General features: G+C 36.8%; 3 protein-coding genes and 4 long non-coding RNA genes across 17 annotated transcripts; 3 read left to right on the top strand and 4 right to left on the bottom strand.

Moving 5' to 3' along the window:
* Positions 1-49661: 49661 nt before the first annotated feature.
* LOC107976267 (uncharacterized) lies at positions 49662-51761 on the bottom strand. Its single transcript, XR_001720101.2, has 2 exons — positions 51573-51761; positions 49662-49877 (listed from the first exon to the last, which is right to left on the bottom strand). It is a non-coding gene; the product is annotated as an uncharacterized LOC107976267 (long non-coding RNA).
* LOC107976268 (uncharacterized) lies at positions 51742-53938 on the top strand. The gene is made up of 2 exons (XR_001720102.2): positions 51742-51840; positions 53716-53938. It is a non-coding gene; the product is annotated as an uncharacterized LOC107976268 (long non-coding RNA).
* Positions 53939-61922: 7984 nt separating this feature from the next.
* Positions 61923-86850, top strand: LOC104007554 (uncharacterized). The gene is made up of 3 exons (XR_681799.4): positions 61923-62235; positions 85009-85309; positions 86661-86850. It is a non-coding gene; the product is annotated as an uncharacterized LOC104007554 (long non-coding RNA).
* ADAM7 (ADAM metallopeptidase domain 7) lies at positions 67240-135894 on the bottom strand. Its single transcript, XM_519664.8, has 22 exons — positions 135760-135894; positions 134345-134448; positions 129661-129737; positions 112993-113071; positions 111371-111447; positions 110158-110347; positions 108331-108384; positions 100660-100731; positions 94862-95031; positions 91809-91893; positions 89852-89982; positions 87834-88008; positions 86279-86368; positions 85071-85266; positions 84571-84673; positions 83942-84128; positions 77855-77935; positions 76960-77038; positions 76321-76426; positions 75653-75752; positions 69273-69328; positions 67240-68259 (listed from the first exon to the last, which is right to left on the bottom strand). Coding segments are annotated over exons 1-22 (2265 nt in total). The 5' UTR covers positions 135812-135894; the 3' UTR covers positions 67240-68258.
* A 35008-nt stretch (positions 135895-170902) lies between these two features.
* On the bottom strand, positions 170903-192478 carry ADAMDEC1 (ADAM like decysin 1). The gene is made up of 14 exons (XM_009455040.5): positions 192306-192478; positions 184522-184640; positions 183572-183648; positions 182763-182841; positions 181117-181193; positions 179464-179650; positions 179175-179237; positions 178368-178439; positions 177886-178052; positions 177452-177533; positions 176626-176756; positions 174825-175002; positions 172828-172913; positions 170903-171624 (listed from the first exon to the last, which is right to left on the bottom strand). Exons 1-14 carry the CDS (start codon positions 192391-192393, stop codon positions 171618-171620), a joined length of 1413 nt encoding a protein of 470 aa, XP_009453315.1. The 5' UTR covers positions 192394-192478; the 3' UTR covers positions 170903-171617.
* Positions 189388-267800, top strand: LOC134810844 (uncharacterized). The gene is made up of 4 exons (XR_010159456.1): positions 189388-189740; positions 266608-266847; positions 267195-267390; positions 267623-267800. It is a non-coding gene; the product is annotated as an uncharacterized LOC134810844 (long non-coding RNA).
* ADAM28 (ADAM metallopeptidase domain 28) lies at positions 222063-283365 on the bottom strand. 11 transcript variants are annotated; one of them, XR_010159454.1, is made up of 25 exons: positions 283224-283365; positions 277332-277435; positions 267404-267480; positions 267134-267212; positions 265937-266013; positions 263798-263990; positions 257057-257128; positions 256077-256148; positions 253379-253548; positions 250454-250538; positions 246972-247102; positions 245760-245937; positions 244334-244423; positions 241439-241634; positions 237405-237507; positions 235203-235362; positions 233779-233859; positions 233372-233454; positions 226997-227105; positions 226560-226637; positions 225655-225733; positions 224923-224988; positions 224035-224097; positions 223105-223167; positions 222063-222558 (listed from the first exon to the last, which is right to left on the bottom strand). XR_010159454.1 is itself a non-coding variant. In XM_054656593.2 (25 exons), the coding sequence occupies exons 1-25, from the start codon at positions 283267-283269 to the stop codon at positions 222538-222540; spliced, it is 2472 nt and encodes an 823-aa protein (XP_054512568.2). In that variant the 5' UTR covers positions 283270-283365; the 3' UTR covers positions 222063-222537. The 11 variants fall into 11 exon arrangements, 8 of the variants coding, with proteins under 8 accessions (XP_054512568.2, XP_009453316.2, XP_054512570.2 ...); XM_054656593.2 differs by having other exon boundaries at positions 233376-233454; XR_010159455.1 differs by lacking the exon at positions 226560-226637.
* Between the last annotated feature and the right edge of the window lie 4993 nt (positions 283366-288358).

Below are 288358 nucleotides of genomic sequence, written 5' to 3'. Positions count from 1 at the left end.
GAAGAAAGTAAACACACGAAGACAGAGTCCTGAACTCACAGCCTTGATTGCACGGTTCCTTCTGTGTCCTTGACTTCTGCGGCAGGGTAAAGGGAAGGGTAGTGGTGGTATGTAGGTGCCACTGTAGCATTTCAGTCTTCTGCCTGGCTACCTTAGATGGTCATGAATGTTAAAAGGCCGAACACACACACACACACACACACACACACACACACGTCAACCTTAAATAATGAGATTAAGAATATGTGATTAAATGTACAGTTTATTCATGCAAAAAGCTTGAAGATGACTGCCCAGGAAGCACAGACTCTAAAGACTGGACATCACTGTTCTGAAGTGTAGAAGTTTGGGGTTGTCTTTGTAGGCAGGGTTTAGGGAAACTTAGCAGGATTTCAACATCTTTCTATAGAGGCTTACTGCATAGTTATAATGATCTGATTGGTCAAGGTGTTTTTTTTTTCTCTCTCTCTCTCTCGGGAGAGGTATGTTTAACATTCCACACTGAAGATGTAACAGTCACGAAGTCTTTTGTGTCACCTGGTCTGAGTTAGGTACAGGACAGTAAGGGCAACAGTTAATCTGTAACAAAGGTAAGTAATTAGAAGGGGAGGTTGTCTGGCCTTTGGTCTCTCCTAGTCACTTACAAAACAAGAACACTAAGAAAGAGTAAATCTATAATCTAAGAAGAAGTAGTTACAGCTAAATGCTCTATGACTCAGATCACACAATCACATGTCTCTGAAGACTGAAAGTGTTTTAGGTGTTCCAACAACTTTTAAATTTTACTTTCTAACATAGGAACACACAATTGCAGTGATAAGTAATAGTGAGATGATGATAAGGAAGTGTGATAAATACACAGTCACTTCAGGAGCTCACGAGGCAGGCACATGAGCAGGTTATCATTGAGATGAGAATTGAAGTGCATGACAAGGAGGGGCCCTTATGAATAATGGACCCTAGAGCTATTCCTAGTGCAAGGACATGTGAGAAAACGTGGGGAGAAGAAGGCACGTGGTACGTCTGCCGTTTCTAGGGAACTCTAGGAATTTCGGGCAAAGGGTCCTTTGGAAAGGATAAAGAGCTAGGAGAGGATGGTGAAGACCAGTTCATAAAGGACCTTTTAAGTCTTGCCAAAAGGATACCTGTTTTTATTTCAAAGGAAATAAAATTTAAGGTAGCTAGTTAAAAAAATCAGTTTAAATTTAGATATATCACTCTGACAGGATTGTTGGGTGGTGATTTGAGGAAAAAATGCTAACAGAAGTAAGCAGTAAGGCCTCTATTGTAGTAATGCAGGTGGGTAATGAGCTGCCCTATGATGTAATCAACAAGAATGCACAGTAAAAGCGGATTGAGTTCTATGTTGGGAGGCTGAGTTGCTTGCACTTGGAAATTGATAGATTTAAGAGGTGAGGAAGAGGATGACTAGGTGAACAGGAGTAGGGGGTTGGAATGTAAATTCAGCTTGAATATACAGAAATGCATGTGGAAGTTTTCAAGTATACATATTATGGTGCCCTGCTTTGACTCAGTATTCTCAGATAAAGTTACTCATTCATAATATAAATATTTCCCAAAATTACAACAATTAATTTGAGGAGCAAAGTCTCAGAATATTTATTATTTTTCAAGAAATTTGAAGTGCATGTTGTCCACCTACAGATAAATCCTGTATTGATTAAACATGCATTGTCTGTTTCCCCAATTTTACTCTTTGCTTTAGTGTACAGACTATGACAGACACTGTTGTTGCCTAACCGGTACCCATTTCCAAGCACTGCTAGCCCTTGCTGCCTTCACACTGAGAATGGGAACTGTATAGTTCACTACCTTCCCTGCAGCAGTGGTGGCCATGTGGTATAATTTTAGACAATGACACAAAACAAAATCTTTTGGGGGCTTCTCATTTCTGAGAAAAAGAACAAATAACTTTGGTACTATATTTTCCTCGCTGCTTTTCGCTTTGTAGAAATACCTAAAGTGGGAATTGTCATCTCGCATTCATGAGAACCCTAGGGACCCTGTAACTTGTGTTGTTAAGCTGCTAGGACAGTTTCAATTACTTGAAACTTTTCATTGGGTGAGAATTTTTAAAAAAGCTCTCATTTGTTGATGTCATGTTAGTCAGGTTTCTAGGTATTGGCAGCTCTGTGGTATCCTAATATCCATCCCCGCCCAGAGCTTTAGTTACAACATATAATCATTTTAAAAGTTGCAATAAAGAATTCCATGAAAATAACCAAATTCACTAATAAAATATCCCCACCCTTCAAAAAGAATCTCTGATCCTGAGGAACACGTGCAATAAACTATATCCCAAATTCATGGCTCAGATTCTCCAATTGTACTAACTGTATAGGTGAACTGGATATAGCAGAAGTAGGAAAAATCAGCCCTCATAACTGGACATGTCATGGAATTGAAAGAAACTGAAAAATAATGGATTGGGGGTGGACAGGAGGGATACAGCATAGTGACATCTGTGCCTCTAAGTATTTATTGAGGTCCACTGAAATAACCACATGATCTCATTTAATCTAAGAAAAGAGAAGAAAATGAAGACAAAAAGTCCTGATCAGTTATTTCTGTCCTCCCCCTGGTGTAGTCCTAGCAGAATCTGGGTGCCTCTGTGATAAAGATGATCTTAGAAAACATATGTATTAGTTAAATTTAACACAATGATGTTACATGACAAGCCATTCCCAAACTCACTGGCTTAAACCAAATGTTTTTTATTGCTCAGGAGTCTATGGGTCAGCTTGACAGTTTTTCTAGACTGAATAGGGCCCCCTCATATGTCTATGATCAGTTGCAGGTCAGCTGGGCAGTTGTGGTTGTCTCAGCTGGACTTTTTCACAGGCTTGATGCCTTGGCTGGGATGATTGAACTCAGCTCTGGTTCATGTGGTCTCTGGCTCTCCATCCAGCGATCTTGATCATGTTCTCTTGGAGGCAGAGGTCCAAGAGAAACAGTGGAATTGTGCAAGGTCACTGGAGTCCTGAGCTTGGCTCAGTGTTCCATCCCTTTCTACTAACCAAAGCAAGTCACAAAGCCAGACTAAATGCAAGGGGTGGGGCAATAATTAGTGTTCACTTGATGAGAGAAGCTGCAAGGTTACATTGGAAAGGATGTGGATACAGGGAGGGGTGAAGAAACAGGCCATTTTTGTCATTAATCTACTTCAGTAACCACACGTCAGAATGTAGAGTTGAATTAGATGATCTTTAAAAGATCCTTTTTACCCTAGAGTGGAAACTAATGGAACTTGAAAGGAATTAATGGTTATATTTGTCTCAGAATGGTGTCTCCTGAAAGATTTTTACTCTCCGATGTCTCTGATAGCAATAATTGCTGATTTGTGTTCTTAGGGATACATGTCCAAGTATATCAATTTGGTCCTCCAAGAAGCAGACAGCAAGATAGAATTAGATATACAATAGATTCACAGGAAATGCCTGAGAAAGAAAGGGAAAGCTTTCAAACTGTGGTGCTAGTTAGATATCTGTGCAAAGAAAGAGGAAGAGGAGGATTAGGTAGGGACAACCTCAGATCTCAATCCGGTTGACATGGTCAGAGGCCATGTCAATATGTAGGATTGGCCCAGTGCTAATATCTCTGCTAGGCCCACTTATCAGCTGGAAGTGAAACAGGGGAAGTATGTCCTGGTGTGAATCTGAAGGTATATCTCAAAGTGCAGCAGCTGGAGGTTGCCAGTCACCTATGCTCTCCACAGCAGATTCTCTTGAAGTGAGATCTGAGTGGATCAATCCCACAGCTACCACAAAGGAAGAATATAAAATATAATGAATGTTCAAATATGGGTGGGACAAAATTATATCTATATTGGTCATATTATTGTATTCAAGCCGGTGCACTGGGCTCTTATATGAAAGTGCACTCAAATTGTCAGTGGGGAGGGTACTATTAAGGAAAAAAAATACTCTTCTTATGTGTTGTACATGGTCATAAGGATCTCTCCAACCAGCCTCTTCTACTCTCTACCTCCCAAACATGGTGGTTGTTAAGTCTCATCTATTATTTATGCTGTGTTCTCTGTGATGTCTGTCATTTCTCCTCCACCTATCAGACACCCGAACTTCCAAGTTCTACCTGAGTACCACCTCTATGACCCCTCAAACAGCAAACCCCTCCCTTCGAATGCCTAAGAAATATCGTTACCTTATGACTGTTTTCCACTTAATGTATATACCCATATGTATCCTTATAATATTAGTTAGCTTTCTATGGTCACTTAGAATTTACGTTATTTGAGGATAGGAACTATGAGCTTTTGCAGATTACTATATTTGTAATTTCTCTTCTTTTGTTGGGTAATGTTGGGGGAGAAAAGGAAACAGTAGAAAGCCACCTGAAGCCACCTGGAGATTTTCCATATAATCAGTGTATGTATGAAATGTAGGATAGAAAAGTAAAGATTGCTTGGTGTCTGGGAAGGAATTCCAAATCTTCAGACTATGCTTATCTGCAGATACAATCTTATATTTGTGTACTGCTTATAGTCACAAAGACTATGTAGGGAGTATCTAAGGGATTTGGGGAACTGGTAGGTCTCTGTCTCCTGGGATTTCTCAGTTCCACACCTTTGTTGATTCTAGCTCACACCTCTGGACAGCTCTCCATCCCCACTGTCATCATCCCACTGGGAGTGGATGAGTGTGGCAGCTTCCTAATTTGTCTCGCTGCTTTCATTCCAATCCATTACTTACATATCATCTAGAGTCATTTTATAAATTTATAAATCAGAAATGTCATTTATCTGTGTGAAACCATTATTGATTAGGAATCTGAAAACATTCAGATTCCAGATATTTAGCATATTATCCTTTTCTCTTAGAAGTTTCCAATATTTTCTTTATATACTATATTAAAGTATTATAACTCAGCAGACCTTTTACATGTGGAAACTCATTTCCTCAACTCTAGGAATTTTCCTATATTATTGCTTTTATGACTTTTACCTCTCCTTTTTCTTTGTTTTAAAATTCTACTGGAATAAACTTTTAGTTTTCTTCAATTTTAACCCTAATTTCCATCCTACAATATCCTTACTAAGGAGATGGAAATTGTGTACTAGATAGTTATTCCCCAAACTAGCTTTTGAGGGGTTGGTTTGAATAAGCTTTACCCCAGGGGCTATTTTTAACATACTTTACTTTCCAATTAATTTTTTCTCTGTCTCTTCAATAGTTCCATACACCTTATCTTGAACTGATAGGCTTACTAAAAGCTTGACTTAAAAATTCACCCAGAAATATGTTCATGTCATTTTATTTTTCCTTCAAAGCAGTGAAAAAAACTGGGTGGTTAGAAGTGGGGGGTAAAATGCAATGTAATATAAATTTAGAAAGTAGGTCAGGTCCTACTTCTGTGTCAAGGATAAAAAATGAATCTAAGATTCAGAAAGGGGTTATTCAGTAATTGACACAAAGAGAGAGCTCCCTAAAGTCTAAGTCATTTGTCATTTAGTTATGGAATTCAGGAATTCTAATCAACAGCATAAACTCCAAGGAAGGTAACTCTCACCTATTCATTGTAGAACTAACAAGAAGTAATAAGATTTCTGGAATGTAGTCGGTGAGAGGAAGAAAATAGAGAGAGGGAGGGAGGAGACCCGTGATCAGGCAGCATGGGGTAATGGGAAAATCACTGGATTAGAAACTAAATTCTGGTTCTGCACTGTAACTGAGGGCAAGACAACACTGTCTGCCTGAGCCTCAGGATCTTTCATAAAATATGAGAATAAAATAAACCATAATATTTGCCTCATCATTGAAAAGTATACATTTCAATTAAAAATTAAACATTTCAATTAAAAATTAATCGTTATGATTGAGGAATTATTCTAATTTGAAATAGAATCCATAATACGGAAATACTAATTGTATTGTTTCATATATCTTTTTTTTTCGGATTAGAAAACTGTCAATAAATAAAAGGGAAGGATCTGGAAGTAGATAAAACAAAAACTTCTTAATGTTGGCCCACTAAACATAAACACAGTTTAGTTGAGAATTTATGATGACCATATAGAGAGAAATCGATGTCTTCAAAAATTGCAGCGACCTTTTTCAAGAACAGTTGGGAAAAAATAGGATGAGTTTAACAAATTGAAGCATTTGCACATGATTCTTTGTACTCTCACTTGATCTAGGGAATATTTTACCCAAGACAGAAACAGGTAGTATGTAAGTTCTGAAGAATATTTCTTATAATAATTAAAAAATTAACCAAGTGTTGTTAGCTGATGAAAAACATTATTAGAGAGGCTGTAAAGTTTTATTTAATGAATTGATGACCCACTTGGCTGGTATCATTAGGATACTATGTGGTAGCTAACAAGTCTAGGCAGACTCTGGGGAACCCCTCTAGCTCCAAGAATCTTTAATAGAATATAGGTTAATCATTACCTTCTAAACCATTCCCCAAGTAAATTATATTTAGAATATTAGAACATTTGTGATTTACACCTCTGTATCTTTCTATATGCTGTTGCCTCTGGACAAGCGTTCTCCTTTATTCTTTACCCAATCTTTGTACCTTCAAAACTCAACGTATGTCATTTCTCAGATAAGCTTTTACTGACATCTTCTTTTTATTTAAATGCAAGCCCTCTATGCTCACATACCACCACCTACATGGTATGATAACTGTTACACTCTGGAAATGGTGGGTCATTACTGTGTGTCTTCCCATGGACTATATAGACACAAGGATAGGATCTCATATGATTACATTTTCCCAGTTTCTAGCACAGTAAATCATATGCTAGTAATCCAGATTAAACCAAGGAAGTAAATAAAAAGAGCATGGAATTTATAATAGGAAGACCTGGAGTTGAGCTGAAGTTCAGTTCATTTCTAGCTATCTTACTTTGGGGATATCAATTAATCCATCAGATGATCAGTTTTTCAGTTCTCAAATGGAGATACCAAGAATAACTTTGTTATATACTTATTGAGATGCAAATATGAGATTACATAAAGCCATTTTGTAAACACAAAATGTTATATTAACATTAACGTAATTGTTCTACAGAAGGAAAGAGGTATCAAAACTTCTTGATCTCATGATAACATGCAAATGCTGGTATCAAATACCTGTGTATTTTTAAAGCCTCAGATCCCTCTACAAACATGTTTCAAAACAAATTACATTATGGAAGACAAAACTCTCCAAACGCCTTATTAACAACACTGAAGAAGAAAGGGATGTTTGGGTACAGTGTGGGGCAAGAGTGAACTTAATCTGCAACCACTGTCAGTGAAGGGGAATAGGGACAGAGAAACCAGAAGTGGTATAGATTGATTTTACCAGTCTTTAGACAGATAATTAGAAAACATTTCCATAAAGTGTTTGAGTAAAGAAATTCCTACTGAGAAGTCATAAATATGATCATAAATATCCTATTGTCTAAAAGCTAACATTTATAGAAAAACTAATAAACTAGTTTTGGTGTCTTTTTTTCTTTCGGTTGTAGAATAAAAACACCCAGCAACTTTTGAAAAAGATGACATGACTTATGGTTTGTGGTTACTTTGAAATAAAATTATTTTGTCAGTATTCATCTATGTGTAAAGAGGTTGTGAGTAAGAGCCATTGGATATGAGTTCAGAAGATCTGAAAGCAAACTCCATGTAGAAGTAAAAAAATGAAGAATGACATTTATTTTATTTATCGAAAAAGCCAAGTCAGGACTTCTTAGGGATGGGATGGAGAATTTCGTAGCAGACCAGTGTTCCCACTGAGACAAACTAGACAAGTCAGATAAGATACAATTTTTATAGATATAATAATGAATAATGTCAGAGAATCACAGAACTATGAGGACTACAGAGTAATGTTCTAGGCAGAGAAACACTTTTAGAAGGTGAAATTAAGACTTTCAGTTCTTTGTGGACATTATCTGATTCTGTCCATGGAGCTGAAACTGAGAATCGAAGTGCAGCCCAGACTGTGAACCAGAGGTAATCTTAGCAGTCATGAAGGGTTTCAGGGACAGATTTAGAGGTGTGAAAGTCCTCAAACAGATGGCTAGTTTTCCTTTTAATACATTTGCTTCACTCCAAATCTGCATGGGAGAGGAGGCTAAAGAATTAAGCCCAGATCTCAGAAATGCTGAGTGGAATTTTTCAGTCTCGTTACTCAGCAAACAAATATGTACTAGGGACAGTACACACATACTAAAAATAAGAGAGGAGAGCTAAAATACCCCCCTCCCCCCATGATGGTAAACTGACATGGATACAAAACTCCTGTTTCTTTGTTCATAGAGGTACTTGAATATCTGGATATAGCTACAATCTTAAAATCCAAGCTTGACCTCTAGAAGCCGACCATTGCTATAGACAAAGAAGCCAGAGGGATGTTTGACATTTGCTCAGAACTTGAGTGATAAAATTGGAAAGTTGAAGGCCTTTAAACACAGCTGGTCTCCTCCTCAAGACCATTGTCAAATTCTAATATGTGGGATGGGAGACTAAAGCACTAAACTGAAAACCTTGTGAAAATCAGAGCAGAGATTCCTGCAGCTTCTCATTGCTGAGGAGACAAAAACTCACAATGATTGCAATTGAAATCCCTGAAGGGCTGTATCCTAGGAACAGCTATACAAAAGAAGTTGGCTGCATCTTAACAAACTGCAACACGGTGTTAGCTGGAGTATTCTTTGTGGACATTATCTGATACTGTCCATGGAGTTGAAACTGAGACTCGAAGTGCAGCCCAGGCTGTGAACCAGAGGCAGTCTTAGCAGTCATGAAGGGTTTCAGGGACAGATTTAGAGGTGTGAAGGTCCTCAAACAGATGGCTTTGAAATAATCAGTCTCCTTTTAACCATTTAACAGAATAAAGGGGAATCCTCTCTTGTGGAAGACAAAACCATTTAAAGTGTCTATATTTTTTTAACCCTTTACGTGTCATTCAATAAAAAATTCCTAGATATGTGAGGAGATAGGATCATAGGACCGAACTCTAAGATGAAATTGACCATAGAAACAATCCAACAAGGAATCCATATATCAAAGTTAGCACACAAGTTCTTTAACTGATCAGGATGTTCAAAAAATGAACAGAGAAAAATGGAAAGAGTGCAGAATTTCAACACAGAATTGGAATCTGTATAGAAAATCAAGTGGATGTTCTTAAACTGAACAATAGAATTTGTGAATGGATGAGTTTAACAGCAAATTAAATATACCAGAAGACAGAGTGATGACCTAGAGGAACAGCTGATAGAAAATACCCAAAATGCAGAGAGGAATATGAGTTGAAAAAATAGAGCACAGTATAAGAGACATATGAGTCATGCTCAAAAAGTGTAACGTGTACTTGGTTTTTGGGTGGGAAAGAAGAGAAAATGGAAAGCAAATAGTTTTTAAGGAAACGATTGTTGAAAAAACTTCAAAATTTATGAAAAAACATCAGCCTATGGCTTCAGATAACTTAGGGAAAGCCAGGTTGGCAAATATGCATTAAACAATAGGCACATGATAGTCAAATTGTTAAAAAAACAAAGAGAAAGAGAAAATCTTAAAAGTAGTCATAGGAAAAAACAGCACATTAACTTTAAAGGATCAACTGACAGTTGATTTTTCTGTGAAAGAAGTAAGAAAAAAATACAATGGTATCTTAAGAGTGCTGAACCACGAATAACTGCCAACCTAGAATTTTACACCCAGCAAATATATCCTTCAAAGATGAAGGTGAAAGTAAAGACATATTCAGAATAAAACCCAGTAAATTTGTCACCAGCAGACCTACATTAAACAAAATACAAGAGAGGTCTACAGGAATAATTAATGATTTCAATGGAAATATGGAAAAGCAGGAAAGAATGAGAAGCCTGTTAGAGTATATATGTGAATAAATGTGAGGAAATTGACTGCAGAAAAGAAAACTCCTAATGTCTGTGAGGATCTAGAACTAGAAATACCATTTGATCCAGCGATCCAATTACTAGGTATATACCCAAAGGGTTATAAATCATGCTACTATAAAGACACATGCACACATATGTTTACTGCAGCGTTCACAATAGCAAAGACTTGGAACCAACCCAAATGTTCATCAATGATAGACTGGATAAAGAAAATGTGGCACATATACACCATGGAATACTATGCAGCCATACAAAAGGATGAGTTCATGTCCTTTGCAGGGACATAGATGAAGCTGGAAATCATCATTCTCAGCAAACTAACACAGGAACAGAAAACCAAACACCGCATGTTCTCACTCATAGGTGGGAATTGAACAATGAAAACACTTGGACACAGGGCAGGGAACATCACACCCTGGGGCCTGTCATGGGGTAGGGGGCAGGGTGAGGGATAGCATTAGGAAAAATACCTAATGTAAATGATGAGTTAATGGATGAAGCAAACCAACATGGCACATGTATACCTATGTAACAAAACTGCACGTTGTGTACATGCACCCTAGAACTTATCATTTAAAAAAATATATAATATATGGAATTAAAATGTGTGATAAATATAACATGAAATGCATAAGGGGTAATTTTAGTTAAAGTATTGTAAATTCCAGAATTATTAGGAGGTGATAAAAATAATATTTATACTGCATTATACTCACTCAAAAATGCCTGCTATGATACCATAGCAGTAGTAACCACTGAAAAAGAATGAAACAGAAAATAACTAAGAAGTTAATAAGAGCAAAATGGAATAGTGAAAATAACATTTAAATAATATAAAATATAAAATGAGAAAAAATTAAAATTGGGTCAAATAGAGAACAAGCAGTAAAGTGGTAGATAGAAGCAGAACTAAATAAGTAATTAAATTGAGTATTAATGGATTAAGCATTTATATTTAAACACTTGAAACATAAAGATAATAAATGGATTAAAATAACTATATTCCATGCAAATATGTAATAAAAGAAAACTCTAGTAGCTTTGCTAATATCAAACAAAATAGGCTTTAAGGTAAGAAATCTTACTAAAAATAAAGGGGTATATTTCATAATAATAACTGGGTAAATCTGTCAAAACAATATCAATATTTTAAATTTGTATGCCTTCAATGGTGCATCTTTATGATATGTAAAGCAAAAAATATTAACATAATTTAAAGGAGAAATAGACAAATCAAACTGATAGACAGATCTTAACAAACATCTATAGCTTATAGAACAAGTAGACAAAACTCAGTGAGAATATAGCAGGAATTAACAACACATTCAGTAAACTTGCTCTGATTTATCCATTTATGCCTGAGGTTGCAATTTTTTGAATTTTTGCAATCAGACCTGGGCGATGACCTTGAGCAGTAGGATATAAATAACTTCAACAAGCTTAGCATTCCAATAATGGAACACTAGGTATTTAACGTGAAGAATACCCCATAAAAATCACAATAGAATTCACATTCTTTTCATTTTTGTTTTTCAATTTTTATTTTAGGTTCAGAGGTACATGTGCAGGTTTGTTACATGAGTAAATTACATGTCACAGGGGCTTAGTTTACAAATGATTTTGTTATCCAGATAATGAGCATAGTACCCAATAGTCAATTTTTCAACCCTCACCCTCCTTCCACCCTCTACCCTCAAGTATGCCCTGGTATCTATTGTTCCCCTCTTTGTGTACATGTATACTCAATGTTTAGCTCTCACTTACAAGTGAAAACGTGGCATTTCTTTTTTGTTGTTGTTTCTGCATTAATTCACTTAGGATAATGGCCTCCAGCTGCATCCATGTTGCTGCAAAGGACATGATTTCATTCTTTTTTATGGCTGCATAGTATTCTGTCATGTATATGTACTACATTTTCTTTATCCAGTCGACCATAGATAAACATCTAGATTGATTCCGTGTATTTGCTTCTATGAATAGTGCTGTGATGAACATATGCATGCATGTATCTTTTTAGTAGAATGACATTATTTCTTTGAGTATGTAGCCAGTAATGGGATTGCTGGGTCAAATGGTAGTTCTATTTTAAATTCCTTGAGAAATCTCCAAACTGCTTTCAATAGTGGCTAAAATAATTTACATTCCCAATAGCAGCATGTAAGTGTTTCCTTTTATGTATAACCTTGTCAACATCTTATTTTCTAACATTTTAACGATAGCCATTCTGACTGGTATGAGATGGTATCTCATTGTAGTTTTGACTTGCATTTCTCTAATGGTTAGTGATGTTGAGCATTTTTTCACGTGTTTGTTGGCCACGTGTATGTCTTCTTTTGAAAAGCGTCATTTATGTTTTTTGCCCATTTTTTTAAAGGGGTTGTTTGCTTTTTGCTTGTTTATTTGTTGAAGTTCTTTATAAATTCTGGATATTAGACCTTTGTTGGATGTATACTTTGCAAATATTTTCTCCCACTCTGTATGCTGTTTGTTTACTCTTTTGACAGTTTCTTTAGATGTGCAGAAGCTCTTAGTTTAATTAGATCTCACCTTTCTATTTTTGTTTTTGTGGCAACTTTTGTTTTGTTTTGTTTCATTGCTACATGTTTATTTTTTTTTATTATTATACTTTAAGTTTTAGGGTACATGTGCACAATGTGTAGGTTAGATACATATGTATACATGTGCCATGCTGGTGTGCTGCACCCATTAACTCGTCATTTAGCATTAGGTATATCTCCTAATGCTATCCCTCCCCCCGCCCCCCACCCCACAACAGTCCCCAGAGTGTGATGTTCCCCTTCCTGTGTCCATGTGTTCTCATTGTTCAATTCCCGCCTATGAGTGAGAACATGCGGTGTTTGGTTTTTTGTCCTTGCGATAGTTTACTAAGAATGATGATTTCCAATTTCATCCATGTCCCTACAAAGGACATGAACTCATCATTTTTTATGGCTGCATAGTATTCCATGGTGTATATGTGCCACATTTTCTTCATCCAGTTTATTGTTGTTGGACACTTGGCTTGGTTCCAAGTCTTTGCTATTGTGAATAGAGCCGCAATAAACATATGTGTGCATGTGTCTTTATAGCAGCATGATTTATAATCCTTTGGGTATATACCCAGTAATGGGATGGCTGGGTCAAATGGTATTTCTAGTTCTAGATCCCTGAGGAATCGCCACACTGACTTATACCATGGTCGAACTAGTTTACAGTCCCACCAACAGTGTAAAAGTGTTCCTATTTCTCCACATCCTCTCCAGCACCTGTTGTTTCCTGACTTTTTAATGATTGCCATTCTAACTGGTGTGAGATGGTATCTCATTGTGGTTTTGATTTGCATTTCTCTGATGGCGAGTGATGGTGAGCATTTTTTCATGTGTTTTTTGGCTGCATAAATGTCTTCTTTTGAGAAGTGTCTGTTCATGTCCTTCACCCACTTTTTGATGGGGTTGTTTGTTTTTTTCTTGTAAATTTGTTTGCATTCCTTGTAGATTCCAGATATTAGCCCTTTGTCAGATGAGTAGGCTGCGAAAATTTTCTCCTATTTTGTGGGTTGCCTGTTCACTCTGATGGTGGTTTCCTTTGCTGTGCAGAAGCTCTTTAGTTTAATTAGATCCCATTTGTCAATTTTGGCTTTTGTTGCCATTGCTTTCGGTGTTTTAGACATGAAGTCCTTGCCCATGCCTATGTCCTGAATGGTAATGCCTAGGTTTTCTTCTAGGGTTTTTATGGTTTTAGGTCTAACGTTTAAGTCTTTAATCCATCTTGAATTAATTTTTGTATAAGGTGTAAGGAAGGGATCCAGTTTCAGCTTTCTACATATGGCTAGCCAGTTTTCCCAGCACCATTTATTAAATAGGGAATCCTTTCCCCATTGCTTGTTTTTCTCAGGTTTGTCAAAGATCAGGTAGTTGTAGATATGCGGCGTTATTTCTGAGGGCTCTGTTCTGTTCCATTGATCTATATGTCTGTTTTGGTACCAGTACCATGCTGTTTTGGTTACTGTAGCCTTATAGTATAGTTTGAAGTCAGGTAGCGTGATGCCTCCAGCTTTGTTCTTTTGGCTTAGGATTGACTTGGTGATGCGGGCTCCAGTATCAGGATGATGCTGGCCTCATAAAATGAGTTAGGGAGGATTCCCTCTTTTTCTATTGATTGGAATAGTTTCAGAAGGAATGGTAGCAGTTCCTCCTTGTACCTCTGGTAGAATTCGGCTGTGAATCCATCTGGTCCTGGACTCTTTTTGGTTGGTAAGCTATTGATTATTGCCACAATTTCAGAGCCTATTATTGGTCTATTCAGAGATTCAACTTCTTCCTGGTTTAGTCTTGGGAGGGTGTATGTGTCGAGGAATTTATCCATTTCTTCTAGATTTTCTAGTTTATTTGTATAGAGGTGTTTGTAGTATTCTCTGATGGTAGTTTGTATTTCTGTGGGATCGGTGGTGATATCCCCTTTATCATTTTTTATTGTGTCTATTTGATTCTCCTCTCTTTTCTTCTTTATTAGTCTTGCTAGCAGTCTATCAATTTAGTTGATCCTTTCAAAAAACCAGCTCCTGGATTCATTAATTTTTTGAAGGGTTTTTTGTGTCTCTATTTCCTTCAGTTCTGCTCTTGTTTTAGTTATTTCTTGTCTTCTGCTAGCTTTTGAATGTGTTCGCTCTTGCTTTTCTAGTTCTTTTAATTGTGATGTTAGGGTGTCAATTTTGGATCTTTCTTGCTTTCTCTTGTGGGCATTTAGTGCTATAAATTTCCCTCTACACACTGCTTTGAATGTGTCCCAGAGATTCTGGTATGTTCTGTCTTTGTTCTCATTGGTTTCAAAGAACATCTTTATTTCTGCCTTCATTTCGTTATGTACCCAGTAGTCATTCAGGAGCAGGTTGTTCAGTTTCCATGTAGTTGAGCAGTTTTGAGTGAGTTTCTTAATCCTGAGTTCTAGTTTGATTGCACTGTGGTCTGAGAGACAGTTTGTTATAATTTCTGTTCTTTTACATTTGCTGAGGAGAGCTTTACTTCCAAGTATGTGGTCAGTTTTGGAATAGGTGTGGTGTGGTGCTGAAAAAAAAAGTATATTCTGTTGATTTGGGTTGGAGAGTTCTGTAGATGTCTATTAGGTCTGCTTGATGCAGAGCTGAGTTCAATTCCTGGGTATCCTTATTAACTTTCTGTCTCATTGATCTGTCTAATGTTGACAGTGGGGTGTTAAAGTCTCCCATTATTATTGTGTGGGAGTCTAAGTCTCTTTGTAGGTCACTCAGGGCTTGCTTTATGAATCTGGATGCTCCTGTATTGGGTGCATATATATTTAGGATAGTTTGCTCCTCTTGTTGAATTGATCTCTTTACCATTATGTAATGGCCTTCTTTGTCTCTTTTGATCTTTGTTGGTTTAAAGTCTGTTTTATCAGAGACTAGGATTGCAACCCCTGCCTTTTTTTTTGTTTTCCATTTGCTTGGTAGATCTTCCTCCATCCTTTTATTTTGAGCCTATGTGTGTCTCTGCACGTGAGATGGGTTTCCTGAATACAGCACACTGTTGGGTCCTGATTCTTCATACAATTTGCCAGTCCGTGTCTTTTAATTGGAGCATTTAGTCCATTTACATTTAAAGTTAATATTGTTATGTATGAATTTGATCCTGTCATTATGATGTTAGCTGGTTATTTTGCTCGTTAGTTGATGCAGTTTCTTCCTAGCCTCGATGGTCTTTACAATTTGGCACGATTTTGCAGTGGCTGGTACCACTTGTTCCTTTCCATGTTTAATGTTTCCTTCAGGAGCTCTTTTAGGGCAGGCCTGGTGGTGACAAAATCTCTCAGCATTTGCTCGTCTGTAAAGTATTTTATTTCTCCTTCACTTATGAAGGTTAGTTTGGCTGGATATGAAATTCTGGGTTGAAAATTCTTTTCTTTAAGAATGTTGAATATTGGCCCCCACTCTCTTCTGGCTTGTAGAGTTTCTGCCGAGAGATCCGCTGTTAGTCTGATGGGCTTCCCTTTGAGGGTAACCCGACCTTTCTCTCTGGCTGCCCTTAACATTTTTTCCTTCATTTCAACTTTGGTGAATCTGACAATTATGTGTTTTGGAGTTGCTCTTCTCGAGGAGTATCTTTGTGGCGTTCTCTGTATTTCCTGAATCTGAATGTTGGCCTGCCTTGCTAGATTGGGGAAGTTCTCCTTGATAATATCCTGCAGAATGTTTTCCAACTTGGTTCCATTCTGTCCGTCACTTTCAGGTACACCAATCAGACGTAGATTTGGTCTTTTCACATAGTCCCATATTTCTTGGAGGCTTTGTTCGTTTCTTTTTATTCTTTTTTCTCTAAACTTCCCTTCTCACTTCATTTCATTCATTTCATCTTCCATCACTGATACCCTTTCTTCCAGTTGATCGCATCGGCTCCTGAGGCTTCTGCATTCTTCACGTAGTTCTCAAGCCTTGGCTTTCAGCTCCTTCAGCTCCTTTAAGCCCTTCTCTGTATTGGTTATTCTAGTTACACATTCGTCTAAATTTTTTTCAAAGTTTTTAACTTCTTTGCCTTTGGTTTGAATTTCCTCCTGTAGCTTGGAGTAGTTTGATCGTCTGAAGCCTTCTTCTCTCAACTCGTCAAAGTCATTCTCCATCCAGCTTTGTTCCGTTGCTGTTGAGGAACTGCATTCCTTTGGAGGAGGAGAGGTGCTCTGCTTTTTAGAGTTTCCAGTTTTTCTGCTCTGTTTTTTCCCTATCTTTGTGGTTTTATCTACTTTTGGTCTTTGATGATGGTAACGTACAGGTGGGTTTTTGGTGTGGATGTCCTTTCTGTTTGTTAGTTTTCCTTCTAACAGACAGGACCCTCAGCTGTAGGTCTGTTGGAGTTTGCTAGAGGTCCACTCCAGACCCTGTTTGCCTGGGTATCAGCAGCAGTGACTGCAGAACAGTGGATTTTCATGAACCGTGAATGCTGCTGTCTGATCATTCCTCTGGAAGTTTTGTCTCAGAGGAGTACCCAGCCGTGTGAGATGTCAGTCTGCCCCTACTGGAGGGTGCTTCCCAGTTAGGCTACTCGGGGGTCAGGGTTCAGGGACCCACTTGAGGAGGCAGTCTGCCTGTTCTCAGATCTCCAGCTGCATGCTGGGAGAACCACTGGTCTCTTCAAAGTTGTCAGACAGGGACATTTAAGTCTGCAGAGGTTACTTCTGTCTTTTTGTTTGTCTGTGCCCTGTCCCCAGAGGTGGAGCCTACAGAGGTTTTTTGTTGTTGTTGCTTTTGGAGAGTTAATGAACTAAATACCAAGGCCTATGTTCAGAAAGTATGACCCAGGTTTTCTCCTACTGTTTTTATAGTTTACATTTAAATCCTTAAAACATCTTGAGTTAATTTTTTATATGATGAAAGAAGGGTCCCATTTTCTATCTTCTGCATATGGCTAGCCAGCTATCGCAGCACTATATATTGAATAGGGGGTCTTTTCCTCATTGTCGACTTTGTTGAAGATCAGATGGTTGTAGGTGTGCCACTTAATTTCTTGTATTCTTTGACTGTATCAATTGGTTTATGTGTCTGTTTTTGTGCCAGTATCATGCTGTTTTGGTAACTGTAGCCTTGAAGGATACATTGAAGTCGGGTAGTGTGATGCCTCCAGCTTTGTTGTTTATGCTTAGGATTGCTTTGGCTATTCAGGTTCTTTTTCAGTTCCACATAAATTTTTGAATATTTGATTCTCAAAAAGGATATTTTGATAGGAATAGCATTGAGTCTGTAAGTTGCTTTGAATAGTATAGCTATTATAACAGTATTGATTCTTCCTCTCTAGGAGTGTGAAATGTTTTTCCAATTTGTTGGTGTCACCTCTGATTTCTTTCAGCAATGTTTTGTATTTCTCATTGTGGAGATATTTCACCTTTCTGGTTAGCTGAGTTCCTAGGTATTTTATTCTTTTTGTGGCTATTATGAATGGGGTTGTGTTCTTGGTTTTGCTGTCAGCTTGGGAGATATGGGTGTATAGAAATCCTACTGATTCAAAATTCACATTATTTTCAAGTACACATAAAACATTTACTAAAACCATCATGTGCTGAACCATCAAGAAAGCTTTAACAAATATCAAAGGATTAGTATTCAGAGGATGAGGTCTGATCTTCAGGGAAATCAAGCTAGAAATAAATAATTAAAAGTAACTTAAAATCCTTTGACTTTGTGAGGCTGAGGTGGGAGGATTGCTTGAGCACAGGAGACTGAGGCTGCAGTGAGCCATGATTATACCACTGCACTCCAGCCTGGGTGACAGGCTGTGTCTAAAAAAAAATAAATAAAATAAAAATTGGGCCAGGCACAGTGGCTCATGCGTGTAATCCCAGCACATTGGAAGGCCGAGGTGGGTTGATCACTTGAGGCCAGGGGTTTGAGACCAGCCTGGCCAACATGGCGAAACCCTGTCTCTACCAAAAATACAAAAATTAGCTGTGTATGGCGGTGAATGTCCATAATCCCAGCTACTCAGGAGGCTGAGGCATGAGAATTGCTTGAGCCCAGGAGGCAGAGGCTACAGTGAGTCAAGATTGTGCCATTATACTCCAACCTGGGTGACAGAGGGAAACTGTCGAAAAGAAAGAAAGAAAAAATTGAAAAATAAATAAAATCTCCAAACTTAGAAATGTAACAATGCATTCCTTAGTAATTTGTGGACCAAAGAAGCTACAACCAAAATTATAGAATATTTTGAATTCAATTTCAGCAAAGATATAACCTTTTTAAAAAAGCAAATTGTGGAACTCAACTAAGGCTCAGAGGCAAATTTTTAGTGTTACATATCTATATTAGGAAGGAAAGAAAGCAAAGTACTCACAAAGCTAAACTAAATAAAATAGAAGAAAAATAGTAAAGTTAAAAGCAGAAATAAATAAAATTAGAGTACAATAGTAAGCAACAAAGTTATAAATTGACTCTTTTAAAAATTAATAACATTGATAAATACCTAGAAAGGGTGATTAACAAAAAGGAAGAAAGGGTAAAAAGGAAGAAAGGAAGAAAGTATGGAAGAAAGAAAAGGAAAAAACAAAGAAGAGAGAGGAAATGTAAGTTACCAATAGCAAGAATGAGTATTACCATATTTCCTATACACATTTAAAGTGGTAACAGGATGTTAGAAACAACTTTTTGCCGGTAAATTTGACAATTTGGATGAAACAGGTAAATTGCTTAAGAAAAAACTAACATAAACTGAAAGTAATAGGAAAAAAATCTCTAGCCTAATATTTAGTAAAGAAATTGAATCTGTTGCTAAATACCTTCCATAGACACAAAATAACAGTTAACGAAAACATACTCATATAACTTTGCCAGTATTCTTTCAATACTTAAGGAAAAGAATAATACCAATATTAAAAAATTCTTTCAAAGTATAGAAACATAGAGAATACTCCCCGACTCTTTTTTTGAGGCCAATATAACCGTCATCCCAAACTTGATAAGGACATTATAAACCATTAGTCCTCAGGGATATAGATGCAATAATTCTAATAAAATTTTAGCTCAGTGAATCCAGCAAAATATATTTTAAAAAAGAATACATCTTGAATAAACTAGTCTTATTCCAGGAATATAAGAGTAACCTAATATTTGAAAATCAACCAATGTTTTCTTTCATATTAGCAGAAAAATGTTTGTGGGAAGTGGGGATCAAATGATATTTTTTTTTCATCTGGAGATAAACATTTGAGTAATGTCAATACTATTCACAATAAAACAACAACAATAACAAGCCAAAGAGACAGCAACAACAAACAAGGAAAATAAATTCTCAAGAAACAAGGAAAAAGAAAAAGCATTTCCTTATTCTGGTAAATATGAATGAATTTCTCATTATGTTTATATAAACCAAACCTAATGAATGCACACAGTGTAAGTCGACTTATAGAAATACCATTTGACCCAGCAATCCCATTACTGGGTATATACCCAAAGGATTATAAATCATGCTGCTATAAAGACACATGCACACGTATGTTTATTGTGGCACTTTTCACAATAGCAAAGACTTGGAACCAAGCCAATGTCCAATATCGATAGACTGGATTAAGAAAACGTGGCACATATACACCATGGAATACTATGCAGCCATAAAAAATGATGAGTTTATGTCCTTTGTAGGGACATGGATGAAGCTGGAAACCATCATTCTCAGCAAACTATCGCAAGGACAAAAAACCAAACATCGCATGTTCTCACTCATAGGTGGGAATTGAACAATGAGAACACATGGACACAAGAAGAGGAACATCACACACCGGGGCCTGTGTAGGAGCGGGGAGGGATAGTATTAGGAGATATACCTAATGTTAAATGATGAGTTAATGGGTGCAGCACACCAACATGGCACATGTATACATATGTAACTAACCTGCACGTTGTGCACATGTACCCTAAAACTTAAAGCATAATAAAAAAAGAATTCTAAACCAAGGAAAAGTAATCTGTAATGTTAGAATTCAGAGAAGTAGTTACCATTGGTCTTTATTGGCTTGGGCTGTCCAGAGTGAGTGGTTTCAGCAGCAGAACTTTATTTTTCACAGTTCTGGAGGCTGAGAAGTCCAGGATCGAGGTGCCAGCAAGGCAGATTTCATTCTGAGGCCTCTTGGCTTTCAGGTGGCTGCCCATCTTGCTGTGTACTCTCATAACCTCTTCTTGCTCTGTATGTGGAGGGAAAGACAGCAAGTACTCTTTTGTTTCTTCTTATCAGAGTATCAATTCCATCATAAGGGCCTCATCTACTAAATATTAGTATTTTATCCAAATACCATCACATTGCAGGTTAGGGTTTCAACATATACATTTGAGGACGGGAGAAAAGCATTCATTCCCTAATACCGTTTTCAAGAGAAAAATAATGACTGGAAATGGGTAAATGCAAGCTTCTATACTGTTAGCCAAGTTCTGATTCTTGAAACTGGTCACTGGTTACATGGATGTGAACACTAAATATACATTACTTGTCCACTTACAATCTGTGCACATTTAGGTGTGTGTGCTAAAGAAAACAAAAACAAAAAGAAATAAACAAAAAACACCCTAGCTGAGTGAGGTTGTGCACATCTGTAGTCCCAGGTACTTGAGAGGTTGTGGTGGGAGGATCACTAGAGCCCAGGATTTTGAGGCCAACCTGGACAACATAGTGAGACCCCATCTCTAAAAATCAATAAAATATATAAAATTAAAAACTCTACAGGATGTCGTTTTTATATATATTATAAATTCATAACTTCTTGCTTTTTTTTAGACTTAGGAAATGTGCCAAGGCAATCTGCATCAATTCTGATCACTTTTCCTACCTTGGAATAGGCTTAGTTTGTATTTCTTAAAATGTCATCCAGGCTCCCAAACATGAAGCCTTATTTTCGACATGATTTATGAAAATTTAACACGTGCAATAATTTTTTTACAGGTTATAATTAAAAAGAACAGGACTTAGCAGGAACTTAATTTCCAAGTGGCCTTTGTGCAAAATACTGAATCATTCTATTTCATGGCCTGAACCCCTACAGTGTTGCTCATTTTGTGTGTGTAGGGAAAAGTATCCTAGAGACAGGCAAACTGGGCTATTGTTCTCACAGTCCTCTGGTCCTATTTTCCCCAGAAAATTGTAAGTAGCTACTGCTTTTATTGTCCTTTTAGGAGGAAAACCATGATGCTAGCGAATTGTCCTTGACCAGTTTTCATGGACATATAAGAGAGAAATTGAGGGAAACTTGTTCTAGAGCTGATAACCAAGTGATGTTTATTTGTAATCTTCCCCCTGCCCACCCTCTTAAAGGCATGAGCCAAGAAGTGAAGACAGAAAGTGGATCTTCATCCCTGGAAACTCTGGGTCCTGGTTTGGGACTGTAGGACTCTGTCTGTCCTGTTTGATACCAGCTCAATGTGATGTCATGCAGTGTCAGAATGATACTGCGTTGATGCTGTCCTGTTTTTCAAAAGATATTTATAAGCTGCATAACAAAGGCTGCTAAACGATTCTTCCTAGTTGGAATTAAAGTGGAAAGCAACAAGAGAGGCAATTTTCTCCTTTCTGAATGACCATGACCCATGAGTTTAAAATAACTTGGGCTATTAATCACTAATCAGATTTTCCGGATTGTCAAGTCCATATTTATCATAGTGTAAATTCTGTAAATTGTGCAGATTCCCATCATCCTTTGGGGGAATATATAATAATAAAGCATCTTTAATATCTGTTTTGGTTCAGTACTTTAACTCTTGAATTGCCATTTGATGGTCCACTATAGTTTGCTCTTCTCTCTCAAATCAATTCCCTTCTCACCAGATGCATACGTTCTGATTCATTATTCACCCTCAGATCTCACCTAAAGCTTTCTAAATGACTCTGTTTTGCTTTCCTCTGCCCATGGCTCCACGTTTCTTCCCCAGTCCCCAACTCCAGGTCTAGCTTTATACAATTCAGATAAGATCATGTCACTGTCTTGGTAAAAATCCTTCTGCATCTCCTCATGGCTTTCAGGAGGAAATTCCGTCTGACTTTGAACATACGGCCTTTCATTCCTTGGCCTTTGCCCAGTTACCATGCTCAATGACCTTGGCCAATCCACTGTGCTTTTTGCACCTCAGTTCCCTCCTTTGCAAAACGGAAATAATGAAGTTCCTACCTCATAGGGCTATGGTGAGGTTAAGATGAGATAAGGCATATAATATATTTAGCTTAGTGCTTCATGTGCAGGCTGAAGGTGGAAGGGCAAAACAGGGTGTATGTGTCTTCACATGGCAGAAAAGAAGAAAAGGGGAACCCATGTCCTCAAGGCTTTTTATAAGGGCCTACTCCCCATCCATGAGAGCTTCTTTCTCATTAATTATTTGGCTCCTAAAGGTCCCATCTCTTAATACTGTTGCCTTGGAGATTGTTTCAATATGACTTTTAGAGGGACACAGACGTAGACCATAGCAAGGGCAATTTTAGTTCCTTTTTGTCATGATACATTTTTGTACTATCTGAAAAACATACAATAAAGAAGTATTACTTATATAACCATAAAGTTAATAGGGTTATTTTTATGTGGGAAACAGAAAACACACAAAAACATACAAATAATATAAACAGGAGTTTGTAAGACTTCTGAATGAGATGGCAACATGAGCAGAAAACTTCATGTATTTCTCTAAATGGCTCTCTCCCTATTTTTTCCACCCTCCTCACAGTACCTTAATGAAATGAGCAACACAAAATATAATGAGGAAAAATCATCATCAATGCTTTGATAAGAGATAGGAGTGATCCATAGTCCTTAAAAGTTAAGAAATCTGCAGGATAGAGTCCAAAAATACTTGGGTTTCAAGGAAGACAGGGCTGGCATGCACTATTCACTTGAGAGTATTCTGTTACAGGAAACATACAGAGGAGACCACAGTAGACTTCACCCTCACTATCTTTTCTGGAGCAATGAAAGCCTGTGGCTGAGGCAGATCATAGGTGTGACACTGTACACACTTGTAGGCTCAAAGTCACCATGAGGCCACTGTGCTCATGTAGCACCTACAAGTGGGAAGAGAGGATGGCAGAGAGGGAATGTAGTCATTATATGAAAAAGATATTGCACACACATGTTTATTGCAACACAATTTGTGATTTCAACAATATGGAACCAGCCCAAATGCCCACCATTCAATGAGGGGATAAAGACAATGTGGGGTGTATATATATACACACACACAATAGAATACTACTCAGCCATAAAAAAGAATGAATTAATGGCATTCACAGCAACCTGGATGAAATTGGAGACTATTATGCTAAGTGAAGTAACTCAGGAATGGAAAACCAAACATCATATATTCTCAGTATAAGTGGGAGCTAAACTATGAGGATGCAAAAGTATAAGGATACAATGGACTTTGAGGATTCAGGAGGAAAGTGTGGGAAGGGGATGAGAGATAAAAGACAACAAATTGGGTTCAGTGTGTGCTGCTTGGGTGATGGATGCACCAAAATCTCACAAATCACCACTAAAGAACTTACTCATGTAAGCAAACACCAGCTGTTCCCTCAAAACCTATGGAAATAAAAAAATTAAAAAACAAAACAGCTTACATACAACCTGTATCCCTTACATGCCCCCAAATTGGAGAAGCAAGTGTTAACAGTTAATGGAAGTTTTCACAGAAGACTGAAACCTTATCAGTTGATTCCATTTCATATCTATAAATCCAAAGCACTAAGAGATAGTTACTATCTGTCTTGTTACTGACGTTGTTACTGAAAGTGTGGGTCTTAGGGCTACAGCATCAGTAATATCTGAGAGCTGATTGGAAATGAAGACTCTCAGGCTCCACCCACTGCTCTCAGTCAGAATCTGTTTTTTAAAGAAGATTTCTAGTGTTTTATAAGCATGTTAGTAAGAAAAACACTGCATTAGGAGGCCCTAAATTAAAAATAAAAAGAGTTAAGCAGCAGTCAGGTAAATTAAGAGAAAAACCCAGGAGGTCTCAACCACCGGTTAGAGAGAAAAACATTTCGGTAGACCTTTACTCGCTCTCACTTGGGAGTGGAAAAAAAAAGCCCAGTCAAATCAAAACAAACAAAACACAGAGTTGAATGATTTTACAACAATTCTGTGCCCTTAAGGAAAGAACACATTTTTGAGATTGAATAACCATAGCAAACAGGACATATAATAAAGCAAGATAAAATAAAAACATTTCTCAGTAAAATTGACATAAAATTATTTTTAAAAATTTGTAAATCAACAAGAACAGAAGGAGATAAGAATTAAAATCTGCATCATATTGAGGGGAACATATCATAATGGCAGAAATCCAAATTACTAAATGGAACCATGATAGACAAAAACTCACACCATTAAAAGCAAAAACATTCAAATGGCTAAAGGGTGAAAGTTTTCATATAAAAACTGGAGATAATCTACACATAATTGGCATTCTTAATAAAAAAGGAAAAAAAACCCCACAAATGGAACAGTAGTAATATATATATAGAGATAACAGAAAAGACTCTTGAATGATACTCTAGTTTGCAGATCAATCAGATCCCCTGGGTTAAAAAAAAAAAAAAAGTTGAATGCGAACTCTAAAAAATGTTGAATGTAAACACACCTTTTAAACAAGCTCAAAGGCACACCTCAAGTACATGCTGAAAATATTAATTCCCAGGCCTATTCCTAGAGAGTATGATTAGGTAGGTTTGGATGGAACCAAAAAATTCAGAATTGCAACCAAACCCCAATGTGATTTTGATAATCAGTTAAGTTTAGGAAACTAAAACCTAGTGACAAAAAGAAAGTCAAACAAACAACTAATTAAAAAATATCATAGGTGTATCTGGGAAAATAGCACCCAAAGCATAACAGTATAGGAAGTTTATGGTGGTGCGTCTCTGTAGTCCCAGCTACTCGGGAGGCTGAAGCAGAAGAATCACTTGAACCCCAGAGGCAGAGGTTGCAGTGAGCCGCGATCACGCCACTGCGCTCCAGCCTGGTGACAGACCGAGACTCCGTCTCAGAAAACCAAAGCAAACCAAAACAGAAAAACAAAAAAAAACCCACCATATCTTTTAAAATAGAAGTCAGTTAATATTTTCCCATTTCTAACACTTATTATTAGAAACATACATTTCCAATATAGTTTTAAAAGTTTGAGTTAATCCTACATAAAATGCGAAATGGTTTTAAGTTCTCCAAATTATTGGAGAAAAGCAAAATCCAATAAGAAATCTTAGCTCAAAGAGCAAAATAGAAAAAAAGGTATAACAAAATGTAATAAAATACCCAACATGAGTTTTTATAAAACGTTTAACCAAGATAAACAGCCTGATTATAAACTGGACAAAAGCAAAGAACAATTCTGTTGTTCAGTAATCTCTTCCAAAATAAGATGAAATGGATTTGTTATCAGTAACTTGTTGGAGAGAATATTTTGGATGAAAAATTTATAAAATACTAAAGCAAAGTGTAAATAACATTAGTTACAGCTAGAGGGTTCCAGGGCAAAAACTTTAAGTGGGAATACAAAGATCACTTATAAATTAAAATGATAACTTCCCAGAAAATAAAGTACTAATTAACTGAACTTTTATCTATCTTAAGAAAAGATAGAGGAAAAAAACCCCACAATGTTATAAATAAAAACGATATGTGACTAATAAAAAATATATTTTAAATAACTAACATGTAGAATACTCTGCTAATAAATTTTAATTCATTTGAATTCTTGACAGAATAAACATAATTTCTGGAAAATGTTATGACTTCATTTGATTTAAGAATAAATAGAAGATAGGAATTGATCATGGATATGCAAATATGAGATTTTTTTTTTTTTGGCCAAAAAATTACATCTGAACAATACTGTTGCCGCAACTAGTAATTCCAGGTCTATCTTTATTTTGAATTTCCAAGATTTAATGTCCATAACTAATTATGCCAGGTTAAAAGAAAATAAGATCAAAAGCTTTCCAATTCATTTAACAAAAATTTACATTTTGCTAAAACTATATTTGATAATGATAGAAAGAGAGTGAAATAAATACTATAAAAATTAATTTTTGCACTATTAAAGACCATGATCAAGGATATAATATGATCATTACCAAATAATAGGAAAAGAAATAAATAATCATATGGGAATGTTCCACTTTGTTAGTAATCCAATAATGCAGATTAGGATTTTTTTGCTATTGTGATAATACTTATTATCTTAGTTGTGACTATAGGGCAAAATAAGCAATGTTCGTTTATGAGCAAAAATTTCTATACATTCTCTAAAATTTTGTGGAAGTTTACCAGGCTAATCAAGAAATTTATTTATAGGAAATAATCAGAAATGCCCATAAAGACTTATGTACAGTAATATTTATTATACTCTTATTTATGATAGCAAAAAATAAAAATTACTAAATATCCAACAATTAAAGTTTATTTACATGCATAATAGCATATCCATAATATGGGATTTTAGATCATTTGTAAAAATTTAGCAAAGTGACCTTGATATAACCTGAAAAGAGAGATATCAAACAGTATATAGATAAACTACCACTGTCTTTAAATATATAAAATATCCATTTAAAAATATTGTGTGTATGTATATATGTGTATAGATAGGTTAGATGGATGGTAGATAAATGGATATATGGATAAATTTGTATGAAGAGATTTATGTGATATGTATGTGTATATATGTATAGATAGGTTAGATAGATGGTAGATACACAGATAAATTTGCACATAGAGATTTATGTAAGATAAAATAGTTGTCTCTATGTTTATAGCATTTATAATTTTTGGATTGAGGAATTAAATGTATTTTGGCTTTCTTTATACAACTTTGTATTTTTCACATGTTGCGCAAAGATCAGCTCATGATTGGGAAAACAATGCTTAAGTGCACAATTTTGTAAAAAATCAATACTATGTAAGGAAAGTTTGAGGCTATCTGAGTTTTGGAACTTTTCCTAGGGATTCAGAAATAACCAATTATAGACACTGTCTTAACATATCATTGGATCCTATTGTTTTGTAGCTTCGGTGAATTGTGCTTCTTGTTCCTTACCAATCTGTTTCAAGTAACATGCCCTCATAACTCAGAGGGGACTGATTTGGAGGAAACTGGCTCTGTGCTGAACAGGCTTTGGGAGTGGGTGCTTTATATATTCATTTTCAAATAACTCAGCATCCTTCCTTATCTATTTTATCTGGTTAGATTAAAATTTACTGTTGCTATTTTAACTGTTCCCAGAAAACCCTTAGAAGGTTTTAGCTAGAGTGTGTTTATGAATATTCATAGACAGTTAGCTTCTGTATTGGAAACCACACCCACATCTCTGCAGTATCTGCAGAAAGAGTAAGGGCGTCCTCTGAGACCCATAGGGCAACATGGAAACTTGACAGCAGCTGCCTGCAGAATGCACATAAGGTTTGCGTGGCTGTATTGATTTTTCTAAAAAAGCCTTCTGATTTATGTTTTTGCATTATGGAAATATTTTTAAGTTTCTTATATCTGCTTTGCATGATTTGCCTAACACAAAACCTCATAAAATTAAAAAATTATCTTCTAAAACCAGAGATTAATATGTAGCTTTTTTTTTTTTTTTTTTTTTTTTTTTTTGAGACAGAGTCTTGCTCTGTCGGCCAGGCTGGAGTGCAGTGGCACGATCTCAGCTCAGTGCAACCTCCGTCTCCCAGGCTCAAGCAATTCTGCCTCAGCCTCCTGAGTAGCTGGGATTATGTGCCACCACTCCTGGCTAATTTTTGTATTTTTAGTAGAGACAGGGTTTCACCATGTTGGCCAGGCTGGTCTCGAACTCCTGACCTCAGGTAATCCACCCACCTCAGCCTCCCAAAGTCCTGGGATTACAGGTGTGAGCCACCACACCTGGCGAATATGTAGCTTAAAATAACAAACAAACAAAAAACAATACATATACTGTTCCTGTATTTTTGGGGATGTACAGTGAAGCAACATTTTGCATATGCACATGGTAGGGAATGTATTAATAGAAAGGAGGTTAAATATATAGACATGCTATGCATGTCAATGAGGCTATCATTTTGAATTTGAATTTGATATAAGAATACAGAGGCATATGTAAGTGAGTCTGTATATGGGTAAATATTGGAAACTTGCCTAAGATCAGATAGCTAGCTAGCTAGCTAAATTTGTTGTATGTGTTTTGTTGGTATGTATCATTTATGAATATCTATACTGTGTAGCACATGGGTCAACAGGAAACTTCTAGCCCCTGGGGGAAGTAGGAAGTCCTCCTCACAATTTTTTTGTGTGTCAATTATTGCTGCCTAGTCTCTCATGGCCTCCTCTGTCTTATCTTATAAACATTGTCTTTTAATTGCACTAAGTAGCCAAAAGTGGAAATCAATAGCTCTTAGAGAACTGACCCCCTCCACACAATCCCAGACCAGTGAATCCACAGGTGAAAAGATATTAGAGAACTGTGGACTTACTGAAGTTTTCATTTGGGAAGAGTGTAAATCACAACATAGAATTTCAAATGTTTTTGAAACATATTTTTTCTAAAGTTCCTGCCAGAATCTCGCTTTCTGATTTCCCTAAGCATCTAGTCTTCCTTTTTTGTTCTTTTGTCTGTATTTTTCTCTGAAGAACTTCAATTCTCTTGTTCTCATTTGCAGAGTAATTTAGCAGATTTGCATATCTCATATTTGCTTATCTAAACCTATCAATGTACTCTCAAAACAGGGCTTTTCTTACTAACATAATTCATCCTGCTTAGGAACAGTTGGGGTTATATAACATAAGCCTTTTCTTTTTAATTGAACACACAGTGGTTTTTCTTATGCATGAGTGCACCTGGGTTCCGTTTTTGTTGTCTTCTCACACGGTGTTCTTCCTGTGTATGCTCTCCATCTCTAGTGGTTCCAACTCCTGTTTCTGTTACAGTGATTTGCAATTTCCCGTCTCACCTTCTACCTCCACCTGCGTCACAAACCCACACACAGATCTGCATTCCAGACATCTAGACTTGGAGGTCACTTGAGCACCTTAAATTCAACATATTCGAAACAAATCTCTCTATATACCCCACAGGTGACATGTTTTTATTTTATTTCATTTTTCTATACTCTTTATATGTATTAATACTACCACTATCTTCATAAGCACTCAGAAGTCTTACCTTATAATTAACATTGGATTTCTAATGAAAATCTGTCCCCTCTAAATTTGTCATTTCCTTTCCAACCTCATTTGCCTTCCTTGAAACCCTCATTATTATTTTTCTCCTAGAGTCCAGAAACCACCAAAGTAGTCTTTTTTATTTGGTCTGTTTATACTTCGGCCTCCCTCTTCCGCTTGTGTCAGAGAAATCTTTCTAAACTGTAAATCTGACTTCCACTCCTCTGTTCCTCCTATAGGGTCCTATTGCATCCCAAACCCAGGGACGCAATTAGAGTACAGTGTCCATCACAATCTGGATCCAGGTGACTACCTGCCTTACTCATTTCCATTCCTCTTCAGGCACCCCATGCTGGGTCCAGCCTCTTCTTGCATCTCCCAGTGAGCTATCATATTTGTTTTATATTTCTGGACCTATGTAAGTGTTGTTGCTTTTTCCTTGAAAGATATTCCTCAATTTTATTGTTCTGATCAGTAAACTCCTACCTTTCCATCAAGACCCAAACCAAAAGAATAGACAGCGTGAAGACTTCCATGACCCCTGTATTTTTCTCTTTCGCTCAACATCAATTCCCTTTCTTCCTTGTGTTTCATAATATGTTCTTCACCCTCTATTAAAGCACATGCTGTATTACATTGTGATGATTATTTTACACTTTGGTCTCTCCACTAGAGTGGGAGTTCCCAGGTCAAAATGGCATTATATTTGAATTTATTTCTTCTATATTGAGCACAGTGCCTACAGCAAGGTCAGTGGATGCATATTGTTGAATTAAATAATGGCCAAGTCTTATTTATGATATTTGGAGACAAATGAACTTCAGATGGGCTCTTGATATGACCTTTTATATAATAAAGGTTCTCTCATTAACCAGACCTTAGCCAGGCTCCTCTGAGCTGCCTTTAAGACTAGGCCTCATTCTTGGGTTTTACCTTAGGCCTGCTTAGTGCAATTTTAGCCAGAATCCTGCTAAGCCACTTTAGCAAGAATCTTCCCACCCTTGATATCCGATCATCCTCGATAACTCATCAGATCTCATTCTCAGCCTTTGGTGCATATATACTTGGCTTACCTTTGGTAAGAATCTTGTTAAGTCAGTTTAGCAAGAATCCCACTACCCTGGATCCTAGCTGTCACCTCCTAGTAATTTTCTTTTCTTTTCTTTTTTCTTTTTCTTTTGGGACAGATTTTCACTGTGTCACCCACACTGTAGTGCAGCAGTGCTATCTCGGCTCACTGCAACCTCAGCCTCCTGGGTTCAAGTGATTCTTGTGCCTCAGCTTCCCAAGTAGCCTGGATTACAGGTGTGCACAATCACGCCTGGCTAATTTTTGTGTATTTAGTAGAGACGGGGTTTTGCAATGTTGGCCAGGCTGGTCTTGAACTCCTGGCCTCAAGTGATCTGCCCGCTTTGGCTCCCAAAGTGCTGTGATTACAGGCATGAGCCACTGCACCCAGCCAGTAATTTTCTCTCCACTGATTCTCTCACTCTGCTCTTTGGCTATAAATCCTTAAAGGTCTGTTTTGTATTCAGAGGTCATCTCTCTCCCCTACTCTAATGGTCTTGATACCTATGGTAATAGTCCTCATTAAAATCTTTTGTATCCTTTTAACAAGTATCAGAATAATATTTTCTTTAATATATACCATATTGTTTCTTATGAAGGTACTCCCTCTGCACATCAATAAGATTCTCAGAGACATACTGATTTTTCTAGATCATTTTAAAAATTCTTCCTATCTGAGATGAATTAAGTATGCACTTCTCAACCTACATGAATAACTGGTTAACTTGGGCTTAGAGAGTAACTTACTCATATATCAGAATTTCACTGTCTGTAGTCAGGATAATAGGTGATATTTCAGTATCTTATTGGTACACATGTGTTTATACATCAACAAAAAGGACTGATTTTATAATGAATGCATAAGAATATGTACATCTAAATGATTATTAACCACTGAGATTCCTGAAATTAGATCAAAATGCTAAAGAAAGAAAATCTCCCAGTGTCTGAGTAATTCTAAGCATTCATTTATACATTACTTTTTCCTATTTCTCCAATCAATAGAATGTCCTTGAGCATCTATACACTTAGTGCAATGATACTGACACTGACTGAATGCCTCCTCTGGGAACATATAAATTACAATATTTTTAGGATCAATTTTAAGAGTTCATAATTACACTTTGGTTTTCCTTAAGTATTAAATATTTTATGACTACTTCAAGTAAGATGTGAATACACTACCTTTCCTGCGTACTATATTAAATACTTTTCAGCACATACTGCTAGGCGCTGTGAATATGGAGGAAAAATTATCAAATCCTTGTCCTCATGGAGCTTATGTTGTCGTGCAAAAGGATGACAATAAACAAGACAACCTAAAATCTGCTAGATAGCAACAAGAACTGTAGAGAAAAACATAGCAATGTAGACAAGAAAGGGTTTGTGTAGAAGACAATTTTATATGGGTTTAATAGTCAAGGTTCTGTAGAAGAACATAATTAATATATATGAGATTAATTACAGAAATCAGTTCATGCGTTTATGAAGATGATGACCCATGACATGCCATCTGTAAGCTGGAGAACAAGGAAAGCTGGTGGTGTAATTCAGCCCAAGTCTGAAGGCCTGAGAACCAGGGGAGCCCATGGTGTGATTCCCACCCTGAGTCTGAAGGCCTGATAATGAGGGGAGCCCCTGGTGTGACTCCCACCCTGAGTCTAAAGTCTTAAGAACAGGGTGTCAGTACTTTGGGAGGCCGAGGCGGGCGGATCACGAGGTCAGGAGATCGAGACCATCCTAGCTAACACGGTGAAACCCCGTCTCTACTAAAAATAGGAAAAATTAGCCGGGCGTGGTGGCGGGTGCCTGTAGTCCCAGCTACTCGGGAGGCTGAGGCAGGAGAATGGCGTGAACCCAGGAGGCGGAGCTTGCAGTGAGCTGAGATCGGGCCACTGCACTCCAGCCTGGGCGAAAGAGCAAGACTCCGTCTCAAAAAAAAAAAAAGAACAGGGTGTGTGTTTGGAGGGGGTGCTAGTGTTGTGCTAGTGTAAGTCCTGGAATCTGAAGATGCAGAGACCAAGAACTAAAATTTCTGAGGGCAGGAGAAGATAGATGCTCCAGTTCAAGATGTGTGTGTATGTGTGTCTACGTGAGAGAGAGAGGGAGGGAGGGAGGAAGGGAAGGAGGGAGAAGAAGAGAAAGAGTGCGTTTTCCCTTCCTCCATCTTTTTGATCCATCTTGTCTCTCCATGAATTTCATGATGCCCACCCACCTTGGTGAGGGGGGATCTTCTTTACTCAGTGTGCTGAGTCAAATGCTACTCTCTTCTGTAACTAGACACAAGCAGAAATAATGTTTCATCAACTATCTGGGCATCCCTTAACCCTGTCAAGTCGCCACACAAAATTAACCATTGCAATGAGAGTAGATTAAGAATGCATTTGAAAAGGTTCTAACTGAGAATGAAGATGAAGAGAGAGCAAGAGAAAGTTTGCTGGAAGATGGTCATCCCAGACAGAGGAAACACCCAGTGCAAAGCTGTGGAGGGCGGATGCGGATGCTTGCTGTATTCCAGGTACAGAAGAGGGCAGTAGTAGAAGAGGAGTAGGGAAGTCATGTTGGGGCCAGGTCAGTGTAAGGCCTCTGACTTTCACTTTGAGTGAGACGGGACCTCTGAGGGTCTGGAGCAGAGAGGTGACATTATTCATTAACTTTTTAGGAGAATTACTCAGGTTGCTCTTTGAACAGTAGATCGTATGGGATAGGTATAAGCAGGGAGACTAACTAGGAGGTTTTTGCAATAATCCAGGGGGAAAAAATGGCAGCAGTTTCCACCAGAGTGATAATCACAGTGGTGATTATGAGTGGAAGAGGCTGGATTGTGAGTGTATTTTGAAAGTAGATTGGCAGTATTTGCTGATAGAGTCAAGGTTGGGTGGAGAAAAAGAGAAGAAATAAAGATGACTCCAAGGTGTTTTGCTTAAGCAACATGAAGGATGGGATTGCCATTTACTGAGATGAAAGAGGTAGGGATTTGGGAAGGCTAGAGTTGGGTAGTAAGAATATCAAGAGTTTTGCTTTTAAATATGTTAAGATGTATAACTAGAACTCTCTCCCAGAAAATAAATCTGTTGCATTTTTTTTCTTGCCAAGATAGCAATAGACTTGAAGTTACCGTTGTGCCTATGCAGTGGGTTGTATACTTAGATGGCTAGACATTGCAATGAGTAGTGGGATAGTTGCCTCAAAGTCTAGTGGCCTTGAAGATAGGATTTAAAACTCCCAATGGGACAAACAGCCTATCTATATTTCACAAAGCTAAGAGAGCTATTCTAATTAGATAATTAAGTCTCAAGACGGTTTGGCTTGGATAGAACTCTACCTCAATGAAATCTGTATCTTCCTCCCTAGCATTAAAGCAGACTACCTTCTCAGTTTCTGTTGGTTTTTTTTTTTTTCTTTTAACATATGGACGTATCATATCTAGCTAAGAGGATTTCTATGCTTGCTTATGAAGGGTGCTAATGTTACCTCAAAAAGGAGTCATAATGTCATCTTTCCCTAAAATTACAGGAAACCCTGTAAGTTGAGGTAGATATGATATCTTTTAGAGCTCTTGCATATTCAATATTTCATTGGATGCCCTTGCATGCAAAAAGTCTGCGGAATAGGTAGGACTGCCACAATTATTGTCATTTTTCAGCAAGAAATAAGAATTTTGAAAAACAAAAACAAGATGAACCTAAATTCTAGAAGTGGTAAGTAGCAGCACAAGGTTGCCAAGGTGACTGTATCAGAGCTTGGATGAGGAACGAGGTGTGTTAACTTATAGTTTAATATTCCTTTCAATATAGTACACAAATATAATTACTCAGAATTTAACTCTGCATTTCTTAATCTCTTATGTAGATTTTGTTTTGGAACAAGCAGAAATCCCTGCAGGCTAGTTTATGTATGAATTTGTTGGGAAATAATTCTAGGCTATTGGCAAGTTGAGGAGGGACTTGCTTTTACTGAGTGATCATAAAATATCTTATATAAGCAATTGGAGACTATCCAGTTCTTTCTGGTTGCAGAGAAACTTGTCCTCCAACTCCTGGAAACAGAAATTTTAGACTCAACCAATGAAACTTAAGCAAATAGCATTACCTCATCAAAAGAGCTTTTCATTGGCTGTTCGTTTTCCATGTCGCTTTAAGATAGTTTTTAATACTTTAACCCTTGTGTGTATAAATCTATGTAGTGCAGTGTTGGAGCTAACTCTTGATACTAAAGACATTCTCGGTGATATACATATAGCATATGGATAGATTAAAGAAGTGAATGCCATTTATTTCCATTCAAAACATACAACAATACTAATAGTCAATTTGACTTATAACAAAAACTTTATTTTCTTTTTGCTGACTCATAACACCTCTGTTTGAATGCTAAAAAGATACCAGTTCTTGAAAAAAATAAAAGAGCAAGGAGAACCATAGACTGATGCTCTACTATATGTACTAAACTTTGTGGCTTTGGAAACATCTATTTCCCATGGATTACACCTCCTTAACCATCTGTCTTTGGTAAACTGGGAGTTAGTGTTGGATTTATGCACTGGAGAGGGGAATAGAAATCTACACATGTGGGAACAAAAAGGATGAATACAGCTTAAGGATTTGAGCAGCATTGGAAGGATCCGTGAATTAAAAATCTCCTATAGTTAACCATGAGCAGTTACTCATTCTTCTCTGGTATAGGGATGCTTTTGCCATTACCTCTCTTTCTAGTCCCATGAATCCTTTAGGTCATAATAATATCTCATCTCTTCTAGTTAAAGCAGTTCCTATTAGTCTGAATTCACATTTTTGACTGCTTACATTTTTTTCTTCTGTCCTGTGAAGTCAAGATTTAGGAGTTATAAGTTTTCAATCTCTCTCAGAATACACATCTGAAGATTGGTAATAGGGATGATGATTGGAGTCAGACTCTGGAGTAAGGTCTGAAAATGATCACACTTCTTAGTAGCTAACAGGTGAGGACAGCCCAGTCCAAAAAAGAAGGGCAGGCAGTGTCTTTTGTTTCTGTTGCAGTTCATAGACTTAGATTCTCAGAGTCTTAAGTTAGCTGAAGGTGCCATAAGATTGAAAAAGATCTACCTTTGATAACTATCTCTGTCTCTTCCTGTATTGTAAATTTTTATAAATTATTTAATTTCCATGAGCTTTAGTTTCCTTGTCTGTAAAACTGGGAGAAATGGAACCTAGATCACAAAGCAGTTGTAGGGATGACAGGCAGGTACATAGACCCACCCTCTCTGGCATCTCCTTTAGCATCTCTCCTTTACTCTAGATAAGATTCATTCATCCTAGGTGGTGAGAAAGAAAATGTTGTACTTAGCAGGAATTTTTTAGTACCACTCTCCATCCATCAAATTACAATAAAAATAAAGCCAATACGTAGATATTACAGAATCTGCCAGAAGCGTGTGTTTAAAATGACCTAATGCAAGGACAAATACCCCAGTGCATTTTGTGACTCCCCACTTATTTCTGCCATGGGATACTGAAACCCTCACTTCGCCCTAACTTCCCTCCCAGTTTGTAGCCAATCCCCATCAGAACAGAAAAGAATTCAGTGACAGCGTAGGTCGTGAATTAGATTTGTTGTCATTGATCTGCCTCACCTCTCATGAGCCATGAGCATCTGAAAGCCACAAGGCTACAGTCTTCACCTTTGTCTCTGAGGTGTAGGCCTCTTTGTTCCTCTTAATCTTGTCTTCCCGCTCAACGTTTCATTTCCATGGTGAGAAAAGAGATTTAACCTCAACTGTGGCTCAGCATTATTAGAATCTAGACATCGTTCCTGTCACTTGTCTTTTTTGAGCTGTGCCATCCATTCAAACTATGGGAACTCATGCCAGGAACCACAGGTTTGACCTGATTGTATGTTATCACTACCAATAGTAAGCCAATTGCCTCTACCTATTTGGGCATTATTTGGTATCACTGGTTAGCTGATTAACAGACACATCCTTCAAGATTATTTAATTCATTCACTTTTTAAATTTTTCATCTATTGTTTCGTCCACTTTCTGAGCACATCCTCTACTTCAAATTCTTGCCTAAGCCCTAGGATACAGAGCTACATATATTAATGTTCATCCCATTGGTTTTGATCTGACCAAGCCTCAGCTTCACCTTGAACTGTACTTATCCCAGGGTGACTCATAGCTGAGCCTTAAGTATCCTTAAAAGCTACCTTATAGTGTTTTAAGAAAATTTTTCAAATAGAAGATGAAGACATGTTAATAGAGTCAAATGTATATTGAATGTTTTTGATATTTCCTAAGTCTTTAATTTACCTCAAAGCAAATAAGCAAATGATCTTTCTAAAGTGGAATTATTTACATTTAAAAATGAGGAGATTGGCCAGGTGTGGTGGCTCACGTCTATAATCTCAGCACTTTGGGAGGCTGAGATAGATGGATTGTTTGAGCCAGGGGCACAAGACAGACGTGGGCAACATGGTGAAACCCCATCTCTACTAAAAATGCAAACACTAGCTTGGCATGGTCCTGCACACCTATAGTCTCAGCTATTCAGGAGGCTGAGTTGGAAGTATTGCTTGAGCCCAGTAGGTCGTGGCTGCAGTGAGCCATGATCATGCCACTGCACTCCAGCCTAGGTGACAGAGGGAGACCCTGTCTCAAAAAATAAATAAATATTTTTTGTCTTTCTAAATTATTATTTTGTTAATCTCTTTATTTTTATTGGTTTATTTATCTGAGACAGGTTCTCACTCTGTTGCTCAAGCTGGAGTGCAGTGGTGTGAGCATAGCTCACTGCAGCCTCGACCTTCTGGGCTTAAGTGTTCCTTCCACCTCCATCTCTTGAGTAGCTGAGACCACAGGCGCTGCCACCATGCCCTGCCCGAGAAAAAAATACCTTTAGAAGAATGGTTGAGTAACACACTGTGTTTGCTTAGGGAGAGACAGAGATTGGGACAAAACAATTTTAATGTAGGAATCTGTCTTCTCTATAAAAATGCTGTGGTCTTAATAGATGACTGATTTGTTATAGTTCTAATAAAGTTAATGGAAAGAATCAAAACCTTTCCAAGTATTTTTTGCTTTTACTCTAAAAATCAATACCCAGCTTTCCATCAAATTACAATAAAAATGAAGCCAATACGTAGATTTTACAGAATCTGCCAGAAGCATCTGCTTAAAATGACCTAATGCAAGGACAAATACCCCAGTGCCTTTTGTGACTCCTCAAGGCTTGACCTATTAACAGTCAGACTTGTGTTCTCTGAGCAAAACAGCAACAGGGGATATCAATGGTAGTGTCTTCTCTTTGGTTAGACTAGGGATTAAGCCATATGCTATACCCTGAATTTCAGTGGTCCCATAGAGTCTCTGCCAGGTTGACCTTGGATATTGTCTATGGAGGTGAGTCCATATCACACCCACAATTTCAACCTGGTACTTGCCTGATTCATTAGTTCCCTTATGAAGCTTTGCTTTAGTGTTCTACCTAGACTCATGGCTAAGATACTGCTGTTTATGTAGCTTATTGGTTCATGTATTTACATAACGATTATTTATTGAACAATTACAGTGTGCCTGCTGAGTACTGGATTAGAGCAGGACAAGGCTGAGATTCCCTTACCTTCACATAGTTTACAGTCTAGTGAGGTGACAGATAATTAACAAGAAATTGCTATAAAATGTGATAAGTGTTTATGGAGGAAGTATAATTCCTAATCCCTGAAGAGGCTAGGCCTAGAGTTCTCAATGAGGAAACTTCCTGGACTCATAGCAACAGTTTCTCTGATTGTCAAGAATCCTACTCCCTCTTCCTTGGATTTTTCCATAAAATGCTCTCCCTACCTCATTCTGTTCCTCAACACTGACCACTTGGAACACCTTAACTGAGGCCAGTTTCACTGCGCTGGGACCTGCCTGGTCATCTCTGCCGCTGGCCTTTCTAGCAGGGTCAGATTCTTCTAGAATGGCTCTGGTGTGTGTGTTTCAGGCTAGCCATTGTGTCTTACTCTCCCTCTCAACTGCGTGTGATACAGATTCTATGCAGATCAGTCTAGAAGGCTGCAAAGACCCCTGCAGACGTATCTTCATGTAAACTTTAACTTGGAACTGACTTTCTCTTTAGCCAAACCATGTGGTGCCTTCTTAAGATACAATGCAGTGCTTCTTTAAGGAACTTGGAAATTCTTACAGAGCACCTAAATCACTTTAAAGCCACTGCTATACTATTTAGTTCCTTAATAAAGGATGAACTTTTATCATGTACAAAATGAAGAAAACAAATATTGATATAAGGATCAGAAAGAAGGGAAGACTTCTAGCTGCAATGCACCATGACATGTAAAGCAATCTTGCAGTTATTTGCTAAGGAATACCCTAGTAGCATAAAAGAAGCATTGTAACCACCAGGATGAACTTGCTTACAGAAGAGAGTAAGATTTGTGGCTGGATGACTTTCTGACATTAACATTGATTCCATGAAACTATTGTATACTAGAGATGCTTAAATATTTCAATAAGATCTACTCATAGACAAATCCACTATCTGCAAACATTTATTACACAAAAAGCAATTACAAGGAAGCATATCAAGTGACTGGGACTTACAATGATTTAACATTCGATCATGACCACTGAGGGGCTTACCTATTTTAAGAGTCGAGCAGCATATATAGAAAAGAACAACTGTCAGCCCTCAGGTAAGTATTACATAAAGGATACTGGAAGTGAAGAATGGGAACAAATTCACGGGGAGCCAATGCTTGTGTATAATGTAATCCTTATAATAAGTATGCAAGATTTATATTGGTATATCCATCTTGCAGATGAAAGACAGGAGACTGAGCTAAGTTCAACCTAATCAAAGCAAAATGCTATTAACTATCCACATTCAAGTCAGTTATACAACAAAATGTGAGGTTTTCCACTCAATTGAAATTTTGATAGTCTGGAAATTATGGGTTTCTTATCATAATATCTACTACCCAAACTGGGAAGCCTTTGAGAGTGAGAGGGGCTGTTGTCAATAATTACTCTGAAACAACAGAAGTAAAACAGTAAGGACCTGGGAAAATGGGGACATATGATCATCCTATCAGATTTTATTTAATTTATGTCTCATGGGAAAAAAAATAAAGACATAGAAATTATTTAGAGCAGGATCAAAAGCAAGTGTCCCAATCAGTAACTTAGAGAAGGAGTCATCTCTATGACCCCAACCCACCAGATTCAGCTGTGTTCTTAGACCCACAGTACTTGAGTCTAATATTCTTTAGCTGCATGGTCGTAAACCAACCAGTTATTTGCTTGAAGCATGTAGCAAGTGAATACTGTGTTAATGAACATGAGGTCCCAAGATGGATCCTCAAATGAACCTGTGAACTTGCTTGGTCACCACTGTCCTTTCTCTGCAGCTAGCTGCCTTATATTTCTTATATCAGTCATAGCGGTGCTTAGAACTCAGCAATTGGCCTCGATTTGAATCTTCACTCTTTCTCTTAAACATGTGACATTTGGCAAGTTATGTAACTTGATTTTGCCTGAATTTCTTTATCAATAAAATGTGGAAAATAATAGCATGTATGTCATAGAACTTGAATTCCAAATGTATTCACGACGTTTAGTATTAGCATTTATTAGAGTTATCATTATTTTCTACCACGCAAGGTATGGGATAAGTAGCTCAATAAGTGTAATCTTCTGATATTTGGCAAAGAGTATCATTAGTAATAGAGAGGTGAGTTTGGAACTGAAAGTCTTGGGTTAAAGTCCTAGCTCCTCCACAGAATGTTCCTGACAAGTCATGTTACTTCCCTTAGTCTCAGCTTCTCAAGTGTATAAATTGGAGCTAATACCTACCTTCAGAGAGCTTTGCCTATCCCACAAGGTCATTGTAAGCATCAATATTAAGGTATTTTGTATTCTGAAAAGTGATATATAAAAGTAAATTATTATAATTTGTAATTCTCACATGTTTTATTATAAGTGATTTAATAAAATTTGTATGGCCCTTGGCAACTTTCAAATATTTTGGAATAATAATTCCTAGCTCTTGTATCACCTTTGAAATAACTGACTGATTATCATTGCAGAGTTGGCTCAAGAGCTAAAAATAAAACCACTATTGTCAGTTTTTGTGAAGTAAACTGGGTTCAGAGTTGGCTTATGAGACAAAATAATGGCCAGAAGAGCAACTGGCTACAAACATCGTATTATATCCAAGCCTTTGAGAAACAACTAACTGAATCCTCCCAAATATGTGAACTGAGTCCCAATATTAAAATATATCATAAATTATGAAAACACTGCCAGAGTTAGAGCTCACTGTGGTTAGAAGAGAATGCTGTGCTGCATTGCAGACAAATACGAATAGCAAGGCTGAAACCAGTTAAAGAAGTCAGTTTTAATTCCCATTTGCTCCCCTATTGAAGGAACCAGAGAAACCAAGAGTACCAGAGTTCAGCAGTGGGCCAGAGGGGTCCCCAGGGCAATTTCCAGGGAAACATCATAAATCAGGTACAAGAAAAGGCCTCTGTACTACATGCAGTTGCTATAAAAATCAGGTTCCAAGTGAAAATGTGGAAGTTTCCAAGTGAAAATCTTGTTAAAGCAAATAACCAATACATGTAATTTTCATGGAAAAAATCTGTATTTTAAAAGGGCATAGTGAGATTACTATTCACCACCCTTAAAAAACATGCAAGCACTTTCATCCACATGCCCAGAGCTGGTGTGGACTCGGGGTGCTTAATGCTGTAATGCCAATACCCTATTCATTATTCACATCAAGCAAAACAATCCCATTGTCCAGTTAGAGGAACTGGACTGAGTTAACTTCCCTAAGCTCAGAAGCTGGCTGTTTTCAGGTTTGTTCTTTCTCATAGTAAATTCCACCATCATTCAAGTATATCAAGGAGAGAAATTTCATAAAATACACTTGAAACTTAAGTGGTAGAAAGAGCTCATCGTTGCCTAGCAACAGGGCTTCCAGAGGTAAGCAGAGTGACAAGCTGAAGAGATCTCTAGAGAAAAGAGGAAACCCAGCCTCTTGCTGTAGCCTTTTCTGGCTATATTAAGTGGGAAAAGCATTTCAGCGGTTGGAGGGACACCCTATAAAACGACGTGCTTGAACTAGATGATCACTGGAGTTCCTTTCACTGTTTTATTTATGATTGGATGAACTGTCAAGTTATTGGAGTCTTAGCCTCTGAGACATGACACCTGGGTTTAGATCCTGATGTTATCAATGAATACAACTTCTTTGGTCATTCCCAGTAAATTCTAGACTTGTCTAATTCTTTATGTAAAATACCACCCTTTCATTATATGATTCTTTTCCATGATTTACTTAAAGAACACACATTTCTAGTGCACTAACAGTGTACAAGGCATGGTGCTTATGTTAAGGGACTAAACGTGACTAAATCATAAACTCCATCCTCTAGGGGCTTGTAGCCTTGCAGAGGATAGGAAAATGTACACAGAGGTTTATGAAACAGGGAGTAGCCTTAGAGGGCACCTAGCAGAAAGTCTTTTTGTTGACTCCCAAGGCTCCGTAGTGATCTGGAAGGCTTTTATTTTAGGATGGAGTTTATATTGTAGTGAGTCCTGAAAATTTGCAGCCATCTTCCATATTTTGACATGATAAAAAAGGCCAGGTGTGGTGGCTCACACCTGTAACCCTAGTACTTTGGGAGGCCGAGGCGGGCAGATCACAAGATCAGGATTTCGAGGCCAGCCTGGCCAGCATGGTGAAACCCTGTCTCTACTAAAAATACAAAAATTAGCCGAGCATGGTGGCACATGCCTGTAGTCCCAGCTACTCGGGAGGCTGAGGCAGAAGAATTGCTTGAACCCGAGAGGCAGAGGTTGCAGTGAGTCGTGATCACACCAATGCACTCCAGCCTGGGCAACAGTTGAGCAAGACTCCGTCTCAAAAAAAAAAAAAAAAAATTGAAGCTCAAGTTAAATGACTTGCCTCAAATCACACACTTAGTAAGCAACAAAGGTAGGATTCAAACTACTGCTTACTCATTACACATTGAGTTTTTTGTTTGTTTGTTTGCAAATTAGGCTGTTGATAAAAGGGGAAAATTGATAAATACATATAAAAGATATAAAAATAAAGTGGTGATGGTCCTTGAAAGGAGCGAGAAATTGCACCTGGAAGGAATGAGGAAAAACTTTTATCAAAAAGGTAGCATTTGAATTAGACATTGCGGGATACATAGAATTAGGTCTCTGAAGATAGGAGGATACAAATCCATGGCAGAGGGCCAATTATGAATAAAAGAAACAAAATATGATTAGTAAGACTAGACACAGCAAATGTTGAGAAAATCAGACTAGCTACAAGAATCAGATATGAGAAGCAGAGCAGCAAAAGGCATAAGTGAGATAGCTTGAAACCAGCTATGAAGGCCAGGCCTAGGGGTTTTTATTTCATTCAATTAGCATTTGGGAGATATTAACACTTTTGAGCAAAAGAATGGCATCAACGTATTTATGGTCTTGATGGAGTCACAGTTATGATGGATACAAATCGCTGTTGTGAAGACCGATTAGGAGGTAGCTACAATTGTCCAGGAAAAGGCATGAGGTGGCGAGAGGAGTGATAATTATCAGGGAGAGGAGGAGAGAATGGACTAAACAGATTTTAGAGGCAGAAAGAATAGTATTGTGGACAAGCTGTCAAAGGTGAGGAAGTGTTCAAGTGGTCCCGTGTGGCAAGTGTGCTTAACAGCAGGATAGGGATGTCAGGGCTACAGCTATAGACTTTGGCGTCATCTGCCTACAGAAGAATATTGGTAGAATGAGGATGGATAAATAGCCAAGGGGAAGATTAGGTTCTATTTATAAATCCGTAGCCCCAAAATTAAACAGCAGGAACCTTAATTGCAGGAGGCCATATTTTTATCTTTAATAATGTTATAATTATAATACATAGTCAGAAAAGTGCACAGATATTGAATGTGAAAATGTCTGTCTTTTTACTGAGAGACTGGAATGAAACATTAACTACATCCTAGGATGCCTCAAGTTCTTCTTTTGTCAAGTTATAGTAGATGGGTGACAATTTCCAGGACTCGCTGTAATATAAACTCTATCATAAAATAAAAGCCTTCCAGATCTCTAGGGAGCCTTAGGAGTCAAAGGAAAGGCTCTCTGCTTGCTGCCTCCTAAGGTGCTACTTCCAATTTCATAAACCTCTGTTTACATTTTCCTGTTCTCTACAGGGCTGCTAGCTCCTAGAAAATGGAGTTTGTGATTTACTCATGTTTACTCCTTAACTCTTGTTCTCTGTGTCTTTTCTTCTGTTTCCCGGAGGTAATCACTATAGCCACTTAGTTTTGTCTGTTTTTGCCCTTTATACAGACACAACGACTGAGAATATATCCTTCTGTGTTTGGCTTTTTCTGCTCAGTTATGCCTACAAAATTTATCTATAATGTTGCATGTACCAGTAAATTATGTTTATTTATTATTGTGTAGTACTCTATTGTATGAATAGCCCACGATTTATTTATACATTATGGTTAAATGATTTGAAATAAAAAATAATCCTGCTATGACATTTTTGTGCATGTGTACATGTATTTCTATTGTGAGTAACTCTGCGAATATTATTTTTGTGTGTGTGCATGTGTGTGTGTGTCTGTGAGTGTGTGATTCTAATTTATTAATGAAGTAGGATCACATTAGGCCCTTCCATGGGTCATGATGAACTAACCATCTGTAGCTGCTCAACGAGGACATGAGTGAGTAGGCATAAGCCAGGCCAGAACTAACAAACCCAAATGTGGTGCTATCTCTGAGAGCTTAAACAAATAAGAATGAGAGTATCCACAAGTAGCATTATTTCTTGATTTGAGCTGTCTGTTTGCAGAGGAGTCTGATCTAAAGAGTGGTGCCAAATAAAGAACTTCTATATAGTGGAGATATGCCTGGTAATTAGAAATCAGTGTCATGGTTCCAGGTGGTCCATGTTATTTTGAACAAAATAAAGACCAACATATGAAATAGAGAAGAGTGGTCCAGTCCCCAAAGCAAATAACAATGGGGTAAAGTAGTATGTCAGGGTCCTCTCTATTTCAGCTGGGTTTCGGCTCCAATTTCCAATGCCATCAGGAAACTGGATTACAAATAGAGTGTGACTCAGGAAACAGAGGCAGAAGCCCAGGTATGTGGTCTGGAAACTCATGGTAGAGGTTAATGCAAGACTGCAACTCACTGACAAGCAGATGTCTGTGAATCACTGCAGAACAAACCATGGGCTGGTTCAAGCATTACCAGTTCTTGACCCTATCCCAGGGTGGCTACCAGTTTTCTTTTGGTCTCCTTTGGTTTAATCTAAATTGGCTCAGAGCTGAGTCTTTACAGGATAGGCCCAAGAGCTGTAGCCCAGCCTGGAAGAATGGAGCAGGAATTAGCTCATAATCACGATACCCTAAGATGTTTCAAACCTATGTATTGAAAGAGAGATCATTCTAAATAGATTACCTATGCATTTTAAAGGCAAAATTAGGAATTTTATTGCCTTATTCTTTTGGAAACAATTTCCTTTGCTCAGTGGAATGTAAAATTAAGACAGACAAACCTCTAACCTATATGTAGGCTATAGGATCAGAAAGTTCCTTGCCTAGTGGAACTGCAATGGGAACTCAAGGGGAGGGAGTGTGGGCAAATTAAAGGCCTCAAAGAGAAAGCTTATGATAAACATGTTATGCCCAGGGTATTCTAGTAAAAAATGCTACACACTGTAATACTGAATTCAAACAAGGGAATTAAGTAGCATACCTGCCCTTCTGTTCCTTTTTGCAGTTGTGAGAAAATGCATTCCATTTCCAGATTCCTAAGTTAATGAGTAATACATTGTGTTTTACAAAGGAGCCTCCTTGAAATGCATTGATTGGTTTGTATTCTAGGACATGAGAGCAACTTGGGAGATCTGGGGATGTATAAAATGTTTACTCTTGCTTCTTGATTGTTAATCTTTACCTTCACTTTCCCCTGCTCTTCTCTGGGCAATTTCAGTATTCATTAATTGTTTTAATAGAATATTGTCAGGAAGGGAATAAACAGGAAATCATAGAGTTAATTAAGATCTTTTTAACAAGGTCAAATTTAATAACATGTACTTGTGTTTTCTATATGCCAGGCTCTGCCCTGATTGCTTTACTTATATTTACTCAGCTAATTATTATAACAATCTTATGATGTAGGTACCATTATTACAACGTACCTTTGATGAAATTGTGGTACAGAATGATTATGGAACTTAACCAGGTTTACATGTATAAGTAGTGAAGAGTCAGACTCAAGTTTACTGGACTCAACCTGTGCACTTAACCACCATACTCTGCTGCCTTTTAATTATGTGTGAGCACTACAGGCAATAAGAAGACCAAGCCCTAATTTATTCAATAGACCTAACTTTAGTGTCATCTATGAATTAGATACTGCTGTGACGTAAGTGTGGTAAATATGACCAAGACATGTTGTCATTAGAATTGATAGATATATGCTTCAAACTACAGATGTGAAAATAGGCACTGGAGTTCAAATTTCATGTCCAATATTTTCAAAGAATCAGAGCAGAGCTAGGAGCAAATCTATGGTTCTTTTAGCACCTGGCTTAAACTTTAACTGTAGCCTCGTAGATTTTAACCACAACTTTTACAGAAGAACTTGTTCCTGCAACTCTTTCATATCTGCTGGTAAAATTCCTTTGTCACGATTTCATTTCTTGTTCTTATTTTGCTCATAGTGTAACTGGGTTTCCAATGACTATCTATTCCTGTAGCTGGGGGTAGATGAGAAAGCTCCTAGGTTTTAGATCCACCTTGTAGCACCTTGGCTTTGTTTAAATGTACCATTCCCAACTATTGAGTTTTGGGAGCAGCGAGACTGGAGTTGAAGGGAAATTGGTGCCGCTTGCTAGAGGTCACTGCAATGTAAATCAGAGTAACATCTATGCTGTGTTTATGCAAAGTCACACAACATAATCAATGAAGCCGAAGGAAATGAATGTGAAAGCAGTCATTGTGTTGGCCACTGTACAAAAGTGTTGTAATACCATGACACTATCACCTACCCCGCTGAACCCCAGTAGATTTTTATTACATTGCATAATACTGGGTGACTTAAGGCCAAGGGTTCATTAGGTTGCATGGAGGCATTGACATTTCAATGTGGTAATGAGTCTTCCACAAATCACAAACATCAGTTTCTGTGACTTTCACATCAATCTTGGTAATGTTTTTCATTTTGCTCTTTAAAAGAGACACCTGGTACTTTATTTATTTGTATTTATTTTTTTTAGACAGGGTCTTGTTCTGTCACCCAGACTGGAGGGCAGAGATACAATTTCAGCTCACTGCAGCTTCAACCTCCCAGTTTCAAATGATCCTCCCACCTCAGTCTCCCGAGTATCTGAGACCACAAGCAAACGCCACCATGCTTGACTAACTTATTTTTAATTTTTTGTAGATATGAGGTTTGCTATGTTGCCCAGGCTGGTCTCAAACTCCTGGGCTCAAGCAATCTGCTTGCCCAAGCCTCCAAAAGTGCTGGGATTATAGGCATGAGCCACCGTACCTGGCTGAGACCTGGTATTTTAGACAATAGCTCCCAGTGGCCCTGACGAGTCTACAGTTCTGGAGCTGAGATGAATGGGTTTATGAACGTAGGACATGGACAAAACCCAGGAAACTTAAGAAGCTGTAATTCATCCCTGCCTCTGAGGCCATAGAATGACAAAGTCAGTTCTGTTCAGGCTCCTACTCCTTGCCAAAACAAAACAAAACAAACAAAACAAAAAACAAAAAACTAAACACTATGACTTGCAAAATCACTTATAAAGATTTTCTCATTGATCAGACAAAAAAATTATAAAACATTTGGGAAATGCAAAATGTCATACCAATTCCAACATGGTTCTGTTAATTTGAAACCCTGAAATATACACATATAATTACACTATATGAAAACAAATATTGCTTTTGCTTAATTTCAGGGCAGAGTTGGTGCTTTCAATGAGTAACCTGGCACAGTGTAAGCAGCATGAATTTAAGTTCAGAGAAACCAAAGTTTCTCCGAGATTTACCATTTACCAGGTATGTGACCTGCACAGATAACTTCTCAGAGCCTCAGTTTTTTAATCTACAAAAGAAAGACAATCACACACACACACACACCACATACAAACCCGTCACGATTTGTGAGGGCTGAATGAGATAACCTAGGCAAAGTACCCAGAAGAATTTCTGTCTTGCAGTTTCCATAAAGTTTTCTATATAAATCACTAGAGGATATCATGTTCAATACAAGAAACAGACTAAGGTGGCCCATCCCAGCAGAGGTGCCACAAAGAGAAAACCCTGTTTGTGTCATTCTTTCTCATTCGAGCTCCCTGCTTGGAATAAATATCCATGTGGACTCATAATAGTGTTTCATGAATAGATAGAACACTTTTTGAACCTCATGCCATAATGGGTCACTGTGAGTTTATTGATAATGGAAAAATTATATTGGAGAAGGTATTGCTGTGGTTCAGATGTGGCTTGTTCCTGTCAAAGCTCATGTTGAAATTTGATTCCCAATATGGCAGTTTTGGGAAGTGGAGCTTAGTGGGAGGTGATTGGGTCACAGGGATGGATCTCTCACGAGTAGATTAATACCATCTGGGGAAGCAAGTTCTCCCTCTTGCAGGATTGGATTAGTTAGCAGAAACCAGGTTGTTCTTTCTCGTGTTTGGTCTCTTTACACATTCCCCTTCTCTTCCCCCTCCCCTCTTTCTACCACAAGTTAAAGCAGCAAGAAACCCTCACCAGGTGGTCTGCCTGATTTTGGAATTCCCAACCTCCAGAACTGTTATCCAAATAAATTTCTTTTGTTAATAAATTACCAAATCCCAGATATTCTATCATAGCAGCACAAAACAGAGTAAGACAGGTGTCCAGATAATATGTTGTAGCAGAAGCAACACCAGACAGGTGCTAGGTATTTAGGGATCTAGTTTCATCTGGCAGCTAACTAGCAAGTCATCCAGTTTCTCTGAGTGTCAGTTTCCTCACCTGAAAAATGAGAAAAATGGCCCAATGACCATTACAGCCCTGAACCACTCTTTGAACCTGTGAAGTAAAATTCCTTCATGACAGCGTGAGTTCTGCAGCTCAGCAAATGGACCAACTGCTATGGAAGATTTAGAAGGTTTTAGAGGAGTCAAAAAACTGATCTCTATTATTTCCTAAGTGTGGGTTTAGCTTAAGGAGTTTCTGGAGCACTGGCTGATAGCAAAGCAGTGGCTCCGTCGCTGAGGAGAAAAGTGCAAATGAGTTTATTCCAAATGGGAATATTGCCTGCAATGCAGCAGTATTTTTCTAACAGTGTCATTAATGAAGCTATTCAATATCTTGAGGGTTTTACAACAATGTCATATGAATTTGACAGCATTTCATTTGGAATGTTTTATATAATACTCATGCATTTTAATAAGCATAATGGGTAATTAAGATGCCACAATATATTTATTATTCTCTCCTAATACCCTGTGAATCCAAATGGATTAACACATGTATTGCTTTGCATTTTACCCTCTCCCACATTAAGGAAGTTTTTCTAGGTCAGGGGCTGTGTGTCACTTTTCTCCTCACACCCAGCACTTAGCATTGTGCTTAAACTGCTATTTATTTGGCAAATAAGATAATGAATCAATATTGGGTCACAAAGATCTGACGAAGTACTGATTTGGGAGTTAATAGACATTCAGTTCAATGACAATCTACCAGAAGTTTAAATTTAGAAAATGTAGAATTCAGGCCCTATCAGATCCAGGTAAGTAATTTTCACTTATCTGAGCTTGCATGTCCTCCTTGTCAAATAAGAGGATAGGACAAGGTAATTGTAAAGGTATCTTTCCATTCTAAATTCAGTACTTACATGCTACATATATATTGTATTTAAGAAACTACACATATTCAAGGAATACTAAAATGGCTTTTCTCCTCAAAAATATAAAACGACTGTCCAGTGCCCAGATAAATTTCAGTTCCTTAGATCTGGCATTTCATTCCTTCGTCAGAACATACAATTTATTACATTTGACATGACACATTTTGCAAGGTTACTTTAAACATACAATATTCACTATCGAATATACAACTTTGGAAGATCAATAGCATTTCTTCTCACAATTGTCCATTCACTTCATTTTAAACTTCTTGAGTGAGGGATTGTAGTTTTTATTTTGGTTCTCATTGATGCCTTCCATATAAGAGATGCTGAAATATATGAAAGTATGAATGAATAAATGATATCAAAGCTTAACTTCCTTCAAACACACACAGCGAATGAATAAAACAATGAGTAAAACCAGTTAGAAAAGAGGAAAGGACTATAGAGGGGATCTCCTTTAGCTCTAGGCTTGATTTAATTCAGAGAGACATAGCTCAACAGTATGACTATTGAAAATTCTTAGAAGAAAACTCAGATCAATTGGGCTGACCATATATATATTCAGATAAATGATTTCTCTTAGTTATACCAGGTGAGTAACATGTGAAAGGTATTGATTATGAAGACTGAGTGTCCTAATTTAAAATCTTTTTGTGTGACTTTGAGCAAACTACTAAATACCTATAGACTTAATAAAGTTGTTACTAAATAAGTAAATGCGTAGAATAGTGCATGAGGCTTAACATTTTTAAAAAATATTCTAAATATGCTAGCTTTACATTTTCCTCCAAAGATTTTGTATTTCTTACAGTTGTCCTTAAGGGAAAAAGGAAGCATCATATGAAGAAAATTTAGATAATCAGAAAGCGTAGACCACTTTATGACCTGTAATCTTATTGGAGTCCATGTCATACGGACTTTGTAGCCATTTCTGATCCTTTTCATCTCTTTGCCCTTTTTCTACATTATTGCTTCTTTTAGACTACATTTCAAAGCGTGTGTCATCGCAGAGGTAGCCTGGGCCTAAAGAATTATTATCTACTCACTTTTCAAGAAATAGCAAGTAAGGAAACTTTCTTGTATGGAAACTACTTCTGGGTGAGTTTCTGAACATTTTGTCAGCTTTGCAATTTCCAAGTGCAGAGCTGTGTTGAAGGCTTATTTATCTGTCATCTGTCTTCTGAGCGGAGCTTTAGCAAAGTGCCATAATTCTTTGTAAGGCTCGCTTAACTAAAGATGTAAAGATTTCCACATCTGCCATTATGGAAGAATGGGCTTGGCTTCTACTGGTTTCTACATTGTCCAGGAAGTTTAAAAGGACCATTTTGAAGATAGCATTACCAGAGTTCCAAGATCTCATTAAATTAACCAAAACTAGTAGAACAGAATTCCTTCCAGTGGCCTGTCACTTGTCTCTTCAGGTTGATTTTATACCTTCCATGTTTTCCTATTGCTGATTACATCTAATGTAAATACTTCTACGTAACTTTCAAGATCTGCCTTCGAGTGGCTTCCTCTACCCATCTGACTTTATCTTCCATTGCTCCCTAAACCCCACTCCCCTCAATGTATTAATGTCCTACCTCATTATCATTGCACAAATGTTACCTTTCCCTGAAATACTCTCTAAACTTCTTTATCCTTTTTATCTGTCAAGCCCAAGTCAATTTCATCTTGTCCATAAAGCCTTTTCTGATTTGTCCAACCTTTGTAATGATCAGTTTCTTATTCCTCCTGGCTTCTGTTATTGGAACGGAGAACGTTCTGCTTGGATAAGCTAATGCTCTGTAAGCCAAGCCTTCCCAACTCTTGCTGCCATCAGCCGAACCTCTTTGTATCCATAGGAAGGCAATGCAATTTTTGTTTTATGCCTGGGAGGAATATTGTGATTAGAAGCAGGGTTTATGAAGAGGATAGAGGATGGGAAGAATAACTTGATTCCTCATTTTTATTTTTTTGCCTCTTTTCTAAGATTGTAGGGAATTGAGTTTTATGAGATTTGGTGTAACTATTTGTCTTACCTGGATATAAGCTGACCTGCTTTGGGCCCCAAATAATTGCATGTGACACCAAATGGGAAAAGAGGATGAATATTCTCCTTCCCCTCCCTTGGCGTGAAACTCAGCAGAATTTTGACACTGTGACGGAATTTTGACATTTTGACAGAATTTTGACATTGTGATGACGGAGTCCAGGCAGGTCACAGGTGCTGCACTTGAATGGGGGATAATTGATAAGTGTGAATGAGAGGAGTAGCAGGAAGAGGATGATTTGCCATTTTGCAAAAAGGTATATTTAGAAATAGGAACACTTTTACACTGTTGGTGGGACTGTAAACTAGTTCAACCATTTGGGAAGTCAGTGTGGCATTTCCTCGGGGATATAGAACTAGAAATACCATTTGACCCAGCCATCCCACTACTGGGTATATACCCAAAGGATTATAAAACATGCTGCTATAAAGACACATGCACACATATGTTTATTGTGGCACTATTCACAATAGCAAAGACTTGGAACCAACTGAAATGTCCAACAATGGTAGACTGGATTAAGAAAATGTGGCACATATACACCATGGAATACTATGCAGCCATAAAAAAGGATGAGTTCATATCCTTTGCAGGGACATGGATGAAGCTGGAAACCATTATTCTCAACCAACTATCGCAAGGACAAAAAACCAAACACCACATGTTCTCACTCATGGGTGGGAATTGAACAATGAGAACATGTGGACATAGGAAGGGGAACATCACACACCGGGGCCTGTTGTGGGGTGGGGGCAGGGGTGAGGGATAGCATTAGGAGATACACTTAATGTTAAATGATGAGTTGATGGGTGCAGCACACCAACATGGCACATACATACATATGTAACAAACCTGCACGCTGTGCACATGTACCCTAAAACTTAAAGTATAATAAGGTATATTTAGGGTTTCAGGAAAATCAAAAAGGATGATGAAGAACCCCAAGGCTATCAACAGCAGCTAGCCCTTACCACCCTTATCCTAAAGGGCAAAGGGAGTGAACTGTTGCTGGAAGACAAAGCTGTGGGGGAGTTGCTGTTAGGGACAGGGCTGCTTGACAAGTGCTGTGGACTTTAATAGAGTAGCACAGCAACTTCCCAAGCCATAGCCCTGCGCGAAAGGAGTTGGGAGAATGCAAAGCCCAGTTCCAGTCTTCCCTTTCCAAACTTCAGCCTGTTGTACCTCCTATTGGACAAACTCCAAAGGAAACCACAGAAAGGAAATGTTCATTGCTGTTGCCCACAGCATCCTTAGGAAGAAAAAAGGGTGGAAAGTGAATCTGAGAATCACATAGAGAGTATCCAGCAGAGGCATCCTGATGATTGAAAGTTTTGAATTATCTGGAGAAGGGGTGTGCACAGTGCTGGGATGAGACAGCAGAAAGGAGCAAGCATGAGCCTGGGTGTACAAACAGCATAAACCTGCATGATTGCAGCCAACTCTGTGATTTGTTGGATACATGTGATAATCCCTGTAGGACTCCCAGAACTATTATATATGGAGGAAATTTAAAGGAGAGAATAATACCTACTAGTGAAGCTTATGGGGGAAGCAGTGAAAGGTTTAGTGATGGCCCAGGAACATGCTACTACTATGTGTCAGAGCTGAGAAGTCTAACTTGGGTGGTTTCACTGCAGAGCCTGCAGTTTTAACGATTTCACTCCTCTATCTCTATTTTGAAGTCACAGTGTAGAGACACCTGGGATATTCATGTTATATAACACTTTATATACTGTGCACTAACATCCAGCTTTGAATGACATACTTTGCATTATTTATAGGTAGATCTTATTTTCACAATCCAAATAGAAGGATAAAAACTGCATTTCTTCTTTATCTTGAGAAATAACAATGAAATTCTAAGCCTCCCAGCTGACTAAACGGACCCCTTCTTGGCCAAGGGGACCCAGAGAAACCTTGAAAACTGAGTTCTCAGGCATGATGGGATGGGAGCTTAGTCGTGCCTCGTTATACCCCTTCCTTTGCAAACTACTGTTAAGCTTTCTTCCCTAAGGGAAAAACAGAAACCAGCCCTTTCAAAAGACTTTGCTAATGGTGTCAACCAACTGCTAGATACTGGTCCACCCTTTTGCAGTTTCAACAAAACAACAAACCACATTCCTTCTGATAGGAGTCCACCAACCATGGAGTGGTTCTGGCCAGTCTACGAAGAATGTGTAATGAGGGTTTTCCTGTTCTCTGCTTCACCTTTTGCCATCAGAGAGCTGAAAACTCCATGTTGGGGTCATGCGCTTGAAGCAATTTATATTCATGAAAGGACATGAGACTCAACTGTGCATGCACATATTTCTCTTTTCATAAATATACTTGGCTACCACAGCTTACCAACTATATGTATGTGTGTGTGTGTATATATATATATCAGCATAAATTCCTATTCCCTTTGCCCCTCCCTTGAGGTGTCTGTTTTTGGTTTCTGACCAGAGGCTACACTTCCCAGTCTGTCAGAATGGTCACCCTGTAGGCTGCAACCCTTTATGAGAAATAAAGTTCTCTTTTCCAAATTGATAAACCTAATTATTTTAACATTAACAATAGTTATCATGTATATTTAGTAGTATTTCTGAGGGCTGAACACATAGTAGGTGCCAATTAAATATTTGTTGATGGCTTAGTAGGCTTTGAAAGCTAAATTTTATAAAATTTGGTTATGTATAAATAAAAACAACTATCTGGCTATGGCTATTTTATCCCCATAGAACTTCTAATGAATGACACAGACAATGACAATAAGTATCCTTGCTTGAAGCTGCTTTCTGTGTATCTCAATTCCCATGTGTTCATACATTTAACATGGGGGAAGAACAACTGTTATATTTTCTATATCTGGCATATATTCTCTCACTGGTAAGGATGTTAGAATGTCATGAACAGGAATTACAATTATTTTGAGACTTTTTATGTAAAGTGAATTGAAGAGAAAGATCACCAAATCAGGAACCAATGCTTTGATATATATGTACAGCAGATCTAGTACCGTGTTCTATAAATGAGTGCTTACTGCATAGCACAGTGTTATAGCAGGAGAAATGGCTATTCTCATTCACAATCAAGTGACGAAAAACTGAGAAAATAAAACAAGCCAAAAATTTCCCCACAATTGGACATAGAAAGCTTACTACTTAGAATAGTGTCCTTCCAAATTTTTCTTTAAACTAGGATTTTACTCTTGTACTTAATATTCAGTAGAGAAGACACATTTAAGTAGGCATCATCGGTATCTTCATCCTAAGGGCCTCCTCTCCAATAATATACAGCTGTTTTGAAAACTCCTAGTAGATTTTTTACTTAGATGAGAGGTGGGCAGTGGGGTTGGCAATGCCCTTCATGATCCACTTCTGTGTTAGAGGAAGAGTATGTGATGCCCTTGTTATGGAAGAAGAGCCTGTGTTATTGTTCTGCCTCTGTTCTAAGATCTCAGATGAGCCATTTGCTGTTCTGAGAACGAGGATGGCAAGTCAGGTGTCTCTCATGTTTCTATCTTAAAAATCATTATTTATTTGTATATTACTACAGGTAGTCCCTATTGATTTTAACTAGTAAATCATGCAACTTTGTAAAGAGAAATTTAACATCTTTGCCTCTTTCATTTTCTGTTTCCCACAATGACCCATGTTTAGAGCCTGAAAAATAGTATTTCACAATGTCCTTCAGGTTCTAACACACAAACTCACTTATAGGGATAGATCACCCTGTGCACCTAGTCTATTTAAGGTTAATGCGTGCCACTTACAATGGGATTGTTTTCTTGAACATATTAGTCCTTCTTCCTAAGCTGACATAAGTTCCTGAGAACAAAAATGAATTAGAGTATCTTTTCTGCTTCCTTTCAGATAAATATGATCCCATCTCCTAAACCAATTCAAACTCACTCAGTGCCAAGGTATACTGCTGACCCTGTCTTGACATGACCTTTTCAATCATACTCTGAGGACCTATTAGAAATCCTAATATTTCTGTGACTATCATTGACTTTCTTTAAAAAAAAAAAAACTAAACTAAAGCTAAAACTAACACAACAATTGTGTTTCTTTTATTTCGAATATCTTGCCAAAATGCAACTTGCCTAAGGAAAAACTTTGCACCTCTTGTAATGGGGGAAAAACTATACACTTCACATGTATAAGTAGGAAATTTGACTGTGAAAAAGGGAAAGATTTTAACAAATGAATGCAAGTATTAATATTAATAGCTTAGTGAATTTTTAAAATTTTCTTGTGACATAACTATTCTTCTAAAAACCATCTTCCAATTATCTTATACATATGCACATCCTCTGAATACACTCATAAAAATTATTATCTTAGTGACTAAAGGAAAATTGCATTCTCATATTCTAAGTACTGCAATGTAATGCAAGACTTTCTAATCATTGGTTCTAATTAAAGTAGTAAATCTCTTTTAAAAATCCTTGTGTTATCGTTAAAGCCTTGATTTTAACACTCCTATCTTAACAGTGCTCCTTAAAGCAAAGAAGTGTGCCCATTACCTAGAATAAATGAGACCTCAGTGCTAGGCTTTTTAGTAAAAGGCAGGATACAGATACTTTGTCAAGTGAGTCAGATGCTAGTGATGCTGTCATCCAATGATGCTGTCTCACCATCGCAACAGTGAGCTTTGTCCTGATCATTTGCAGACTGGTAATCTCATCTATTTCATCTGTTTGGAGGGCTCATAGAGGCCATGGATTGAATTTCAAAATTCAGTCCTTTGTGTGTTTGGGTATATATGTATTGCTTTAATTTTGAGGCCTCCCATCGTGTGACAGACTGAGGTCATTTTTTGTCCCATCCTTTTTTAAGTGGAAGAACTCACTTATGCAAACGTATGTGGAGAATTTGTACAAGCCTAGTGGCAGACATTGGCTTTCATGTCTGGAATTATTCTAGGCCACTTGTTATTTACTTCCCTCATTTCAGCCAGTTCTCACCAAATTGACTAGCTCTCCAATTGCAGTTGATTTCAATATGTGGACTCTTGATGCTTCCTCTACTGCAATTTTAAGGGCCCATTTTGCACATGCCTCTCTGGCTCAGCCTCAACTTTTCTCTCAGTCACAATTTCATATTGTCCTTCTGGCACTAAGTAGAGATGATAAAGGGACAGTCCTGGTCCTCCCTGACTCAACCTTGTGGACATACCCCCTTCATCCTACTCTGCATGAATTCTCCAGTGGGGAAGTCAACTTGAAATTTTTTTTAAAAATCTATATTTATATTATCTATCTATCTATCTATACACACATCCATAAGTACCGAAATATAGATATATGAGATATAATATTAGATATTTTGATCTTTATACATTGAAGACCAAAAAAAAATTGCATCTCTTGGTATTTCAACTGGAAAATAAAATTATTAAGTTTTTAGCAAAATTGTCTAAGTTATTTACTCATTTGTATGAACCAGAAGTTGAATTTCTTAATTAGCTCACTGTGTCTTGTGATGGACAGCTACCTTATCTTCTTCGAAAATATTTTTTTCATAAAATGTACACATAGTTTAAAATATCAAATAATATCCAAAGATTTATAATGAAATACATGAGCTTCTGCCCCATATGTTACCACTTCTGATTCTCATTTGTTGTATACCAGACATTCCATACTTTTACATTCCCACTACCAGCTACCTCTATATTTCTAAGTAAGTTACTTGTACTTCCATTTGTACCTTTGTCACTTGCTGTCTTGCAAGTAAGAAAGTGCAGTCTGATGAGCATTTTCCTTCAATTCTTGAAGGCTTTGCTCCATTTTCTTCTGACTTCTCAAGCTGCGTTAAGAAATATAATGCCATCCTATTCTTAATCCCTTTTTTATAACCTGTATTTTCTCTCGGAGGTATTGGATTCTTCACTTTAAACCCCATGACTTGAAATTTTACTATGACTTTTAAGAAGAGTACTTTTTACCTGGAAACCGAAATGCTCTAGTTTTGAAAATATTTTTTCTTTTCTTTTTCATCTCTTTCTTTTTCACGTTACTGGAACCAATATATCCATCATTATTTGAATAATGTCAACCCATTCTATCATCACTTCAGTTAGATATGTTACATCTTTTCACTTTCTCTTACATCTTTCAACTAGTCTTTTATTTTTCAACTATTTTTATTTTCAACTCTATGATGTATTTTGGAATAACTTCTTTAGAATTGCCTTAAAGCTCACTAATTATCTCTTTGTTTATGTCCAAAATGCTGCTCAATACATCCATTGCATTTTAAATTTCAACTATGTTATGTGTGTTTTAAATTACACAGACTATTTTTATTTAATATTTCTATTTTTCTGGTCATCCTATAACTTTTTAAATATAATGAATGTACTTATTTTATATTTTGAGTCTATTCCAAAACTGATTATATTTGTGAGGCTTTTTTTTTTTTAATGGAGTTTCACTATTGTCGCCCAGGCTGGAGTGTAATGGCGCAAACTTGGCTCACTGCAGCCTCCACCCCCAGGCTCAAGCAATCCTCCTGCCTCCTGAGTAACTGGGACTATGGGCAAGCACCACCATGCCCAGCTCATTTTTGTATTTTTAGTAGAGACGTGGTTTCACCATGTTGGCCAGGCTGGTCTTGAACTCCTTATCTCAGATGATCCATCTGCCTCAGCCTCCCAAACTGCTGGGATTATAGGTGTGAGCCACCACACCGGGCCATATTTGTGAGTCTTAACATTGTTGTTTACTTTTTCTACTGACCCTTGTTCTGGATGACTTAGTTCCAGTTCCACTCTGTGATTTTCTAAAATATAGTCTCATGTTCACAGGAAGCTTACTGTGAGATGAAACATTGAGGTTGTGATTAAAGTGGTTTGTATTTAGCTTACATTTCTGGATTTATGTTTCTCATTGTTTCTGGACTCAGGATAACCTTTACTTTCTTATCAAAACAGCAATCCATTTAAAAGTTAAAAAAAAATTCCAGAACTTTTCAGACCTTTTTGGTGTTTTGTACCAGGTATATTTCTTTAGCTTTCTTGTCCACTATTTTACCAGCTAGGGAAGCTACAATTCAACCTCCCTCTTTACTTGTATCGAAACAGGCATTAACTAGAGAAACAGGGACCAGATTTACCCTTTTATCTGGAACAACTGCAAAAACTTAAAGGCAAACAGTATGAAAACAACAGTTTAAGGCACAAGCCATCCAACAATGAAGGATGATGAATCCTGAGAGACTGGAAATGAAGGATCTGAACTATTTGGTTTCCCAAACTCACTGCCTTCAGAGTTTTCAGGCTGCAGCACAAAGAAGGGGGAACCCAGGCAGAGCCCAGTGGATTCCCTGAGGTGAGCAGAAGGAGCTATGGATCCAAGCAGAGTAAGGCAGCTGTATTTCACAGGATGTATTAGTTCATTCTCACACTACTATAAAGGAATACCTGAGACAGGATAATTTCTAAAGAAAAGAGGTTTATAATCTCAGCACTTTGGGAGGCCGAGGCAGGCAGATCACCTGAGGTCAGGAGTTCAAGACCAGCCTGACCAACATGGTGAAACCCCATCTCTACCAAAAATACAAAAATTTGCCCAGTGTGGTGGCAGGCACCTGTAATCCCAGCTACTTGGGAGGCTGAGGCAGGAGAATCGCTTGAACCCGGGAGGCGGAGATTGCAGTGAGCCGAGGTTGTGCCACTGCACTCCAGCCTGGGCGACAGAGTGAGACTCCCTCTCAAAAAAAAAAAAAAAAAAAAAAAAAGAGTTTTAACTGGCTCACAGTTCCACAGGCTCTACAGAAATTATGGCAGCTTCTGCTTCTGGCAAGGCCTCAGGGAGCAAAATTTACTCATTGCAAAAGGTAAAGCCAAAGTGGGGGTCTTACATGAAAAGAAAACTTAAAATTAACCTAGAACAGACACAGATGTTTGATTTAGCAGACTAGGCTCAGAACACTCATTAAAATAATAATCAATATGTTCAAAAATTTAAGTAGAGACATGGAAGATATAAAAGATATTAAACATTTGCAGCGGACTTAGTGTTCCAAGATGGGGAAACAAGGAAGATTGTGTTGGGTAGAATAGGATAAAATTGTCATTCTGTCTTTTCAAATAAAATGACTTTCTTGCTTCAGGGGACCTTAACTTTCTTCCTTGAGAGGCCTTTATTGGGGCTTAGAGTGAAAGTCACAGAGGGGCTTACTCAGGAGAGCCATAAAGTCTTTAGGGTTTGTAGAGAATTTTTGGAATAGCCTAATAGTCTTTATCTCACCCATGAGTCTGCAGATGAGCAGGGACCATGTACTACATAAGAAGCTAGGAGAGTTGGGTCCTGTTTACATAATTATCCATATCTTGTTTATTTTCCACTAGTTGTTTAACTTCATTGGGCTTTGTTTTCAAAACTTATAAAAGGAACATGTTTCTTTTAAATCTAAAACAATATTTGATAAACCTACCCTGTACTATATACCCTCTGCTCCTAGTCCAAAGTTCTAGATAGTCAACTGTTAACACAATAACTGAGTAAAATTGAATGCATATTTTTAAGTAATTTTTTAAGGAAAATTTATCTGAGTATTTCTTAGTATACTTGTTTTTTTAGATTTTTTGGTTGATATACATGTACATATTTTCAGGATACATTAGTAGGGTGTCTACACTTAACATTCATCAATTGTACATTTCAAAGTAGCTGGAAAAAAATAACTTGAGTGTTCCTCGAATTAAAAAAAGACAATATTTAAGATGATAGGTATCTCAGTTACCCCAATTTGATTACATAAACTTACCAGTATACTTTTATCGTTATATTAATTCACTATATTTATTTACATAAGGAAGTTAAAAATGCATCAAACTTAAGCTCCATTGTCATCTCCAATCTAACCTGCTTCTCTCTTACTTCCTTTTCTTGGTTAAGGAACCCATAAAACTTCCTCTACACAAATCAGAAACATAGAAGACAGCATCAACTCTGCCCTTGACCTCATCCCTATTCCCTTATCCAATCAAAAAAGAACTTCTTATAGCCCTCCTTTAATCTATGTTTCTACTACTCCAGTCTCTCTGAGGTTTCATATCTTCTAACTTGGACAGTACAGTAGGCTTTTCTTATCCAACCTTCAAAATCATGACGTTTTCCCCCCTAAAACACAGATTTTACCTTGTTACTTTCATTTAAGTTATTTTACCAAGTCATTTGCCTTTAAGATATCCACAGCAGGCCAGGCACAGTGGCTCATGCCTGTAATCCCAGCACTTTGGGAGACTGAGGCAGGCAGATCACTTGAGGCCAGGAGTTTGAGACTAGTCTGGCCAACATGGTGAAACTCTGTCTCTACAAAAAATTAAAAAATTACCTGGGCATGGTGGCACACGTCTGTAGTCCCAGCTACTCAGGAGGCTGAGGCAAGAGAATTACTTGAACCCAGGAGGCAGATGTTGCAGTGAGCTGAGACCATGCCCCTGCTCTTCAGCCTGGGCCATGTAGCAAGACCTTGTCTCAAACAACAACAGATAACCACAGCGTAGAATATCCAATGCAGCCTGTTTTTAATGTCTTCTCATACCATGCTTTCCTATATACCTCATGATATAACTACACTAACCTACTTTCTGTGATCAGACCTACCAAACTCAGGTATGCTTAGACTCGCTGCTTCTCCCTGGAATGTTAATTCTCTGCTTGGCAAACCCTTGTACCTTTGTTAAGACCTTGATTAAAAGTTACCTCTCTGACGCCTTCTCCATTCCAACAAGCATTAGAAGCCTCCTCTTCATTCCCCTGGGCAATTTCACCTACTGCCTTCCTCTTTGGTGCCATGTATCACATTAATTTATTTTTCTAATTTTTTTTCCAGAATTTCATTTTTCATGTATATGTGGCAATGTATTTTATTTTTAAACTTTTAATTTTTAATTGTTGTGGGTACAGAGTAGGTATATATATTCAGAGGATACATGAGATGTTTTGATACAGACATCACATAATTTATGACCATCCATTTAGAAGCCTGTTTTGCTTGCTCACAAAGCTTGGTTTTCTCAGGGCAGGGCTGTGTACCCCTACATATCTTCATGTCCCTAGAATAATACCTCTAACACAGCCAGTATGCGATGAGTACATGTTGAACAAAGACGTTAATGGATAAGTAAATAGAACCTACATGGCATCAGTCCACATTCGTTGTTTACTTTTATAAGTTTTTTCCCCTCTGAAATCTGTAAGTGTGCTTAATCTCTGCCTCTGCTTTTTTGTTATTGTTTCTATTTAGAGGAGTCACAGAGGGATCCTAGTGAAGAGGGTTATAACTTTGCCTGTTTTGTGATGCAGGAGGTGATGTCATGTTGTTCTGCCGTTTTATCATTGTTCCTTCTGAGCCTGAGTGTTCTTTCTCTTGAAGATTCAAGTGAACCAGGGCAGGAGAATGACATCAGACTGGGCTTGTGCCTGATAATTCATTTCTGAAGGTGCAATATTAAGTGTCACAGTGTCCAGCTGGTGATATTTTCAGCATAGAAACCTGTTAGACACGGCAGCATTAACGAGATGGAATGAATTGATTTATTTCTCTTCTGAATTGCTTGGCAGTGCTTCAAGATTGACGCATCAGATTTGCACAATGTGCCACTTTAGGAGATTATTTCTTCCTTCCTTCAGCCAGACAGAAGACTGCAGTAGGTAATGATAGCTTAAACTTGGGAAATGTCCTTCTTCAGAGACAGCGTCACGGACATTTTGGAGAGGATCAGATTACTCTACAGCTGCTTTCCCTGGTGGACCTGAGGAGGCACACCCCTGAGCCAGGACTTTAAGGGAGAGGGTAGAACAACCTAGAAGCTCAGGAGGTCACTCCAACTATTATCTTCCCTTCTGTGACTTATTGACATACACTTTGATATCAAGGCACTGATGCTGATAACGTGAGAGAAAGGAATAGATTAATTATGGGATGAGGAGTATTTTAAATGCTAAAGGCTTTGTCTAAAATAATTCACATTTTTCCATCCAGTGGTTCCTCTCTTTGAATCCTGTTAGAATGACAGTAGATCTTTTAATTCTTTCCCCCCTTTAGGCATGACTTTGAAGAACCTGAAGATGTGAAAATGAAATGGATACTGTGCTCCTTTTGGCTAGGATTGGGGAGGGCCCACTAACTGATCTCTACTACCCAGCCCCTTTCAACATCAAAGCTACTTTTTTTTTTTTTTTTTGAGACAAAGTCTGGCCCTGTCGCCAGGCTGGAGTGCAGTGGTGCAGTCTCAGCTCACTGCAACCTCTGCCTCCTGGATTCAAGGGATTCCCCTGCCTCAGCCTCCCGAGCAGCTGGGACTACAGGTGCATGCCACCATGCCTGGCTAATTTTTTGTATTTTAGTAGAGACGGGATTTCACTCTGTTGGCCAGGATGGCCTCAATCCAAAGCTACTTTTAGCAGGATTGAACTCTGAGGTCATCCAGTGGCCAGTTGTGATGCTGTCACTCTTAAAACTGGAGTGAGTTACTGTTCGGATGGTGACTTTGGTCTGAGGCCTGTGATTCCTGTTTTGCCATTTCTTGGCTGTGTGTTTGAGGACCTCTTAATCCCTAGCCTCCTCATTTGTAAAATAATCCTTCCCATGGACCTTGTGCATTTCATGGAAATGCAATAGTATGGGGTCTGGAAGATTCTTTATAGGCGTTCTACCTTTCCCTATGTGTTCCAAGTGACCCTCATCTGGTGCATTCTTCATTTGATTAAAGCAAGGAAGGAAGCTTTAGCAGAGGGCTGTTATCTCTTGATTGGCCGCTGCCATCCCCTGACCCACCGTCTTCCCTTTTATGCACAGTGATGGCAGAGACAGCAACAGACAGCTTGCCCAAACACACTAAGCTGAATTAAAGCACCACCCAGGTAGAGGTCTATTCTATTAAGAAAGGATCATCCAGAAATTGAGGTCACTATAACACAAGGGAAAGATTCAAGGATCCCAAAGTGTCTGCTAGGAAGTGGCCAATGAGGGCTGCAAAGAGTGTTTAAGTTTTAGTCCATCCCCAAATACAGTTCTTCCTTGGACAAAAACATCTCAGCCATGCTCTGGCTGAATTGGGAGGTGACAGCTGCCTAGCTTTGCGCTTCCTACCTGATATGTTAACTCACGCACCATTATACTGTGGTTGGGAAGTATGGTGGATGGTAGATGGAAGACGAGAATGGGAGTGAGATATTTACACAGTTCTGAATTTTGGGGGTGAGGGCTGTGCATTCTTCCTGTCAAAGTTGTATTTATATCAGTAGCATAATAATGATTAAAAGCATACTCTTTGGAGTTAGACTTCCTGGCTTAGAATTGTGACTATACTAGTTAATCAGATTTCTCTTTTGGCAAATTATTTGACTTTTTTCATATCAATTTTCCAAGCTGTAAAATGAAAATAGTAATAGTATTTAACTCATTGTTTTAAGTTAAATGAAATAATACATATGAAGTGCTTAGAATAATCTCTGACAAATAGTGTCCAGTCACGAAATGCTGTTTGTTCTAGCTGCTGTAGTAGCATATCTCTCGTATCCTTGGGCAAGAGACTTTGGCTTTTGAATTTACTTATCTAAGATCCTCTAAGACAGCTCTGATACAATTTCTTCCCAGCCAGCATTCCTGCAATCCCAAAGACCCCCCCTTTTCCATATTTTTTTTTGTCCTTGGAGACTTCTAAGGTTTAAAGTTATATGTATGTTCTTTCCTTAGCAATCAATACCCATTACATATGTCTCACAATTACAACTTTTCCTGGAGACAGATGTTAATGGATTCTGTCCAGCCCACTAGACCCTCACTTCCCTATACATCAGCTCTTGAGTTTCCTAAAAGCCTGAACTTCAATTAGAAAGTGATCAGGAAGCTTCTCAAAAAGCCTAGGAATCTAATCAATATTTCTCACACAATGGTGATGATTAGTAGAGGACATCAGTTGTCATCAACAGTCCACCACAATGTCAGATAAGTAACACAGGATGCAGGCTTCTGACATTCACCATCCATTATACATCCCCTGGGAGGTGGGAGCACTTCAGGTTTCCATGGCAGCAGTCGGCCAAGCTAATTTGATGGCCTTCAAAAAAAAAAAAATGAACAGATAATATATAACTAAACAACAACAAAAACTAGACACCCACTCGCAGTAGTTTTAAGGACCCTGGGTTTTTTGGGGTTTATCCAAATGCCAATGTCAAGAAGATTGGGCTTCATAACTGAGAGTAAAGAAGATTTATCCTTCCAGCCTAAAATCTCCATTCAAAGCTTTCTAGCTGAGAACCCAGTTCCCCTTTCGTTTTAGGGATATGGTTCCTGTTTGCCTATTTCCATCCACAACTCTGCCAGAGACGAAAGCAGTGTTTGAAACAATTCACCAAGATTTCCATCTGTAATCATCAAGAATGGAACTGATCAAATTCCTTAAGAAATTTACTTAAAGTCATGATTTTGACAGCCTAGTGCTATCTGGAAAAGGGACAGCAGCAGCCTGGAGCAGTTTTCTAGCTAACAAGAATTTTGTTAGCTATGTGGCCACCTAGTGGCTCTTCCATGGATGTCGCTGATGCGTTGTCAGGTACACAGACAATTGCCCACTAATAAAGAAGTTATTATCTTTCTTGGAATATGACTTCTTAATTTTAGCACATACGATGTGAGTTTCTGAATTCTAGAATCATCCGGCAGGACAGATACTTTGAGAAAAAGGCAGAATAGCTGTGGGGAGATGGCTGATATTTGAGAATAATTGCTGGTATATTGGGAATGCTGATGTATCATCCGTCAGTGAAGGTTTTGTTTTGTGTTGTCATTGGTGCATTCCTGGCAGAACTGATGTAAATATGTGCATTGAGATTCCTTGGCACAACAGCATTTTGATAATGTCTTATAGCAAGTGTGGATTCCAATTTATTGTTTGGAGTGTTTTAAAAAGTGGCTGGGCTGGACTTAAACTGCACAATCGATTTCCCCCATCCTCTCCCTTAACTCCCTTCCTGAAGTGTACAGCCACGGACATCTCTGCTTGAAGCGTATAGCCACGGACATCTCTGCTCAGGTTTTAATTCTCACTTTTATATGTTATCTTGTTTTTCTATGGGTTGCCCTGGGGTTGGCAGGTTATAGTGGTCAGTAATTTGGACAGAGGTTTTGCTTAAACCCCGGGGGCCTGTAAAACTTCAGCCCTCAGGCCACTGATCTGTGTGTGGGTTGGGAGTGTAATCGAAGCCCATCAGCTTTCAGTCCTCTCTTGGATTTTACTCTCCGTGGTGCTCTCTCGGGTACCCACTTCTGTGCAGGGTGAGTGGAGGGCTTGGCAACCCTTCCATGCTTCTCTCATTCTCAGAACACCGCCCAACTGTGACCTAATTCCATCCCTGGCTAGTCCACTCCTCACCTCAGCTGCTTCACCTTAGCTGCGCCTCCAGTCCCAGGATAGCCAAGACACATCGTTGTCCTACTTGTTTTCCATAGGTTTTAGCATTTTTGCTTATAAATATTTTGGATTTCTCCTCCCCAACCCAAATCCAGCCTATGGAAGGCCATTTAAAAATGTAAATACAAAATCAGATAAATGGTGTTGAAAAGGGCAGTACATATTATGGGCTCTAAAGGGCAAGATCATTTGCTTCCATATAAATCTGTGTGTGTTCAGAGCAGAGGGGCATGACCCAACTGCAAGGACAACCCCATACCCTAAAACACAGCATCTCAGAACACAACAAACTCAAGTTGAGTTTGGGCAAGTGCCAGCTATGTCCATGTATGGGGCAGGGACTCCCAATGTCCATTCCTGGGAAATCACGGCCAGTAACTGGCTCCACAGTCATGGCAGAACTGGGCTGACAAGGGATCAACAAGTAACGAGGAGCTGTGACGTTTGATTCTGCTCTGTGGACATTGGAAGGAGAGGCTTCCTAACAGCATTTAAAAGGAATAGAAAGTCCTAAGGCCTGGGGTCTACATATGGACAAACTTGGAGAACGTGACCTAAAATTGAAAAGGGGCTTAACTGTCAGAGGCTTCTGGGGTTGTTGGAAGGAAAAGGAAGCAAATTAGAAAGCTAAAGAGATCTGAACAGGAAGCAATGAGGTGGGAGAGTGGAGGGGGTACAAGACATGTTTATTATTGGAGAGAGAAGAACTTAGAAAAAAATTCACCAGAAAGTAGCAGTTAGTTAAATATGGAGCCCAAGACAGAAGCAATGCGGGGAGGTGATGTTGTCTGAAAGAGATATGGAGACAATACAAAAATAATGAATCAGAAAGGTGATCCTTTTTATAAAGGAAATACAATATCATCAAAATGTGCTTTGTTCATCCACATATGCAGTGTTCAGGAGAATATGAAGATGTGGTTGTTCCTTAATTTTGGACATCAGAGGCTTATTGTTTGCTTTAATGAGGCCAGCATATATCAGATGTGGAGTTTCTGGGGTTTTTTTTTTTCCCTCAAATTTACATAAAACGTTTAAATTAGTTTCTTTGGCTTTGAGTACACATTTGTCAACACCCTTTCTTAAAGTGGCGGCTTTGATTAGAACAGCAGACGCCGAAGGAAAGCTCCTGTGGTATCCAGTGCTGAGTCACTGCTGTGCTGTGCTGCAGGCAGGCTCCGCTCCAGGAGAAAAACAAGTCAGCAGAGCAACAACAATGTCAACAAGGACAACAGCCTTTCTTCCTTCTTTTGTAGCCTTTATTTATTTCATCGAGTCAGAACATTTTTATTTAGAACTTGAAAACTTTATTTCAGTAAATGGAAAAAAAATAATGCATGTAGCTTTAACAGTTCACAAGAAGAAAATAGAGGACACAAAAGAACACCTTGAGAGGCATCTGTGTAAGAAGCAGCTGAAATCATTCCCAGGGTAACCCCCCATCCCATAACAAACGGATAGGGAGAGGGCAGAGACAGCACAGAAATGGCACATTGTCAAATTGCACAGGACAAAGACCTTAGAAACCCTTCATAGGAGTTGTGAGTATGTCCTCTCACTTGGAGTAAATTTTCTGAAATTCTTGTAACCCTCTGATTTCTCTGTCAGCTTCTTAAGGAATTCTAGAAAGGCAAACCTAGGAATTTATAATTGCCAGGAGCATTCTGTGTTTTCCTTTCCCACCACCATTATTTTAAGGACTATCCTGCAGTTCTGTCCACTATTCTTCTGCCTCTTTCACTTTTAATTACCTAGAATCCATGCCGCTCTGCCCTGCCTTCTTTGGCATTTCTGCAGGACTTTGATTTAAACCAGAATTAGTGCTAATGATGTCATGTTCAAGTTTTAAAACGTACTTTTATGTTTCCAAAGAAGTAACTTTTTATATGCAATGTTTTCTTCTTAGACTGTAAGTTATCATCCTTAAAGTTTGGATTCTTAAAAGAAAGCAGAGTAACATTTTGTAGGAAAATACTACAGCAAGGTTACGAATTTTTATATTGTGCTAAAGGGCATTTGAAAGACCACAAGACATTTTTTTTCTGCAGCATATGTTTATGATAGAGGGTGTGAATTCTACCGGTAAATATTAACAGAAAGAAGTTGTTTCTCTTAAACATTGTCTGTCTGGATAAAGAACGTTTGAAACACTACCAAAAATGTGAGTAGCAGATATCTAGGTAAGGTTGTAAAGATGTTGCATCCAGAATCCCCAGCCTAAGCTTGCACGGCCATTTTGGATATCCAACTTCAAGCTCTAAATAGAAACAGATGGTTAAAAATAGATTGTTTCCTATGAAATCTGTGAACCATGTATTTCCATTACTCATTTATATCTACTAATTAGAATAACCTTTCTGTGTTCTGTAGTCCTACATTTATTCATGCTTTTATAGATCTCCCTAGTCATTGCTAATTAAGCAGTTATAAAATAAATAGGCCTATTATGAAAGAAAGAAAATAATTTTGTTTTCCATTATGGGATGCCAAACAGTTTGCTGGCACTAAGGAGTGTCTTCACTCTCTACTCTCTGTGGGGCAGGTTTGTCATTGTGGAGTGGAAAGATCATTAGAAAATGCCCTGCTTTTCGGTGGAGGTGGGCGGTGTATCTTATTAAGCAAGATTCCTCATAAGAACGCTTTGTGGAAGGAACCTTCATACTAATCCAGTGCCTAGTGCACTGTAAAAACTCAGCAGAAATAAAGGAGGAAGAAATGAAAACAAACTCAAAATGTACTGAAGCCATGCTCATTTTCATTCCCTTTGACATAAATCACAATTTTTGGATAAATTTTCTAATATAGACATACTAAGTCAAATGTGAAATCAACCCTTCCATTTATTGATTTGATAAGTGAAAAATCTAAAAAAGGAATCATGAAGGAAACTGTTCCTTTTCTGTGATTCCCAACATTACGAAGTCTTTTAACATACTTGAAGAAAACCTGTGGGTATGTATACTCTGACCAACAAAAGTCTGAAAGAATAGTGCTGCTTTCGTTATTCCTAACCTGTATTGAGACTGTGGCACTGTTGAATTCTGGATTGCTCCTTTGGTCCGGTTAGAAAGTTTTGATTAAAACATCCTTAGCAGAATTATATATTAGAACTTTAAGCATATCAGCAAAAAAAAAAAAATTCTAACCTTCCTTATCTGTTGATAAGTACAGAGGATGTCCCCAGTAAATCAATGAGTTGGTAAAGAACACAAAACTATGCCAGCATTTGAAAAATAAAAAAGGGAGGTACTATCTGTCAGGGTAACCTACCACTTGGCACTTTGATTGGGATCTGCGATTCCTCTTGAATCTTTACTTGCAGGTTTCTATAATAAATAAATTATGTTGTATCATGTGCCACATCAGATGTTACACGCATGGGCATCCACACACAGACATGCATGTGCACACATACACATGAGCACATACACACGCAGTCCACCTCTGCTTGCTCCATGAAAAATCCAAGACAGTTTGTAAATTGCTTAAGACAGTTTGTAAATTCCTATGGGATTGAGGGAGAGGAGGATAGATGGTGTTGGTTAAGCAAAGTTGTATCAGAAACCATTATTGGTTGTAAAATCTGTGAATCTTCCCTAGAATATATTAGGTAAGAGATTTTCAAACACTTTTAAAGTATTAGCACTTTCATTCCGATAACATCTCTGTTGGAATCTCAGTAAAATTGATTTTAAACATGGACTGCCCGGGTTCAAGGAAGAATTCATTCATACAACTCCCCCAGCTGTCTGCCACTTTCTGTAATCCTTTTGTGTGATCTGAGGATTCTCTGCAACCACAGATTAGAAACTAATCAACTAATCACAGCGTTTTAGTCGTCCATACAGAAAGCTTAATGAGAATGGCTGCTTTTAAAAATACAAAGTTGAAAATCTGTGTGTATTCAGCACCCAGTTCTGAGTAAGAGGTGCTCTACTGAGTAACCTTGAGGATATAGAGATAGAGATTCTAGTCATTTGGGCAATTCCTAGAAATCCTGTAGTGGTTCTATTTTGTGTGTGTGTGTGTGTGTGTGTGTGTGTGTGTGTGTGTGTGCTTTGACTCAGTCTCTAATGCATGTGTGTGCTAATATGTGCTAATATTTTGTTTCTCCCTTATAAATAAAGATGCAGGGATTACACAGCTTCGTCTAACTGAGGGTTCCAGGGGAGAGACCTCTGGCTGATCAAGGACTCACTGAAAACCATTGCTGTGTTTTACCTTTTAGAACAGGGGCCAGGACTAGAGTGAGGTGAGTGAGGCATTGGTCTCAGGGGCAGAATTTAAGGGGAGAAAACTAATTCAGTAATTAAGATAAATTTTATGCTAATGTGTTAGTTGAAAATATCAAAATTAATTTGCAAGAAAATGCATGTATCATGGTGAACAAAATGCCAACATTTTAAACAAAAACTTGGGTCTGCCCTAGGACTTGCCTGGCTCACTTCACTCTCCTCACCCTAACCCCCACCCTGTTAAGAAGTAGGTCTCAAATGGTACTTCTAGTTCTAGATCCCTGAGGAATCACCACACTGACTTCCACAATGGTTGAACTAGTTTACAGTCCCACCAACAGTGTAAAAGTGTTCCTATTTCTCCACATCCTCTCCAGCACCTGTTGTTTGGGACATGGATGAAACTGGAAACCATCATTCTCAGTAAGCTATCTCAAGAACAAAAAACCAAACACCGCATATTCTCACTCATAGGTGGGAATTGAACAATGAGATCACATGGACACAGGAAGGGGAATATCACACTCTGGGGACTGTGGTGGGGAGGGGGGAGGGGGGAGGGATAGCATTGGGAGATATACCTAATGCTAGATGACGAGTTGGTGGGTGCAGCGCACCAGCATGGCGCATGTATGCATATGTAACTAACCTGCACAATGTGCACATGTACCCTAAAACTTAAAGTATATTAAAAAAAAAAAAAAAAAAAGAAGTAGGTCTCTATGCCAGAGTGTCAGAGTGTCCCATTTCTACCTCCGATCAGAGAGCTATCGATGTTATATTATTGGTCCTTTTCAAGGAACCAACAAATGATTAAGTTTCATGAAAATTATTATTGGAAAGGACATAGCCCACCACCAGGAGGAAGGGGAGGGGAACGTACCAGTGTGATGTAGTGGGGACTTGAAAAACTAGTGGCCAGGCTTTCCAAGGATTCTGGAGTTCTCTGCTAGTAAGAAGAGATACTATTAACCTGCAACTCCTAGTAAATATACCAATACTGAAAGACCCAGACATAATATTCTTGTGTAGATTGTTATCCTACAACATATGAGTCTATCTCAGGACCTGTCTATAAGACAAATTTACATATGAGAAGAGTGGGGATTTATACATTGTGATATGAATATGATGAGGCAGGTCTGCTAGCCACCAAATCTTACTATCGCTAATTGACTGTATGCCTGAAATTCCCTAACCAGCCACATTCCTTTGGGCCTTGAATGTCTTTGAGAAACTCCACAATTTCCTATTAAAATACAAAAATTCCTAAATTAAGTTTCCCTCTTTAAAGTGCATTCTGTTAACTCCCCAGTAAATATTAATACAACTAGAAAGCATGGTCCAATGGAAGCAGGATCTGTGAGAGGCCCTGGATGCCAGAGCAGGGAGAGAAAAAACAAACAAACAAAAAACAAGCATCATTAACGTAATAGGTAAAAGATGCCAAAGACAGACCTCCCCCAAACCCCAGGTTTGCTGAGGACTGGTCTTTGATGGATAACTGTGTCAAATAAGCATCAGTTAAATCATTATTGTTTATAATACTTCATGCCAAAAAATACAAAAACCCTAAATGTGATGTTTGAGGATCCAACTCTGCGATCTCTGTTAATATCATGGTGTATATACCATCAACAGTAAATTGAATTTATTCACATATTCAACAGATATTTATTCATCTTCTCTTCTAGGTGCCCCTCATTTAACCAAAAAACCAAAAGCCCTTAAAGGAAGCTTAGAATCTATAATCATAACAAATATGTCCTACGCTCTATGGTTACTCATCATTGAGCAGTACTCAGCCTACCTTTCCTGACTCATCTCTCTGGAAGTCCACCTATTTTAACGTATTAATTTAAGGAAAATGTAATTAGGAAAGTAACTGCAACAGCACATGAGGCATCGTAGATTAAAATAACACATATTAAGTGCTAAGTGTATACCAATCACTGTGCTAAGTATATTTACATACAATTTCTCATTTAAACCTCAAGACGAATGAGAATTATATTAGCATCATGCGGTTTCTTTCCTGAAAATCTCAGTGTAAACTTAAAAAAAATCACACGTTGTTATTTTGTCCATTCTAATGGATAATTTAGACTTGGTTTTACCTTCTTGGAATCACATCTGGCATAATAAAGAGTATAAATGGATAAAAATGATAACTAACATATATAACCAGAGAAAGATGCACTATCTCTATATGCCAGTGAAATTCATCAGAGGCATTTCCACTAAAATGTCATATATGTGTTCTGGGGGATAGAGTGGGGGTATGCTCTGCAATATTGTGCAGTAAAAATCACAAGGCTTATGGCATGCCTAAAGCCATGGCAAAGCATTCAAAACCTCTGGAACTACGTAACCAGACCACCCCACACCAAAAATATCCTGATTTTAAAATACTGGCAATATAATATTTTTATTGGCACTTGGATCTAGCAAGAGTCAGTTAATTATTAGCCTTAAAATTTGGGCCTTTCGATCCCTTCTTCATGACTTAAATCCTAATGGGCAGTTTCATCATTTTAAAGAGGTAATCTTTTCAAAAATGATGCTTGCTTCATCAGCTATTTTTTTTTTTTAAAGCTAATGCCTTTGTAGTTTCTTGATCTTTCCTTACAGGTTTTGTCTTGATTGTTGTTGTTATTGTTGTTTTTTGAGACAGGGTATCACTATGTAGCCCAGGTTGGAATGCAGTGGCATGATCATAGCTCACTGCAGTCTGGAACTCCTGGGCTCCAGAGGTTCTTGGTGCCTCAGTCTCCCGTGTAGCTAGTGACTACAGGTGTGCACCATTATGTTTGGCTATTTTTTTTATATAGACAAATGCTTGACATATTACTCAGCCTGGTCTAGAACTCCTGGCCTCAAATTACCCTCTTGCCTTGGCCTCTCAAAGTGCTAGAATTATAGCTGTGAGCCACTGTGCCTGGCCACTCAGTTATTTTTATTTTATTTTATTTTATTTTTGTACTTGAAGTTCAGGGGTACATGTGTAGAACGTGCAGGTTTATTACATAGGTATACACGTGGCATGGTGGTTTCCTGCACCCATCAACTTGTCACCTATATTAGGTATTTCTCCTAATGCTATCCCTCCCCTTGTCCCCCATCCCCCGACAGGCCCCAGTGTGTGATGTTTCCCTCACTGGGTCCATGTGTTCTCATTGTTCAACTCCCACTTATGAGTGAGAACATGCGGTGTTTGGTTTTCTGTTCTTGTGATAGTTTGCTGCAAATGATGGTTTCCAGCTTCATCCATGTCCCTGCAAAGGACATGAACTCATCCTTTTTTATGGCTGCATAGTATTCCATGGTATATATATGCCACATTTTCTTTATCCAGTCTATCATTGATGGACATTTGGGGTGGTTCCAAGTCTTTGCTATTGTGAATAGTGCTGCAGTAAATGTACGTGTGCATGTGTCTTTATAGTAGAATGATTTACAATCCTTTGGGTATATACCCAGTAGTGGGATTGCTGGGTCAAATGGTATTTCTAGTTCTAGATCGTTGAGAAATTGCCACACTGTCTTCCACAATGGTTGAACTAATTTACACTCCCACCAACAATGTAAAAGTTTTCCTATTTCTCTCCATTCTCTCTAGCATCTGTTGTTACCTGACTTTTTAATGATCACCATTCTAACAATTTTTTAAGTGAGCTGAATGTATTGGAAATTATTGCTGTTGCTACAATTATTGAACAAGCTGTGATTTGCAGGGACTTCTGCAGGATTTTCAACATTTTTCTTAGATCTTCATATATTGCTTACATTCCTAGTTTACTGAATTTTCTCAGGAATAGACATAATTTTTTCAAATAATTTATCTGCCTCTATTGATATGATCATATGATTTTACATTTTCACTGATAATACAGTAAGTTAGCCTCATTGCTTTTTTGAATGTTAAAGTTTCTTTGCATTATTGCAGTAATACTTGATCATGATTCATTATCCTCTATATATGATCATGATGCATTATCATTTATCATGAGATTCAATTGGCTAACATCTAATAATAATTCATGCACCTATATTTGTTAGTGTATTAGTAGTGCTTTCTTCTTGTAATGACTTTTATAGGTAGACATCAGAGAAATATTGGCCTCATAAAATAAATTGGGAATATCCCCCCTCTTTCCAATTATCTGGAAAGTTTATGTAGAATTGGTGTTATGCATTCATGAATTTTTAAATAGAATTCGCCAGTAGAGCCATATGGGTCAAATATTTTTTTGTTTGTGGAAAGGTTTTTACTACAAATTTAACTTGAGCTATTCAGGTTATCTGTTTTTCATGAGTAAGCTTTAGTAATTTTTATCTTTCAAAAATTTCCATTTCATTGCACTGTCAAATCTATTAAAATAAGGTTTTTCATAATATTTTCTAATTGTCAACTTAATATTTATAGTATCTTCATTGATGTTGCCTTTCTGATTCTTGATGTTAATAATATGTACTAACTAGTTAGACTGGCTGGAGGCTTATAAAATTTATTAATCTTCTCAAAATACATTTTCTCTGTTATTTTTCTGTTTTCTATTTCATTAGTGACCAATCTGATATTTACTTTTTCTTTTTCTCTGCATATATTGGGCTTCATTTTCTTTATTTTCTCTAGTTTCTTAAAGTAAAAGCTGAGGTCATTGATCTTTTATTTTTCTTCTTTTCAAACAGAAGCAGATAAGCGCTATACATTTTCCTCTACTGATTTTACTACACCTGCATGTTTTGGCACGTGGTATTTAATTTTCATTCAGGTTAAAATACTTTCTAATTTCCCTTTTGATTATTCCTTTGAAAGTTGAGTTCCTTAGAATTCGTTACCTAATTTTCAACTGAGAATTTTTCTAATTAGTAATATCTTTCCATTACTTACTTCTATTGTAATTTAATTCTGAGAATATATTTTGTGTGGCTACAATTCTTTTCTTTCTTGTTTTTTAGTCTTTATATTTTTAGTAGAGACAGGGTTTCCCATATTGGCCAGGCTCATCTCAAATTCAGGTGATCTGCCTGTCTTGGCCTCCAGAAGTGTCAGGATTACAGGTGTGAGCCACTGTGCCCAGCTCAATTCTTTTACGTTTGTTAAGACTTGCTTTGTGGCCCATAATGTGGTTTATGCTTGTAAATTTTTCCAATAGTGCACAAATTAATATTTTATTCAACCAATATATTCTGCTCTGATATAGTATCTTCGTTATTGTTCCATATTTGTTTTGAATCCTGCCTTCTTTTCTTTCCCTACATGTAGATTCAAAGCTTCATGTGTGTGGAACCATGTTAAATTGCTCCTCTGCACTTCCCATGTCACTTAGCTTAGGACGGGTTCTACTTTAAACACATGCAGCTACTTAAAAAAAATCAATAAATTAACTGTTGCAAATGGAAGTTTCTTACATTTCGGAAATGAATTTCTGGCAGGATTGGCTCAGTCCTTATCTGCTGCTCATCACCAAAGTATCCTTTGTTCTCCACTCCCAGGGTTTCTGTAGGTGGGCTGTCAAGAAGGAAATTGAACAACTAATTTATTAGATATAGGGCTCTTCAGGTTATTTATTTCTTCATGAGTAAGCTTTAGTAATTTTTATATTTCAAAAATTTCCATTTCATTACAATGTTAAATGTATCGAAATAATGCTTTTTTATATTGTCTAATTATCAACTTAATACTTATACAATCTTCAGTGATGTCACCTGTTTCTTGATGTGGGAAGAATCAGAAATTATGGGATAAACATTTATGGCTAAAATTAAATCATCTACAAGATTTTTAAAATACTGATGCTCAAGTCATACCCAATAACAATTAAATCACAATGTCTTCAACCCACATCAGTATTTTTTGAAAGACCTGTTGGTGATTTCAATGTGCACAAAGTTTGGGAATCATTGATATTAGCATCTGGATATGAGCAAGTACATAAAAGCTTGAGTTACTACTATTCTTACCTGATCTTCAGTAAGAAGCTTATACTTCCCCCTATTGAATATCCTCTGTAACTACAAACCTTACATATTCTCAGTAACAATTCCCTTCTTCAACACATAGAAAAATGTAAATGTACCTCTGAACTTGCTTCAACTTGATACATTTTCGGTAACGAACTAATAGTATAAGAACTCCGATACCGACAATAACCAGGACAAGCACAACAACCAAGACGGTGATATCTGCAACATGAAGAAACATGGGCTTCATCGAGGGTATCAGTTGTAAAACAGTGGAATATTAACATTTAATGGAGCTGTTACAATGCTCCTTATTCCTTTCTATAGGACTTCAATTCTCCTTTCCTCTCAGTTATTTTTATGTAAAGTAAAAAGCCCAAACATTATACAAATTATCATTTGTATTTGCAACTGACACTCCACCCAATATTCCGTTATATTTAAGGGAACCACAATCATCAGGAAGAGTTTTGATTGTCACTTAATAACTATAGAAAAGCCCTTGTGTGTTGAGGGTTTGTGGAATACCTAAGAAAATTTAATTTAGCTAGAAGAGACTACATTGGCTGTAAAAGGGAATTGCTGTAAAAGGTAATTGCAGTAAAATCAATTTGGGTATTCATGCATAATAATATGAAGACCATACAAATCCATATCAAAACACAGCAAATAAGCAGCAGACTTGAAAAATAAGAAAAACTTTTTTCGCTGGGTAGGCTTTTGATATATGAAAGATTTTGTTTTAGGATGCTCACTGGTAACATTTAAGGTTTCTTCACAGGCTACAGGTTCCTGTCCTTCCTCACAGTGGCACTGGAGTCCGTGGCCATCCACCTGGAAGAGCAGTCAATGATATATTCTCAAATGACTGATAGAAGTTGTGTTCTGCAACTCACTTACTTTAGTGCTACCTCTACATCAAACATACATGCACACAAGCACAAGCACGAACTTTTTATTCGTTAATTAAACTGTGTAACAAAATCAATGATGTATAAAAATAAGTAAACAAAATACAAGAAGCAGCCATCTTTGAAAACGGCCTTTGAATAAGAGAATGATACTGACAAATTCAAAGGCAGATGAACAAGACAGCATGATTTATCTTTCCAGATAAATATATGATATATATGATAAATATGGTAACCTGGTGTGTGTGTGTGTGTGTGTGTGTATTACTATATAAGTGTTACTGATTAACCCAGCTTATGAGCGATGTTAGGCACTAACTGTTAGTAATTGCTGGTATTAGTGTTAATATATTATTTTGTAAAAAATATACAATGTTTGCTGATTTTCTCAAAAACTTGACATTGGTGTAATTTAACTATAAGATATGTTGCAATAGATTCAACTTTAAACATCAGATTTAAACTTTATACATACATGAATCACTGAATTTCTAGATAACCAGTACAATAATGAAAGCATTACTTGTAATACTGGCTACATCTGTGTATAATAATATGTGATTTGGCTCCTTGGATAAATTTTGTTGATAACACATGAAAAAATGAATCCCAAATATATATTTGATTTAGAAAGCAGCAAACATACATATATACATACATATACATGCACATATAGGCTGGGGAATAAAGTAAATATATGGCTGATAAGACATTAATTTTGAAAGCAGTCATATCTTACAGGATTTTCACGGCACTGAGAGGGGCAATTGGTTGAGATATAGACCTTTTCCATGTTTAGACATTCACCATTGTTGCACACCTAGAAATGAAGTAAGCAAGCATGAATTAAAATGACTTACAATTGATGTGAAATTGTAATTTCATGTAATGCATGTGAAGTGCACAATTTTGCATGTAATTTACGTATGAAAAATTTCAATTTACATGATTTAATTATAAGTTATGTAATTTTTCCTACTGTAAAATTCCACATGTAGTATCTTCTGTGGATAGAGAAATCCTCTATAGATGATTGGGATGTGTACTATACATGCAAAGAAATATTTTAAACTCATTAGTTATTAAAATGTTTATGTTCTGAGTAATTACTTCAGTGTTAATCTGTCAAAGATTCTACAACTGTAATTGCAACAGTTTCTTTTGTTTCAATGAAGTTTTTCTTTTGATTTGGTTTAGCAATGTATGTTTATTATACCACAATTGAAGGTCATTTTATTAATATCAATTAATCTTATTTGTGTTTAATATTTTTGCTTTAAATTTTCCTTTCTCTTGGTAAATTTGATCACTAAAATATTATTGGTTTTGTTATTTTTGGTCTTTGCCTGATTCATCCTTACTCATTTATTTAATTTTTAAATGTTATTTTACATTTTATTTATAATTAAGCATTCATTTATTGCCACCAGCTCAAAGATTATATTTACATTTTCTGTAGGGAGAACTTAATACATCTATATTTATTGGAATAAGTGATATATATATATATACTCTTACTCCTTTCATTTTATTTACTTGATTTCCAACATTAGACATTGTGGCTTACCTTTTACTATATTTATCACTTTTATTCAGCTATTGTTTTCTCTAATTTGAAAGCTATATATGCTAATTTCTAAAGATTAATTTGGTTTACATTAATATATTTGAATCTAAATAATTCTATCATTTTCAAGAAAAAATCAACATTAACTCCTCCTTTTGCAAGATAAGAAATTTATCATATTTTTACTTCTTTCCTCTTTCTCTCAATTCAAGTTTTTGATTGAGTAAATCAGATACTACATTGTCAAAATTATTTATTATTCCTGAGATTTTTTACATCATTGTAATAAAAATATTATAATTTATAACTAGAATTTACTCAAAAGTCTTATGGATTTTGTTGCTTGCAATCATTTCTTTAATATCCTATCTCCTTATTTTACCTTCTAAATTTAAATTTATTTCTCTCTTGGCTGGAATACGTTCTTGACTATTTTTCTTTTCAAAAAATAGGTGCAGTCTATATATTACAATATATTTTATTAGTTATAATATGTGTGAGAGTATCATTGTATTGCTTTTCTGTCTGAATAAAAACTTGGCTGTAAATATAGTTTTAGGGTCCCAACAATTATGTTCCCCAAACCTCTGTAGATGTTGTTCCATTGTCTTCTGGATACTTGTTGCAGAGAAGTATTATGGTAACCTGATATTTCTTTCTGTAGCAAATTAATGACCTTTTCTCTTTTGTGCTTATGGCATGTATTCTTTATTTTTGACATTCAAGGCATGAGGGTAAGTAAAAGCCTTCATCTCTTTCTATACATTTTTCCTGGTACTAAGTGAATTTTTTCATACATTCTTCAGATTAGGGACACATTATGATTATTTCATTAACTATATTTTCACCTCTCTTCTGTGTTTTTAATTTAGAATTCATATTAAATCTGTAATGAAATTTTTAGAACTCTATTTCCTGGTTTTATTTATTTTCTTTGAGTTTTAACATTCCTTTATGTTATTGTGTTAAGAAGTTTAGCTTCTAACTTACTGATTTTTTTTGTAATATCCAATTCAGTGGTTTACTGGCCACATTACATATAAACCAGTAATCATGGTTTGTACTTTGAAGGCAATGCTCTTTGATCTCAAATTATACTATTTTATATAGGTTTAATATGTTTTAAAATTTCATTCAAAAAATTTTTCTTGATAAAGGAGGAAATCTTTCAACATTGTATTAGTTCGTTTTCATGCTGCTGATAAAGACATACATGAGACTGGGCAATTTACAAAAGAAAGAGGTTTAATTGAACTTACAGTTCCACGTGGCTGGGGAAGTCTCACAATCTTGGCAGAAAGCAAAGAGGAGCAAGTTACATCTTACATGGATGGCAGCAGGCAAAGAGAGAGCTTGTGCAGGAAAGTCCCCCCTTATAATAACCATCAGATCTCATGAGACTTACTCAGTATCAGGAGAACAGCATGGGAAAGACCTGCTCTCATGATTCACTTACCTCCCAGTGGGTCCCTCCCACAAATGTGGGAATTCAAGATGAGATTTGGGTGGAGACACAGCCAAACCACATCATTCCGTCCCTGGCCCCTCCCAAATCTCATGTCATCACATTTTAAAACCAATCATGCCTTCCCAACAGTCCCCCAGAGTCTTAACTCATTTCAGCATTAACTCAAAAGTCCACAGTCCAAAGTCTCATTCAGTACAAGGCAAGTCCCTTCCACCTAAAATCCTGTAAAATCAAAAAGCAAGTTACTTACTTTCTGGATACAATGGGGGTACAGGCATTGGATAAATACAGCCATTCCAAATGGGAGAAATTGGCCAGAACAAAGGGGCTAATAGGCCCCATGTAAGTCTGAATCCAGCAGGGCAGTCAAATCTTAAAGCTCCAAAATGATCTCCTTTGATTCCATGTCTCACATCCAGATCACACTGATGCAAGAGGTGGGTTCCCATAGTCTTGAGCAGCTCTGCCTCTGTGGTTTTGCAGGATATAGCCTCCCTTCTGGCTGCTTCCATGGGCTGACATTGAGTGTTTGCAGCTTTTCCAGGTGCACAGTGCAAGCTGTGGGTGGATCTACCATTCCAGGGTCTGGAGGACATTGGCCCTCTTCTTACAGCTCCACTAGGCAATGCCTCAGCAAGGACTCTGTGTGGGGGATCCGACCCTACATTTCTCATCTACATTGCCCTAGCAGAGATTCTCCATGAGGGCCCCGCCCCTGCAGCAAACTTTTACCTGGGCATCCAGGCATTTCCATACATCTTCTGAAATCTACGCTGAGGTTCCCAAACCTCAATTCTTCACTTCTGTGCACCTGCAGTCTCAGCACCACATGAAGGCTGCCAAGGCCTGGGGCTTCCACCCTCTGAAGCAACAGCCCAAGCTGTACCTTGGAGCCTTTTAGTCCCAGCTGGAGTGGCTGGGACTCAGGGCACCAAGTCCCTAGACTGCACACAGCACGAGGACCCTGGGCCTGGCCCACTAAACCATTTTCTCCTAGGCCTCTGGGCCTGTGATAGGAGGGGCTGCTATGAAGACCTGTGACATGCTCTGGAGACATTTTCCCCATTGTCTTTGGGATTAACATTTGGCATCTCATTACTTATGCAGACATCTGCAGCCAGCTTCAATTTCTCCTCAGAAAATGGGTTTTTCTTTTCTATCACATTGTCAGGCTGCAAATTTTTTGAACTTTTATGCTCTGCTTCCCTTATAAAACTGAATGCATTTAACAGCACCCAAGTCACCTATTGAATGCTTTGCTGCTTAGAAATTTCTTCCACCAGATACCCTAAATCATCTCTCTTCAGTTCACAGTTCCACAAATCTCTAGAGCAGGGGCAAAATGCTACCAGTCTCTTTGCTAAAACATAACAAGAGTCATCTTTGCTCGTGTTTCACCTTACATTCACCTTTACTTGAAATGGCAACTGAGATTGAATAATTTTTATTTTTTTCTTTACATTCATTGATTCTTTCTTCTGTTCCCTCCATTCTTCTGTTGAACTCATTCACTGAATATTTGTATTCCAGTATTGTAATTTTTCCGTTCTAAAATTTCCATTTGGCTCTTATATTTTATACGTCTTTTCTGGAAGTTTGTTATTTTGCTGAGACCTTCTATTTTTTTCATTTATTTCAAGCGTGTGCATAATTGTTCACTGAAGCATTTTTGTAAAGGCTGCTTTAAATTCCTTGTCAGGTAATTCAACATACGTGTCACCTTGTTGTTGCATCTAGAGATTGTCTTTTGTCATTTCAATTGAGATTTCCCTGGTTCTTTGTTTGAAGAGTGACTCATTTGTATTCTGGATACTCTGGGGACTATGAGCTATAGGATCTTATTCAAATCTGTTGTTTTAGCAGATCTTCTCTAAAACCATTCCTGTTATGGAAGAGAATCACTGCTTCACTCACGCCAGCTGGGGTGGAAACCCAGCCTCCTCACATACTTTCATGACACTGGGGTTGGAAGAATTCATCACCACTGAGCTGTGGTGAATGTCCTGACTCCCCATAAGCCTCCACTGAAACCCTGTCTGGAGCCAGGGCATCTGTTAGAGCTGGAAGAAAATGGAAGTCTAGGCTTCCCACTTGATCCTTGCTGATGCAGGAGGAGTCAGACCACAGAATTTTTCCCTGCTGTTTGGTTGGAGTGGGGCAATTATTACCAAAATGTTTTCTGTCTCATTAGCCTACTCCTTTTCTTGTCCTTTGGTTTTAGAGAAGCCCTGCTAAAACAACAGATTTGAATAAGGTCCCACATAGCTCATAGTCTAAAAATAGCATATCAATGCCAAAAAGAAGATTTTTTTTCACTCACATCATTGTGATACCTACATAGACTGGCATTAACTATGCATGAATTTCCTCATTAGAATTTGGCTGAAGAACTGGCACCACTGTGATGGATGTACTTCTGCCCTAAGCCTTCTCTTGAAGGAATAAGCTCTCTATGCGGAGTACGTGGTCACAGTGTACTTGGGAGATGGAGATGGATTCCTTCACAACTGCCTTTCTAACAGCCCCTTTCTTCAGTCCTTGCCACTCTTAAAGAAGGAAGCACTTTGTATCTCAGGCTGGTTTTTCGTATCTGAGGTGAATAGCAAATCTTTTGGTATTTTCTTCAACCTCAGGCTTCACACTTAGTCTTGTTGAATACCTTTGAATTTTTTAGCTTGTGGTTAGCATACATACCTTAATTTTCACAAACATAGCTTTCTTAGCATGTTGATATTCATTTAATGATTTTAACAGGAAGTAGGATAGTTAAATATATAGACTCAAAATGTAAGTCGCTATTAAATATTTAGTTCTAGTTCTTTTTTTTTACATTCTGAACTTTGGTTTTCCAATGTATTTCTCTATCACACTGTACAAATGTCACTGTAATATTTTTGGTGATAGTGTAGAGAGAGAAGGGAAGACATATCACATAGAGAACCTACTCAGTTTCAAATACCTGATTTTAGGGGTAAAATATCATGTGTTTTCCATATATTCTTTATGAGCCAACTATTGTTTAGAGTATGCATTCTAATGTTGTCATCTTGCCATAAAAAGCTCTTTCCAATTTGGACCCATTCTGTCTTCTCTTCAATTTCATCTTTTGCCATTTAACCCAAAGGTCAAGCCACTCTGAAATTGCTGGTTATCTGAATTATGCCATACACTTTGTACCTTTACATATTGTGCAGGCATTTTTTGCTAAAATGTCTTCTCCCATTTCCTGTGTGTTAAAATGTTCAAGTCAAAGCTGAAATGTTACTCATTTAAGATGCCATTTCATCTTCTCTGAGCAAAGTCAGCCACTTTTCCTTTAGACATCAATGTACATTGGTCACACCACTAAGAAAGCATTTTTTTGAACTGTAATCACGTAATTTTTACTGTATGAAATTCTCATGTATGCTTACCTTTAGTGTACAGTCAATGGCACCATAGTATATGGCTAGTAAATATGAGTGAATGAATAAAATAAATGAAGATGTAAGGCTACTTTATACTCACATTAATTAGAAAAATCCATGTCTATAATTTCATTAGATATCCGCTGTAAGTTTTACTAATTAAGCACATTTGTAACAATTATGGGTCATTTGGCATGACTAAAATTAGGCAAAATGGATGTTTATTACAGTGTTATTGCTACTCTGCTCCTCATTAAAAAAATACTTGTCAATATTTTTTCCTTTTCCATATCTAGACCTCTTTGGAAGCAATTACAGTATCCAGTAATGTTTTTAAAGGATTGAACTAAGAAGTTTTAATAAAACAAAGGGCTTTTGTCTTACCATTCCCTCTCCACATTTTGTTCCTGACGCCACCAGGCCAATGTCTGTAGAATCATGGTATAAAAAAATAGTTTTGCATTTGACAGTAGCATTCTGCTGGGGATCCTTAAGGTGATAAGTCTTGTCTTCTCCAAGGAGAGAGGAAAGTTCCCCTCCAGTGCAGTAGATCTTTCCACATCTGACATCTCTGAAGGAAAGGCAGAATATTCAAACTTGGAACTAGAAATACAACTTTTGAGACTAGGCTGGCAATGGAGCCTCCCGGTCATTCTTTTTCTAGATCCAGGTTTCTCGCCAAGTTAAGGAGGCTGTAATGGGCAGAGAAAACCACTGAGCAAAGTCTTGGCCCTGGGAAGTGAGATGAGTCCGTAAAAAATGTAAAATGATCATATTTCTTTTGGATTTCCCTGTGAACCTCACAAGTCAATACTGGCTTAAGTTTACAGGGGAATATTTTTTTATTAGTAATTTGAATTAGCATAATTTTAATCAGGACACCAAGATTTCCGTATTTCCCTCTTCTCCCGGTCTCAGTAAAAAGAGGTTAACAGGTCTGGGGACAGAAGCCATTCTGATTTTGACAAAGTGCTGTAAGAAGGCAAATTACTTTTTTTCTACAGGGCACTTACTTCTCCTCACAGGGAAGAAATCTGTTTTCCTTGTTTTTGCAGTATCCAAATTTATTTCCTTTTGTATTCATCTTGTAGCAGATATCATGACTCTCTATTGCCTCTGGGGTAAAAAATGGTATAAAAGTAAAACAATAAAAGCATGACTATCATGGATCATAAAAGACCTTATTTTTCTAATGTAATTAAACTTTCAGAATCATGTCATAGTGAAGTAGAATGGAATAAATTATTTAAAAACTATCCTGTTGCCTCAGGAGAATATTTTAGGCTGGAGATATAAAACAGTAACAAATATACATAGCTCATATACTGAGATAGTTAATATTAGACGTAAGATCAACTAATATGACAGGTAATATCCAGAGAAATGCTAAGCAATATCTTGGAATAATGCCACAAATGACATTATATCTGATCTTGACCCAATTCCTACAGGGCAATAACAGAGAAATAGAGGCCACCATCTGTGTGAATACTTCACTGTGATTATCTCTCACCATCATCAAATAGTTCAGAGCACTGATCCTCACGAGTTGGACATTTCCCCATGAAACAGTAGCCTTCTGAGTTCTTACAAGGAAATCCATTGACCCTGAACTGGTCCTTAGGACAGGCAGGCGAGTGGCCAGTGCACATCTCAGGAAAATCACATTCATCTTTCGCCGGCCTGCATATGGACCCTGCTTTTTTTATCTGTTGAGGAAAAACAAAGAGACTAAATCCTGGATACATTTAGGTAGGTAAGGTTTCGTAAGTAGACAGAAAGTTGACCCATTCATCCAAAAAAAGGTTTTAAGGATGGATCATAGCTTCCTTCTCCATTCCATCAAGAATCATTGTCATTTGTCAATGTGTTGGCACTCATGTAATTTTAAGAATGACAAAATGATGTTTTTGAAATTTGGTATTACAGCAGCCTTAGGGAGAGTTGGGATGTACATCAAATGAAGAAACGGGCAGGTGTTCTCATTTATCTTGTCTTTTCTTTGTCCCAAGGGATCCAGTACATACCCTGCCTACCCCCTACCCACCTCAAATTGGGAACCCCTGCTTATAATGAGGAAATCTCCAGTCCCAATAAATCAGATTCCTGCGTATGAACTGGAGAAAAATACCCTTGCTTTCACTGCTAGAGGGAACTGCATAGAGATATTCTCTCATTCAGCCATTCAATAAGAATTTAATTACGCTGGGTTCTGGATGAATTCGAAGATGCATAAGATATGTTTGTTTTCTTTGTGAATTCACAATAAAGTTGAGTGAAAGAAGTGTCAGTAAACTCTTGGACAGAGCCATTGGGGTTTCTGGTTGTCTTCCTCGGGAACGTTTCTTCACTTACTAGCCACTACCACTTTCCAATGCTAATATAACCCCTTTCCCTTTTAGCTCTCCCTTGGGATTTCAACTATCCTCCCAGATGAGGTTAAACAGATTGGGGATTATTTACAAAGGAGTAAGAATAGAGCTGGTCATGTGACTTCCCTCCTAAACCTCCAATTGCTACTTGATGTTTCTCCACTACCCAGGCCATAGCACAGCCCAATGCTCAGATGTTGGAGCATCTCACAAGAATCTCTGTTGGGTACTTGCAAGCCTAGCTTCATTTTGGAGTCAGTGGTGCAGGGCTGTCCAGTGGTTAGATAACTCTTGGATCCTACATATTCTTAAACTGAAAAAAAAAACTTCTCCTGGCACATGACCTTACCTGACAAGATTCACAGCATTCTCCTTCTGCACAAGTAAATCCTGGCTTCAGTACACATGTGTGTGCATCACAGCAAGGATTAGTACACTCCTGGCAATAACCACAAAAGAGAGATGAGAAATTGGTATGTACTTTGACTCCTGTTTGAAGAATTAATTAGTTGTGCTTCTGTGGATTCTGTTAGAGTTAAATACTGATGCATGATTGTTGGCTGTGGTACATACATAAAGATTACTGTTTAGAACTGGTATTTGGGACTTTAACTATTTCTCCTTCTCTCGTGCTGTTTGGTACATTACAGGTAATGGATTCTCATTGACAGAATTAGAGAGTCCAACATTTATAATCTTCATTTATCCTAATTATCTCCATTTCCTTGAAGGGTCGTACTGCTTCCCTGTACTGAAGTGTGATGTGAGACTATTCAGCTGCTGAAGATCTGATTTTACCTTTTGCTCAAGCTGCCCATTATTTCAGGCTGACTTTTATTTTTTAAAGTATCATTAAATAACATCAAAATGGTAACTTCTGCCCTATTTTCTCAAACAAAATAAAAACTCAAAGAAAATGGAGTGTGGCCGGATAAGGTACCTCATGTGTTAGAATGAATCCATGGAACCATTCCAAAGAATGCATATGGACAGGAGGATCATTTTCCAAAATTAAGAGCCTCTTTGCATTTAACCTGAGACATTTGAAGACATTCTTATAACCTTTGGACAGGTTACTGTCCCCAGTCTGATTATGGAGTCTCTAACTGCTGTCCTACTAGACCTCCTGGTATTGTGCATTATCTAGACTGTAGATACTAAAATTGTGGTCCTCGGGCCAGCAACATCAGTGTAACCTTGAAGCTAGGTAGGTGTACAGAATCTCAGAACCACTCCGTACTTACTGAATCTGAGTTCACATTTTAACAGTGTCCCCTGGTGATTCATCTGCACTTATTAATTTCAGAAGCAGTTGTCTAGAAGACATATCTATGTGATAAGCTCTTGAAAGAAATAGCTTCTATGTTGGGGAAAAGCATATTAAGAATTACTTTAAAATTTGCCTCAAGGGCTTTTCCTAAATGTTACAGAGACCACAACTACAATAAATACATGAAACATTTGAAGGTTTCTGCTCTATTAAGAAAGAGTTCTCTATTAACAGGAACTGTCCAGCTGTGATACAGGCTAGCCTCATAAGTTAATAAATAAAACTTGATTGAGTAAGAGATTTTGTAGAGCAGATTCTGACTCTGCATGAGACATCAGACTTAAGGACACTTATGGGCCCTTGTCACAAGCAGAACCAATTATATATTAACAAGGAAAGGTGATGCTGCTGATCTCCAGCAAGGTCATTACACATGTTTCATGATTTGATAAGAAGCCCTGGAATGAGGCTGCACCAATAATTTGTTTTATAAAATCAAAATAAAAATGGAAAGCAAAATTTTTAAAAGTTTTACAAGGAACACCACGGTTGGTTTGATTAATGGCCACATCCCTGCCTAGGTTCTACCTGATCATAAATTTTGCAATTTAAAGATAGCTTCATTTGCAAATACCTGAGCAGGGCCACAGTCACACTCTTCACCCTCATCCAACTTCTTGTTTCCACAAAATTGGAAATCATGAAAATTGTAAGGAAATGGAATGTTGAGCATGCATGTTGGCTTATAATCCTTCAAGTACTGGTGGTATTGGTTTTGGCTGCATTTACTGAATTTCAGTGCAGGAATGCTAGAGATAGAATGAGGTAAAAATAAAGATTAATCATATCAATGCATAGTGGTACAGTGGCTGTGAGCATTTTATGAAGCATTTGGAAAGAACAAATGTAAATGTTTACTGTTAGAGCAGGGAAGTAACTGGGTCCTTTATTATAGAAAATATCTTTTCAAAACACAGCAAACACATGCTATTTTAGTGAAAATATCTTGGTTATAGATCCTCCAGCAAATCCTTCCTGAAGCCCACCTTACAGACTGGTTGTCTGTGTTTACTGCTTCCACATCCTCTTTAATTTGGTCCTCTTGAAATAACCTATGTATTTGTTTATCATCCCTACTAGATTACAAGCATCTCAAAGCAATAATTGTATCATGTGTGATTTTACAAAAATACACATTAGTTAACACAGAGCCTGGCACAAAGTGGTTCTCTATAAATTTGTTAAGACAAACAGTTTATTTAATAATATACATATCCATAGGAATGTAATATACTTCTTAACCTGAAATTTATCTCCCTTCCATCTTCCTTTTCTTTTGACTTCCTTAACATTATTATTGACATAATAATTCAATACAATAGGACTTTAGAGTCTTGATTACATTAGACTGAGATAGTGGGACTCTGTAAAATATTATTAATTATGTAAATAATAATGTAAAACTAAATATTAATTACTGTATTCTTATTCTGTGCCAGTCATCACATTTAGTTGTGTTAGCCACTTTACTCCATTTAATCAATGTGTGGAAGCATTGATCACCAAGAAACTTTTCTTACTATATACAATGCTTTATGTATACCTGCTCCGAAGGGATTCAAAGATATGCAAAACTTAGGACCTGACTGCTTGGTAATTCACAGTACAATGGGGAAGCCTGGATATTCATTTATTCTGTAACTGTTTATGGAGTGTTTAATATGTGTTTGGGACTTTTCTAGTACAGTGGTGTTATAACAGTGACCCAAAAAGACAAAACCCTCTGACCTTGTGGGACTAGCTTATATTCCAGCAGAAGAGTACAGTTATAAATAAGCTGAACGCATGAAACAGAGAATATGCCAGATAGTAATAAGTACTAAAGAGAAGACAAAAAACAAATGGAGTGGGAGTTGAAATGCCAGGATGTATGTATGATCTAGATCAGGTGGCCAGGGAAAACATCGGTGGGAATAACATTTGAGTAAAGATGTGAAGGAAGACATTATAGCTTATAGAAAAGATGACAAAACAAGGCATGTAGAGTCTATTTGTCCCCTAATTGCCTTGGTAGCAATTGGTACTAATTGTTCATGGTGTACTTTTGCAGTGTACCCAGAAAGTTTTGGGATTTCTCTCACGGTATCACTAGAGAGAGACACTACCAGTTGGCAAGATATAGCCCCAGAAAGAAAACTGCCATGCCTAGTTATGGATAGACATTTTAGGAAATTCCATAGCTTTACAACATATCCTACAATAATGGATTTTGACCCAAAATCCACTTTTGAAACATATTTTTTTCTTTTCTTTTTTTTTTTCTTTTTTTTTTTTGAGACGGAGTTTTGCTCTTGTTGCCCAGGCTAGAGTGCAGTGACATGATCTCGGCTCACGGCAACCTCCGCCTCCCGAATTCAAGCAATTCTCCTCCCATGTAGCTGGGATTACACGCATGTGCCACCAGCCTGGCTAATTTTGTATTTTTAGTAGAGATGGGGTTTCTCCATGTTGGCCAGGCTGGTCTCGAACTCCCGACCTCAGGTGATCCACCTGCCTCGGCCTCCCAAAGTGCTGGGATTACAGGCATGAGCCACCATGCCCAGCCCACTTCTGAATTATATAAGTGTATTCTGTACGTTGTTCGAACCTCACCTTCCATCACTGTCCATCACGCATTTTCCTGAAGGACAGGTGCATGGGAACTCATCATGCTGCATCCCAAGGTTATGCCCCAGTTGATGTGCCATTCTGTTTGCAATTATGTTTGTGTCAGGTAAAAGATCCTGATGATAAAAAAAATTGCATTAGAAATTTTCAAAAGATAGCATACTGTAGTACATAGTGCTTCAAACTAGTGGTTGAAAGACCTGGCTTCTAGCTCCTAGTTAACTGGTATCTATTTAAAAAGGCATGGACTCAGTTACCTCTCTCCTCTGTACCTCAGTTTCCTTAATTATATAAGAAACCCAAGAACGTGACTTTTTAAGTATCTCTAGCTCTAACATTTGAAATTCTTTCTTTGTGGCATGGTGATAGTCATTGTTCAATTTATAGAAGCTCATTCTTATAAATAGTTAAAAACTATTAACTAATGTTATTATGATTTTTACCTCTTCAAAATTCATATGTCGAAGGTATAAAACTAACTTCAAGGTGATGACACTAGGAGGTGAAGTCTTTGGAAGGTGAGTAAGTCATGGGGGCAGAGCCCTCATAAGTGGGATTAATGCCCTTATAAAAGAGGTTTGAATGAGATCTATGCCCCTTCTACCGGGTCAGGACACAGCAAGAAGGTGTCAACTGTGAGCCAGACAGGGCTTCACCAGACACCGAATCTGCTAAGGACTTAATCTTGGATTTCCTAGCCTCCGAGAAATAACTTTCTATTGTTTCTTACCCATTCATTTGTGATATTTTGTTACAGCAGCTAGAATGAGCTAAGATAAATATCCTACACAATATAATAAGTAATATTGATTGTCCTCTTTGTACTAGATATCCAAATTCTATACAAATAAAAATATGAGGTTCTTGTTTTCAGCTTATAGTCTCACATTGCACAACAATGCTATACAATCTTAAAGATGAAGTTTCTATTATGGGAAAAACTTAAATGTCAGATATATCAAATCCATGGAAGAATTGGTTAACTTGGCTCATAGTTCCATTATATGCTTTAATTTCTATGTTAATACAGAATTAATTTCCAAAAAGAGGTGGGCTATCAGATTACTATAGAGCTAATAAAACATACCTAATTTGGTCATCTCATCTTACTCATATAAAGTTTAAAATGTGTCCTGGAGTGAGTATAATAGCATAATCTAAGTAGCGTGTATCATAGTATGAGTAGCAATAATCTAACAGCATATATCAGATGAAATTGACTCTATGATCCAAAACTTATGTTACTGAAATACCATAGGGAAAGCTATAAGCACAAAATAACTATATAATAAGTAAGTCATGTGGTCATTTAAATAAGTACTAGCTTTTAAATTTTTTATCTTAATACCAGACAAGGCACAGCAACAACTAGGCGCGACATAAAGAAAATAAATAGAAACCTTCGTGTTTTCAAGCATCTCTCAGATGGGGTTACTTGGACAACATTTACTAGAAGCTTAGAGACTTTGGAAAGGATCACATAAAAAAAAGGGAGTCAACAGTTTTTAGGTCTTATGCTTTCTAAAAATGAATTGAAAGGTTGTCTTGATATGATATAGGAAGTGGTTTATGTGCCTTATTATCAGCACTAGAACAATTATCCTCACTTGCTAAATGAGCCATCAACTTTTATGTGCATTATTTGTCCTTATAAGTAGCTATATTTCATATGCAAAAGAGCTTTACTAATCATTGCATGCTGATCTGTGGTATACCATCCGTTTAAACTCCGAACAAAATGGGTTTACCTTCAATATTTATCTATAATTTTTCAATAAAACATTTTTATTCATTTAATAAAGGAAGCATAACAGTCTGCTCATGACATATCTTAGTGAGTATATATGACAAAATGCATACATAGTCTCTTTCCATGGAACCCAGGACATTACAACAATTTTATTCAAACATTATTGAGTAATATAAATAAAACACAGCCCACCTTAATGATACTGGTGGAATAATAGGGCAGGCACATACCCCCTGGATAAGAAATTCCTTGCACATGTGAGTAGAGCCACTTCCCACTATGAAAAAGATGCAAAAATAGTCTTAAATCTGAGTTAGTAGTTTAATTAACACAAAGATCAAATTGCAGTGAACCCCAGCAATGCCAATGCTTTTGCATGTGAAAATGCCTTCTTATTTCTGGAGTTTTGGAATTGAGGCTGACCTTAGTTGATATTGAGCTCATCTTTAACCTGTGGGATATTAGAGGCATTGAAAAAGCCAGTGCACTTGGGAGGCCGAGGCAGGTGGATCACGAGGTCAAGAGATCGAGACCATCCTGGCCATTGTGGTGAAACCCCATCTCTACTAAAAATACAAAAATTAGCTGGGCATGGTGGTGCACACCTGTAGTCCCAGGTACTTGGGAGGCTGAGGTAGGAGAATCACCTGAACCCGAGAGGCGGAGGTTGCAGTGAACTGAGATCATGCTACTGCTCTCCAGGACACAGAGCGAGGCTCCACCTCAATTAAAAAAAAAAAAAAAAAAAAAAGCCAGTGCAATCTTACACTGAAATTGTAGAAAGGTATAAAACAAAAAACGAAAAAATACAAATCAAAAAATACAATTGAAATCCCATTTTACTTTAGTCTACTCTGCCCTCAGCTTTGGATAAAACCACTTACAAGACCAGAAATTAATGAAATGTAAAATGTAAAAGTGTTTAGAAGGAAAAACAAAGTAACACAATGAATGGACTTAACACCATGATTGAATAGCTACAACTGAAAAATGTTAAGACTTTTAATCAACCATAGAAACTCAGGTAGGATTTGATAGCTATAATAAAACACTTAAATGAGTTATCAGATAAAATTAGAACTGTTCTTGGATTACTTGAAAAGACAAATGTAGATATTTATATTATAGGAATCCAAATTTGATTTGATTTCAGGAATATTATTTAGAGTTGAACCACTTTAAAAAGAGCCATTAGGGGCTAAAGGGTCATACCTGGAATGTAATAGAACTCAAAGACAAGATAGGTGGTCAGATTAGATGACCTCTTTCAGTCTTTACCTTTTTTGATTAAGATACACTCCATTTTTCTCTTTATTATTGAAATGTTTCTCTTCCTACATATTAGGCATCAGTATTTGACTATGCTTCTCGGAGAGACAGAATTCTGGTCTTTTTAAACTCTGGGGGTATTGAGAAAACCAAATGTATGGAGGGGAAGCGCCAGGACAAGAATAATCTTGAGTGTCCTCTCATGGTTGCTTGAAATCAAGTAACACATGATAATGCCGTATATACTGTCTTGCCACTTCTACATCTAAGTGAATACAGAAGGGCAGGTACCCAAGAAACTTAACACATAAGAAGTCCCAAATATGATGCTCAATTGGCTATTTAGTAGCATTTCACCCCATCTCCTTACTTGCAGACATCCTATTGATATGAGAAGCTACTGGTTAGAATAGGAGGGGTTCTAAAGTAGTTAAAAGTTTTCTACTTACACCCCTTCAAATACTTTTGGTTTTATTTATTAAGTATTAAAAATACATGTATAAGGAGAGGGCAAAGGAGTTAATCTTGCCCACTCTGAAGTTTATGGCGATGTTTTACTATGCTCCATTCCCCATGATTTTGGGGCATGCTAATGCATGAATATTCAAGTACAAGCCAGGCACAACTATGCCTCTGGCGATATATGCTATGGGCCATCCCAGATATAGAAAACAGGAATTATGTCACTTTGGAGGTCTGATGCACTCTCATTAATCTGCCAAAGGACTGAATCTGACTTCTGACTACAGGTATTGGAAGCTTCAGGTTTTTGAGTTCGGACTGAAAGTCAACAACTAAGTAATAATAGAAGATTAGCACGCTGGGTTTGCAGACCTTAGGAGAAATACCGATATTATGGGTATATAAAGTAGGAAGAGTGGGCACTATTTAAATATAGTAGCTTTAAGGGCTTCAGAAGAGATGCTAAAAGATGGCATCACTCCAAAGGACTTCTTCCACAATTTAGCATTCTTTAGGATAACAGGACTGTGCTAAATATTAGGTTGTATTACATTCAGTTCCATAATTACTTATCCTTTTCCTCTGGGCTAAGTACTGCGCTAGGTATCTTGAATAACAAAAATGATAAAAATGGTCCCCTTTTTAAAGAAATTAAAGATTGAGTAGTCTAGACAAAGTCACGCTTTTACTTAGGACTATTAAAGCTCTGACAGGTTTCACTTATCAGATTAGTTGTTTGTTCAATTGTATAGTAGAGAAGATGGTATTGAAGGGCTGGGCACCAGGTAGGCAGATTTTGATGAGGGGAAATGTTCAGAGAGTGAGGTGCTTTCCCAGAAAGGCAGATTTTGGTAGAATATTGGAACGGTACAACATGGGAGGGCGAGAGGAGTTAGCACTGGATGCTGATAAAAAATGTAAATGGATTCTAAAAGCACTTTGCTTACCTAATGGCATTTTTAAGTCTACCAAGGAATATGAATATATTAGATTTTTTCTTTTCTAGTATTAATATTAGAAAGAAAGATTATTAAATAGTCCACTTGAAAACTTTCTATTTATTTATTTATTGAGACAGGGTCTCACTCTGTCACTCAGGCTGGAGTGCAGTGCCACAATCACAGCTCATGTTATCCTTAACCTCCTGGATTCAAGAGATCCTCCAGCCTCAGCTTCCCAAGTAGCTGGGGACCATGGGTGCTTGCCCCCATGCTCAGCTAATTTTTAAATTTTTTGTACAGATGGGGTCTTGCTATGTTGCCTGGGGCTGGTCTTGAACTCCTAGGCTAAAACAATCCTTCTACTTTGGTCTCCTAAAATGTTGGGACTAAAGGTATATGCTACTGTTCCTCGCTTGGAAATTTTCTGTGTAGCTACAAATAACATTTTGTCCCTGTGTACTACCCAAAAGTCAAATGCTTAAAAAGTGTTTTTTTCTGTTTTTTTTTTTGTTTGTTTGTTTTCTTTTGTAATAATCCACCAAAGGTATGCAAGAAAATAGAGCAATCACCAACCTGAGTAATACAACATGATCAAAATCCTTCCTTGTTTTAAGGATCTTTTCTTGCCAAAATGAAAAATGCAATAAGGTAGTTTCTATATTTGAATATAGTTCTATTTTATCTTCATGTGTCCATATTTCAATGCCAACCAACGTCACATGGATGTTTAAGGTTTTATAAATCTGTTCAAAGAAGAAATCATTTTTCACAAAGTCAAGTTGCTGGAAACATTCTTCAATATTACTATATTCCTTTACATTTCCCCCAAAAACAATAATTTGAACTTGTGAGGTACATAAGTAAACAGTGCAAGCCTCATGTTGCAAACAGATATATCAAAATGGGACAGAATGCATTGCCCAGAATACCTGGTGAATTTTCTGGGCAATGGTGAAATTTGATCAGAAAGATCTGCCTCCTCGAACTATCATAAGTCTTACAGGCACTGTCTCAGGATGTGCTGGAAGAATGTATTAAAGTTCTGAGTTTAGAACTGGCCTAAAAGCATAAATTTACTAACAGTGGCAGGCGGTGTGAGTGCTCCTTATGCACCTTCATACTTCAGGCCAAGTGTTCATTCTGTGGCAGGTTAGAAAGTTGGTACTGGTTTTCAAAAACTTAACTGCTGTGTTTGATCTTTATGTTTGAATTTTGTAACTACCTTTTTATTTAATCTGAGAAATGTCATTAGGGATTGCTCTAAGCAGGCAGAAATAGTTGCAGCCTATAAACCTCACACCTATTTCTACCTGCTCTGTAAACACCTGGGTGATAGGTACTTTTATGCCAGGACAAAAGAAGTTAGAGTTTATGCAGTTATTATGGGAATTTTGAGAGAAAGGACTATGTGTTGTATCAGTTTTATATTCTACAATAGTCAGTACAAGTAGGTTGAAAGAAAGTGAATGATAAACTATCAACACTGATTGAACAGAAATGGAAAGATCATTCATACAATGTTACTAGGCAATGTAACTAGTCAATAAGAAGTGTAATAATTATATCATTCCTATAACAATAAACTTCTGTTAATATTCTACTTTTCTTAACCTACATGATATGAATATACTCAATTCCATGTGTCAGTAGAGGCCAAAAAGTTCATTTCATAATCATGGGGATTAGGTGCCTTTTAAACTCTCCCGAAGTTAGACATGTAGTCAAACTCTGACTTCAAATCTACACTGGAGCCTGTGATATGCATCCTTATTCCTCTTGGCCCTGAATTGTTTGTTTGTTTGTTTTTGAGACAGGGTCTCATTCTGTCACCCAGCCTGGAGTGCAGTGGTGCAATCATAGCTCATTGCAAAGTCGAACTCCTGCGCTCAAAGGATCCTCCCACCTCAGCTTCCTGAGTAGTTGGAACTACAGGCACACACCACTGTGCCTGGCTATTTAATTTATTTATTTCTTTTTGTTGTTGTTGTTGTTGTTGGGATGATGTCTCAGTTTGTTGCCCAGTCTAGTCTTGAACTCCTGGGCTCAGTGATTCCCCTGCCTTGACCTTCCAAAGTGTTGGGATTACAAGCATGAGTCACCATACCAGGATCTTGACCCTAATCTTAATGTATGGTAAACTTTAGAAATCAAGTACTACATAGCAATAATTATTTTAACCTGGGATTTTCAGACCCTCTCTATTCACAAATGGGCTTTACGTTTACAAAACTACACACAAGTGCAAACGGAAATATTATTTGTCATTCTGATGATGATATTTTCTTCTCATAAGAACATATAAAATAAAAGCCATGCTTTATCTGCTAAATTCTTGGATAGTTTTGGATACACACATTTGGAAGGTTGTGGAGAGTTGAACTGCTCTTTAGAGTAGGGAAATAACTATGGAATCTCTGAGTTAAAAGGGGTGAAGACATAATAAAAGTCAAAATAAGAAAGGACCCAGTGAAATAACGTGAGTATGGGCTCTGTGAAGGATAAAGGGCCAGTAAGAAGGGATACAATGGCCAGGCACACGGGCTTTTAGACTTTGTTAGCTTAAATTGTTTGTTTTATAATGTGCTATGTAACCTCCCAATCTAAACTACAAATCTTCAGTAAAAGTTCAGCAATATGCACCAATTTTGTATGTATGCTTACTTGAAGATGAGAAACCAAGGAGAGAGTTTGAGTCTTGAGTTGGGGTCAGTGCTAGGGAAGTGATAAAAGACATAATTGCAAGATACAAGGAATGGAAGAAAACAGAAGTGACTATGAGATGTAATCATTGCACTCCACACTGTTCCTTCCTCCCTCTTACAAAAAGGCATGGGGAAAATTTTCAATTTCCACGGACATAAATTGAAACAGTTGGGAGAAGTTCTGCTTCTGCCTACAATGTACAAAGTTAGAAAGAATGTTGCCTCTACCCTGACAAAAAGGACAAGCCAGAGAATCTAGAAAGTCATATATTTTTTTCTGAGTCCACCACAGAACTGAGGCAATAGGGCCAACAAGTGTGCCTGAACCCTAAGCAAAGACAGTCTCCTTCAAGGAGAGATGGTGCCAAAGCACCTTCCTTGTGGCAGATAATGAGAAAGAAAGATGTTGAGCACCTTTTTAATGGGTAGAAAGAACTGACCAAATATCATTAATGAATTGCTTCAGGCCAAGTGTGGGAGAGAAGGAGAATGCAGAGCCCTATGGAGATCCAGACACAGGGATCTCAGACCCACACACAGATTGATCTCCATGGGCCTCCGTGGATGCCAACAACCACAGTGGGGGACAGAGAGGGAGACTCAAGATGGCTCCCTCAGTGGGGTGGGCCTGAAGAAGGGGAGAATTGCTGCTTTGCAAAAAATTATAAAATCTACCGAACTCTTTCCCTCAAGGAACAAAAGCTTTAAACTGCCAAGGGAGCTATAGTAAATTTTTCCCCCAGAACCCAAATTAAAATGTATTACAGCTGAAGAAAAGGCAAACAAAACAAAACAAAAATAGCCTTCTACTCCTGGAGGAGAAGTGGGAAGCTGTCCTGAATCCAGACCATTCAAGATCTCCTACCAATGGAGAGGAAAATGAACACTGAGAAATACTCACCCAACGACCCATGGACAGGGCTTCCCTAAGACTGAGGTTAAATCAGAATGATAGAACATGCTCTGGACCCCATAACTAGGCTAGAAGGCACTGAGGAACAAACAACACGCCACTACTGAAGAAACGGTGAGAATGTGAAGGGAGGTGCTGGCTCTCAATAAACGTGCTGAGGTACTGGCTCTCAATAAAAGCCTAAAGTTGAGAAAGGAACAAAAATATGGAGAAAAACTCCCCAACAATTCAGGACCCACCCTAAGCACAAAGTAATGCTAGATGAGTATGCAGTCGATAGTGCACTTCAGGTAGCAGTAGCAACAAAATCAGCTCAATTTCTGACCAGATTAATCCAATTCCGCATGTTAATGACCTAGCAAAAGAGGAAGTGTACCATTTCGGGCATAAATACTATTTTCTTAGACTCTACTGTCCTATACATACTGTCTACTATCCAATAAAACATTAAAGAACATACAAAAGAGCAAGAAAAGACAACCCACTGTTGGAGAGAAAAGAGTTGACAAAACTAAACTCGTAGATGACCCACATGTTGAAATTGTCTAACAGGAAATTTAAATTAGTTATCCATAATATGTTGAAGGCTCTAATGGAAACATGGATGTGGTTTGCAGAATTTTAAGATGGCCCCCAAGGATTCCTGTTCCTGGACAGTAACACACTGTGAAATGACCTCCCTTTCAACGTGGGCAGAACTGTGACTATGATGAATTTCACTATTATATTTAGGTTATGATACAGAACAAAGATAAAGGGAGCTTACAGCTTTTCAGATGTAATTAAGGTACCCGAATCAGAGGATTCTGAGTTGAATAACAGTGAACTTACTGTGGGTAGACCTAACTTAATCTTTTAAAACAAGTCTAGTAATTTGAAGCAGCAGCATTTCTCCTGCTGGCCCAAAGAAGAAACCTGCCATGTTGTGAAAGGGTCCGAGAGAGCACTGTGTGGCAAGAAATTGTCAGGGCCCCCAGTAACTGAGATGGCCCCAGCAGACTGCCAGCAAGAATTTGAGGACTTCAATCCTGTAACTGCATGAACTAAATTCTGCCAACAACAACAAGCTGAGACCCCCAGGCCTGATTTCCTCATTCTGAGATCCTGAGCAGAGAATCCAGTTATGTTGTACCCAGACTTCCTGCCTACAAAAATTGTGAGATAGTTAATGAGTATTGTTCTAAGACACTAGGTTTGTGGTAACTTGTTATGCAGTAATAAAAAAATGAATATAGTGAAAAACAAGCTTGAAAAGATGAGGGAATTTCAGCAGAGAGGTGGAAACTATAAGAGAGAGTGAGTGAAAAGAGCTGAGTACATATATGGTAGTAGCGACAAAGAATACCATTGATGAGTACATCAGTAGGCTAGACATAGGTGAGGAAAGAATCTTGTTGGCCCAACAAAAATTAGCCAAATGGAAACACAAAGAGTTAAGAGTGAAAACCACATAGGGGAAGGTCCAAAGCTGTGGGAAAATCACAGGATCTAATATGCATATAATTGAAATGCGAGAAAGAGAAGAGAGATAACAATGCAGAAGAAATATTTGAATTTCTTTGAAATATTTGAATGATCAATAATTTTTAAAAATAGTATAAAACAGCAAATCACAGATCCCAGAAGTTCAGAGAATCCAACACTGTAAATACCACACACACACACACACACATACACACACACTCACACACTGATGAGGGTATGCCCAAGGGACACATAGACCAGCTAAAATATTGCCCAATGGACAAAACTGAAACACTTTGAGCAACAAAATAAAGTAGTGTTAGGTTGTAACTCAAAGTACAAAATAAATATCCATGAGTCCATACTGATATAAATTATTAAATACATATTAATGGAAGAAAAGAGATAAATATCTTGCATAGAAAAATTTCAACTAATTTATGTAGATGCTCCATTGTCAAGGAGGAAGAACATAATTTCCACTTAAGTGTGAGCCGTGCATAGTAACTTTCTTTCAAAGAATATATTATCGTGAGGAAGCATACACTTTCCATATGACCCAGTATTCCTACTTCTTCGTTATTTACAAAAAACAAATGAAATTCTATAATTGCACATACAACTATATACAAATGTTTAAAGCCATTGTATTTACAACAGCCAAAAACTACAAACAGATTAAATGTCCCTCAACTGGTGAATTAGTAACCATTGGCCTAGAGGGGCCTTCCTTACAGCTTTTTCCTACGGGGTCTCTTTATCCTAGTAATAGGGCTGAGGTGTCTTAGAATGAGTTGGCAAAAAACACGTGTTGCAATTCACAATTTGTTTTTTTTAAAGGGTTATATACCTCATTCTAATTTAGACAAATTAAGCATTTTAATATATTTTACTGAAACAGTTACTCCACTTTCTATGCCAAACCATGGACAACAAATTATAACTTAATAAGACTTTTTGTTATACAACGTCACAGAGCAGTGATTTAAAGTAGTGTGATTTGGTTTACAGTGATTCATTTTCATATTCTTTGTACATTGGTTCATAAATTTTGTGATTAGAGACCAAGTTTTGAAACTTATTTCAATATTAAATGTCATTTACATCAAAAATTGAAAATTCAGAGCTGTGGTTTGTTGTGATTATTTTTTCCCATGGATTTTTGCTTATTAGTCTTTGTGCTTTGTACTCCCTTAATATCAGGTAACTACAATAGTCCAGCAGAGAACTGCGCTGAAAGGTTCTTTGCATTTGTATTATTGGCTTGATTCAAAAACTGTATCAAATCTTACCATGTTGACAAAATTGACCATTCCCCAAATTCGGTTCCTTAGTTTATTGTGAGGATGACTATTTCTGCGATACTGGAAATATAAATATCATATTAATATTCATTAATAATAGAAGTTGCATAAAAGCTCAACAAAATACTTCATTCATCAGCTATTACGAAGAAAAAAAATCATTGGCCTAATGAAGAAAGAGAACTCCTTTCATTCAACTAAAAACTAGACAACTTAAATACATTTTTGATATAAAATAACTAAATACAGCCCTCCTAAAGACATTCTTAGGTGTAGTATTACTTCAAACTTTTCTTTCTAACTCTGTTTCCTTTTCACATTACATTGTACTACATTACATTAATTTATTAAACCAACTGATTAGTGTTCTTTAGAGTCCATTTTTATCACATTGATGAAACAAACCTATTAAAGCTACAAAGCAATCAATATATGGCAAAGAACAGCAACTTTATTAGTCCTTCTGTGTCCTTGGTGTTCACAAAATAAGGAATATGTAATTTAAAAACCCACTGGAGCTGGAGAAGTGCTGAAGAGGGACAGGAAACTGTAGCTACCCCTTCCCTCCAGGAAATAGCTACGAGGGCAAACCAGACTTTCACATCCAGTCTACTCTGACTTTTGTTGTCTCCTTATAACTGCATTCCCTTTTTGTACTATCGGGATCTTGTATCAATTATCAATTTAGACCTGATCAAATATACTTAATAATAACATAAGGTGTCCTGTAGGGATAAATGCAAATGGTCAAACTTCTTTCATAATAAAAATAAGAAATTAACCTGCCTTTCCTGAATCCCGCAAGTATCTGCTTGTTACCATGCCATTGCTCTCCTGTTACCTTAAATATCAAAATACTGCTAAGATATAGCATTAGAATCTCTTCAATTTTCATCTTCCACATATTCAACCTACTACACTCTGATTATAACTGCCACTATTCCATTGAAACTATTCTTAATAACACACAAATATTCTCTTAATTATCAAATACATTGTGAACATATTTTCCTTTCTGGTCATCTTCTCCACATTTAATGTTGACTATTTTCTGTTTCAAGAAATTTCTTCTTGGTTTCTATTACCCCGTACACTCCTACTATTTTATTGTGCGTTCCCATTATCCCTTAAATGCTGGATGACAAATGTGTTTCACAGCAGGATTTCCATTGATTGATTGATAAAAATTACCCAAAATTCACTGCCTAAAATTCACTGTGGAGAATATTCTGAAGCTATTTTAGGGATCACAAAGATTAGATGCTTTATCAATCAGTGAGGGAGGAGGAATGGTTAGGTATGAGCTTTGCACTTTTATTGCCAAATCTTTATTTAATGATTGGTGTTTCCCAGGATTCAGACACTTGTATTCTGCTCTTCTTTTTCAACTTGCTAGCTGTCAGTGTTTCATCCACATCCTCACTTCACTTCCCTGCTGAGAATTCCTCATTATCGTGGAGATATATAAACTTCTCAACAGGTTTCCAAAGACTGCCTTTGGTTTCCTTATTTCATCTGACTGCAATGCTTAAAATTTCTATCCTTCTCTTGCTTTCTTGCTCTTTTTGTTGTTGTTGTTGTTCCTTGAGACAAGGTCTTGCTCTGTCACCCAGGCTGGAGTGCAGTGGCGTGAACATGGCTCATTGCAGCCTCGACCTCCTGGGCTCAAGTGATCCTCTTGTCTCAGCCTCCCATGTAGTTGGGATTGCAGGTGTACACCACCACACCCAGCTATTTTTTTTCTTTTCTTTTTGTCGTGATGGGGTCTTGCTGTGTTGCCCAGGCTGGTCTCAAACTCCTGGTCTCAAGCAGTCCTCCCACCTTGGCTTCTCAAAGTGCTGGGATTACAGGTGTGAGCCACTGCACCTGACCTCTGCTGCTTTTTTTATTTGGCTATCATATATATCATTAATACTCAGAACCTAGCATATTGAATGCTCATTAACTATTTGTCTAATGAAAATGGGTGATTTACCATAGGAACTTCTCTAAATAAAGAAACCCTTAAATATTTTAACATACTATTAAAGCAGCATGAGCAAGAGCTATACACTAAAGCCCAGTTTAATGCAACTAAAATCACACCAAGCAAGCCTTCACCTAGTACATGAATAAAAATTTTAATAACCTGTTCTTGGTCTTTAATAACACATATATTATTATTAAGAGCAAAGTGTCTCTTAGCATTCTTTATAAAATTTCTCAGCAACATGCCAGTGTAAGCCTGTTTAGTGCTTAGAACTTACCAATTTTGATTTAAAATTTTGTTCATAGGTTAATTATAGTTTCTTCTATCTTTAATGTGTAAAAACTGTTACGTCTTTTCAATTAAGATGGGTCTTACCTTTTTTATTACATTGGCTGGGAATTTCAGTAAAAATGTTAAAAGAAATCTGGTGACAATGAACAAATGTACCTGATTTCCAATTTTGGAGGAAAACTGCCAACCTTTTATTAATAAGTTTAATGTTTATACTGAATAGGAGTTTGGTAAATATACTTTATTTTCTTCCACTTTTTATATCCTAAGAGTTTTATTATGAGTGAGCGTTGAATTATATGTGTGTATACATACACAAATATATACTATATATATAAATTTGAGATATTTGAAATTATCACTTTTTAAAAATCTATTCATGTCAAAGCAAAGCAATATTCACATTACCGGAGGAAACTGTCACTCTCATGTAAATTTTTATGGATATATCTTGGCTTGGGTTTGCAAATATTTTTTGGACATTTGAAGTTGCATTTATAAGTGACATTAGCTTATAATTTTACTTTCTCAGAAGATCATGTCTAGATCTGTTATCAATATTATCAGTTGTCATAGATTGTTATTGTAATGACTCAAAGAATCACTCTTACAGGTATCTATATCTTTTTATAAGTTTCCTCCAATGTTGATTCTAGGCTTGGACATATGACTTACTTTGGTTGAGACATGAAAACATGTATAAACAGAAGGTTGAAAAGTTCTTGCACATTGCAGCCTCACCTCTCTTTTGGTGCTTTGATGCCCAGCTATGATGCAAGAAAGCACAACTAGCTAGCCTATTGGAGATACATGGCCAGCTGAAACCCAGTATCACGTACCAGGCAAATGACTGAGGCCATCCTAGAATAGCCAGCCATTGGAGCCAATAGATTACTGCAGCTGCATGAGTCATTGATTACCCACCAGGTTTTGAGTAGTTGATTACACAGTGGTAGATAAATAATACAAAGGTTATAATAACCTTATAAAATGTGGGATTTTTTCCTCTTTTCCTATTCTGTGGAACAGTTTGTAAAAGATAAGGTTATTTATCTTTGTTAAACAAAGGTTGTTTGTTTATAACAAACTTTGGTAAAATTTGCCACTAAACGAATCTGAGGCTCCTGGTGTCTTTATTTGCTGATAGGTTGTGGACTACTTATGTAATTTTTCAAATCTGCTGTAAATCTTTTTTGGGTTTCCTATCATTGAGTCAGCTTGATAGCATTTTTCTACATCTGTTTATAAATTTATTGGCACATAGTTCTTCATATATTTTTAATAAAGTGTAACTTTAATTTTATTTATATTTTGTCTTCTAATTTTACATATATTTCTATATTTTTTAATCAGCATTGTCAGAAGCTTGTCTATTTCATTAATGTTTTCAAAGAACTAGTACTTGGCTCTGTTGAACTACTCCATTGTGGTATTTTTTGTTTTGCTTGGTGGTTTTATTGATTTTTCTCATTGCTAAAATTACTTTCTTCTTTATACCTTCTTTGGATTTATACTGTTTTGTTTTCTAATCTCTCTAGTTGGACTCTTAGTCCATTTATTTTCTTTCTTTTTTCTTAATAAAACTGTTTAAATTGACAAATGTCTTTCTAAATACTGGTATGCTACCTGTATCTAATAAATTTTACTTTACTATTTTTTATGGTCAGTTATAAATAGTCCATAATTTCAGATTTGATTTTTTAGACAATTAATATTTGGAAATACATTGTACTTTCAGTTTCCAAACCAATAGTCTTTTAGTGGTTTAATTTAACAATTTCTGTTTTAACTTCTAATTGGGTTGTGGTAAAAAAGAAAACAGTGATCTTATGATATCTCTTTGCTATTTCTATGTATTTTCTTTGTGGCCAGATACCCACTTAATTTTTTCAAATATGTTATTTGTACATGAAAAAAATACATATTCTTCTTTTAAAATGCAAGGTAGTATATCAGTTGGTTAAATCAAACTTACATTTATGTGGTTCAAATCTTGTCCATTTTTGCTGAAGCTTTTCCGCTTGACCTAACATTTTCTGATGGAGAAGAGCTAAAAAATACCCTACTTTCTCTGACAACCCTGTTTTTTTTTTGTTATCTTTTTATATTTTGTTCTTAGGTGTTTTCATATTTTGTATCCTTTTGGTGCTCTTTTTCTGATTAATTCCCCAATTTATCTCAAATAACTTTTTAAATAATAAATTCTCTTTTATATACTATTAAAATCATAAGATATATTTTTGGGGAGAAGAAACTAGTTTTGAGATTTTTTAGGTCTTTTGAGAATTTTAGGTATATTTCTTATAAATGTCATAATGTCCTTTTTCTATATTCAATTTGAGACTTTCTAACTTCTAACAGGCAGATGTAATTGTTATATTTACTCTAATTTCTGACACATTTGGAATTACTTTCACTTTTTTTTTCTGTTTTTGTATTTACTATTCTGTGTGTATGTATATATGTAATATAGTTATACATTGCTTGACAATTGGAATATATTCTGAGAAATGAATTCTTAGGTGGTTTCTTCTTTGTGCAAACATCATAAAGCATACGTACACAAACCTAAATGTTATAACCTACAACACAGTTAAACCATATGGTATAGCCTATTGTTCCTAGGCTGCAAACCTGTAGAACATGTTACTATACTGAATATTGTAGGCAATTGTAACATAATGCTTTTTGTGTATGTAAACATAGAAAAAGTACAATAAAAAATGGTATACATGACAAAAAAAAAAAAAAAACCTGGTACACTTCCTTAGGGAACTTACCATGAATGGAGCTTGTAGGCCTGGAGGTTTCTCTGAACGAATCAATGAATGAATGGTGAGTGAATGTAAAGGCCTAGGACATTACTATACCCTACAGTGGACTTTGTAAACACTCTATACTTGGCTACACTATATTTACACAAGTATATTTTTATTTATTTAATAATAAATTAACCTTAGCATACTGTAACATTTTTACTTTATAAACTTTAAAAATTTTTAAACTTTTGATTTTTTTAGACAACAGTTTAAAATAAAACACATTCTATAGCTGTACAAAAATATTTTTTCTTTATATCTCTATTCTGTAAACTTTTTCTGTTTTTTATTTATTTTTACTTTTCAAACTTTTTTTGTTAAAAGCTAAGACAAAAACCACACACATTAGCCTAAACCTACACAAAATCAGGATCATCACTATCATTGTCTTCACCTCCGTATCTTGTCCCACTGAAGGTCTTTAGGGGCAATTACATACATACAGCTGCCGCCTCCTCTGATAACAATGCCTTCTTCTGGAATACGTCCTGAAAGACTCGCCTAAGCTATTTTACAGTTAACTTTTTAAATATATCAATAAGAGTACACTATAAAATAACAATAAAAAGTATAATATAGTGAATACATAAACCAGTAACATAGTTGTTTTTTATTATTATCAAGTATTGTGTACCGTACGTAATTGTATGTGCTATACCTTCATACAACTGGCAATGCAGTAGGTTGGTTTACACCAGCATCACCACAGACACATGAGCGAAGCATTGTGCTGTAACGTTATGATGGCTACGATCTCACTAGGCTATAGGAATTTTTCTGCTTTGTTATCATCTAATGGAACCACTTTCATATATGTGGTCTATTGTTGACCAAAACATTGTTATGTGGTGCATGACTGTAGGTGTATGTGTGCAAGTGTGTATTTTCTTTGAGGCTTTCTGTTGGATTGGTCTTTTTTTTTTTTAATTTTCAAATCCATCTATTTCCCTCTACTCTTTTGGGATATTTACATTCTAATTGCTAGGTTCATAGTGATTACAATTAAAGTTTTAATACTCACACTTTACTTACAAAGTGTAAAATTGTGACTACCTTTACATTCCTAATCTAAAATTCCATAGAACATTTTAAGTATGACTTCTTTCTCCGAATATATTATCCTTGCCTGATACTTTAGTACTCAATTTAAATTTTATAACATTTTGCATTAGCTGTTTGAACTTACTTTCTAGAAACTGTATCTTCTGTTGTTTAAAACGTATGCTCTGTTTGTGATTTACTTATAGGCAATCTGTCTCTTTCTTACAGTTGATTTTAAAAGATTTTTTCTTTGTCTCTGATATTCAGAAATTTTTCTACAATGTTATCTGATTTGCTTATTCCTTTCCTTCTGGAAAATTCTCAAGAATTGTCTCTCATTTGTCATCTGTCATCCAATCATTCCCATTCACTCTTTATAAGCTTTATATTCTGAATTAATGTCTCTCATGCTCTCTTTTACAGTTTCCAACTTTTTATTTCTCTGGAGAAATGGTGGTTTCTCTCTATCCTCCATTCTCTAGTTCACTAATTCTTTCTTCACATGTGTCTAATCTTCTGTTTAATTTTTTCAAGGGTATATACGTTTTCCTTTTATAAATGTTAAAACAGGTAGTTTTTCAAGTATGCCTGCTGTTTTGTCCAGTCTTTTCTAGTTATTTCAGTGTCATTTTAATTCATCTTTACATCTTTAATAACTTTAAAACATTTAATGACACAGCACAGTCTGAAATATCATTGGATGATTTACAGTTCCGGGTGAGCTTATTTTCCTTTTTTTTAAGTTGATTGACTCTTCCTCATGTGGTTCATTTTATCTTGGATTATTGAAGAGTCACTTTAGGGCATTTTTGACTTGACTTCCAGCAGTTTAGCAGTTCTCTAATAAGTTTTTATATTAAAAAATTTGCTTGGCAATGCTGCATCTGAAGAAATATATAATATCATGTCCCACATCTGTGCATAACACAGACGGGAGATTTGTTTTCCCATGTGTAACATTTTACCTGCTCATGGCTATAGGCAGACAGAAAATTTCCCTTATCTCTTGCAGTTTCTGTGGAGCGTTTCTAGTTCCCTTTTCTGAGATGGGCAGCCCTTTATGGCTCTGAGAATAATGCAGAGGTCTCATTTCCAGATTTCAGTATTTTGCTTCTCAGGGGTTTACATTAAATTACATTACAATTGCCTCTTTTTGTATTCTGTATAGCGGGGTCACCAAGCCTTTAAATTTTACTCACTGTTCTGATAGAGATTTTCTTCTTCATTTTTAGTACTTGGAGATTTTTCCACTTTTTCTTTTGAGCTTAACAACAGGTTGCTAAAATATTTTCAACTTTTTGTATGTCATTCAGCATTTCCATATGTTCTTAATGGGGAGGGGTGTTCTATTTTGGGTCAGTCTGCTATTGTGGCAAAGGACCCCATAATCTCTTATGTATGTCCGTTTTGGGAAGCTAAAAATAGGACTTTGAGCCTAGAATAGAACTCTGATTAGAATACCTTTCTCTCTATGCTAGAATGATAACTGCAAGTTCCAAAAGGAAGAATAAAGAGAGAAATGTTCTATTGAAAACTTACCACAGTATCATCAGCAACAATGAACAATTCAACATATTTTTCATCATGGATGCCCTGTAAATTTAGGGAAAATTCAGTTGAAGTATAGTTAACACTTTTTATCTTAACCCTTTAAGTTGGAAAAAATATCCTAGTATTATCAAGGTAAGAAATGTTGATATTGATACAAAATGGGGAGGCATATGAATATATAAAAATTATACAAATTTATCTAAATGAGATCTATATGATTAAACATGGGGTCCTATACATTGGATTTTAGTATTTTATATTTGTTCTTTTTTTCTTTTCTTTTTTAAAATTTAATTTAATTTTTTAATTTCCAGGGTACATGTGCAGGATGTGTGGGTTTGTTACATGGGTGAACACGTGCCATGGTGGTTTGCTGCACCTATCAACCCATCACCTAGGTGTTAAGCCCAGCATGCATTAGCTTTTTCCTAATGCTTTGTTTAGGCTTTCAGGTCAAATAAGAGTTGTAAATAATCATAAACACATACTTTAACATTCAGGTTTTTTCTTTTTTTTTCATTTACTGAGTAAGTGCTTCATTAGTAAGCTCATGTGAAAAACATCCATCTGTAACTGAGAATTAAAACATAAGATGGACCAATAGGACTGACTGCATTTCTTGTACTCCTTCCCCTGCCTCCCAACTTTCTAATTTTCAGTAGTCTCAATTCCAACCAAACATGTATAAATTTTGCTAATCATAGATCTTTTTTTTATTTATTTTTATTTACTTTTATTTTGAGACAGGGTCTCACTCTGTCACCCAGAGTGGAGTGCAGTGGTGCAATCTTGGCTCACCGCAACCTCCACCTGCTGGGTTCAAGGTATTCTTCTGCCTCAGCCTCCGAAGTAGCTGGGATTACAGGCGCACACCACTACTGCCTGGCCAGTTTTTTTGTATTTTTAGTAGAGATGGGGTTTCACCATGTTGGTCAGGCTGGTCTCGAATTCTGACCTCAGATGATCAGCCCGCCTCAGCCTCCCAAAGTGCTGGGATTACAGGCATGAGCCACCATGCCTGGTCAATCTTTTATGTCTATAAAACACCAATACCAGGAAATTCTTCTAAGTATTCAGCTTTCAGTGTGCATGCGCTGAGGTATGTACAAACCAGAAGTAAATTGTTCAAAGATTTGGCTAAATCATTTTTCTATGGACTAAGTAATCATTTATTTGTTGATTTATTCAATCAGGAAACATCCATTAGGCATACAGTATGTGTCAGACACTGTACGAATCATGGACATATGAAGAAGAAAAACAACCATGTAGCTTACAGGCTAACATCCACTGGGAATTTAAGGGGATATGGATTAGTTGTATAGAAAAGCCTAAAGGTCCAAGGACTACATTTATACAACCATCCCACCAAAAACTGAACTTGTTTTATCCTTAATCATCATTCACCATTAAAACATTTGAATGATAAAAAGGGGAGAACATAGCTTGTCATCAATAACTCTGCAAAAAAAAATGGCAGAGAAGACAAGGAAAGACACTATCTCTAGATTAGGTTTTAGGACATTGAAAATTTCATTATTTCCAACTACTCATAGCCCCAATGTTATCAATCTATACATAGAATTGTAGAGTCATCCTTTCTTGAAACTGATGAAACAAACTGAGATTTACTCTATGAAATAAACACTTTTTACGTAGATAAGAAAAAAGTTTTCCAATTTCGAATATCAGATGAAGTGCCAGACTCAAAGTAGCACATATATTTCACTAACTGGACTCATACTTTATCCCTAGACATCATCAAGAAAATAAAAGGTGTTTCATTTGGGGTAAAGATAATAATAAAGTACTCACTTTTATTTTGGAGTCTTCTTCAGATTCATTATCCCCTGGAACAGTTTTTCTGGTAAAATTAAGCTCTGTACAGGAATAATTGGCAACATACGGCATCCTCAGGTTATATTTGAACACCAAATGTTCTCCCTCATCTGAGTATTTCACTGGTTCAATGAGGTATCTTTGGTCGTTTATTCTGAAGAATCCCCTGTAGAAATCGGGAACACAATGTGTATTCAAGGCCTATAATTACTCTATTTCATTGTATTGACTTTGTCTTTTCAAGAAAGAGAAACCACAAAGCCAGTGCTTCATGAACAGGTAGGAGGGTGCTTTCAGTGGTAAGGAACTGTGATGATATGAGGCCTTTGACTGAATCAATACTTTTTTCTAAGAGTCAACTTACTAGATTTTCAGAAGTTTCACAGTCCAATATCTGCTTTGAGTACAGGTAGTGTAGCAAGTCCCACTGGTGGTTGTGGACCGCTGTCAAGTCTTAAGAGTTATTGCAAAAATTATGTGAGTTTCTATGTCTATCATGACATGGAATATATATGAAAGTAAATATTTGAAAGTAAAAATACTAATATGTGGTAACTGTGTCATTAAAGGGGTTCTCATTGTTGAAAACACTAAGAACTAGTCAAGTAAATTTCCCATAATTAAAGACAGAACTTCCTTGTTCTTTTCCTCTTTACCTCTCCACATCATCTTTCTTTGTCCATGAGCCTATGATCTATAGAGAACTATAGGCTTTACTTCTGAATTTTTACTTTCAAGAGGCTGCAAACACAGCTCAATTTAGTAAAAAGCTAAATGAGTCAAGCCTTACGGCATAATGGGAATTCACAAAACTAGCATTCAAAAGACCTGGGTTTCAGACTCAATTTTACCACTAGCAAATGGAATATTCAGGAGAAAGTTTCTAATTTCAGTCAGTATCCTGATCTATAAAATGAGAGGCCAGACTAAATGATTTTCAGTAATCTTCCAAATATGAATCCCTTATTCATATACTGCAAAGCTTGTCTTGTTCAGGAGTATGCATTAGACATCTCTTTGTCAAAATGTAAATCATAGGCTACAGCTGAAACTGCTAAAAATGCACAGCAGCTTTTTTCTCATTAATTTTTCTATATACCAGGAGTGATAAAACAAAATCAACAAAGTTAACTTCTTTGAAAATCCGTAGGAAAACTCATAAAGGAAAAAGAAAGATATTCTGCATTACCTTAGACCATTACACGTACTGATACTGGCAGCTGAATCATATTCGTGTACTATGGATCCTTGGTAAAAACAATGATCCTAAAATAGAAGAAGACTCTATTACTATATGTATAAATATTGATTTTATATAGATACTAATATCTAAATATTTTCTGTTCAGAATATATCAATGTTTTATTTTGACAAATTGCATTGATGTTTGTTCTGCATTCATTCATTAAATTCTTTCATTTGGAAATATTTGAGCCTGCTTCAGAGACATTTTACCTTAATTATGTGATTATTTTGTGTAAAGCAAAGTATAGATTCTTCCTCTACAAATTTAATATTCTGTTAATGATGACAGTAGTTTTAGAATTGTGACCTTTTCCTTAGAAATATTACTTTTTAATCCACCCTAAAATTTTTGCGAAACTAGCCTTTCTCTCCAGCCTCTCTGTTTCAATCAAGTTGGTGTCTTTATTACTCCCTACTTGATGCTCTGCCCATGGTAGTCCAATCAGGTAATTATTTTTCCCATCATTTCCATGTGTTAAAATCCTCCCTATGGATGACACTTTCTGTGGTCTTCCAGGGACCTCACACCCTCACAAATAACCCACCCCCTGCATAAAAGAATGTTACCCAGTTTTCCTCTTGTCCTGTTTTGAAGATTGCATGAAGACTTAGCTCTCATAGAAGTTGACATTTGCTGTTGGGCGTGGTAGATTACGCCTGTCATCTCAGCACTTTGGGAGGCCAAGGCGGGTGGATCACAAGGTCAAGAGATCGAGACCATCCTGGCCAACATGGTGAAACCCCGCCTCTACTAAAAATACAAAAATTAGCTGGGCACGGTGGCGTGCGCCTGTAGTCACAGCTACTTGGATGGCTGAGGTAGGAGAATCGCTTGAACCTGGGAGGCGGAGGTTGCAGTGAGCTGAGATTGCACCACTGCGCTCCAGCCTGGCAACAGAGTGAGGCTCTGTTTCAAAACAAAACAAAACAAAGTTCACCATTGCTTTAAATGGAGGAAATACTTTTTTAAATGTATAGGTTTGGTAAAAGTAATGTTCTTGGTAGAAGGTTACAGAGGACATGTTTTGGAAAAAAGCAATGGGGATGTAAAAATAAAATCTGTATCTAGATTTTATTAAAATTAATGGAATAATAATAATAAATGAACAAAAATTCATTTGAGGATTGAAGAAAAGACCTCAACATTGGTGCGTCAGAAAAACCGGGCAAGGGGATGAGAATCACATAAGGATCAATTAATGGAGATTTTAAAGTTGTTTCATAGCTTCAGATTTTATCCGTTTAGCTTGATCACAGCCTCATAAGGTGCTTTTGGTGTCCTGCTTTACCCTCTCCTAGACTTAACACCATATTGAGTGTATAGAAATCAGTTTAGGAAAAGCAAAGATATATTAGCAGTCATTGATTTGCTTGTTAGGCAGTAAGAGGTTAGGGTCCACACAATCATATTTTTATACTATAATTTTTCAGTGAGAGTAATCAATTCAGAGCTTATTTCTGCTGTAGTACTTTCTGAAACAGCTTGTACAGCTGGAACAGGGTTTCAAAATCACATCAGGAAACACTGCTTTTAGAGAAGAGACACAGTAAAGTTCCATAAGATACCACGATCTGAGGATGCCTGGTGAACGCTTCTCCTTTCATGGAGTAGAATGTTTCACTGTAATTTGAGCCTAGGAACTCCCTGAAAAAGAGGGCAGACAGGTGGTGAGATTTGTTCGTTCTAAAAACCTGACAGATAAAACCTATAATGTGATGGAGAAGTGTCCAGTTTGCTTCCAAATCTCAGCAAGATCCTCTTCCGCTAGAAGTAGTAAAGCAAAATCAAGCCCACTCATATGAAGAGCCTTTCTACTTAAATATCATGGTTCATAAAGACTGTAGAGAAGCTAGAAAATAGATTCTGGCAGTTTTAGCAAAGCAGTATTTTTTAAATAGCTTGGAGAAAATGTTATCTAAGCAAAAATCGGAGACCAAAATTAATGCAAAAAACATGCATTAATATATGTGATGAATATGTCTTATATTCATCACATCATAAGATATATGTGGCGAGTACATCTTAATATATAGTAACCTAACAGCTACATATTTAGATAAAAGTAATATGTATTAATTATAATAAATTCACACTACCCATGCTGTATTTGGAATTGAACCCAATCTCTCTCCCCCATGGCAAGACCCTACCATTGCAGTGGTCTCTATATCTATAGTGATGGGCCTGAATAAAGCCTGCCTTACAGTGCTTTAACAACTGTCACTGAATAATTTTTTCTTGAACATCTTTTTGGACTACCCATGGCCACTTCTTGATCCCAACCTGAACATAAGAATCTTCTAGAAGTTCTTCAAAACTCAGTGCAAAACACACATCCTGACTCCATCAAGCAGATTTTGAGATCCCTTCATAAGGTGTATTTCACACTTCAAAGGATATTCATTTTCATGTTTGCTACATAATAAAAATGTAGCAAACTTTTTCTGTACAGGTGAAGACAAGCATTCGAGGCTACATTGGCCATATATGTGGCTGCTATTACATGTTCTTTGTTTCATTTTTTGTTACTGTTGCTGCTGTTTTTACTCCAAATATTCCAAATTTTGAACATTACTCTTAGATTAAGGGGTATACATTAATAGAAAACATGCCCAATTTGGTGTACCAATTATCATTTGTTCACCCATGATGTATTTCATGTCAGTCTTCAAAGGTTACCTGTGAACTACCATAGGAAAGGGACTTTTCATTTTTATTTATTTGTGTCTTCCAGTTTTTAAGATAGTATTTGGAATATTAGGAGTGGTCAAAAAAATAAATGGTGAACTAATGTTTAAAATGAACTAAATATAGCATTTCATTCCTGCTATGGCTGAATAAGCTACTACTAGACAGACATTCCATGTATAAATATTTAGTTCTGGATAATACATAAAAAGAAAGTACCTAAAGGATCTAGGTACCGAGCAAAAGCAGGCAGACTCTGACGGGATGTCAGCATCCTTTGGGAAAGGGAAGGAGGCTCAGGGGAGAAGGCACAGCATGAGAGGTGAAGAAGGCACAGCATAAGATGAAGTTTCCAGTTTTACAGCATTTAGCTTGAGGTCAGGCTGAAGTCTGCCTTATAGAGGACCGATAAAACTCTGCTAGAAAACCACAGTTGTTCTTATTTGAAAAGCCATATAACAGAGTTTGGAGTAATCACAGTAACAGGAATGTACACAGTAATCATGGAAAAAAATGAGAGAGCGGGGAGAATCCTCAGTTCTGTAAACAAACTCAGTCTCAAATTCAGAATTTTCCCTGAACTATGACATGTGAAGGATAGATTAAAAGTAGCCATGCTAAGAATAAAACAACTGAACTAAAATTTGATGCCACCCAAAAGACAGAATTTGCCGTTTAAGTCCAACAAAGTTAATCTCCAAATAAAATGAAAATATGAGAACTCTTCAGCAGAACGTAACAGAATTTGGAGTCCATTTCACACAACATTCAGATTGTTCAGTTCATAATTCAAATTTACACAATGAAGAAACATAAAACATTGAACTATTGTCAAGAGAAAAGATGATCAGCAGAGGCTTATCTCAAGTTAATCTAGAAGTTGAAATTACAGATAAGACTTTTAAAGCAGCTACTATAACTATGCTTAGCAAAGTAAAAGAAAGTTATTTGCAATGCATGCAAAAATGTAGAACTGTGGCAGATAAATGGAATTATATTTTTTAAAAACAAATTGAAAATGTTACAGCTAAAAACTACCTAGATAAAAGTTTTACTTGATATCCTTAAAATAAGAACAAAACTGATAAAAGAGTTGACAAACTCAATGAGAGATTAATAGAAATTACCTAACCTGAAAAAGAGACAGAAAAAAAAGAGCTTCAGAGCTATGTAGATTACATCAAAAGACTAACATACTGATTAAGTGGAGTGCTGGAAAGTGGAGAAAGGGTATCAGGAAAAAAAATGGAAAAGTAGTAGCAAAAAATGAACCCAATTTGGAGAAAGACATGAATTATAATTTCAAGAAGTTCAGAAAACATCAAACAGCATTTACGTGAAGAAAGTCACACCTTTGCACTTCACTGTTGGATTGCAGAGTATCAGAAATAAAGACAAAATCTCAAAACCAGCAAGAGAAAGACAACACGACACATACTGGGGAACAGAAATTTGTACAACCATTAACATTCCATTAGAGACTATGTGAGCCAGAAGAGAGGAGAACATCATCAGTTATCATCTTTTCTTAAAAAAATACAGAAAATCGGCTGGGCGTAGTGGCTCAGCCTGTAATCCGAACACTTTGGGAGGCTGAGGCGGGTGGATCACGAGATCAGGAGATCGAGACCATCCTGGCTAACATGGCGAAACCCCGTCTCCACTAAAAATACCAAAAATTAGCTGGGCGTGGTGGTGGGTGCCTGTAGTCCCAGCTACTCGGGAGACTGAGGCAGGAGAATGGCGTGAACCCAGAAGGTGGAGCTTACAGAAAATTGGCGAACCCAGAATTTTATATGCAGCAAAAGTAGCCTTCAAGAAGGAAGACAAAGACTTACAGATAAAATAAAACTGAAGTGAATTTTTGCCACAGATCTATGCTACAAAAATTGGTAAAAGTTCTTTAGTCTCAATGAAATTGTAACACATGAAAAAAACTGAACCTGTAACAAAAAGGGAGAGATAAGAAGTGATAAATGAATAAACTAAAACATATTTTTGCATAAGATACATATAAATGTTTAAAGCCAAAATTATAGCCATGCATCATGGGATATATATATATATATATATATATATATATATACACACACACACACATACATACATATATATACACACACATATATATGTGTATATATATGTATATATATATGGCAACTTTTCACAAATAAGGAGTGTCTGTAAATGAACTTATTGCAATGTTTTTACATTTCACATAAAATGACATGACATTAACTATAACTTAATGATTAATTGTAAATATATGCTGCAATCTCTAAAATGAAAATTAAATCTAATGTAGAGAGTCATTGTTACAAAGTTAAGAGATTAATAAGAAGCCAGCAGGGAAAGTGAAAAATAAAGTAAGCCAAAGATCAAAGGAAAAAGGATAGTAACAGAGGAGATAAACATAAATGAAATAATTCCAACCATGCCAATCATAACATTTAATGTAATGTTAATAGGAATGGTAACATTAACATTAAATGTTAACCTATTAAAAAACAATAACATTAACATTCAATGTTAATGTTAACATTCCTATTAAAAATCAGAGATTATTAGAAGGCATTAAAAATCAGGACCAAACTAATTTCCATCTTACAAAAGATACATCTTAAATGTAAAGACACAGATATGTTGAAAGGAAATGAATAAAAGAATAGTATCTTATTTATATAGTAAACATAAAGCTGGAATAGCTGTGTTAATATCAGATAACAAACTGCAAAATACACAAATGATTGGCCCAAAGATACATTTTAAAAAATCAAACAAATCCAAACATTGGTAATTAAATAACATGCTCTAAAATAATTCATGACTCAAAGAAGAAATCCCAGAAGAAATAAAATATTTTGAAATGAACGATAAAAAAAAAATCAAGACTTTTGAGATGTATCTAAATGAAGACTTGAGAGAAATGCTATGACTTCAATATTTTAAATACTTAGAAAATATTAAATATTTCTATAACCAGAGAAAAATAAACACTCAATAAGAATAATAAAGAAAATAATACAAACGATAAAAGACATCAGTGAAGTAAATAGACAACCAATTACAATTATTCACAAAGCTAAAGAAAAATCAGGTCAGGTATGATGGCTCACTCTTGTAATCCTGACACTTCGGGAGGCCAAGGCAGGAGAATTGCTTGAGGCCTGGAGTTCGAGGCCAGCCCGGGCAACAAGGCGAAAACCCATCTTTACAAAAAGGTTTTTAAAAAACTAGCCAGGCATGGTGGCACATGGCTTCAGTCTCAGATACTCAGGAGGATGAGGTGGGAGGATGCCTAGAGACTGGGAGGTTGAGGCTGCAATAGCCATGATTGCACCACTGCACTCCAGCCTGGGAAATACAGTAGGACTCTGTCTCAAAAACAAAAAATAAAAATAACTAAATAAATAAAAGGTCGACAATTGATAGCCCCTTTTAGATTGATCATATAAGAAGAACCCAAATTACCAATAATAGAAAGTTAAAAAGAGTTATCACTAAATAAATTATTACATTTTTAAAAATTATAAGATAATATTATGAAACACTTTATGCCAAAAAAGGGGGCAACTTAAGTGAAATAGACATTTTTTTTTGAAAACTGTAATTTAAAACTGATGCATGATAAAATAGAAACTTTGAATAACCCCTTATAAGTAAACTTGAATTGGTTATAAAACCTCTTTCCTACACATACACACACATATGCTCAAGGCACATGCAGTTTCATTTGTAAATTCTGTCAAACACTTTGAAAATAACTTTTTTAAGAAAATACAGGAGAGAATATTTCCCAACTCAGAAGCACAACATAATCTATCATCAAAATTTGACAAATCTATTGCAAAAACTAAAAACACAGAATAGCCATCAGTAACATAATTTCAAAAACCCTTAATAAGATATTGGCAAATTAAATAAAATAATTTATTATAAAATAATATATAAGGTATAATGAACAAAAATCAGTGTACACTGCCATATGGACATTTCAATGGATTCAGACAGAATACTTGCAGCAAACTTTTCAAGGAACTTTAATTTGATAAAGTATATCAATGACAAATCTACAGGTACTGTCATATTAATCATTTAATACTGAACACTTTCCCTTTAAGATCAGGAAAAGTGTAAGGCTGCCCTCACTCATTCCAGTAAAATTGTAATGAAGGTCCTAGCCATTGTCATAAAATAAAGTATAAAAATAAAAGAATAATCAGAGAGGAAGACAAAACTATCAGTATTTTCAGATGACAAGATGGTAAATTTCCTAGAAGATTTCTAAGTACTCTACAAAACAATCAATAAATTCATTTAGTAATGCTTCTGAAATCCAAAGCCTATATAAAATAATCCATTTTGCTTTTATATTGTAGACACAAATCATAGAAAAATGAAATAATAAAAACAATTCAGCTTATATAACCACCACAAATAGTAAATATAAAGAAATAAATTTAACAAGACAGGTGAGAGCTCCACATTGAAAACTTTAAAAGATGTTGATAAACATTAAAGTAGATGAGTTATAACGTGAATACTCAACACTACTGAGATGTCAGTTCTCTCCAAACTTATCTATAGAGTCAGTAAGTTAAAATGAAATTCAATAAAATTCCAGCGGGCCTTTTAATAGAAATTGCCAGGGTGACTCTAAGTTTTATATAGAAATGCAAAGGACCTAGAATAAATAAACAATTCTGATTAGAAGAGTTACACATTGTGCCTTCAAAGTATACTAAAAAGCTGCAGTAATCAAGGCAGTTTGGCCATGGCTTACAGACTGTAAATAGATGAATAAGATAGAATAGAGAGCCAAGAAATAGTCATTTGATTTTGGCCGAAGGTGCCAAAGTAATCCAATAGCACCAGAAAGACAATTCATCAAAATGGACTGGAATAATTGCCTATAAATATGGAAAAACAAGAATATTGACTTCTCCAGAAAATTACACACACACACACACACACACACTCACACGCATATGCACATACACAAATTTAAGGTCATAACAGACCAAAACTAAAAGCTAAAACTATGAAGAGCTTAGAAGCAAACATACAATATATTTGTGATTTGCAGTTAGGCAATTTTTCTTAGGTCCTAGAAAATGATGACCATAAAGAAAGAAACTGATAAATTAAAATTTATTTAAAATGATAAATTTTTACTTGTTAAAAGACACAATTTTTAAAAATGAATTAAAAGGTCACAGACAGGAACAAACATGACAAGAACTATATTTGACTAAGGGCTGGTCTCCAAATTATACAGTGGCTCATGCCTGTAATCCTATCACTATGGGAGGCCAAGGCAGGTGGATTGCCTGAGCTTAGGAGTTCAAGACCAGCCTGGCCAACACGGTGAAACCCCATATCTACTAAAGTACAAAAAATTTGCCAGTCATGGTGGTGGATGCCTGCAGTCCCAGCTACTGGGGAGGCTGAGGCACAAGAATCAGTTGAGCCCAGGAGGCATAGGTTGCAGTGAGACAAGATCGTGCCACTCTACTCCAGCCTAGATGACAGAGTGAGGAAAAAAAAAATCTCCTCGAACTCAATAATAACAGGACAAACAATCCAATAAAAATGGGTAAATATTTGAAGATTAAAAAGATATACAAATGATCAAGTAAGCACATAAAGTTTTCTACAGGAAACATAACATTTAATAATAGTTAAATATTACAACTAGTATAGCTAAAATTTTTAAAAGTGACAATATAAAATGATGAAGAATACATACAGCAGGTAGTATTCTCATACATTGCTGGTAGTTACTAAAATTTGACAAACACCTTGGAAAAGAATCTGTCAGATTTCTATAAATCTAAACATATACATATCCTGTGACTCAGGAATATCACTCCTTGGTGTTCACCAAAGAGAAATGAAAACATATGTTTATAAAAAGGCTGTACATGAACACTCATAGAAGCTTTACTAATGATAGCCAAACACTGAAAAGAGCCCACATGTCTATCAATAGGAGAGTGGATGAACGAACTGCAGTATATTTATTCAACAGAATACTGCAAGAAAATAAAGAAAGCAAACTTCTGATAAATGCAGCAGCATGAATGAATCTCAATATCAGTATGCTAAATTTTAAAAGTCTTACACAAAAGAGTACATGTAGTGTGATTCTTGTGTTAAAAATTTCCAGAATGGACAAATGTAATCTACGGCAAAAAAAAAAAAAAAAAAAAATTCCCAAGACAGATTTTGAGAGGAATTGACTCAGGAGAAGCATGAAGAACTTTTCTGAGTGTTAGTTCTGTGTTTTTATAGGAGTTTTATAGATATGTGCATTTGCCAGAGCTCAATGGATGGACCCAGCAATTCCACTTGCGGGTGTTTACGTAAAAGATTTGGAACCACTATGTGGGAAAGATGTCTCCTCCCCCATATTCATTGCAACACTATTCACAATAGCCAAATTATGGAATCAACCTAGGCGTCCATCGACAGATGAATAGATAAAGAGAATATGGTAAAGATACACAATGGAATAATGTTCGGCCTTAAAATAGAGGAAAATTCTGTCATTTATGACAACATGTGTGGAATTGGAGAACATTATGCCAAATGAAAAAAGCCAGGCACAGGAAGACAAATACTGCATAATCTCATTTATATGTGGAATCTAGAAAAATTGAACGCATAGAAGCAGAGAATAAAATGGTGGTCACCAGTGACTGGAGCTGTAGGAAAAATGTGGAGATGATGGTCAAAGGGTACAAAGCCCAAGTTACATGGGATGAGTAAGTTAGTTTGAGTTTTATTGGGATCTATTGCACCACATGGTGAATTTACTTAATAATAGTGAGAGTAAATAATCTTAGAGAGTAAATTTCAAGTGTTTGCACCACAAAAAAAAAAAATAAGTAGTTGAGGTGATAGATATGTTAATTAGCTTGATTTAATTATTACACATTGTATTCGTGAATCATAACATCACTTTGGCCCCATAAATATATACAATCATAGTTTGTCAAATTACAATAAGTGAATACATGCATGCATACATACATACATACATAAAATTCAACAAATATGTAGATGGACATTTAAAATTTGTGCATTTCATTTTATGAAAATGTTGTACAAAGAAAAAATTAAGTGTAAACCTATATTAGGCTGGGTGCAGTGGTGCATGCCTGTAATCCTAGCACTTTGGGAGGCCAAGGCAGGAGGACTGCTTGAACCTAAGAGTTTCAGACCAGCCTGGATAACATGGTGAAACACCATCTCTGCAAACAATACAATTAGCTGGGTGTGGTGGCATGTGCCTGTAGTTCCAGCTAGTTGAGAGGCTGAGGTGGGAGGATCACCTGAGCCCAGGAGGTTGAGATCAAGGCTACAGTGAGCCATGACTGTGCCACTGCACTCTAGCCTGGGTGACAGAGTGAGGCTGTGTCTCAAAACAAACAAAAACAAATACTAAACTCTAATGCTAAGCTTGTTCATGTATTGAGGGGAAAGTAAACTGATGTCTGTAATATAATTTAAAATGCATAAAAATAACATGGAGGATGAATGGATTGATGGATGAATGGATAGATGAGAAAGATGATATAAAACAGAAATAGTAAAATATTAGTGAATATGTGTAACTTAATGGATCTATGGGTATATGTATATGTTAGCGGGTATATGGATTTTTTCAATTCTGCTCTGTGTGTTAAAATTTTATCATAGTAAACTTTTTGGGAACATTAACTAGATGCAACAGGTAAATAGAATATAATTATTTTGTGGTTGTTTTGAAATAGCATATATAAAATATATAATAAACTGCTTGGTTGTATAGTAGATTCTAAATTAGTATTTCTGGTGACTCATACGCACATACAAATAAAACTCTTCATCTATTAATAGATTTATTATAGCGAACAGAAAATTGACCCAATCAACGTTTCCACAGAATGAATGTACAATCTGATTTAACATTGTTGTCCTAGAAAGATTCATCACTATTTCTCAACATGAGTTTATAAAATAAGTATTTATTATTATTAAAACCAAGCTGAGGGGGAGGGCAGCCAAGATGGCCGAATAGGAACAGCTCCGGTCTACAGCTCCCAGCGTGAGCGATGCAGAAGACGGGTGATTTCTCCATTTCCATCTGAGGTACTGGGTTCATCTCACTAGGGAGTGCCAGACAGTGGGCGCAGGACAGTGGGTGCAGCGCACCATGCACGAGCCGAAGCAGGGCGAGGCATTGCCTCACCCCGGGAAGCGCAAGGGATCAGGGAGTTCCCTTTCCTAGTCAAAGAAAGGGGTGACAGATGGCACCTGCAAAATCGGGTCACTCCCACCCTAATACTGCACTTTTCCGACGGGCTTATATCCCGCACCTGGCTCGGAGGGCCCTACGCCCACGGAGTCTCGCTGATTGCTAGCACAGCAGTCTGAGATCAAACTGCAAGGCGGCAGCGAGGCTGGGGGAGGGGCGCCCGCCATTGCCCAGGCTTGCTTAGGTAAACAAAGCAGCCAGGAAGCTCGAACTGGGTGGAGCCCACCACAGCTCACCTCTGTAGGCTGCCTCTGTAGGCTCCACCTCTGGGGGCAGGGCACGGACAAACAAAAAGACAGCAGTAACCTCTGCAGACTTAAATGTCCCTGTCTGACAGCTTTAAAGAGAGCAGTGGTTCTCCCAGCATGCAGCTGGAGATCTGAGAATGGGCAGACTGCCTCCTCAAGTGGGTCCCTGACCCCTGAACCCTGAGCAGCCTAACTGGGAGGCACCCCCCAGTAGGGGCAGACTGACACCTCACACAGCCGGGTACTCCTCTGAGACAAAACTTCCAGAGAAACGATCAGACAGCAGCATTCGCGGTTCACAAAAGTCCACTGTTCTGCAGCCACCGCTGCGGATACCCAGGCAAACAGGTCTGGAGTGGACCTCTAGCAAACACCAACAGACCTGCAGCTGAGGGTCCTGTCTGTTAGAAGGAAAACTAACAAACAGAAAGGACATCCACACCAAAAACCCATCTGTACATCACCATCATCAGAGACCAAAAGTAGATAAAACCACAAAGATGTGGAAAAAACAGAGCAGAAAAACTGGAAACTCTAAAAAGGAGAGCGCCTCTCCTCCTCCAAAGGAACGCAGTTCCTCACCAGCAACGGAATAAAGCTGAATGGAGAATGACTTTGACCAGGTGAGAGAAGAAGGCTTCAGACGATCAAACTACTCCGAGCTGCAGGAGGAAATTCAAACCAAAGGCAAAGAAGTTAAAAACTTTGAAAAAAATTTAGATGAGTGTATAACTAGAATAACCAATACAGAAAAGTGCTTAAAGGAGCTGATGGAGCTGAAAGCCAAGGCTCGAGAACTACGTGAAGAATGCAGAAGCCTCAGGAGCCGATGTGATCAATTGGAAGAAAGGGTATCAGTGATGGAAGACGAAATGAATGAAATGAAGCGAGAAGGGAAGTTTAGAGAAAAAAGAATAAAAAGAAATAAGCAAAGCCTCCAAGAAATATGGGACTATGTGAAAAGACCAAATCTACGTCTGATTGGTGTACCTGAAACTGATGGGGAGAATGGAACCAAGTTGGAAAACACTCTGCAAGATATTATCCAGGAGAACTTCCCCAATCTAGCAAGGCAGACCAACATTCAGACTCAGGAAATACAGAGAACGCCACAAAGATACTCCTCGAGAAGAGCAACTCCAAGACACATAATTGTCAGATTCACCAAAGTTGAAATGAAGGAAAAAATGTTAAGGGCAGCCAGAGAGAAAGGTCGGGTTACCCTCAAAGGGAAGCCCATCAGACTAACAGCGGATCTCTTGGCAGAAACTCTACAAGCCGGAAGAGAGTGGGGGCCAATATTCAACATTCTTCAAGAAAAGAATTTTCAACCCAGAATTCATATCCAGCCAAACTAAGCTTCATAAGTGAAGGAGAAATAAAATCCTTTACAGACAAGCAAATGCTGAGAGATTTTGTCACCACCAGGCCTGCCCTACAAGAGCTCCTGAAGGAAGCACTAAACATGGAAAGGAACAACCGGTACCAGCCACTGCAAAATCATGCCAAATTGTAAAGACCATCGAGGCTAGGAAGAAACTGCATCAACTAACCAGCAAAATAACCAGCTAACATCATAATGACAGGATCAAATTCACACATAACAATATTAACTTTAAATGTAAATGGACTAAATGTTCCAGTTAAAAGACACAGACTGGCAAATTGGATAAAGAGTCAAGGCCCATCAGTGTGCTGTATTCAGGAAACCCATCTCACGTGCAGAGACACACATAGGCTCAAAATAAAAGGATAGAGGAAGATCTACCAAACAAATGGAAAACAAAAAAAGGCAGGGGTTGCAATCCTAGTCTCTGATAAAACAGACTTTAAACCAACAAAGATCAAAAGAGACAAAGAAGGCCATTACATAATGGTAAAGGGATCAATTCAACAAGAAGAGCTAACTATCCTAAATATATATGCACCCAATACAGGAGCACCCAGATTCATAAAGCAAGTCCTGAGTGACCTGCAAAGAGACTTAGACTCCCACACAATAATAATGGGAGACTTTAACACCCCACTGTCAACATTAGACAGATCAACGAGACAGAAAGTTAACAAGGATACCCAGGAATTGAACTCAGCTCTGCACCAAGTGGACCTAATAGACATCTACAGAACTCTCCACCCCAAATCAACAGAATATACATTTTTTTCAGCACCACACCACACCTATTCCAAAATTGACCACATACTTGGAAGTAAAGCTCTCCTCAGCAAATGTAAAAGAACAGAAATTGCAACAAACTGTCTCTCAGACCACAGTGCAATCAGACTAGAACTCAGGATTAAGAAACTCACTCAAAACCGCTCAACTACATGGAAACTGAACAACCTGCTCCTGAATGACTGCTGGGTACATAATGAAATGAAGGCAGAAATAAAGATGTTCTTTGAAACCAACGAGAACAAAGACACAACATACCAGAATCTCTGGGACACATTCAAAGTAGTGTGTAGAGGGAAATTTATAGCACTAAATGCCCACAAGAGAAAGCAGGAAAGATCCAAAATTGACACCCTAACATCACAATTAAAAGAACTAGAAAAGCAAGAGCAAACACAGTCAAAAGCTAGCAGAAGGCAAGAAATAACTAAAATCAGAGCAGAACTCAAGGAAATAGAGACACAAGAAACCCTTCAAAAAATTAATGAATCCAGGAGCTGGTTTTTTGAAAGGATCAACAAAATTGTTAGACCACTAGCAAGACTAATAAAGAAGAAATGAGAGAAGAATCAAATAGACACAATAAAAAATGATAAAGGGGTTATCACCACCGATCCCACAGAAATACAAACTACCATCAGAGAATACTACAAACACCTCTATGCAAACAAACTAGAAAATCTAGAAGAAATGGATAAATTCCTTGACACATAACCCTCCCAAGACTAAACCAGGAAGAAGTCAAATCTCTGAATAGACCAATAACAGGCTCTGAAATTGTGGCAATAATCAATAGCTTACCAACCAAAAAGAATCCAGGACCAGATGGATTCACAGCCGAATTCTACCAGAGGTACAAGGAGGAACTGGTACCATTCCTTCTGAAACTATTCCAATCAATAGAAAAAGAGGGAATCCTCCCTAACTCATTTTATGAGGCCAGCATCATCCTGATACCAAAGCCGGGCAGAGACACAACCAAAAAAGAGAATTTTAGACCAATATCCTTGATGAACATTGATGCAAAAATCCTCAATAAAATACTGGCAAGCCGAATCCAGCAGCACATCAAAAAGCTTATCCACCATGATCAAGTGGGCTTCATCCCTGGGATGCAAGGCTGGTTCAATATACGCAAATCAATAAATGTAATCCAGCATGTAAACAGAACCAAAGATGAAAACCACATGATTATCTCAATAGATGCAGAAAAGGCCTCTGACAAAATTCAACAATGCTTCATGCTAAAAACTCTCAATACATTAGGTATTGATGGGATGTATCTCAAAATAATAAGAGCTATCCATGACAAACCCACAGCCAATATCATACTGAATGGGCAAAAACTGGAAGCATTCCCTTTGAAAACTGGCACAAGACAGGGATGCCCTCTCTCACCACTCCTATTCAACATAGTGTTGGAAGTTCTGGCCAGGGCAATTAGGCAGGAGAAGAAATAAAGGGTATTCAATTAGGAAAAGAGGAAGTCAAATTGTCCCTGTTTGCAGACGACATGATTGTATATCTAGAAAACCCCATTGTCTCAGCCCAAAATCTCCTTAAGCTGATAAGCAACTTCAGCAAAGTCTCAGGATACAAAATCAATGTACAAAAATCACAAGCATTCTTATACACCAATAACAGACAAACAGAGAGCCAAATCATGAGTGAACTCCCATTCACAAATGCTTCAAAGAGAATAAAATACCTAGGAATCCAACTTACAAGGGATGGGAAGGACCTCTTCAAGGAGAACTACAAACTATTGCTCAGTGAAATAAAAGAGGATACAAAGAAATGGAAGAACATTCCATGCTCATGGGTAGGAAGAATCAATATCGTGAAAATGGCCATACTGCCCAAGGTAACTTATAGATTCAATGCCATCCCCATCAAGCTACCAATGACTTTCTTCACAGAATTGGAAAAAACTACTTTAAAGTTGATATGGAACCAAAAAAGAGCCCGCATTGCCAAGTCAATCCTAAGCCAAAAGAACAAAGCTGGAGGCATCACGCTACCTGACTTCAAACTACACTACAAGGCTACAGTAACCAAAACAGCATGGTACTCTTACCAAAACAGAGATATAGATCAATGGAACAAAACAGAGCCCTCAGAAATAACGCCACATATCTACAACTATCTGGTCTTTCACAAACCTGAGAAAAACAAGCAATGGGGAAAGGATTCCCTATTTAATAAATGGTGCTGGGAAAACTGGCTAGCCATATGTAGAAAGCTGAAACTGGATCTCTTCCTTACACCTTATACAAAAATTAATTCACGATGGATTAAAGACTTAAACGTTAGACCTAAAACCATAAAAACCCTAGAAGAAAACCTAGGCATTACCATTCAGGACATAGGCATGGGCAAGGACTTCATGTCTAAAACACCAAAAGCAATGGCAACAAAAGCCAAAATTGACAAATGGGATCTAATTAAACTAAAGAGCTTCTGCACAGCAAAAGAAACTACTATCAGAGTGAACAGGCAACCTACAAAATGGGAGAAAATTTTCGCAACCTGCATATCTGACAAAGGGCTAATATCCAGAATCTACAATGAACTCAAACAAATTTACAAGAAAAAAACAACCCCATCAAAAAGTGGGCTAAGGACATGAACAGACACTTCTCAAAAGAAGACATTTATGCAGCCAAAAAACACATGAAAAAATGCTCACCGTCACTGGCCATCAGAGAAATGCAAATCAAAACCACAATGAGATATCATCTCACACCAGTTAGAATGGCAATCATTAAAAAGTCAGGAAACAACAGGTGCTGGAGAGGATGTGGAGAAACAGGAACACTTTTACATTGTTGGTGGGACTGTAAACTAGTTCAACCATTGTGGAAGTCTGTGTGGCGATTCCTCAGGGATCTGGAACTAGAAATACCATTTGACCCAGCCAACCCATTACTGGGTATATACCCAAAGGATTATAAATCATGCTGCTATAAAGACACATGCACACGTATGTTTATTGCAGCTCTATTCACAATAGCAAAGACTTGGAACCAACCCAAATGTCCAACAATAATAGACTGGATTAAGAAAATGTGGCACATATACACCATGGAATACTATGCAGCCATAAAAAAGGATGAGTTCATGTCCTTTGTAGGGACATGGATGAAATTGGAAATCATCATTCTCAGTAAACTATCGCAAGAACAAAAATGCAAACACCGCATGTTCTCACTCATAGGTGGGAATTGAAGAATGAGAACACATGGACACAGGAAGGGGAACATCACACACTGGGGACTGTTGTGGGGTTGGGGGAGGGATAGCATTAGGAGATATACCTAATGCTAAATGACGAGTTAATGGGTGCAGCACACCACCATGGCCCATGTAAACTAACCTGCACATTGTGCACATGTACCCTAAAACTTAAAGTATAATAATAATAATAATAATAATAATAATAAACAAGCTGAATGAAACTTAGAGGGGAAATGTTGAAAAGTGTGGTCATGGAGAGAAAGAGAAGTAGAAATCTAAATTAATAAGATCAGTTTCTGTTTGTTACTGTATTACGAAAACATCCAATCACATAATATTCACAGATTTAGAGGCTCTGTGGTATGCACTAAATTCATTTACTTTGTAGAACTGAGGGAATGAGGCAGTGTTGCCTATTACAGATGTTGAAATTAGATTAAACTGCTCTCTGTGTGTACAATTCACTAACATGCCACTACAGGCTGATTAGCAGAATTAAGCAGTGGCTAATACAATGAAATTGACTCAGAGGCCTAGGCAGCCTGGGGTAATTGTGAAGGTAACTTGGAACTCTTCAGTCAGACCATCTGCATCATCATGTGCTTATGAGTATTGTGACCCTGGACAAGTTATCTTTTCATTGTACCTATAATTCTTCCTCAGCAAAGTGTAAATTAAACAATATCTGTCTCATATACATTTTTCAGGAATTAAAAAGTAACAGAGATAGAAATCTCTCAATAAATCTTTGCTTCTTTCATGCTCAGAAGGTGAAAATATGCAGAGTCTAAATGTATTATCAATATGGTTATGGGATTATGTTTATTATTCGGCACATTTGTCTGGTGACGGATTCAGAATAGAGGGAGGGTTTGGGATTGTGTGTGTGTGTGTGTGTGTGTGTGTGTGTTTTGTTATTTACTTTTAGCTAATAGACCAAAGTCTCAATTCCCCAGTAGTGTCACTCTTTCTTTCTGCTTAGCATTTGACAGCTCCTCATCCTTTTAATATCTGGGGCTCTGAGACAGAGCTATTTTGTGTAGAAATGGCCCAATGGAAAAACAATGAAACTTAAACAGCAGCAACAATAGACATTCTTTTGAAGAAAGCCAATGAAGAAAGTTATAGACATTGCAATTACACTATTTGGTTACACAAGATGTCTTGACGAAGCAAATGCGCTACAGTTCTTAGTTTACTCTGCAATGGAACTTGATTTGATATCTAGTTTACACAACTTAGAAGCCATTTTAAAAACCATGTTTTTCACATCTCTTTTGTTCCACTGATTCCCAACACAGTAATGTATCAACCCTGTTCTTAGAGTGACTATATGGAGCTCAAAAAACTGCAAGTATTCAAAGTAGGGAGTTATTTAGGAACGGGAGAACACTGGCATCTGTGATTGTCTTTAAGCTTTTGAGATGTGATTGGCTTACACATGAAGAGATTTTATTTGAAGAGGAAAAATTCAGATGACGTGCAAATAAAAATTGAGGAATCCTCTTCACTGGCAGTTTTTACGAAAATTGGCTTACCATAATTACTAAAATCTATAAGGTACTGGAATCACAATAGAACTTACCTGGATCTTAGAAGATGAAGGACTAAGGTTTTTCTATTTAGTTTTATTTCATACAACAATTCTTCTTCATACGTTTTCTAAAAAAGAAGAGACATCACGTGACTTCAACATGGGCTCATTTAGTGTGTGCTGGAGCAAGTAGTGCTTTGGGTGAATGTTCCCTATCTCCAATCCACCCAGCAGTCCTTTCAGCCAAAATGCAAAATACTGATAAAGATGAATTGAAAGAGAGCTAATATTAGAAGGAAGATTTTACAAACCTCATTCTAGTTATATTTTAGAACTAGATTTCTTCTAGTTATATTAGAATAAAATATAAATATAGTTATTCTTTTATATTATAGTTTATATTATTAGTTATATTACAACTATTTATATTATAACATAGCATGTTATAATATAGTATAATATAATTAATATAATATAGCATATTATATATAGTTTCTAGTTATACAATTAAATGGAAAATGCAGATTCTCTCCTCATCCAAGGATACACCATTTACCATATGTCCATGTAGCAGCTCTATACACAGATATCCTGTTCACGCATTTTTAAAACGATTTTTATACATACTGTTTTTTCGTCTACTTTCCACTCAATGATAAATCATGACTATTTCCTATTTTAATAAATTTTTTATAGTATGTGTCTTTAGGCAGCTAAGCACAATATGAGTGAAACTTCATTTATTTAATCTATATTTACTATGAGAAATTTGGTTTGGGGTATTCCCTGTCGTTGGACAGAGCTGCATTTTCAATGACATGAAAAAAAATGTAAAGCTTTTATAACTATTGCCAAACTATCATGAAGAAAGGAAGTGGTCATGTTTAGAACCTCACCATCAATTTATAGCAGTTTCTGTTTCCTTGCCTTCTTACCAATAATAGATATTATGATTAATACAAATATTTTAAACAATGAAATGATGACTTATTGTGATAAATTGTTTTCCTGGATGATCATTCACATCAATATTTTTCCTTTATTTATTTAGTTATTTGTAGTTTTCATATGGATTCTGATTCATGCCCTTTCACCAGTTTCTTTTGTGGTATTTTATTTCTTCATGCTTCATAAAAATTCTCTATAATTTAAGATTCACAGTTGTTGGTCATACATGTTGCACATTACTTTGAGATGACTGTTCATTCATTTATTCAATGACTACTATTTCAGGCACAGAGATAATATGGAAAATACAATGGTGTAGACGGTGGAGGTCTCTGCCCTCATGGAAGTCCCTGCTTGGCAGAGAAAAACACTGGATAACCAAGCACACATAGTGGAGTGTAATGAGCATCATAATAGGAGAAATGCAAGGACTGTGCCAGGGATATTACAAGGAGAAGTCAGGGGCAGGGAACAGCACATGCCAAGGCTCTGAGCCAGGGAGGAACATGACACATTTGAAGAACAGACAGAGGTTCAATATTACTGGAAAATCAGGTGTAAGTTGAATAGAAATGAAATGACAAAGTGGGAAGGAGTAAATCATATTCAACCTAGTAAGTCAAAGATTTGGGCCTTATCCTAAGAACAAAGAGAAGCGAAATATCTAGGCAGAAACATGCCATAGCAAGCATGGTGTTTTAGTACTTTACTTATTATAGATAATGGATTAGCAAAACTCAGTACTATAGCCAGGAAAACCATTTAAGGCTGTTGATGAATGCAGATGATTTGAGCAGAGGAGTAAGCAGTAGATAACTTTAAAAGACATTTACATGCTAGAATCTACAAGCCTCAGTGATAGTCAGATGGAGTAAGAGAGAGTAGTCAAGACTAAGCCCAGATTTCTGATTTGTTTAACTTGTAGAGCTGTGCTACTATAGCAAGGAGGATCTGAAGAGGGTCAGCTATGAGGTTGGGAAGGAGAGTTTTGTGTTTATTCAATGTTAAGTGTGCATTAGTTAAGGTTGTTTTGACTGCAAGTTGAACAATAAAATTACGGCTTTATCATAAAGACACAGAATCCCCACGTGGGAGGCCAAGAAACTAGGGTGGGTACTTAATCAGATAGAAAGGGTTTGGTCACATTTTGCAACATGATGAGTTGTATGTGTAGAGGTGTGTATGTGTGTGTGTCTGCATGTATGTGTACATGCATGTATGGGTGTAATGGTGGCAATGGAACTTTTTTGGAAATTCAGATATGGATTTTATATTAACAAATATTAGAAGATTGTTAATATTGTCAATATTGTTAATATGATATTTTAAATTGTGTCATTAATACTGTTTTTAATAACAGAATTTGGTTTTTAATTTTTATTTTATTTTGAAATCATTTTAGATTTACAGAAAAGTTGGAAAGATGGTACAGAGTTTCCATATACTCAGGTTTCCCTGTTTATTAGCATCTGACATTACTATAGTCTATTTGTCACAACAAATGAGCCCAGATTCATAAACTATTATTAATTATAGTTATTCAGGTTTTCTTAGTTTTTCCCTGATGTGCTTTAACTCTTTCAGGATCTGATCCCAGATCCCACACTACATTTAGTTGTCATGTCTCCTTAGCCTCCTCAAGTCTCACAGTTTCTCAGGTTTTTTTGTTTTTTTTTGTTTTTTTTTTTTTACGATCTGGACCTTTATGGGGAGTATCTGCCAAGCACTTTGTAGGGCGTCTTACAATTTGTTTTTGTTCTGATATTTTTCTCATGCTTAGACTGATGTTACAGATTTTGAGGTGAGAACCATAATAGAAAATGCCATTTTATTACACCCTACTAGCCACAGGACTTAGCAAGTGTTAAACCTGATCACGTGGCTGAGGTGGTGTTTTCATCTTTCTCTCTGTAAAATTACTCTTTCCCCCCTTCAGTATGGTACTTCCTGGAAGGAAGTCACAATCTACAACCCACACTTAATGGGTGGGGATTTAGGTTCCACCCCCTGGAGAGGACAGCATCTACATAAATTATTTGATTCCTCTCCCAGAAGAAGTGTCCATTTTTTCTATTTATTTATTTATTTATTATATATTATTTATTCAGTCATTTATTTATATCAGTATGGGCTCATGATATTTATTTACACTTCATGTCATAATACAAAACTGTTATTTATTTTGTTCTTCACATTATCCCAGCTTTGGCCATCAGGAGCTCTTTCTGTTGGCTTCTGAATTCTTTTGACAAGACCCCTTCAATGTGGTTTGAATTTTGTTTTGTCTGTTTGAGCATATTCTGGTATACAAGAAGCTTTAGGTTCATTGTTTCTATTCCTTGCCCTTATCCAAGCTTATCTGGTATATTCATAATGATATATTTATTTTATTTTATTTTATTTTATTTTATTTTATTTTATTTTTATTTTTTGAGAGAGTCTTGCTCTGTTGCCCAGGCTGGAGCACAGTGGCATGATCTTGGCTCACTGCAACCTCTGCCTCCTGGGTTCAAGCGATTCACCTCAGCCTCCGGAGTAGCTGGGATTACAGGTGCACACCACCATGCCTGGCTAATTTTTGTATTTTTAGTAGAGATGGGGTTTCACCATGTTGGCCAGGCTGGTCTTGAACTCCTGGCCTCAAGTGATCTGCCCTCCTCGGCCTCCCAAAGTGCTGGGGTTACAGGCGTGAGCCACTGCACCCAGCCATAATGAGATTTTTAACATCAGTCTTGATTAAGTCTTAAGACAGTAGTCGTGAGAAGACGCCACCAGTGTATGCACAGTGGGTGGCAGAAAGCTGGTGAAAGCCCCCTTAGCTGAGTACCAATCTACAGCCAAGACAAAGTCTGAGAAAGTGAGAATAGAGTTGCATATTAAAGAGAATCGTTGAACAAAATAGTTACATATTACTTCCAAACGGGAGGAGATGGAGAGTTGCTTTTTATTTTAATCATCTCAAGCCATAGGAAACAGATCTCAGTGGGACTGTTTAGAAAAGTGAAATGTATCTAATTTATGACTGAGAAACCTAACAAGTGAGAACTTGAAAAACTGGCTGCTCTAATGGTGGACAGAAGAAATTCATTGGGAAGGGTTTGGACTTCCATAGTACGTTTGGGCAAAGTGCCTGTCAGTATCCTCTATGAGCCCAATTAAAACCTGAGGCTTAAAAATCAAGTGCCTAATGATAAATACCTAAGGACATTCATCTAATGTCTTTTATAACAGTGGAAATTGAAAACATCTTAATTTTCAAGCCTGTTCCCTCTTACATATATTATCTATTTTCTATAATAAGCATTCGTTACTTTTGAAAGTAATATTTCACGTTTTTATTTAATTGTTAACATCTGAATAAATACCCTTCTGAGCAACAGACCAAGCAGGCCTTTGAGTTCCTCTGAAAGTTGCACATCTTTGCTGCAGACTCTATAAACAAAAACCTGCATACCAGACCTCTGGGAAAGTAACATGCTCAAGATGACATTCACCAGGCACCGGCTCAGAAAAAGTGAGGTTGTTACAAGTCAGCCTGAAAAGCTGTTGGTGGAACTCCATAAACTGGAAAATTTAGAATGGTATTCCCTAAACCCAGGCTTTACTCTTTTCTGTTTTCTAACCCATTGAGGGGTTGCTTATTCCCAAGCACATGCTGTATGCCGAATGGGAGTCCTTAGAAAAATTGAAACTCCTCTCTCCCTATTTGCTTCTGGTTGGAGCTAGAGACAACTGTCTACATGCCTGTGAAAGCAACAAATCTTATTTACTAAATCAAAACTTGTACCGGTATGTCATCATCATGGGTGTGTCCAGTATCTCGCTTCTGTATCAGAGGAAGCTTTTTAGGACGAACCAGTTGTTGACCCTCTACTCCAAGGATGAATTTTTCTACGAGGAAACATAAGGGGAAAAATCCGTCTGACATTAACATTCGTCTACAGCGGCTGAAAAACAGAATTGTTCTAATACAGTTCATTTGCCCCCAGTTAGCAGCCATGGACAGCAACACTATGAAATGTTATTCCCACTTTACTGGCAAGGAAATTGACACTGATATTTGCAAATCAGGAGAATATAAGGAAACTTGGAAAGGAGCCAAAGAAATCCGTGTCCCTCCATTTCCTCCATATTTTCGCCATGTTCTGCAGCTGTAATTTTATTTTTTGTTTCATTTATTTATTTTTTTGAGACAGAGTCTCGCTCTGTCACCCAGGCTGGAGTGCAGTGGCGTGATCTCGGCTCACTGCAACCTCTGCCTCCCCGGTTCAAGCGATTCTTCCACCTCAGCCTCCCAAGTAGCTGGGATTACAAGTGCACACCACCATGCCTGGCTAATTTTTGTATTTTTAGTAGAGACGGGGTTTCACCATGTTGGCCAGGCTAGTCTCAAACTCCTGACCTCAGGTGATCCACCTGCCTCAGCCTCCCAAAGTGCTGGGATTACAGGCGTGAGCCACCATGTCTGGCCTGCAGTTGTCATTTTGTTACCCTCATGCCAACCTCTGGATTTTGTCTCCTGTCAAAGCCTGCACTGTTGACCTGTTTGAATGTAAATTACTGAATTTGGTCTTCCAGGGATGTTTGCATTTAAAGTCTTACCTTTCGTAGTTAAGTATAAGACCTTTACCTGTTAAAGAATTTTGGGTAGCCCTGCATCAGTGCCAGCCATAATCTTCTATTCATGTCCTATCACCTTGATAGTCATCTGTGAGATGAGCCCTGCTTAATTAAGGTGTGGTACTTAAAGAGCAATAAAAAGGAGAGGGCATGGGGTTTTTGGAATATGCTGTGATTTGAATCAAGCCTTTACCAATTTATTGTGTGGCCAGCAGTAGCATATTTAATTTCTCTGATCTTTAAATAGTCTCATTTTCCTTATCTGTAAAGTGGAGATATTAATTTCAAATTTTAAACACTTTAACATACAAAGCAGCTAATGGCCAGCACAGTGCCTGCCATGCTGCAGACATGCAGTACTTGTCCACTCCTTTCTCCTCCTCACTGTGGGTCAGAATGTTCAAGAGTGATATGGCATTACACAGATGCATGGAGTTTCATGATTAGCTATAATCTAGTCGAAGCTCTCAGAAAAGTCATCAATGTTTAATGTTTTTATCACTTACAATTTAAACTTTGTGACTAAAGAGACACAACCTCATAGCATAATAAGAAAGTCCTGATAAAAAGAGCAAGACATACCTTTAACCTGAGGAATGAGTAAAATCATCAAGAATATACACCCGGGAAGCATTCTGAGTGATTCTGGTAGAGGAGAGCAGAAGTGCTTGAGAAAAGGAGTTCACCTTTCTTCCTCCTCACTTCCACTGCAGTGATGAAGCACCTCACAGATAGGTGGGCAGTTTTGATCCACAACAAGGAAGTGTTCCTTGAGGGAGTTACACATCTTGCTAGGTGCTTGAGGCTAAAACCTGGAGGTTGAACATCATGTTCTAATTAAAGACAACTACCGAGGTGGTGGTGGTGAAGGTTGACTGGACATAGATTCCTGCATCATGTCTAATGTAAATTTGATTCCAGATATCTGAAAACTTCAAAAGTGGAAAAAAATCAAGAATGTCTTAGGAAAAAATGTTGAAAAATATTTATATATGCTTTGGTTGAAGACGGTTAAATTCTTTCTATGCAGAGTATGCTATATAAAAACTAAAAGGAACATTTGTTAAATGAGAAATATTGAAAATTTATATGGCATAAATCACATATTAAAATTAAAATATCCAAACTACAGAAATGTATGTAATAAATAAATAAAAGGTGGGAGTAAGTGTCCATATAATATAGAACCCTTTCAAAGCAATACAAAAAAGAATACCAATGGACAAATGTGCAAAGGGCCTCGACAATTCCATCTGTATGTCTGTGTTCTCTTGTTATATTAGTAGAGTTATCCCATGGCCAATAGAATCCTTTTATCTTCATTTGGGATTCTATTTCTCGCCCGCATCTATATGTCTCTAATATTTCCACAAACTGAACCAATCTATGTCAATTGGAAGCTTCCTTTTGATATTTAGACCCTCTGCTCCAAGGATGACCTTTTCTACAAGGAAACATAAGGGGAAAAATCCATCTGACATTAATATTCATCCATTGTGGTTGAAAAACAGAATTGTTCTCATACAGTTCACTTGCTCCCAGTTAGCAGCCATGTATAGCAGCATTATAAAATATAATCCCCACTTTGCAGGTGGGGAAATTGACACTGATATTTACAAATTGGGAAAATATAAGCAAACTTGGAAAGGAGGCAAAGAAATCAGAGTCCCTTGGCTTAAAATGGGGGTACCATTTTAAGTCAAGTCAAAAGTCTCTCCTTTTTGAAAAATTCTCTCTATTCTATATCTCATATACTTTTACTATCACTTTTTCTCCCATTTCCTTTACAGCTAAATTTCTTACACAGTATTACCTGGACTTCTTGCAATTTTCTTACCTCAAACTTATCCTACCACATCCCAGTTCTAGCATCTGCCTTTATTATTCTACTGAAATGGCCAATATCTCCAGTGATTTTACCATTTCTATATCCAAGAGATATTTTGTTTCCTCATCTCATTTGCCCTTTTAACAATTTTTAGCACTGTTGATCACATCCTTCCCCTTGAAATATACTATTTAGCTCCCTTGCCACAATAGCCTTCTTAACTTCTTCCTGGTTCAGTGGCAACTTGTAGGCATATCCTTTTCTATGTAGCATTTAAATTTTTGAGTTCCTTGAGGTATTTATTAAACACCCTCTTTTCCTCCGATTATGCTTGTTCCAAAGCCATCTCATCTTCAGTTATGGTTTAATTATTGCTATGCTATGCCTCACATTTTATATTTCTAGCCATTTGGGCAACAGATCTTTACAGCAAAGTTTCTACTTAATGTCTTCATTGGGAGCATCAAAGTCCTTGTAAAATCAATATGTACAAGACTTAAAATACGTTTCCCCCCAGTTTGTCCTCTGTCTTGGCCAGCAGTGCCTCATCCCTTTAGCATTGCAATTCTGAAAGTCAGTATCATCATTGACATCTCTTATAATCAGTCCACCACTAAGTTTTTTTTTTTTTTGCCTCCATTCTAGTCCAAGACATTCTTTGGTTACATTGCAACAAGTGTGATTATTTATTTATTTTTTATTTCTGAGATGCAGTGTCGCTCTGTCACCTAGGGTGGAGTGCAGTGGTGCAATCTTGGCTCACTGCAACCTCTGCCTCCTGGGTTTAAGCAATTCTCCTGTCTCAGCTTTCTGAGTAGCTGAGACTACAAGTGTGTGCCACCATGCTGAGCTAATTTTTGTATTTTTAGTGAAGATAGGGTTTCACCATGTTGGCCAGGCTGGTCTCAAACTCCTAACCTCAAGTGATCCACCTGCCTCAGCCTCCCAAAATGCTGGGATTACAGGTGTGAGTCACTGTGCATGACCACAAGTGTAATATTTTTAATAGGTAAACCTGGCCATGTCATGTGCCTGTTTAAAAAAAATGCTTCAATAGTTTTTCACTGGTGTTAGACAAAAGACTCACTTGACTTAAATTGCCTGACACTTATTAACTCTGTGGCTTTGGTTAAGGTATGATACATTTCTATACTTCTGTTTTCTCATCTATAAAATGGGCATAATAATATAAATCTGATAGGGATGATGTGAAGATTAAATGAATCCATACTCACAAGCCATCTTTTATTCCCTAGTTAATTCACTCCCCACTTCTCTTAATTATTATATACCCCTTCTTCTTTCCCTAAATCTCGAAATCTCCTCTTCATCACTCTCATCTGACCATCTTGCTTTTCTATTTCACTGGCAAAAAAATAAACCATCATAGGAACTCTCACTTTCTCTCATTATCACGTCTATCTTACAATGTGTGCCCATATAGACTCATTCTTTCCTGTTTTTGTGCATGCACTGTTCATGCTTCTAGTGTCTATTCCCCAATTAATATGCAGGATTTTATTCCTTCCTGTCCCCTCAATGTCATCACTCCAGCAATTCTTCCCCATCTCTACTATCATCTCTCTCTCTATATATATATATATATAATCATTTTTTCTATCCTTTGAAAAATATTTCTTCTTTTACATCATTCTCCTTTCAAACAGCTACCACCCATTCTTGGATTCCAACAGTAACATTTCTAAAAAAATAAAAAGTCTACAGTTTGTTTCCAGTTCCTTTCTCCTTATTTGTTCTTGAGATTAGTCCTGTTAGACTTTTTACTCTTTGCTCAACAAGGCGACGTTCAAATGATCTGTACCTTGCTTAATTCAGTGGTCAGTTTTCAATCCGCACTCACTTGATCCTTTAGCAGCATTGGACACAGTGGATTATTTTCATTTTTTGAAAGGAATTGAGTCCCTGGTGCATCATGGATTTCCTCCATGCTTATTCACTGCATCTTCTTAGTCTCCTTTGTTGGTCCTCTTTCTCTCCCCAGTGTGTAAACGCTATAGATTCCCATGGCTTCATTCTTGAGACTTTCCTCTTCTCTGTATACTCATGAGGTGGTTCCCATTCAATCTTTTGATCTTCAATATTATCTATAATATGATGGCTGCCAAATTTATTTATCTAACCTGATCTTTTCTGAATTTCAGACTCATAGAAGCAGCTCTCTTTTCAACATCTTCATTTGAAAGACTAATGGATTTCTCAAGCACAAGTACAAAGCCAGATTCTTGCTCTCCCCCTCCAAACCTGGTGTTTCTGTAGTCTTTCCTATCTTAGGATATTGCAACTCCATTCTTTCAGTTGCCCAGGAGTCATCCTTGATTCGTCTCTTTTCTTCACACTTTGCATCCCATTCTTTAGCAAATCCAGTTGTGACTATCCTGAAAAGGCATCAAGGCTCTGACCATATCTCACCACATTTACTGCTATTTTGCTGATTCTTAGACAATTTAGACATTATCATCTCTAGCTTAGTTTATTGAAGCTAAACTCTTAATTAGTCTTACTGTTTTTCTCTTGGTCCCTCACAATGTATTATCCACCCATCACCTAGAATGCTCTTATTAACACGCATCACTTTATGTGATTCCTTCTGTCCAAATTTTTCAATAACTTCCATTTTCAGAGTATTAGGCAAAGTTCTGAGAGCCTCCAGGATCTACATGATCTAGCCTGATGTTCTCTGGCTTCATATCTTACTACTCTCCCCGCTCCCTACCCTGAGCCTATTGCCAAGTGTCCTTGGCATCTTTTGAGCATGACAAGCACATTCTGCTTCAAGGGTCTTTGCTCGGTGTTCCTTCTTCCGGGAATGTAACCCTCTCAGTCACACGTCGATGTTTTTCTCTCCTTTCAGGTGTCTATTAAAATACATCATTCTGTGAATCTTCTGTAAGCACCCTATGCAAAATAGACCTGCCCACTCCCACCCTGGTACCTCTAAGCCCTTTTGTGCCTTGTATTAGTCACCATCTAAAATGCTATACATTTACTTGTTTGTTTACTTATTTTTCATAGGCTGACTCCTCTCCTTAAAATGTAGCTCTGTGAGGATAAAAATTGTGTCTGCTTTGTTTACCACCGTATCTTTATTGCCTAGAACAGTAGATTGGCAATAGATTTTTATTGAATGTGTAATACAATACATTTGCAAACTTCGAAAGATACTGGTACATAGCAAACACTCAATAAAAGTAAACTATGGGCCTTTTCCTCTTGGAAGTCCCCTCTCTCTCACTAGAGAGAGAGAGCTGTATTCCTTTCTCTTTCTCTTGCCTATTAAACCTCTGCTTCAAAAAAAAGAGCGTAAACTATGATTATTTTAGCTTCTAATGATGAGGAGGTTGTAGAGTACAGTAAATAAAAGTACGCACTAAGAACCACACCATCTGGGTTCAATTCCCAGCACTTACACTTACACTTCCTACCTGTAAACCTTGTACAATATCTGATCTCTCTGTGCTTCAGTTTTTTCATTTCCCAAAATGAGAATAGCAACGTTATCTAACTTGCAGCAATTGTTGTGAGGATTCAATGAAGTGATTTATGTAAATCACTGAAAAGCAATGCCTCCCATATGTCAATAGATAGATAAGTGTTGATTTTCTAAGAGCTATATAAATGTCGATTTTTGGTATAATTACTTTTATTGATCTAATTGTATCTGCTACTATTTTTTCTCTCTTCTGCTCCCTGAGCTCCAGGTTTTCTGGCTTTCCCCCTTTACTCCAATATGCAATGCTTTCTCCCATTAAAGGACCTCTAGACATACTTTCCTCTTTACCTGTAGTCCTGTCCTCTCCTCCTTGTAGTCAAATTAATTTCTCCATTTACAGTTCTCAGTTCAAGGGTCACTATGTCAAAAAAGTCTTCCCTAACGCCTAAGTCTAGGCCACATTTCTTTGTGAAACAAGATTCTTTTACTTCTGAAAATTTATGTTGGTGTGTCCTACACTTATTACTCTAAATATCTGAATATTTGTCTCCTCCAGAAAACCAAAGCTCCATAAAGTAAAAAGTGCAGTTGCTTTGCTTGCTCTAGTACCACAAACCTAACAAGGTCTTGCATATAGACATTGCATTCAATATAAATTTGTTAAATGAATTACTAAATTAATTTGCAAAATATTTTCAGATTAGATCCTTACATATTTTCTTTCCAGAAATTTTGAACCTGTCCTTGAAACAGCTTTAACCCAAATTATCATCTTTACTGGTAGAATTTCTACTACTGTTTCGGGTCAATAGAAGAGATAGTTGAAGTCCAATGGGCCTACTGAGTATATCTGACCCTTCACCAAACATTCACGCATCAAGTGGAAATTGTCAGCTTTATTCACAGTGACAATTGAAAAGAACATTTTATGTTGGGTGATGGGAAATATGTTGAACTTGCCTCTATTACAGTCAAGATTGTGGAAAATGAAATAAACCAATTTTTAAAATACTAATCATGGAATCTGAGTTATTTATAGTGTCATATTAAAAGATAAGACTTTAAGGCATTTGTCTGATGTCTTTCAGCAACTTACGGTCAAGCCAACTTTCTAGTGAATCTGAAATATTACATATGGCATTATGTATGGTTACCCCAGGTGAAACAACCAAGAACGTTAGGGAAATTCACAGAAAAGTTTTTGTAATTTATTCAAACAACATAATAAGTGGAAAGCAGAGATGAAAAGAAAATTTCTGCCTAGCCCTTTGTTATTTTTATTATACACTGAGGCCTCTCTTTTTTATGTGGGAGAGGAGAAGCTTTATTCCTTCTCACGATCACTCTATGATATATTTTTTCAATTTGAGGAATATGATCCCTCAATTCTAAACTCTACCAGATCATTAGTATGGGATAGGGGAAAAAATGAAGATTTTATTACTAGCCCATAATGGATTCTCATCTCAGGTCACAGCTTTCTATATTTAAATTAATGATATTATTGAAGTATACAAAGCTTTTTTACAAAAACAATGAACCCTGAAGCATTTCAATATCAAAGGAACTCTGTGGAGTCCAAATGCCAAACAAAAGCAGATTTTAGAGAAGATTAAACAAGTATGAGAATGCGCTGTTCTCTTTTTATTTCTCTGCTGCAAATTAGCAAAGCAACCTCTCATAGCAGGTGCTCCGATAGAGTCCCATCTAGGTTTCCTTGAGTATTGAGGTCGTAGATTCTTGCATTCATTTCTTATTGCCACTGGCATCAGCTCTTTACAAAACAGTCAACCAGGAGTACTTGTCTTGGAGGCCTCACAGCTTTGCACACAGCTTGCCTTTTTCTCCTTTTGATTGCTCTCACAACCCAGATATTCCTTCAGGCTTGCCCTCCTAAGTCTCCTCTCTCTAGTTCCCTCATTCCCACTCCCACTCCCAGCTAGCAACTTGGAGAGCAATCTCATCAACCTTCTTAAGGACTTAAAAGAGTGAACAATAATGGAGGCCTGGGAAGAATGCAGTTGATAAAGAATATATTCTGAGCTGGAAATGAAAAGTTGCCCACTTTGTGGACCCAAAATGCTTACCCTTGTGCCACCTTTGTAAAAAGAAACATGAAGAAAAGCTGCAATACATTCAAGTGAGTGGAGAGACTGAAGAGAATGAATAAAAGTATCTTATTTAAATTATAATTGTAATGGCAAAAAAAGGTTCATATAGAATTACTGGAATAAAAATCAGCATTTTCTATCTGACTTTACAATAAATATCCTCATAAAGTACTCCAAAGACACATTATTCCAGGAGAATTTGTAATTTTCTTCATAGATTCAGAAGCTCTTTTCAGCTCGGTAATTATGCTTAAGTATTCTGAAAAGAATACCAAATTCTAAATCAGAAGCCCTGTATTCTTCTCTAATTCAGTGAACTTCAGCAAGTCACTTATTTCTGGGGGCCCCTGCACCTTATTTATAAATTGGAATAGTTATGTTTGATCCCCTAGATTGTTTTAACAACAAAATGCTATGTTTCTATCACTATATTGTTCCAATGTTTCCATCTCTTTACTGATCTTTTTCTTCTCTTAGACCTTCTTCATTGTAAGTATAGATTTTAACTTATCATAATAATAAAAAATTGGGGTCATTTTATCACTATCTTATTTTCCATTTCCAACCACAAATTTATCAATTTATATATAGTAAATGTCAAATAATAAATGCAACAAGAGTCAAAAAATTTAACTCAGTCTGCTGCCCAAAGGGTCAAGGTTATTCCTAGGGAGTGGCAGGCCCAGGGTAAACAGAGTGTATAACAATTTCACCTCTTAATTATGGTAATCATATTATTTAGCTAGTGACATTGAACAAACTCCTTGGTATTTCCATTAATGATCTTGTTTAATGTACACACCGATCCTAGCATTCTATACAGGATCACTGTGTACATTAAACAAGATAATTAATGAATAGTGCATAACACATGCGTAACTCTCAATTTTGTGAAAGGGTTGATGTTTTTCTTACTTTCAATCTGACTGTTTCATAACAGCTTTAAGAATTTCACTAAGTTCAGTAAGGTCAAAATGGTTTAAATAACACAGGCTTAAAGCCAAGTGGTGACAGGGTATAAAAGTCAGTATAATTAGATTTTTTTTCCCTGTTGAATAAACTAGGCCCAAGGTGATGACATTCATGCTTCTATTCATAAGTTTCATCTTCTTCCAAAACTGAGTCACAGCTTTGCCTCACTCCTCAATCCTCCAATGGCTCTTCCTTCATCTCTAATAGCTAATGACTTTGCTTCTAATTTACTGAAAAAAATAGACAATCAGAAAATCAATTCTACCAACCCCCGCTACCACATCCACCCACCTGTCTGTGCTCAGATCCTCTGTCTTACAGTTACTGAGAATGAATGGGCCATGCTTCTATCAAAGGCTGATACATCCACTTCTGCACTAGACTCTCACTCTTCTTCCCTATAAAAGGACATCATGGCGATATGAAAGGAAAATCTTGGGGCCCCAAAATATGAAGCTAAGGGAAAAGTCAAACTGGGAATGGCTCAGGACAAACCTGCCTTCCATTCTATTCAAAGTCATCCCTCTGCTCATTGAGACAGATGCATATTCTGATTGCCTCCTTTGGAAAGGCTTATCAGAAACGCAAAGAATGCAAACATTTTTCTCTTACCTACCTGTGAGCTGGAAGTCCCCTCCCTGCTTCGAGTTGTCCCCGCCTTTCTGGATGGAACCAATGTACTTCTTACATATATTTGTTGATGTCTCACGTCTCCCTAAAATGTGTAAAACCAAGCTGTGCCCCAACCACCTTGGGCACATGTCTGCAGGACCTCCTGAGGCTGTGTCATGGGTGTGTGCCCTTAACTTTGGCAAATAAACCTCCTGAAATGATCGAGACTTGTCTCATCATTTTTCTCAATTGACAGCCGCAACTCACCCTCCTCTTGCATCCTTTTCCATCTCTGCCCTGGAGCATTTCCACGAGCATATAAACAAGTTGCAATTTCCTTCATCTTTAAAAACTTACAGTAACTCTCTTGATCTCACATCTCCATCCAGCTACCTACAGTTTTCTGATCTCTTTATAATAAAATCCCCTCCAAGAGTTATCTATAATCATTGTCACTAGTTCTTCTCATCATTCGCTTTTTAGGCCACCCCACAGGTTTTTGCCCTCATTGCTCTGCTGAAACTATTCATCAAGGTCACCAAGAATCCCCAGATTTTACATTCAATGGTCTGTTCTCAGCAGTCCTGACTTCATTTGACCTCAAATTCATGTTTGATTTGTTATTGATCATCCGCTGTTTGGACATACTTTCTTTATGTGACTTTCAGCTCAGGTTTTCTTTCTCGTTAGCTGCTCACTTTCTCCCCATGCTCCAGAGACTTAAACATGGGAAGAGCCCCAAAGCTCACTCCTTTTGCTTATTCTCCTTTCTGTCTACACTTATTCTTTTGGAGAATCTCAATAAATTGCATGTCTTTCAAACTATAGCTGTATGGTTGTCAAATTAATAGAACCCAGAAATATTTCCTTGACTTTATTTATCTATTTATCATCTTCATTTTGGTCTCTAGTAGGCATTTCAACTTTAATATATACAAAAACCAATGTCGTGATCTTCATCCCCCAAGTTCTTTCTCCATATGTCTTTCTCACCTCAGGTAAATGGCAATGCTGTCAATAAAGCTACTCAAGCCAAAGATGCTGAAGGCACCACTGACACCTTGCTTCCTCTCACACCTCATACGTAATCTGTCAGGAAATCCTGCTGTCTCATCCTCCAGAATACACTCTGAATCTAACCATTTCTCATCTGCACTGCCACCACTCAGCTAATCCATAATCATCTCTCACTGGGATTTCTTCAACACCGTCTTTATTGGCAGTGTCATCGCTTTTGTCCTTGCTTCTCTCCCGTAATTCCTTTTAAAATGGACACAATACTATATCATTCTTTGTTGAAAATCCTCCAATAGCTTCCCACTCCACTGTGAGTAGGTGAGTAGAAGCTAAATTCCTTGCAATGATCTCCAAGTCCCCACTTGCTCTGGGGTCTTGTTGTTCATGGGCCTTGTCCCTTACCCATCCCCTGCTCACCTTCTCTGCCCTTCTTGCTGTATGTAACATGCTGTGTTCTTGCTGCAAAATGCCAGCATGTTGTCAACCCAGGGCTCCTTCCTCCTGGCTCTATCCCTCACCTCTTTTAGTCCTTTCTTTAAATGTCAGCTTTGCAGTAAGACCTTCCCACTTTTCAGAAAATATCAGCACTTGCCACTCTATTTTAGATTTCACTCCCCCAACACACATGCATCTAAACATGCATCCCCCTCCCCACTTGGTGTCTTATCATAGCAGTTCTTAGCACCTGCTCAATGAAGACTTCATTTGTGTATTTCTTCATCTATCCCTCTGTACTACCACGCAACATAGAATTTCATCTGTTGTTCAGTGCTACACCCTTAAGGTCTAGAATAGTCCCTCACATATAGTAGCCTCTCAATAAATACTTTTAGTGTGAATTGACCATTTTAAGTATTTTGTCCTTATATTACATTTTCTTGCATTTCTTACAGTAGCTTACATTTTCTTTCCAAGAACTGAGTGTTATTAATAAATAACCAAGACTCCAGATTCTTCTGGCTTTCTGAAGAGAATTTCCTACTCTCATGAATGCTCAAGTATTAGGAGGCATAGGTTATCATGCCCAGTCACTGTTTGGAAAATATTTTAAAATCAATAACTGAGAAAGAGTAGAGATGTTACTTTTGGCCAATGATCACTTGGTTGGTTGGCCTGCTCAGTTCTTGGTGTTCCTGCTGCTTTTATTGGCATGCCTGTGTGAATTCTCCCATGCAGCTGTCTTTGCTTTCATCTTCCTACAGATTTTGCTGAAAGATAGTTTTTAAGGTTGACTGAACAGAACTCTGAGAGCACCTGTAAAGCCTTTTGCAGCTTAATCATATTTTTGATTCCATGTCACCTTTCTCCTCCAATTTGACAATATGATAAATCATCCTGCGGCATGAGGGGCTCCCTGCCCCATGCCCATCACTTTCCCCAAACCCACACATGTAATGTCACATTCTCCAGGAAACCTCTGTTACCCCTCCCTGTCTTCTAATACTCTGCCTCTCTCTGCTCTACAGTCTCCCGGTTGGTGTGTGAGGGTCTTTGAGTGAGTCTTTGATCTTTTCTTTCCTCGTTATTGTGGACTAGTTGTAGTGAGGTGTGAAGTATTCAGTTTGTTTGTTTAGACCTTAATAAAGTGATAAATCTTAATTTGCAAGTCATCTGCCTATTCCTGCTTCTGAACATTTTCAATGCCAGGAATCATAGGTCACATTCTCATATTATTTTCTACAATTTGTGTAGGCTCTTTGAAGACAGAAACCATGGCTAACATTCATGTGTCTTCTGCAGGGTCTGAAAACACCAGACCGTGCACCTTGTTGGGACTCAGTGACTAGTACTTTAAGAAGTTAATTGATTTATCATAACTTTATTGCCACACTCAGTTTATAGAATAGATTATAAATATAGATTTGATGTGACTGAAAAACCATTACCACTGCAACCTCTATTTTCCTGAAAATATATACTGTTCTGGGTCTCTACAGTTAGCCCAAGGCTGCTGAAAAGCTCCAGAGTTATCTGGAATCAAGAGCTATTCATGAGCCATCGAATACCAGAGCCAAGGCCATAGTGATAGTTGTAACAACCTGAATATCCATAATTGTTTTGTTCTGTTTTGTTTTGTTGTCTTGAAAAGAGAAAATGAATGTGATAGCATCTCTACAGTCTGCTCATTCAAACTGTGTCAGATCGCTTTCACCCACAGTTGTTCCTTTGGGCACAGCTTGATCTCTGTGTGCCTGTACCGGCAGGTCTCCATTAATCATGGGTCAGAGGCTGAGTGTGGCCCTCAAATTTGTGCCAGAAGCTCCCTCCTGCTAAGACTGTCCCCTGGCAAGAGAAAGTAAAGGAGTGTATTCTGGCACCCAGAATGCCCTCCTTTGTTCAGAAAGCGTGCACTTGAGGCAGGTTTGAATTTAACCCCTCTAGCTAATGAGGAAATACAGCTGATATCCTGAGCATTCACTCTGTCAGTCTCAGTCATTTTAACAATACATGTTAGTTATTGTTTTAGCCATTTTACTAATGAGAAAACTGAGGTTCAAGAGAAAAATTCACCCGCTCTAGGAAAACCAGCAAATGGGGGAGCTTTGTCCTAGCCCAAGTCTCTTAGACAGTTAATTTACTGGGTTTCCACTATTCTAACTCTCACTTCTGTGCATCACAGAGAAACCCTTTATCAATGATAGTCTTTAGAAAAACGTTTTTGCTTCTCAAGATAACCACCACCTGCACAAGTTTTGAAATTAAGGAAACCAGTCTCTTCCATTTTCAAATTCTAACCGCAAATGATGCAAAGGTCAAGGGCATATTTGGAGCCTCTGCCTTGTTCTGTGCCTTGTTGGTGGTCCTGCTGCCTGCTCATGCCAATGGTTGTCCTCAGATAGAAATCTAAGAATTTTTGAATTTTCTTTCATCAAAGTTTCTTCCTTAAAAAACCATGCTCCTTTATCCCTAATTGTTAAGGAGAATTCACGCAAAAGCTATTCTCACTCTCTCCCTATGAAGTCAGGAGGTAGGCTTTTGTTTTCTTTGTTCTCTTTTGTTTCTTTTGATCTATTTTGTTTGTTATTATTGTTTAAGGCCCTCCAACCTTGGCTTCCACCATATTCCTTGCTGGACTTTCTCTGTTGCTTCGCCTAAGTAATACATGCTTGTAGCAATTGAATACTCTTCTAAGAAGATAAAAAAAAAAAAAAAAAAAAAAAACAAACAAAAAAACAAAACAAAACAGATGCAGTGGCTCACGCCTGTAATCTCAGCATTTTGGGAGTCCAAGGCAGGCGAATCACAAGGTCAAGAGAGTGAGACCATCCTGGCCAGCATGGTGAAACCCTGTCTCTACTAAAAATACAAAAATTAGCTGGGCGTGATGGTGCATGCCTGTAGTCCCAGCTACTCGGGAGGCTGAGGCAGAAGAATTACTTGAACCTGAAAGGTGGAGGTTGCAGTGAGCCAAAATCGCGCCACTGCACTTCAGCCTGGCGACAGAGTGAGACTCCGTCTCAAAAAAAAAAAATAAAATAATTAAAAAAAATGTTAGATGTTAATGGGAAGATGAAATTTGCCCACAAGTACTCTTTAGTACAGTATTGTTATGAATTGAAACGAAAATGCTTGAAAACAATATAGACGAAGCCAATGCACATATAAACTCTGACACATTCCTAAAACTGGGTGCTCAATGGAGATGTGTTTAGCAATGGAATCGGTTAATGGGTTTGGGGAAGAGGAAAGGCAGTGCATGAGATGAGGCTACTCAGGGATGGTGGAGATGGATCATGAAGAGGTCAGTTTGCTAGGGTAAAAAGATAATTTATCCTGATGGCAATAGCTGCTAAAGATTTTAAATACACACATAAAATTGTTCAACCTGTTTTTTTTTTTTTTGAATTATAAGGATATCTGGAATAATGGATTGGAATGGGGAAATAAGCAAATGGTTTTTATTGGGCCAGATTTGATCTTAATTTAGTTTTTTTCTCACACTGATATATTTTATGTTTATCCTTCAGGCTCAGAGATTTTATTCCTGGAGTTTTCTTTTGCTGGAGAAAGGGTACTCAAACTGTATTTAATATAGGATATTAAATGTGATGATTTTCAAGGCATTTTGGAAGATTTTCTCAGTAATTTGGAAGACTGCTGCATGATTTTCTCCAAAATTAAGAAATAAAATGACAGCCATTGTATTTCTTAAGGGGAAAGTATACTGCAATATATGGAACACAACAAGTTTTATAAATAAAGTTTTATTGGAACATAGCCAGGTCTACTTGTCTGTGGCTGTTTTCATGATGCAATAGCAACGTTGTTGCAAGAGAAACCGTATGGCCTGTGAGATCTAAAATATGTACATACTATCTGGCCTTTACAGAAAATGTATATCAACCTCTGGCTTAAGCGATATTTTTTTATGTTAGTGTTATTTTCCAATTTTTGTAAGCATTTTAAATTTGGGGAGATTTTTGAACCACTCAAGATAAAAATATTCAATAGTATTTATTTAGGGTGACCAGATTCTGGGCCAGGTTTTGGCCCACCAAAAAAAGTAATGCTAAGTAGATTAAACTCCAAGGAAATAAACATGGAGCATAAATAAATCATATTCCTTCTAAAATAGATTTTCTACTAATTATACAACTGCAGTTATAACTCACTATTATATTACAAGAAGGCAGGTGGAGAGAAGGAGGAATCGTTTTCTTAAGGATATACTTCTGGCTTGAAGTAGCTGTTGTCCCCAGAGGTTTACTGCATTACATTTTGCTGACAAGAGCTCTTAAGAAGAACTGAAATGGAAATTAGAAGAACAAAGATGTATAGAAGGCTTCTCAAATAGTAAAAGTAACAGAGCACTGCACATGTACATGCAGATACGTGCATGTGCGAACACATATACACACGTAAATAGAAGAGCAAGAAAAGAAAAAGCAAGAAACAAAGATAATTTGTTTGACCTACTGTGTAACTTAATGCTATATTTTGTTTTAGAAAAAGCCAAGTTTGTCTCTTTAATATCCAACCTCATAATAAAGCTTCTGGGAATTCTTTACCTAGACATTGGGGCACCCCTCTTTGTTGAAATCTTTGTTGAACATGTGTAAAGGACTGTGTCAGTACCTGTGACACAGAAGAAGGTAGGCCCCAAAAAGTGGACTTAAAGAAAGGTGCTCATGTGTCCTGGCTTACCGGTTTAGGTCAGGGAGATAATGGTGCAGTAGAAAATCAGCAGAGCTGTGACATTACATCTGAGATTGAACAAAGAGAAAAAACATTTCTATTATTGATAGCTACTAATATTACCTTCCATTTGCTGAATGCTTACTGTGTCTCACACACACTGCTAAGCAATCTCTATTAAACCTTCCAAAGATGGCAAAACATAACCATGCTTTATCCAGGGCTTGCCTATCCTATGTGCTCATCTTTAAAATGGAGGATGGGGTGGTAATTTTATAGATAAGTAAACTAATTCTCCTTTTTAAATTCACACAGATAGTAAGTGGCAGAACAAGGATTCCTGAGTCTATGTCCTAAAAATCCAATTGGTTTTCAGGATATCACACTAACTCTATTAAAAGTAAATAACTTTTTTAAAAAAAAATGCCAAGTATCTATTTCTTGCCAAGACTTATGATTCAGAGCAGTTAGAAGGTCTCATTTAGGTAATAGGAAAATAGAGTGGTAACTGGCAATATGTACTTCTGAAGAAACACGAACTTAATCAGTACTAGGAATCAATATGTGTCCTAAATATACCTTTTTCTAACATTAGCTCTAAATCCATTAAGGTTGTTAGACATTGGAGTTCTTTTGTAGCTCTAAAATGCTCTTTTTCTAATAATGAAATCTGACTTCAACCGCATGCTCTGAGAAAAAGTACTTTATCTGAAGACTAAAATTACTGAGAGAACATTTTAGGTCAATCAAATGAATGTTTCCTCCTAATTTACAACAAACTATTTTGATTCTCTAATTCTGTGAAGCTTATTTTAATTTCCTAGATGAAAGTAAAACAGAAACTAAAACAATATAGTCACTTTTTTTAGTAAAAATAATGGATTTTTTTTTCATTTGTTTTCTACATGAGTACATGCGCAGGCCTACATGTGAATGTGTTTTACCCTGCAGGGAGAATTAATTAACTAGAAAACTAGTTGACCTATGGGATTTACTAGAAAAGAGAATTTTAAGAACTTTACCTGGTGCTACTTTAACCCATTTTTCTTGTTAATATAGGTTTTATGATCTTACTTTTATATTTCTGTGGAATATGGAGAAAATGTTTTTCTGTTTCTATGGATTAGATAGATTTTAGATATAAAAACTTTCTAAAAGTCTTTACACAATTTACACCTTTAGTGTTGGAAATGGTGTAATAATGAAATACATAGCATAGCAAATTGTAAAAAATAACACTGACCATTTAAAACAGAGGGGAAAAATTAAATAGAAAAATTGGACATGTGAAAAAGTATACTACAGACACAGATTATGGTAGGAACATAAGTAGTTCCTAAGAACTGACTGACTTTTATGATTATTAACTGTATTTTGAAGTCTTGCATAATGGTGAATACCTGCTTTTTTTTTCTCTCTTAGGGCATAGCTTTTGGAAAATACATTCACATTCATTTTCTATGTGGCTGTGTTCTTTCTGAAATTTTTCTATGAATTGATGTGCATTGATGTCAGCATTTCCTATTGAACTTTCCTACCTTCTCTGCCATGCTTCTATGTTGTTTTGTGAAATGCATTTTCTCATACCCTCATGTACAGACCGCAAATTTGGTAGAAACAATACTGGTGATTGAATATCAACACCGTTGGGTAAGTGTTTGAGATTATGATCAGCACCACTTTATGCTAACAAATATTTAAAATCTACATGAAATGGGGAAAGTCCTTAAGAGATTCAAGTTGTTAAAACAAATTAATCAAGATATAGAAAATCTGAATAGATATAGCCACTAGAAAAATGGAATTTGTAGTTTTAAACCTTCCCACAATGCAAACTCAAGACCCAGGTAACTTCCTTGGTGAAATTCATGCCAGCATCTTAAGAATTCTACATGAACTCTTCTAAAATTTTGAGCATGAAAGAAAATATTCACAATTACATTTTGAGATCAGAATTAGCCTATTACCAAAACCATACAAAAACATTTTTTAAAAATGGTTGGCTTATCTCTTATGAAGAGAGCAAGAAAATAGTTAAAAATATAAATAAATGAAATATAGCAATATATGAATGAATAATATAACAAGATCAGGTGGAGTTTATCCTAGAAATACAAGTTTGGAATAACATTCAAAAATAAACCCCTACATTTCATCATTATGAAAGAGAAACTGATACAGAAGCTAGAAATAAATTATTTAGGCAGATAGGAAGGGCAAGAATTCTTGGTTTTCCTTTTAATAAAAAGCAACCCTCAAATAATATCTTTTTTATTATACTTTTAAGTTCTGGGGTACATGTGCAGAACTTGCAGGTTTGTTTCATAGGTATACACGTGCCATGGTGGTTTGCTACACCCATCAACCTGTCACCTACATTAGGTATTTCTCCTAATACTATCCCTCCCCCAGGCCCACACCCTGCCACAGGCCCTGGTGCATGATGCTGAGAATGATAGTTTCTAGTTTCATGCATGTCCCTGTAAAGAACATAAACTCATTCTGTTTGATGGCTGCATAGTATTCCATGGGGTGTATGTGCCACATTTTTTTATCCAGTCTGTCATTCATAGGCATTTGGGTTGGTTCCAAGTCTTTTCTATTGTGAACAGTGCTGAAGTAAACATATGTGTGCATGTGTCTTTATAGTAGAATGATTTATAATCCTTTGGGTATATAACTAGTAATGAGACTGCTGGGTCAAATGGTATTTCTAGTTCTAGATCCTTGAGGAATCGCCACACTGTCTTCCACAATGGTTGAACTAATTTACACTCCCACCAACAGTGTAAAAGCTTTCCTATTTCTGCGCATCCTATCCAGCATCTGTTGTTTCCTGACTTTTTAATGATCACCATTCTAACTGGCATGAGATAGTATCTCATTGTGGTTTTGATTTGCATTTCTCTAATGACCAGTGATGATTAGCCTTTTTTCATATGTTTGTTGGCTGCATAAATGTCTTCTTTTGAGAAGTGTCTGTTCACATCCTTCGCCCACTTTTTGGTGGCGTTGTTATTTTCTTGTAAATGTGTTTAAGTTCTTTGTAGATTCTGGATATTAGCCCTTTGTCAGATGGATAGATTGCAAAAATGTTCTCCCATTCTGTAGGTTGCCTGTTCACTCTGATGATAGTTTCTTCTGCTATGCAGAAGTTCTTTAGTTTAATTAGATCCCATTTGTCAATGTTGGCTTCTGTTACCATTGCTTTTGGTGTTTTAGTCATGAAGTCTTTGCCCATGCCTATGTCCTGAATGGTATTGCCTAGGTTTTCTTCTAGGATTTTTATGGTTTTAGGTCTTATGTTTAAGTCTTTAATCAATCTTTAGTTAATTTTTGTATAAGGTGTAAGAAAGGGATCCTTTTTCAGCTTTCTGCACATGGCTAGCCAGTTTTCCCAACACCATTTATAAAATAGGGAATCCTTTCCCCATTACTAGTTTTTGTCAGGTTTTTCAAAGATCAGATGGTTGTAGATGTGTGGTGTTATTGCTGAGGCCAAAAACCAAACCGCGTCTTCTCCTCCAAATAATGTCTTTTCTAACAAACAGCAGCCTGTAAAATTGAGCTGTAGACATAAAGAAGCAAGCTAGAAGCTTGTATAGGTGAATGCCGGCAACTGTGCCAATAGGAAAAGGCTACCTGGGGGCAGGCCTGTTCAAAATGGAGGTTCCCTCTTCAGTTTTCTTTGTTGCCATGTGTACAGTAAAAAGACAGGCAGGCTGGGTGCGGTGGCTCACGCCTATAATCCCAGTACTCTGGGAGGCCCAGGCAGGCAGATCATCTGAGGTCAGGAGTTCGAGACCAGCCTGGCCTACGTGGTGAAACCCTGTCTCTACTAAAAATACAAAAATTGGCTGGGTGTGGTGGCAAGCGCCTGTAATCCCGGCTACTAGGGAGGCTGAGGCAGGAGAATCAATTCAACCTGGGAGGCTGAGGTTGCAGTGAACCAAGATCACACCACCATACTCCAGCCTGGGCCAAAGGAGGAGACTCTGCGGAAAAAAAAAAAAAAAAGGCAACATGGTAATGGACAGGTAGAGACCCCATCTTCATAATAAAAGATTAGGGTAGGATGGTCAGCTTCTTCGTGCTATGTGAATGGCACACCTGGCCCGACCAATCTTTTCGGCTCTATGTAAATCAGACACTCCCTCCTCAAGCCCATCTATAAAACCCCATGCATTTCACCATAGAACCAGAAGACCCACTCAAGAACCCCTTTTTCTCTGTGTGAGAGAGAGCTATTCTCTTCTCTTTCTTTCGTCTACCAAACCTCTGCTCTTAAACTCACTTCTTGTGCATCCACATCCTCGATTTCCCTGGTGTGAGAGGATGAATTTTGGGTATTTATCCCAGACAGCAATGCCGCTTCAAAATCATATGACTTACTAAAACAATAGAATCTTTTGATAAAGCTCTAAACCCACTGGTGATAACAGTTCTCAGCAAACTAGAAATGGAGGAGAAATTTCTCAACCTAATTAGGTGCATCCCCATAAAACCTACAGTTAAAATCACGCTTCATAGCAATGTTGCTCAACTGGGAGTGATTTTTGCCCCTAGGGAACTTTTGACAATGTTTGGAGACATGTTTGCTTGTCACAGTTAGGGTGGGGGATGATGTTCCACTTGTATTTAGTGAGTAGAAGCCTGAAGTGCTGCAAAATATTCTATAGTACACAAGAGAGCCCCTTGCACAATGAAGAATTATCTAACTCCATATGTCTACCTCCTCCGTATGAGATTGAGAAAGCTTGCTTTATCGTGAATAAGTGAATGTTTCCCCCATAAGATCAAATACAAGACAAGGATATTCATTCTAAACAATTCTACTTAATATTTTTCTAGAGTACCTAATATTGTGATACAATAAGAAAAAGAATAAAAGGTATACTCATTAGTACACCTTTAGTGAAAATCTCTTTATTTGCAGACAACATGATATTGTATGTAGAAAATCCTAAAGAGTCTAAAAAAAGCTATTTGAACTAATAAATTAGTTCAGCAAGGCCGAAGCATCCAAAACATTGACATAGAGATCCATGGAACAGAATAAGGCGGGCAGAAATGGACTCTCATGTCTACACTCGCTAATTATTTTTGCAAATGTATGAAAGTAATTCGATGAGGGAAGGATACTTTTTTCAATTAATGGTGCTAGAATTACTGGACATAGGTACGGAAAAGATGAACATTAAACCATATCTAACATCATGCATAAAAATTAACTGGAAATGCATCATAAATCTAATGTAAGAGCTAAAACAATACAATTCTGGAAGAAAATATAGGAGAAAATCTTAGCAACCAAACAGATGCAAAGATTTCTTAGTACAGAGAAAATAAGACACAAAAGAAAAAAATTATTTAGACTTCATCAAAAACTTCTTGGAAAGACAACATTAAGAAAATGAACAGGAAAAAACAGTAGCCTGGGAATATTTGTGTAGTGTGTCTATCTAACAAAGAACTTGTATCAGGAATATGTAAAGAACTGCAATCATTCAATAATAGGACAAATAACTCATTAAAGACAAGCAAATGATTGCAACACATTTGTGCCAATAAGCATTCAAAACTGCGCTCAATGACATTAAGTCATCAAGGCAATGAAAGTTAAAATTACGATGAGATAACATTATATATACAGTTGAATGACTAAAATTTGAAAAAACTGACAATACTAACTGTTGTTGAAAATGTAAAGCAACTTGAATTCTCACATATGGCTGTCGGGGATGTAAAGTGACATCATTCTTGAAAACATTTTGTCAGTTTCTTATAAAGTTAAATATATATTGCCATATGGCCTAGAAATTTTACTCTTGGTATTTACTCTGAGAAATGAAAATATATGCCCACACAAAGACTTGTACACAAATGTTCATTACAGTTATATTCATAATAGCCAAAAACGGGAAACTCCCTAACTACCCATGAACAGTTAAAAGATGATTTCTTTAAAAATCATTAAAAATGATTTTTAAAAAATGATTCCAGTGCAATTAAATAATGTGGCAGTTTTAATATATATCCACAGATCCTTTGTCAAATTGTTTGGGTCTTCCCTTAAATCTACACTGACCATGATAATGTACTTAAAAGCAACATAACGCAACCAAAGTGACGCTACGTAACCTCCATGACTAGGTCAGAAAAGGCCAAACGGCTTCTGCCTGGAATCCTGACCTACCATGCAATGATTCTCACTATTCTGAGACCGTGAAGCTGTGAGAAGACGACGTACAAGTGTTCCAGTCCATACATGCCTTTGAGGTCTCTATCAGTAATTAGCATCAATCCTTAGGCACATGAGTGAGAGCTCCCCCATTACACTGGCACCCAAGCATTTATTCACCCTTAGTCTGCCTATATTCCCAGCTGAGGCCCTATATATCACAGAGTTGTCACTATTGTGGTCTGATGAAAGTCTGACCTACAGGATCAATGAGCATGCTAAAATGATTGTTCCCTGCCACTGAGTTTGAGGTGAGTAGTTATGCAGCAATAGTAACTGGAACAATAAATGAACCTGTTAAACGTTACGCTGAGTGAAAGATGCTGGGCACAAAACATGCATTCTGGATGATCCCCTTTGCCTGACACCAGAAACGACAAACTTAATTTATAGTGTTAGCAGATCAGTGATTGCCTGGGACCCAGGGTGAAGTTGAGGCTGACAAGGAAGGGGCATAAAAGAATGAGTAATGGAAATATTTTATATTATGATTGCAGAAACTGTTATATTTGTTAAAAGTAAGTGCATTTTATTTTATATGTATATAAATTATACCTTAATAAAGTCATATCTCCAAAAAGGAGATATGAGGCAAACGTATGTAGGTAGCTAGAAACTAGAAAAAAGTGCTACCTACCTGCCCAAAGGTTGGGTAGATGCCTGCAAATATTAGTCCAACTATTGGTCTCTAAATGGCTCACCACCACATCCTCAGGGAAAAAGCCAGGGATGTGGAGGTAGAGACACAGGTTTGGGGCTGTTTAGAATGTTTCAATGAAAAATGCTACCTGCTTAATACTGCACTTTAAACAGTCAGAAAAAAAATAACTTATTTGCTCATCTTCACCCAGAAGCTTTCATGTCCTAGCCATGTTTCTTTCTTTTCCATAGAAAAGGCCTGCTTTTGAGAAGAGGGTAAGTTCTTTGTTTCTGACAGCAGGTGTCACAATTGCCTAATAAAAGAGAAGCAAGCTGCAAGATTTCCTAATGCAAAAAGGCAAGCCACCAACACCTAAAAATACAGACTACAGACTCATTTGGTTAGTATTATTAACATATTACAACGGCTATCATAATGAGTGCATTTCCTCCATTCACAGATATCATGCTGGAAGACATGGAATAGACACCATATATTTCATCATACTTTTTGAGGGGAAAAAGGGGAACACTACCTTATGCAGTGTGTATGTTTCTATGTGTATATGTATACGTGCAAAAAATATACATATGTATATACTACAAGCAGTATCCCAACTTCATATATGTTAAAATGTGAAAGCACTTGAAATATGGTAACCAACCACATGCTATTTGGAAGGTACCCAGTGAGTCACACATCCCTGCCAATGCTTTCCATTTTTCCAGGTGTCTGTCTACCTAGTTCTGCTTTCTTTGCACAGAGGCTGACTCTGGAAGGTGCCATTGCCCATGCTGGTCAATGACTCATGACAACAATGGAGAATTTTGAGGCAGCAGGGCCTGAATGGTAAAGGATGGTGGTAGGCACGGTGCTATTTGCTGATGGATACAGGAGGTGGTACTCTTTCTTTCAACTTGCATTTTTAGAGTAATTAGCAGAGAAATAAAGAATTCTTTCTGCTCTTTGTAATCAGAGCCTATAATAGGTGCCTATTGTCCTGGTCTAGGGCCATAGGAGAAACTCAAAAAACGCAGAGAAAACACAACCACCAGCAATCTCTAGCTGGTGATAGTTGCCTAGCAGGCCATGAAAAAGTTCACTTCCCAGCATTTAACCAATTTTTTTTTTTTTTTTTGAGATGGAGTCTTGCTCAACTGTTGCCCAAGCTGGAGTGCAGTGCTGTGATCTCAGCTCACTGCAACCTCTGCCTTCTAGGTTCCAGTGATTCATCTGCCTTAGCCTCCTGAGTAGCTAGGATTACAGGCACCCACGACCACACCCAGCTAATTTTTGTATTTTTAGTAGAAACAGGGTTTCACCATGTTGGCCAGACTGATCTTGAACTTCTGACCTCGTGGTCTGCCAGCTTCAGCCTCCCGAAGTGCTGAGATTACAGGCATGAGCCACCGCACCCGACCTCAGCCAAAGTTTTTATCTTCCTGTGCTCACATGCTTAGAGAGGACTTTACTATTGAGTACTGTCTGGATTTTTCTTTCCTTTAAAAAAGTAATTTAGTATTGAGTTTTTCATGTCTCTGCACTCAACCCAGGGCCTTCCATTTTAGCTAAGGTTATTACATCTGTTTTGGTGAATATTCTTTTGTAGTATGAGGTCTATATCTACTGTGTCAAAAAGATGTCCTCAGAGTAGCTGAGCTGTAAAATTCCCAGATACAAGTCCATCTGCTTCAAATTGATTATTTCTTCTGTATCTCTCTTTAACCCACAGGAGAAGGAATAGTACCCTAAATAATCAAATGAATAAATAAATAATATTAAAGTTAAAAAGTATTAATCTTTTAAACGCTCAGTTACCAAAGGACATGAGATTCCCCCTGCACCACCACATAGAGATAGCCCCCTCCAGGGTAAAAGCTGAAAGATTCATTTGCTAAATTGAATTTCTGTGCTAAAACTGTTGTCTAAGCAAATATAAATGATGCCTCTGACTTGGAGGATGAAGAAGAGAGAATGACATTCAGGTCAATAACCTGGTGCAGGGAGGAAGCTATTGAGTATGGGACCAGAAGGCCATCACATGGCAGGATTAGGGGAGAGCTTCAGAATGCAGAACAGGACACACGTGTAGGTCACATCTAATCTGGGTTGTTGATAACTGAGCTGGCTGCACAATGTGGTTAGAAATAGTCATCAGTGTCTAAATAATGTGACAAGTCAATGGAGAGCCCTGGATTTACAATCCTGTAGACAAGGTATATTAAGAAAACGCAATGTCAAAATTCAGAACCTACATAAAAGCTACTAGAATAAATTAGTTTAGCAAGGTTACAGGATCAATATACAAATCAATAGAACAGAATAGAGAGGCCAAGAATTGGTTCTCACATATATTCTTACTGACTTTTTTATTTTACAAATGTAGCAAGGCAATGCAATAAAAACAGGATACATTATTTTCCAGTAAATGGTGCTAGACCAACTCACCATATATATGGAATAAATGAACATTGGACCTTACCTGACACCATATATGAAATGTAACTTGAAATATACCATATAACCGAATATGAAACCTAAAAGAATGTAAGTTATGAAAGAAAACATAAAAGAAATTATTATCAACCAAGAGGGAAAAAAGACGTGTTAGTACTGAGCAAATACACAGCATAAAAAGAAAAGATAAATTGGATTTCAACAAAATTGAACATTTTTAACCTTGAAAAGATGACGTTAAGAAGATGAAAAGGCAAGCCCTAGCCTGGGAGGAAATGCTCTATCTACATACATATATGTGACATATCTGGAATATTTGAAAAATGTTTATAAGACAAAAAACTTGTACCTAGAATTCTAATCCTCAAAAATGACAGTAGGTAGGTAGTCATGATCCAAGAGATTTATCTAAATACGGGAAATGAGGCAAGCCTGCAGTTGCAAGTAGAACCATCAAGGAGAAAGCAAAGGAACAAGCCATCCGGCATCTGTGGCTTGAGGCTGAGGTTAAGGAGAAGGGAGGGAGATTGTGTAGAAGGTGTGCTAGGCCACTCTTTGTGTTGCTGTAAAGAAATATCTGAGACTGGGTAATTCATAAAGAAAAGAGGTATAATTTTGCTCATGGTTCTTCAGGCTGTACAGGAAGCATGGTGCTAGCATCTGCTTGGCTTCTGGGGAGGCCTCAGGAAGCTTACAATCACGATGGAAGGTAAAGGAGGAACAGGCATCTCATATAACAAGAGAGGGACCAAGACAGAGGGAAGAGGAGGTGCCCCACACTATTAGCCAGATCTCAGGAGAACTCACTCATTATCAGGGACCTCACCAAGCCATGAGGGATCGACCTCCATAACCCAAACACCTCCCACCAGGCCACACCTCCAACATTGGGGATTATATTTCAACATGAGATTTGGGTGGGACAAATATCCAAACCGTATCAGAAGGTAATGAGAAGATAGCTTTTTCTTTGAGTAAAAGGGGATAGAGAAGGTTGAATGAACACTAGGATAGGAGACACTATGGTTGGACTGATTATGATACTTCAGAGGAACAGATTATGTTGTCATCTTGCCAGTTATTGCCCTAGTAATGAAACTCAGGGAGTTTAGCCCTAAACTCACTGAAAATCCCTTACCTGGAAATCCACCTGACAGGCCTGAGCAGGTTTCTTTCTGGCCAGCTGGGCTGAGGTTACCTGCCTGGCCTGCTAGTCTGGGCAGGAGGTCTGTTTCCATTCAAAGACTGTGAGATATGTCAGTCTGGAGCTGGTGATCTGCTCCCAAAAGCTTTAACCTGGACCCCTGATTCCTCTAATCCCCTTTTCCCCCTTCTTTTCATATCCATGGACAATAAGCCAGAATCTCCTTAGTATTTGGCCTTTTCCTTTGGCACTCCTGAGTAGAGACAATAAACCTGTGGTCAACCATACCCTGCACAGACTCCAGGTGACAGCTCTGTGGGTCTCTGTGGAAGCTGTTGGCCACTCTCTGGTTTGGTGGCGCTCAGCTTGTGAACATGTGTGTTCACGAGGCACGTTAACAGTGCCCCAGAGACGCCGTTTCCAGAGCTTGCATGTTTTCTCCTTCCAAGATTCTTCTTAGGCTGAAAACTGGCCAAATCAGCCATAAATAAGGTAGAGGATCCTTGCAAACTCTTAGTCTCAAATTCAGTTTCAAATAAAAAGTGGAACCGAGATATTTGGGTGGAAGACAGAGATTGATTATTTCTTCATTCAACAGGTAACAGGAGAGGAGTTGGTTCTGCTGAACTGAATTAATGAGTCTTGGCCAGGGATGCAGTTTTCAGCCCAAGAAGCTCAGCTTTTGTTAAGGTGACCTGAAGGGCATGCATATTGGCTGAGGGTAGAGGCTTTGGGCAGACTGTGGTTCAGGGACAGGTCCAGTGGAAGCTGTCTGTGAAGCTGAGTTTCTCCTCTCTGCCACGGTCCCGTGCTCACATACGGCTCGACCAGCACAGCCGGAGGCCTGCAGTAAAGCCATTCTCCGCGGGTTACGTTATCACCTAGGATTCAACAGAAGATGGAGACCTGGGCTTTGCTGCTGTCAACATTATGGCCACACGAGGGCGTAAAAGGTCCCGGGTTTTGCCCACATAGGCCTGTGTCTGAGTCAGGTCCACACACCAGGATTCAGGGATCTCCTACTCTGCCTACCTACAGTACACCAGTCACAGCCCCTCTGATGCACGAGAAATGCAGAGGAAATGCAAAGGCAAAGAAAGGCAAGAAGTCCTTGGTCCCGAAGGCCCTCTCCTCCAGCCCTGCTCTGTGGGCACAGAGACCTGTGGGGCTGAGGAAGTGGGTTCACCTTCTCTGTCACCTGCTAAGTGGGCTCCTGGTGGAAGGCATCCGTGGAGATCAGAGGCTTTCCTGGGAACTTATAGGGAAGGGCCTTGCCGACTGTTCGCAAGCAGGATTTTTAAAGATGCAGGGTATCAGGAACTAAGGAGGAAAGATTAGGAAATCGGTAATAAAATGCAATTCCCTACCTGGAAATGGAGGAGCCGAAGGGGAACCGGACATGATACATAAAGACTTGCCAGTCCATTGGCCTGGAGTTTGTCTTAATATCACAGAGCTGTACCCTGGAAAAGTGACTCTACTTAAGTTGCATGTTATCACTGTATTTATTTCTTTTTTATTAAGGACAGAGTAAAATTATTTTTTTCAAAAAGCCCTTTATTTAGCTTTTCTTTTCTTTTTTGTTATTGAAGATGCAGTTGAAAGAAGGAAGTCTAACTCTCTCAGGAATTGGCGTGGTGCATCCCCAGAGGGAGAGTGAGTGAAGTCAGACCACGCTCAACCTGGCAGTCAGGGACTGTCTTCACAATATTTGAAAAGTTTTGCATTTTTCTCCTAAATGCCTACTTCTAATTTAATTCATCAGTACTGAATTTTCAAATCTTGACTCTTCCTCTTATTTTCTTCCCACATGTCCATGAAAACCTCGTTATGTTCCCTCTCCTCTGATTTCTCACTGTTTTCTTGTATCCTGGGGCCATTATTATACCCGAGATAACAGCATGTTGGGTTTTTTATTTTTTCAAAAAAATCTCTGTGATGGATAGGGGGGCTCTGTCTTCTTTTTGCAGGTTTCTCTCTTCTTGCCTCTTATCCTTTGTAGATGGAGATACTACAATATAGGTTAATGTGATTTCAGAATGAAATATTCTGCCAATTTAGGGTTGTTACTAGATGGTGGTGGGTTTGGGGGTGGACAAAGTTAGAAAGATGTTGTATGCAGTCCTCTTCTCCCATTCTCTCATGATGCATTGGTTCATTTATTCATTCTTTCTTTCTTTCATTTTTCTCGTGTCTAGCTGAGGGCAAGGTATTGTGCTATGTGCTAAGTGGTGAGGTGCTGGGCCTTTGGACACCCTTTTCCTTTTTTCTCAAACCCTCATTCTAAAGAAAACTCCAGGAAGAAAGTCCAATTGAGGGATATCGTCTGGCACAAGATTCTAAATGTTCACCTTAGAATACCTCCCGTAAAACATAGCATTAGTTCCATACTTTTCGTCTGTTCTCCATTTGAGTGTATCACAGCAGGTAAAGTCCTCTCTAACATTCTTATTCATAGATATTTCTCATTTGGTATTGACTTTCTGAATCTCGGCCCTGCAAAATTACCTTCTAAACCATGTCTTTCATACAATGGCCTTCTTTTTAAACTTTTTTGTATTTTTTAATTGATATATCATAGCTTTACATATTTTGGGGGTCCATGTGATATTTTGACCCATGTATACAACACGCAGTGATCAAATCAGGGTAATTGGTGTATCCATCACCTCCAACATTTGTTTTGTGTGTTTCTTTCAAACTCGACTTCTGTAAAAGCTCAAAATATTTGTCTTCCTTTTTAAATGGCCACATTTTAATTTCTTCCTTCTCCAAAAGCATACTGCTACATTACTTCCTTAATGAAGGTCCTTTCTTGGTTCTAATTTTGTTCCCTCCTCTACCTTGCAATGCCACTTTAATCAGCAAACTCTTCATCAGTTCTCCATTGCATCTTCATTTGTCACCATCAACAGCAAATCAGTTTGATCAGTGAAATCTCCCATGTGCTGCCACCTCCCTTCCCATAGCCCCGTGCCAACTTCTGTGCTCTTCTTAGGTCTCCCCAGGGGTGATTGAACTCTGCATTGACCTTATCCAGCATCCTCACTCACTGACATTCTAGGGCAGCTGGCTTCCCAGACTTCTCTTTGGATGTGTCATGATCTTTCCTTGTTCCAATGGAGTACTCTGAAGAAGCACACACATGTGTGTACATACGTGTGCACAAACTCATATGCACATGTATCTGACATATCCCTTGGTTTCTGTGATGTCTAAGGCTTGGTTGGATTAGTCTTTTCATCTAGTCTAATTATTAAGGGTACATGTTTCCTTTTCAATTTGTTTTTAGACCAAGATAATAACCACATTTAAAAAATTATGACATGACCCCTAGAGCACTTCATATCTATTTTTCTCTTGGCCAATTGCTAATGCTATGAGAGCTTACAGAGATTCCTATGTGCTAGGATCCACTGTGCTTAAATCCCAACACAATGCTGGGACTGTGTTAGAAACCTAACATCTTTCTTTCCTTTTTTTTTAAAATGATGAAGTCTTGGATCTTATTGTATTCATCACCAGAATAATGTACATTATAGCCATTAAGTAATTTCTGATTACCTACCCCTCTCACACCCACCCACCCTTCTGAGTCTCCAATGTCTATCATTCCATACTCTATGCCCATGTGTACACATTATTTAGCTCCCACTTGTAAGTGAGAAAATGAGGTATTTGGCTTTCTGCTTCTGAATTATTTCACTTAAGACAATGTCCTCCGGTTCCAGCCATGTTGCTGCAAAAACATCATTTCATTTTTTCTTATGGCTGAGTAGTATTCCATGGTAAATATATTCTATTTTTTTAACGTTTATTTTAAGTTTAGGGGTACATGTGCAGGATGTGCAAGCTTATTACATAAGTAAACTTGTATCATGGGGGTTTGTTGTACAGATTATTTCATCACTCAGGTACTAAGCCCACTACCCATTAGTTGTTTTTACTGATCCTCTCCCTCTTTCCACCCTCCACCCTCCAACTGGCCCCACTGTGTGTTGTTCCCCTCTAAGTGTATATGTGTCTCATCATTTAACTCCCACTTATGAGTGAGAACATGCTGTATTTGGTTTTCTGTTCCTGTGTTAGTTTGCTAAGGATAATGGCTTCCAGCTCTGTCCATATCCATGCAAAGGACAGCATCTTGTTCTTTTTTATGGCTGCATAGTATTCCATGGTGTATATGTACCACATTTTGTTTATCCATTCTATCATTGATGAACATTTATGTTGGTGCCATCTTTTTGCTATTGTGAATAGTGCTGCAGTGAACATACACATGCATGCATCTTTGTAATAGAATGATTTATACTCCTTCGGGTACATACCCAGTAATGAGTTTGGGGGATCTAATGGTATTTTAGGTCTTTGGTGAATTGCCACACTGTCTTTCACAATGTCTGAGCTAATTTATACTTCCACCAGCAGGGTATGAGTGTTCCTTTTTCTTAATAACCATGCCAAGATCTGTTATTTTTTTGACTTTTTAATAGTAGCCATTCTGACTGGTGTGAAATGGTATCTCGTTGTGGTTTTGATTTGCATTTCTCTAATGCAAAGCTGGAGGCATCATGCTGCCCAACATCATGCTACTGGTATAAGAACAGACACATAGAGCAATGGAACAGAATAGAGAAGTCAGAAATAAGACCACACACCTACAATTATCTAATCTTTGACAAACATGACAAAAACAGGCAATGGAGAAAGGTTTCCCTATTCAATAAATGTTGCTGGGATAACCAGCACTGGGATAACTGTCTAGCCATATGCAGAACATTGAAAGTGGACCCCTTCCTTATGCCATATACAAAATTTAACTCAATATGGATTAAAGACTTAAATGTAAAACCCCAAACTATAAAACCCCTAGAAGACAACCTAGGCAATATCATTCCGGATATAGGCACAGGCAAAGATTTCATGACAAAAATGTCAAAAGCAATTGCAACAAATCAAACATAGACAAATGGGATCTAATTAAACTAAAGTGCTTCTGCAGAGCAAAAGAAACTATCAACAGAGTAACTAGGCAACCTACAGAATAGGAGAAAAATTTTGCAAGCTATGCATTGGACAAAGGTCTAATAGCCAGCGTCTATAAGGAACTTAAGCAAATTTACAAGAAAACAATAACCCCATTAAAAAGTAGGCAAAAGACATGAACAGACACCTCTCAAAGGAAGACATAGATGTGGCCAACAATCATAGGAAAAAAAGCTCAACATCACTGATCGTTAGAGAAATGCAAATCAAAACCGCAATGAAATACCATCTCACACTAGTCAGAATGACTGCTATTAAAAAGTAAAAAAATCACAGATTCTGTCAAGGTTGTGGTGAAAAAGGAACAGTTATAAATTGTTGATGGGAGTGTAAATTAGTTCAGCCATTGTGGAAGGCAGCGTGGCAATTCCTCAAAGACCTAAAGACAGAAATACCATTTGACCCAGCAATACCATTACTGAGTATGTACCCAAAGGAGTATAAATCATTCTATTAAAAAGATGCATGCATATGTACATTCACTGCAGCACTATTCACAACAGCAAAGACAAGGAACCAACATAAATGTTCATCAGTGATAGAGTGGATAAATGAAACTTGGTACATATATACCATGGAATACTATGCAGCCATAAAAAAGAAAAAGATCATGTCCTTTGCAGGGATGCGGATAGAGCTAGAGGCCATTATCCTTAGCAAACTAATGCATGAACAGAAAACCAAATATGGCATGTTCTCACTTGTAAGTGGGAGCTAAATGATGAGACACATGTACACATAAAGGGGAACAACACAGTGGGGCCAAATGGCGGGTGGAGGGTGGAAGGAGGGAGAGGATGAGTAAAAACAACTAATGGGTACTGAGCTTAATACCTGGGTGATGAAATAATCTGTACAGCAAACCCCCATGACACGCATTTCCCTATGTAACAAACCTGCACATCCTGCACGTGTACCCCTGAACTTAAAACACAAGTTTAAAAAAGTGTTTGGAAGAAAAAATATTCGTTAGATATCTTCTATCCTTGTTATTGAATAATACACCAGGTACATTACTAAAGTATACAGTATGTGTTCAATAAGCTTCCAGTATATAGTATATCTATTTGTTTATAGAAACTCAATATATGTGCTTTTTAATCACTAAAAATGGGAAATTTTGTTTATCCTTGTGTGGACTCAATTTTCTTCCAATTAATTACATTTCAATTTTATACATAAATTGTAAGGCTAAATATTTTTTACTTTAACAGTGAACTCCTAGTGTGAGGCAATTTGGTCAAGGAGCAATCAGTGTCTTTAGAAAGCAAATTACTGAGCACTATCTGCAGGCATTCATGCTTCAAGTTCACATTCATTTTTTAACATCATCCTCAGTCCTCTTAGGAGTTATGACACCTCGTATGTATCAACAAATAAAGCGGCTCCTGAATGCTTTAATATGTGGCATTCATCCATCTCAAGAGATAATTCCATCAGAATGGAGGATAAGTAGTAGAATTCCTAGCTTTAGGACTCTGAATTTGTGCTATAGGTTTCTTTTTCTTTTTCTCTTCTTTTCTTTTCTTTCTTTTTCTTTTTCTTTTTTTCTTTTCTTTGGAACAGTGTCTCTTTCTGTTGTCCAGGCTGGAGTGTAGTTCCAGGTTCACTGCAGCCTCAAACTCCTGGCTCAAATGATCCTCCCACCTCAGCCTCCCAAGTAGCTGGGACCAAAGGTACTCACCATCACACACAGTCAATATTTTAATCTTTTATAGAGACAGGGTCTTCCTATGTTGCCCAGGCTGGTCTTGAACTCCTGAGCTCAAGCAATCCTTCCGCCTCTGCCTCTCAAAGTGCTGGCATTACAGGCATAAGCCACTGTGCCTGGCCTCTGTTTGCCGTAAGTTTTCTATAGAACCTTAGATAAATCGTGTAACAACCTCTTTGGCCACAGATTCTGCCCCTATAAATTTTAAATAATAATGATTATCATCATATATGTCTCTTATTGATTTCACTAAGAATCAAACTAGATAAAAGATGCAAAAATGCTTTGAAAAACCTATCCATTGAACAGATAAATAATAGTGTTTTATTTCTGCTTTGGTTGGAAATGATTATGCCTTTGAAAAGTAATTGCTAGATGTTAAAAGTCATGTCATATTTAACTGTTAAACTGTATGCATTGTTGTCAAACATCAAAAGCAAACCATCCAGATGTTTGGTCTACCAACATACCAACCCTCTGGAGGTTTCTAAAAATAGCATTTAACTTTTTATCAAAGAAATGACTATTTTTCCCTAAATAATTCTATGATCCATGCTAAATTCAATAGAAAACATTTCACTTAAATTAGTTATTTGGTGATATGTTAATTATGCACAACCTTTAAAAATTGCCCACGTCTAAGCCAGTTTTCTTAAAAAAGTGGATCTTTTCATGACACATGAGGAATCATTTCAAAATTGAAATTTATTGAGTAGGACATTTGGGGTTAGGCAAGGGCTTGGATCTTCAACACTCAAAGCACTTGGGGTCAGGTGTCATTTCTGCTCCAAAATATACACCAGATTTCAGTGGTTGGATGCTATTACGTAGAAATAGAAAGGATCCACCCTATTTCCTCCCTTCCCATATCTGTATAGCATCTCAAGCAATCAGGCAGAGTATTCTCTTAAGGCAGAAAATCATCAGAATCCTGACTCCTTTCTTTTGAGATTTATGTCTATAAATCCATGTTCAATCGACGGGAGTAAGCCTAACCAAAGGAATTTCAAAAAAAGAAAAAGAAAAAGAAAAGAAACCAGGGATTTTTTTTAAGGAAGAACACTGCAAGAAAGACAGAAGGGCCACACTGTGCAGCTATACTTGCTCATTGGCTAGGAAGTCAGTGGAGAAGTGGTGGTGATCATATTTTTAGGCTAATAGAATCCATCCTACTGCATTCCCTGACCACTCTGATGACATTCATTTGCCTACCTTAGAGCATGTAGCTACATATGGAACTTTAAAAGTTTATGTTTAAGGTTCTGTAATCAGTGGTATGCTGGTAAATTTTTAAAAGCTGACTCCCTGGTAGTCCTGCTTTTAATTCTTTAAGGAATCTCCATGCTGTTTTTCATACTAGTTATACTAGTTTATATTCCTACCAGCAGTATAAAACTGTTCCCTTTTTGGAACCAACCCAAATGCCCATCAACCAATGAGTAGATAAAGAAAATGTGGTATGTATACATCTTGGAATACTACTCAGCCATAAAAAGGAATAATGTCTTTTACAGCAGCTTGGATGGAGCTGGAGGCCATTCTTCTCAGTGAAGTAACCCAGAAATGGAAAACCAAATATTGTATGTTCTCACTTATAAGTGGGAGCTAAGCTATAAGGATGCAAATGCGCAAGAATGATATAATAGACTTTGGGGGCTTGGGGGGAATTGTTGGAAGGAGGGTGAGGGATAAAGGATTATATATGAGTACACTGCACACTGCTCAGGTGATGGGTGTACCAGAATCTCAGAAATCATCACTAGATAACTTATCCAGGTAATCGAAAACTACCTGTACGCCCAAAACTATTGAAATAAAAATAAAAATTAATAATTAATAATTATTGATGAGAAAAAAGCTATCTCTTGGGGAAAAAAAGGATGTGTACATATAAGTACCTATGTTTATTCTAAATTTCAGTGATATAATGTGTAGCATGCACTTTTCGAATAATAATTAAAAATACAATATTACTATAATTCCAAACAGGCAATTGATTTTAACAGAATGCTTCCGTTGGTTTCTGTTGAACTATTAAGCCTTAGCCAAACTATGCTGGCAAGCAATGAACGAGTATAGTTCCAACATTTTGGTTGATATTTTTGCTTACATCAATGAGTAAAGTTGAAAGAATAAAGACATATATTAGAATTTCACTCATTCATTAAAAGTGTGAGTGATTATTGAGTTGGATGATAGTTTTCAAATAATGAAAAAATATCCTTTCAAAATTTTATGCTTTCACATTTTAATTGCTATAAACAAGACTTACTTTTAAGTTAAAACTCCATCACTTTCTTAAGTATAGACAATAAATAAAACAATAAATCAAACCTCGATTTGTAGCATTTGGCTATTCTGTGCTAAAGTCCTCCTGTCATATACCACTGCAACGTGATGTCACTGGTCAGACAGTAGGGAAGAGGTGTCAGTAGCACACGGTTATATAGTATTTCCATCACATAACTATGTTAGAGTTAAATAACTATAGAGCATAGTTGAGTCAAATGTAGTAGAATAGGGAGTGATATGTTTTGAGTATTTCCTTTGCTTTTGCCAGAATTTATTTAATTATGAATTTATACACGTTGGGTTTTGGTAGTGGCTGTGTTTAGCAACCAGCTCACAATATTCCTTAAAGTTTAACACTTGACATTCACAAGCCTGTACTAGAAGTCTCCAGCATGCCACTGATTTTAATCCCTGCAGCTCAGTCAGTTTTGCTATAAGAAGCCCCTACCTGAACACAAGGTCAGGGGTTGGGGGTGGGGTGGAAAGGATGCCCTAAGAAGCCCTTTTTCCTTCGAAGAATTGGCTGGAAGTTCGTATCAAATCCGTGGGCAGTGGAGATCTTGGCAAGGCATATCCTGGGGCTGCAGCCGGGCTGACATGCACACCTGGCATACAGCTTCACAGGAAACACTGGCAGTGCCAGCCCATCGATGACATCAAGGCCATGAAGGGGGAGACGGCCAACACTGGCATGCAGGGCATCCCAGGAGGCCCTTGGTTTCAAAGCCCAATCTTTAAAAGTATGTCTAAGTTTCTAGTCTCCCAGCATAGGCATCTGTGGAAATTTAGGTAACTTTCATTAATTGTTAAAAATTATTTCAAGAAAGAAATCTCAGGAAGAAGCCTAGTCTTCCTGTGTGACTGGCCTCACATCATGCCATTTTGGGCATGAAAAGATGATACGACCTCCTCTTGTCATGTCCATATAGCATTGCTTGGCTATCTGTGACAATATTATCAAATTACCAGAGCGATGATTTTCCAATGATGTGAGCTTCAGCACCTAACACAAACCTACAAAAGAAGCTTGAAAATACTCAGTTTTGAAAATGACCACACAGAAAAGCCTCAAAAGTTGTGTTTTTATTGACATTATGGTTCAATAAATCATTAAGCCTTCTTTGCTGGCTCAATTAAAATGTAAGCAATGTAGACTTCTCAAAATAAACTTCATATATGATGATGAAGGAGATGTGTGTATAGGATATACATGATAAAATGAAAAAATATTTACATTTAATCATTCTTGACATGATGTAGAAAAATACTGCACTTTCAAGAGCAAGGCGAAGTGAACACAAAGGAATAACATAAAACCTGAATTCTATTCTTCTTTCTATTGCCAAAGCCTTCACCCATCAAGTGGTATTATTTTTTTTATAGGCCATACTAGTAAGATGAAAGAAGCATTAAAGCATAGTACTTGTAATTTAACAATTCTGGAGTGTTAACTCTGAATAGTTTAGCCGTGCATTTTAAGGTGATTTGATGGAAGACTACTTTCTTTTGTTCTCCAAAGGGCAGAACTAAGTCACAAATTCATGATCTTTAAAAAAAAAAAAAAAAAAAAAAAGAAAGAAAGAAAGAAAGATTAGGCCTAAACAAAGAGCCAATGTCTCTAATTACACCTGTTTACCTGTTTCCTGGACTGATAACAATATAGAAAGTAGAATGACAAGTGAAAGACCATTATGGGTGAAAATTCACAAGATTCCTGGGACAGTTAGAGTTCTTGGTTCTTGTCCTGGCAAGGTAGCATCTCAGTGAAGCAGACTTTTGGATTCACTCTCTGATTGAAGGAAAAATAAAATTTGGAAGCCAGGGTTATTATAAGTTACAAAATATTATGTAATAATGATAATGAAAATGTATAGAATTTAAATTATGTGAATAACAATTCATATTATTTAAGAGACTATACCATTAGCTGTATTTCATGAGTGAAAAAAACTAATTTATCTGGACTTAAAGTCCCACAGCTAGTTTTTGACAGAAAAGACTAGAATTTTAGTTTCCTGAGTCCACCTCCAATTTTCTTCCATGGTATAAATTGCCTATCTTGCACAGTAAGGGGCATGTTCACCTAGGGTTCCAAGCCCTTAAATAGCTGGATGATTTTTTTTCTTTTGCGATGCTATGTTTCTGGCCTGGGCACAGTTCCCAGAATTCCCTGCAGAGTGGATTCATTCCATGATTCATGTAAGCTGTATTAAATGGTGCTTGGTAAATAAACAAGCGTTGGTCCTTATCTTTGACCTTGCCAATCCATTCCCAATGAAATGATAATTGATGGTGCTTGAGTCAATTATTTTCTTTATACTGTCTCTGCAGTTTCAACTCCAGAAAAGAATTGGGAAAGAGGAGTAAAGAGAATGTATCCTGAGTCTTTCCCCTATTTTTGATTTTTCTTGTTGCCATTTTCTATTCAGAGGTTATTTTTCACTGAAACAAGTACTATTTTCCAAGTAACTGGGTTCCCTAGCCCAGCTCACATAGGATTGTGTAGGACACAGAACTACTACCTGAATTATGACTCATTGAGACACTTTAAAGGGAGTAAAATTGTCAAATCTTATAGCATGTTCTTAAATGCTATTGATTTTCTGACAGCCTTGCAAATTAAAACTATCAGCTTTTAACCAAGAATAAAATGAGCTCATCAACTGAGGCTGTTTTTAAATACACTTTTCTTTTCTCATTTTGGTTTGTATTAAACTCATCGTTCTCTAACGGGAATTTAAACAGTTTTTGGCATAGATTCCAGCAGCCCTAATCTCACAAATGTCAAAGTAGCTACTTTCTCATGAGTGTTTGTCTACAATCCTTAGTCATGCTCATAATGATGGCTAGTTTTCCTCTCCAAAATTGAGTCATTTGAAAAATATAAAATACATTGTGTTTTAGTGTATTATAGAACCCAGTGGCATATTTTTCTCAAATCTGAAATAAAAGTGGGAAAACGTTTTGGAACAAAGAAAACAAAAGGTCTTACGTGGTATGGTTTGGAGCGTCTCCTCCGCAATCAGTTCCAGGCTTCAGTTTACACGTTAGGGCTTCGCAGCAGAGATTGGTACATTCCTTCAAAGCACACACACAATGGAAAAAGGTGGGCTCAACATTTTCTTCCCATAGACTAGGTGATAGAATTCTGGCACAAGATGGCAATGAAAGTTTACTTTTTAAGGTAAATTACTCTGATAGGCAAATTCCAGTGAAAATGACCAAGGACATTGAAAAATAGAAAACAAAATATTATCAGCAATGAAGACTTCTCAAAAGGTGAGAAATAGAATTATTCAAGAATTTTTCAAAAATAAATTTTGTCTAGATGTATGATGTGTAAGTCCAAACTAAAAAAAAATGAACATACAGCAGAAAGAAAAATATGAAAATAATTTAGAAAGCCTTTCAAAAGTGCAGGAACTCCATGAAGAACTTTATATATACATTTCCTGGGAAACTTTAAAGGCAACTTGTCTTTTAAGACAATACTTAATATTGTAAAAATATCAGTGCCCTTCAAAGTTAAATATAAATTTAATGCATTTCCATCAAATCTCAATGGTATTTGAGGGCAAATTTGCAACTAAAACAGTAACGACAAAACAATGAAGAGACTTGACATTAAAACGCATTGTCAAGTTACAATCTTTAAAATAGTGTGATGCCTGGGAGAAATATCTAGACAGAAAGCTTATTTTTAAAATCTAAAAAAAAAACCCCTAACTATATACCTAGGAATAATAAACTGGGATATCAGATCTATGAGAAATTGGATTACTCAATAAACAATACTGTATGAAGTATACATACTACTTTTTGGAAAAGAAAACAGTTATTTAGAAATTCAGTTGTTCCTAAGCCTGAAATCTCTGGTTTTATTCAATTACATAAGAAAAAAATCAACAAGATATGAAAATAATACAGGAGTTGACTGACATAATTCAAGAATTTTAGATGTTACATATTGTATATACAATGGTCCTCTCTTGGCCTCTTCCTTCATCCTTTCCCCCTTTCTTCTCTGTAAATACATACCATTTACTTGCTGAAACCAGAAGTACCTAGGGTTTTGAGTATCTTCAATTGTCTTCCACCCAAGAAACCATAGATGAATGTAAGCAAGTAAGAACGAGATAAACGTAACTCTAATTTGGTATAAAATGTCAAATCTTTCGTAAAGTTCCAAGCCTCTTTATAATTAACAGAAAGTTTACAATATTCTTCACAAATGACTAAGTTAGGCTGTGTAGTCTTCTGATCTAATCTAACCAGCTAAAATTTCTGAATACAGAAACTGAAGCATAGAGAGTTTAGATGCCATGTTCATTGTCACAGAGCCATCTTAAGTAATGGATACTTCTTGGACTGCATCCCGCTTCACCAGTGGAGCAACAGAATATCTTTTAGAAGGCAATGGGATTGCTAGTGATCAGCATTCTTTAGAGTACATAAATGCCTTGAAGGAGTCTAATTTATATAAATTAGCAGAATCATAGTGCTTATTCTGGATGTTCTATGTTAATAGCCCATTTTCTACAAATTTTTGTGATTATTTTTTCTTTTCCTCTTTCTTCTCTGTTTACAACCTGGTTTACACACTGGCTTGATGAGAAAAGACCAACTCTCCCTCTGAGTAGAACTTACTTCTAGATCTCTAATTGTTACTGTTCAACAGATGATCAACTGTGACATTATGTCGTCTAGGGATTTCTGACTAATACACGTTTTGGAAAGATTGCAAGTGACATGTTATAGTTAACAATTTACTTTTTTACATTTAACTTCATATAATTATGTCAAAATCATGTCCTAGTTTTTGAAATGCCTTTCAAAGGATTACTAAATTCAGTAGCAAAAACACAAGCACAAATCTCCTTTTTAACTACGATGCCAAGTTTGTCTTTAGAAAGAATTTCCAAAAGAATATTGGAAAACAAAAAGAAAACTGCATAATTCTTCTGCCCCAATAATTCTAATAAATAATACCTTAGGAGAGCCACAATCACAGTCTTCTCCCACTTCTAGAAGGTGGTTCCCACACACTGGTGTTGTCATTATATTTGTAGGAATAGGTGCTTGCAGCAGGCACTTTGGTTTCTGAGATAAAAGGTATCTTTCAAAATGTGCACGGCAAGATGTACTGAAATCCTTTGGGAATTTTGAACTGTAATCAGAAGAAAACTCAAATAATATGATATACAGTGTGGTGCCTTCTGCGTGAAACACAGAATAAAGATAAAGAAACACGAGACTCTGATTTATCTAACTGTATTACCGAGCTCAATGGAAATTCCAAATTTGGCAACCATTTAGGACTGCCCTGTATTAAATGTGGTGGGTGGTAGAGCATGCATACTATGGTATTTGGACATTTTTCTTCCTAGAGCCTAAGTCACAGAGCTGGAAGGATTTCAATTTCCATGTGGCCATTTAATGTTGTTCTAAAGGACAGCAGTGACAGCCATCACCATTTGTAATTATCCACTCATTTTGCACTGAGAATTGAGCGGCAAGAGATAATAATAATGAACCAGTGAAGGGAAGTAGTTGCAGGCTTCTGGGCTGTATGGAAATATTTCTCTCCTTCTTTGTGAGCATTTCAAGAACAAAGTATGTTTTATTTATTTTTCTATCCCAAAGTCTTTGCAAAGTGCCTGGCATTCACAGGTAATTCATAAATATGCAAAAACAGATTGATTGGTTGATTGATGATGGGAATATAAGAAGATCCTGTCATCAACATAATGAGATTAATATTTTTAGAAACTACGGGTTCATTTTCAGTTGCAATTATTTTAAGTTAAAATTATAAGGTCATCATACTTGCAAGCTCTATCTTGGCATATTTGGAAATCTTAAAGAATGAGCCCTGGTAGTTTTTAAAATTTGTGCATCAAGAGTCTGGAAGTTGAATTAATGGGATACACAACCCTTGGGAAAAGATATGTCCATTCAACATCTGTAGACTGCTTCCGAATTCTTAAAGATTTGGAAAACTACTCATAATAGCAAAGACTTGGAACCAACCCAAATGTCCAACAATGATAGACTGGATTAAGAAAATGTGGCATATATACACCATGGAATACTATGCAGCCATAAAAAATGATGAGTTCATGTCCTTTGTAGGGACATGGATGAAGCTGGAAACCATCATTCTGAGCAAACTATCGCGAGGACAAAAAACCAAACACCGCATTTTCTTACTCATAGGTGGGAAGTGAACAATGAGAACACTTGGACACAGGAAGGGGAACATCACACACTGGGGCCTGTTGTGGGGTGGGGGGAGGGGGAGGGATAGCATTAGGAGATATACCTAATGCTAAATGACTAGTTAATGGGTGCAGCACACCAACATGGCACATGTATACATATGTAACAAACCTGCAGGTTGTGCACATGTACCCTAGAACTTAAAGTATTATATATAAATATATATATATATATAAAAGAAAAGAAACATTCATTGCAAGTGTCCCTAAACATAATTTACTTGTAAAATAGCACTTTTGATGTCTTTATGAAACATATATCAGCAGATTACTGTAATCCAAGACTAGGTTAAGAATGTAATATGTTACCCTACACTTTTTAAGATTGTTTTTTGGGTAACACTTTCAATCTATCCTGTTGATTAGTATGTATTTTATAAACAATTTTAAAATCTGTTTTGGAACAACACAAGATCTAATATTTAATTAAACAATAGAGAATAATATGTGTCTTCAGAAAAAAAAAAAGATTTGGAAAATATCTCTCTCCTTTTAGGATGATAAGGTCTCACCTCAGATACTGATTCATCACACAACTGCCAGAGGGACACTTGGTGTTGAATGGAACATCAGGCATACCAAGGACATGGCCCAGCTCATGTGACATCACTCCTACAAGAGCCACATTATTCTTTTTTTTAGCCTGGAAAAAGTAGATATATTTATTTATTCTTTTTTTATTTAATTGTTGCCAATGTGCAGTACTTTAAAAATGGCTTAAGAGATGAAAACTAGTGAATTGTTAGCTCCTTTCCCTGTCACTGTGTATTGCAAAACGTTGAAAGAGCATTTAAAGTGGTTGGGTCCTATGAATACTTACATTTTATTCAATAAATATTTGTTGAACTAATGGATACTAAGTTACCAGTAAATCATGGTTGAATTAATTACATTCTTCATAGGAAGTACTCATAGGCACCATATCGGAGGTCTCCAAAACCTATTGCTATGATACCTATGACACTGGAGTGCTTGGCCATATGACACCTGCATGCACCCTTCTTCCTTGTCTGGCCTCTCTGGCCATAGATACTGGGGATGACTAGTATTAGCCCAGGCCACAGAGGGTACTGGATGCCCTTTCTGCTCCAATATTCCTACTCTGATTTTCTAACATGAACTAAAGAATGATATGGCACGTTCTAGCAAGGCTGATGTAAAGAAATGTTCTGTTGCATAACCCAAGGGATCTTCAGTGCAATGACCTACCAGTAGTTTCATTTCTACCTTGATTCATTGATTCAGCAAATGTTCATTTTGCTCATTCTATATAAGGTGTTATGCTGGCCTTCATAGAGGATACAGAACCACAGAGAGCCTTACTACAAATTTACAAACCTCAATAACAGCAACCGAAGATGGGGAACACAAGGAATTTGAAGCTGCCAGTCCCACACGTCGATTGTTGAAGCTAATCCCGCTGTATGAAAAGTTACAGATACTACTGTCACAATCTGAGTCTTTGTAACCATTAGCTTTTGTTAATTACATTAACGAATTGCCTCGCTGCCCTAGCCTTTTTATATTCACTAGGCCCCAAAAAACTTCTACTATTCCTTAGTGTTATGACCACAGATGGTTATCTTATATCCAAGAGCTCATTCTATCATCTGATTATTGATCCAATAATGTCACAGGTGAATTGCTAGTGGTAAAATGTCAAGCACTCTGACAATTGATCAGGGAAATATTACAGAGTGGAAATCCCTGCTAAGGAACCTTGGGGATAGCTATCCATTCTGCCTACATTCACCTGGCCAGCATGTGCTCACCTGAGAAGCTGAGCATGGTCGTGGATCTTTTTCCCCAGGTTGGAACTGTGCCATCTCAGGAAGTTGTCAAACGTGGTGCTTGCGCTGGGCACCACCTTTATCTTATCCCCATCAGACCAGATTTCCATACCTACCAAGGCCACTTGAACATCTATGGTGTTATAAATCTGTGGAAAGAGGATTTATCTTCATAAAAATGTTCAGGATTCCTTTCGTGTCTGAGAGCTTTTGTTGACCACAAGTGATAGATAAAGTGATGGACTACAAGTAATGAATTTCCATTTTGAAAGTAAAAAATTTTAAAGTTGTGTTTGTTGCCATGCATGTGATTTCACCTTGATGTTGATGCTTGTTCTGCTAAAATTTCCCTGAACTATTTAACTTAAGGCATTTGGGATCTTTTTAACTTCTTGTTGGTGAAATCTTAGGGAAGTTCCAGGCTTGTATGCAGAAACATGAGGTTTACATGACTGATGTCTTACCACATTGAGTAGGTTCATCACATCAAACACAAAGCTTCTTATCAGAGTTAGATTCTCATTATAGTTCTTATACTGTAAAATACAAAACACAAAGTATAGTGAAATAGCAGATTACACTGAGAAAGCTGATGGCATACAAGATTTCACATTTTAAGAAAAATTATGAATTTCACTACAATTAACATCTATTCATTCCATAATTAAATAATGTAAGACTGCGTTGTGGCAAATTCTATTTCAAATGTTAGGAGTTTTTTGATAAAAGTTAGACATTCATGTAAAATTTTAATGTTCTTCATTTTAAAGTTGAATACATCAAATTAACAATTTTTAGGTTTTTAAACCGAATCATGTGATTAAAATTTGATTACAAAACAATATTTGCTAGATAGAAATGTAGATTCTAGTATTTTCCTCTGTATCTATCAATATAGTTTCTAAGTTATATAGAGTTTTATGTTGATTTTATATTGACATAATATTTATATTAAATATATTTAATTTTATATTAAGATATAAAATATTGCAATATTTTAATAATGCGTTCCTTTTATTTTTCTTTTTTGGTGGATTGCCTGTAGCTATCTGGTATTAACTATATTGCCAATATCTAAATATTTTGGTGGCAGATGGCTATTAAAGGGTATGAGGAGATAACTATTACTAGCAAGGCATGTAAACAGCCAAGACACCCAGGTGGACAAATGCCCCATGATTAGCTAAAACAGTTTATTGCTTGCTTTTGCTTGATAAGTAAACTTAAAGGGTGACTGAACTGGCCAAGAAGCCCGTGTGTTTCATACTCACAAAGGCATTATCCAGCACCAAATAGAGATCAATGTATTTCTGTGCCCGAAGAAAGTCTTCTTTCTTTACAAAGAATAAAAGAACATTGTTAATCATTATCTTTATCCTAAAAGATTCCAAAGCTTAAAAGGAGACTTGTTTTCCTAAAATAGAAGATAAATAGAAAAATAAGTAAATAAATTATAGGCTTGACACATACACATACTACTCATTTCTAAGAATAGTAATATATCGCCTATCTTTGCTGAGACAATTGAAGTAAATGATGAGGTAAGGGAATTGTATTCACCTCTGGGCTTTTGAGTGATCTAGAGATTCGAATTGGGCCTTGTTTCCCGTCAGTGCTCTTCACACCACATGTGTGGTTAGCTGGGTCTTGTTCCTCCTGGTTAGATGTAAAGACGGCATGTTCTTTCTCGTCTGTGCTTTTCAGAGGTTTTATCTGGTATCTTTGGTGATGATGTGTGAAGTATCCTCTGGGAGATATAGAGACTTATATTTCAGGATTCCTGACACACAGTGTCATATTTGCTTCCAAGAATGGATTGATGTCTGCCCCTCCATCCCAATTTCACACATAGCCTTGTCATTCATAGACCTTTCAGCTAACTTCTGGTAATGTAAGTTAGAATCACTATTTGTCGATATAAAATGAAGCCTAACTTATTTACCAAGAGAATTCTGAACAAGAATTATAAAGATGAAGCAACCCCAAAGAATTTGGAATTTGCACCGTGGTAAATATTTTTCCATAGTTTATTGATTCATTTAACAAATATTTCATGGCAGATCCTAGGACTATAATGGAAAATGGAGTAAGGGAATGTTTAGATAACAAGAACCCCAGAGGGGAACATGAATGATCAGCAGGCCAACCAGAGTAACACGTTGGGATTAGAAGTAGCTTGAAGAATCCCTCTTTCTATGATCACAATAGTATGATAATTTGTTCATAAATAGAAGGTGAATCCATATAATAAAATATTACAATCCAACTTAACTGTTCAAAATTATATCCCTGAAGGTATTTTATGATATGTCGTGTGTGTTATCAGCCATGTTGGAAGAACAATGTGGTTTTTTTTTTTTATTTCAATGCTGTGAAAGATACATTTGTCTATATGTGTACATAAGGGTGCAAACATGACAAAATGTTAATAACAGTGATTACTCAGAGGTCAACTTTTGTGGTAGTTGTTACCTTCTTTTTCTTTTTTTTTGTTTTGAGACGGAGTCTAGCTCTGTCGCCCAGGCTAGAGTGCAGTGGAGCTATCTTGGCTCATTGCAAGCTCCGCCTCCTGGGTTCATGCCATTCTCCTGCCTCAGCCTCCGGAGTAGCCGGGAGTACAGGCGCCAGCCACCACACTCGGCTATTTTTTTTTTTGTATTTTTAGTAGAGACGGGGTTTCACCGTGTTAGCCAGGATGGTCTCAATCTTCTGACCTCCTGATCTGCCCGCCTCGCCCTCCCAAAGTGCTGGGATTACAGGCGTGAGCCACCGCACCCGGCCTGTTATTTTCTTATTTGTGCTTTTTCTTACTTTCCAAACTTTCTCTCATTGGCAAGAATTATCTACGTAAACAGAAACACATATAATTCTAAAATTAAGTTCAATTGTGACCATTGCAGGGAAGAATGTTTTAGAAAACAGGAAGTAACTGTTTCAGAGAGTAGGGTGGATAAACACAGAAGTGGATCCAGATATCATCAAGGTCCAGAGTGTAGCATTCTTGTTTTACATTGCTAGGCCTGACTTCTCCTAGAGCAGCAGATTATGAAATGATTGTCAGGGTAATACTTTGTTCTTCACTTTAACCACACATATTCAGCATTTCAGCAATGAAAAATTTACCAAAATAGTAAGAAGACAATATCTAGTAGCCCTTAATTCTGTGTAACAAAAAGCTTCTTGATCTTGAGTAATTTTGATGGTAGTTCTTACCTCAACCCGTCACAAGTACTGATGCTGGCAACAGAATTCTTTTCATTTAGGATGTTTCCTTTATAGTAACAGTGTTCCTGGAGTGGAAAAAGAAATTATGCTTCAGAAATGTGCGTGTGTGTGTGTATGTGAGTGTGTGTGTAATGTATAAACTATGAGAATACATGTATCACAGTTGTGAGGAAAGCTACCATCTTGAATATGTAAAAATTCTTCAAGTAGTGACTGTGGCCAGACCAATCCTCAGAAACACAAACAGCAAGAACCTCAGAGGTTTTCAGAATTGCTTCACTGGAAACTCTATATTTGGTGGCTGAGCTGTTTTTCTGACATTAATTTACACTAAGGAGGAGTCCAGGGAAGTTAAACCTAGGTGGGCTCATAGTGAAAGTGGATGCTTTCTCTGAGAAGTAGCCAGTCCTCTTGGGATGTACAGTACTCCCAGTGGGTCCTCAGGTTTGGGGGTCAGTGCTCAAGAATTTGGCTTCACTGTGCTGAGTGCCAAAGGCACTGTGCATTACAAATAAGTAAAATGAGACATCTATTTTTCTAGACTGGGGAATCCCTGATATTTCACACTATCACTCCTGAGCTCCTCAGACTAACTGATTTAATCACTGTTTTAATTGGTCTGTTAGTGGAATCCCTTTATCAGCCTCAAAGACACAAAATTATTTGTCTACAATTAGAGATTCAGACATGATTGTTGGCCCACATCAGCAAAGTTAAGGGGCAACTTACGTGGAGTGATCTAAAAAAGGTAGTGAAAAAACTCCGGTGCAAAATAAATTGACCTGCCTCAGGGTATGAAATTCCATCTGTGGTCTTTTCTCCCTTTTTGGAAGAGATATCGTCAACATAAACATTTTCTCATAGAAGACTTGAGAAGATTCCTCATTAATGTATCATCAGCTATTAACAATTGAGCATAAATTAATTTATCAGACACTGTCCGCTGAAGATAGTGTTAGCAAAAATTCAGATGTACATGAAATAAGTTTTAATGAGCATGGGGAACAAAGAACCATTCTGTGGCAGAAGTCTTTTTTTTTATATAGAGAAATGCATGTTTAGGGTACCTTGTAGGATGGCTCTGAGAAGCTGTCTTAGCCTGGGAACATGAACACCTCTTGATTGAGATTTATTGTATTCTCTTCATGATATTCTATGCCATGATTCTTAATGTCTGACATTTGGCCCTGGTATTGTCTACGGGATGATGATTTAATCAGATATAAAAATATTAATTATTGATATTTCATTGCTGACCTCAGGATAAATGCATGTATCTCCAAAAAATAGTAAATAGTGACAAGAGGTTTTAAGTACGTATAGAGAAGAGCTTTTCTAACCTATGGATAAAATGGTCTAGGGAGAAGTGGACTTTTGGTTGCTTCCAAAAATGTGACACTTGGAAGCTTTCTGCTGCTCCTATGTTTTAAAAGCTGAATGTGATTTTCCAAACTGTTGTCTCATTGATCATAGAGAAGCAACTTGCTTTCAAGTCCTTTGATTATTTTTTGAAGTTGTTCATGGACCTATGAATTTTATAAAATAATTGAGCCCTTTGGAGATCTTAGTTAACATTAGCACAAACTAATAACATCTAAAACTCAAAAGAGACCCACAAAGTATTCGGACCCTACCATGTTCTCAGGTTTCGTGGTAATTTCCTCTCCTCTGGGGGAGTACAATGTTTCAGTGTAGTCTGGCCCCAGGAGGTGCCTGTAGAGAGCAGAGAGCTGCATGGACCACTCAGGATGGTAAGAAAGGCAGAACTTCCTGAACTTCAGCACTAAAATAGTGATAGTGTCTACAATGATAAATAGCTAAGGTTCTGACCTACTAATCCTCTTCCAACATTGGAGCTCTGTTGCTGAAGCAAATCAGAGAGTTAGTTCTTCCTATTAAATCTGAGGGAGGAAGTCCCCTCATCTTCTTCCCATCTGCAGATCCCTATCTTCAAATTAGTAATTTTGAGATTTCTTGCACCAAGGACACAACCTCCACAGAACCTTTGAAGGGTGCTGGGTCACAAATATGCTTATAGGCCCATTGCATTCAGGGAGAAGTTTATTAACTGCTATAGAACTAGGAGGAACCCCATCCCCTGGAATCTATCTCTAGGCCATGCATTTTGAATCAGCCTTGGACACATATTCTCATAAAAGAATGGAAAGCTGCATCAAAGTCTTGAGTTTATCTGAGTAGAAAAACAAGTTCAGTAAGTTCCCAGGTCAAGGAAGAAAGTCATTTATATATGCCATTCCTTTTGTTTTACACTTTGTATATAATTTCCTAGGAAATCAGCCTTTTTAGCACAAACTAGTATCATCTAAAGCTCAAAATGCCTCATGTCTTCTATGTCAAACCACACTAAATGGAGCCTCAAAAAGATTGCTCCCCAATTTCATAACCTAATCCAGTGATTAGACTTTTAGGAGGTACAACTTACTTGGTTTTTTGTAGGGAGAGAATGATTTCTTCTCCATTTAAGGTCATCTGATATTGAACTTCAGGTTCATACCTTTCCTGAAAACATTTAATTACATCAAGCAATTTATATTTCTGAGCATAACTAAAATAATTATATATGTAGTATGTATTAGAAGAACAATTACAAATGCATATAGGATAAAAGCAATTCTTTTGTGTTTTTAAAATATGTAAGACAAAACAAATTATGCACTAACATGGACTTCCAAAAAGTACCATTATGTGATAATAACACTTATAGATTAAACTAGCTTTAATATGTGAGATAGGGACTTCTCATTTGCCCTAATGTACAGTATACTGTCTCAGGATCAGCCAGGGAATCAAAACAAGGTGTGTATTTTTCTTACTTTAAAACCAAACTAAATACATTAAATTAAATACTAAAAAAAAAAAAAACAAAACTCTCAACCCACTAAGAATTAGGTAACAATTACAAAATGAGGGAAATACTTGCAACAATGTAATAGTCAAAGAATTGGTATCTTTAATCAATAATAAAATATTATGTTAACTACTGATATAAAATTTAATTTTTCACTATTGACAAAATGGCTGAGGAAAAAGACAATTCACTGGAGAAAAGGGGTGGTGAGGCTTGCCAGGAACAACATCTCCGTTAAAGATGGCCGACCTTCCCGGGCTTCTCTCCTCACTCTCAAACTTAAGAGAAATGTCTAAGCAGCTTTATCCTTTCTTATCAAGTGAGGCTGTTGACTCTCTGCTGCTTAACCATAGCAGCATTCTGAGAAATTGTGAGCTGTCTCCTGAACAAAGGGGAGTTGTATACATGGGCTTCAATATGAAACTATTAGATGGTAACTCTAACATCACTTCTGTTAGTGAAAAGGCTTTTTATTGTCTCTTTGGATGATTGTAACATCTACCACAGTCATTCACCTTGCTTACCTCTTTGCCATGCTTTTCTGTCTGGTTGTCCTTGATCTCTCTTTTGTGTAAAATGTGAAGTTTTTTAGGACAAACTATTTCATGGAGCGTTAATTCAGGTGTTTGCTTTACGGCTATTGCTAGAGAAAGAGAAATAATATTCACATAAAAGATTTAAAGGTTTTGGTTTTAGTCGTGTTGTGTTTTGTTTTCATTTCTTGGGTTGCTGAAAGAGCAGTGAAGACTACATTCCTATGTAGAGAGCAAACATTATGAATAACTAGTTAATTCTCGTTCTTCAGCTTTGATGACAAGGATTTTTTTTTTTAAATTCTCCCTCTCCCTATTCTGAAAAGACATGAAGATTACAAAACAATTCTTCAGATGATCTCTCAGTGTATGCAAACTCTGGACCACCATGCCCAGAAAGGACAGGTTATGGATTAAGAACAGGGGTGTGTGAGCCTAGAATTCTGCCTGTAGTAATCCATTTCCTTCTTGCTTTAGAGTCTTCTTAAAAATTGTGAATTTTTCTCTCTATGCTCTCCAAGACTTTTTCTTTTTTATACCCTTTTCCCTCTGAAGCACAACCCCTGATTATATACTCTAAAAATAAAGTTTTTCATTTGTGTATAATCATTTACTTTTAGGAAAGACTCTACTAGCGGTAATTTTATTCCTCAGTGTGTCAATAAGCCATGATGCTTTTTCTCTCAGCATTTTCCCCCAAGACTTTAGATTTCAAAGAAATAAAGTTTTTGTTGGCCTCTCTTTGAAAGTTTTAAAGCCTCAGAGAGGAAGTAGGAAGATTGTTTATGGACACAATGTTCTTCTTGATGTACTTGAATTTACATTGCATAGACAGATTTTCATTGTTTACAAATAGTAGAAAAGAAATTATCTTGGAGACCACATAAGATGTGGTCTTATGCCCTAGCTAAATAACCTCGTAGAAGTCACTTCAGCTTTGTACCAGATTATTATCTAAGGTATAGGTTAGTGTAAAACTTGAATAAGATAAAATATATAAAATTATTTAGTACCCTATTAGGAAGATGGCAGCATACTTTTTCTATTTTTTCTTTTAATTATTCAATCATTCATACAAGGTCAGTCATGTCTGAATGCTCACATTTTCATACATAAGTATCTGTGCTTAGAGACAGTTTTCCACTCAGTATGACAGAGTGATCTTAGGGAAAACAGGAGATTTTATACCTGGCTGATACGGAAAATGAAAGGAAATTACAAAGCAAGAATTCCCTCCTAGTCAGCTCCCAAAGTTCTGCTGTAATGCTGTCCTGAGAAGGATTCATCACATACTAAAACAGGAAATCTAGAAATGTATGAGTAAATGATCTTTTATTAAAAGAGAATATGAGTCCATTAGTGGAAAAAGCCATGCGCTTGGAATGAGAATGAATTTTAATAATGTCTAGTCCCAACGTTAGCACTAATCATGCAATTTTGGAAGAGCCCTCAAAATATCTGTTTTCCTACCTCACTTCTTGTTCTATCTACCTTATTTGGCTTTGAGGAAACTTTATAAGAGTAGATTACAATGTGATTTAGCCAAAAACCTTTGCAAGATATATAAAGTAAAAAACAAATAAAAAAATAAAATAACACCAAATCCAACAGTGTTGTTTTTGTTATTGTTGTTTTGTTTTGTTTTGTTTTGAGACAGAGTCTCGCTCTGTCACCCAGGCTGGAGTACAGTGGTCCAGTCTTGACTCACTACAACCTCTGCCTCCCAGGTTCAAACGATTCTCCTGCCTCAGCCTCCTGAGTAGCTGGGATTACAGCTGCGTACCACCACACCTGGCTAATTTTTGTATTTTTAGTAGAGACAGGATTTCACCATGTTGGTCAGGCTGGTCTCGAACTCCTGAACTGGTGATCCACTGCGTCAGCCTCCTGAAGTGCTAGGATTACAGGCATGAGCCATTGTGCCCGTCCCAACAGTGTCTTTTTAATGACTATCAAAATGATAGTCAAACAAGGTTGAGTGAAATTTCAACCTCTTAATACTCAAAAATGTATTTTAAAAATGGAGACATTGGGTCAATATTATACTCTTATTTTAACTATGATGTCTCAAATCACTACATTTGATTTTTCACATAGAAGAAAAAATAATGTAAAAGTATTACATTCTTTTCTAGACAGTAAGCAACTTACCTTCTCTGATATTTCTTTTATGTGAAAACTGAAATATTCATTTGACAAATATTTATTGAATGCTGACTTTAGGCCACGCACAGTTTGAGGCTGTCAGGTTAAATAAAATAATAGAATAGACATTGATACATGCTCTTATAAAATTTACATTCTATTGGGAAATGATATTATATTACATATATTTATACATATGAAGCATACATTATGAAAAATTATTTACAGGTTAGAAAATGATAAGTGCTATGGTGATGAAATATATCAGAGTAAAGGAGATTGTGAATGCTGGATTAGAGGTGAGTGTTGCAATTTTCAATAGGGAAGTAATGATAATCACATCAAGATGATCACTTTTAAGCCAAGACTTCAGGAAGATGCGGGACTGAACCATATTGTTCTTTGGGAACAAAGAGTTCCGGATAGAGGAAACAGCTAGTAATAAGGTTTTAATGTGAGATCCTGGATAGAGAGTGCATTTAAGAAGCCACAGGGATCTAGCTGGAATGGAATGAGAAGAATGAATAATAGAATATGCAAGTAGGTTGGTTACGGAAATGAATAGATTGTGCAAGACCTGATAGAAAATTTGGCTTTTACTCTGTGTGAAATGGGGGCCACTGGAGAGTTCGGAGTAGAGAAGTAACATAATCTGACTCTTGTTTGATAAGATTGCCCTGTCTGATCTGTCAAGAGTATCCTGCAGAGAGGCAAGTGTAGAATCAGAGAGCTCATTTAGGAGGATATTGCAGTAATCTAAGAGAGAGGTGGTGGTGACTTAGATGAAAGTGGTATCAGTGGAAGCAGTGAGGTGTGGTCAAATATTGGATATATTGTGAAGGTGAAATCAATAGAATTGGTGAAGGATTGGATATAGAACATGAGAGAAAGAGAGGAATCAAGGATGACTCGATATTTTTGCCTTGAGCAAACAGAATTGCCATTGACAGACTTGAGGAAAGGTGAAGGAAGAACAGATATGTGGGAAAGGTTCTGGGTATATTGTTTTGAGATGTCTACTAGGCATCTGTAGAGGCCAAAGCAACTCCATCTTGGATGCTAATCTGGCAAGTTGGCTTCTGATTAATCCCTGTTCTGGGAGTCCTCTAAGATTTCCAGTGTATCCATTTTTCCTTGTGTAAGAGCAGGTACTTATCATAAATCTTGCCCTTAGGTCAAACAACTGTAAGGCTATCATACCTCAATTGTCCCGTACATCCCTTCTGAACCACCCCTCCCCTACAGTATAAAGGCCCTGGATCTGGAGAGTAATGGAATAGGGATCCACCATCTGTCTTGTCTCGTCACCACTCAGGACATAGACATGGCTTCTCTTTGTAAGTCCTTATTAAAACTTGCTTTCTAAGAAACTGGATCTTTTAGCCTCTTTCTTTGGCATCTCAGCTTCCTTGGGCCTTGGGGCAGGTTTGCATAGACCTGCCCACCATGAAACAGCATCTAAGTGGATTTGTTGGAAGTAAAGTGTACATTTTAGTGTGGAAGCAAAAAGATGGGAGTTGTCCTCTTGTGGATGGTACTTAAAGCTAAAGATTAGATAAATCACCAAATAACTGAACGCTGCTACAAAAGAAAGGAGTATCAAGCACTGAGCCCTGGGCTATTCCAACGTTAGGAAATTGAGGAGAAGAGGAGGAACCAGTAAAGGAGGCCAGTGTGAGGTAGGAGTTCACCAAATGAAATGGTGTGTTTCATGCCATGGAAAAGGAAAGAGAGAGGAAGGCAGAGAAAGAAAGAGAGGAAAAACATGAGAATATGATGCCCCCGAAATGACCACTGGATTTAACATCCTTGAAGCCGTAAGAGCAGTCTTGGTGGAGTGTTGGAGATGAAAACTCTGTAGAAGTAGGATAGAAGAGAATGGGATGAGACTAACTAGAGAGAAAGTGTATAGACAGTACGTTTGAAGATTTTTTATGCAAAAGGGAATGTTGGGGATTGGTCAGAGTGGTGGGAAAAACTATAGGGAAAGGAGGCAAACCTTCTGAAAGTTCGCAAGGTTCTGCAGAGCCTCGGGGAAGAATAACTGAAGGCAGCTATTCTATAACCCTGAGGCAGAGGGCAAGAAGTAGGTACCAGGGAGTGTAGGGGAATTTATCTTAAACAGGCTCATCTACTTATGTTGACCTGGAACTGACCTTTGATCATCCGCACACCTGACGTTCCCTGAAAGGGGAACAATAAATGTTAATTACCTACAGTTTGTTTTTGCTCCAGGTTTTTGGCATTGTGCTTGCACTGAATAAAAGCAAGCAGCTCCAGCTTCTCCGGGCTGCTCTTTGGACACCAGAGCCAGGCAGTCACCTAGCTGCTCTTACAGTGCATACCTGTGTCTGAATAGTCATTTCATCCATCTGCCAGCGTCTGCAGGACAGAGTCGGCAGGTGGTGCCCTGTGTGAGGAATGCTGCAACAGATTGTGACGAAACCCTTGAGAATGAAGTGAAGTGACTGCGCGGTAAGTAATTGGTGCCTGCTGGGGATTTCCAAGTTTGAGGGGATTTTCAAGCTAGGGTTTTGTCATGGGACAACAGTTATCAGCTCAACAGCAACAGTATATAAAAGTATTGAAACAGCTGCTTAAAGCTAGCAGAGCCTGTGTCTCAGAGGTGCAATTAAGGGACCTTATGCAAACTGTTGTTTTCTATAACCCATGGTTCCCAGAAGAAGGCTTGCCAAACCTAGAGCTCTGGGAACAAGTGGGGAGAAATCTTAACATCATGCACAAGGGCAACGGGTCCCAGTAACATCTTTAACGTTATGGGCCTTAGTCAGGGCTGCTTTGTCCCCACTCTACACAGAAGAGCCTAAAAAGGGAAGGGAGGAAGAACCATCATCTACCTTACCACCTCCTCCTTCTCCCTGAGCCCCGCCGTTACCGAGTAAAGGTGCCACAGAGGAGACAAATATTTTCCCTGAGCCCTCTCTCCCAATATATTGGAAAAAATACAAGGGATACACTACTGTTATGGGACCCTGTCTTAGGCAAGTGGAATTAGAAGGGAGCTCTTGACCTGCCCGGTGATGCAAGATCAACAAGACAATCAGGTACGTGAACTCATTGCTTTCAACACTTCTAAAGAAATAAGAAAAAGCATTAGAGAAAACAGAGCCACTAGCTCATTTATGAAGGGATTAATTGAGGCCATAGCAGACAACTTCCATATGACCCCATGGGACTGGTCAGTGCTAGCTAAAACAACTTTAGAGACCAGTCAATACCCCCTCTGGTGGACAGAATATGATGAGTTGTGGGAACAACAAGCCAACCAGAATCAATTGGCCTGGCAAAACATAACAGCTGCTCTCTGGCCACTAGGGCCAGGCAGCTCTAGCTAGCAGCTCTTACACTGCATACCTGTGTTTGAGTACTCACTTCATCGGTCAGCCAGGGTCTGCGGGACAGACCTGGCAGGAGAGAGAAAATTTAGGATCTTAATTGGCAGAAGAGAAAGAAAAAGGATATTCATTTTAAGTTGGGATAATTTTTATATGCTGATGGGAATGATTCCATAGAGAATATGGAATAGATAAAGTAGGAAGGAGGGAAAATGTTAGGTCAATGTCCTTGTATGAGAAGGGATAAGATCTAGAAGACAAATGGAGGTGTTAAGCCAGCACAGATAGGTTAGATAGAGGAGCAGAAGGTAAGGCTGATCATATAGGGACATGGAGCAGTAGATTGGTGAATATGGCAGAACACCAAGTGAAACCTTTTTGCAATCCCTCCCATTTCCCCCAGAAACTTCTGGCGTGGTTTTATACACATAAAGCAATACAAATGTAATGCTGAAGTTCATTTTGCTTAGCAGTTCAGTGAGTACAAGTTTGTTTGAAAATGATTGTTTCATGCACTATTAACAATGATGGTAAGATTTTATGGAAGTTCCAGAAAGTTGTGAGATTGAAAGAAGAATAATTTACCAGATAAGATTGTGTATGGGTAAACATAAGAACATTACCAGGTATAAAATTACCTAGTTAACTGCAGCCTAATGAATATCTTCCAAAATAATAGCCTTCATTGTTAACTATTGGGTTATCTAAAGTAATAGGGAGGAATGTTTAAAAATGTAGGGCTACTTGGGCACTATGGGCATCGTAGACTATCATCAAATTCAGAAGTATTTCAGTGACTTTTTCAGCAGAATATTGTAAGAACAATAGTAATAGAAACAAGTTTCACTTTTCTAGAAATGTATCTATGAGTATTTTGAGACCTCTGAGGAATGGGGGAAAAAAGATATGTAGATTTTTTTTTTATTTCAATCAAATTCTATTTCATGACATGTTGTTTGACTTCTCTTTAGGTACAATTAATTCTCATCTGACAGCACAGGCACAGTTGTTCAGTTGGTCATTTAATGTTTTCTTTTGTTTAACAATACAATTATAATGTATTATATCTGATTTTTATTTAATAATGCAATTATATATGATTTAGCCCTCATTCTATTTTAAACTCTTCCCTGTCTTTCATCCTAGCAGAGCTATGTTTTGGATGTTGTCTTAAATACATGGATTTGATTTTTGGCCAGGAAGTTAGTTCTGTGTTGTCATTGGGATGGTGTGTTTTAGAAAAGAAAATAGATCTAGTAGGGTTATTAAATAAGAAATACAGTTCCAGAGACATCCTTACTAAATCATTATGCAAGTTACAAAGTGTTGACTATAAGCCTGTCTTTATATGTTTATATGGATCGAATAATTGAATTTGAAAAGACTTCAGTAAGCTGTGTGTATATATCGCATAATTATTAGTATAATAATTACTCCATTTTATCCTTCTTTTGGGTATAGTATTGGTGATGGACAATGAGGAAATGTAAAAGAATATGAAGGCTAGAGCCAGCCATATGTGTGCAGCTTTTGCACGGCAACTTTTAGGCAAGTGGGAATTTTGTGGGGAGCTTGGATAACTCCTCAGCTATGTACTTTACCTGTTTCAATATAGGGTTTAGCACAAATGTGTTTATACATGGAAATACGTAGGTTTACAGCTTGGCTTTTAACATGCTTATTATGTGATCACTAGTAAAATAACCAGTGACTTGAAAATTATTTGTAGGGTGTGTATAGTGTGTCATCAAAATGGTTCATCTATCAATAATATCAATAATCAATCTCAAAGACAAAAAGGGTTCCTTTTCCAGAACTAGTCATTTTGACCCTGTCATTCTGCTTTTAAGAATTTTTCTCAAGGAAATATCCCAAAGTGCAGATTTTTTAAACAGTCGTGATTCATGAAGATCTTAATAAAATTTTATTTACTAGAGAAGACATAATGAATGGAACAATATTAGCTTTTTGTTCCTCTATTTTGGAAAATATTGTACAAACATAAAATTTGTTAAAATATATAACAATTAGAGAAAATAGGACAAATTTTAGAATCCATGTTTCATATAGTGGTTTAAAATATCCTCACTCAAAAAGATACACATACGTATGTATATATAGTTTGCTTTTGCAGAGAGGTAGAAAATATACCAAAATGCAAATGGTAGTGATCTTTCGACCGTAAAAACATATGCCATTTTTTTTCAAAAGGCACTTTAAACATTCATCAAATAATTTGACTTTTATGTAAAATGCTGGTGTGATGGTACGTACCTTGAGTTTGAACAATGAGCCAAAGTACAGGCAGCAGGACCCAAGACATGGTGGCTACTGCAGGTAGCTGGGAGATCCCACGCAGCATGAAGTTGTGGTCCCCCCAGTGTCCAGTTTTATCTTCTCCAATTTCTCTTTAGAAGTTGAACAAGAAAATTAAAACCCCCACTTTTCGTGTGAGATTGGGGAATGTTTCTTAAGAGTGTTGGGAAATTGTCAAAAAATTGCAGTGTCAACATCATGAGAATGTTCCTCGAGAGTGTTGGGAAATTGTCAAAAAATTGCAGTGTCAACATCATGAGAATGTTCCTCATCTTTGAGAGATATTTATGGCTGTGGTTATAGCTCATTGAGGACTCACATCTGGACACTGTTTGCCCCTGGTGCTCCTATAAGCAGTGGGAATGTGTGAACTGAGACTGAGGTGCTCGCGTGCATATCTACATACTCACCAAACTGGACCATTACGATTGTTGTTCAGTATCCTTATAGAAATAAATCCACATATTTAGGACATATATCAGTATTCTGTACATATTTTGAGATACTGTCACAGTGAACACAGAATCTAAAAAGCACCAGGTAAAGTCCTACAAACCAAGATACTGCAAATCTCTCTAACATTCAGTCTCCTAATGAGTCAACAGGGGATGCTGATAATATTAACTGCCTCAAGATTCTTATAAAATTCATATGCATTTGCACACACACATATGCACATGCATGTAAAATTGTAAAGAAATGTGCATGTATAAGAAATGTACAAGAAATTTAAATAACCTTGACAGTGCTGGCCTTAACCGAACTATACAACATATGAAGTATGTTTGAGGTGTACTTTTTGAGTTCTACCTTATACAATAACAATGTTTCTCTGACAAATATGGTAGATTTTCATGATTATAATATCACAAGTTTATTATGGGAAAAAAGTTGACTGCCAATGATCCGACATCAAGAAATAACTTCTGTTAACGTTTTTACAATTTATTTTCATCTTCTTATGCAGAAAAGGAAAGCTAACCTTATTGGGCAAAGGGTTTAAGGAACTTATTTTTTTTTCCATGGCACTATAACATAAGCATTCTCATGACATTGAATATTAAGACATAATTTTAGTGACTTTAGAATATCATATTTTGTACATATGTTATGTGTGTGTTGAGTGTCCATGTAATGTGTGGTTGTGTATATTTCTTTAATTGAATTTCTGGTGACTTCAGGATAAATGTCTAGAAGTGCTATTATTTAGCTAAAAAGGGTAAACCAACTTGAGATTATTGATAAACATTGACTCAGTGCTTTTCAGAAAGTTAGGGCCAAATTAAATCATTATGTATAGTTTTCCCAATCTAAAAACCCATACCTTCTAACTGCTGAACTTACTTTTCACTGATACATCTGGGAGTTTCCTAACATCTAACTGGAACTTTAAAAATCCCCTTTCTATGTCTATTCTTCATTTTGTTGCTGTTCTACCTTCCTTTAAAATAGTAGCATTTTCTCTATAATTTTGCATTTCTTTTTCTGGTCCAGAGATAGGCATTCTTCTTATGTCCTTTATGACCCGCCATTAATATTTTAACAAAGTATAATGCTAATTATGTCTCTATCATCAAATAATAAAAGAATCCTGGAATGGTGAACCCTTATCAGTGCCCTACCCTTTAGCACATTACATGTTGTTGTCAAGTATTTTAGTTTATCATGATTTTGACCCCCATGTTACTCATTGTTTTCGTGTGTGTTTTCTACAGATGTTTGAAATTATTCACGTGTAGCAACTTCTTTGCTCGCAGGTCCTTTTAGCATCAGTTATTTTTTTTAATTCTTCATTAAACATATTCTTTTTTATTATTTCTATAGGTTTTTGGGGAACAGGTGGTATTTGGTTACATGAGTAAGTTCTTTAGTGGTGATTTGTGAGATTTTGGTGTACCCGTCACCTGAGCAGTATACACTGAACCCAATTAGCAGTCTTTTATTCCTCACTGGCTTCCCATCCTTTCCCCCTGAGTCCCCAAAGTCCATTGTATCATTCTTATGTCTTCACATCCTCATAGCTTAGCTCCCACTTATAAGTGAGAACATACAGTGTTTAGTTTTCTGTTCCTGAGTTACCTCACTTAGAATAATAGTCTCCAATCCCATCCAGGTTGTTGCAAATGACATTAATTCATTCCTTTTCATGAATGAGTAGTATTCCATCAAATACATGGTGTATATATGGTATACATACATGCATGTATGTATGGTATACATCATATATGTGTGTGTGGTATATACATATATACACCAGTTTCTTTATCTACTCTTTGAATGATGGGCATTTGGGCTGGTTCCACGTTTTTGCAATTGTAAATTTTGCTGCTATAAACATGCAATACACAATGAAATACCATCTTACTCGCATAAGAATGGCCATTATAAAAAATAAAAAAATCATAGATGATGTTGGTGTGGATGCAGTGAAAGGGAACACTTCTACACTGCTGGTTGGAATGCAAACTAGTACAGCCACTATGGAAAACAGTGTGGAGATTCCATAAAGAGCTAAAAGTCTAACTACCACTTGATTCAGCAATTTCTCTACTGGATGAGATTTGGCTATCTTTTGGTGACCATTATTGCTGTGGACAATTTTGCTTTCTGGCTATTTAGCGGAAACTCATTTGCTTATTAATTATACAACTAGTATTGCTAGGGCAGTTGAATATTTATTGAAATCATATTAAAGTTGTGTTTCTAATAAATTGCTACTACATTTCTAAGGATTCTAAGATGACTGATACTGTCCTTGCTATTCACATATTCCCACAATAAAGTCTAATAATGGAGACACAGCCACAAACAGGTAGTCTGCACAAATATGAAGTATTATGATTGATATTTGTGTATTGTGCTGAAATCAATGTTAGAAAGGCCATATCACTTGATAGGTGGAGAGAATCAGATAATACCTGGAAAAGGAATAGTGGAGCTGGTACTATGAGCAAAGCCATGAGTATATAGAAAATCATACTGTTTGTTGAAGTGTATGTTCCTCATGACTTGAACGTAACATAAAGGAACCAACCCAAATGCCCATGAGTGAGAGACTGGATAAAGGAAATGTGGCACATATGCACCATGGAATACTATGCATCCATAAAAAAGGGTGAGTTCATGTCCTTTGCAGGGACATGGATGAAGCTGGAAACCATCATTCTCAGCAAACTAACAAAAGAACAGAAAACCATACACCACATGTTCTCACTCATAAGTGGGAGTTGAACAATGAGAACACATGGACACAAGGAGGGGAACATCACATACCGGGGCCTGCTGGGGGGGTGGGGGGCTAGGGGAGGGATAGCATTAGGAGATATACCTAATGTAGGTGACGGGTTGATGGATGCAGCAAACCACCATGGCATGTGTATACCTATGTAACAAAACTGCACGTTCTGAACATGTATCCCAGAACTTTATAATAAAAAAGTAATAGGTATGTGATATAAAACTTATAACACATGCAGAGGCCAAGTTATGGGGGAACAAATGATCTTAAAGAAGGTACGTATTTGAGAGATACTTAGCTTACACAATTATCAGACTTGCTGATTGATTGTATGTAGCCACTCCCAGTTGGAAGACACAGAGGAATCTAGAATGAGTTCTAAGGTTCAGCTTGAGCCACTATATAAATCTTCCAATTTGGTGTCTTGATGGAAGTTGCAGTTTGTTAATCCATTAAAAATGGAGATATATATCCTGGGGCACCCTTCAGGACCACAGCACCATGATGATAATAGATGTTTAAAATATTCATTGAATATATGAATACCATAAAAAATTTGAAAACTAAACTCTGCATAAGATACAGATGCTGTTTATTAGATAGTTGAATATCAGCCTATAAATCAAAACTGTGGGAATAACAGTGAAGAAATTGTTTACCCAATGCATCTGGAGGGAATGAGAAATAGAATATATACAGAGCCTTATGAAGACAATATTTAAGGATTGACTAAACATAGGATTTAATTTATGATCCTAAAACTAAGAAATCACGACCAACATCCTGATTACAAAGAATTTTATTCCCATAAAGCTTGCAACTTAACATTTTAGAATGTTGCATAATAACATATTTTTGATTTGGGGCAGATGTTTAAATGTTGTCAAACTACAAATGAAAATAGAGCAGTAACATGGACGAAAATTATGATAATGTCTTGCACAAGTAACGACTTTTGCCTACATGATTTTCTTTGGTCACAATAACAACAGATACAAGTAGTCGGTTCAAAGATTGTGGTTCCCATTTTATAGATGACTCAAAGAGGTTAAGTGATCTAGTATACTTCAAATCACCCAGGTATGTAATAGATGTCTCCAAGGTCATTAAGGTGGGAAAAGACGTGCTTGATAAAGAATTTCAAATATTTTACTGTGGGAGATCTCTATGATGGCTTCAACTGCTGCAAAGAAGAAGCCTATCTCAAGGATATGATACCGTAAGAGTCAGAGGTTTGAGATGAGAAGTAACATAGTGGTGGCCAAGCTCTGAACTCCTTTGATGCTCAGCAATCCCTATTTGCTTATGACTGGCATTGGGGGAGGGATCACGTTCCCTACCTCGGTGGTCTATCAGTATATTGGAATTATCTAATGTGATAATTTTTTCTAATCTGAGCTTGTCCAAACCCACCAGGAATCCCTACTGGATGAAGCTGTGCTAATAGTAATATTAGCTAACAATTATATAGCCATGCATTTTTCTAAGTGGCTTGCATGCATTCAAACATTTTATGTTCATTACAACCCTATTTAAAACATATTTAAACAAAAAAATGTGTAAATATCTTGTCTGGATCCTACCAATTTTGCTGACCCATATAATGTCAGTACATCCAGTTTTTCTGTTTTTTCTAATTATGAACATTTTTACCTTAAAATTATAATTGCTAAGACTGAAGTAACATAGCAAAAACTTATTGTTATATTCAGAGTAAAAATAAAGATACAAGTTTATGCACATAAATTATACTTCTAGCTATGGAGATCAATGAAATAAATCTTGCATTAATGATACCTTGATGAGCTAGAAAAAAATACGTATATATAATATATCATATGTATAAGACATTATCTTTTTGCCTTTACAATTCTCACATTTCTTCTAACATTATATATATCTATATAGTGTACATAGGTTGTATATATAATGTATATTTAATATATAATTACATATATATTTTATATATTACGTAATATATAATGTATAATATATAATACAAGTAGTGTATGTAATCCATTGTTCTTATTTACAAGTTTGTTTTGGCTCTTCTGGGTCTGCTACATTTTGATACCAATTTTGATTCAACCTATCAGTTCCCAATAAAGGGCTTACTAGGATTTTGATTGGGATTGCACTGAATCATTGAGTCAAACTGGTAATAATTGATATTCTGATGCATAAACACGTGTATTTCTTCGCTTAAGTATTTTTAAATATTTGTCTCATTGATGGTTTGTAGTTTTTAAAATAGAGTACTTGGACAAATTTCATGAAATGTATTTTGAAATATTTTTTGCTTTTCGATGGTATTGTAAATGAAATTATTTCTCCATTATTTATTGATAGCATATAGAAATACAACCAATATTTGTATACATGTTGTATATACAGATATATCATATATATAGTACACACATAAACTTATTCATTCCAGAAGTAAGATTTTCTATGTAAACTATCATGCCACCTGCCAAAAGCAAGTCTCACTACTCCTTCTCAACATGTATGCTTTTTTCTTTGCCTTTTTATACTGCTGGAATCAGTAGAACAAATATTTGTAAAATATGTTCAAAATTTCATCAACAAATAAGTTATTGTAAGTTTTATTTTGCCCTTTTATGGATTAAGAAGTTCCCTTTCTATTGGCAATTTGTTGAGTTTTTATGAAAAATGTTGGATTTTTTTCTTTTGGAACTTATTGAAATGGTTCTATGTTTTTTTCTCCTTTATTCTGTCAATAAGGTAAATTATGGTCTTTGCGATTAACAAACCCAATCTTGCATTCTTGAAATAAACTCCACTTAATCATGATGTATTATATTTATGTAGTGTTAAGTTTTTTTAGGGAGTTTTGTACCCATATTCATTAGAGATGTTTTCTTAGTATTTACTTTTCTTGTAATGCCTTTTTAAGATTGTGATATAACAACATTATGTTGATCTTACAAAACAAACTGCATAGAGTCCTATTCTTCCATATTCTAAAAGAATTTCTTTAGGATATCCTTTTTTTATTATTATACTTTAAGTTCTGGGGTACATGTGCAGAACGTGCAATTTTGTTACATTGGTATACATGTGCCATGGTGGTTTGCTGCACCCATCAACCTGTCACTTACATTAGGTATTTCTCCTAATGCTATCCCTCCCCTAGCCCCCCAGCCCACCCACCGACAGGGGGGTGTGATGTTCCCCTCCCCGTGTCCATGTGTTCTCATTGTTCAGCTCCCATTTATGAGAAATAACATGCAGTGTTTGATTTTCTGTTCCTGTTTTACTTTGCTGAGAATGATGGTTTCCAGCTTCATGTCCCTACAAAGGACATGAATTCATTCTTTCTCGTGGCTGCATAGTATTCCATGGTGTATATGTGCCACATTTTCTTTAGCCTATCATTCATGGGCATTTGGGTTGGTTCTAAGTCTTTGCTATTGTGAATAGTGCCGCAGTAAACATACGTGTGCATGTGTCTTTGTGGTAGAATGATTTATAATCCTTTGGGTACATACCCAGTAATGGGATTGCTAGGTCAAATGGTATTTCTGGTTCTAGATCCTTGAAGAATTGCCACATGGTCTTCCACAATGGTTGAACTAATTTACACTCCCACCAACAGTATAAAAGCGTTTCTATTTCTCTACATCCTCTCTAGCATCTGTTGTTTCCTGACTTTTTAATGATCGCCATTCTAACTGACGTGAGATGGTATCTCATTGTGATTTGATTTGCATTTCTCTAATGACCAGTGATGATGAGCTTTATTTTCATGTTTTGTGGCTGCATAAATGTCTTCTTTTGAGAAGTGTCCCTTCATTTCCTTTGCCCACTTTTTGATGTGGTTGTTTTTTTTTTCCTTGTAAATTTAAGTTCTTTATAGATTCTAGATATTAGCCCTTTGTCAGATGGGTAGACTGCAAAAATTTTCTCCCATTCTGTAGGTTGCCTGTTCACTCCGATGATAGTTTATTTTGCTGTGCAGAAGCTCTTTAGTTTAATTAGATCCCATTTGTCAATTTTGGCTTTTGTTGCCATTGCTTTTGCTGTTTTAGACATGAAGTCTTTGCCCATGCCTATGTCCTGAATAGTACTGCCTAGGTTTTCTTCTAGGATTTTTAGGGGTTTAGGTCTTATGTTTAAGTCTTTAGGATATTCTTTTATTCTGATAGTTTCTTCATTAATTTTGAATAGGATTTATCAGTGAAACCATGTGAGCAAGAATTTTATTTGTGAGAAAAATTTTTAATTAAAATTCAATTTGTAGATATATATAGGGGAATTAGAATTTCTAGAGTCAGTTTTGTGTTTTTAAGATTAACTTTTTTTTATATTGAAATAACTGTACTTGCATATGCAGTTGTAAGACATAATATGGAGAGATTTCATATACCTTTTACTCATTTTTCCCAATGGTAACATCTTGCAAAACCCGAGTACCATATCACAATCAAAACATTGACATTGGTACAGTTACAATACAAAATAATTCCATCACCACAAGGATGCCTCCTGTTGCCCTTTTATAGCCACACCCACTTCTACCCACCTCACACCCTCCTCAACCCCTGGAAACCACTAATCTACTCCATTTCTACAATTTTGTCATTTAAAAAATGTATGTGGAATCATACAGTAGGTAAGCTTTTGGGATTGTTCTCTTTCACTCTGAATATTCATCCGGTGTTGTATATAATAGTTCATTCCATTTGGTTTCCGAGTGGTATTCCATAGCATGAATGCATCACAGTTCATTTAATGATTCCCCCATTTAAAGGCATCTGGATTGTTTCCTATTTTTTACTATTACAAATACATCTGCTATACCTATTCATGGCATTCTTTTTTTTTTTTTTTGCGTGGCATATATTTTTATTTCTCCAGGATAAACACCCAGTAGTGTAATTGCAGCATCAGGTTAGCTGTATTTGTTTTTTGTTTTTTGTTTTTTTTAAGAAATTGCCAAACCATTTTTCAGAGAATCTGTACCATTTTACCATTTTCACCAGCGACATACGGATGATCCAGTTTCTCTGCATCCTTGCTTATTTTCAGTGTTGTCACTATTTTTCATTTTAGCCGTTCTGACTGGTGTTTAGGACTTTTCATTGTGGTTTACATTTGACCACGATTTTGCACATGTGCTTATTTTCCATCCATGTATCTTCTTCATTGAAATGTCTCTTCATGTCTTTTTCCAATGTTCTAATTAGATTTTTTTTTAACTGCTGTGTCGTGAGTCTTTTTATATTCTAGATACTCATCCTTTGTCAGTTATGTGCCTTGCAAACATTTTCTCCTAGGCTGTAGCTTGTCTTTTCATTCTCTTAACAGATTTTTACAGAATAAATGTTTTTAATTTTGATGAAGTCTAGTTTATCAATTTTTTCTTCTATAGATGGTGTCTTTGGTTTTAAATCTAAGAACTCTTTGCCTCACTCCAGATTTTGAAGTTTTTTTGTATGTATTTTTCTCGGAGTTTATAGTTTTGTGTTTTATATTTAAGTCTGTAGTCAATTTTGAGCTAATTTTTGTATAAGTTGTGAAGTTCAAATTGAGGTTTGTTTTCCTTTTTGCTTATAAATGTTTATTCTCTCCAGCACTACTGGAAAATCTCTTCTCTACTGAAATGCTTTTGCCCTTTTTTCAAAATCAGATGTGTTTGCATGTGGCTATTTCTGAGTTGCCTATTTGATTTCATTTATATGTCTATTCCTCCATCAATACATTACAACTAGATTACTGTATATATGTATAGTATGTCTTAAAATCAAGTGAACTGATGCTTCTCACTTTATTCTCCCTTTTCAAGATTGTTTTAGCTATATTAGATCCTATGCATTTCATGTAAATTTTAGAATAATCTTATCTCTATGCAGAAAAATTCCTGGTGAGCTTTTTGTAGGAATTGTGCTAAATCTATATATTAATTTGCAAAGAATTGATATCTTTACTATGTTTAGTCTTCCAAACCATGAATAGGGAATGTTTCCCCATTTATTTAAATCTTCTTTGATTTACTTTATCAGCATTTTGTAGTTTTCAGGGTTATACATCCTGGATATATTTTGTTAGATTTACATCTGAGTATTAAAAAAAATTATAAATGGCATTGTATTTTCATTTCGGTTTTCTTATATTCATTACTCATATAGAAAAATATAATTTATTTTTCTGTGTTCATCTTGTAATCTGTAACCTGTTGACCTCACTTACTGGCTCTAGGATTTTTTTGGTAGATTCTTTGGGATTTTCTAAATAGACCATCATGTCATCTGCAAACAGTAGAGTTTTATTTCATCTATCATATGGTTGCTTTCTACCCCCACCCCCCACCCCCACCCCCGACCCCCCACTTTTCTTGACTCATTGCACTGGCTAAAACTTCCACCCCATTGTTGAATAAAAGTGTTGAGAGCAAATGTCCTTGCCTTGTTCCCAGTTTTAAGACAAAACCATTCAATCTTTTATCATTAGATTTAATATTAACTGTAGGTTTTTGGTCAATGTTCTTTATCAAGTTTAGAAAGTTCCCTTCCATTCTTATTTTTTTCTGAAGTGTTTTTAAATAATGAATGCCTGCTTTGGTTTGAATGTTTGCATCCCTTCCAAACTTTATGTTAAAATGCAATACCTAATGCAATGTTGTTAAAAGGTGTCACCTTTGAAAAGTGATTAGGTCATGAGGATGGAGCACTCAGGAATTGATTAGTGCTTTTATAAAAGGACTGGAGGGAACTAGCTAGGCCCCTAGCTTTTTAAGTTTTATTATCAAGCATATAACATTTGGAATTATCATGTCTTCATGATGAATTAATTAGTAGGAAATGCTGCTCTTTATTTCCAGCCATATATATATATATATATATATATATATATATATATATATATATATATGTAGTCTCTAACAAATACATAAAATATATATATATTAAGATATATATTTTTTTTTACTAAAATCTAATTTTTCTGGTATTCCTATAGTCACACCAGCTTCTAAGGAATATTTGCATGGTATGTCTTTTTACATTCAATTTTATCTTTACATTAACACAATATATTTTTCTCAGGGTTTAACCCAGTCTTTTTAAAACTGTTTCTAAAATGTGTCTACCTTTTATTTTAGTTGCTTTGCCAGTTTGTGTTTTATATAATTATTGGTACGATGACAATATGCTATTTTGCTTTTTCTCTCTCCTTTTTTGCGTTTATTTTCTTATCTCTCTCCATTTTTTGTGTTATTTTCTATTTCTCTTTTTCTTCCCTGCCTCCTTTTATTATTAAAATATTCTTAGTATTTTTAATTCTTTTATTGTATTTTTGATTATATACTGTAATACTTTTATAGATGGTTTTACTTGTTATTGGGTGCATATGTACAGTAGCTCTAGGTTGACAATTGTATTACTCAGCTTGCCTAAATATTCTTCCTAGCTTTTTGCCTATTTGCACTATTCACAACCAAAAAGGAAATGTTGAATCTGACACAGTGAAGGTGGATATATTAACTTCTCCTTCTAATTTTATAAATTTATTCGTTATGAAGATATGTAAAACTCTATATTGTCTTTGCAAATTGTACCTTTTAAAATTATACAGTGACTCTATCACTTACCTCCTCCATTCCTAATGATGCTTTCCACTGTAAAGTATGTATATTTGATAATTAGGTGCCTACATGAGTTGATACATCTATTCCTATCCGTTTGTTTTCAGTCTTTGCATGAAATTCTATGTTAGATGTATTATTTAGAAATAATGTGTACCTATATTTTATCTAGTCTGTCAATCTTTGTCTTATAACTTATCCACCCTGCTTCATATCCCTTGCTTTCCCCCACGCCCTACAACATATTGATATTATTGAGACCTATAATGCCTGAAAAGTAGCCATGAACTCCTTGTGGCTATTAAGATTTAAATAATTAAAATTAAATGCAATTTAAATATTTTGTTTAAATTCTCTCAATTTAAATCACAAGCTTGGTAGCTGTGTGATTATTGGCTACCATATGGAATGGTGAAGGTACAGAATAGTTTCATCACAGAAAGTTCTATTGCACAGAACTGATCTAGGCTTTCAAATGAGCATAATTATGGATATAATTTCTGGTTTTATTTGGTTATAATAATTTTGTTTAGGATACATAATTTTATTGAGGTACTTGGTTATCTCTGTTTCATATGTCTCCTGCAGTATATTGTAAATTATCTTCTAATTTATTAATTTATCCAAAAATACTTTTCAAATGGTTCTTTACATAGTTATGTTTCTGTAACCCTGTATTCCTGAGTGTATTTTTTAACTAAACCCTTATAACTGAGTGACCATTTGAATGTAAAATCCTAGAGTCTAAGTTCTGAAAAGAACTTAGTATTGAAGGAAACTTCAATACTTTACTGTTTTATTTTATTCTTGAATCTATTTCTCCTTCTAAAATTCTGAGATCAACGGGCTTTTGCTTTTTTTCTATGTGATAATCCATTTCTCTTAGAATTATAGAATTTTCTCTTTGTTTTTGATTTTTTTATTATACTTTAAGTTCTGGGGTACATGTGTAGAACGTGCAGTTTTTTTACATAGGTATACACATGCCATGACAGTTTGCTGCACCCATCAACCTGTCATCTACATTAGGTATTTCTCCTAATGCTATCCTTCTCCTCGCCCCCCACCCCCTGACAGGCCCTGGTGTGTGACGTTCCCATCACTGTGTCCATGTGTTCTCATTGTTCAACTCCCACTTATGGGTGAGAACATGTGGTGTTTGGTTTTCTGCTCTTGTGTTTGCTGAGAATGATGGTTTCCAGCTTCATCCATGTTCCTGCAAAGGACATGAACTCATCCTTTTTCATTGCTGCATAGTATTCCATGGTGTTCATGTGTCACATTTTCTTTATCCAGTCTATCAGTGATGAGCATTTGAGTTGGGTCCAGTTCTTTGCTATTGTGAACAGTGCCACAATAAACATACATGTACATGTGTCTTTATAGTAGAATGATTTATAAAATCTTTTGAACCAGATATTTTTATAATGCCATGATGTTCTTGGAGGCCAGGATTGTTGTTTTGTGCCTTGTTTTTCCTTCTCTCTTCTTTGCCTTGCCATGTTTTTTTTCCTCAAGTCTAAATAATTCGTCTCCATTATTCAAGTATTTCCTTATGTCCATTTTTTGGAAATATCCATTTTTGTAGGATTCATATTTTAATTTTAGCATTTCTACTTCTACCTTCTGTAATTTTTACTCTTTCTTATTTAAAAAATTGCTTTGCTAATTTTTGTTTTCTTCTGGAAAATTTTCTCTATTTGATCTTTCCCGTTTGCTGATTTGTTCCTCAGTTCTACCTATTCTATTATTCATTCTACCTATTTTATTCTGTATTTCAACTCTTCCATTTTCTATACCTGAAATGTTCCTTAATTCATTTTTTTCTTGTGGTTTCATATTTCAAATATCCATTATGCCTATTAACATGTATATTATTATTTTTTGGCCCTTCTCTTGATATTTACGTTTAGATTCGAATCTATAATGCAGTATATTTTTCTTTTCAAATGTCTGTGCTTCTCAACGTATTGCTCTTCTGGCAAGCAATATCATTTTTGCGTGGGACTTATACTACTAAGCAATGCATATGGAGGGCAGTGCATATCATATATTATCAACCGGAAAAGCTTAGGGAGCTGGGAGTTGATGAATCTTCCTCATAGATGTCAAAACCTGGGGACCAGAAAACCAGTCAGTCACTCCCCACCCAGAAATAGAGCTCAAGTCAGATTTTCACCGTTTGTCCTTAGAGAAGCAGAGTGAACAACATAAATTTACACCTTTTGGAGGTTTAAGAGGGGGTGGAGTGAGAAAGCAACTGCCAGAGGTTAGTTTCATTTTCTCTGGTGTCACATTGCACAAGGTTTCTCTATTGCCCTAAATTGATCCCAGAGTCCACTAGGACTAGTTCCAGCTTCTGCAGGGATGCACACAGCACTGTGTCCGAGGCAAAGTGGGCAAGTGGCCAGAGAAGCACAACAATGCCTTCTCTTTCTCTCTCTCAGACTCCCCAAAGTGCCTTGTGACCCAAGCCAAAGCGTCACACAGCCCAGGGTCCAAAATTAAACCCACTCCGGTTCCCACATTCTCTAGGGGTTTCTTCCCGTTTCTCAGTACTTGCTGAGACTAGAGAAAAACACAACCGTGAAAAATGAGCAATTTGCTTTAAACCATTGAATTCTTTTTAACCAAGGTAAATATGGAGATGTTTTCTTTTTTCATTAAATGTACTTACAACTACATCATTCAGTTTAGTGGGTCATTAAAACCCCCTTTTTAGTATAAAACTAAGTTGTATCAGCCTAGCTACCTTTCTTCTTTACTTCTCTATTCCGTGTTTTAAGAAGAAAACAGAACTCTAACAGTTCATGTGGCTTTAGTGGTGAGACACTGTTGCACAAAGTTTCACATATTGTTGATGCAGAGGTTATTTGAGGTCATCTGAGTCAGTATTTATAATATCTATTTGTGAAGTATCTCCAGTTGCAACAAAGTAAAGGGTGCTGGGGTACTTCAAAAGCCTAGGTCTAGCAAATAAGCATACAAAAAATGCTTAACATCATATGTCATTAGGAATCGTAAATTGAAACAGTAATGAGATACCACTACTAGAATGGCTAAAATCCAGACCACTGATAACACCAAATGCTGACGAGGTTGTGGAGCAACAGGAACTCTCATTCATTGCTGGTAGAAAAGCAAAATGGTACAGCCACTTTGGAAGACCATGGGCAGTTTCTTAAAAATCTAAACATACTCTTACCAAACAATCCAGCATTAGCACTACTTAGGATTTACCAAAAGGAGCTGAAAACTTAAACCCACACAAAAACTTGAGTTGGAATATTCATACAAGCTTTATCCATAATTGCCAAAACTTGGATGCAATTAAAATGTCATTCAGTAGGTGAATTGATAAATACACTGCAGAATATAGGGGTGAAAATTTTACTTGTACCTTTAGAGTTTGTTTTTTCAACTGGTCCTGAAGACTAAATTGATATAAAACAGATAAACAGGAGAGAAACATACAAATTTATATAATACAAGTTTTATGTGGCATGGGAGCCGCATAAAGCTCCCAGGGAACCAAGACCCAAAGAGTGGCAAAACCTCTATGCTTTATTACGTTGAACAAAGAGAAGCAATTGTGGAAAGTAACTACATTATATGGGGAGGCCAAAGGAAGGTCATTATTTTAACAAGGTCTGGTTTTACAGAATCCTCCCAGCTGTGACTCCGCATTGAAGAAAGTTTCCTTTCTCCTGATACAAGGATGAAATCATTCACATGGGAGTTTAATCTCCTGTTTTCAGGAAGAAAGGTGGATGATTGGAATGCCCCCTTCTTGCACCTGCTGTAATTCAAATGACTTCAGTTTGAAGTCATCCTATGTCAAAGTGGCATCGTTTGAAGTGGTACATTCTGCTACTCTCAGGGACATCCAAACATTGGAATTTTATTCTGCCCTAAAAAGACATGAGTTATGTTGCATGAAAAGACATGGAGAAACTTTAAATGAATATTGCTAAGTGAAAGAAGTCAATCTGAAAGGTTATGTACTGTTTGATTCCAATGATAATGCTATTCTGAAAGAAGCAAAACTATTAATAGTAAAAGGAACAATGTCTGCCAGGAGTTAGGGAGGAGGGAGGGATGAATAGGCAGAGAAAAGAGAATTTTAAGGCAGTAAAACCATTCTGTATGATACTATAATGGTGGATACATGTCGTCATACACTTGTCAAAACCCATAGAAGAGAAGATACACCAAGAATAAACCCTAATTTAAACTATGGGCATTGGATGAAAATAATGGGACAAAGGAGAGTCATCAATGATCAAGTATATCACCCTGGTATGAGATGTTGATAGTGGGGGAGGCTGTGTGTGGGAGCAGGGAAGAATCTCTGCTTTCTGCTCAATTTTTTTCTAAGTACCTAAAACTGCTCTAAAATATAGCCTATTTTTAAAAAGCCATGTCTTTTGTGCATGGTCATAGGAATGAACCTCAAATGAATGAAAGAACAGAGTGCTGCACCTATTACGAGTTTCCCAAAATGCTTTGGATTCTGCTATAGTCATGAATATTTTCTTATTTATGCTTGATATTTTTATATAAAGTTTTTCAGCAACCACCAGGAGAGAAATCATAATCTCAAGTCTGAATATTTTCTTTTATTCATTATTTACAAGCTGATCTTTTCAAGATTATTTGCCTTTTTTAAACATTTTACTTTGTAGAACTACCACTGGATCCAGCAATCCCACTACTGGGTATCTACCCAAAGGAAATGAAGTCATTTTGTGAAGAAGGCACAAGTACATGTGCATGTGCATGTTTATATGTTTATAGCAACACAACTCACAATTGCAAAGATAAGGAACCAACCTAAATGCCTATCAACCAATGAGTGGATAAAGAAAATGTGATGTATGTACACCATGGAATACCACTCCACCATAAAAAGGAATAATGTCTTTTAAAGCAACTTGGATGGAGCTGGAGGCCATTATTCTAAGTGAAGTCACCCAGAAATGGAAAAACCAAATATCCTAGGCTCTTCTAAGTGGGAGCTAAGCTGTGAGGATGCAAAGGCATAAGAATGATATAAGGGACTTGGGGAACTTGGAGGAGGTTAGGAGGGGAGTGAGGGATAAGACAACATATTGGGTACAGTGTACACTGCTCATGTGACAGGTGCATCAAAATCTCAGAAATTACCACTGAAGAACTTATCCATGTAACGAAACATCACCGGTTCCCCAAAAACTACTGTAATAAAAACAAAACATAATAATTTTCTTCCAGGTAAAGTCAGAGGCTTTAGCAGTACCACCAGTTAAATATCCTATGTTTAGAATTTGAAAATTCTTTGGATAAACAGTTGACATTACAAACATATATTTTTGAATTTGAATTGTTTATAATCAAATTACTTTTGCTATTTCGGATACTAATTTGCATGAATAATCAAGATCAATACTTACAGCATACAATTAATCTCTTAAGATAATAGTAGGCATAAGATGTTGGTAGCCAACTAGAGCCGAGATATTTCCATTAAATCTTTGGTTCTTAATCAAGAGTATACATTAGATTCATCTCTAGAACTTATTAAAATACTGACATCTTGATTCCTTCCCTCTGTGTTCAGATTTTGTTAGTATAAAGTGGTTGGTATAAATGGTTCTTGATACATTTTGTCAAGAACCATTATTACATGAAGAACTCTTTCAATATTTTTAGAAAATAAAAAATATACATATTACTTTACTCTTATTTCTTTTACTCCATGCTGGATTGATTACAAACAAAATAATTAAAGGATAAGAGAACAAATATTGTAACAAACACCCTACATATACTTTACTTTAGTCACCAGAAAAGATCATCCAATATACCTAGGAATTATTCTGTAGGAAAATACAGTTCCTCAAATAATCAACTGAGAACCTTTAAAAATTATAATTAATGATTAGGCAGTGATAAAACTGTAACCAATGTCACTAAAGCCACTGTGTTTTCAGATACTGAATTCCCTCGAAGGAAAATTTAAAGATGCTATGATCTATATTAAAAAAGTATTTTAAGTATTCTAAAAGTAGGTGAAATAACTTGTTCAGTGATGATATGAATAGGCAAGCTATTACTTGGCTTCCAAACTCATGATATGCAGCTCAGTTAGAAACAATTTTTCCATTACCCTGAGCAGTGCTGAAAGTTATTGATGAAAAGGTTGAGAGGGTGTTCTAATTTGAGCCTATGTCTCGCTTCCTGCTGGGGTTTATTTATGACTGTGTGTGTGACTGCAGTGTGGTTAGGGCAGGCAGCCAAGAGTCTGTAGCCATGAAGTACTGAGGGGCTCCCAGGGTGGGAGTCAAGCAAAAGGTACAGACAGGTTCTCTAGTTGGATACAACAGCAACACCATCCTGAGTACAAATTTTAGGTCTCAGAAGCAAAAAGAGCTGTGCTCAGTCTTTTTAATTTTTATTCACTAGGCTGATTTTGTTGTGTTTATGTGGTTTTGCTGTCTCCCATGATGGTATGTACAGCTCAGTCTTAACCATTAATTTTTATTCACTTGGCTGATTTTGTTGTGTTTATGTGGTTTTGCTGTCTTCCATGATGGTATGTTTGTTCTTTATAGACACTGTGAGTCTCATATAAATCCTGTTTACTTTTCTTGTTTACTTTTTTATTCTTAGATAGTTTGGAGTACAGTTTGGAGCTCATATTTATCAAACACGTAGGGCCGTATATTTTAAATTTCACAAGTCTCATCTGACCCATGGCTTTATGGTTTCTAGAACTTTCTTGCTTTCTAATTTTCTTAAATGTTCATTTTTTGGGGGTGTTATACTTTTCTAAATCTCCTAAGTTTGTGTATGCACAAATATGTATGTATCTTTGATGAAACATGGTATATATAAATACCTAAACGTATTCAAAAATAACAATTTTTGGTTTTCCATAGTCTTGATGATCTGCTTGCAGTTCCCTGAACATGTCATGGCCCTTGTGGATTCATGACTTAGCAAGGCTATTATTTAACTCCGTTATTTTCTAGAAGACTTTTTTTTCTCTTTTTCCTTTATAGATCTGATAAATTGCCTAGAGTTCAAGATTTAAATGGCACCTCCTCTGAGAAACTTCTCATGCCTTCTCTTGATAAACATTTCCTCTGTACTTTCTTGTTCTCATATTTTAGCAATTTATTTTAGTGATTATTTATTTCTATATTTATGTCAGTCTCTAGAGCTAGGATGTGAATCCCTGGACGGCAGGGAAAGAGGTTAATCCTTCTAGCTCCAGTGTCCACTTAGTAAATGGAGACTTTGTAAATGTTTGTATTGCAGAATTACAGAAAACAACCAGATAAGTGTAAATTATGCAATGTATTAAGCTCAGAATCTTGCTGGAAGACTTTTGTTAGTTGATTTATTGAGTGCTTACCATTTCCCAGGCTCTCTGCTAATCACTAGTGACAAGAATGGGGAAAAATGAGAACGGATTTTCAGGAGTAGAAAATCAAGGGGCATAAGATTTGACTGCAGCAGAATGGCTATTACTAAAAAGTCAACAATGGATGATGGCAAAGCTGTGGAGAAAAAGGAATGCTTTTACATTATTGGTGGGAGTATAAATTAGTACAACTGTTGTAAGAGAGGGTGTGGCGATTGCTCAAAGACCTAGAGGCAGAAATACCTTTTGACCCAGCAATCCCATTACTAAGTACATAACCAAAGGAATAGAAATTGTTCCGTTAAAAAGACACATCCACTGTCTGCATTGCAGCACTATTCACAAGAGCAAAGACATAGAGTCAACCTAAATGCCCATCAGTGATAGACTGGATAAAGAAAATGTGGTATATAAGCAACGTGGAATACTATGCAGCCATAAAAAGAAATGAGATCATGTCTTTTGCAGTGACATGGATGGAACTGGAGGACATTATCTTAAGCAAACTAACACAGAAACTGAAAACCAAATATGACATGTTCTCACTTATATGTGGGAGCTAAATGATGAGAACAAATGGACATATGCAGGGGAACAGCAAACACTAGGGCCTGTCAGAGGGGGTTGGGAGGAGGAGAAGATCAGAAAGAATTGCTGATGGATGTTGATCTTAATACCTGGGTGATGGAATGATCTGCAGCAAACCACCATGGCACCTGTTTACTTACCTATGTAACAAACCTGCACATCCTGCACATGTACCTCTGAAGTTAAAATAAAAGTTGGAAATGAAAAAATTAAAAAAAGATTCGACTGCAACTTCAGATACACTTTCACTGGAAACATTGCCTAGAAGAATTTGTTGCTGGAGATAAAATAGAATTCTCATATTTAATAATATAGTATTAAATGTGCTTCTCAGTGCAAAATAGTTTTGCTGCAGGCAGTGTGGTTGTGTGAAAGGAAGTAAGATTCCTGTGCAAGACTGTCATAAATGTTAAGTGAAATTATACATGCACACATACAAACACACAAAAATACACACAAACTTGCATAAATCAGAATGTGCTACTGTGTACTTTTGTTATTACCTTATGATATCCTTACTTTAAGAAATAATCAAATTTGAAATTGGCTATGACTTTATTTTCTAAAAATTGTATGAATTCAGTCCATGTTAATTTCCCCAAAATATGAATCCAGGGTCTTTGCACAATGCAGCCTCAGATCTAGGACAGTATTTTATTTGGCCCAGAAGTTCTGACTGAGATTCAACTTAATTATATAAGACGAGAAAACTGAATAGGATTACGGAGAAAATTCTAAAAGCACATCAGAAGGAGAATAAAAGACCAAGGAAAAAAGACTCGGCTGGGCACAGCAGCTCACGCCTGTAATCTCAGCACTTGGGGAGGCTGAGACAGGAGGATGACTTTAGCCCAGGAACTTGAGACCAGCCTGGGAAACATAGGGAGACCCTGTCACTAAAAAACATTTAAAAATTAGGCAGATGTAGTGGTGCATGCCCATAGTTGCAGCTACTCTGGAGGCTGAGATGAAAGGATCACTTGAGCCCAGAAGGTCGAGGCTGCAGTGAGTCACGACCAGGCCGCTGCACTTCAGCCTGGGCAACAGAGAGAGACGTTGTCTCAAAAAAACAAACAAACAAACAAAAAAAACTCACCAGTGAAATACGTACTCACCAATGAAATATGTACAAACAGCAAGTATTTCTTTCCCCAAACCTTACTTTCTGCTTAAAGACATATGATGCAATAGACTGTTCAGGGACGGTCTCTGTGCTGACAAGCTCAACAACAGAGTCCTCCTTCAGGTAGGCACTGATGGATATGTGCTACTTGCCTTTCTAGATGATGGACATTTCCCTCTCTTCTCTTTATATTTTCATGCTGCCCTTACATGTTTCTTAGAAAATCCTCTTTGGGGCAGGGCGCAGTGGCTCATGCCTGTCATCCCAGCACTTTGGGAGGCCAAGGTGGGTTGATCATGAGGTCAGGAGTTCGAGACCAGCCTGGCCAACATGGTGAAACCCTGCCTCTACTAAAGATACAAAAAATTAGCCAGCCGTGGTGGTGTGTGCCTGTAATCCCAGCTACTCAGGAGGCTGAGGCAGGATAATTGCTTGAACCCAGGAGGCGGAGGTTGCGGTGAGCCGAGATCACACCATTGCACTCCAGCCTGGGCAACAAGAATAAAATTCTGTCTCAACAAGAACAAAAAAATTCTGTTTGAATATTGGCAAGTCATATATTTTTAATTTCATTTTATAGATGAGTAAATATACAGATTGTATACTTAAGACTGGTAAAATCAAAGAATTGAAATTATTTGCATAAGGCTAAAGAGCTAGTTTTTGGCAGAGCCAGGAGGACTATCTATACTTTGTTTTCTGTGTGTGGCTTACCATCCTGCACCAAAAACTGACTTTTCTCTTATTCTCTTGTCTTTATATTTCTGCTACATTTTCATTCCCTTATTTCCTATCTGAGACTGCAGCTTTCCAGTGGATCTACTCAGCCCTGCCATGGGCACAAAAGAACTGAGAGAGTTTTGCCAGGAACTGGCTCCTGCAGGCTCCATTTCAATTATACTTACAACATGTCTCAAGAGACCCACGAATCTCAGAGCTATTCCACAGCAGTTAGAGAGATCAAGGCCAATTTGGCAACACATGTTGATTTACAAGGGAACAGTGTTATCTGCTGAGACATAGCACTTGGCCTGTGCATTGGAGTCTTCTCTATGAGAAATGGAGCAACTTTTGCGGTCCAGCAGTTGATACCTGCTTTCTCAAAAGCTACTGGGACAACAGGAGGGGACCGTTATCTCTAGTCATAGCATCATCATTTCATTTTTCATTTAGATAATTTTCTGAACTTCCTTAAATTGTTTTTCCCATCAGGATTGCACAGCTAAGATTTCAACATTGAGCCATTGTCTGTGCTTGGTCAACTAAGCTTAGAAAGAAACAATGGATGTGGTTCTTATGAAGAAGAGAATAGCAATAACTGATTTAAATGAGGTTCTAAAATACTAGGAATAAAGTATGTATCATTATCCATTTTAAAATAGGTTTGCCATCAAAAAAATTGTAAATTAAAATGTATAAAGTGGAGAAAAACAATGTTAATTTGAATGATGACATGGAGCAACAGAAATTATCTCCAGCCCTCTCAAATAGAAAATAAATATATTAAAAGATGATTAGGTTATTTAGCCTTAAAAATAAATGAAATGCTGATACGTGCTACAATATGGATGAAACTTGAAGACATGGTGCCAAGTGAAATAAGTCAGACACATAGATGGAAAAATACTGTATAATTCCATTGATAGGAGCTACCTAGAATAGGCAAATTCAGAGACAGAAAGTGGAATAGAGGTTACCACAGATTGAGGGGAAAACGTAACGGGGATTTATTGTTTAATGGGTATAGAGTTTCTGTTTGGAATGACGAATGGGTCCTGGAAATAGATGGTGGTGGTGGTTGCACAGCACAATGAATGTACTTATGTCACCAAATTGTATTCTTAAGACTGGTTAAAATGGTAAATTCAATGTCATATATATTTTACCGCAATAAAACATAATATTTGAGTTAAAACAAAGGATTTTAGGTAGCTGAAGGACTCGACATGAGGACTGGAGAACCAAACTTGGTAGCTATGCAATGAGGAATTCCAGCCTGTATCGTGGAGCTGAATAATACAGAATGTCTGTCTCACCCTTGCCAGTCACTCAGCTGACACTGCTGATACTCCTTGCACTAGACCAGCCTTGAACCAGCAATTGGCACTAGTCTCAAGACTTCCTGAGGAACTCAACCTTATTATAACATTGTGCATCACCAAAGATAATTCTCTGTAATTTCTGCTTTATATTACATACTTCTGATTCAAAGTTCTGGGAGGGTACATCTGAAAGGTAGATCCTTGGCCATAACTATGTCATAGGTGCAAAAGAGGGTTGGCCAGGCACTGTAGCTCAAGCCTGGAATCCCAGTACTTTGGAAATCCAAGGCAGGCAGATCACTTGAACCCAGGAGTTCAAGACCAGCCTGGGCAACATGGCAAGACCCCTTCTCTACAATAAATACAAAAATTAGAGTGTGGTGGTGCATGCCTATGGTTCCAGCTACTTTGGAGGCTGAGGTAGGAGGATTCCTTGAGCCTGGGAGGTTGAAATCACAGTGAGCCAAGATCATGCCACTGCACTCCAACCTGGTGCAAGAGAGGAGAGCAAGACCCTGTCTCCAGGAAAAAATAAAAAGAATCTGGTAACAACATGCAGAATATTTCCAGTTGCCACTGCAAATAGCAGAGGAGCTATGTCTCCAAGATGTGCAATGTGGGAATCCTCTAAGCAAGGAAAGGTGTTAAGATAGGCAGGTATTAAGAATGAGAATGCCTATGTGGAAACAGTTTCATAAATTGCTAATGGAAATTTAAATTCATACATATTCCTACTAGAGAAAAATTTTTGTAAAGTGTAGCAAAAAAGTTGGAAAACTTTTAGGGAGCTAGCCAACATATAGAGTACTATCCAAAGGAAATAAGAAGTAATAAACGTTGGGTGTTGTGGATCACACGTGTAATCCCAGTGACTTGGAAGGCTGAGTCAGGAGGATTGTTGAGTCTAGGACTTGGAGACCAGTCTGAGCAATGCAATGAAACCCAGACTCAAAGAAAAAATAGGCCTTGTTTTGGGCTGCACAGGTCGTCATTAAGCACAGAAGAACTTATCCCCCAATTGTTGGCTGTGCTACCTGCAGACAGCCATCAACTTGCCTTGGAAAATGCTTTCACTAAATAAAGTCATCTTGCCCAAGGTCACAGCTCTTTTGAGAGCAATTTGTACCTGTGACTAGTTGACATGAGGGAGTAAAAGCTTTTCCCTTTTGCCTCAACTTGGCTTCATTCTGAAGGATAGCCCAGGTTCAGGGCTGGCTGGGCCAGCTAAAGCCTTCTTTGAGACAGCATCATTCCCAACTCCTCCAGCCTAATCCTGCTTTCTCCCATTCCATTAAACAAACAGGGGACCTGACCTGAAAGCCCTCCATAATAAACTTCCTGGCTGCTAAAATCCATCTCAGATTCTGCTTGCCCAGGAACCCGAACTGTGATACAGAGAACTGCCTTTAGATGGTATATACACCATTGTTCATCACTGCATTATTTTAGCCATAAACATTTTTGAAAAAAGATTTCATTGTTGAATCAGATATTAAGTAAAACATTATTCATTAATAAAATAGTATTGATGGCTGCATAATATTCTTATAGATTTGTGTCATATTACTAAGTAAAATTAAAAGCCATAATACAAATAGCATAAATATTAAATTAATACTTAACTTATATACCAGACAGAAAAGAGAGGAAAAGGTCATATTTCCAAGTGTTGATCGAAATCATACTTGGTGAGATTAGGAAAAATTTTTATCTTAGTACTTTCTCTTGTTTCTCAACTTTTCTATATTAAGCATATATTGTTTATTAAATTTTTTAAAAATTATACTTTCAGTTCTGGGATACATGTGCAGAATGTGAAGGTTTGTTACTATAGGTATACATGTGCCATGGTGGTTGGCTGCACCCACCCACCCGTCATCTACATTAGGTATTTCTCATAATGCTATCCCTCCCCTACTCCCCCACGCTGCAACAGGCCCCGGTATGTGATGTTCCTCTCCCTGGGTCCGTGTGTTCTCATTGTTCAACTCCCACTTATAAGTGAGAACATGTGGTGTTTGGTTTTCTGTTCCTCTGTTAGTTTGCTGACAATGATGGTTTCCATGTCCCTGCATAGGACGTGAGCTCATCCTTTTTTATGGCTGTGTGGTATTTCATGGTGTATATGTGCCAAATTTTCTTTATCTAGTGTATCATTCATGGGCACTTGGGTTGGTTCTAAGTCTTTGCTTTGTGAACAGTATCACAATAAACATACGTGTGCATATGTCTTTATAGTAGAATGATTTACAATCCTTTGGGTATAAACCCAGTAATGGGATTGCTTGGTCAAATGGTATTTCTGGTTCTAGAACCTTAATGAATTGCCATATTGTCTTTCACAATGGTTGAACTAATTTACACTCCCACCAACAGTGTAAAAGTGTTCCTATTTCTCCACATCCTCTCCAGCATCTGTTGTTTTCCTGACTTTTTAATGATCGCCATTCTAACTGGCATGAGATTGTATCTCATCGTGGTTTTAATTTGCGTTTCTCAAATGACCAGTGATGATGAGCTTTTTTTCATAGTTTGTTGGCTGCATAAATATCTTTTTTTGAAAAGTGTCTGTTCATATCCTTCACCTACTTTTTGATGGGGGATTTTTTTTTTTCTTGTAAATTTAAGTTCTTTGTAGATTCTGGATATTAGCCCTTTGTCAGATGGATAGATTGCAAAAATTGTCTCCCATTTTGTAGGTTGCCTCTTCACTCTGATAGTTTCTTTTGCTGTGCAGAAGCTCTTTAGTTTAATTAGATCCCATTTGTCAATGTTGGCATCTGTTGCCATTGCTTTTGGTGTTTTAGTCATGAAATCTTTGCCCATGCCTATGTCCTGAATGGTATTGCCTAGGTTTACTTCTGGAGTTATGGTTTTAGGTCTTACGTCTAAGTCTTTGATCCATCTTGAGTTAATTTTTGTATAAGGTGTAAGGAAGGGGTCCAGTTTCAGTTTTCTGCATATGGCTAGCCAGTTTTCCCAACACCATTTATTAAATAGGGAATCCTTTACACATTGCTTGTTTTTGTCAGGTTTGTCAAAGATCAGATGGTTGGAGATGTCTGGTGTTACTTCTGAGGCCTCTGTTCTGTTCCATTGGTTTGTCTCTCTGTTCTGGTACCAGTACCATGCTGCTTTGGTTACTGTAGCCTTGTAGTATTGTTTGAAGTCAGGTAGCATGATGCCTCCAGCTTTGTTCTTTTTGCTTTTTTTTCTTTTGGGGTGGAGTCAGTCTTGCTCTGTCACCCAGGCTAGAGTGCGGTGGTACGATCTTGGCTCACTGAAACCTCCGTGCCCTGGGTTCAAGTGATTCTCCTGCCTCAGCCTCCTGAGTAGCTGGGATTACAGGTGCCCGCCATCCTGCCTGGCTAATTTTTGTATTTTTGGTAGAGATGAGGTTTCATCAACTTGGCCAGGCTGGTCTCGAACTCCTGACCCTCGTGATCCACCCACCTCAGCCTCCCAAAGTGCTGGGATTATAGGCATCAGCCACTGTGCCTGACCAAGCATACATCTTTTTACAGAAGAGAATTAAATAAGTATTTTATTTTTGTGATTTGTCCAGATTTTAAAATAACATTGTCAAACTATTTAAAGTAACAAATAGTTTTAACTTTGTGTGAGGTGGGAGCAACATAAACGACTTAGTCATCTTAGTCATTTAATATTGAGATGTCAGATATATCCCAAGAGTATGGACTTTAATATGAGGTAAAGGAGATAAACCGTTTAATGTTCACAAGAAGTTGCCTTCACAATAAATTGTATACCGTAATTTTCATGCTTAGGAATTTTTTTATAACAATAGTATTTGCTTAGCATACTACTAACAGTAATAGTGATACTGTATTAAGTGTTGGGCATTGTAGCAGACCACCCAGGCCTAGTTGCTAAAAAGTGCCTAACATTGTCAAGGGAAAGCCTTTTTATGGAAGCAGCAAAAGAGACAAAGTGAATTCAAGGGCAGATGTGCCAACGTGGCTACAGATTTTGTTAGAGGTGTTTTCTCCTGAGTTGGGATCTTCCCTGACAAGGTGGAGCTCAGTATCTCCACACAGCTGTGCCACTCTTGGCTTGGTCCACTTTGGAGAAAAAAAATTGAGGAGAAAAGAATATGCAAGACTTGCTTATCACCCCAATCATTTCCATATTTTTCCATATTACATCCAGATGCTAGTGTATGCAAATTATTTAGCTTACGCTCAACAGATGGATTCTTTGAACAATGACATATGATGAAACAATATTAAAACTGATAATAATATTGGATGCACCAACTGAAAAATAGAAATATAACACTTAGGAAATAATGGTGTCTTTGAATGATGGGGAACATACTAGTCAAGTGGCTGAGAAAGCATGTACTTCTGAAAAATATTTACTGTGGGAAGCAGTAATAAAGTTTATACACATTTTGCTTTAATTTTTAAAATCACATCTGGAAATAGAAGTTAAAAACAGTTAATTGGTTAGCCTTTATAAAATTAAACTGATAGGAAAGAAGAGAATGTTATTAAGTAAACAAGAGAAACAACTATATAAGTAAACAAGAGAAACAACTATAAATTTTGAAATTAGTGAACAGGAGGACTGACAGTACAGAATATAAAAACCAGTAATTTGGAAGATAAATTTAAGGAATTATCCAAAATTACCAAGGAAACACAAAGTGAGAAAGAATATGATAAATGAGAATACTGGCTATCAGAGATTTCAAGCAAATCCTCAGTGCTAGTAAAGAAGGGAGAACAAATGGAAGAGACTAGAGACACAGAGAAAGAAAGGAAAAAAAGTTTTGCAGTGATGAAAGCCTATTAAATATAGTTAATTTTACCTAAACCTATCTGGAGCATTTGAAACATTATATGGTTTGGCTCTGTGTCCATCCCCCCAAATCTCATTTTTTTAAATTGCTATAATCTCCACATGTTGAGGGAGGGACCAGGTGGGAGGTGATTGGATCATGGGGGTGGTTTCCCCCATGCTTTTGTCGAGATAGTAAGCTCTCAAGAGATCTGATGGTTTTATAAGTGTTTGACAGTTCCTCCTTCATACACATCTTCCACCATATGAGATGTTTCTGCTTCCTCTTTCATCATGATTGTAAGTTTCCTGAGGCCTCCTAGGCCATGTGGAAATCTGAGTCAATTAATCCTCCTTTCTTTATAAATTACCCAGTCTCAGGTGGTATTCTTTATAGCCATGTGAAAACAGACTAATAGAAAATGTTTGTTCTCTACTTCCTTGTATCAGCTATCTATTGCTGCATAACAAATATCTCCAAACCATAACAACTTTAGACAACACATATTAATTATCATACAGTTTCTGTGGGTGTGTAATCTGGACAAAATTTAGCTGCATCCTCTACTTCAGGGTGTCTCACAAGGCTGAAGTCAAGATTCAGCTGGGAAGGAATCTAATTCCAAGCTTATTAAGTGGTTATTGGTAGACTTCACTTCATTTGAGGGTCGTTGAACTCAGGGGCTCATTTTCTTAATGGCTGCTAGCCAGAGGCCACCTTCAATTCCTTAACACATAGCAGTGATTTCCAATGTGACTAATAAAATCCTAATTATAATAATAACCCTTTCCATATTCTCTGACTGCAACCAACTAAAATTTGCTTTCTTTTCATGCATACTTCATTATTTTATAAAAAGCTAAAAGCCTTCCCAAAGGCCATATAAAACCAGTAATTTGGTGAGTTGTAATAAGTAGACAAACACTAAGGTATCTTAGAGTAACAACTGGATAAAAACATAATTTAACCTAATAATTTCACTGTTTTAAAGTAGACAAGGTAAAAATAACTAATGATGAAAACAGGTTTGGTGGCATATCTGAGGTGGTTAAATGTCAAATAAGCGGAATTCCCTTAAAGTTAGAAAGTTACGGATATAAGTGTGGAAACAGTATTGTGAAATCAAAGTCTGTTCTAAACTCCTCTGCAGTTGAGCTGAAAGGGAAACATTGTAGGACTTGGGTTCACAGTTCTATGATAAAACAATGGTTTTCCTGTCATTGCACTGCATTTCTTCTCTTCAAATAGGCCGTATGATGCATCTGCATCAGGGACCTAGTGACATCATTTAGGAACTTGCAGGCATGTTCACATGCCACTGCTTTTGAGAGTGTATGGTTTAGTTTTTGCTTGGGTTATGGTACATGGCTAGTTGTGGAGTCATAGATTTAAGATTTCCTGGCTAGTTGAGGAGTCATAGATTTAAGATTTCCATTCCATCAGTATAAAAAAGGATTAGGTGAATCTATTACAGGGGACAGGTATTAAAAAAAAAAACAACACCACCACAGAAAAAGTTCACAAGTTGGTCACGAGTACATAATGGCTTTCCAGGAAATAGGGATTTATTCCTGGGTCAGGGGAGGGTCTTCTGAAACCTCACAGGGCAGATAAAGCTCTACTTTTAAAGTTGCTCTTCTGCAAATGCCACATGGAGAAAAAGCCTGTATCCTTGACAGTGATTTGATCAGTGGACTCTGGATTTCACTTGTGAGGCCAGAGTGAGCTTATCTAGAACCTCATACTGCAAGGGTAAATGAACCATAAAAAGTTCCTCATGAAGCAACAGGCCTGTGGGGACCAGGTAAGTGATTGATAGAAATGGGTGAAGCAGACAAATAAATACAAGAAAAACTGTAGCTGTGATGATGAACTAAAGCATGTTCCCTGATTATGGAAACAGCTACTTTACTAGTTAGGATGATCTCTGTTGAAAGTGAGAGAAAATCCAATTCAAAATGGCTTAAACAAGAAGGAAAATATATGGCTCATATAATAAGGAGTACCAAGAAGTGTGAGGTAACTCCAGCAGTCACTGATCTACCAATTCAATGACATCATTGAAAGGCCAGGTTTTATTCTTTTCATCTTTCTGCTCTATCTATCTATCTTCTTCAGCCGTCATAATCACAGTGTGGAGCACAGCAGTACCAGCTAGAGTATTCAGATGCCCATATCCAGAAAAAGAGACGAGGAAAAATTTTCCAGAAGTGTTGTAACATAGTTCCTCTCTCGTCTTACTAGCAAAAAAAAAGGGAGGGGGAGGATTATAAAATCATCTCCAAGTCGACCACTAGCAAGGAAAAATGAGGTTATTTTAATTGACTTACTTAAAGGGATAGGGATTTATCCATGAGATAGATAGGATATTCTTTCCTAGAAGTGGACAGGTGAACAAAATTAGTGTTCTAAAAGCCAGAAAAAAGGGGATTATTTGGTAGGAAACCAATAGTGTTTGCTACATTACCCATCAACTAAGCTGACGGTTGCTATGGGCAATGTAAGTCTATTGTTGACAAAGCATTGGATTACTTTTTGATTACATCTGACAAAGCTGGGAATCTATTGTTTATGCAAGATCTCTCAATTTTTAAATATTAGCAATACATTCAAAACATGTAAAACTACTATGTGTCCAATATCAATATCATTCAGACCAAATATATTTGCAGTGCAAACATGGCCTACAGGTCACCAGTTTGCAACCTGGTTTAATTTAACTGACATTTTCTCCATTTAAAAAGTGAAAACCACTTTAACCATGCCAGTAATTAATTATACAAATATATATGATAAAACATTTTTAATTCATAGTTTTACTAAATTGTAGAAAACCTCAAATGATATAGCTAATAATGATTTCAGAAGCTCATCTAGGAAACAGATCGACAAAACAGAATTTTACATCATTTTCTTAACTGAGATTGTAATTTGACAAGTTAATGGTTAAAACAATCAAGATGTTGCAATCAATTGTACATTTAATGGATGTACAATTTTTCTTATTCCTCCAAGATTAGTGTGATGTTTTTATGTTTTGTTTTCATTAGAGAATGAATCAATTCCTATTACAGATTTTAACTTCGGAGATATTTCTTTACAATCATCTTCCTTCTTATAAGAATGGATAATTGAAATTTTAAATTCATGCAAAGGTTCTCAGGCATATGTTCCTCTTGAAAATTTTCTTTAGTCTCTTCAAAGTCTAACATGAATCAGAAAATGTTAACCTTCTTGAGTCGAGAGCAAATACTGGTGAGATATAAGTATATTTCTCTGCCATCCAGATTTTCCAGTTTTATAAGTATATTTCTCTGCCATCCAGATTTTCCAGTTTTCCAATTTGATAATTTAGCCATTAGTTCTTGCTTAGCTGTTGCTTCATGCTTTTGGATTTGAATCCTAAAAAAGACGTAACTTTTAAATGACCAACTTTCTTTAAAAATTTAGATATTTACTATTATGAAGCTGAACTATGAAGAAATTAAAATTATCTGAAGTCAGTTTCTATTTCATAGGTCACTTGATACAGCAAAAATGAAGAAGTAGAAATGTGAGAGGACAGGAAGGGAGTGAGAAAAACACTACACTAAGATCTAAGTATCTAGCTGGTAATTAGCATAATATGGAGAAGGTAGGGGACCAGGAGGAGAGTTATAGGATACTATATTTATTATTCTATGGGAGGTTTCTTCTCATGTTCATCCTTAGGGAATATTTCTGAGAAAATAAATAATATTGGTGTCTACATAGCTTTCTAGCTGAGAATCTTCTAATTTCTCTTTTTAATTATTGGCCATACTGAGAAGACATTCATGTGAGCACCCATCTCCAAATCATACGGATACTGTTCTTAGTAAATTTTTTCTAAAAAGACATGGTGGGCCTTCTCTTGACAGTAGGAGATTATAATATAAGAATATAATAATTTGGCTACAGATCTCTTACCTTAGATGTAGACATTGGATTATCCTTGAAAACAGTAGAGGGAAGTGCTTTTGTGTCTTTATGCTACATTAATTATAAAAACAAACAATGGTATGTCATTAGAAATGCTATGCTTGTCCCATCTTAGCTATATTTATTTCCTTAATGAAATTATTTCTTAACTGTTCTTCACTCGTTTAAATTCTACCCAACTTTCAGGGTCCAGTTCAAATTCCAACTACTCAACCAATGAATATTCATCCTACTTTAACCACTCCAAACCCATTGACTTTCTCCTCACCATACTTTTCTTGTCAGTGTCATTCTTCTTGGGCGATACTACAAATAACAGTTGAAGAATTAAGTGCTCCATTTTTATATGACTTGTTTTTTCTCACTAAAAATATGAAATTTCTTGAAAGAAAAAAATCTCAAATGTAGGTCTTTCTCATTTACCCACAGCAGAATACCAGGCACAAGAAAAATGCTCAGGAGCCATTTAATGAGTGAATGTACTGTACTTCTTACTTCATGAGCACCTGACTCTTATTCCAGGTTTGCTTATATATGGCCCATTTTTCATACCCTACCTCCTACAGAAAACTATGACTAATATATATAAAGTAAAATATCACCTAATAAAATTTTATCTCCTCTTAAATAAATATCTAGAAATGAATCTTTGAGACCTCACAGAGCAGAGCTATTTATCATTTCTCAATAATTGCATAACAGCAATACTATTTTTTATAATAAAACATCAATATCCATACTAATTTATAGACAGGAAGTGGGCCTTGTAATTTTTTTAGATATCCCTGGGACAAATGTGCTGTGATATCTCAAGTTAACCTCAAAAGCACACGTCCTGATAACCCATGGATTTGGAGACAGTATTTGCAATGAGCAGGTGAGAGATTAAAAATTCACCAATGACTATCTGATACTTACAAGCAAAGAAGATGATATAGGTGCAGGAATTGGCGGTGGTGGAAAATCTGGCTTTGTAATTAGCTAGTAAAAGGATAAAACATTTAAATTCAAAGATAGGGTCCTGAAAATAGGCGTGCATAAAGAAAAGACTTAAATCATTTTCAGAAATGGAGAAGCCATGACCCCACCCATGAGAATATTGTAAAATATGAGTTTGATTGCTTTCATTTAGTTGTACATACACAGTTGAGACCTAAGTCCAATGTCAATAGGTATCTGATAAAGATGATTGCTATAAACTGTATGTTTGTGTCACCCCACAATTTCATATGTTGAAACCCTAATCCCCAGAATGATGGTATTTGGAGGTGGGGCCTTTTGGAAATAATGAGGTCGTGAGGGTGCAGCTCTCATGATAGGATTAATGCCATTATAAGAAGAAGCACAAGAGAGATGCTCTCCCTCTGCTATGTGAGGATACAATAAATGTGAGGATACAATAAAAAGGCAGCTGTCTACAAGCCAGAAGGCCGCTTCACCAGACACTGTATCTGCCAGCTCCTTGAACTTGGACTTCCCAGTCTCCAGAATGTGAGAAGTAAATATCTGTTGTTTAAGCCACTCAATCTATGTTAATTTAGTTACAGCAGCCTGAGCTGATGAAAACAGTGGTATTCTATTAAGCAGATTAGTCCTCTTCTTGTCACAAGTTGGCATGGAGTGACATACATGTTCATTTTTTTATATTTTCAAAATATTTTGCAGAAGAATTTGTATTTTATATTAATATTCACATAGATTTCAATATTGTCCTGAAGAAATAATGAAGTGTTGTGGGCTATGACTTTCACTGATATTTCCTGGAGATTGAACTAGGGTGGTATTTAAGAGAAGTTGCTAACTCACAAAAGAGGCTGGGGGCTCATTGCCTTCTACTGGCAGATCATACACATGGGGCTTCATCTGACTCATCTGAAAAGAACGAATATTTCAAAATGAACCATTAGTTTCATAAGCACAGTTTTTAAGTAATTTTTAAGTAAGCACTTTTCAAGGCATGGAAGCTTGGAACTAAGCTGACACCAAGAGACCAGATAGAAAATCACAGTGGTCCTGCTGGCGTATTCCACAGAAGTATTTCCCAGAGCTGTAATGAAAAGTTTTCATCAAAAAATGATTGATTACCAATGTTATTAACCAACTTCAGCTAAAATCTTTAAATTTACAGGACATGAGTAGGACATTTGGGTTATAAATATTACATGTATTATCATACAGACATACATATTTTTGTATCTATTTTGTCAATTTGCAGAGAAATAACCTAGAGCTAGAGGGAGTGTGTGTGTGTGTGAGAGAGGGAGAGAGAATGAAGCAGAGACAAAGAGAGAGACAGACAGACATCCGGTATGTGCATTCTTTGTTCTCTTTATTCTGTTTGCATTTCATGAACCCCGGCAAAGTAGCCTCGGCATTTTAGGGACTCTTTTGCCTTTAACAAAAGGCAAAGGAGACATTTCTGAATGTGTTATTGCAAAACGCTGCTGGGTAGAAATGATAGATAGGTAGTCAGGATAAGAGTGTGAGAGAAACGCAAAGTGGGGCCATGGTAATCACAGCCCAGACTATATAGTTCACCTCTTGGGGTTGAACGGCCTTTACCATCTGGGGTTTCCTCTTCTGTTTGTGTGGCCTGGTGCCAGTGGTAGATAGTGGCCTGTAAGAGAGAAACACATGATATCAATTGACTTAGCAGCTCCTTCAGCATGACAGGGAAACTCGGTAGAAGATTCCCAACTTCTTTTTCCCATTGTGTCTTTCTTGCCTATTGCCTGGGTTTTTATCTGCTCCCTGGGTCAGTTTTTACTTCCCCGTCAGCCTCTTTCATTGCCTTGTAATTCATAATCACTACTAGTTTTCTTTTTTCTCTAAAAACCCCTGACTTCTAAAAATGATAGTGTTGAATCCAAATTTTATCTAAATTATGTTGTTTTATTAATGTCTTACTCAATATTAAAAAACTCATCATGAGTAAATAAGTCTTTCTTTAAAAGTGCTAAAAAAAAAAAAAAAAAAAAAACACCGTTGTGCCAGAATCACGTTCGTGAGACAAACCCAGCCTCCACCACTTACTCTACTCTGCAAGACTGAAAGCATGTTTGTTTGCTAATAATCTCTCTGAGCTTGTTTCTATATCCATGAAAATGGGAAGTTCCTAACCTTGCAAAATTGTGTAAGGGTTAGCATAAAACACTTCTCATCTGTAAAATGAAACTCATAACCACTTTATGAAGTTCTTGTGAAGTGTAAATAAGATAATAGATATAAAAGGGCTTAGCACACGGCCGGGTGTGGAGACTCACACCTGTAATCCCGGCACTTAGGGAAGCCAAAGTGGGTGGATCATTCATTTGAGGTCAGGAGTTTGAGACCAGGTTGGCCAACATGGTGAGACCCCATCTCTACTAAAAATACAAAAATAGCCCGGTGTGGTGGTATGTGCATGTAATCCCAGATACTCGGGGCTGAGGTAGGAGAAGTACTTGAAACTGGGAGGTGTGGAGGTTGCAGTGAGCCGAGATCGCAGCATCGCACTCCAGCCTGGGCCACAGAGGGAGACTCTGTCTCAAAAGAACAAAAAAAAAGTGGGTGGGGCGGTGCTTAGCACAGTGCTCACCGTATATTGATCAAATAATGTTAGATATATTCTTACAACAAATTCAAAAAAATCTGTCCTAATGAGAGTTAATATCATTCTTATAACTACGGTGACTAACAGAAGGAAAAACAAAAAACATTTCTAGATGTGAAGGATTTCTCAGTTAAAGGGAAACCCAGTTTCTTGTCCAAAAAGACTATCTGCATGTATTTCTGAATATTAGAAGTAAACCAATTCAATTTGAAAGGATAGGTTATACATTGAATTTAAAGTAAAACAGGGGTCAAAGAGTTCCTACAGCAAGATAAGATAAAGGATCACCTCTGATCTTTCTTCTGCTTTTCTCTGGAGCTCTGGTGCCGGATTACTATAGCAACCACCACAAAAATGACCGCCATTGGGAACAGCACCCCAACCACAATGGAGAAGTCTGCAGCAGAGAACAGGGGCCCGCTGAGGACTGCAGAAACACACATCTGCACAACACACTAGTCCTTGTTTCTTTACTTAGCACACATTCCAGCTACTCTTTTCTCCAATGAACATAAATTCCCATAGCCAGTAAAATGAAAAAGTATTTTGATCAGGATAATTATATTAATATTAGGTAGAATAAATACACATGAAATCTATAGGAAACATTTAACATGAAATAAGTTAAAAAAATCATAATATTGAGAATACTTAGATAATGTTTGTAACAATTGGGAAATGAGCTGGGAGATAAGAAGAGAATATACAGTAAGGAAGATGGCAAAGAAGAAATGAAACATTTTTGAAAAGCAGTCTTGGAATAAAACAGAGAAAAAGAAACTAAAACTTTGAAAATACATTCCTGTCATTAGTGAATAAGAAGCTGAGGTGTGACTAAGAAGACAAATAATCGAGTGTTCCGCTGATGTTGGTCTACACTGGAATTAGACAGGAAGTTATGTGACCTTGAGAATGAGGAAATGGTTTGAACAAATATTCCTGGGCCTCCATGGTGTTTTTTCTTGTACTGACAAATTTAAATAATGAATATAACTTCACTCTTTTGCTCTCAACTGTTCATTTCTCTTACAATAATCTGAAACCACAAGAGACCAGGAAGGAAAAGATTGAAGAGCAATGCCAAAAGTTACCGTTCTCTTATTACAGAAATCAGCAAACCAATAGCATGATTAATATTTGTATAAATGTAAGAAAAGTTCACAAGCATGAGCACACACACACACATGCAGATAGAGGTAGACACATCAGAAGCAGAATTCTAGGTAAGACAATGACTTTAGTTCAAATATTCGCTACTCGCCACCCTCCATAAGATTCCAATCCAAAAAGTCAAAGGAAAATAAAACAGTGAAGCATTCTGTTATAGTGTAGATACATTCAGAATGAAAAATATACACTTACTTGCACTAATATCAGAACTGTAACTATTTTCAAAAGAATGACATATTATCAGAGAAATAAATGGGAATTTGGCAGTACTTCACAAACACACCAAACTTGAAAAGACATGGTCTGGAGCTAAAGTTGGGGCACAGGACAGATGGAAGTATAACAACAGAAGGTTTGCAGGTGAAGATAGAAATCACTGAAGAGTAAGTGCAGCCTCTTCTTGTTTCTGGTAATGGTGGACTAGGAAATTGAGATCAACCTGCCCATTAAAAATAATCTTTTAATCTTTAAATTTTTTGCAAACAAGCAAACAAAAGCATCCTAAAAGTATAAAAGTACTTAAATGTTAGATAAAATTACTTTGTAGAGATTAGTGAGTGGGCAAGGACCCGGAGAGACAGAAAATAATCCTAGATAAAAGTTCAGAAATGCAGAAAGAAATGAAAGGCAAATGAACCAATAGCAAACCCTAATGTAAACTGTGGGCTTGGGGTGATAATGATGTGTTAATGTAGGTTTATGGAGTATTTGTTACCATCAACAAATACTCCACGAGAATGGGGGATGCTGATGGTGAGGGAAGCTGTTCAGGAGTGGGAGTTGCTGGGTATATGTCAACTGTCTGTTCTTTCTCTTCAATTTCGCTGTGAACCCAAAACTGCTCTACAAAAGAAAGTAAGTTAAGTTTATTTTTTTAAAAAAGCAAATGAATTGGGAAGTTTTAGGGTAATCATTAAAATATAAAAGAAATGCATAACATCCAAGTTAATAAAATAATAAAATCAATAAGTCTATAAGAAAGTAAGAAAGGAGAGAAAAGGGAACATAAACAGGAAAGACAAATAGAAACTATATAATTGTGGATTTATACCCAAGTATATCAGTAATTACATTTAATTTAAATGGACTAAGTTCCTCAGTTAAAGAAACAAACAAAAACCAAAGATGTGAGTACTACTAAAAACTATATGTGCATGCTTTCTTTAATAAAAGAAAAAAAGATTTAAAACGTGATTCAGAAAGGATAAAAATGAAAATATGGAAAAATGTTATTTCAGGGCAAATACAGACCAAAAGAAATACGTTACAGCTATATGGTCTCCAGGAAGTGTATATTCTCAAAGGTAAGAAGTGTACTAGATAGACACAGAACCATTTCATCATGATACACTGTTCATTAATTTGGAAGAAGCAACACTCTAAACTTGTATGTATATGATAATACGCTCTCAAAGTATAAAAGTATTGATAGAGCCAGAAGTAGTAATCAAATTCACAATTATCGTGGGGGGTATTTTAACACTCCTTGCACAGTAATTGGTAGAACAAATAAACAATGTTAGGATTAATTTATATATCAGACAATTAATAAACTTGATAAACAAAATATCTGGAGAATACTACAGAACACGTATATGAAAAAATCACAGTCCAATATCACCCATGAATATAAAATAGCCAAAAAATACAAATTCTTCCAGAGAATATAAATGAATACTCTCCAATACACTTCATGCGACTAGCATAACCTTGATACCAAAATTCAGCAATTTTTTCAATATGAAAAAATCACAGTCCAATATCACCCAAGAGTATAAAATAAGAGTAAACATCCTTCACTATATAAAAAAGATATTATTTCTAACTTAGGTTTATTCAAAGGTTGCAAAGTTAGATAAATGTTCACAAACCAATTGACTTATTTGACAGTACTAATAGAGTAAAGGGGAAAACATTTTAATAAATAAGGAAGTATTTGACAGAATTCTTAGAAACTTGAAAGAGAACTAGTGGACCTTAATCCAATCACTAGAATGGATGATCTTGAAAGCATAAGGTAGAGAAAAAGAAGAAAATGAGCATAGAAAAATTTCATACATACAAACTTTAAAGACTTTTGGTGATAATGATGTGTCCGGGTATGTTCATGGATGTAACAAATGTATGTCTCTGGTGACAGTGTTGATAGTGAGGGAAGCTGTGTTTCCTGTGTTTAAAAACTTTATACACATGGAATTATATAACCAAAAGCTGTTGTTTAAGGATGTGTATTTAGGAAGCAAAACTACAAAGAAAACTAACAAAATGATTATGACAAAAGACAGATTAATGGTCAACCCTTAGAGAAAGAGGGGAGATCAGACTGAAAAGAGGCAGGAAAGCAGATGTCTGGGTCTATTTCTTGGCCCTTATTATATTACATGAGTGTTCATTTCGTAATCATCAGGTTTGCCTTTATATTTACATGTCTGCTCTATTATGTTACACACAAAAAGACGGTGTTAACAATAATCTTGAAAGCCAATGGCTGTGTATGGCCATGTCGTAGGGCAGTGCTCTTAACCTTTGTCATGCTGCAAATCATTTTGGCAATCTGATAAAGCCTATAAACCCCTTTTCTGAGTGTTTCTAAATTCATTCATAAAAGGCATAAGATTTAAAGGAAGCTATTGATGTTGGGATACAGTTGTGAAAATATTATAAAACAATTTATGATATAGTAAAATATGTGTTTATTAACCTCTGAAATAATCAGTTCTAACAGTAGATCAGTAATTACCAAAATTTCAAACAAATGATACTCATGGGGTATTTGGAGATACATTCAACAACTGCAATGAGATATTAAAGTCTTTGTAATTTCTATTGGTGACAAAGTCATGGAATATTGCTAATACTATTATGGTTTATAAGCCATACATTCCCATAATTGTAGAAAATTCTAAACTTTAGAATTTAATGAAAATAAAAATGTAATTTTTTCCCATTCAAGTTTAGATTTAGGACCATAGCTATAGTAAAAATTGTCATCCTCTAGGGTCTGTCCTCTTGGTGCAAGGACACTTCTGAACTAGGAAATGTTCCTCAGTCTGTCTGAGGCTTTCCTTGATGGTTAGATAAGAAATAGCACTGAAAGGGCACTGAACCCACTAACACAATGCCCTAAAAAAAACAAGGCTTGGGGGATAAAGTTGAATTCTGATGCAGTGGTTTCAACAAACAGAATAAGTTGAGAAAAGCTTCCACTGTATGTATTTTGAACTTCTCCAGCTACCTCCTTATCCTGCTAAAATACAAATTTCATGTAATATACTGTAAAGTTGTATCGCTAGTCCTCCAAGTTAAAAATTTTGAGAAATACTTTTAACAGTGCTTATCAGAATTAATTCAACCTTATTGGATGATAACTAAAGAAAAAGCATCGGTTGAATCAAAAGATTAGGTATAAAATAACACATAGAAGTAGAAGTATACATAAAATGTATACTCTCAGAAAAGGAGTATAAAGAATCAAATTTAGGGTACTCTCAATGCAATTAAAATATAGACTGTAAAAAAGCTAGACAGATGTGAAACAGGAGAAAACAACCAACTGGGATAAAAAAATCTTTCAAAGACACATAAAAATGCCACTGAATAATTTTAAATGTCATTATAAGTAATAAGAGAATTAACATTGCTAAAAAATGTATATTATGATACAGAGAATAATCTTGAAAAACTTCCCCAGAATTAACAAGAAAAATGACCCAATATGGAATATAATATGGAGATCACACAGTGGAGATGTTTTGCATAAATAATTTACATTTCTGAATCAGAAACTAGAAAACTGAAAGAAAATAAATTTTAAAACCTAGAACAACAGAAACATTTCTTCAACTGAAGAAAAAAGCAAATCCTCAGTTTAAAGAAACTCACTAGGTAACATCTTAATGGAAACAGAACATCACCCAGGAATAAAATAGTGATTCATTTTGATTAATTAGTAATTAAGTAATTAATTCTAAAAGCATTTAAGCAAAACAAACCTAATGACTTTTAAAAGGGATGTTATGTAACATCAACAGAAATCAGTCTGGCCTTGTTTTTTTTTTTGACATTAAATATAAGCATCTACTTTAACAGAGTTATGAATGCAAAATTTTGATTTAAAAAATCAAATTCAATCAAACCTGCTATGCATGCTATGATATAGAATATTAATTGAAATATTAAAAATATTTGGCAACAGAAATATATTCTCATAAGTACAACTTAGAAAGTTTTATGTGGATGCATTGTTACAACAGGAAGAAATTAGTCATAGAGGTGACTTAGCAAATCAATAGATATGTCAAAATAAAGCAGTCAAGAAAGTCATAGTTTAAAAGGATTTTTAGTGAGCATTGAAACCATTAAAGAGTTTTCTAATTAAAACAGTTGATTATGTTCATGCCCCTTTCAAAATACATGACAAATACATGTGTATATAATAAAATCATAGGGCACTAGAAAAAATAATTTTAAAAATCTTCAGAAAGATAGGAAGTTAAGGGATTTATGTGGATGGAAACAATAAATATAGACTAAACATCAGAAATAAATGTTCTCTCTTGAAAAGTCTAACAATCTGAATTTGGGGCAGATATCTCACTGAGGTCTACTTCATCTCCTGTGTATATAGAACAAGATTGGCTCATCACCTGAGATCAAAATCCTAAGAATTTCTCTGCTTCTGCAAACAGAGGATGCAGGAACATGAACAGGAGGACAGAGGCTTCCTCTAGATACCTACACTATATCAGACAGAGAGGGGAGCGTCAATGAGATGATGATGAGAAAAAGCAGCTCTCTTAGGAGAAAATGTGGTGATGAGCTCCCTCCTCAGGGTAAAATGTTCCTCGTAACAACTGTAGGTGGGTCCCCACTCTGGCTCCTTCCCACCCTGAAGACCTATAGGCAGACCTGCCCATAGAGCTCCCAGCCAGATTCCCCCATCAAGAGAAATATCAGTAGGTACAACAGCACACACAAATGCAGAGACATCCCATGTGAACTAATCCAGCTCTACCAATTCCACATTGAACTAAGGATCACATATCCTGAAGAAAACTAGTACAACAGAATACAAGTGACGTGGTGACAACAGAACAAACCAACTCAAAAGAAACAGATAATTCAAAGAATAGAACTGAACATACAAAAATAATAGGTCATATTCTTAGAGAGTTTTGAGGATATTACATTTTTCCATTAACTTGAGGCTGCTATGAAAATGGAAGAGTCCTAAAGTAAGGAAATTTGTGAAATTAAAATAAGATTACAAATATAAAGGTTGAGGAAATTTTTTTTGCATGTGCAGTGAAAATGAAGACACAGAAAATATAATTAAAAGGTATTAAGGAGATTTGGGGGATAAATATTGTGGATTCAACATCAACAGAACAGAAATTTCAAGAACAGAGAAAAGAAGCAATGAAATCTCATATAATACAAAATAAAGGCTTGGAAGAGGAGAGCAATTTTCTCAGGTTAGATGTGTAATGTTACCTACGGAAGACCACTGAGGAGTCATCGCAGTCAGGAGGGCTCCATCCTTCCTCACATTGACACTGGAGCTCATGGTCACACACCTAGGGGAGCAATGATCCTGTTACTGTCCCCGCTAGGCTGACCAGAAACTCAAGGCCCTACTCATCCATAATAAAGTTCATGCAGAAAAAGGAATAACCCCAATCTCCAGGCTTCCATCTATCTACAAAAAGTATGAATGAATGAGAGGCATTTCATGAATGATTCCCAGAAGAAATTTCTCCTTGAACCATGCTACTGAAGGCTTGGATAAACTTAGTAATTACTATCATTTAAAGCTGAAAACATTCCTTTAGCTTTCTTATGACTGACCTAGAATGTCATAAGATTCAGAGAGCTTAGGGAAACATATTTTCAGAACTTACAGCATGTCCTTTGCACTTAGATGAGCAATTGGTTGATTTGTAGGCTTTCTCAATATCCACACATTCTGCATTAATGCAAACCTGAAAGTGATGTAGAAAACATGAAGCTTCATCTTCTCTGAACGTAGATGAGAAAGTTGAGGTCTGTGTGAAGAGGCTAGCAGATGTTGTTTAAGGTGGCTCTGCCAGGAGGCTGATGTAGAAGAAGGGAAACAGAGACGGGCTCTGTTGCTTACATTATCCTCTTAGTTAAACCAACCCAAAAAGGTTGATAAAGTCTATCTAAGAATTTATGTATTTTTAAAAATCCAAACAACTGTATATCCCAGAAGCAATGACTATGCAAGAAGTTAAGGGATAAGCAATAATGAGATGATCTTAATGCCAGGGGACCCAGAAACATCTCAATTCTGCCCTAGTCCCAGTACTTTCCTCCCTTAAGGCCCAAGCACTGCAACACCCATGCCAGGTCATGTGATAATGTCTCAATGTCTTTAAAGGCTTCAGCACTAGAAAATACAAGGAAATTAGTAAAACCTGGAAAACGCAGTTAAATATTATATTTTATATAAAATTCCTTGCCCTTGATGCTAGCATATGTTTCAGGAAAAATGGGGGAAAAGAATAAGTTTAAATACTGTAGGTACTTCTTATAGGCAAGACCTAATATTTTAATGTCAAATCAGCAGATTTATAAACATTGCTAAATTTTTATTTTCAGCTCCAGGGGTTCAGAGACCACGTATAAGCAATACCCACACTGAACCACTTAGATAATTTTGGACTCATCATTGGATAAATTAATATTTAAATAGCCAAATCAGTTTAAGTAAATAGGATAATATTCTGAGGATTGGCTTTACCACAGTGAAAAATCAGGGGAACTCTTTGGTCATGTGGATATCTTAGTGAATATATAAAGAGGGTAATTCTAATCTCTTAAGAGAGACAAACCTCATGGTCAGAGTTCGTGAATTGATTGGCCCTGGCTAAACAGTACTCGTATTGAAGTTCATTATATTATTAATGATATACAGATCTGTTAAATGAAGCCCAGTATCACATACACTGGCACTTTCAGTGAGTTTTCAGACTTCGTCTATGAAAGTTAAACGGATGCTACTGTGTGTTATCTGCATGACGATATGATACTCTTCTTGAAATAATGACTATGAGAGTCAATTATTTCCAAATTTCACCACAGTGTTTGAGAATGTTAATGTCAGTGCTTATTCCTGCTATTTACTAGGTTCTGCGCCATTTTCATTTCTGTGTTCCAAATTCAAACTCTGTGGGTTCTATTAAGGCATGGCAAACCCCAAAATCGGGAAACAAGGCACGTAGTGAATAACCGAGGGGCAAAACAACAAAGCACATCAAAGTAAAAAACACTATTTTGAGTGAAAGCCACAATTTCAACTTACCTTGTTATCGCCACACTTAGTTCCATTGGCCACCATGCCTATTTCTTGACTTGTGTCTTCAAGATCAAATGTTTTACATGTCAGGAAAGTCACTATCCGTCCTTTCCAGGGCAAATTATCCGACCCACCTTGACAGAACAACTTCCCACACATGGTATCACTGAGGAAAAAGCCAAAATTTATTGCAGGATTCAAATTGCAGTTTTATATAAATTCTCTAGGACTATGGATATTTAACTGATGGTATTTTTCCCTGTAGCCGAGACTCTTAGTTGTACTTTACACTCATTTTCCCTTATTTCTCAGTAATAGGATGCCTGAACGTTAGCACAATATATTATTGCTCAAATAAACAGCATTACCTAGATCCCTGTACACCTAATTTTTGCCAGTTGCCGAAGTGCTGGCCCATGAGAAGAAAACAGAATCTTAAGCACAAATTCTAGAAGGTGGCCTTAAATGAGGAATTATCTTCTATTTCTCAACATTTTCTCATTTTTTGCTGATTGGAGTATGATAGCTAGAGAAGCTATCATAGGCCTAGAGAAACACATGGAAATGAAGATCATGTGGATGATGGAGCTAGAGGATAAAACATGGATTCCTAACATCATGGAGGCATGTGAGACATCAATTTCTATCTTGTTTCAGATAGGTTACTCATTTATTTGTACAACTGGCTGCAGAATAATTCCACCAAAAGAAAGCCCAAGTCTCCACTATAATGCTGTCAGAACAAAGCTGAGCCTCCCTTGACACTGCAAGGCATCAGGTGGAGTTACTGAAAGAACTGTCTCCCTGAAGGTGCAGATTAAACTGCTCAACACTCACTCAAGCCATTCATTTACTGCCAAAAGGACTAAAAGACAATAAAATGGAAGTCAATTGCTTTATGTAGAATTCGGAAGAGGGCTGTGAAAAAAGTATCCGGAAAGTGATGGCATCAGATTTTTTTATCTCTCTTGGCTGTAGAAAATATGTTTGAGGAGTGGAGAAAGGCATATATTCTCTCAAAATATGAGAGTGTGTTTTTCTTGAATCACTTAGGTAAAGCGATAAAGGATGGTTTAGGGCACAGGGAATTTCAGGCGAACTCTTCACTATAGCCAATGACTACTGAGAAGTGACTAGGAGGGTAGTTTGTGGGGTGAAGGAGCTGCTTGAGCCACTAGAGCACAGAAACTAATGCTCATGCAAAGAGTTATATGGGACACTGTTGTGTGCACAGACTGCAAAGGAAAGATGGCGAGACCCACTCTCTTCCCATTCACCACCTACAATTGCCCTTCCTCTGGCCCTCACATACTGCCTTTTACATAATTTCCTCTTTTGAACCTGCCCTGGTTTCCTATAAAGAAGAGACCACAAGACCACCGAAAATGATTGTTCTTTAGGCACAGATTCTCCCAAGAGATAGCCCTATATCCAAAGTATAGTTTGGTAATACCTGTCATTCAGAGAAATTCGTGTCCAATAGACAAACTTTGGGAAATGTTGATCTTGTGCAACCTCTTGTTATATATTATTTGGTATTTATTTGGTATGTGTAAAATTTAGAGCAGGTACAAAGAGTTTAATCTATAATTGGATTTTAAAACTCATCTCAAAATTGCAGAATTAAACCATAGAAAAATCCCAAGTTCTTCTGGTGTGCTGTTCTATAGTGTTTTCCCGGATATCAGTACTAAAACTAACAAACTCTTCAGATGAATTGTCAATATTTTCATATTGTATTTTTTCTTTATGTAATTCTACTGAAAGTTTAAATAAAACTGTTCAAGCACTGCATCTGTTATTCCTCTGGGTAGATAAATATTTCTACTCTGAATCTTACAAGGAAAAACATGAGATTGAGAAAGCATCTGATTTATACTGGGAAATCCCTGGACAAATTTCTAACCAGACCCATTCTTTGTGGCATGTTCCATCACAACCATTCATTCTACCCAACAATGACTGTGCTTTGTGTCATCTGAAGCACCCACCATGAGATACTTGAAGAAAGAAGCCATTTCTTATTTGTTGTTTTAGACTCGGTACCTAGCCCACATCATGGCACACAGTAGTTACTCAATAAATGTTTGTCAAATGATTGATGACCAAATGCACTTTCCCTTTAACTGGAATAAATCAGAATGTGTAGCTGGAAGTGTACCATTGCTCTAGTCTGTGAAGCAGGAAGGTTCAGACAAGGCCACTTACTTTGCTTTGCAGGGAATGAGTGTGTCATCCACTCTGCGACAGTACCCGTACTTTGACCCACCTTCATTCCTGTTGTAACATGACTTATCTGCAACCTCAGTTCCTGGGACCAGGATCAGTCAGCAGGGAAAAGAAAATAGATTTTTGAGATTCAAGAGATATTTGAAAATAAAAGATTTTAAAAATTCAGTGCTGGAAAGCGATTTATAAAATATAAAACAAGCAAGAAAAATACTATTTTAGCATAATTCCATTGACCACTCCTAGAAACATAGGCTGTAGTAATTTGGTATCAAATGAGCTGGCTGGAATTACAAATAATCTTTTAAATAATCTGTGACTCCGTAACAAACTCCTACTATGTGCCAGGTACAAAAATAGGCATCCCATATTTCATGTCTCAGGTAATCTTCCTCAGATCTCCATCAGACAAAACACATTGTTAAGAGCTCAGGCTTTAAGCAAGACTGAGTAACTGTGTGAACATGGGCAAGTGTCTTAACCCCTCAGTTTTCTCATCTGTAAAATAAGGATATATAATTTATATTTATGTGAACATATATATTTAATATTTACACATATATAAAAGTGTATATATACACATTATATATGACAGTACCTACCTCAAAGAGCTGTTTTGAAGATTAAATTACTTAATATAGGTGAGCCACTGAGAACAGTGCCTGGTCAGCAGTACATGGTTGACAAATACTAGCCATTCTTATTGCCATTCTCAATTTATTAATAAGGAAACAGAATCCTATCAAGTCACACAGAAAGACCTATGTTCCTTTTCTGTGCTGAGGTACCCTCTCTTCAAGAACAAGTAATTCTGTCTTAAACGTTTGGAAATTTTGAGTCTAGCCTTTGACAAACAGCAAGCTAAGTTAAAATAAACACCTATGAAGATAGGGCATTGTTTTTAAGAAATACTTTTAAACGAATTTCATGTTTCAATGTACAAGATAAAATGAGTTTTGTTACTTTTTATTATTTGTATCTTAGTAAAATGTATTCATGTTTTATTATAATACAATATCTACATGGAAGAAAAGAATCATTAGTCATGAATAATCAGGGAAAAGCATGATATTCCTAATCTACATGGAAGAAAAGAATCATTAGTCATGAATAATCAGGGAAAAGCATGATATTCCTAATCTACATGGAAGAAAAGAATCATTAGTCATGAATAATCAGGGAAAAGCATGATATTCCTAATCTACATGGAAGAAAAGAATCATTAGTCATGAATAATCAGGGAAAAGCATGATATTCCTAATCTGAGACTTCAGAGTTATTGCTGCTGATATTGCAGAAGGTATCATTCATATATCTGGCATCATGCTGTTTTATAACTTCTTGCCAATTAACAATATAGCTGTCCTTTCCCCAGGCATTAAATTTTCTAAAGCATCACAGCTGCAAAAATTGTATTGAATTAATGCACTTTATTTAACTAATCCATATATTTTGGATTTTGAGATGTTTTTCAATTATCCACTATCATTAAAAAATGCTGGCTGAAAAATCCTCATAATTATTTGAGTACAATTGCTAGGAGAAGGAGTAAAAAACAATTATTTTTAGATTTTGTGTATGCATTTTTCTGTCCGTAAAGATGATGCTAACTTGTATATTTACCAGCAGTGTATGAAGGGAGTTGTTTGGCTATGTTTTCAGTGACACTGAACATTAACATCTGTAGCAAACTTTTGCCAATTAGCAAATGTAGAAGATTAACTTGTTTTCATTCAGGTTTTGTATATTGCTAATGAGTTAAAATGATTTTAATTTTACAGGACATTTGTATTTCTTCTTTATGACAAATTGCCTGCTTATGCCTTAGCCACATTTTCAATACTTGGAATTAGAATTGATTTGTGGGAATGATTTGATGCCAAAAAGAATGATTTTTAAATTACTTACAAAGTTGCAAGACTTTTCAAACTTCCCAGATTAATTTAAAATAAATACGTGATCCTCTGTGAATTATAAAATTTGGAATTTTATTTAGGCAAATTGTTTTCTCTGGCCTTTTGTAATGGCTGTATTTAAATGTATGACTTAAGAGGTCTACTCCATTTCCTGATCAGATAAATATGTTCAATGTTAATTCAATAGACAATTTTGAGCTTTTTACTAAAGCCAGGCACTGTGCTGGGAGGCACTGGGAATACAACTGTGAACAATGTAGACAATGTCCCTGTTCCAGGAAGTTTACAGATTTGCCGAGGAGACTAATCATAAAGTCGGACAAAGGAGGGAGGAGGGTAACAGTTAATATTGTTTGCAGTTAATATTTACTACAAGATAATAAAGGCGATGCTCAGAACTTCACCTCTGTGCTAAAGATTTTCTTTCTCCTGGTTTTTGCCGTATACTGAAGTTAGCCAAGCAAACATGAGCTTCTTAACCAACAATCAATTTTGTTTCCACCTTTAACCTGGCGCATCCACGAAGTGGAGGCAAGATTGCTGAGGCCTAGTTCCAGGATACCAGTGAGCTTGCTGACATACTAAGGGCATTGAGCTTTGCTCCTCAAATTGTGTCTCAACCCGCTGTAGCCAAAGACAGAGAAGTTTACAGGGAGGTTTTTCTAGGGTCTTGTCTATTTGTTTCCCAGGTTTCCTGTTTTCACAGTGCATTGCAAGTCAGGAATTTTTGTTGATTTTCTCAATCTTGTTTTAGCTCTGTTTTCAGGAATTATGAAAAGTTTCTGGCATGCAATGACCCCTTTCAAATAATTTTAGGACTATGTAGATTTTCTCTATTTTAATAAATATTGTTTCAGTCATTTAAGTAGGAGTCTGAAACTATTAGGAAGGGAGTATGGCAATTAAATACATGTACATCATACACATCATATCCAGAAAGTCCAAATAACTGGTTTTTAAAAACTTGCCTATTTTTTTCAACTTAAATTTTGTATCCTCTGACCAACATCTCCCCACCTCCTCCCTGTCACACCCTGGAAACCAGCATTGTACTTTCTGCTTCTATGCGTTCAACTTTTTTAGATTTCAAGTATATAAGCTAGATCACTTATGATCTAAAATTGACTTTCTAATAAAGTTATTTTTCTTTTTTGGTTTTTTTTTTTTTTTTTTTTTGGAGACGGAGTCTGGCTTTGTCACCCAGGCTGGAGTGCAGTGGCACGATCTCTGCTGACGGCAAGCTCCGCCTCCTGGGTTCAGGCCCTTCTCCTGCCTCAGCCTCCCGAGTAGCTGGGACAGGCGCCTACTAGCACGCCCGGCTAATTTTTTGTATTTTTAGTAGAGACGGGGTTTCACCGTGTTAGCCAGGATGGTCTTGATCTCCTGACCTCGTGATCCGCCCGCCTCAGCCTCCCAAAGTGCTGGGATTACAGGCGTGAGCCACCGCACCCGGCCAAAGTTATTTAATACTATACAAATTGCTGTTTAAATTTTCAGATATCCCTTTAAACTTTTATTTTTCAAGTTTTCTTGGTGAAATTAGAGAATATGGTCTCTAAAATTTTGGCGTTATGGACAAAGCGACCATTTAAGAACTTTCACTTTTCTTTATTGGCTTTCTGCATTTCCAGAGTTCTTTTCTTTTTTCCATCTTTTCTTATTTCTGTCCCATCTCACAGTACTTCTGCCACCCCTGCACACACACACACACCCCGGCACACACACAGATTTCCAAGGGTTTATGATCTTAGTAGGGTTGCCAGATTAAAAGAAAAAGACACCCAGTTTAATTTGAATTTCAGATACACAAATAATTTTAGTATGAGCACACCTCAAATATTGCATGGGATATACTGATGCTGAGACAAAAAGCTTTGTTGTTAATTTTAGGTTAAAATTTAACGGGGCCATCCTTATTTTTATTTGGTAAATCTAGCAACCCTAAAACCAACCTCAAATCTTAAAACCTTTCCATGATTTTGAGTTCGAAGTTTCTAAGAAGGATAGGACAGAATGGTCCTTTGACCATGGTTAAACACTGTCATCTGAAATGATTTTCCTTCACACATGCACAGGGGAAAGGATTTGTCCTCCTACCTGGTCCCCACAGCTCTGTGCACTGCTCCTGCAGTGTGGGGCATGTCCCCATCAAGCAGTGGCCCTTCCCGTGATGGCAAGGGAAGCCATTGACTTGGAATCTATCATCAGGACAATTACCAGATTTACCGTTACACATTTCAGGCAGGTCGCACTCATCTTTTGCTGGTCTGCACACCATCCCAGCCTTTTTAAACTGTAGAAAAACAAAAATAGAAGGCTTTTTATTTTCCCTACCTGCTTTACCCTAATACCTCAAATTAACACAAATATTTTCCATTTGGATTTTTGGGCATAGTAGTTGGAGGTGTCATTTCACTGAAGCTTACATTGTCATTATAAATTAAAGCCATGATCTGTTATATCACTTCTATTAATATTGGTTAATGCCCTAAGTTTTTAAGCAATATTTCTGAATTTGTATCAAAAACACCAAAGAAACATAATGTAGAAAAGTACAGGATGAAAAAAAAAAAAAAAAAACAGGCAACAACTTAGATAAAAAGAAGGGAGTTATTTCTCCTTTTGTTGGATGCATCTCTGTCAGGAACTCCAAGGAGATTTAAATCTGCAACTTCAGAGATTTACTGGTGAATTGGATCTTCGGTATTCAAGGAGATAAGCTTACAAGCACCAGATCAGCAGACTCGGAATTTCCCAGGCCTCGAGTTTCCTAATCCTTAATCCCTTTTATTGTAGGTTCAGCTATTTCCTTTCAACTCACTTCTTCCATAGAATGACTTATCATGAGGGAGAAATAAGCAAATATTCACTTGATATATTAACTCACTTGTAATCAGTTACTGCAAATCTTACTCTTATTTGCTCAGAGAAACTTTAGTGAAACAAATTCTGCCATTCCTGCAAAACTGAGAAAGTATGTTTGTTTGTTTGTTTTCCTTCCTAACAGGAGCGGGTATGTTTTCAATGTGTCAAATAACTTTAAATATCTTAATACCAGTGACGGGATCAAATCCAAATTTCCATGCAAGCATGTGAGATCCTACAAATTCAACCCAAAGCTCCAGTCAGACCATTCCTTACCAGATACCAGACAAACCATGCTTGTATCTTCTCTTATGACTTTGCTGTTTCTGTGCCCTCATTTGGAAATTCTTTTATGTCTAAATCTCTTCTGTCTAAAATCTTTTTTTAAGTCCAGTTGAAAGCCCATTTTCCCACCAAGTCTCCTCTGACACCTTCAATGCAAATTGCTGCTCCTGCTTTCTTCATGTGCTTGGGAAGAGCCTCGAATTCATATTTAGATGACAGGAATTTGAATCTCGGCTTTGCATGTGTCTGAGTGCTGAACTTTAGAAAATGGATTTAATCTCTCTGAAAATCCCTGTCCCCATCCAACATCTACTTTACAAGGCCATTGTGAAAATCAAGTGAGACTGTACATAAAAAGCTTAATATATCGTTATGCTATCTACATGGCCATTGAATCACACATTATATTTTCATATGTTTCATATATGTATATCATTGCTCTAAATAGTAAGAAACTGGAACTTTTTTACCTACCATAATCTCTAACAAATAGCATTTACTAAATACTCTTTGAGTACTGCTTAAGTTCTCAAATTTACTTCCTTTTGGACTTCTTTCTTTCCTCTCTCTCTGACATTAAAAACAAAATAACACCAAACATTCCCTATAACCTGGTATGCCATATGCACATTCATGCTGCAGTTACAGATCATTTCAAATGTATGAAATTCTGTGCTAGGTGAAAGTGAATCTGTCTTCCAGCCTTAGGAGTCAATCTGAGTATGGAAACAAACCCTCACAATATAGAACGACATGCAACAACAGAAAGTTAAATACTAAACTTGAAGAACAATTCAGAAAAGCATCACAGAGAACATGAAATGGCATATTTAGAAGAATTTCACCGTGAAGTGGCTTCAAAGATTGAAGATAGGGATACCCCAACACTACTCAGAATAAAACCTCTTCCACCACACACATTGTTAAAGGGAGATACAATCAGTTTTGTGAGGTTCGACCTGAGAAAGCCATGGAGCATGAGAAACAGCAGCAGGTAGGAGTAACCAGCTTTGGCTTTGGAGATGATTACACTTGGGGTTATCCCACTCAACAGTGGCCATGTTTATTTTTACAATTTTTTGTTGTCTGTATTTAAGGTGCACATGATTTAATATGCATATATACAGTGAAATGCTTACTACATATGTACACCTATGTGCCCACAAAAATTAAAAATAAAAAAATTTTAGAAAAATGATTACTGCAGTCAAACAAATTGATGTATCGGTCTCTTACATAGGTGTGGGTGTGTGTGTGTGTGTGGTGAGAACACTTAAAATCTACTCTCTTAGCAAATTATTAACATACAATACGGTCACATTGTACCTGTACCTATAGTCATGTTGTACATTAGATCTTTAACCTTACTCGTGCTACATAACTGTAACTTGTCCCTTTTGACCATCATCTCCCCATTTTCCGAGCCTCCTTGCCCTTGGTAAACACCATTCTACTCTGTTTGCGTGTATTCAACGTTTTTGGATTCCACATACAAGTGAGATCATTATGCAGTGTTTGTCTTTCTATGCTGGCTTATTTCACTTGGCATAATGTTCTCAGGTGTATCCAGGCTGTAGCAAATAGTGGCCATATTATTTTGTTCATTTTCTACTCTGCATTTTTTTCTCAAAAACAAAATGAAATAATATCTACTGTGAAGGATCACTGGAAGATTCAATAGGCCATGTGTGTAGAACACTGAGTAAGTGCTTCGTAAATAGTAAATATATCATTTTATATAAAGAAACATATTGCATTGCTTATTTCAGTTAACATAATCACTGAGATGTTAATGTATAAAAATGTAATCATAACTATTAAAATAGAATAAAATAATCTTACTTGGCATTTTTCACAACATTCTCCTAATGCACATTGAAAAGTTGCTTTGATTTTACATGTCTTAGCATCACAGCAAATATTGGTACATTCCTAAGAAATATGAGAAACAAATGTAAATGCAACATTACTTTTTGGTCCCAGTTCAGCACAATTTGTAACATACTATATTCATCAGGCATATGTTACTTTCATGGAGTCTAAATAGGACTTTTTCAAAAAATATTAAAAAAATTAGAAAACCTGAAATTTTGGAGCAACTGATGGTTTGTTGTTTATCTGAATTCCACTTACATCATTTTTCTATTAACTAGTTTCCTCAGTCTCCAATAATATTAAGGAAAGATCTATTCTTTTCGGTAAAATATGAAGAAAAAACACAGTTCTTGAAATAAGATTTGTCTAATTATAGAATATAATTCCTTCAACTCATCAGTTATGTACATATCTAGCAGTAAATCCAATTTCTAGGATATCTACTGAAAAGCTAAAGATACAGCTCTTTATCTAACTTTAATATTTAATTCAACTGTGCTTGAAGCAAATACTTTGTCTTAGTCTCTCTGCTTTGTGTCAGAATCCTGCCTGCAAAAGGTATTGGAGAAACTCTTACCTCAAAAATGTTCCCCTGCAGCTGTCTAGATTCCCATAGAAGACTGAGAGTTTCAGGGTTACAATATTTTAGGGTTAAAAGTCTAGCCCTTAGTTCAAATATAATCATCAACCAGGACAGACTACTTTTTCTCATAGAGCAAATAAATACATAATCAAATATATAATCATATTTCAAAGTTACTGAAAGCCAGTACTCTGAAGGCTTGATGCATTATTTATATTAAGCATCAATAACATGGAAGCAGAGGTCCCATTCAAAATCCCAGCTGCCCTGTGAAGAGGGTCAGGACAGAACTTCTGATGGTAATAACTCCCGAGTCCCAAAGCAGTAAGGGATGAACCAGATCCCTGTGCTGGGTGGTCTTGCGTTTCAGAGCTGGAAACAGATACATTTGAATCCAGTTCTTGGCTCCTCCATTTGCCAGCCCAGTGACCTTGAACCAGCAAGCTATTTGTACTCTGAGCACTCATAGTGCTCTGTCTAAAGTAATACTGGGTAAGTCATAGTTACGTAAGGAGCTTCAAGTATTTCACTTAGAAAGGGAGGGACGAGGACACAAGGCCCAAGTTAGTAAGTAAATAGTCCTTAAAAAAAGGAATGAGGATGGAACCCTGGGGGAGAAATTAGCAAGGTCTGTTCAGAAGTGCAGGGTTCCTTGTCAGAAAGATTTTCCTGGAAAATACCTACAAATGGACGTACCCAAAATTACCCAAAAAACCTATAATGTTATAGCGGGCCACACATTATTTTGTAGTTGATCTTCTTAGCAATTGAAAAACCAACTAGATCATTTTAGAAAGTGATTGGCCGTACCTCAGATGTCCCACAATCACAGTCCTCTCCCATTTCCACCAACTGGTTCCCACAAATTGGAGTGGATATGATATCTGTAGGCAATGGAGCATTAAAGAGGCAATTTGATAATTTATCTTCAAAAAACTTGTCATAGCTGAGACGGCTGCAGGAACTGAAGTCTGTGGGTATATAGAAGCTGTGAAGATAAGGAAAGAAAAACTGGAATATAGTCATGCTTAACATGTGCAAAGCAGTATCTGACATTAGGCACAATTACACCCACGGCCTGCCCCAAAAGACAAAATCCAATCCACTGGCCAACTGCCAGATCGTGAGCTCATTTGCATGCCCGAATTAACCCACCTCCAACTTCATGAGAAAATATAGTCATATTTCAATGTGTAGCATCCAGGCCACTTTTAATAAAACAAATATGTCTCTGACTTCTCCAGATAATCTTAGATCATTTGGGAGATGTAAAGACCTAAAGGTACCAAAATATTTATTTACATGTCTCAGAATTCACTTTCCTTTAGAGGAATTCCTATTGATAGGATCTCTTCATCCTACAGATAAAGATGAGGTTTAAAACTGCTGTAATAGAGGGGAGAGTTAACATAAGCTCTGTAACTGGCATGCAGCCATATGCTGTTTTGTACAGGGGCTTTGGAGAATAACCCTAGCTTCAGTGGGCTGAGGGAGGAAATGAAAATAGAAAAGAGGAAATAGAGTTTATAGAGTGAGCTGTATGTATAGAAAAGAGGACATGAATATATAAAAAAGATTGTGAGATTTTTAAAGATAAGATTGCCTAAAAATTTTGCCTAATTCAGGGAGGGAATGTGTGATGTCTTTTCATAGACTGTCTTCATTGTCCTATGAGTAGTTTCTTCTTTAATTAGAGTTTTATTCTAGAACTCTTTTCTGACCACCATCTATGCTGAATTCATGGAAAACCTGATAAATGCTAACGATTTTTCTGAAGCCAGGTCTTGTATAGATAAGATGAGGATAAAATGATGAATTGCCCCATCAGCAAAGAGACAATATGTTTAAATTATGTCTTAGTTATTAAAAAATATTACCCATAGATGAGGTGGCTTGGCACAAATGCACATTTAGTGACTCAAAAACTCAAACACGTTGTTGAAGATGACCTAAAGTAGTACAGCCCACAGTGGATCAAAACCAGGGCTACATAGCATGTCCCCAGGGCCCAGAGAGCCTCACCTCAGTGCTTTGTCCATCACACATATTGTAGAAGGACACTTGCAAGAATAGTCGTCATGAAACATTCCAAAGTTGTGGCCCATTTCATGTGCCATTGTCCCTGCAACTCTAAGAAGATCATCACTGTGGTCCTAAAGGTATGAAAGAAGAAAAAGATTCTCTGATTTTCGAATGAAATTATATTTCACTCTACTTGCCATCTCTCTCTCTCTCTCTCTCTCTCTCTCTCTCTCTCTCTCTCTCTCACACACACACACACACACAGCAAGAAAGAGAGAGTACTAAATGGAACTGAATGCCCATCACAGCATATATGGTCTGCCCTTTCCTCTTTGAGTAGGTTCCTATAATGAAGGAAATTGTTCTAGTTTTCCTTCCAAGAAAGATGGCAAATTTTCATCAACAATAAGAAATTAGAACTTTTTTTTAAGTGATCTCTCTCCCTTACCTTTGGCTTGCCTTTTAGAAGTCTATGATGCATTTGGCCATCAGGGATCTAAAATTGTTCGTCAGACTAGCACTTTAGCTCTATTTGTATCTTTCTCAATTCCATAATTGCCAAGAGTAGACAGACATCAGTCAATTAAAAACTTGCCCATTGCATGAAATCCAGCCTATAGCCAACTTGATCACCAGACTGTTTCTGGTTTGAGGTGCTCGGACTCAACTCCAAGCTTGCAGATAAATTAGAGCTTGCAGCTATAAATTATCCAGGAGCAATAAAACAATGCAGGAGAATCATTGCAGGTTAAAATGTCCTATTGAGGAGATAAGAATCTGCCAGTAACATCCACCTACAGAAGTCTGATTCTCTTATCTACTTCATCTCAAAGAACTAAATGTAAAGTTTGATGAAGAACAGTACAAGAGTGGCAAACAAGGAACAGCTGTGTAAGTTGGGAAGTTGATACCTAGACACACTAAATTCTTTCATTCTTTTGAGATGAACATGGTAAAACCTCCTATATAGAAATATGGAGCTCTCCAAATGGGGAAAAATGCAAGCCAAAAAGCCCCAGAAAAATTAAAATGTGTTTAGAGGCCTATATGAAGTTCCTTTCAGTTTATGGTTTCTTTCTTTAAATAATGGTTTTCCTAACTTAAATGATTTTTGCCCTCGAATGACCTCCATTCTATCTTGCCCCACTCTAAATCCTACCTACCCTTTGAGGTCCTTTTTTTTTTTTTTTTTTTTTGAGACTGTGTCTCGCTCTTGTTACCCAGACTGGAGTGCAATGGTGCAATCTCTGCTCACTGCAACCTCCGCCTCCTGGGTTCAAGTGATTCTCTTGCCTCAGTAGCTAGAATTACAGGCACCAGCCACTACGTCCAACTAATTTTTTTGTATTTTCAGTAGAGGTAGGGTTTAACCATGTTGGCCAGGCTGGTCTTGAACTCCTGACCTCAGGTGATCCACCTGCCTTGGCCTTCGAAAGTGCTGGGATTACAGGCTGAGGTCCATCTTAATGCAACTTTTCCTGACTATGTTAATATTCATCAATGATCATCTCTTACGAATTCCTAGAATGGTTTTTACTTCCATAAAGTAGCACTAAGCTACCTACTATATGTTAGAACTATTGCTTTAGGTAGGCCAGTTTCTCTTCCAATTTTATGGCAAGCTATTTCAAGTTTGAAAATATGTATTTTACTTCTTCTGTACATCCATGAAGCCTATCACAAACCCAGACTCAAAAGATAGTAACTAAAAATTATGTAAATTCCATTTCTATCTAGGATGTAGAAAGCTGGAAAGAACATTATTCTTACACTAACAAGGACAAGGCAGGTAGACAACTATAACTTCCCTTGAATCCACCAATGAGTTGGGGTTACAGGACATCCAAAAAGTCTGTGAAAATATATTCAAAATGAAAGTAAGATCGCCTTTCTTAGACAAACAAAACTGAAAGAATTTACTGTATTATAAGGAATGTTTTAAAAATTCCCTTGAAAGGAAAAAGTATATACTAGATAGAAATTCGGATTTTTATAGAGAAGTAAAGAGTGCTGGAAATGCAATGAAGTGATGGTAAATATAAAACTTTTTTTTTAACTTCTATTTTAAGTTCACAAGTACAAGTGCAGGATTGTTACTTACGTAAACTGTGTCATGGGGGTTTGTTGTACAAATGAAAACTAATTTAATTTTAAATTGCAATGAAATATGCATATCTAAAACAAAATTAATAACAATGTATTGTGTATTTATGGTGATATAAAGTTAAACATATAACAATAGCACAATAGATGGGAAGAAAGAGTTAGAGGCATACTCTTAAAAAATCTGTACACTTTTCCCAACACCATTTATTAAATAGAGAATCCTTTCCCCATTGCTTGTTTTTGTCAGGTTTGTCAAAGATCAGATGGTTGTAGATGTGTAGTATTATTTCTGAGGCCTCTGTTCTGTTCCATTGGTCTATATATCTGTTTTGGTCCCAGTACCATGCTGTTTTGGTTACTGTAGCCTTGTAGTATAGTTTGAAGTCAGGTAGTGTGATGCCTCCAGCTTTGTTCTTTTTTCTTAGGATTGTCTTCGCTATGCAGGCTCTTTTTTGGTTCCATATGAAATTTAAAATAGTTTTTTCCAATTCTGTGAAGAAAGTCAATTGTATGATGGGTATAGCACTGAATCTATAAATTATTTTGGGCAGTATGGCTATTTTCATGATATTGATTCTTCCTATCCATGAGCATGGAATATTTTTCCATTTGTTAGTGTCCTTTCTTACTTCCTTGAGCAGTGGTTTGTAGTTCTCCTTGAAGAGGTCCTTCATATCCCTTGTAAATTATATTCCTAGGTATTTATTCTGTTTGTAGTAATTGTGAATGGGAGTTCACTCATGATTTGGCTGTCTGTTATTGGTATATATGAATGCTTGTGATTTTTGCACATTGATTGATTGTGTATCCTGAGACTGCTGGAGTTGCTTATCAGCTTAAGGATATTTTTGGCTGATACGATGGGGTTTTCTAATTATACAATCATGTCATCTGCAAACAGACACAATTTGACTTCCTCTCTTTCTATTTGAATACGCTTTATTTCTTTCTCTTGCCTGATTGCCCTGGCCAGAACTTCCAATACTATGTTAAATAGGAGTGGTGAGAAAGGGCATCCTTGTCTTGTGCTGGTTTTCAAAAGGAATGCTTCTAGCTTTTGCCCATTAAGTATGATATTGGCTGTCAGTTTATCATAAATAGCTATTATTTTGAGATATGTTCCTTCACTGCCTAGTTTATTGAGAGTTTGTAGCTAAAAACTTCATGCTAAACAATATATTTAAAAGATAATGCATTATCACTTTGTTGAGTTTACACTGGAATGCAAAATTAGTTCAACATTTGAAATTCAATCAATGTTATTTACCATGTCAACAGACTAAAGGAGAAAAACTATCATGATCTTCTCTATAGATTTTTTAAAAAGCATTTGGTAAATGTAAATCATAGAACCAACAGTTTATCATCATACAGACCTGAACAATGCCAACAGAATGATAAGGAGAACACATTGTAGACATAAATGCAAGACCCACAGTCGTTCCAGCAAGTTCTGTTGCTCTGCAAGAAAGGAATAAATTGATGTAACAAATTATAATGCTAAGCTCTATTTTTATAGACAATACATCCAAAACCCTAAATGGTTAGCAGAAAAACTCACTGTGAACCATCACTATCATATTTTTCTTCAGTTTTTGAATTTGCATAAGGCATTTTTCTATGGAATGACTTTTGTGTTACTTAAAATCCAAACACCTAGATAGAATTATGTTGAATATTTTCTATCATTTCTGATTATAACACTTTTCATTGTGAAATGTATCCCTTGTGAAGAAAAAGAAAGGCTATTTTTGGTCCTAATAAACATCTCTCTACATGTATCTTGTTTTGATATTAGCAGTACCACACAGGCTTTGTTTTTATTTATATTTTACTCATATTTTTATATCACATACTTTTGTTTTATATTAGCATTGTTTTAGCTACAGTAGGTTTAGGGATTGGGCCCATTTTGAAAGCATTTGTATTAGTGATCATTTATATTATTCAAATAATTTTTATACTGGAGAGGGGTTTGAATCATTTGCACTTATACTTCCATAGGTAATATGTTTTGTCTTTGGTAATTTTAATTTTGCTTTTTTGGTTCCTTTTGATTTTTCTATAAACCTTCAATAATTTCATACTCTTTCCTTTTAGTTTTTTTTTTTTTTTTTTTTTTTTTTTCTATCTTCTGTACAAGATCCTGGCCCTTAACTGTCTCTAGAAATTTGCCAAATTGCATCAAGTTTTTAATTTCCTTAGTAGATGCACTTACGTGGGAAATTGAACCTGTATTTTACCATAAAACAATATTAAAAATAGAGTTTCAATTCTGCTGTATAAAATGAGAAAATTAGAAAATGTTCCAATTTTTCATTCCCTGCAGATTTTATCTATTTAATCTGATTTCAGATATTTATTTTGAAAATATATTTTACATTATGCATAGTTAAAAGGTTTATGATACCTGTTCTCTTTTAAAATTATATCACAAAGTTATTTATACTTCATTCTACATTTTTGTGGTTTCAGTTCTCCCCACTTGCTCATTTGCAAAAAATAACATTTCGTTCATTTTGGAGTTATATATTTTGGTTTATCTTTTAAGTGAACAGAGTATATTCGGACTCTAATTTTTTTAACCTACTTATACCTAAGTATAGGTCTCTTTTGTTAACTTGTTTGGTAAACGGTAAGACATTAATTGCATAACTGGAAGAACAACTATTTCCTTTCATCATATCTTTAATTATTCTGATCTCTCTCTCTTTTTTTTTTTTTTTTTTTTTTTTTTTTGAGACGGAGTCTTGCTCTTTCGCCCAGGCTGGAGTGCAGTGGCCCGATCTCAGCTCACTGCAAGCTCCGCCTCCTGGGTTCACGCCATTCTCCTGCCTCAGCCTCCCGAGTAGCTGGGACTACAGGCGCCCGCCACCACGCCCGGCTAATTTTTTCTATTTTTAGTAGAGACGGGGTTTCACCGTGTTAGCTAGGATGGTCTCGATCTCCTGACCTCGTGATCCGCCCACCTCGGCCTCCCAAAGTGCTGGGATTTATTGTGATCTCTTCAAGGAATCTATTCTTGACATTGTATCATCGTTTATTTTTACCTATACATTTATCATCTCGTCTATTATTTTTAAGCTTCTACGTTATTACTTACAGTGATGGAGTATTCAGCTATTTGTCTGGCTCCCTTATTACTTACCAGCTATGAGACCTTGGAAAATCACTAAACTCCTCCACAAAGAATGGGCTCTCGAGTCTAAAACTCACCTTTCCAAATTAAGAAATTGTGTCGGCTGCTTCCCAAAGGTGACCTCCTCAATGAACCAGCCTTGCAGTATTCTCAGCCTGAGAATGCCTTCCCCTTGAATCTGGATTGGCCCTACAACTTCCCCTTGATTAAGATAATATACCAGTAGTGACACCCCGTGACTTTTGTAGTTAGGTCATAAAAAACCTTGATGCATTATCTTGTGCCCCTTGAAATGCTTATTCTGAGAAAAGCTAGACACCTAGTAAGAAGTCCACCTACTCTAAGATAGCCATATTGAAGGAAACTCAAGTTAGGCACATGAAAGGGGATATAGACAGAAACATGACCATCCAGACTCACTGTTCCAGCCAGATGAGCCCACACACCAATTATGTAAGTGAAGAAGCCTTATTTCAAGCCCAGAAATTCAAGCTCATTTGTTATGCAGTTAACAGATGACCAGCACAGAAATATTAACTAATTCTGGCAGGACACAGTTCACTGATTTCCATGAAATTCATGGTTTTCTTAGGTAATAGCCTCTCCAGTAACTTCAAGTCAATCCTTACTGCTTCCTTCTATGTGATTTCAACTAAATATTATCCATCTACCCAGCAGCATTTTCTTGACTGTTTTGAGGCACATGCTCCAGTCTCATATAATTTACAGCCATCAGATTTATTTCCCCTGTTGTTCTTAACAGGTCATTTCAGTGGGAAATAAATTAGTGAAGATGTGGAGTTAGAATATAATACTTAATTTTTCTAATAATATCTTAGATGTTTCTTCTAACTTGAGCCTAAAGCCAATCAGTTCTTTTTTTAAACACTGAATCAAAAACTCTCTTTCCATTATATAAACTTGTCTTTTCTTCCTGTATACCCAATAAAAACAAACATTTTATGAATTATTGCTAAATTATTGACCCTCTCTTTTTTTTTTGAAAAAATACTTGGATCCAAACTAAGAGCATATTTGACATATAATCCAAGTAAGTGCTCTATAAATGTTTACTCTCCTATGTGCACCCCTCACTTTGCCAAGGCTCAGAAAAGCGTCCACTAAATACCACAGTGTGCAATGGGAGAAAATCTGTACATACGTGATTAACTGAGCAATATCATGACGCTTTCTTCTTGAGAGAACACTCCCCCTCCATTTAGAAAAATTTTCCAAGGTGAAGCTTGCATTTGGGGTTATCTTTATCTTATCCTTGTCAGTCCAGATTTCCATACCAACTAAGGCCACATGAGTATTGAGCTTTTTATAAAGCTGTCCAAAGGAAATAAATGGCAAAGCAATTAATTATAACGGTGATATCATTTTAAACATTTTCAATATATTTTGTATTTTTAAACATTCATTGCAGCAGTATAAAAACCTTATTTCCAAGCATATTTGTGAAACAGAATGTATTGACTATTTTGTAGACACTAAAACTCCCATTCAAAACAAAAGATAAATACACTAAGATAGTTTAGGTCCGTAAACTTCTTTTTTGGGGGGGTGGTGGTAGGGAGGAGAAAAGGCCCTGTTAAGACAACATATTCCGTTTATGCTCTTAAGAAATACTATAATTTTGTGTCAGGGGCCCATTACTATGGCTTCAATTGCTTATATGTTTTTCAGTGCTCTCAGAGTGAGAATATTTCAGAATTAGCAAAGTTGGCTTGGTGCCGGTTTAGGCATTAAAGAAGTAACTTGATATGATGAAATGTTGTACCTTGATGCATTTACAATAAGCTAAGTAGTCGCTATAGTTTGAATGTTTGTGTCCCCCAAAATTCATGTGTTGAAATCCTAACTCCCAAGGTGATGGTGTTAGGAGGTGGGGCCTTTGGGAGGTGATTAGGTCACGAGAGTGGAGCCCCCATGAATGAGATTAGTGCCCTTAAAAAAGAGATCCCCAGAGAATTGCTTTGTCCTTTCTACCATATAAAGGCACAGTGAGAAGGCAGCTGTCTCCAAGCCAGGAAGACAATCTTCACCAGAAACCAAATCTTGATGGAACTTGATTTGGACTTCCAAGCCCCCAGAACTGTGAGCAATAAATTGCTGTCATTTATGAGCCACCCATATTATGTATTTTCAGAATGAGACAATGGTCCTCTAATCTTAAACATGGATTGAACCAAATAATCCACAATGCATATAGGATAAACTTCAGAAATAATGACTTAAACTTATGAAACAATATGCTTACTCTAAAGATAAAAACTTAAATTACTACTATAGTTTCTAAAAGTGCACAGTGACAGACGTTCTCACCAGCAACTTTCTGCTAAGAAACTTAAATATTTCTTTTAAAAAAAGGTAGTTCGGAAAACAAGAAAAGCATGAAGGAATGCAGTTACTGAAAGTGAAGTTAAAATCCAGCCATATTATCATCCTTCACTGGATTATTCCCTCAACTTCCTTGTTCCTTTCTTGCTTAATTTTACTCACCTGACAAAACTCCAATCCTGGTTAAAAGCAACCTGCCTCTACATCTCTCTTCCTTCTGCCCTTGAACACAGGGGAAAACACATTGTTCTGATTGCTCTCACTTTAAAGCTGTGACTGCTAAGCTCAAGCAGTCCTTAACGCGTTCCAGCAAAACTGCTGTATTTCCAAATTCCATTCACACGCAGTTTTCTGCACACATTTTTTATACTCCTCTTCTTAGTAATTCTAACATTTCCTTTAAATCCGACTTTCACAACTGTCCTTGCTTCCACATTCGCTGAGACTATAAGAGCAATCTGAAGAGAACGTCCACAAGCTCCCACCATTGGCCTATCGCCTCACCTATTCTTGTCCAAACACCCTGCGCCTCCCCATCTGCTATATAAATGAACAATCTCTGAGTCTAAGGCCAGTTTCTCCACTCATGCACTAAATCTCTTATTTCTCCCCCAATCAAGATTGACATTGCATTGTCAATGTTTAGCCCTCCACAAATAATTCCCATCAGCATAAAAAGGAAATGTATTACTTTTTTATTTCATATATATTGACTGTGGTAATCACTTCACTATGTATATGCATATCAAAAGAAGTATATTACAGCATTATGTTGTACAACAACAAAAAATTATCTTTAGAGCATTTATAGGATACCACAAAGAGACTCATTCATTTCAAAATAAGTATGCCAACTATATATCCAACAAACAGAAAACTAAGAATTAGTATTTAAAGACTGTAAAACCATTTTTTAAATATTTTGGAAATTAGATAACACAATCATGTCTAAAGAACACAGTCAATAGTTGTATGACTCAAATGGGTTTGGAAATCTGACAAATCTGTATTCAAACCCCATGGCTATTCTTTTCTCACTTTGTGATCTTGGGTAAGTTCTTTGTTTCTGAGAATATGATTCCTTAGCTATGCATTAGGCTTTAGTAACATTTAGCATTGTTCTGGGGATTACGTGAGATTTTATGAAATATGCTACTGTGACAGTGCTTGGCATGTTTAAAATTATTTTTTTCCCCTCTGGACCAGCTTTCTGTTGGGATTTGGTCTTCAGCATTTTCTTAGCGGATTTTTGGAAAATACAATGCACCCATGTAGCTTTTATGTCTTCTTATACCTGAGAATACTGTGGCAGGTAAATAAGAAAAGTGTTGGTTTGTGGTATTAATATTCATGTTCATCTATGTAGCAAAAGTTGTGGTCAGCCTTTGGGAGCCAGTCAGCCACATTGGTCTCAAATGTCTTGACTTTGCTTCCATGCTTCATGTGCGTTCACTGAAAAACCCAATGACATCTCCCAGCAAACTGTTTAAAACTGCAGGTAATAAAATATGTCTTACCATGTTGACATAATTAGCCATCTCAAACACCCTCTTTCTGATCTCATCTTGATTCTCATTGTACTTTTTAAACTAAAAGAAAAATTAAGAAAGAATATGGGCATTGATAAAAATGAATATACTTAGAAGGTTAAAAAGGCATCTTCTATTACTTATTATTGATTTTAATTAAAGATTAGTTATTAGAGTTAATTAAAAGTTAGAATCAAATTAATTCCTATTCATCTAGCTACATTAAAGCACTTTGGGAGTGAATATGATGTTTTCTCTTCTGAAGTACTAGCTCAGTATAAAGCTCTAAAGAATTACTCCAAATGCATTTTCACTTAAATTCTATGGTTTTCTAAGCTGTGCAGAATTAACGGAAGGAATATCTTATTAATTTAAGAGACACATACATGAACAGTACATGAATTAAGCACAGTAAGTAAGGCCAAAGCTTTAGGGCCTGAGCTAATAGTTGACTTATATTTTCATATACATGTGCATTTAAAATTTTGAAAACACAGTATATGAAAATGCATTCTTACAGTAGAAGATAAACAGTGACTATCACCAAAGATTTGCCTTTTCAGAGGATTCCATTCACTAAGCTTTCATTGTGACCAATTAAGCTTTTGTATTGACTCCCTAATGAGAATAAAGTTTAATTTACAAATGATTTAACAACTTAACAAAAGACAAAATGACAGAAGAATGTAATTGGAAACTAAGTTGGGTACTCTTAAGTCAATAAGAAAATAGTGTTATAAGTGCCAACAATTTATGCATATCATATCAATTGCCCTGATCGCTCTGAAAAGAAGAAATCATATCAGCTTAATTATAAATGTCAAATTTCATAGTTTTAGAAAAACATGTAACCATAGCTCATATTCATGATTCTTTAAATCTCATCCAGATATTTAATGTCTCACATAATAAATAAATATATATGGGTGGGAGTTTTGGAAGACAGCACATTTATCTCATATAATTACCTCACCATTATCCAGGACCAAATAATATTCTATGTATTTCTCATGTTCCTGAACCTTCCTGTCATTCAATTTCTGAAATATAAAGAGTAGAATTACTGATACAATATTGTTTTCTGCAAAAGTTCTTCTATTATTTGACATCTGTAATTTTATAAGCAGTTGGTTGATATCTGGAGTAAAGGCAGACAATATTAGCATTTTAACACCAATTCAACCGACAGGATTATCTACTGACAAGGCTCATAAATTTGGAGGTGAAGGAACACCAGCAATATTCTGGTCTGACTCCTTCCTTTTATCAAGGGGTCTAAATTATGTTACAATAGGGGAGCTAGAAATAAAACCAGTCTTTCTATTGTTTTGAACAGTAGACTTCTTCACCATCCTGACACAAAATAGAGAAAGTTTGACTTCAGCATCCTCCTAGTGTTTTTAGTTAGTTTGTTTTTTTGTTTTCTTTGGTAGCCTTTAATTCATATCCTGGTGAAATACATGCTCCGTTATCAATGGTGCAATGCAGAGACACCATTGTTTCTAGGCTACTTTGTTCTCTTCAGGCAGAGTTGAATCTCCTTCCCATGTTTCAAACTTACCAATGTTCTGTTCCTTTCTCTATCTCAAAAAAAAAAAAAGTTACATAGTGGATTGACTCATTGAAAAGGGACCAACAGATTATTCCTACTAAATAATAGCTCATCAAAGTTTATTAGATTGCATTTCTGGAAGTGCATGTCTTTTAATAGGTAACTAAAGTTCAATTACAAAGAAGAAATTCCTGAAGATAGATTTTTAGGTATTATCTAATGAGACATGTACTTACTTCCTACCCTCCATGGGAACGAAATATTTATTAGCACTTACAATACACTGAGAGTGCTCTGGGAACTGCAAATGCAGTAGTGAAATCAATATGGTCTCTCTGCTGATGGAGCTCACAAGAGACAAACATAAACATATCAGATGGTGGCCAGTACTATGTGAAGGATTAAAGCGGGCATGTGACATTGAGTTACTAGGTAGTTATTTCAGAATAGGTGAAATTCTCTAAAGAGCTGGCCCTCAAGCAGATGTATTAACGAAAATGAGAAGCCAGGCAAGGAAAGATAAATTGGAAGACAATTCCAGCAGGGAAAAAAAATGAGTAAATAGACTCCAAGGTGAAATAGTATTGGCATATTTAGAGCATAGAAAAAAAATGCTTGTGTTTTTATAACATAATGGGGGAGGTCACCAAGAGATGGGGAGTAAAGAGTAGGAGGAGACCAGAGAGGTCTATGGGACCACAATCGTATAGGGGTTTGTGACCCATGGTCAGCTGTGTGGCTTTTATACTAAATGCAATGGGAAGACATCAGAGGGCTTTGAGCAGAAAACGGATGTGATGTGATTTACAATAAAAATAGCACTGGATTGATTGTGTGGAGTGTGGATTCTGCTGAACGAGGATGGGCAGGTCAGGCAGAGGCTGTTGCCATGGTTATTATGAGATGGTACCTTGGGGTAGTCAGAAAAGGGAGCAAAGTAAAAGATCTGAAATACGTCAGAGGCACTTGCTGATGGATATCATATAAGGTGGGATGAAGAAAAAGAGAATCAAGGATAATTTCTAGATCCAAATTTGAACAAATGATGAGTGGTGGTAGTGCTAAGTAAAATGGGGAGAATGAGAGAGAAGTAGGTTTTGTTTGTGGTTTAGAAATTGGTAGTTCTTTTGGGGGCATATTTTAGGTTTGTGATATCAGGTGTTTGAGTAGATATATTAAAAAGATAATTATAACAGTCTGGCCTTTAGGAGAGGGGCAGAGGCTAGAGATAAACGTCTGATGGCCGTTAGTGCACAGTTCCTATTTAAATAAGGCACAGGGCAGGGTAAGATTACCTAGGAAGAATGTATAGATAAAGATCCAAGATTGAGCTATGTGAGGTTCTCTAATATTTACCAGTCAATCAGAGTAAGGGTGACAGAAATGAAATGAGGAGTAGCACTCCTGAGGTAGAGGAAAGCCAAAACGATAAAATGTCTCAAAAGCAAAGCTCTTTCCACGTAGTTACCAAGGAATGGAAACAGAGGGATAAGAGGCCCTGTACAAGCAAACCCAGGAGTTGATATTCACAGCAACATATAGCTAGGAGTTTCACCAACTTCTGGCCAATCAAAGGTGGCCAACTGTTCAAACCGTGTTCAAGTAAGGCAAACATCAAGCTGTAACTGGTGCAGCTGTTTCTGTACCTTAATCCATTTTTCTGTATGTCATTTTTCTGTCCATAAATCCTCTCCAACCATCGACCAGCATAGAGTTGCTCTCAACATCTTCTGGTTCTGAGGGCTGCTGGATGCTCAAACCTTTCTTTGCTCAATTAAACTCTGTTAAATTTGTCTACAGTTTGTCCTTAACAGTCCTCATATTGTACCCTAGATCTTTCAACTGCTTAACCCCGCATATTTGGCTACTTGGTATCCTTAGACCCATATCTCCCCATTTCCTGTCCCTACCTAGACCCTGGTAACCACTGTTTTATTCTCTACCTCTATATATTTGACACTCACCCTCACCCCCTTTTTTAGATTCCTTTTCATTTTGTTTGTTTGCTTTGCTGTGCAGAAGCTTTTTCGTTTGATATAGTCTCTTACATTTTACTTTTATAACCTTAGCTTTTAGGTATGATATTTAAGAAGTCATTGTCAAGGTTAATGTCAAACAGCTTTTCCCCTCTATTTTCTTTTAGGCATTTTATGGTTTTAGGTATTACATTTAGGTTTCTTTTTCGTTTTGATTTGAATTTTAGTTATGGTATAAGAAAAGGGTTCGATTTCATAATTTTGCATGTGGATATCCAGTTTTCCCAGCACTATTTATTGAAGAGACTATCCTTTCCCCAGTGTGTCTTTTTGGTGCCCTTGTCAAAAATTAATTGAACGTATATGTTTGGATTTATTTCCGAGATTGCTATTCTCATCCACTGGTCTAGGTGTCTGGTTTTATGCCATTATACTCTTTCGATTACTATATCTTTGTAATATAACTTTAAATCAGGTAGTATGATGTCTTTTTTTTTCTCAGAATTCCTTTGACTATTTGGGATATTCTGTGGTTCCATACAAATTTTATGATTTTTTTCTTATTTCTGTAAATACTGTCATTGGGGTTTTTATAAGGACTGCATTGAATCTACTCATTGCTTTAGGTAGTATGAACATTTTAACAACATTCTTCTAATTCATGAGCATGGGATATTCATTTATTTGCATTTTCTTCAATTTCCTTCATTAATGTTTTATTGTCTTTGGTGTACAGGTCTTTCACCTCCTTAGTAAAATGTATTCCCAAGTATTATTTACGTTATAAATGGAATGGTGTTCTTGATTTCATTTTTGGCTAGGTTGTTATTCGTGTATAGAAATGTCACAGATTTTGTATGTTGATTTTATATCCTGCAACTTTATTGAATTTATTTATTAGTGTTAATGGTTTTTCAGTGGAGTCATTAGGGTTTTCTACAGGTAGAATCATTTCATCTGCAAATATAGGTAATTTTACTTCTTCATTTCCAAGTTGAATGTGTCTTTTCTAAATGCTCTTGATAGTACTTCTGGTACATGTTTAATAGAAGTGGTAAGAGTAGGCATCCTTGCCTGGTACCAGAAGAATGGCTATTTCTGCTTTCCGATTGATTATGATGTTATCAGCGGCTTTCCATAAATGGTTTTTAATTTAAAAAATAAATAAGGAGAAAGAAGAGTGGGCAGGTAAACCTTATTGCTTGGGCTGAGACATATTTTAGAGTTTCACATCATTCCAGCTTCAAATAAAATAATGCAACAGTGTTCTTAAATTTTCATTATTGTTTAATCATCAACAACTGCATTGCACACTATCAACGTTTGTGTGGTTGCTGAAAGCCTATAATTATGTCCATTCAACCACACCTTTCTTATCAAAACTCGAATTCCAACTAAGCCAAGGATAAAAGTTATATATTAAATGAATTTCAGTAGAAGGCCCACATATTTGAGCAAGCACTTACTTTTATGAAGAAAGAAGAATATAAGAATGACAAAATCTCTGAAATGTAACTGGCATGTAAAAAACTTTGATTTGGTTTTGGAAAAACATGTTCCTAGCTGCTATAGAATGTTTACAAATATCCTAAATCAAGATAATTTGTAGCATTTTATGAGAATAAAATAAGGTATATTTGACTGCTAAAAAATATAAATAAATAAATAAATAAATAGCCTTTATGATGTTGAGGAACTTTTCTTCTATGCCTAAACTCTCAAATCAAGAACCATTAACTCCACACCATTATTTAACTACCTAAACTTTTAATCAAGAAAGCATGTTAAACTTTGTTTAATGCCTTTTCACCAATTGATATGATCATGTATTTTTTGTCTTTCAGTCTGTTGATATAATTGATATACTACATTGATCAATTTGTGTAGGTTAAGTCAGTATACCAAGGATAAATCCCATTTGATTATGATGTATAATCTTTTGGATGTGTTGTTGAATTTGTTTTGCTAATATTTTATTGAAAATTTTTACCTCAGTGTTTGTCAGAATTATTGGCCTGTAGTTTTCCTTTCTTTGGTGTCTTTGTCTTGGGTTAGGTATAAAGGTAATGCTGGGCTTGTAACAAGTACTAAGCAGTACACCTTCTGTCTCTATTTTTTTGAAAATTTTAAAAAGTATTGGTAATAATTCTTCTTTGAATGTTTGATACTTTTCAGCTCTAGAGCCATCTAGTCCTAGGCTTTCTTTGTTGAAAGGTTTTTAATTACTATTTCAATCTCTTTGTTTTTGGTCTGTTCAGGCTTTCTACTTCTTTCTGATTCAACCTTTATAGGTTGTATTTTTCTAGGAATTCATCTATTTTCTCTAGGCTATCAAATTTATTGACAAATAATTTTAAATATTAGTCCTTTAAGATCTTTTTTTCATTTCTGAGACATCTTTTGTAATATCTCCACTTTCATTTCTGATTTTATATATTTGAGTTTTTCTCTTAGTCTGCCTAAGAGTTTGTCTATTTTGTTACCATTTGCATGGAATATGTTCTTCCATCTTTTTCTTTCAGCCTATGCATGTCTTCAAAGCTTAAAAATGTCTCTTGGAGGCAGCATATAGTCAGATCTTGTTTTTTCAGCCATTCAGCCACTCTTTATCTTTTGATTGGAAAATTTAATCCATTTACATTCCTAGTAATTATTTATAGGTAAGGATCTCCTACTGCCATTTTGTTTTATGGATTTCTTTTTCATTTCTTCCTCCCTTGTTTATCTTTGTGATTTGGTCATTTTTCTGTAGTGCTGCATTTTTATTCTTTTCTCATTATCAGTTGTATCTGCTATAGTTTTTTTTTTTTGTATTTACCATGAGGTTTACATAAAACATCTTATAGTTGTAATGGAGTATCTTACACCAATAACAACTTAACTTCAGTCATGTATAAAAACTCTAGACTTTTATCTTCCCCCTGACAATTTATACTTTTAATGTCACAATATACATATTTTATATTATATATTTCTTAACAAATTATTATGGGCATCATTATTTTTTACTCATTTGATTTTTAAGTGTCATACTAGAGATATATGTGATCTACAGAGCACTTAGAAGTATTGGAGTATTCTGGGTTTGACTATACACTTCCCTTTACTACTGAACTTGCTGGTAGAATTTAAACCTACAGAAAATTAAACTGACTAGAAATTTTATTTAGACCAATTATACCCTTTGCTCACAGACTCTGAGAACATTTAAAAGAAATGATTGGATTTGAAATAAATCTTGGAAATAAAAGCAGTATCAATAAGAAATAAAAGTAATGTCAACAAAGATATTTTGATATATACTTTACAGTCTAAAACACAAAACTATATTCATTTATCAAACACAAAACTATATTCATTTATCTCCTATGACTAGAAGCAGAATTCCACACATAAAATAATATTCTAAGTTCCTGTAGCCAGATTCTATGTCTATTTTGCTCATTTCTATCTTCCCAGCACCTGTGACAGCACTTTAAGGGAGATTTGTTGAATGAATTTATGATGACAGCAAGATATTTCAAAATAATAATAATCACTCATAGCTTTTTGGCTAAAATCAAGAGCAAATTAATAATAATACTTTATATCTTTGTGGTTTATTGTAGGCTACAGGGAATACTGTGACAGATTCCTGCTTCTAGAGGGCAGTTATATTTTACACTTATTTTTAACCTTTGTACATTGCTGAAAATAGTAGTTGATTCCGGCTAAGTGCGGTGGCTCATGCCTGTAATCCCAGCACTTTGGGAGGCTGAGACAGGTGGATCACCCGAGGTCGGGAGTTGGAGACCAGCCTGACCAACATGGTGAAACCCTGTCTCTACTAAAAATACAAAATTAGCCGGGCATGGTGGCACATGCCTATAATCCCAGCTACTCAGGAGGCTGAGACAGGAGAATCACTCGAACCTGGGAGGTGGAAGATGTGGTGAGCCAAGATCACACCATTGCACTACAGCCCAGGCAACAAGAGTGAAACTCCGTCTCAAAAAAAAAAAAAAAGTTGATTCCTAAGTACTTGTTAAATGAATCATTAATGTCTAGCAATATTTAAGGATTAGTGTCTCTATAACTTACTAATTTTGACAATGACTATAGTTTCAGTAAATTGCACTGCTAATTCTGGAAACCAGGGCAGAATACATGAGAGCATTTCAAATAAATAAAGTTATACATACTACTAGTTTGGTGGCAGGAAGGGCAATGTTCTGCTGCAAATCATGGGCCCACAACACACCATCCATCCCACAGGTGCTGTCATAATTCTTTTCATCAGGGTCATACTTGAAGAGTGCATGCTCCTGTCCATCCTGATGAATGGGGCTTAAAGGTTCAATAAAGTATCTTTGATTCCCCTGACTGAAGTAGCCCCTGAAAAAACATGAGAGTTCTGGCTTCTTAACAAATATTGTTGCATTAGGTTCATACAGATTTGTAAGATCCAAAAGAGGACCTTTAAAATTCCTAGTCAATGTCAAAAACAATTTAAGCTCACGGCAGTAAAATACAGTAAAACTTACAGCTGAAGATACCTTGGAGATTATCTAAACTTATTTTCTACAAGGAAATAAGACATATTAAGGAGAAGTGACTGCTGCAGTGTTGTACAAGCAACCATATCAGTTCTGGCACTAGAATGAATATTTCCTGACACTTGGTACAGCATTCTTCCAATTTTAATGCTATACTTGTTCTAAAGGTACACTTATAATGAAAAGGATTTTAGAGTTTTATAGATAAGTGTTAATATACTGGCTTTATAACTCATTCACTGTGATACATTTGGAAAATTCTTTAAACTCACAAGCTTCAGGTTCTCCACATTTATTTGTCTTAATACCTACCTAGTATAGTGATAGTAAAGATTGAATGAGAGAACATGTAAAGCACATGACAAATAAACATTATCAATTTCTTCTCAATTTTCTCTGCTAAAGCCTTGAACCAGGGTTCATTCAACCAATATTCATTGAGTACCCATTATTCATTAGGCATTGGACTAAGGGTAGACAGCAAAAATAAAGACATGGTCTCTTTTCTTATGCAGCTTATGTTCAAATGAGGAAAATGGATGTGTATCAAATAATCACAGAATATATATAATTATATAGTAAGTACTTATATATAATTATAATAATTGATGTGAAGAAAAAGTACAAGAGATATAATAGACAGACTGAATTAAATGTACATAAAATTAGATAATGGCAAGAGTGGATATAAGAAGATAAATTATGGGGTTTATTGCAATGGTCTGCATAAGGAATCATGGTAGATGGACTAGGATATCGTAGTAGAGACAGAATGAACAATTTCAGAAAGTGTTTAGAAGATAGAATCAATAAGACTTGGTAAGGGATTGAAAATGCAGGGCTGAGGGGCAAGAAGACCTCAAGGAATTTAGGTTTCTGAATTGGGCAAGTGATTATTTGATTATACCATTGATTAAAATAAAGAACATGGAAACCATACCAGATTCAAAAGACAATCATTAGTTTGGTTTAAGGCATACTGAGATTGAGGTTTCTTTAAGATATCCAACTGAAAATATGAAAAAGAAAATTAGATAATCAAGTCTGGACATCAGAAGAGCCACCTTACTATAGATTACTATAGACAGATGCATAGTATATCATTAACAGACAGAATGGTATGTCATAGTGATGGATAAGGCAATCTAGAGAGAGAGTGAGTGAGAGCTTAAAGTGGGGAGAGAGTCTGGGGGTGGTGGCTCATGCCTGTAATTCCAGCACTTTGGGAGGCTGAGGCGGACAGACTACTTGAGGTCAGGGGTTTGAGACCAACCTGGCCAATATGGTGAAATTCTGTTTCTATTAAAAATACAAAACCTAGCCAGGTGTGGTGGCAGGCATCTGTAATCCCAGCTACTCGAGAGGCTGAGGTAGGAGAATCACTTGAACCCAGGAGACTGAGATTGCAGTGAGCTGAAATCGCACCACTATACTCCAGCCTGGTGACAGAGCAAGACTCCATCTAAATTAATGAGTAAAATAAAGTGAAGAGCAAGAAGAGAGAGCAGCTCCCATTACCTAAAGATTCTGACTCCAGAACTGGGACTCAAAATCCTGTATTTTAAAAATAAGCTAACAAAAATATATTTGAAAGCAATTCGGATATGTAATTTACAAGCCACTATCAAGAGAAGCGGTGTTTCTTCAAATTTCAAAATTTTATGGCCCTTATGATTTATATTCAACTATATAAAAATTAATGATATTTGGGATTCATCTGGTTGGTTAGATATATACATAAATACCACAATCACAGGTACATGCAAAACATTCCTGAAGTCTTACCTTAGACCCCTACATGTGCTGATGCTAGCGTCAGAAACCTTTTCATTAAGGATATGTCCTTGATAATAACAATCATCCTAAAGGAAAAAGGGTTTTGTAAAGAGAAGTACATGTGAATTTTAGCACCGCTGCTAAAGCCGCATCTGAAATCTTGAAACAGGATTTTAAATGCTTTCAAACAATATTCTGCTGTACAACAGTAAACTAAGATGTTTAAAAAATAATTAAAATCTTTCATGTAAGTTAAAATTGTTCATGTCAGTTAATGATCCCAAAATGTTTACAAGGTATTAACTGTCAATGTTGACTAAGTAGGCTCAATGTCAATAATACTTAGATGGAATAAACTTGGATATGTCAGTTTAAAACCTGAGCTCCTAAAACACTGGGCACTCATTTTTCCTTTTGGCCAATTTCTCATTAACTTTTTTCTAGCAAAGACCTACAAGCTTTTTCCGAAAGGATGGGTTATTCAGATTGGGCTTTTGTTTTTACTTTCTTGATTTATCAAAAGCGTTCCATCAGATTAACTGGATCAGCACATTTCTTGCCTGCATTTGGAGCAAAATGCCCTTCTTAACATTTTTTCGTGTGGGTGTTCCATGAAGGACCTTTCTAGTTTGGGACAGATGAGGTTTTGACCCATGTAAACTCTGATATTATTGCTACAGAGAACAATGTTTGAAGTGCTTCCCATGGAAAATGGAGCTCAGAAAAAGAGGTAATGGTGCATGACCCCTCACATGGCTACACACTGTCATCTGCTCAGTCTAAGAAAAGATGGGCTATGAATAGCAGTCAAGAGAAATTGTTTAAGAAAAGCAATTCTGCAGTTGCCATTGAGGAAATAGTCTTGGCTGAAGAGACCACAAATCCAGAGAAATGATCGAAATTGATTGAGAACACCAGAGGTATGTAACTCTTCACTCTCAAGAAAATAACATGCTCCTTCTACCCACCCTCCTACAGGGGTCCTTAAAGGCTGGAAAAACTTACCGGAGTTGCCAAGAAATTGTTTTGTTCTTGTTAAAATATAAAAAAAAGAAAAGTGGAAAATCAATTAGGTAATGGCTACTGCTGAAAAAAAGCACTAATGTTACAAATGCAGTTTCACTTCTATTATTTGCCTGGCAAGGACACTACCTTTAGGTCTGTGGGTAAAACCCTAATTAAAGAATTGAAGAGACTCCGTTATACCATAATTTGTGGGCTTGTGGTGATCTCCTTTCCAGTGGAATTATAATATGTTTCTGTGTAGCCTGGTGCAAGGAGGTTCCTGGAGAAAGAAACACAAAAATGTTGTGGTTACTTGTGCTGATTGCTAAGTCCATGGAACTTCTCAAGTCATTTGAGAGCAAACGCTGATTAGTCCAGGTTTGTGTGAGCCATAAGCAGCAACAGACTCAGCACACTCTCCATAGGCTGCCTTGCTCTTGCTGAGGATAATATCACAGGTAAGATACTCACTTGTTTTTTTTCAAATAAAGCACTGCAATTTTTCCATTAACTGTCATTTTATACTTTAATTCTGTTTCAAATTGTTCCTGCAAAAATACACAAACATTTACTTGTAATTAAAAACATATTCATTTGACTATTATATTTCTATCTGTGTAGTCATTAGCAAGCAATATCTATTTTTTTAGCAGTATAATACCAAATGCTTGCCTCTTCCCCTTTTGACAGATCAAACAACTCTGGCAACTAAATGAACAAATTATCTGAGAGCCTTTTATCCATCCACCCTTCCAACCATCCTTCCATCCATCCATCCCTGCATTTTACAAGTATCATTTGAGTGAGTGCTGTTTCTTTGCAAGATACTGCTTGGTTCTGAAAATTCTACTCTAAGCAAGAAAAATTGGTACGTACTGTCAGAGAGCTTACAATCTTGTGAAAAGACAGACAATGAGGTGAGTTATGTGCATGATAATGGATGTATATAGTAGGATGTCTCACATCTTAAGGCCAGGAAAGGCTTTTTTGAGGAAGTAATGTTTAAGACGACACATAAATTACCCAGGTGAAGTGAGTAAGGGAAGTTAACTGATTAGAAGGAATAGTTTACACAGACGCCTAAAAACTTCTATCACATCTCATGATTTTTGGTCTTGAGGTCTTCTCAAGACTAACTGGAACATAAACTATGAGAAACATACCAGGAATGTATACTGTAATGTGAGGAAGAACCATCAAGAAGAAGCCACAGTCCCAGGTATTTAGAAGGAAGAAATATTACCTCGGGTAAACCATGTAAAAGGAAAATTAGTTTAAACTTGGATATTGGTATATAAGGAGAGCTATTGAGGACTACACAGAATTATTTTAAAGAAGATGTTTTGGGGTACTAAGTTCTGACTTTGGTCTATAAAACAGGGTTATTGGCTGTGGTTGCACTCAATATCTAAAAAGTTATTAGGAAGTGCCTTGTTATTGTCATTAAAGATATCTAAATATGGTAGACCAAAGGTGGTTGAGAAACACATATTATGGACTGAGTTCTGTTTCTTCTGCTATGGTGCACCTAAGCTCAAGCCTTCCTTCTCTCCCTCCCCTTCTGGCCAGTATGGTATCTGAGCTCACAGACGGACAAGGCATGTTAGAGTCATCAGATCATGAGCACTGTGCTTGGATTTAGCCCTCTCCAAAGTCAATTCTTACAGTCCATACTTTGCTTAAATCCTCAGTTGTTGAGGTCTGCTCTGCTGTCAGTAATCCCAGGCTATAAATATCCCCCAATGTGGGCTTAGATAAGTAGAGGTTGATGGACTCAGCTTATTTTCATGGATGACAGGAACTGGAAAGAGAAAGGGCATTGAAAATAAAAGTTATGCAGAATAGTCATAACCTCTTATTGTTCAGGATTAAGAAAGGCTAGCTAGAATGAAGCTATGAGAATGATACCAAATATGGTCTTCTACCAGAAATGGCCTTCCAGATATCTGCTTCCTGTTCAGCAATGGCTTTTTAGTAGATTTAGTTACTAAAACTTTAGCTGAAGGTTGTTTTAGAAAAGAATAAATGCTTTTGGAGTGGAGTTTTGGTTAACACTGGCATAAAGATTATGGATGGAAGGAAAGATGAAGGAAGAAAGCCAGGGCCTCTATGAAAGAGAGTACACTGGGTAATGTAATAATAATACTTTTTAAAGAGAGTTCCCTGGTGGAGAGCAAGGTTTGAGGATAAGAAGTGTGTTCTAGTTGTGTACTCTGTAGGTTCTGAAGTATGCATCAAGAGAAGTAAGATGCACCTTGATTTGGAGAGCACTCACTAGAAGGAAATGATTTTGGTTTTACTGAGTAAGACTAGCTGACCACAGAAACATATAGATCCAAATTTCCTCTAAAATAATGACATGGGTCTGATTTAGTGGGTAGATTGGGAAAGCCACAGTCTTGGATGTTTCTGGGATGGAGCAAACCTGTAAGGTCTAGGGCATGTCAATGGGCACACAGGAAATATCAAGGGCAGCCGTAGAATACACAGAGAGGTTCTTAATTCTAGTAATACAACAGTTGTTCAAAACTTACAGTAAATCCATGAGCTCTAGAAACCCTGCTAAGTCAGCTAATGGGCCTGAAAGAATTCTCAATCTGAGGGAGGAATTGTGCTGTAAGATATTTTCTTTTACGACATGGGCCAATACCAAGATGGTTTGGGCCTCTAAGAACATGTACAATCTGGATGCTGAATTCTTTGAAGAATAGTTACTGTCTTTAGAACGTAAGTTCCCAGCATCAGGGACTTTCACAGGGTATAGGTTAAATATGCATCTATGGAGGTTTATGAGTAATATGCTCCAGTCATAAACATTTATTCATTTGTCCATTAGTTTACTTATTCATTTGGTCATTTATTTAACACATAGTTATTTAGTCCTTGTGTCATTCATATAAACACAATCGTGAATATGATTATGAATAAAATATTCAAAGTTCCACCTTGTTCTTTACTCCCAGCCCCCAAAAATTTTTACACAGGATTATTTCAGTCTAGCTGAAATATTAAGCAATGTGGCATGTGTGATCAAGTCAGAAAGATGATGTCACAACCCTGGCGTAGCTGACAGGTAAAGCCAGTGCCTGTTCTCTGGTTGTATAATAAAACAACACAGGGCACAGTTGTATAATGATAACTACAGAAGTCTTCCATCTGTTCACTGTCTTGAGAAGTGAAGCACTTAATCTAGGGTGAGACCTATGAAGCTTTCATGGGATATACAGAGATCCCCTTGATCATAAGGGTGGTCAACTGCACTATGAATTTGGGATTGTTTCAAATAATATTTGCTAATCAAGTCTTTGCACAGGGAAGACCCATAGTCTCAACACAGAAACTACAAAGATAACTCCTAAGAACTTGGCTTATATCTAGAAGAAAGTGTTCTTATTAGTCATAAGGTGTGCCTGAGAGACTATAGAAGAGTCTATACCAATGGAAATCATGCATTTGTTGTGTAGCAAACAAAGATGTCACTAGCTTCTTCAGTCTATGTTTGTAAAACAACTGTGATATGGCAGAACCCAAGAACCCTAACAGGGCAGGATTGAGATATGAGGCATGCAGCAGCATTAGGAACCTTAGATCTGTGGATAGGACAGAATCTGGAATCATGGACAGATTGCTAGGGCTTAGATCTGGATGTTCACAGGGTGATATCAAAAGCCACAGGATAGGATTGCCAGATAAAATACAGGATGCCAATTAAATGTGAATCTCAGATAAACAGAGAATTTTTTTGTTTATACATAAAAACACACAATACTTTTTAAAATACATATGCCCCCTATGACCATGGTGACATACTAATGAAATGAAATTTAACTGGGCATCCTATATTTCTGTTTGCTAAATGTGACAATCCTGCACATGGAGGAGTTTAGAAGATGTGGGAAAGAATAGAAACTAGAGATCAGCGACTAAGGAAAAGAGATGCAAATGCACTAGCTGGGAAAATTAGATTCATTCTGTTGGAATGCTTCTTTATAATTATATCAGAAGTGTTGTGTGGAACATACATGTATATATATTTAAAATATATATATATTTTAAATATATATATATTTTAAATATATATATATTTTAAATATATATATATTTGTATTTGAGACGGAGTCTCACTCTGTCACCCAGGCTGGAGTGCAGTGGCATGATCTCAGCTCACTGCCACCTCTGCCTCCCAGGGTTCAAGTGATTCTCCTGCCTCAGCCTCCTGAGAAGCTGGTGTTACAGGTGCGCACCACCACACCCAGCTAATTTTTGTGTGTGTATTTTTAGTAGAGACAGGGTTTCACCATGTTGGTCGGACTAGTCTCTTAACTCCTGACCTCGTGATCCACCCGCCTCGGCCTCCCAAAGTGGTGTGGGACATATTTATACAAAAAAGTTTTACTGTTTGTCTGAAATTCAAACTTAACTGGTACTCTGTATTTCATCTGGCAACCCTGTCATGCGGTTTTTGATATCTCCCTGTGAACAGCTGGAATTAAACCCTGGCAAAACTTACTGCTAATGGTTTAGCCACATGGTTATTGTGGGGTAATTCAAAGGTGTCACCTGACACCTGAGATATTAAAAAGTAAACATGGGAGAGTTATATTTATTTCTGAGATGCTGTGGAAGCATTCAGTGCTCATTCCATTATATTCATCAGGCCTCATAATATATTCTCTTCTACACTCTACAACCTAATATATTCTCTTCTACACTCTACAACCAAAGGGAGCAGGAGAGAACTTGGAAATGTAACAGATGAAACTAAAAAAATAAAAGATTTTCCATTTAAAGAAACATTAAAAGGTTCTAATTAGTTAGGTAATTTTTTCTTCAATTATCTATGGTATTTATTTAATACTCATTTCCTTTAAAGATAAAATTAATGTGCTTTGCAATTATTTATTTAAACCAACATGTATTAATGAAACAAGTATTTATGTTCCAGGACAAGGATTGGCAGGTGAGGGTGAAGGAGGAGTAGAGACATAGCAAAGACATATTTAAAATAAAATAAAATAAAATAAAATAAAAACCTCTTAAAAATTTACCTGGACAGTTTCAAACCAGAGGTGGAGGTTACACTTGCTCTCATAGAAACACATGCACACACACACATACATACACTTGTGAACACACCATCGCTCCTGACACAAAATCAACATTTCTTTTTAAAATCAGTAGCTAAACTTTATAATACTGACTGTGACTGACGCACGATTTCAGGATAGGGATATATTAGTGTATATATGAATATGGCAAGTCAGCTTAACAAAGACTATAAGAGACTCTAAATGTAGAGTCCCCTAAATGGGAGGGACTCTAAATGTAGAGAGAATATTTTAAGTAGCAAGAAATCCATTAAAAAAAGCATAGAAGTAGAAACAAGAATATTATTAAGAAAAGCAAACTGAAGCTGATAATTTATGTCGAAAAGAAGAATTTTAAAATAAAGGTTTATTAACTGGGACATGAAGCCACAAAAACTGAAAATTAGTCATAAGAACTGGAATATGATGGGCTACACAGGGCAGCACCATAGCATAATCTCTCTATTTTTTTTTTTTTTTTGAGAAGGAGTTTCACTCTTGTTGCCCAGGTTGGAGTGCAAATGACGTGATCTCAGCTCACTGCAACCTCTGCCTCCCAGGTTGCAATGATTCTCCTGCCTCAGCCTCCTTAGTAGTTGGGATTAGAGGTTTCCAATGATTCTCCTGCCTCAGCCTCCTTAGTAGTTGGGATTAGAGATGCCCACCACCACACCCAGCTAATTTTTTGTATTTTTGGTAGAGACAGGTTTCACAGCCTTGGCCAGGTTGGTCTTGAACCCCTGACTTCAGGTGACCCACCCGCCTCAATCTCCCAAAGTGCTGGGATTACAGGTGTGAGCCAATGCACCCAGCCCATAGCATAATCTTGAATAGGGAGTTAAAATTTGGATCCTTCCTTGCTTTTCATATACATTATCCCCAAATATTTATACAAGTATCATGATCATCTCCACTTTAAGACAAGAAACGTAAGGTTTATGTTTGTCTAAATTTATACAGAGAGAATGGACAAAATTTACAGGTGAACACAAACTAATCCTCTGAATTCAGCTCCTATATACTTGCACTATGGATCAGGAAAATGTAAGGTTCATGTAGCCATTTAACCTAGTAATGGACTAGATAAATAATATAACTGCAGTAAATATCAAGCACATTATATCAACCTCATCCACCTAGTCAATCATTGCAAAAATTAATATTGTTCATCTAGTGTGAGCCAGTAACTAGTCTATGGCTTTCGTTAATCAAAATATATATTCAAAACTCAAATTTATTTTTTGCAGTCGTGAGGAAATCACTTCACAGCTGTGATTAAAAACACTTCACTTGTGTTTAAATTTTCCTCAAAATGTTCAGTGAAAAAAGGGTGTTTGGTGTGCACGTGCATGTGTGTGTGTGTGTAAATGTTGGGTTTTCTTGGAAGCGTTGTTTACTGTGAGACAAAAACACATAAAGAGTAGATAATTAGTGTAAATTTCCACAAGGACACAATTAATCATTGGTTTAGTAGCAAAAGGTTGATAACAAAGAAGATACAGGTGAACTTGTAAAATTTCAGCTGATGGCTAACAAGGGAAGTGAAGGACCTCTTCAAGGAGAACACAAACCACTGCTTAAGGAAATCAGAAAGGACACAAACAAATGGGAAAACATTCCATGTTCATGGATATGAAGACTCAATACTGTGAAAATAGCCATACTGCCCACAGTAATTTATAGAATCAATGCTATTCCTATTAAACTACCATTGACATCCTTCACAGAATTAGAAAAAATTACCTTAAAATTCATATGGAACCACAAAAGAGCCTGTATAGCCAAGACAATCTTAAGCAAAAAGAACAAAGCTGGAGGCATTATACTACCGGACTTCAAGGTGTATTACAAGGCTGTAGTAAACAAAACAGCATGGTACTGGTACAAAACAGACATATAGACCAATGGAAATGAATAGAGAGGTCAGAAATAAGACCACACATCTATAATCCTCTGATCTTTGACAAACCTTACAAAAACAAGCAATGGGAAAAAGATTTCATATTTAATAAATGGTACTGGGAGAACTGGCTAGCCACATGCAGAAAATTGAAACTGGACCCCTTTGTTCCACCTTATACAAAAATTAACTCAAGATAGATTAAAAACTCAAATGTAAACCCCAAAACTATAAAAACCCTAGAAGAAAATCTAGGCAATACCATTCAGGACATAAGCACAGGCAAAAATTTCATGACAAATCATCAAAAGCAATTGCAACAAAAGCAAAAATTGACAAACGGGATCTAATAAAACTAAAGAGCTTCTATACAGCAAAATAAACTATCATCAGAGTGAAGAGACAACCTACAGAATGAGAGAAAATTTTTACAATCTATTGATCTGACAAAGGTCAAATATGCAGAATCTACAAGGAACTTAAAATTTATAAGAAAAACAAAGAACCCTGAACAATGAGAACACATGGACACAGGATGGGGAACATCACACACTGTGGCTTGTTGTGGGGAGGGGGGAGGGATAGCATTAGGAGATATACCTAATGTAAATGATGAGTTAATGGGTGTAGCACACCAACATGGCACATGTATATATATGTAACAAACCTGCACGTTGTGCACATGTACCCTAGAACTTAAGGTATAATTTTTAAAAAAAAGTGGACAAAGGACATGAACAGACACTTCTCAAAAGAAGACATTCATGCAGCCAACAAACATGAAAAAAGCTCAACATCACTGATGATTAGAGAAATGCAAATCAAAACCACAATGAGATACCATCTCACACCAGTCAGAATGGTGATTATTAAAAAGTCAAGAAACAATAGATGCTGGCAAGGCTGTGGAGAAATAGGAACGCGTTTACACTGTTGGTGGGAATGTAATTTAGTTCAACCGTTGTGGAAGACGGTGTGGCAATTCCTCAAAGACCTAGAACCAGAAATACCATTTAACCCAGCAATCCCATTACTGGGTATATACCCAATGGAATATAAATCATTCTATTACAAAGATACATGCATGCACATGTTCATTGCAGCACTATTCACAGTAGCAGTGACGTGGAATCAACCCAAATGCCCATGAGTGAGAGACTGGATAAAGGAAATGTGGTACATATACACCATGGAATACTATGCAACCATAAAAAGGAACAGGATCACGTCCTTTGCAGGCACATGGATGGAGCTGGAAGCCGTTATCCACAGTGAACTTACACAGGAACAGAAAACCAAACACCACATGTTCTCACTTATAATTCAGAGCTGAACAATGAGAACACGTGGACACGGGCAGGGGAACAACACACTCTGAGGAGTGGTAGGGGGTGGGGCAAGGGAGAACATCAGGAAAAATAGCTAATGCATTCTGGGCTTAAAACCTAGGTGATGGGTTGATTGATGCAGCAAACCACCATGGCACACGTTTATCTATGTAACAAACCTGCACATTCTGCACATGTATCCCAGAACTTAAAATAGAATTTTAAAAAAGACAAAAAGTTATTAGAAAAAAAATTCAGCTGATGAGTCTCTTATTTTTAACAGTAAATGATACAACAAACTGGTCAGTGTCTCAGGGTTACAGACTGACTCTTAGACTTTAGTGTAACAGAACTTGAGCTACCTTAATGGCCAGAAAGCCTGTGTTGATCCCACAGAGGCTCTCAGGAGAACATATGGACTCTCCCATATATTAAATCAATTTAGCTGCTTGGATAGGCAGCCACAAATAATACTAACACATAAAGTTGTCATTTGGAGTCAAACAGAGGTTTGAATCCTAGCTAGAAAACGTATAAGCTATGTGCTCCTAGGCAGGGTACTTAAATTTTCTGAGCCCCTATCTCTCCACTTAGAAATAAAATACTGTAAAAATACACTTATGTTATATGTTTGTTGAAAGGACTAAATATGAAAATATATTTAAAATCCTTATTTTTTTCCCAACTTTTATTTTAGATTCAGGGGATACCTGTGCCAGTTTGTTATACAGGTAAATCGCATGTCATGGGGGTTTGGTGTACAGATTACTTTGTCACCCAGATAATAAGCATAATGCACGACAGGCAAAAAGGTGTCTGACATTTTAAAGAAAGTCTTAGAAAGCATTTGAAGAAAGTCATATTGAAGGGGAATCCAATGCTTTTGGGTTCCATCTGAAGTTAGTGAAACCACTTGGTTGATAATTATTTTGGGAAATGGGGTCAAATACAGGTTCTGTTTTCATAAATTTGCTTTAGAAGAAATGCTATGGGAAACCGTGTCCAGTGAGGGAATATGTGCACCGAGTGTGCTGGATTTCAGAGTATTTCTGTAAACTATTATTTGTGTCTCATTTATCTGTATCTTGCTGGCTCCCAGAAGAAGACTTAAGAGTGCAGGTAATTATAACATTGTTATAATTGAATGAATCATCATGTTTTAGCTTTTCTCTTAGAATTAATAAATGTTTATTGAGTAAATGTTGACTGAGAATATGTCGTTTCATTTGCAGTAAGAAACGTACAAACATTAAGAAGAGCCTATTCAGAAAAGACAGGTAAATTTCATGTTAATGTGCATATATACATGCATTCACCTGCTGTATTTTGTTTTCTGTTTCTGTTTCAATTGTCATAGTTGTGTTTGGAAGGATGGATAGATAGAGAGATAGCATCCAATTTTCTTTTGGAAGTACATAGAATAAATCATCATAAAATGTTAAATTTATGGCTAGGCGGTAGCTCACGCCTGTAATCCCAGCACTTTGGGAGGCCGAGGCGGGCGGATCACAAGGTCAGGAGATAGAGACCATCCTGGCTAACACAGTGAAACCCCGTCTTAACTAAAAATACAAAAAAATTAGCCGAGCGTGGTGGCGAGCGCCTGCAGTCCCAGCTACTCGGGAGGCTGAGGCAGGAGAATGGCGTGAACCTGGGAGGCGGAGCTTGCAGTGAGCCAAGATCACACCACTGCACTCCAGCCTGGGCGACAGAGCGAGACTCTGTCTGGAAAAAAAAAACAAAAACAAAAACAAATTTACTCTTTTTAACCTTGGACAGTTTCTTTCACTTCTCAGAAACTTGATTTGTAGAATGAGGTTAATAATATAACTTTGGGTTATAGTGAAGATTTTTTAAAAGGTCAAAAACAAATACAAATATAATCATTGTTATTTAACTCCAAGGTGTAATTGCTGAAAACATCACAAGTTCCACTTGAAACACACAGGCACACACATACACACACGCACATATATAAACGCACATGTATAAATCCCATATCTATCTCTCATCATAGATAGATATATATATGTGTGTATATATATATCTCAAATCAAGATCCTTTGATAAATCAAAAGCTGTACCTGTTGCTCTGGCTCTTTGACCTCTCTTTTATGCAGTGGGTGAAGTCTTATAGGATAAACCACTTCATACTTCTTCACCCCAGGGAGTTCTTTTATAGCACTTACTGAGAAAAAAGAAAAAGAAAAGACTTATCCAGGTAGAACTGAAGTAGGCTGGTCAGTAAAGGCCATCCTTACTGCATTCCCAATGAACGATGCCACACACAGAAGCCTGAAGTGATGAATGTCAGAGTGATTAATGTGCTGACACCAGAAGAGAGCGACAACCTCAGAAAGCTACTCTTTCCTCTTAAAGTTTTACTTTAACCTATATCTTCAGATCCTTCCCCATTAAAAGTTTACAGGTGTTACTGTATTTAGAGAAAGTATTTCTTTTGGATTTTCCCATTTCTTATCTTTGATCCCTGCAGTGCAGGGGAATAGCAACAGCTCAGGCAAAAAGAAATGAAGACAGAAGCGAAAGTAATCCTCTGAGAAGCGAATCAGTCCCAGAAAAAAATTGGGTTGAAGCACTGGAAACCATACAATGTTAGAAAAATAAAATAACTAATGTGCACAATTTTTATTCTATTTTTCTTGGATTTGAAAACAGCAATATTCTATACTAATAAAAAAAACTATGTCGCAGTAAGAAAAGGCTCCAATACTAGGTTCATAGAATGAGCTGGCATAAGCAGTACAGAAAAACCTTATTTTTGCATACAGAACATTTAAAAAATGAAAAATAGAGAAGCAGATAATTCAAACAGAATCACTGGCCTGGAAGGACTTTTTTGAGCCTGCAGTCATATTGAAAGAGAACTGAAAAGTGATTTGATCCAACCTATCTGCATTTTAAATGCTCCTCTCCATGTTGTCTTTAGAAGTCATTTTGTTTTATTTTATTTTGAGACAATGTCTCACTCTGTCACCAAGCTGGAGTGCAGAGGCACAAACAGGGTTCACTGCAGCCTCAACATCCTGGGCTCAAGCCATCCTTCCACCTCAGCCTCCAGAGTAGCTGGGACTGCAGGTGTGCACCACCATGCCTGGCTTTTTTTTTTTTTTTTTTCTATTAGAGAAGAGGTCTCGCTATGTTGCCCAGGCTGGTCTTGAAATCCCAGGCTGTAGCAATCCTCCTGGCTCAGCCTCCCAAAGTGCTGGGATTACAGGTATGAGCCACAGCACCCGGCCTAGAAGTCATTTTAGAGAGAGAGAGATTCAATTTTCTCGAAGCTAACATTAGATTTTCTATTTTCTTTTTGATTTGCCCATGTGGTCTAGTCTCTGCTCTGTATATAGTCGATAGACCTGCTCCTTAGCTGCTACAGGTGGCTACAGGCTTAACCAAAATGTAGACTGCAGTAGCAGAATGGGGCCTAACTCTACAACTTTCTAAGACTAGAATTGAAAAGGTTTTTTCTCTTCTCTGAGTAAGGACTAGGAGGGTCTCTAAAGGTAATGCCAGCTCATTAAAGTACTCAAATCTTAAGTTCTATGGTGAGATACATTTATGTTACTGTGGTTGATCTTTTAACAAACATAGATGAGGCACTTAATAAGTATTATTCATTGCTTATCTAGGAGGACTGTGCACTTACTCCAGTCACTTCCCACAGAGCAAAACATTGTTTAAAGTTTTCTTCAGAAACTAAAGCATAAACTTTCAAAAAACAACGTTTTTTTTTAAAATTACTCGAGAATGACTTTAATTCATTGAACGACTCAAGAGTCACTTACATTTAACTTTGAAGAATAGAAAAAGGGTTTAAACCAGCTAAGAACTCTTTGAGTCAAAAATGGGGTGTTAAAGTAATGAACTATCTTTTCTTTCAGTGGTGTAAGAGTTACTCTAAAAAAAATTCAAAATTACTTAAAGCCATGGCACTGACATTAGAATACCTTATTTTTTTTATTTGGTTTGAGTCTTTAAATAGTTTGAAAAAAGGACGCCAATTAAATGGTTTCTAAAGCTAGTTCAAGTGGTTTATGATTTATGCATATAAGTACAGAATCCCCTATAACCTCTTTCAAGAGTCAGCGATCATTAGGATAACTGAATTCTGATCCAGTGTGATAAAATAAGCCTCATTACATTGTCACACTTCAAGAACAACATCACGGGGTTCTTCAGTTCCTCATTTCTTGCTGTCACAGAGGTAATCGCTGGGCGTCTTTTATTTCTATTAAATTAACTTTTGGTAAAGGAAAAGAATAACATCAATTATAAAAAATTTTTGAAACATAAGTTCAAAAACCTAAAGAAAAATTGATGATTCTTTTTCTGAGTTAAAATTTTTCTAATTATTATAATTATTTTGAAACACTAAGATGCCAAGAGGTAAGAAAATTACTCCTGCCAGAAATTAACTGATGATATTGACACAATTCTCTGCTGCCTCCTTAATTCAGGGACACAAAACAAGCATACCATAAGGCACCCACATGCTGCCTGGTACATTACAGTAGCTAATCAATGCAATTAGTCTTGTTAAGATAGAGAGTTCAAGAAGCCAAATTTCACCATTGTTGCAGCCAACATAAATCTTTTTAAATGCTATATTAGAACACACATGATTCTAACAGGAAATAGTAGTCCAAGCTGCCTTCGTGGAATAAAATAATAGCTACGTTCCCGATTTTTTGTATAAAAGCAGAAAATGAAGTGAGTTTCCTTCTCAGCACCATTCAGAAATGGTAAGAAGGAAAACAGGCTCATCTAGCCAACACAAATTTTCTCTCACATGCACCCTGACCTCTATGCTTCTAGTTAGTATCTGAATCCCAATGTTTCATGAAATTAGAAATTGCAAACTGGCTCTTAAATATGGGCTTAAAATACGTAAATTATGTAATTTATTTCCACCTTTTTGGTGGCCGAACACTTCCAAATGGAAACCAAAAACAAAGCAAAATAAAACAAACAACAACAACAACAACAAAAAACCCCACAACATTTCTTTTAAAAGTCATTGGCAACCTCTCAATCTCTTCAGTTTGAAGTGAATGGAATTCCAGCTCCTTCCAAACTCCTGTCACTCCATATATTCTCTAAAGAAACTAAATAGAATTTCTCTTAAAGGCTCTTATTTTCTGGAAACCTAGAAGTCCCTGAAATAATGGGATCTGGAATACAACAAATTACACAGCCATTGTAGGGATGTAACAGACCTAAATATTGTTTAGCTCATCCATCCTTAAGTTTAACGGAGATGGTGCAGCGTCATCCCCACTGAATAACATCACGTTAATTATTTTTGAAGCCTGAGGAACAAACACAACTAACTGCCATCCAGGGATTACACAAATCCAAGGTGTAACACAATATGTTTTTACTAATTCATTTTAATACTTGCCTTCTCTCTCCCACGGAACTCACACGCTGGATTAGTCTTGACTAGCAAAACCAGATCAGGAAAAAGAAAACTGTTATTTTGGTTTAGATGGGATAATTATTTTTGACTGTTTTGAGTCTTAGAAAAGCCAAAGCTCATTAACAACGTCAATATGAAAGACATTAGTCTGGATTGCTACATTATTTGTTCATGTGTTTGGGGTCATTTTGGAAATGGGAATATGAGTATGTAATATTGACATTTTCATTTTTGTTCAAATGTGTTTGAAACTGTTCAAAGAAATGTCTTCTTTCCAAACTGAACACATCATATTAAACACTGAATTAGGGTTTACACAAGGATATTGACTTATGTCCTGGGATTCTCTGCATCTCCTCAAACCATCTTGTGGTTTTAAACTTCATGCATTAAAAGTGAGTACAAACAAAAGGGAAAAAACTGCATTTCTATTAGGTCTGTTATTTTGACTATTTAGATTAAACTGTATATTTTCTTTTCAGTCTTCTAGTTACCTTATAAAGGCAAGGAAGAACTGGTAGTTTGAAATAAAATAATTTCAAAAAGTGCTGTACCCCCTGAGTATTCTGCTGTAATAAGGTAAGCACCTTTCTCCTTTGTTGATGCAATCATTTACATCTTCACCCCGCAAACACCTGTCACATCCTTTTAAATATTTGTTTTTCCTTTTCCTAGGATGAAATCCCATAAGTCAATTTTTTCTCGGGATTGTGAAGTTCACTGCACACAACCAGCCTTATTTTACATCTCTTTCTTTTATTTCAACCATCTGGGGACTGGGCAGAAGTCATGGTCAGAGGGGCACATATGTATTGCTTTGATGGTGGGGGCAGAGAACAAACAGGAAGAACTGGGAAATGAAAATTGCTTTACTTCTTATATTCTGACTAGAAAGGCAACCCAAATAGGAATCATAACAGGGATAGTTCAGTGGCAAAAAGACACCCTTAAAAATAGAAGTTAGAAGTTAAAGGAGGGGTGACATCACACTTTTAGAGTTGACATCAGAGGAAGTTGCATCTCTTGGTGCCATGTTATACATGCACCGTCGGGGCAGCAGAACTGATTAGTGTGCCCAGTTGCACAAAAGGACTGTAATGTGCATGGGCCCCAGTGTTAGCCATGTGACTCTGTTAATGGATCCACCTTGATCTTTATGCTCTTCAACTCAGCTAGTGCCCAAGCAGTTCTTGTATTTCAGCTTAGAGGGGGTTCTGGAAAAGCTCTTGGCGATAGCATTTTTGGAGAACGGAGAGAAAAAACATTTCTATTAAGTCTGCCTCAAAAAGTAGGAATTTCAGGTCAATGTTAAATGCCTGGCATGAGTTTTATGTATATTTTTAATATTTCAGGCTCATTTTACTAAAAGAAAGCTGGTTTAACACGTTCACATCAGACAAAATAGGTATCAAAGCAAAAGGCATTAGAGATGAAGAGGATCACAGCACAGTGGGAAAAGGTTCAGTTCAGATATAGGTATACATTATATAAAGCAAAAATATACAGAAACAAAAGGAAAATAATTAGATATTTAAAGATATTAGGTTAAGTGAAATTTTTATAAGTCTTGAAAACAAATCAGAAACAAGTGAGACACAGGAAAATCATTTTTAGCAACAAAGTACTAAGAGGGTGCATGGACAAGGAAAACTTTTCCCTCCCTAAGCCCATACCTCTAGTTGATAATCTGTTCCCATCCCCAGGTCCCAGCAAACATTCTAAGACCCAAGAACAGGTTTACTGGGAGGAATTCGAGGCACTGCAGTTCATGTGCTGAGTTAAATAAGCTCTGGAAATAGAAGCTGAAGAATCACAATACCCAATGTAATTTAACCAAAGTCTAATTAGAGAATTTACCAGAAATTGAGAGACTTGCTAGACATAATTTCCTGTTAGGAAGTAGTATTTTTCTCCTTTCAAATTTTTAAATGTTTGGTATAATCAGCAAAATAGAAGTAAATTATCAATTTAAGCTTAACAGAGATATTGTTTTGTTAAGTAATATCACAATACCTTATAAATAAAAAATATTAATTATTTCCAGTTAGTCACACGTATTATTACTAATAATGAGTAAATACAAAAATATACACTCAAACAGAAAGAGCCAAACTGGCTCCCATAATAATAGTAGGTATCTTCCTAAGCCTTGTACACAGTAATAAATAAATAAATCTGCCACGTCTTTACCATTCTTTAAATGACAAGCTGGGTTTTGATGAATTCCACTTTTTCAGTCAAAAATCATATTCATGATTTAAATTGTGCTGTATGAAATTGTCCCTTTTATTTCTGTATATTCTCAGATGAGATGCATACATATTGGTTCAAGACCTCTTGTTGCCTCTTTTTAACATTGTCTTTGTATCACTCGCAGCCCCCAAACAACAGGTTAAAACCAGCCCAACTGGTTAGTAAAATTGATTGAGAAAAAAGAAAAAGAAAAAAGTCAAAATAGTTTATACAGTAAAACTATTAGGAGACTATGAAAAGTTCGCTAATGCATTCAATAGAACCTGAAAAAGAGCTAAATATGTACCTGCAACAGAGAGGAGGAGACTGACTGTCAGGAGACCTTGCAACATGCTGGGTGATTCCAGGAGCACGGTGTCTGCTCTTCTCGCTCAGGTGGGTGCTGCTGGGTCTGTCCCTGCCTCCTCTCCAGTGAGACAGAATGAAACTCTCTGGTTCATTCTTGTCTCTGATTCAGGAAGTGTTTACTAAAGGTGTTGCACAACCTCGAAGCTGTGGTCCTGCAACAATGGCCCAGCAGGCGGAAGTCCTGGCTGCCTCCTGGCTCTAAGATTACTTGATCTGAACTATTGTTTTGCTTTCCTTTGCCATACTCCCCACTCCAAAGCAGTACATTTCCAACATATTACTATAGCCAGATAAGCTACAAGGAAAGAGGCAACTGCATTAATGAGTCTTGAAAAACATGCCAGACATTTATTTACATTACGGATACGATATATAAATATATGTTTAAATATATTTTTATATATATACAGTTGTAGGAAAAAAGTTATTAAGAATGTTATTTTTCCCCCACATACATAATGTGGTTATGTAAAGCAATTTCTAATTCAACCTAATTACTATATAGCATTCTCTTTTCCATTATTTTATGTTCTATTCCTCACACAAGTGTACTCTCAGGAAGTTTGAACTATCCTGAAATAAGAATGTCTGACAATATAAGCACAATAATTTTTAGATCCTTGGGGGTATTTGTGTCATAACTGGCAATGAGGAGTGTGGAAGAAGGATTCAAGACCCAAAGGATACAATTTTAGGATCTGTCACTGGTGGTAGTAAGGCTAAATTGGGCATGTCTAAAAATCATACTTATAACCAATAAAATAACTAATATCAACTGAGCTGCTTATTAAGTTTTAGGTACTGATAGGGTTTGGTTGTGTCCCTACCCGAATCTCATCTTGAATTGTAGCTCCCATAATCCCCATGTGTTGTGGGAGGGACCCAGTGGGAGACAACTGAATCAAGGGGCGGGCTTTTCCCATGCTGTTCTCATGATAGTGAATAAGTCTCATAAGATCTAATGATTTTATAAAGGGCAGTTCCCCTGCTCAGGCTCTCTTTGCCTGCCTCCATGTAAGATGTGTCTTTGCTCCTCCTTCACCTTCTACCATGAGAGTGAGGCCTCCCCAGCCATGTGAAACTGTGAGGCCATGAAACCTCTTTTTAAGTTACCCAGTCTCAGATATTTCTTTGCGATAGTATGAAAATGGACTAATACAGGTACTCTCCTAAATCTACTGTACTTGTTATTTTATTAGTCTTTATGATACTCATGTATTATGCATTTACAATCATTTTGCAGGTGAAAATTTGGGGTTTTAAAGGCAAAATTCAAAAGATTAAGAATCAGTTGTCCTCATTGTATAGATTAAGAAGATTAAGCAGATAAAGTCACCTATCCAGTAAGTGGTAGAAGTGGAATCTGAACTATGTGTTGTCTGGGCTCTTAGTCATATACTCTAATGCTTTCCCTTGGCTTAGCTGACTTGCACTCCCAGTATCATTTCTATTGAAAAGATTCTGGGAGAATAGAAATAATTATGAAATTCCTAAGGAATAGAAATTACACTGAGGACCAGTTATTACCACAAAACCTAGTCCTAGTCCACTAAAATCATGCATCATTTTACAGATTCTGAAACACATTCTCATACTAGAGGGATTACAGTGATTATTGATGTATCCAAATGATTATACAGTCATCAACTAAAACCACAAAGGAATTTTTGAGTCTAGTTACTGAGCATTTTAACCATCAGGATTGCGACACACAGATTTCTTGCCTTTTCAACCCAAGCTCCATTGCTTTGTCTTTTCCAGGGAACAGAAAGGATACTTCAACTTTTAATTATTACATATTTTTCTCCATTAATTCAACGTAATTTTACTTACAGCTATTATGTGTCAGACACTGAGATTGCAGTTGAAAAAACACAATCATGGCCGGGAGTGGTGGCTCATGTCTGTAGTCCCAGCACTTTGGGAGGCTGAGGCAGACAGACTACCTGAGATCAGAATGTGAGACCAGCCTGCCCAACATGGTGAAACCCCATCTCTACTAAAAAAAAAAAAAAATTAGCTGGGTGTGGTGGTGGGCACCTGTAATCCCAGTTACTCAGGAGGCTGAGGTAGGAGAACTGCTTGATTGCTTGAACCCAGGAGGCAGAGGCTGCAGCGAGCTGAGATTGCAACACCACACTCCAGCCTGGGCAACAGAGCGAGACAGTGTCTCAAACATACAAACAAACAAAAAACACAACCACTTTCATTGAGATGTTCACAATCTGAGAAAGATAAGTTCAATCACCATAAAATTGCACAGAGTGAGTACCACCTATAAATGATCACAATATCACAAGGTGTTTAGTGTTACAGTAGATTTATCAATAGAAGTCAGAGGTCTACACCAAACAGGGCAGGGAGTGCATCCTGGCGGCAGGAGTCCTGGGAAAAGGACTCCCTATTTCATAAATGGTGCTGGGATAGCTGGCTAGCCATATGCAGAAGAATAAAACTGGACCTCTACCTTACACCATATACAAAAATTAACTCAAGATGGATTAAAGATTTAAATGTAAGACCTCAAATTATGGAAAACCTAGAAAATGACATTCTGGACATTGGCCCTAGGAAACAATTTATAACTTAAGTCCTCAAAAGCAATTGCAATGAAAACAAAAATGGATGAGTGGGACCTAATTAAATTAAAGAGCTTCTGTAGAGCAAAAAGAAACTATCAGCAGAGCAAACCAACAACCTACATAACGGGTGAAAATATGAGCAAACTACACAGCTGACAAAAGTCTAATATCCAGAATCTATAAAGAACTTAAACAATTGAACAAGCATGAGATAAGTAACCTCATTTAAAAATGGGCAAAAGGGTGGGTGCAGTGGCTCATGCCTGTAATCCTAGCACTCTGGGAGGCCAAGGTGGGCGGATCACCTGAAGTCAAGAGTTCGAGACTAGTCTAGCCAACATAGTGAAACCCCATCTCTATTAAAAATACAAAAATTAGCCACGTGTGGTAGGCACCTGTAGTCCCAGCTACTTGGGAGGCTGAGGCAGGAGAATCACTTGAACCTGGAGGAGGAGGTTGCAGTGAACCAAGACTGCGCCACTGCACTCCAGCCTGGGTGACAGAGCAAGACTCCATCTCAAAAAAAAAAAAAAAAAAAAAAAGGTCAAAAGAAATGAACAGACACTTCTCAAAAGAAGAAATACAAGCAGTTAAAAAAACATGTGAAAAAATTGCCCAACATAACTAATTATCAGAGAAATGCAAATCAAAACAATGAGGTACCAACTCACACCAGCCAAAATGGCTATTACTAAAAAGTCAAAAAATAACAAATGCTGGTGACGCCGCAGAGAAAAGGAAACACACAATGTTGGTAGGAATGTAAATTAGTTCAGCCACTCTGGAAAGCAGTTTGGAGATTTCTCAAAGAAATTAAAACAGAACTGTCATTTGACCGAACAATCCGTTTACTGGATATATAGCCAAAAGAAAATAAATTATTCTACCGAGAAGACACATGCTTATGTTCATCACAGTACTATCCACAAGAGCAATGACATGGAATCAAGCTAGGTGCCCATCAGTGGTGGAATGGATAAATACAATGTGGTACATATATACCGTGGAATACTATGCAGCTATAAAAAGAATTAAATTGTGTTCTTTGCAGCACATGGATCACCTAGAGGCCATTACCCTAAGTGAATTAATGCAGAAACAGAAAACCCGTACCTTACACCATATACAAAAATTAACTCAAGATGGATTAAAGATTTAAATGTCAGACCTCAAACTATGGAAAACCTAGGAAATGACATTCTGGACATTGGCCCTGGAAACAATTTATGACTTAAGTCCTCAAAAGCAATTGCAATGAAAACAAAAATGGACAAGTGGGACCTAATTAAATTAAAGAGCTTCTGTACAGCAAAAAGAAACTATCAGCAGAGCAAACCAACAACCTACATAACGGGCGAAAATATAAGCAAACTGCACAGCTGACAAAAGTCTAATATCCAAAATCTATAAATACTGCATGTTCTCAATTGTACATGGGAGCTAAACGCTGTGTACCCATGGACATAAAGATGACAACAATAGACACTGGGTACTGCTGGAGAAGGGAGGGAAGAGGGGAAAGGGCTGAAAACCTAGCTATTGGATACTATGCTGAGTACCAGGGTGGCGGGATTATTTGTACCCTAAACCTCAGCATCACGCAATATATCCATGTAACAGATGGATATGTACCTCCTTGAATCTAAAATAAAAGTTGGAAAAAGAGAATTATGACAATAAATAAGGACAATATATTATAGCACATTAGTTTATGGCTGGTAGTGTTTGGAATTGTTGGAGCAAAGAATGCCTGAGAGAATGGGAAGATATCCTGCTAAGTATTTGTGCTTGACTTTGACACTGTGGTGAATGGTCACCACTGATGGGATCGAATGAGAAGTATAACTTTCCTGCTTGCTTCTTGAGGAGGGGAGTGCCCTGGAAATGGTGATTGATGACAGTCTGCATGCTGATCCATGTGGAATTTTAAATTGGCACTTGTTCTTCGGCTCTTTTCAATTCTCTTGTAGTCGTGACATGCCTTTGATCACAGTTTGTTCCAGTTATCATTCTCATAATTTTTCATCATTCTTCATAGCCCAGAGTTATATTTATAATTCCCTTTACTGTCAAAGAATTTATACCAATCTCTAAATGAATTTTATTTTCCGCTTCCCTGGTTATTTCCTCAAAGTTGTATCAAGTAAGCATAAAAGTTGAATTTGGGCAGTCAGTTTAATTTTCCCCTTTGTTTCTTTGTGATAAATACAGCATTATCGTTGACATCTTTCATTGCCATGACTTGTCAAACTCTTTGCCAGAATATAAAATATAAATGGCAGAAAGAAGAGCTACATGAGTGAAAAAACATATATAATACATGAAGAGGAGTACAGTAGAATGAGAAAAAGCATAAGGTAGCACTCAAAACCTGTGCTAAAACATATTTAACAATGTTCTCTCTCTCTCTCTCTCTCTCTATATATATATATATATAAAATAAATTACACACAGGAATAATGCATGCATATATACATATCATTACTATTGA

This window comes from Pan troglodytes, chromosome 7 (assembly GCF_028858775.2).
Source record: "Pan troglodytes isolate AG18354 chromosome 7, NHGRI_mPanTro3-v2.0_pri, whole genome shotgun sequence".
In the NCBI taxonomy this organism is placed as follows: Eukaryota; Metazoa; Chordata; class Mammalia; order Primates; family Hominidae; genus Pan; species Pan troglodytes.
Note: the sequence above shows the minus strand (reverse complement) of the source record. Positions and strands in the feature narration are given on the sequence as shown.

Bases quoted from the DNA above. Each gene is read 5' to 3' on its own strand.
- ADAMDEC1 (XM_009455040.5), bottom strand. From the start codon at position 192,393: ATGCTGCGTGGGATCTCCCAGCTACCTGCAGTAGCCACCATGTCTTGG. The intron at 177,534-177,885 runs GTGAGCACATGC...CTTTTCATACAG, and splicing joins GACCATGCTCAGCTTCTCAG to CGGGATTAGCTTCAACAATC. The intron at 176,757-177,451 runs GTTTGTAAATTT...TACTTTTTCCAG, and splicing joins CTTCGGTTGCTGTTATTGAG to GCTAAAAAAAAGAATAATGT.
- ADAM28 (XM_054656593.2), bottom strand. From the start codon at position 283,269: ATGTTGCAAGGTCTCCTGACAGTCAGTCTCCTCCTCTCTGTTGCAG. The intron at 267,481-277,331 runs GTACAGCTTTTG...GTATTTTTGCAG, and splicing joins TCAAAGAGCCAGAGCAACAG to GAACAATTTGAAACAGAATT. The intron at 225,734-226,559 runs GTACTTCTCCTA...TCTCTCTTACAG, and splicing joins TCCACACCTCCCAGTTTCAA to GCCACTATCTACCACTGGCA.
- ADAM7 (XM_519664.8), bottom strand. From the start codon at position 135,811: ATGCTTCCCGGGTGTATATTCTTGATGATTTTACTCATTCCTCAGGTT. The intron at 88,009-89,851 runs GTGAGGTTCGAA...TTCTATCTCTAG, and splicing joins GTGATGGACAGTGATGGAAG to CATTCCTGCACTGAAATTCA. The intron at 76,427-76,959 runs GTGAGCATCCTA...TTCATGTTGCAG, and splicing joins AGAAACCTTAAATGTTACCA to ATATCACCGTCTTGGTTGTT.